At 42.2% G+C, this 207,468-nt stretch overlaps 4 protein-coding genes and 1 non-coding gene across 9 annotated transcripts; 3 read left to right on the top strand and 2 right to left on the bottom strand.

The window, feature by feature from the left end:
• Positions 1 to 11,259: 11,259 nt before the first annotated feature.
• On the bottom strand, positions 11,260 to 77,963 carry GON7 (GON7 subunit of KEOPS complex). Of its 2 annotated transcripts, none has more exons than XM_044933324.2 (2): positions 77,539 to 77,963; positions 11,260 to 11,425 (listed from the first exon to the last, which is right to left on the bottom strand). In XM_044933324.2, exons 1-2 carry the CDS (start codon positions 77,744 to 77,746, stop codon positions 11,364 to 11,366), a joined length of 270 nt encoding a protein of 89 aa, XP_044789259.2. In that variant the 5' UTR covers positions 77,747 to 77,963; the 3' UTR covers positions 11,260 to 11,363. The 2 variants fall into 2 exon arrangements, with proteins under 2 accessions (XP_044789259.2, XP_006075496.4); XM_006075434.4 differs by lacking the exon at positions 11,260 to 11,425 and adding an exon at positions 69,982 to 71,095 and having other exon boundaries at positions 77,539 to 77,829.
• LOC112581062 lies at positions 20,523 to 20,629 on the top strand. Its single transcript, XR_003105501.1, has one exon. It is a non-coding gene; the product is annotated as a U6 spliceosomal RNA (small nuclear RNA).
• Positions 56,923 to 58,739, top strand: TMEM251 (transmembrane protein 251). 2 transcript variants are annotated; one of them, XM_025271006.3, is made up of 2 exons: positions 56,923 to 57,030; positions 57,919 to 58,739. In XM_025271006.3, the coding sequence occupies exon 2, from the start codon at positions 57,935 to 57,937 to the stop codon at positions 58,328 to 58,330; it is 396 nt and encodes a 131-aa protein (XP_025126791.2). In that variant the 5' UTR covers positions 56,923 to 57,030; positions 57,919 to 57,934; the 3' UTR covers positions 58,331 to 58,739. The 2 variants fall into 2 exon arrangements, with proteins under 2 accessions (XP_025126791.2, XP_006075495.2); XM_006075433.4 differs by lacking the exon at positions 56,923 to 57,030 and adding an exon at positions 57,037 to 57,488.
• UBR7 (ubiquitin protein ligase E3 component n-recognin 7) lies at positions 77,947 to 94,868 on the top strand. The gene is made up of 11 exons (XM_006075435.4): positions 77,947 to 78,150; positions 80,059 to 80,192; positions 80,794 to 80,854; positions 81,733 to 81,828; positions 82,890 to 82,943; positions 83,313 to 83,418; positions 85,360 to 85,568; positions 85,743 to 85,892; positions 86,403 to 86,565; positions 88,107 to 88,168; positions 92,612 to 94,868. The coding sequence occupies exons 1-11, from the start codon at positions 78,001 to 78,003 to the stop codon at positions 92,702 to 92,704; spliced, it is 1,278 nt and encodes a 425-aa protein (XP_006075497.3). The 5' UTR covers positions 77,947 to 78,000; the 3' UTR covers positions 92,705 to 94,868.
• Positions 94,869 to 104,843: 9,975 nt separating this feature from the next.
• Positions 104,844 to 195,195, bottom strand: BTBD7 (BTB domain containing 7). 3 transcript variants are annotated; one of them, XM_025271489.3, is made up of 11 exons: positions 194,881 to 195,195; positions 162,970 to 163,157; positions 161,405 to 162,484; positions 130,738 to 130,946; positions 125,987 to 126,062; positions 122,761 to 122,921; positions 118,862 to 119,005; positions 116,569 to 116,758; positions 113,602 to 113,780; positions 111,527 to 111,973; positions 104,844 to 110,117 (listed from the first exon to the last, which is right to left on the bottom strand). In XM_025271489.3, the coding sequence occupies exons 2-11, from the start codon at positions 163,049 to 163,051 to the stop codon at positions 109,305 to 109,307; spliced, it is 3,381 nt and encodes a 1,126-aa protein (XP_025127274.3). In that variant the 5' UTR covers positions 163,052 to 163,157; positions 194,881 to 195,195; the 3' UTR covers positions 104,844 to 109,304. The 3 variants fall into 3 exon arrangements, with proteins under 3 accessions (XP_025127274.3, XP_025127275.3, XP_025127277.3); XM_025271490.3 differs by lacking the exon at positions 194,881 to 195,195 and adding an exon at positions 194,380 to 194,617; XM_025271492.3 differs by lacking the exons at positions 161,405 to 162,484; positions 162,970 to 163,157; positions 194,881 to 195,195 and adding an exon at positions 141,581 to 142,079.
• Between the last annotated feature and the right edge of the window lie 12,273 nt (positions 195,196 to 207,468).

The following is a 207,468-nucleotide window of genomic DNA, read 5'->3' as shown; positions in this document are numbered from 1 at the left end:
TAAAACTGTCTAAACCTCAGTTTCATCATCTATTAAGTGGAAGTGATTATCAAACCTAGCTCACAAGGTTGGTGAGAAGTATAAATGAGTCTGAATTCATGTAGGACCTTATCAGACATGCCTTGTGAATATTAGCCACCACCGTGCTGTCATTACATCATCCATATAGTGGACTCCTGTGGCCATTTAATTAAATAGAATGATATCTGTTCCATCATTCAATCAGTAAATATTCATTAAGCATCTACTATGTGTCGGAAACTATTCTAGGCATTAGGGATACTGCAGTGATGAAAACAGCAAAAGTGGGAGGCAGATGGATGACCCCCACCCCCGACTCCCACCTGTCCTTGTGGAGCTTATATTCTTATAAATGACCTACTGTGTTAGTAAGTGAGGCATGCTACAAAAAAATTAATAATAAATCATACAAGGAAGATGGGAAGTGGCAGATCACCATCTTAATCCACTAGTCACGGTAAATCCCACTGGAAGGCCACATTTAGCAAAAATGTGACAAAGGTGAGCAAGTAAATTCATGCAAATATCTGAGGTAAGAGCTCTCAAGCAGAGGAACTGCAAATAGTCAAAGACAGCCTTGGTGTTGACAAGGGGCAGTCAGGAGGCGAAGCAGGCTGGAGCAGAAGAAGCAACAGAGGAGGAACAGGTGGCGAGTCCACAAAGAGATCACATGGGGCTCCCGGATGACTGCAAAGACATCGCCTTTCACTGTAAGAGAGACAGGATTCCTCGGAGGAATACAGGACCTCATCTTGCTTAACCAGGACTACTCTGCTGCTGTATGGAGGAGAGACTGGGCAGGGGAGCAAGGCTAGAGGACAGAAGGACCAGTTAATTCTATTGCAATAATCTAGGTAATGACTGATGGTGGCTCAGACCCAGGTAGCAGTGAAGATGGTGAGAATTGGTCAGATGTTGCTTGAAGGAAGAGTCGATGGGATTTGCTAGTGGGTGGGATATGGGATTTGAGAGCAAGAAAGAACTCGTGGATGTCTGAGGTTTGAAGTCTGAAAAACTGGAAAAAAAAATGGAGTTGAAAGGGGGAAGATGACAGGAGGTGAAGAAGTAGGGGCTTAAGTCAGGAGTTCCATTTTGGACAGTTTCCGTTTGAGTCATTGGTCAAACATCTGACGGCAATTCAAGCGGGCAATCTGATAAGAAATCTGGGGTTCAGGGCATGACTCGGGCCAGAGATATAAAATCGGGAGTTGTCACTATAGGGGTGATAGCAAGCCTGGATGAGATCATCCAGGGTGTGAGTGTAGGCAGAGAAAAGTTCAAGGATGCGGCCAGTAGTATGACGTTCGGAGGTCAGGGAGGCCTGAAGGAGCCAGCGGAAGAGCTGAGGGGGTAGGAGGAAACCCAGGAGAGTACCAGCCCTGGAAGCCCTGGGGTAAGGGAGGGACTGACAGGTGGCCTTGGGTCTGACCACAGGGAGACCATCGGTGGCCTTCGTAAGAGCAAATACGTAAGAGTCTCTCAGATATGTTGAGTCAAAGCACCCATGTATAATACACCACTGATACAGGAACCACAATTCATAGAGATACTTGTGTGAACAAAGAAAGCTTTGTTTCTGAAAAGATACACAAGAAACCATTAATGGTTGCTGCCTTTGGGAAGAGGAACTGGGAAGAAGAGTTTCCTGCAGGGAGGGGAATCATGTTTCATTGCCTATTTGTTAGGTAATTAAAATATTTTTCATCAAATTTATATTGTTTTTTTAAAATTTACATTACTTTTCCACTAAACCTAATTTAAAAAGGAAAAACACATAGCTATTATGAAATGAGAAAATGCATAAAGTGCTGGCATAAACAGAAGTCCAGTAAATGTCCATTTCCTTGTTGAAAGGTTTATTTACAGAAAGGGAAACCTCCAAGGCGGTCCTATGGATTGACTTGTCTTCACCAACCTGAAAATGAGTCCTAATTTTTTGCCAGTAAACATCTTTCACACTATGGTGCTGGAGAAGTTTCTTTTTTTTTTTTTTTTTTTTTTTTTGGAGAAGATTCTTAAGAGTCCCTTGGACAGCAAGGAAATCAAACCAGTCAATCCTAAAGGAAATCAACCCTGAATATTCATTGGAAGGACTGAAGCTGAAGCTCCAATACTTTGGCCACCTGATGTGAACAGCCTGCTCGTTGGAAAAGATCTGATGCTGGGAAAGATTGAGGGCAGGAGGAGAAGGGGATTACATAGGATAAGATGGTTGGATGGCATCACTGACTCAATGGACATGAGTTGGAGCAAACTCCAGGAGATAGTGAAGGACAGGGAAGCCTGGCTTGCTACAGTCCATGGGGTGGTAAAGAGATATGACTGAGTGACTGAACAAAACAAAAATCTTTTGAAAATAACATTTGCCAATAGAACCAAATTAGCATTATCATACTTTAAAACGTGAAAAACAAAACCAGGAAAAAAATTCCTAAGGACATCAAAAACTTGACCCATATCTAGACAGCATATTAAGAAGCAGAGACATTACTTTGCCAACAAAGGTCCGTCTAGTCAAGGCTATGGTTTTTCCAGTGGTCATGTATGGATGTAAGAGTTGGACTATAAAGAAAGCTGAGCGCCGAAGAATTGATGCTTTTGAACTGTGGTGTTGGAGAAGACTCTTGAGAGTCCCTTGGACTGCAAGGAGATCCAACCAGTCCATCCTAAAGCAGATCAGCCCTGGGTGTTCATTGGAAGGACTGATGTTGAAGCTGAAACTCCAATACTTTGACCACCTGATGTGAACAGCTGACTCATTTGAAAAGACCCTGATGCTGGGAAAGATTGAGGGCAGGAGGAGAAGGGGACAACAGAGGATGAGATGGTTGGATGGCATCACTGACTCAATGATATGGGTTTGGGTGGACTCCGGGAGTTGGTGAGGGACAGGGAGGCCTGGTGTGCTGCGGTTCATGGTCCCAAAGAGTCGGACACGACTGAGTGACTGAACTGAACTGATGTGCCTCTATGGGTATGAGTTAAATTGTTACAATTTCCATAGAAGGTAAACTGTAATCTCTATCAAAAATTTAACAGATTTTTCTTTTAGAAAAAATTTCAACAGATATTGATATTTTAATTAATTGTATACTGTAAAGCAGGCTTCCCAGGTGGCTCAGACGGTAAAGAATCCACTTGCAATGCAGGAGACCTGGGTTCGATCCCTGGGTTGGGAAGACCCCCTGGAGGAGGTCATGGCAACCCACTCCAGTATTCTGGCCTGGAGAATCCCCATGGACAGAGGAAACTGATGGGCTACAATCCATGAGGTCGCAAAGAGGCAGACACGACTGAACGACTAAACACAGCACACAGCATGTGCCTCTGAAAGTTTCCTTCGCAACTGCTTTGTCCAAACCAGGATCCAGACCAAGGTCGTGATGTCTCTTGAGCTCTTCTGACCTCAACTAACTACCCTTGAGAAAGATACTGCGTAGATTGTCCTGCAGAAGGGCCAGCCTTCTGGAATTGTCCAGTTGCTTTCTCGCAGTACCATTTAGCTCCTTGATCTGTCCCTACATTTCTCAGAAACCAGAAGTTAGATCTAAAGTCTTGATAAGACTCATTAAAAGCTTTCAACTAAATTACATAATAGAGAGTGTTATGTTTACCAGAAAATGCATTAAGTTCCTGTTGTGCTAAGATATTTATGTATGTTTCCACTCACATAATCACAACTCAAATGAAGACTGAGGACGTTCCTAGTTCCCCAGCAGGCTCCCATTCATGCCCCTCCCAGATAATAGCCCCCAAGCAAAGGAAAACCCTTCTGACTTTCTTCACACAGTTGAGTTTTGCCCCTTCTGTACTTCTTATCGGTTCAGTCGCTCAGTCATGTCTGACTCTTTGTGACTCCATGAACCGTAGCACACCAGGCCTCCCTGTCCCTCACCAACTCCCGGAGTCCACCCAAACCCGTGTCCATTGAGTCGGTGATGCCAACCAACCATCTCATCCTCTGTCATCCCCTTCTCCTCCTGCCCTCAATCTTTCCCAACATCAGGGTCTTTTCAAATGAGTCAGCTCTTCACATCAGGTGGCCTAAGTATTGGAGTTTCAGCTTCAACATCAGTCCTTCCAATGAACACCAGGACTGATCTCCTTTAGGATGGACTGGTTGGATCTCCTTGCAGTCCAAGGGACTGTCAAGAGTCTTCTCCAGCACCACAGTTCAAAAGCATCAATTCTTCTGCACTCAGCTTTCTGTATCCAACTCTCACATCCATACATGACCACTGGAAAAACCATAGCCTTGACTAGATGGACCTTTTGTTGGCAAAGTAATGTCTCTGCTTTTGAATATGCTATCTAGGTTGGTCATAACTTTCCTTCCAAGGAGTAAGCATCTTTTAATTTCATGGCTGCAGTCACCATCTGCAGTGATTTTGAAGCCCAGAAAAATAAAGTCAGCCACTGTTTCCACTGTTTCCCCATCTATTTGCCATGAAGTGATGGGACCGAATGCCATGATCTTAGTTTTCTGAATGTTGAGCTTTAAGCCAACTTTTTCACTCTCCACTTTCACTTTCATCAAGAGGATCTTCAGTTCTTCTTCACTTTCTGCCATAAGGGTGGTGTCATCTGCATATCTTATGTCCAAGGTTATTGATATTTCTCCCGGCAATCTTGATATACTTGTACTTCGTATAATTAGCACCTTATAATATGAACTCTTTCACTCAACATTGTCTGTGAGATGCACGCATATTGTTATGGGTATCAAGGTTTTCCCCATGATTGTCTTATTTCATCAGATGAATATGCCACAATTGTGCTGTCCATTCCCTTGCTGATAGACTTCCTAATAGTTTTAACACCAATAAGAAATATTGCCTGAGCTGATTTCCTTGAAGATTGCAGAACTGATCAGACTCTAAAGTCAGCTGTCATTGCCAGAAAAAAAAAAAAAAAAAGTGGCATGGAAGAGATTTAAGCTGACATCACAGGTCTAGTAGGAGAGAGATGATTCAATCCAAGAGATGCTCATTTAGACTCTGCACAGCTACTGAAATCATGAACCTGGTTTTCAAAGAACTTTTAAAAAAAGTTATATATTTATTTGGCTGCATCAAGCCTTAGTTCCTTGCGGCACGTGGGATCTTTCATTGCAGAGCCCGGCAAGTTGTGGCTTGCCAGCTCAGTGGTTGCTCCACGGCATGCAGGATCTTAGTTCTCTAACCAGGGATCAAACCCTCATCCCCTGCATTGCAAGGCAGATTCTTAGCCACCAGGGAAGTCCCCAAAGAACTCTTCAATACATTGCTTTACAGACTTCAATAGCCACCTGCAAAGAGGGATGTGTTCTTCCCATTTTCATACTGAATGAGGACTCGGATGGGCAAAATGCTTAGCTGAAGGTCACAGGGTAAGGGCAGAGTGGGACCTGCCGCCTCCTGCTGCTCTCTCCCCCCATTCCCTGTTTCCCTGGGAAGAGGCAGGGAGGTCTAGGACAGGAACCCTCTTCTCAAGACCTCAGGTGGAAAGAAGGAAGGAAATGCCCAGAGAAACAAGGCTGTACTATCGAGTTTTGCAACATGGCTGGCTGCAGCAATGTGCCCTTTGTACAGGCCAATAAACCGAGGAAAGGGGAGAAAGCCAGCAGCGTTCAGCTCTTCCTTTGACCTGAGCAAGGCCAAGTTCCAAGGACTGCAAGGTCAGAGTCTCCCTGGGTGATGCCAGCTCTCTGCTCACACCATTATACTCGTGCCCAGAGCCAAAGTGATGAAAAGGCAGTGACCAGGCCTGAGCAGAGGGATCTGTCTCCATGACGCCCCCTTCTGTGACATCTGTTCTCCTTCTAAGGCCTGGGAAATGTCCCTCTCAAAGTCATCAGTAACCTCCACGTCAGACATTTAAGTGACATTCTTTTAGTCCTCTGTGGCACTTAGAAAACACAGCTATTGACTAACTATATTAAGAAATGCCACCCACAGCCCACCCCTGACAGCCCCATGAGCCCCGGTGACGTCCACCATCTGGGGTCATGGGGAAAGAGGCCCCTGGTGGCCTCTTGGGTCCTAAATTGCTTTTCCTGGCACAGTCCCGCCCCCTGCACTCTGCCAGACAGAGGACGACGAAGGGACCTCGCTTTACGAGAAACCAAGATTTAAAAAGGAAAAAAATAAACAAGCACAAAACCCATGTGCCTCAGCAGTTGACGTTTTCCCAGCCCCACCTCGGATCTAGAACACAAATCCGTCTACAGCATCGAGCCTCAGACACCACTTCCAAGTACACATCAATTACTTAAAGGGAGGCATACACGCACGATGCAAGAGCTGTGTGCTTCTTAACTTATTAATAACTGAGTCGATGATCCCCTGGAATCTTATTCAAGTGCATGTTCTGGTTCAGGGGGCCCTGGGGTGGTGCCTGAGAACCTGAAGGTCTAGCCCCTGATGCTGGCCCCCAGGCCACTCTGAGGAGCAAGACATTAGAAACTAATAAGATGCAGACCACTGGGTCCCTGGCTGCACTTAGAATCACTAAAAACAAATACCTCTGTCTGTTCCCCACCCCAGGCCAATGGATCAGAATTCTTGATGAGGGAGAGAGGAACATGGAGAGAGAGTGGGACCAAAAAATAAATGAGCGGCACCTAGCGTGGGTGATACTATGCAATGACACGGAGAGTATACTTTTATTTTTTAAGTATTAATTGATGTATGTGTTTGGCTGCATCGATCTTAGTTGCTGTGTGTAGGATCTTCGTTTCATCATGCAGGATCTTTTGTCGTGGTGCACGGGTTCTCTAGTTGTGGTTCTGGGGCTCATGGGCTTAGCTGCCCTACGGCACATGGGATCTTAGTTCCCTGACAAAGGATCGAACTTACATCCTCTGCATTGCAAGGAGGATTCTTAACCACTGGACCACGAGGGAAGTCCTGAAGTGAAGAATACACTTTTAAAATCATCTGCCTCTAAAACCAACATAAAGAAATGCCAGAAATATGAATCTTCCTGAGAGGCAGGGAGAGAAAGAGAGAGAGACAGAGAAAGGGTCTTCTTCCAAATATTTGGATGCATGTGGGGACTGAGCACTAAATCAAAATAGGGGAAAGACATGAATCACAATATTATCATCATTCTTTATAATCAGGTACAGTTAACAGTTTAAATGAGGTATTCTTTACGGTTTAAAAGAACAATAGCTACCAAGCATGTGCTTATAGGCTCCTACAGTGTGCAGGCTGAATCACAGTCCATCCTCATCACAGCCCTAGGCTAGGTTCACATTTATTTTCTCCCATTTTACACCCGAGGAAAGTGAGCACTGGAAAGTTTAAGAAATTGCCCTGAGGCCAGTGTAGGGACTTCCCTGGTGGTCCACTGGTTAAGACTCTGAGCTCCCAATGCAGGGGGCCCAGGTTCAATCCCTGGTCAGGGAACTACATCCCACATGCCTCAACTAAGAGTTTGCATGCCAGAGTGAAGACCAGACAAAACCAAATAAAATATTTTTTTTAAAGGTCAGAGTAGGAGGTGGGAGGGAGGCCCAAGAGGGAGGAGACATACGTATACCTATGACTGATCCATGTTGATGTATGGCAGAAACCAATGCAATATTGTAATTATCCTTCAATTAAAAATGAATAACCTAAGGAGAGGAAAAAAAAAAAGGTAAGCGTTAAGTGACTGATGAGGCTGGAGCTGAACTCAAAGCCCATGCAGTAAACCCACCACTGGTCTTTGTACAGTCCATGAGCTGAGAATGGTTCTTTCATTTTTAAATGTTTGGTAGGGGGCAGGGGAGGGAGAAATCCAAAGAAGAACTCATGACATGTGAAAATGGCACAGAATTCAGATCTCAGCGTGCACACACCAAGGTTTCTTGGCACACCCGCTCTTTTCTGTCTTGTCCGTGCCTGCTTTCTTGCAACAATGCAGTTGAGTGGCTGTGACAGAGACCGCATGGCCAGCAAAGCCAAAAATGTTTACATCTGGCCTTTTCCAGAAAAGGTTTGCTGACCCCTGCTCTAAACAGTTACACAGTTTATAAATTGTCCACTTTTCTTTTTTATACTTAAACAAGCACTGTTTTTATCTCCAAAATTGCTAAATTTGAGCATGTATAAAGTTGCTTTTATAGAGTCATATAACAATAAACTAATTGTCTGAGATTTCTGGTGGATCAATTCAAGCAAATGAATGAAAATGCACTAAGCATTCAGATGTGTGAGGCCGTAAAAACATTTACAACAAAAGGAAGTCTTAACCTTTCTCATATTTGGATAGGTAGCCGTCTCTGGGGTCGCACAGAGTAGGACACGACTGAAGCGACTTAGCAGCAGCAGCAGCAGCAACTGGAGGCTAGACCAGGCCTGGAAGAGGCAAGCAGCTAAGAAAATCAAAATGACAAACCTGAGGGTGAAGGATGCTCCAGGTCATTTCCATGCATTTGTAGGATGTAGGAAACACTCATTTAGCACACATATGCTGCTGCCAAGTTGCTTCAGTTGTGTCCAACTCTTTGTGACTCTGCGGACCATCGCCATCCAGGCTCCTCTGTCCATGGGATTCTCCAGGCAAAAATACTGGAGTGGATTGCCATGCCCTCCTTCAGGGGATCTTCCTGGCCCAGGATCGAACTCACATCTCAGGCAGGTTCTTTACCACTAGCGCCACCTGAGAAGCCCTACTCACACCTATCTTGAGGCCAATTACATGCTGTAGGGAGTCAGAAGAAAGAGACACAGTCTTTGACCTTAAGAAGCTCATGATCTTCACCTGGGAAATCAGGTGAGGACGTAGAGCCCTGTGAGAGTGTAAGAAGAGGGTATCCTGGCAGGCATTCTGGAGGAGGCGAATCTAGGGGTTAATTAGCAGGTTCTACATAACAGTGTGGCTGTTAAGACCCTCAAGAGCAGGCTTTATGTGTTCTCAGCTCAATTTTCCAACTATACTGTTTGCAGGGCTGTGCCTGAGAGGCATTTCTTTAGTACTTCTGATTTACAGGAAGGTAGGGAGGAAAGACAAGAGAATCACAGTGTAGACCTCTGTGAGATAACCTTGGGTAGATTCTGGATTCTGCCTGTCTATCTGGGAAGACAGGAAGGATCCTGGTAGACTTTTCAGTTTTGTTTTGTTTTAAGGATAAAATGAATTGTTATTGCTGTTCAGTCACTCAGTCATGTCCGACTCTTTGTGACCCCATGGACTGCAGCACGCCAGGCTTCCCTGTCCTTCACCATCTCCCGGAGCTTGCTTAAATTCACGTCCATTGAGTCGGTGATGCCATTCAACCATCTCATCCTCTGTCATCCCCTTCTCCTCCTGCCTTCCCCAGCATCAGGGTCTTTTTTAATGAGATAAAATGAATACACACTCTTTAAAGGGCCTTTAGGAAAAAGAAACTATGGAAGAAAAAATTACCTAACAATCACTCACAAATTAGCAATCCTATAAACCCTATAAAACAATACTAATAAATTAGCATTATTTCCTTTCAGTGTCTTTTCTCTCGACAGGTAACAAGCTTTTATTTTAATTTTGTATTCTGTTTTGGCCCCTCTCACCATCAAATTTTAAGCACTCTCTGTGTTGTAACAGCTTTAATAAGCATTGGTTTCGTTGACTGCCTAATTGTCTAGTAATTAGACCATCAACTCACATAACTGGTCCCCGGATATTGGACCTGAGTTATTCTCTGGTTTTCAATCTTTCTGGGAGGATTCGGCAATTCTCTTATGTACAGCACTGCTATGAACGTGTTACAATTATTATAGATAGTGCTGGATCCCTAAAGCTTACTTATGGTTTTGTCCTTGGAAATGACTCCTCAGAGGGCAATGACGGGTTCAAACTCCTTCTGCAACAAAAAGTCAAACATATTTCCCAAAGGCTGAAACTGACTTCAAACTTCCAGGGTAGCTTTTAAAATGGTGAAAGCTATTTTTAGTGCTAAGAGGCTGAGTTTTCATATGTAAATGACATCAGGTACTAACTCTCAGAGTTATCTGCACACGAAGTCCTTCTTTGACAGGGGCTCCTTCCATTACAAATGAACTTACAGAACAGAAAGAGACTCTAAGACTTACGAACTCATGGTTGCTGGCGGGAAGAGATAGTTAAGGACTTAGGGAAGATCATGGACACACTGGTACATTTAAAATGGGTAACCAACAAAAACCTATTGTAGAGCACATGGAACTCTGCTCAATGTTATGTGCCAGCCTGGATAGGAGGAGAGTTTGGGGGAGAATGGATACATGTACGGGCTTCCCTTGTGGCTCAGCTGGTAAAGAATCCGCCTGCAATGTGGGAAACCTGGATTTGATCCCTGGGTTGGGAAGATCCCCTGGAGAAGGGAAAGGCTCCAGTGTTCTGGCCTGGAGAATTCCATGGACTGTATAGTCCACGGGGTAGCAAAGAGTCAGACACGACTGAGCGAGTGTATGTGTGGCTAAGTCCCTTTGCTGTTTGGTGGAACTATTGAAACATTGTTAATTGGCTATATCCCAATACAAAATGTTTTTGGTGTTTTGTTTTTTTTTTAAAGACACCAGTCAGAGCCCAGTTTTCTTCTTCACTGTATTTACATGCAGTCCCAAAATGTTGCCGGATCCAGCAAATACAAATACTGGAAGCCAATTAAATTTGAATCTCTGATAAACAATGGATAAGTGTTTGGTATGTCGCAAATGGCCTGTGAGGTGTACTTATACTTTTTTTATTATTATTATTTTACTCTTGGTGGCGCTGGGTCTTCACTGCTGTGTGTGGGCTTTCTCCAGTTGTGGCAAACAGGGGCTACTCTTCATGCTGGTGTGAGGGCTTCTCATTGTGAAGGCTTCTCTTGTTGCGGAACACAGGCTCCAGGCCTGCAGGCTTCAGTGGTTGCAGTGCTGGGCTCAGTAGTCGTGGTACACGGGCTAAACAGCTCTGCAGCATGTGGGCTCTTCCCAGACCTGTGTCCCCTGCACTGGCAAATGAATCCTTATCATCTGTACCACCAGGGCAGTCCATACTTTTAAAAAAGTATCTGTAGCTGAGATTCAAATTTAGCTCAGCCTCCTGTATCTCATCCAGGTATATTTAACCCGACCCGTGAAGAGCCCATCCAACCTTGGGAGCCAACCCGGTGTGAATATGGCCTTTATCTGCCACCTGGGTTTAGTTCCTTTTTTTCTCCTGGGAGTGGGACTATCCATGTTGATCAGATGCCAAGGGTCCTATCCCGGATGCCATATTAGGAAGGCTGGGCATGGCCTGGAGGAACTGGGTTTGTTTGTTTTGTTGGGTAAAGATTTTTGCCTGCTTATATTATTCGGCAAGAGCTTGTTTTCTTTTGGGAGAGCCAGAAATATCCAGGCAGGCCTGGCCCCAGAAGGGCTGATGGACTAGATCAGAGCAGCTTCTTCCACGCTGTCCTTGAGGAAAGCCTCTCGTGGATTTTCAAGGCCCGGTGGCAAGAGAAAAGAAGAGACAGGAGAAGTTTTGCCTTAAGAGCAGACAGTCAGGGGCCAGGGGAAGGGGGTGTCCAAGCTTAAAGACAAGTCAGGGACCATCTCTCCAACATGTTGGCATGAAAATACTCTCAAAATCTGCCAGAAGCTCTCTGGACCCCTTTCCTGCTGACTTCTGCTCATTCACAACAGTGCCCATGTTCCATCTGGGCTTCCCTGATAGTTCAGTTGGTAAAGAATCTGCCTGCAATGCAGGAGACCCTGGTTCGATTCCTGGGTTGGGAAGATCCCCTGGAGAAGGGAAAGGCTACCCACTCCAGTATTCTGGCCTGGAGAATTCTGTATAGTCCATGAATCCTGTATAGTCCATGGGGTCACAAAGAGTCGGACACAACTGAGCAACTTTCACTTTCATGTTACATCCACACCCCAACTTCCAGGAAGCCCTTCTGTCTTTAGCACCCAGCCTCAGACTCCCTCTGACTCCCTCTTTAGAACTTTTCATCTTTAACCTAAAACAGAGGTCACCATGAGGAGTCCCTCTCTGCTGACTACTGCAGTGTGGACATCAGCCTCCCCTCCGGACGCTGACCCTTGGTGAGGACTGCCAGGCAACACTGGGCACCCAACAGGACTCTGTGCTCTGATTGCCCTTCGGAGAGGAGCGGATGGTCATCACACCCTTGCTGGATGTTCTCCTAGAATTTGCTCCAGGCTCTCCCGGGCCCACCTGGGTCCTCCTGGCTGCCTCAAGGTAGGGTTGAAATCTCTTGTCTTGAGACAGACAATAATATGTCTGTTTACCTGGCCTTGCATCAAATTAGCTTTTTTGACTGGTTCCACCACTTCCTTTGATAGATAAAGGGGCTGAGGCCAAGTGGCCTGCTCGATGTCACACAGCAAGTGGGTGGCCAAACAACACCTTGAACCTGGCTCTCTGGCTCCTAAGCGAGACTCCTTTCTGCTGTCACACACGCAGCCCCGCCCAGAGTGTATCAGGAGGGGTACACAGGCCGAGGAGGGCAAGAGGAGAAGCGGGCAGCAGAAGATGAGATGGTTAGATAACATCACTGATTCAATGGACGTGAATCTGAGCGAGCTCCGGGAGATGGTGAAGGACAGGGGAGCCTGGCGTGCTGCAGTCCCTGGGGTCGCAAAGAGTCGGACATAGCCTGGCAGTTCTGCGTGTGGACAGAGTGCCTGCTTTTCAAAACCCAGGCCTTGTGCTTGGTGGATGTGTGACACCTTACCCAGCCTCTCTCCTGAGACGATTCTGCACCCACTTTAATGTCGAATTCCAGAGACGGAAATTAGAGTGGTCTGGGGCAGCACTCATGTATCCGCTCCCTCCCTGAAGGCCCTCCACGTGCCAGCCGCTGCTCTGGGCATTGGGGATGCAGCGTCGAAAAACACAAGCCCTGCCCTCCCGCAGGTCCTACTCTAGTCTCAGACACAGACGAAAAACATAGACCACTGTACGAGATAAGGGAGCGGTGCTTGAGGAGAGGAAAAATCAAAAGGGTGGGGCGGGGGACGGGGGCCCACCTATGGGTCTCACCCTGGATTGTAGCTCCACCTAGTGGACATTTTGACAATTTCCCGGGCTTTTTCTGCCTGTCACAAAAACGGGGGAGTGGGCAGCTTGCACGCCAGATGTTTAGCTGGCCAGTGCAAGCGCACCAGTATTCACTGGATCATGGAGAGAGCAAGAGAGTTCCAGAAAAACATGTACTTCTGCTTCATTGACTACACTAAAGCCTTTTACTGTGTGGATCACAACAAACTGTGGAAAACCCTTAAAGAGATGGCAGTACCAGACCACTTTACCTGTCTCCTGAGAAACCTGCATGCAGGTCAAGAAGCAACAGTTAGAACCGAACATGGAACAATGGACTGGTTGAAGATTGGGAAAGGAGTATGTCAAGGCTGTATATTGTCACCCTGCTTATTTAACTCACATGCAGAGTACATCATGTGAAATGCCGGCTGGATGAAGCACAAGCTGGAATCGAGATTGCCGGGAGAAATATCAGCAACCTCAGATATGCAGATGATACCACTCTAATGGCAGAAAGCGAAGAGGAACTGAAGAGCCTCTTGATGAGGGTGAAAGAGGAGAGTGAAAAAGTTAGCTTGAAACTCAACATTAAAAAAAAAAACAAAAAAAAAAAACCAGATTGGGCTTCCTTGGTGGCTCAGCAGTAAAGAACTCACCAGCCAATGCAGGAGACACAGGTTCAATCCCTGACCCAGGAAGATCCCACGTCTCAGAGCAACAAAGCCCATGCACCACAACTCCTGAGCCTGTGCTCTAGAGCCTGCAATATGTAGCTACTGCAGCCGGACCCTCGAGAGCCCATGCTCTGCAACAAGAGAAGCCACCGCAGCGATAAGCCCATGCACCGCAGCTAGAAAGTAGCCGCCCCACTCTCCACGACTAGAGAGAAGCCCTCATAGCAACAAAGACCCAGAACATCCAAAGATAGAAATCAGATAAGACCAGATCAGTCGCTCAGTCGTGTCCGACTCTTTGCGACCCCATGGATTGCAGCACGCCAGGCCTCCCTGTCCATCACCAACTCCCAGAGTTCACTTAGACTCATGTTCATTGAGTCAGTGATGCCATCCAGCCATCTCATCCTCTGTCGTCCCCTTCTCCTCCTGCCCCCAATCCCTCCCAGCATCAGAGTCTTTTCCAATGAGTCAACTCTTCGCATGAGATGGCCAAAGTACTGGAGTTTCAGCTTTAGCATCAGTCCTTCCAAAGAAATCCCAGGGCTGATCTCCTTCAGAATGGACTGGTTGGATCTCCTTGCAGTCCAAGGGACTCTCAAGAGTCTTCTCCAACACCACAGTTCAAAAGCATCAATTCTTCAGCGCTCAGCCTTCTTCACAGTCCAACTCTCACATCCATACATGACCACAGGAAAAACCATAGCCTTGACTAGATGGACCTTTGTTGGCAAAGTAATGTCTCTGCTTTTGAATATGCTATCCAGGTTGGTCATAACTTTCCTTCCAAGGAGTAAGCGTCTTTTAATTTCATGGCTGCAGTCACCATCTGCAGTGATTTTGGAGCCCAGAAAAATAAAGTCTGACACTGTTTCCACTGTTTCCCCATCTATTTCCCATGAAGTGATGGGACTGGATGCCATGATCTTCGTTTTCTGAATGTTGAGCTTTAAGCCAACTTTTTCACTCTCCACTTTCACTTTCATCAAGAGGCTTTTGAGTTCCTCTTCACTTTCTGCCATAAGGCTGGTGTCATCTGCATATCTGAGGTTATTGATATTTCTCCCAGCAATCTTGATTCCAGCTTGTGCTTCTTCCAGTCCAGCGTTTCTCATGATATACTCTGCATATAAGTTAAATAAACAGGGTGACAATATACAGCCTTGACGAACTCCCTTTCCTATTTGGAACCAGTCTGTTGTTCCATGTCCAGTTCTAACTGTTGCTTCCTGACCTGCATACAAATTTCTCAAGAGGCAGATCAGGTGGTCTGGTATTCCCATCTCTTTCAGAATTTTCCACAGTTTATTGTGATCCACACAGTCAAAGGCTTTGGCATAGTCATAAAGCAGAAATAGATACTTTTCTGGAACTCTCTTGCTTTTTCCATGATCCAGCAGATGTTGGCAATTTGATCTCTGGTTCCTCTGCCTTTTCTAAAACCAGCTTGAACATCAGGAAGTTCATGGTTCACATATTGCTGAAGCCTGGCTTGGAGAATTTTGAGCATTACTTTACTAGCGTGTGAGATGAGTGCAATTGGGTGGTAGTTTGAGCATTCTTTGGCATTGCCTTTCTTTGGGATTGGAATGAAAACTGACCTTTTCCATTCCTGTGGCCACTGCTGAATTTTCCAAATTTGCTGGCATATTGAGTGCAGCACTTTCACAGCATCATCTTTCAGGATTTGGAACAGCTCAACTAGAATTCTATCACCGCCACTAGCTTTGTTCGTAGTGATGCTTTCTAAGGCCCACTTGACTTCACATTCCAGGATGTCTGGCTCTAGGTCAGTGATCACACCATCGTGATTATCTGGGTCGTGAAGATCTTTTTTGTACAGTTCTTCTGTGTATTCTTGCCATCTCTTCTTAATATCTTCTGCTTCTGTTAGGTCCATACCATTTCTGTCCTTTATCGAGCTCATCTTTGCATGAGATGTTCCTTTTGTATCTTGATTTTCTTGAAGAGATCCCTAATCTTTCCCATTCTGTTGTTTTCCTCTATTTCTTTGCATTGATCGCTGAAGAAGGCTTTCTTATCTCTTCTTGCTATTCTTTGGAACTCTGCATTCAGATGTTTATATGTTTCCTTTTCTCCTTTGCTTTTCGCTTCTCTTCTTTTCACAGCTATTTGTAAGGCCTCCCCAGACAGCCATTTTGCTTTTTTGCATTTCTTTTCTATGGGAATGGTTTTGATCCCTGTCTCCTGTACAATGTCACGAACCTCATTCCATAGTTCATTAGGCACTCTATCTATCAAATCTAGGCCCTTAAATCTATTTCTCACTTCCACTGTATAATCATAAGGGATTTGATTGAGGTCATACCTGAATGGTCTAGTAGTTTTCCCTACTTTCTTCAATTTAAGTCTGCATTTGGCAATAAGGAGTTCATGGTCTGAGCCACAGTCAGCTCCTGGTCTTGTTTTTTCTGACTGTATAGAGCTTCTCCATCTTTGGCTGCAAAGAATATAATCAATCTGATTTCGGTGTTGACCATCTGGTGATGTCCATGTATAGAGTCTTCTCTTGTGTTGTTGGAAGAGGGTGTTTGTTATGACCAGTGCATTTTCTTGGCAAAACTCTATTAGTCTTTGCCCTGCTTCATTCTGTATTCCAAGGCCAAATTTGCCTGTTACTCCAGGTGTTTCTTGACTTCCTACTTTTGCATTCCAGTCCTCTATAATGAAAAGGACATCTTTTTGGGTGTTAGTTCTAAAAGGCCTTGTAGGTCTTCATAGATCCATTCAACTTCAGCTTCTTCAGCGTTACTGGTTGGGGCATAGACTTGGATTACTGTGATATTGAATGGATTGCCTTGGAAATGAACAGAGATCATTCTGTCGTGTTTGAGATTGAATCCAAGTACTGCATTTCGGACTCTTTTGTTGACCATGATGGCCACTCCATTTCTTCTGAGGGATTCCTGCCCGCAGTAGTAGATATAATGGTCATCTGAGTTAAATTCACCCATTCCAGTCCATTTCAGTTCGCTGATTCCTAGAATGTCGACATTCACTCTTGCCATCTCTTGTTTGACCACTTCCAATTTGCCTTGATTCATGGACCTGACATTCCAGTTTCCTATGCAACATTGCTGTTTACAGCATTGGACCTTGCTTCTATCACCAGTCACATCCACAGCTGGGTATTGTTTTTGCTTTGGCTCCATCCCTTCATTCTTTCTGGAGTTATTTCTCCACTGATCTCCAGTAGCATATTGGGCACCTACTGACCTGGGGAGTTTCTCTTTCAGTATCCTATCATTTTGCCTTTTCATACTGTTCATGGGGTTCTCAAGGCAAGAATACTGAAGTGGTTTTCCATTCCCTTCTCCAGTGAACCACATTCTGTCAAAATAGATAGAAATAAATACATAAAAGTAATATTAAAAAAACTAAGATCATAGCATCCAGTTCTATCACTTCATGGCAAATGGAGGAAAAGTGGAAGCAATGACATATTTTCTTTGCTCAGACTCCAAAATCATGGTGACAGTGACTGCAGCCATAAAATTAAGATACTTGATCCTTGGAAGGAAAGGCATGACAAACCTAGACAGTGTATTAGAAAGCAGAGACATCACTTTGCCCACAAAGGTCCATAGAGTCAAAGCTATGGTTTTTCCAGTAGTCATGTATGGATGTGAGAGTTGGACCAGAAAGAAGGCTGAGTGCCGAAGAATTGATACTTTCAAGCTGTGATGTTGGAGAAGACTCTTGAGAAGCCCTTCGACAGCAAGGAGATCAAACCAGTCAGTTCTAAAGGAAATCAACCCTGAATATTCATTGGAAGGACTGATGCTGAAGCTGAAGCTCCAATACTTTGGCCACCTGTTGTGAAGAACGGACTCCTTGGAAAAGACCTTGATGCAGGGAAAGATTGAGGACAGGAGCCGGGGGTGGACAGAGGATGAGATGGTTGGATGGCATCACTGACTCAATGGATGTGAGTCTGAGCAAACCCTGGGAGTTAGTGAAAGACAGGGAAAGCTGGAGTGCGGCAGTCAGTGGGTTCACAGAGTCAGACACGACTTAGCAACTGAACGACAAGCAGGCATGCCAGACATCCTGAAGGGCACAAGACAAATGAAAGGATGAGAGATTAAAAACGTACTTCCTTTGTGCAACTCTGGAATGTCCCAGCAGACATCTATGTAGCTGAAAACTCTGCTTATAATTATATAAGCCTAGAACCTAAAATGGTTTTATAAATAAGCAGAAAGTATTTTGTACACAGATTTATCACTCACTGCATCTTCAGGAATTCAAGAACTATGTATCTAATACACAAAGAGAAGGTTACATTTTGTCTTGCTTGGGACTCCACCAAGAACTGTTCACTGTTTTAAGAAATCACATCTCTGTGGAATTTGAGTCAACACATTGCATCTGTGTGGTTGTCACATTTATAAGAACTCTAGGTATAAGTGCAGAGAGCTGCCAGATCTACTTGTTAAAATACATATTAAATGATTAAACATTCATTTTCTTTTATTTCTCCTTTACGTTATAGTACATCCTATTAATTTTTTTTTTTTAAGTATGTGCTTAGGTAGGTTTTATTTTCTGTGAATTTATCTTATGCTTATAAAATGTGATAAAAGGCGGGGCTTCCTGGCGGTCTAGTAGTTAAGACTCTGCCCTTCCAGTGCAGGGGGTGCAGGTTCAATCCCTGGTCAGGGAACTAAGATCCCACATGCTGCTCAGCAAAAAAAAAAAAAAAGAGTGATCAAAAGAACCAAAGATGGCAGTGATCAGCGGCCCTACAGGAGGAAGGAAGGAGCCATGATCATACCTGGGGAAAAGCATTCCAGGCAGAAGGAACAGGGTGTTGTGTGTGCACATATCAGAGTTGGGGGTGAGGGGCTGAAGAGGAACCCATGGAAGTAAGGCTTGTGAGCCTTGGCAAAGACCGTGGCTCTGACCCTATCCCTAGGTCAGTGCGAGGACTCAGGATTGAGACGGCAGGCAGACATGTCCCAGGGGTCAGGACCAAGTAGGAAAGGGACATAATCTGATTCCTTTTTTTTTTTTTTAAAAGCTCACTGTGGTTGCCTGATGGATGGTAGCTAAGAGGCTACTGCCAGGATCCAGCCTTGCCCATGACTTGGATTAGGGAAGAAGGCTAGAGGTGGCCAGATTCGTGATGTATCTGAAAGTAAAGTTGGACAAGACCCATAGGACTTGTTGTCAGAAATGTGATTGAAACACACACACACAGCAGCCAGGGACTCACCCCTCAGAGAAAAGATGACAAAGGGAGGGAGCTGGCTAATCCACAGGGGATATGCAGCTTTGCAGTGAGGAGATTAAATTGAAAAAGGTTTTGCATTTTGAAAACACAAAGGCTCTCTAAAAATATAAAAGATTAAGCCTAATTAAAAAGCATTTGTTAGTGTATGTTTAAGTTGGCAGTAGGTTTGGGGCATGGGGATTCTTTTATTACTGTTTTATGACTTGTGTATGCAGGTTACATTGGTCTTCCCAGGTGGTGGTGGTGTTGGTAAAGAACCCACCTACTCATGCAGGAAGATCCCTGGAGGAGGGCATGGCAACCGACTCCTGTATTCTTGCCTGGAGAATCCCGTGGACAGAGGGGCCTGGCAGGCTATGGTCCATGGGGTCGCAAAGAGTCAGACACGACGAAAGCGACTTAGCACACACACACATGTATGTTACATATTTGGGGAGGCACGTGTTAAATATCACAAGGTGGTATTTCTTTAAAAGCTTGGCACTGACAGCTTTTGTGCACCCAGGACTCAATTTCCTGGACAAAGCTAGAACTAGCCAGAGCATGGGCAGTGTCAGAACGACAGGTGGAGGTCAAGAGAAGACTGAAGTGAGAGGTCAAGGGCTCAGAGCAGGACAATGGAGCTGGCGGAGCTGGACTTCAAGGGCTCAAGTAATGACCTCGATGCTTGTCACGTGACCTTGGGCAGGTTCCCTCACTTTTCCAAGACTTATCCTCATCTGTAAAATACGGACCATCATGGTGCCTCCCCCTAATATTACTGTGAGGACTGAAAAGAAAGAACACACACAAAGCTGTCAGCGTGATACCTGGCAGGGATGCTGTTTGCGTGGTGGTGATGGTAATAGAGGATGGGATCAGAAGATGGGAAGGGCGTTAGCTGGATGCTCTTGAAGAACAGCTACCTGAGCGCCTGTCTGCCCAGTAGGGCTCAGGCTAGAGAAGCATCCAGGCTTTGTGCTGGACAGTGTCCTCCTTCAAAGGCGCCCTGCAGTCCAGTCCTTTTGATGAGCACCTTCTTTCTTCAAGCAGAAGGCAAATCCAATCTCAGCTTCCCTGTGGCCTAGAGATTACTTTGTTCTGTACCTGTGTGTGTGTGTGTGCGCTAAATTGTTTCAGGCGTCTCAGACTCCTTGTGACCCCATGGACTGTAGCTTGCCGGACTCCCCTGTCCATGGGATTCCCCAGGCAAGAATGCTGCAGTGGGTTGCCATTTCCTCCTCCAGGAGATCTTCCTCCAGGGATCGAATCCGAGTATCTTGTGTCTCCTGCATTGGCAGGTGGGTTCTTTACCACTAGTGCCACCTGGGAAATAAGTGCCTATAAGCAAGCTAAATGGAGCCCAAATTGTAACAAGGAGGCTATTTGATGGGGAGTGGAGGTGGGGGGAGGAAAGCAAAGGGATTGATATTATCTTAAGATGTGCATCTGGTCTGTCCCCATTTCCCTCGGCCAAGCTGAGGACGTAGCAGGGCCGGGGAGTTCTAGTGGTCAAGGAATTGGTACAAACAGGGGAGCAAGCAAACACGGAAATAGAGTGAAGATAATGGGATCCAGTTGCTCACCACCAGGGAAGAGAGTAATGTCCTATTGGAAAAGAGGGCGTGCTCACTTCAGCAGCACATACACTAAAATTGCAACAATAGAGAGAAAATTAGCATGGCCCCTGTGCAAGGATGATGTGAAAGTTCAGGAAGCATTCCATATTTAAAAAGAAAATAAAAGAAGGAAAGACTAAATTCTGAATGTTGAATTGGATTTAGAAATGCTGGTATAAATTCATGGTTTTTAAAAGGATGTATAGATGGAAGAGTTGGCATTAGATGTGTGTATTAACCTATACATGCCTACACACACATATATACATGTATATTGCCTAGTTTGGTCTGCCAGAAAGCCAAGAAGCAGTGTCAGCTTGGTATCAATAAGCGTACATAGCACATAGGTCATGGTTTCTAATCACCATTCTCCACTAAACCACTGAAACTCATTATTCAAATGAATAAGTCCAAGGCTAAGGCATGGAAATTACAAGAAGAGCCTGGAATATCTTGTGCCAAATGTTAGGATATACTAAAAACAAACAAAATGATGTGTGTATATCAAAGTAACACAAGAGTCAACTGAGTAGTCCAAAGACAATTGTCACAAAGACAACTGTCAAACCAACAATAGTTAAAGTCAAAACAATGTAAACATTTGTCTGGCTCTCTTTTGGATACCGTGAGTTCCTTGTGGTTTACTAAGTATCTTAGTCTATTTGGCTGCTAAAACAAAATTACCATAGACTGAGTGTCCTGTAAACAACAGAAATTTCTGTCTCACAGTTTTGGAGGTTGGGAAGTCCAAGATCAAGTTTCTGGCCAACTCTGTTTCTAGCAAAAACTACTGTCTGTCTTCTCACTGTGTTCTCACATGATGGAAGGGGCCAGGGAGCTCTCTGAGGTCTGTTTTATAAGGACAGTAATCCCATTCATGAAAGCTCTGTCCTCATGACCTAATCACCTCCCAAAGGCCCCCCCTTTCAAATGCCACCATATTGCAGTTAGCATTTAACATACAAATTTTAGGGGTATACAGTCTAAAGCACTGAGTATTAGATAGTATATAGGTTTGGCTGCTATAACAAAAATCCGAAGATTGACAACGGCTGAACAAATAACAGTTTAATTCTCTTGCCTTTTAAAGTCTGAGCGGGTGCAGAGCCTCCCTCCAATAATTCATTAGGAACCCAGGCTCTTTCTGTCTTTTTTCTCTGCATCCTCAACACTCAGCTGCTACCTCATAGGTCAGTATGGCTGCTCCACCTCCTGCCAGCACATCCCTGTTCCAGCCAGAAGGACAGAAGAAATGAGGAAAGAGGTGAGTATGTGTCTTCCCTTTAAGGACATGACCTAGAAATTGTACAAATCACTTCTGGTCACATCACGTTCTCTAGAGAATACTGTCACTGGGTTATGCCAATCTGCAAGGGAAGTTGGGGGAGAAAATGCAGTATTCAGCCAAGCAACTATGTTCCTAGCTAAAAATTACTTTACCATGAGAGAAAGGGATAACAGAAATTGGGGGACAGCAAGCAGTCTCTGCCACTCTTACAAATAAATTCCTCGTTTGGCTTTAGTTAACAGAGTTGATTTCTATTGCATGTGACCAACATGACAGAAATACAAGAAAGAAGGACACTAACTTTTATTGACCAAACTCCTGTGTCCCAGGCACAACCTACAGATCATCTCTTTTCATCTTAGCAGTGACTCAGTCAAGTAGGGTTTGACAGGTGGGAAAACAGGCTCAGAGAGACAAGGTGAGCTGCTCATGGCCAAAAGCCATGAGTGGCAGAGCTAGAATCTGAACGCAGATCTCTGAGACCCAGAGTTCAGGCTCTTCCCGTGGTACCACACTTGAGGCGCTCTTCCTTTGCCCAAGGCACGCCCCCAGAGCCCTGGTTTCTGGGAATACACCAGCCATAGAGACAGCTGATTTTCACCCTCCACATGTGCCTTGGCCTGACTCTGGTTGGCATCTTCTCCCTTTAGCAATGTTGATGCCAGCCTCGAAGGACACACGATTGTGCTTAGGCAGGGGGCTGTGTCTGTAGAGACACCCTGATCTCATGATTAGAACTCAGTGTCAGGACACACCTCAGGCATCCCCTGGTCACTCATGTACTCTAAATAAGATGGGGACAGATGCTTCCCTGAGGAGCAGCCAGTGAAGCACAAGACCCAAAGTTAAATATAAGTGGGACTTCCCTGGTGGTTGGCCCAGTGGTTAAGACTCTGTACTCCCGATGTGGGGGCCAGGGTTTGATCCCTGCCCAGGGAACTAGATCCCACAACCCACAAGTAAGAGTTCTCATACTGCAATGAAGATAAAGATCGTGTGTGCCACAGATAAGACAGCATAGGCAAATAAGTAAATATTTTTTTTAAACATAAATGTTAGTTTAAGAGCGCTGAAGGTGCTGACATAGAGCTATGTTTGGGGTAAAGTGGGGCACGTGGGGTGTTGGAGTCAGGAAAGGCTTCAGAGAAAAGGGGCTTTCCTAAGGGCTCAGTGGTAGAGAATCTGCCTGCCAATGCAGGAGACATGGGTTGGATCCTTGGATCTGGGATGACCCCACATTGCACGGAGCAAGTGAGCCCGTGCGCCACATTTACTGAGCCTGCGCTCTAGAGTTTTAGAGCTGCCAACTTCGGAAGCTTTGCACCTTAGAGCCTGTGCTCTGCAACAAGAGAAGCCTGAGCACCACAGCTGGAGAGTGGCCTTGCTGTCCAAAAGTAGAAAAAAACCTGTGCAGCAAGGAAGACCCAGCATAGCCAAAAATAAATAAATAACCACATAACATTTTTTTTAAAGGGAAAGAAGCTGTTTGGTCCATGAAGCCTTGAAGTTATAGGCAAATCTTTGTGTGTGTGTGTGTATGCCTGCTTCCTTCAAAGCGAAGGTCTGTGATCTTTATCATAGTCTCCAAATGGCTGACAGCTCACGGGGTAGAGATTCTGGGCTAGAGGTTGGGAAAGCTGAGGAGGCCAGGGCGAGGTGATGGGGTGGGGATGGAGTGGGCAGGAATGAGATGCGAGGAGGGCAAGGGCCATGGCTCAGAGGAACAGTCGGCCTTGCTGGGGAGCCTGGACTTCACTCCAAGGGCAATAGGCGATTATTGCCTAGGTGGGGTGTCTGTCTCATGCCTGGCCTGTGTCACGTAGCCCTCAGAGTTCTGGATAGTCTCACAGTGTCTCCTAGGCTCTGGGAATACATGGAGAACCAGCTTGCCACAAACAGCAGAGGAGGCTTCTCAAGGGAGATGCATTGGGCCACAGAGCCTGAGTAGGAGCTTGTCCAGCAGAGGCTTTAGTCAGAAAGACTGTTTACGCTGTACCTTACAGAAGCCCCCTGGAATTATCTTAAACCCAGTGATGTGCTTGTTAATGTTTAATAACCAGTTTTTATTACTGGGGGATACTATCTGTAGCATCTTCTGATTTCTATGATGTGACTATCGTGGCTATGGTCTATGTCAAGCTCCCAGGTGCTCCCATGGAGAGAGATGTACAACTAGCTTTCAGGAGCCAGTGTGAACCAGCTCTAGCACACCATTGCTTGAGCCCCTATTATAAGAATACAAGTTGGGGAGGGCAATCTAGGGATGGGAGAGTATTGGGTATAAGACAGGCTCAAGGATGTATTTGTAACACGGGGACTACAGCCAATATCTTGTAATACCTGCAAATAGAAAGTAACCTTTAAAAGCGTATACAAATTTTTAAAATATATACGTGTGTCTCATGGGGATCAAGCTGGAGCTGCAGCCAGGTTCAGATTGAACAGGAAGCAGGAACTGTGGGCTTCTGCAAACTCGGCTACCCTTCCCCTCTCTCTTCCTTCTCACCCTCCTATTGGAGCAGACTGGCTTTCTCTGCTCCCCAGTCCATGGATCAAAGAACTGCTACTGTCAACAGTCTCCAGATTTCCAGGACCCTTTTGGCAAGGAAGCAGCCAGACTGAAGCTTGGCCTCTCTTAGTCCCATTTCAAGTTCCTTGAAGCCCATTGGCCCATCTTGGGTCAGGTGCTTGGCCCTGATCCAATCAGCTGTGATGAGAGGTGAACCGCTGTTAGACCAAGATGTTGAGAAAGCCCTCTGATGCTGTAACCATGAGGCGTTGGGGAAGGAGAAGTAACCAGAGGAAAAGAAAGCAAGCTCTAAGCAACGAACATCTTAGGTATCTTGTGGCAGAAAATGGGGTAAATTAATCATATGTTCATGCCATCTCCTCTAGTCTTTTGAATTATCCACCCAGAGAGTTACTAATTCATTCATTTATTCATCTATGCATGCCTTCAGAATTAATTTGACGTTTTTTGAATGTGTACTCTATGTTAGAGAATATGTGGGCCTAAAAAGGAGGGGGAAGATAAATAAGGTTTAGTAACTGTCCCCCAAGAGTTTGCCATCTGGGAGTGAGACTGGTGTGTGAATGTTAAGTCACTTCAGTCGTGTCCAACTCTTTGTGACCCCATGGATTGGAGCCCTCCAGGCTTCTCTGTCCATGGGATTCTCCAGGCGAGAATAGTGGAGCGGGTTGCCATGGCCTCCTCCAGGGGAACTTCTAGAGCCAGGGATCAAACCTGCATCCCTTACATGTCCTGGATTGGCAGGTGGGTTCTTTACCACTAATGCCACCATCCACAACACAAGCTTCACAGAAGGGTATTCAAAGTGCCAATCCCCCAAGGACTACATGGGAGATCTGAGGCTGGCAGCCTCTGAGATGGCCCCAGTGAGCCTCGCTTCCTGATATTCACACCCCCCTGTAGCTCCCTCCCACACGGCATTGGGGTTGGTCTGTGTGACTGATAGAATAAAGTGGAGGTGATGATAGGAAACTTCCGAGCACAGGTTATGGAAGATCGTGGCTTCCATGCTGGGTCCCCTCTGTCTTGCTCTCTTGGATCACTTGCTCGAGAGGAAGCCAGCTGGCAGGTCATGAGCAGCCCTGAGGAAAGGACCCAGGACCCGTGGCTGTCTGCCGACAGCCAGGCAAGTGTGGTAGGCAGTCAGGCCCTCAACGGAGACCGCAGCCCTGTCAACAGCTTGACTACCACCTCATGAGAGACCCTGAGCCAGAATCACCCAGCTAAGCCACCCTCAGATCCGACCCTCACAAATGGAGGAAGATAATAAATACTTATTGTTTTAAGCTACAAGGTTTTAGGGTGATTTGTTACAATGTGATAGATGACCGGACTTCCCTGCTGTCTCAGTTGGTAAAGACACCCCCTGCCAATGCAGGAGACATAAGAGAGGCGTGTTTCTTTCCTGGGCCAGGAAGATCCCCTGGAGGAGGGCATGGCAACCCACTCCACTATTCTTGCCTGGATAATCTCATGAACAGAGGAGCCTGGAGGGCTGCAGTCCATGGAGTTGCACAGAGTTGGACATGACAGGTGACAGACGACTAATGCAGGAGGTGATATTTGAGGTGGATCTTAAAGGATGAACTCACCAAGCAGAGACAAAGTCATTCCAGCAATGCCACGAGCAAAGTGGTAGATGAGAAAGCGCAGGGCATGAATGGGGGACAGTCACCTGGTGTGGCTGAACGTGAGTTGGCTGGGAGGGGGGCCCATTGGCTGTAAAGGTGGACCAGGCGGGGAAGGGCTGCTGTGTCAGTTTAGCCAGTGACTTCCCACCTTTTTTTAGCACTAGGAACCCCTTCTTCAAATAAGATCTTATAGAAGAGGCCAAGCTATAAAAAACGTAAAACGGAGCTCCCCTGGTTAGAGGTAGGTAGGGTAGGGGACAGAGCAGAAGGAGGTCTTGCCTTTCCTCCCCTGTTCCTATTTGCTTCTATGCACTTAGACCGGATCTGAAAGGATACTAGGTAGAGTGCTGGCCTCCATGCAGGAACCCAGTGGCTGAATGGCAGGGAGAATCACCTTTTTTTTTTTTTTTGGCCGTGCCATGTGGCTTGTGGGATATTAATTCCCCTACCAGGGACTGAACCTGGATTTCCTGCAGTAAAAGTGCCGAGTCCTAACCACTGGACTATGAAGGAATTCCCAGGGAGAATCATTTTTTACTGTATTTTCTTTGAAATTTTTCCTTGGCATTATTTGAATTTTAAATTGTGTGCATTATTCTATATCCAGAGAAGTACATATTTCCATGGAAGTATGGATACATAGATATTGTATATCCAGAGAATTATGGATATATAGGTGCTCATTGTACTCTTATCTCTACTTTTCTGTACATTTGATCATTTTATAATAAAAAAAAAAAAAATTGGGGGACTTCCCTGGTGGCTCAGACAGTAAAGAATCTGCCTGCAATGCAGGAGACCTAGGTTCAATCCCTAGGTTGGGAAGATCCCCTGGAGAAGGGAATAGCTACCCACTCCAGTATTCTTGCCTGGAAAATTCCGTGGACAAAGGAGCCTAGCAGGCTACAGTCCAGAAAAGTCCCTCTGGCTGCCCTGTGGAAAACTGTTAGGAGACTAGGAGTTCGGTAGGAGCCTAGTCAATCTAGAGGCCACTTGGAAAGCTCTGGGTGTGTGACCTGGGACCCAAGGTAAAACATGTATTCCAGGAACACATCTGAGGTGGAACAGCCCAAACCCTAAAGACCACTGTTGTAACAAATATTTATCAAACATGAGCATGCGTCATTGTGTTGAGAAACAGGGTGTGTGAGGCAGGGCTTAATTCCAGCTCAGCCACTCTCTACCTGACCTCTCCATGCCTCAGCTTTCTCATCTGTAAAATGAGATTACTAATTACCTCCTATTTAAAAAATTTTAATACATTTATTTGTCTACATCAGGTTTTAGTTGCAGCAAATAGGATCTTTCACTGTAGTTTGCTGATTCACGTGCCCCGCCTTCGGCATGTGGGATCTTAGTTCCCTGACCAGGGGTCCAACCCACATCCCCTGCATTGGAAGGCAGATTCTTAACCACTGGGCCATTAGGGAAGTACCCCAAAGTTTTTGTTTTTTATTATAAAATGTTCAAATGTACAGAAAAGTAGAGATAAGTGTAATAAACACCCATATACCACTATCCCAGATTTAACCGTCTTTAGTATTTTGCCATATTTGTTTCGTTTAATTGTCATCTAATTGAATTTTTAAAGTAAAGCATAGACATCATCAAATTTTACCTCTAATGATTTGTTATGCCCCAAAGTGACTTTTTTCTCCTACAGGAACCACAACATTATTATCATATCTCACAAAAGTAACAATAATTCTTTACATCATCTAATCCTCAGTTCATATTGGCCTAAAGGTCACCAAAATGTTTTTTACTGATCTCTTTTTTCAGATTGGGTTCCGGTCATGGTCAATAGACATTGTTCTCAGGGTCTTCCCATAAGGGTGAAATGAATCCATATCATGAAGTTCTTAGACAGTTCCTGGGGTGGTAAGCGCTCTATGAGTGTTGACACTTCTCAGCAGGCACCAGGGGCTGAGAACCAACTCCACAGGGCCCCAGGTCCCATGGAGGTGCAGACACTATCGCAGTGGGAATAAGAGTGTCCAAAGACACAGCACTGAGGCCCAGAAGGCTCTCATGGTGGAGGATGGTGACCCCATGACTGAGCAGACAGCCCAGAGGGAGCCTCTGGCCTGGTGTCTGGAAAGTCCTGGCTGACCTCTAGAAGGAGACTTCTCTAGGATGGTGTCTCCCCAAGGGGAAGGGGAGGGTTTACCTGGCTGAAAGCTTGTAGTAAATGAGGAGCCTCCAGGCTGCTTCTACCTGGGGTCCACAACCCTGCGTGAACTCAGCCCTTGGTGGAGGCATGTCTGGGTCCCTGGGAAGCCTCCAAACTGAGAGTTTTACAGCAGACAGGTCCTGATGCTGCTGTGGAGAACACAGAAGACCAGTGCCAGCTTGGACCTCATGGTTGGGGGTGTGCCTGAGCTATATTCAAGGGCCCTGACAGCAGAGGCTGCTCTGGGGAGAGCCCGTTGTAGAAGTGAGCCTGTCCACCCCAGCTCTGGCCTCCCATCCTGACTGCTTGGGGACCTGATCACCCAGATCTCTTCTCCTCTTCCCCTGGGTGTGTACTGGATGAGAGGAAGGGGGGTGGGTCATAGACTCCTTGCCATCTGCATCTGTGGTACTCCCCTCTCCAATGCCACAGCCCATATGGTATTTTATGGGCCTCATCTTGCCCCTTCTGCCACGTTATCACTGCTCCTGAAACTTAAAAGGATAGGATACCCAGAGAAGGATCTTGGTCCTTACCCACCACAGTGATTGGGTCAGAGGAAAACACGTGACCCTACCTGGGCCCATCCCAGACCATGAGGGTCAACTCTGGTCTCAGCCTGAAGCCAGGAGGTAGGAGAAGCGTTCATGCGTGAGAACAAGCAGGAGCTGCAGGTGGAAACCTTGCCTCCATTCAGAGGAATCTTCAATAAGCAGAAAACTAAGGAGTTCCCTGGCAGTCCAGTGGTTAGGACACTGAGTTTCCACTGCAGGGGGCACAGGTTCCATCCCTTTGTAGGGGAACTAAGATCCGTGCTGCGTGGCCAAAAGGAAAAAAAAAGACAACTAAAATGGGGAAAAGCAGGCCCTAGGGATGGAGCCGGTGGGATTTCTGAAACTTTGTTTAAGCACTGTGCTAACCAAAGGCCACTACACTTAATTTTTTCATGTATGCCAGCTAGAGTTAGCCACATAGCCTGAGTTACCCAGAAAGCAGAGCCTGAGGGGAAGACTCTGACTACTAGTTCAAAAGGGAGTGAAATTCCAGAGAGTGGAAATCCTTGTCCCTTCACAGGAGAGGTGGGTGAGGAGGAAACTGTCAATGTGAGGGTACTTAATCTTCCAGGGCCATCTTCTCAAAAGCTACACAAATTTCATCTCAGGACAGTCCATGGAGGGTAAAAGGGCAAGAATTTATTCACTTCTCCCACCTCCCATTGGTCAGAGGTTTGCTTAACAACAGGGCATAAACGCCCCTGCTGCCCCCACTTCCAAGTTGCGGGGCTGTCCACTGGGCCAGGAGCTATTGGGACCTCTGGGAACACTGGAACTTACAGTCTTGGGGGTTGGGGGGAGGGCAGGAATTAAACAAGTCACAGCAAGGTGTTGAGTGTTCTAAAGAAATAGAGCAGGATATTCTGGGCAGGGTCAGGAAAGGCCATTTAATGAAGAAGCACCGAACCCGAATCTAGATCCAAAGGAGGAGCTGGAGTTAGCGAGGCCACAGGGATGGTGGTGAGAAAGAGCCATCCGGAAGCCCAGCATCCAAAAAGAGCTCCGCAGGCTTGAGGAACTGGAAGAAGCCCAGCGTTCCGCCACATTTAGAGCCAGGCAGATCTGTAAGCATTTATAGAGCATCAAGTGTATACCGAGATGAGGCCCCCTACTGTTTCTTTCTTTCTTTCTTTTTTTTTTTTCAGGAAACTGTGCCTTGTTCCTTCCTGCCACTACCAGGTGCCTTACCATGCCAACAATCTCCTTCTAGATTGGACCACACCCCTCTGGCTGCAGTTGATTGTGCTAGAGGTGAACACTTCACCAAGGCTGGACCAATGAGAGTCTTGACTCCTGGAGACGGGTGAGGTTGGGACAGGGTGATAAGGCTCTTGGTTCAGGACTGGACAACTTACACCGCCACTCCGGACATGCTGCCAGCCAGGTTCTCAGCCAGGGAACCAGGAAGGAGTGAAAGGTAGTTCTTCAAAGAGGAGGTGTTACTGAGGCAAGAGATGAGGAATAGCCAGAGAGCCTGATTCCTGTTAGGCCAAGCAGTGGTTGTACACCTACCCTGGGGCGCCTTGAAACAAAGCCCCCCCTTACTTAACCTGCATCCAGTGTGTTTCTATCTTCTTCAATGAAACAAGCACTAACTAGGGCTTCCCAGATGGCTCCGTGGTAAAGAATCCTCCTGCCGATGCAGGAGAGGCAGATTCTCAATCTCTGGGTTGGGAAGATTCACTGGTGTGGGAAATGGCAACTCACTCCAGTATTCTTGCCTGGAAAATTCCGTGGACAAAGGAGCCTGGCGTGCTACAGTGTATGGGGTCACAAAGAGTCGGATGCAACTGAGCACGCACAAGCCCTAACTAATACTTTGCCAAGTGCTCGAGCTATTTAGATGCATAAATCCGGCAGGGTCTCTGCCCTGAAGAGGGTCATAAACCAGCAAGAGAAATGGACATATACACTAAACATTAACTACAGGGTGATAAGTGCTATAATAAGTTTGTTCAAGGCAAGGATGTTGTGCAGAGATAAATTAAGATAACGGATGTAAAAGCATTTTGAGAAAAAAAACATGTTATGTACATCCCCTATAATCATACTTAGGAGAATCAATTGCATTTCTACTTTCAGTTCAATCAGGAACACAGCCACCCCACTTTCAGAATGATGCTGTTTTTATAAGGCAGGTGCTGGCCTGTGATCAGGCAATGAGTAAATTATCCAGGGTCTCATGCTTTCTCTTTCCTCATCTGTGTTTGGTGAATGGATGGAAAAAAATAACATTACAATTTCCCAAAGACGGGGGAAGTATTTGCAGCTTTCAGCTGTTCCAGCCGTTGCTGCTGTGTCACAATCTTCTACCCTTTCTGCCCCGCCTACATCAACCTCTCCTTGACTCCAGGAAACTAAAAGTCTGCTGACTTAAATAAAATCTCGCAAATGACTGAGAGGTTTGCTGACATACCATTGCTATGATAATTACAGATGGTGGCATTACATCTGGAGAAAAGGAGTGACCGCTTCTGCCTAAACAGTCATCAAAATCATTCCGTCCAAGGACGCTTGGCACATTGAAATAGATTACCAAAGAGCAATGCTGTCTTACTGAGAAATACTTTCCCTCCACCTCCATCACAGGCAGACAACCTGTTTGCTCCTGCTGAATTTTTGATGGTGGAGGTAACCACACAAGCACAGTGTAGAGGCGCCCTGTGGTACGGGAACGAAGCAGGCTTTGGTATCACCTGTTCAGTTCAGTTCAGTTCAGTCACTCAGTCCTTTCCGACTCTCTGCAACCCCATGAATCGCAGCATGCCAGGCCTCCCTGTCCATCACCAACTCCCAGAGTTCACTCAGACTCATGTCCATCAAGTCGGTGATGCCATCCAGCCATCTCATCCTCTGTCGTCCCCTTCTCCTCCTGCCCCCAATCCCTCCCAGCATCAGAGTCTTTTCCAATGAGTCAACTCTTCGCATGAGGTGGCCAAAGTACTGGAGTTTCAGCTTTAGCATCAGTCCTTCCAAAGAAATCCCAGGGCTGATCTCCTTCAGAATGGACTGGTTGGATCTCCTTGCAGTCCAAGAGACTCTCAAGAGTCTTCTCCAACACCACAGTTCAGAAGCATCAATTCTTCAGCGCTCAGCTTACTTAAGTTCAAATTCCAACTCTGCTGATTGCCAGCTGTGAGGTCTTCGGGAAATTACTTAACCTCTCTGAGCCTCACTTTCCTCATTATTGAGGTAAGGAAAAGACACTGACAAAAGCTCGGTCGTGGAGGTGGATGGGTGGGAACGAGAACCAGGCAGAGGGAAGGGGGATGAGCACACAATGGAGTGAAAACCTGTTTCTTCTCTTGTGGTTTTCAGGCTTTTTGTTTTTCTTTTGGTTTTGCGGCTTTCAAGATCTTAGTTCCCTGATCAGGAATCAAACCCATGCCCCCTGCAGTAGAAGCATAGAGTCCCAACCACTGGAATCCCTTGCTTCTTCTCTTGTATCTTGAAGGGAATTAGGTTTTCTGGGACAGACTCATAGGTCAGAACTTCCCTTCTAGCTGACCTGACCCACACTTAGGTATTAGAATCTGATCTATCACATTTCCTAAGAATGATGGGTTGCTAAAGAGTCACATCATTTAACACTCAGTACTCTAAGAATTATTTTCCCTCATAAGTCATTCTAAATTCGGGGGCATGATTCTCAGAAAACAAATTTTACAACCATTGTAGTCTTGTGCTTTCATTGGACCTTTGCTCTCTGCACCATTTCTATTATTGTGTGGAAGGCTGGCACATAAACTGGGGCTTCCCAGGTGATGGCACCCCACACCAGTACTCTTGCCTGGAAAGTCCCATGGACAGAGGAGCCTGGTGGGCTGCAGTCCATGGGGTCGCTAGGAGTCGGACACGACTGAGCGACTTCACTTTCACTTCTCACTTTCATGCATTGGAGAAGGCAATGGCAACCCACTCCAGTGTTCTTTCCTGGAGAATCCCAGGGACGGGGGAGCCTGGTGGGCTGCCGTCTATGGGGTCCACAGAGTCGGACACGACTGAAGCGACTTAGCAGCAGCAGCAGCAGGTGGCGCTAGTGGCACCTGCCTGCCAATTCAGGAGACACAGACGCGGGTTCAATCTCTGGGTCAGGAAGATCCCCTGGAGAAGGGAATGGCTACCCGCTCCAGTATCCTTGCCTGGAGAATCCCATGGACAGAGGAGACTGGCAGGCTAAAGTCCATGGGGACGCAAAGAGTCGGACACGACTGAAGCCATTTAGCACGCGCGCACGCACACAGTGATTGGCCTTCTTCATAGCAATCTAGCTCAGCTAACCTTTCCACAAAAGTGATTACAACATCAATGTATTACAACATCAGCTTCAGCTCTTTTAAGACCACTTGAACCCAAAGTCCCAATACACCCGCACACACCGCCGTGGTTTCTACGCTGGTAAAACAGACATGTTTGCTTACCCATTGAAGTGGCGCCACCCTGTGGCCAAGTCATGAATGGTGTACAATCTCCAGTCCCATCAGTTTTGAGATTGAGGGATTCTTGGCTAATATTAATATTTTAATTGGGTGGGATTCTGTATTTCTACTATGGGACATAGAATCAGGCTTTACTCATATTCTTCCATTATTTCAGTTCAGTTCAGTCGCTCAGTCGTGTCCGACTCTTTGCGACTTCCACAATCCGAATTCACATCAAATGTAACCGTACTATAATCAATTTACTTAAACCTTTTAACTCCAGACTCAGGAGTTTCTATTAAAGTTTTTCCATCCAGAACATTTTTAGGGGGGCTACTATGTCTATGGATTAAAATAACAGTGTGTGTGTGTGTGTGTTTGATACACTTGTCCTTCTGTGGGCATCCTGTCTTAGAACAGCTCATGACCCTGAAGCCAATAGAAATTTAGTTTTCCCAGTATCTTACAGTTAGTGGTAGAACCAAGCCTGGATCTCCTTGTTACTAAGACCAATTCTGAGATGCTGTTTAAGTTTTCAGTGTTTCGCCTGCTAAAAATTATTTGTCTCGTGATGCTCCTTCTACTCCTCAGAATAAGTGAGAAATATGCAGACTTCCAAATCAGACAGACCTAGGTCTATATGCCAGCTTCAGAAGCAGGGCAGCTCGGGAAGATGCTAAACCAATCTGAGTCTTGGTTTTCTCTGTCAAATAAAATTGAGGTAATAACATGCACGTGTAAAAAACTGGTTAAATCTGAATAAGTTCTATAGATCTGTACCAATGTCAATATATTTCCTGATATCGTCCGGTAGTTACATAAGATGTCACCATTAGGGGAAGCTGGCGAAGAGTACATGGAACGCTGTGTGCTGTTTTTCAACTTCTTGTGCGATTATGATTATTTCTCAATGAAAACATTTTTTGGCATTTACGTAATGAACTGACAAAGATAGAATCTCCAAAATCTATTTTCAAGTGTGAGTGCTTTCCTAGTGAATCATGGGAGAAACGCTTATGTCATAATAGTGCTTGGTAGGGGTCAGGGGAAGTTCTATCGAATGGTACTCATGGTATGATTTATAACTATATTCTAGGAAAGGAAATTTATACCACAAAGGAGTGGAGGAACATACTTTGGAAAGTTAGTGGTATCCACACATATATGGTCAATTCAACAAAGGAGGCAAGACTATACAATGTAGAAGAGACAGTGTCTTTAGCAAGTGGTATTGGGAAAGTTGGACATCCCACACATAAATCAGTAAAGTTAGAACACTCCCTCACACCATACACACACAAAAAAATTCAAAATGGCTTAAAGACTTAAAGACAATACCATAAAACTCCTAGAAGAAAACATAGGCAAAACACTTTCTGAGATAAGTCATAGCAATGTTCTCTTAGGTCAGTCTGCCAAGGCAATAAGAAATAAAATAAATAAACAAATGGAATCTAATTCAACATATAAGCTTTTGCACAGCAAAGGAAACAATAAATAAAATGAAAAGACAACCTATAGACGGGGAAAAAATATTTGCAAATGATGCGACTGACAAGGGCCTACTTTCCAAAATATACAAACAGCTCAGTAACAACAAAGCAAATGACCCAATGGAAAAATGGGCAGAAAAGTTAAGCAGACATTTCTCTGAAGAAGGCATCCGATAGGCACATGAAAAGATGCTCAACATTCCCTAATTATTAGAGAAACGCAAATCAAAACTACAATGAGGTGTCACCTCCAAACAGTCAGAATGACCATCATCAAAAAGTCTATAAGTCATAAATGCTGGAGAGGGTGTGGAGAAAAAGGAACCCTCTTACACTGTTGGTGGGAAAGTAATTGGGTACAGCCACTGTGGAAAACAGTATTGAGATTCCTCAGAAAACTAAAAATCGAGTTACCAAATTACCCAGCAATCCCGCTCCTGGGCCCATATCTGGAGAAAACTTTAATTTTAAAAGATATGTACACCCTGGTGTTGATTGCAGTACTATTTACAATAGCCAAGTCATGGAAATGGTAGCAATCTAAATGTCCACTGACAACTGAACAGATAAAAAGAAAACGTGAGATATATATAGGCCTGCAGGTGTGCTCAGTCGTGTCCGACTCTTTGCGACCCCATGAACTATAGCCCGCCAGGCTCCTCTATCCATGAGATTCTCCAGGCAAGAATACTGGAGTGGAGTGGAGTGGGTAGCCATTCCCTTCTCCAGGGCATCTTCCCAATCAGGGATCGAATCTGTGTCTCCTGCATTGGCAGGTGGATTCTTAACCACTGAGCCACCTGGGAAGCCCTATAATGGACTATTACTCAGCCATAAAAAAGAATGAAATAATACCATTTGCTGCAACATGGATGGACCTAGAGATTATCATACTAAGTGAGGCAAGTCACACAGAGAAAGACAAATTTCATATGATATCACACATGTATGTGAATTCTAAAAAATTATACAAATGAACTTATTTGATAAACAGAATCAGACTCACAGACATAGAAAACAAACTTACAGTTACCAAAGGGGAAAAGGGCAGGGGAGGGATGCATTAGGAGTCTGGGATCAGCAGATACAAACTACGACATGTGAAATAGATGAACAGGATCTACTGCATAGTACAGGGAAATATATTCAATATCTTGTAATACACTGTAATGGAAAAGAACCCCCCAAAAAAGATATACATATGCATAACTGAATCACTCGACTGTACACCAGAAACTAACACAATATTGTAATCAACTCTACTTCAAGTAAAAAAAAAAAATTTTTAAGTTGGTGATGATTATCTCTGAGCTGTAGAAATTTGTTTGATTCCTACCCACTTTATTGTGTTTTCCAGATTTCTTATGATGAATCAGACTTTTCTAATCAAGGAGAAGTATTTTTCATTTTTTTTTGGCTGCATGACTTATGGGATCTTAGCTCTTCAACCAGAGAAACTTGGCAGTGAATGCACAGAGTCATAACCACTGGACCGCCGGGGAATTCCTGGGAGGACACTTCATAGAAAGAAGAACAGGCTGGAGCTGAACCAGAAAATCCAACATATGTGTTTGCCTGTCGCTCTGGAAAGTATTGCTCATGGAGAGTCAAAGCAGTCTTTATTATTTACTGTTTATTTTCCTTCTTTTTTTTTTCAGACCATACTCATTTCAGCCTTCTTGGGGAAATTTACAGCTCAAGTCTCCGGAAGGACAGTGGAAAGGCAACCATGTATCTTATGTTGTTACTCTGGCCAGGATTGCGTCCAGCTTTCTGGAGGAGGCTGCCTCCTCCTCAGATGTATAGGAGGTGTCTTCACGTGTGGCTGGAAACTCACCCCCACATCCTTCCACCTACTGGGCGCTTCCCAAGCTGTTTCTGCCGGTCAGCAGAGAGAATCTCCTGGGCTCATGCACATAGCCACTGAGCAATCCCTCTTTTCTTTCCCCTATGGAATTCTGGATGGTGCTTCTCAACTTGGGGTCCACAGGCATATTCCTGGAGGGTTATGAGTTCTACCAAAAGTTTTGGATGTTCTGTTTTCACTTTTGGATCGCCTAGATGACCACACCAGAACCAACTGCCGCTTCACCATGTTAAACCTGCTTTTCCATTTAGATTAAGGTCATGTTCATGGCTGATGAATCAGTGTGCTATAGCATTGAAGACAAATGCTTCACCAGAGTTCAAAGAGAGAAAGATGGCAAGAGAATTGTGTGGTCTTGCAAGATGATGGAGTTTGCAGCTGTCTTCTTCTTCCCATCCAACTTGCAACAATATGCATTAGCAGTTAAATGGAGTAAAAACAATAAAAGAATTTCGTTAAATACTTTAAAAAATATTTTCTGATTATATTTGGCAGAGTGCACAATTAAATTGATTGACTCATTAAAATAATAGATAGGTGGTTTAAAAGGAGTTTATTATTCAAAACAAACAAAAAAAAATCGACAGTGAAAATGTCAGTGACTCAAATAATGGTCCATTATCCAAAAAAAAAGTCAAGTTGAAAAAACATCTTTCTCCCAGTAAACCACACACCAGTGATCCACAGTAATCTAGTGTTGGTAAAACATCATCCATCACGTTGATTTAATGTTAATTCGAAGTTCATGACTTTTTGTTTGTATTTTTAAACTTATTTTCATTTAAAAGCTGGGGCAACGTATGAACTTTCTAAATAGGAAAATTTAACAGTTTTGTTTTTCTTCCCTGCTTTGGAAGGATTCAACACAGTCTAGGAAGGGAGTCTCCCCCCACCCCCTCCCCAAGCACATCCCCTCGGGGCAAATATTTCTGAATATTTCCCTTCCCTTTACAGTAGTAGATGAAGAATGAGTCCTTCCAGCCCTCAAGGCAAGGGAAACTAGTTTTTCAGTGGATAATGACTTAGTGTCTAGTTTTATTGGCCCATCAAGGCTCTACCAGGAAAGGGAGAGAGACTAGGGCTTTTGTGCAAAGGGATTAAGTGGGAAGGGCTGTGTGTGAAGCCTGTTGAGTCCCCGGGGCCTTGCTGGAGCCTCACCAGCTTCTCCTGGGAGGTTCTGGATACAGACGCCTCTGTGGTCTGCACACAGGAACGATCAGGTTCCCGGCAGGGACAACGCCCAGCAATGCCACAGGACTGTGTTCTGTTCCTGATGACTATGCACTGCCGATGCCTCCCTGAAATGCTCCAGGACTCTGGAGGCCCCAAGGGCATGCCTGGCCACCCAGAGGCAGGGCTTGGAAGAAGGTCCAGGGCTGTACTTAGTTGGGACATGACAAACTTGAGTGGAAGTTTGCAACCTGGAGCAATGATTAGAGATGATCCAAGCACCAATAAACTGCATCAGAAAACACCCCCCAGGAGGGGGCACTGCCCCACCATTGCGGTAACACAGCACAGGACACAAGGGAGCAGGCTCGGAGATGCTGGAGAAATCTGGAGGCTGGGGCAAACCGCAGTTCCAAGACAACTCGGACAAGGGCTTCAAGCAGTAGAAAAGATACCCCTCCTCGCTTCCTCCCTGCCAACCTTTCTCTAGATGGGCTGGACCCATCAGGAAGTCAGCTGGCAAGGTCTGCAATGTGGTTTTCAGAGTTCCATCCCCAGAGCGGGCAGATGGGTGGGCTTGGGACTGAGAAACACTAGGCTGGAGACCCCCAAGCCATGTTTAAGGCCAGGGAGGAGTTAACGGGATGAAATCCTGAGTCACAAGCCACAGAAGCCACTGATTGAAACTGAAAAGGAACCGACCAGAGGCTCACAGAACTGGCTTGAGAACCAAAATTAGAAATTGGTCCAGAAATACTGGCAGGATCACAGCCCAGAACCAGACCAGAAAGGACACCCGCTGCCATCTAGCATCTTATGTTGCTGCCCTGGTGTGGTAGATTCTGTTATTTTCTTTTTTGGTTGTGCTGGGTCTTCATTGCTTCATGCAGACTTTCTCTAGTTGCAGAGAGCAGGGGGCTACAGTTTGGTTGCAGTGCGCAGGCTTCTCATTGTTATGGAGCACAGGCTTCAGGCACATGAATTTTAGAAGCTCAGCATGCAGGCTACGCAGCTGCAGCACACAGGCTCAGAGGTTGTGGTGAAAGTGAAAGCAAAGTGTTAGTCGCTCAGGCATGTCCGACTCTTTGCAACCCCAGGGGCTATAGCCCGCCAGGCTCCTCTGTCCATGGGATTCTCCAGGAAAAAATACTGGAGTGGGTTGCCATTCCCTTCTCCAGGGGATCCTCCCTACTCAGGGATCAAACCCGGTCTCCTGCATTGCAGGCAGATTCTTTACTGTTTGAGCCAGCAGAGAAGCTCTCAGTAGTTGTGGTACACAGGCTTAGTTGCTCTGCAGCATGTGAAATCTTCCCAGACCAGGAATTGAACCCATGTCCCCTGCATTGGCAGGTGGATTCTCATCCACTGTACCACCAGGGAAGTCCAATTCTGTTATTTTCCAGGAAGAATTCCTTCACCCCTCTTCCACCCTATGCCTGCCTGCCTTGCTGATTTGGGGCTTGGTTGTGTGACCTGCACTGACACACGGAATTTGGGAAACGTAACTGTGTGCCCTTTCTGAGCAGTGTTTCTGCCCTGCTCTTGCGCTCCTGCCTTCTTGTACGAGAAGAGCCTACTCCAGGGAGCTGCTGTTCCTCCAGCCCAAGCTCTGGAAAAACATGGAGTACTCCTGATCCCATCAAACATCTTGGAGCCCAGCCCGTGGGCTCCCGGGAGAAACCAGCCAAGGCACAGTCCAGCCACAGAACCATGAATGAGAAACCCATGTTTGGGGCTGTTGGAAACCACTGAGATTAGGTGGGTGGGGGTGGGACTTGTTGAGGCTTCCCTGGTGGCTCAGACAGTAAAGAATCTGCCTGCAATGCAGGAGACCTGGGTTCGATCCCTGGGTTGGGAAGATCCCCTACCCACGGAGGAGGGCATGGCAACCCACTCCAGTATTTTTGCCTGGAGACTCCCCGTGGACAGAGGAGCCTGGTGGGCTACAGTCCACGGGGTCACAAAAGGTTGGACACGACTGAGGGACTAAGCACCAGTACTTGTTACCCGTGCCTTTGTGCTTGCTCACTCGCTCAGTCGTGTTCAACTCTTTTTGATCCCATGGACTGTAGCCCACCAGGGTCCTCTATCCATGGAATTTCCCAGGCAAGAATACTGGAGTGGGTTGCCATTTCCTCCTCCAGGGGATCTTCCCGACCTAGGGATCAAATCTGCATCTCCTGCATTGGCAGGTGGATTCTTTACCACTGAGCCACCTGGGGAGCCCAGTATATGTTACCTATAAAGAAAGTGAAAGTGAAGTCACTCAGTCATGTCCGACTCTTTGCGACCCCATGGGCTGTAGCCTACCAGGCTCCTCTGTCCATGGGATTTTCCAGGTAATAGTCCTGGAGTGGATTGCCATTTCCTTCTCCAGGGGATCTTCTCAATCCAGGGATTGAACCTGGGTCTCCTGCATTGTAGACAGACATTTTACTGTCTGAGCCACCAAGGCTGACAAATACACATGACCAGCTAGAAGAATTTCTCTTCCTGTGATTCTTTATGAAAAAACTCCAGCTCCAGATACAAAATCCTTTGTGGGGGGTGTCCACTGGCAAAGCCCAGCCCACACACGTGAGTGTGCCTGACAGGGAGACTGGGAAATTGCGTATCAGGTGTTCTCAGACTCTATAAAGGTGGGTGGGTTCCACATCTTTTGCATTCTCATCAGACTCAGGGTCAGGGCTCTGAATTGAATAGGGTCTTCCAAGGATTCATGTTCACCTGGAACCACAGAATGTGATTTTACTTGAAATAGCGATTTTGCAGATATAAAGGAAAAGGGGGTGACAGAGGATGAGATAGTTGGAAGGCATCATCAACTCAATGGACATGAGTTTGAGCAAATTCTGGGAGATACTGAAGGATAGGGAAGCCTGGCGTGCTGCAGTCCATGGGGTCGCAAAGAGTTGGACACAACTTCGTGACTGAACAACAACAAGAAGATGTAATTGGTTAGAATAAGGTCATACTGGATTAGGGTGGGCCCTAATCCAATGACTGGTGTTCTTATAAGAAAAGAAAACTGAGAAATATATGGAGAGAAAGCCATGTGATGACAGAGGCAGAGATTGGGTGATGTGTCTACAAGCAAGGACCGCTGAAGATTGCTGGACACCACCAGAAGCTAAACAGAGGCATGGGGCTTCCCTGGTGGCTCAGTGGTAAAGAATCCACAGGAGACACGGGTTCGATTCCTGGTCCGGGAAGATCCCACAAGCTATGGAGCAACTAAGCCCAACTAAGCCACACCTACCAAGCCAGTGCTCTAGGCCTGGGAACGGCAACTACTGAAGCCCACACACCCTGGAGCCCGTGCTCCACAGCAAGAGAGGCCCACGCACCACAGCTAGAGAGCAGCCCTCACTTTGCGAAACCAGAGAAAGCCTACACAGCACCGAAGACCCAGCACAACCAAAAATAAAAATAAATGCAATTGTTTTTTTAAAAAAGAGAGAGGGCAGCGTGCAACTGATCCTTCTCTGGAGCCTTCAGAGAGCTGGTGGTACAGACTCCTTGCTTTTGACTTTTCACCTCCAGACTGTGAGACAATCCATTTCTGTTGTTTTAGGACATTGTTCCAGCTGTCCTGGGAAACTAAGTGAAGTGAAAGTCACTCAGTCATGTCTGACTCTTTGTGATCCCATGGACTATACAGTCCATGGAATTCTCCAGGCCAGAATACTGGAGTGGGTAGCCTTTCCCTTCTCCAAGGGATCTTCCCAACCCAAGGACCCCAACCCAGGGATCTTCCCAATCCAGGGATGGAACTCAGGTCTCCTGCATTGCGGGCCGATTCTTTACCAACTGAGCCACAAGGGAAGCCCAAGAATACTGGAGAGGGTAGCCTATTCCTTCTCCAGTGGATCTTCCTGACCCGGGAATCAAACCAGGGTCTCCTGCATTGCAGGAGGATTCTTTACTACCTGAGCTTTCAGGGAATGCAGTGGGCAAATCCTCATACAGGAAGGAGGTACAAGGCTCCCCACCAAAGGCGAATCCCCTTTTCTCATACTTACCTCAGTAATATTCTGAAACAAGAATTCAAGCAGAGAATTCTTCAGTCTTTTTGCTTTAGAAGCACTTTGCATGTCAGCTTAAGGGAGTGTTGCAGGGCATCCACTGGGCACCATGGCCCCTGCAGAAAGAATTCAGTATTTTGGGTCCTTGCCTTCTCCTGGATCTCATTTGATCCAAAGATAACTTTGCATAGATAGGGTTATTCAGAAGTCTGGGAGGAAAACATGTCTCTATCAAAAGTCTGTATTTCAGAGCACAGGGGTGGCTGTGGGGATGAAACGTCAAAGGCTGCAGTCTGACATCTGAGGATGGCCTAGGATGACTCCGCTAGACTCCAAGTCACATCTGCAGCCTTTCTAGCAAAGACCAGTGCCACCTGTTAGACTCTCTACAGGCCATGCTGAGATAGTCTGGGGAATATAAAAGTGTTTCTTATGTGTCTTCTAACATTGGAGATTCAACAAGGCCATGGCATGGAGAAAAGGGAGGGGGCACTTTAATTAAGAAAATTCAGAGGCTTCATGTTGACATACAGCAAAAACCATCACAATGTTGTAATCACCTTCTAATTAAAATAAATATTTTTAAAAATAATTTAAAAAAATAGACTTTCGAGGCATAACAACCAAGGGTTGTATATAGTCTTGTCTGGGGTTCTGATTCCCATTTCAAGGAAGCGCACCTGGAAAGGCCTGGCAGACCAAATGCTGTGTTCTGGCAGATACCAGGCACCACCTGCCTGTGGGTCCCTGAGCTGACCTCAGTGTCACTGGCCAGACAAGGGCGTGATGAGACTTCAGATGATTCTAGGTCCCCAGCCTCAGGGTCTTTCTGCCGAGGGTCCAGACATCATGTAAAAGAGACAGGCCATACCTGCTCAGCCCTGTCTGAGTTCCTGACCCATGGAAATGGAGAAAGATAATAATATGTGATCTTTATTGTTTCAAGCCACTAGGTTTTGAGGTGATTAATTAGGCAAGAATAGATCATCGTGGTAAAAGTAATACAGCCATGGAATAAGAACAGAAAATGAATAAAAATGGAATAATCACACAATATGGGTGAGTGAGAAGAAAGTAATGCGATATAACTGAATTTAAAATTCAACAGGCACAACATTGGAAATCGACTATCTGTTGTTGTTTTACTTGCTCAGTGTCGGATTCTTCTGTGAGCGCATGGACTGCAGCCCGTCAGGCTCCTCTGTCCATTAGATTTCCTAGGCAAGAATAGTAGAGTGGGTAGCCATTCATTCCCTTCTCCAGGGGATCTTCCCAACCCAGGGATTGAACTTGCGTTGGCAAGCGAGTTCTTGACCACTGAGCCGAAAACTGTGTGCTGTGCTTAGTTGCTCAGTCGCGTCTTTGCACCTCAATGGACTGTAGTCCACCAGGTTCCTCTGTCCATGAGGATTTTCCAGGCATGCCATGCCTTCCTCCAGGGGATTTGCCCAACCTAGGAATCAAACTGGGGTCTCCTGCATTGCAGGCGAATTCTTTACCAACTGAGCTACTAGGGAAGACTCGCCACCAACTATATGTCAATTTTAAAATTTAATTTTTAAAATAAAGGATAAAGAAAAATTCAACAGAAAGGCCGGCAGAGGGCGCTGAGGAGCTGGAGCTCATCTTTCCGCGGCTTCTCTCGGGTCACGTGCTCACTTTGCACGAATGTGACTCGCTGGTTAGTTCAAGTCTGGGTCACGCAACCACCCCTAGACTATGGCTAAGCTATGGTGGAGAGAATCCCCAAGCAAAACCCGGGCTATGGCTGGAAGAAGAGAGAGCAAATGCGGTACCGAAGTCCTGAGAGACATGCACGTTTCTTGTCTCTCTGCTTTCCCAAACCCGGAGCAGTCACTTAGAGAAGAAGCCTGTCCTTGGAGCATCCGAGGCTCGGCCATCCCTGCACAGGAAGACTCCGCTCTTGCCGACTGGGCCTGGCACATCCGCTCCCTGCGGAAAAGCTGTTTAGCTTCTGCTGTGCTTAATGCATTACCCATTATTATGAAAAATAAGAATGTAGGGTTGGTCTCTTGGAATTTAGCGTCTTATGCTTTTTTGAGGTTCTAGTTTACTCATTTACAAATCTGTAAACATTACACCGATAGGAAGTATTGATTGGAAAAAAAAGCAGAAACTTCATTTTTGGAACAAGGATAATTCTGTGCCCCAAAGACAACTACTGTTAACATTTTGATGTGTGCTTTGCCGGATTTTTTCTTTACAAATATATTTGTGTGTGTTTATCAACACAAAAATGAGATCGTTCCATAAATACTGTGGTACTCAACTTTTTTTCACTCAGTAGGCTGTAAATCTATTTGTATATCAAAAAATATTCTTCTGTTTGACTGAACCATATGAATTACCAAAATTTAACCAGTTTTGAACTACAAAAACAACAATTGCTTATGGCTTCACCCAGTACAATTGTGTTTTAATCACTGCAGATTCTGTAGCCCTTTGCACATGGCTTAATGTACTCAACTTGGTGCTAATAGTAAAGAACCCACCTGCCAATGCAGGAGACATAAGAGACATGGGTTCAATCCCTGGGTCTGGAAGATCCCCTGGAGGAGGAAAGGACAACCCACTCCAGTATTCTTGCCTGGAGAATCCCCATGGACAGAGGAGCCTGGCAGGCTACAGTCCATGGGATCGCAAAGAATTAGACACGACTGAAGCTACTGAGCACGCACACATGCACATCACTTTTTATTGATGCATTTAGTTTCCAGTTTTTTTCACAATGATTAAAAATTATTGCAATGGAAAACCATTCTTTGGGGCCATTCTTAGTATCGTAGGATACATTTCTACAAATGGAATACATTAGATTAAAGGAGTGCACATTTTATTATTTTTTAAATTAGCTTTTATTGGAGCATAGTTGATTTACAATGTTGTGTGTTTCAGGTGTGCAACAGAGTGAATCAGTTATACATATGCATATATCCACTCTTTTTTATAAAATAATATTACTTCTCTTTTTTTTTTTTTTTGGCCATACCCATGGGCATGCTACTTGATCTTAGGTCCCTGACCAGGGATCAACCTGTGACTCCTCCAACGGAAGCGTGGAGTCTTAACCACTGGGGCTGCCAGGAAAGTCCCTCCACTCCTTTTTAGATTCTTATCCCATAATCATCATCACACAGTACTGAGTAGAGTCCCCTGAGCTATACAGTGGGTTGTTTTTAGTTATCTATTTTATATATGGTAGTGTGTATATGTCAACCCCAATCTACCAATTTATCCCTAACTACAAAAGAATGCACATTTTAAAAGCTTTTTTTTGGACTTTCCTGGTGGTCCAGTGGTTAAGACTCTGAGCTTCCATTGCAAAGGGGTGTGGGTTACATCCCTGGTTGGGGAACCAAGATCCCACCTGTTGCTTGAGACAAAAAAGAAAAGTGCTTTTGCTGCATACTGAAGGAATAGTATCTGAGAAGCCAGAGCTTGTGGGACAAAGTCTCCTCTCCACTCCCAGGAGGATGGGAATGTTAGGGCCCCTGGAGGATATTGCTTCTCCCTAAAGGGAAGAAGGTGAGATCAGAAGGAAATCAGAGACAGGGAAGCAGCTGGCTATTTACTGCTTGGAGTAGAAAGAGACTGAGGAGGCAATTATGCTTGTAACTCTAAAATGCTGAACATACGCTGCTTGTAAAACCTAAGAGGACCCATGGCAGGCTTTAGAAGGGACAAAGAACAAATCTGTTTATTACTCTGATACATGAAAGAGTTAAATTGGAGACAAGCAATGTCATGGAGGATCTTTTTTTTTTTTAACCTGGATCTAATAGAGGAATTGTATCATTTAAAGGGAAAGTACAAAGGGGAAGTAACAAAAGTGTAAACTCTGTAAAACAAACACACACAAAAACCAACCAGGGGCTGTCATCGCCTCTGCAACGGCCCCCAGTAGTCTCACCTCTTAGAGTTCACACCTTTGTGTCATCTCGTCTCCTTGAAAATGGGCTAGAGTTACTACCTTGCTTCTAATGAGTAGAATTTGACAGAAGTAATAGGATGCCACTTTGGAGATAAAAAAAGACTGTGGCTTCTGTCTTGGGTGTGTCTCTTTTGAATCGCCTGCTGCTGTGGAAATGGTGGACATCAGCTGCTGTGTCACAGGCAGCTGCGTGATGATGCCCGCATGGGTGAGCCTGGAAGATTTCCCAGGCAACGATCACAGCCCTGACCAACACCTCTGTCAGACAGCCAGAGCCTCCCAGTCGCTCCCAGGTTCTTCATCCACCGGTCAACTGTTTTCAGCCTCTAAATCTGGGGGCAATTAGTTGTGCGACAAAGGAGAACGAATACAATAGCTGCTTCCTGAGCCCTTACTATGCATCAGGTACAGTTCCATGCACGTAACATTATGAGTCTTGACACTGACTCTGAGTGAGTGCCGTAATTGTTTCAGTTGAAGAACCTGAAGTCCAGGAAAGCATTAGTAAACTTGCCCAAACCCATCGAGTTAGAAAATGGTGAAGCTGGAATCTCAATTTAAGTACTCAGGGACCAGAGTCACGCTTACATAAATGAAAATTTAAAAACTGCTGCTCAAATTTCACTGGATAGAATTGCATTACTTGCCCATGCCTAAAAAGAGCAGTTTGGTAAAGAGGACTGAATCATCTTAAACTAAGTCAAGATTTACCACCTCCACTGCCTGCAGGGGCTAGGGGAAAGCTAGGTTTCCCCTGAAGTTCACAGTTCTGTAAAGTGGGAGAACAAATTTGGATTTAGGTACAGAGGAGGAAGGGCTAATGGTTGCTGGCTCGTAGCTAACGATTGTCTCTGCTGCAGCCTAAGCTGGGTTGTATTATTATTATTTATTTTGGAGGGAGGGAGCAGGGAGTGGTGATGGATAGGGCTTCAGGGTATGTGGTCAGAACCTGCTTTACCAGTAATTGTATTCATGTTCTCATATCCACTCTTGACGTAGTGCTGGTTCCATTCAGAGCCAAGATTCTCTGGAGGCCCTTCTGGCACAGTGGTTAAGATCCTGGCTCTAGAACAAACAGATCTTGGTAACTTCCAGTTGTGTGACTCCAGGCAAGTCATTTTACTGATCCAGAGGTCTGTTTCCTTCTTTGAAATTAAGCATAGGAATATACCAACAAGGGTTGTGGTCAGAATTAAATGAGGTAACAAATGTAAAGCATTTAGCACAATGCCTGACACATTGATGTTACTCTTGCTGTTTAGTCACTAAGTCTTGTCTGACTCTGCGACCCCAAGCAATGTATCCTGCCAAGCTCCTCTGTCCATGGGATTTCCCAGGCAAGAATTCTGGAGTGGGTTGCCATTTTCTTTTCCAGGAGATCTTCCTGACCCAGGGATTGAACCCGCGTCTCCTGCATTGCCCATCAGATTCTTTACTACTAAGCCACCAAGGAAGCCCTGTGACTGGTACATAGGAAGAGTTTAACAAATGATATTATATATGCCATCATATTAATTATTATACAGCATTATATATATCAATATATATATTACAATTTATCATTATGTATTATTCCATCAGAGCACTATGATTAATTAAGAAATATTTCTAACCTTCCAAGTATGAAACACCATGTTGGGCCTATATGAGAATACAATGCACCTTCATATCACGGAAAACATAGAATCTAGTTAGGGAGTTAGCACACTCATCAAAAGATACCCTGATAATATTTGAGAACACATGTTTAGTGACAAACATTAGGCATTTAGAGTCTAAATTAAGAATTTAGAGTCACTTTTTACATTAAGGATATTCAAATAAAGATAATTAGAATGTCTTTTGAGTCACACAGTTTTAGAGTTATAAGGGATCATATAACTGGAGAAGGAAACGGCAACCCACTCCAGTATTCTTCCCAGGGAAAGCCCATGGATAGAGGAGCCGGGTGGGCTTTGGTCCATGGGGTTGAAAAAGTCAGATACCATTTAGCAACTAAACCAAGGGATCACAGCTTTTGTAGGAAAGTAAAGTAATGCTCAAAATTCTCCAAGCCAGGCTTCAGCAATATGTGAACCATGAACTTCCTGATGTTCAAGCTGGTTTTAGAAAAGGCAGAGGAACCAGAGATCCAATTGCCAACATCCGCTGGATCATGGAAAAGGCAAGAGAGTTCCAGAAAAGCATCTATTTCTGCTTTATTGACTATGCCAAAGCCTTTGACTGTGTGGATCACAATCAACTGTGGAAAATTCTGAAAGAGATGGGAATACCAGACCACCTGATCTGCCTCTTGAGAAATTTGTATGCAGGTCAGGAAGCAACAGTTAGAACTGGACATGGAACAACAGACTGGTTCCAAATAGGAAAAGGAGGTCGTCAAGGCTGTATATTGTCACCCTGTTTATTTAACTTATATGCAGAGTACATCATGAGAAATGCTGGACTGGAAGAAGCACAAGCTGGAATCAAGATTGCTGGGAGAAATATCAATAACCTCAGATATGCAGATGACACCAGCCTTATGGCAGAAAGTGAAGAGGAACTCAAAAGCCTCTTGATGAAAGTGAAAGTGGAGAGTGAAAAAGTTGGCTTAAAGCTCAACATTCAGAAAACGAAGGTCATGGCATCCGGTCCCATCACTTCATGGGAAATAGATGGGGAAACAGTGGAAACAGTGTCAGACTTTATTTTTCTGGGCTCCAAAATCACTGCAGATGGTGACTGCAGCCATGAAATTAAAAGACGCTTACTCCTTGGAAGGAAAGTTATGACCAACCTAGATAGCGTATTCAAAAGCAGAGACATTACTTTGCCAACAAAGGTTCGTCTAGTCAAGACTATGATTTTTCCTGTGGTCATGTATAGATGTGAGAGTTGGACTGTGAAGAAGGCTGAGCGCTGAAGAATTGATGCTTTTGAACTGTGGTGTTGGAGAAGACTCTTGAGAGTCCTTTGGACTGCAAGGAGATCCAACCAGTCCATTCTGAAGGAGATCAGCCCTGGGATTTCTTTGGAAGGACTGTTGCTAAAGCTGAAACTCCAGTACTTTGGCCACCTCATGTGAAGAGTTGACTCATTGGAAAAGACTCTGATGCTGGCAGGGATTGGGGGCAGGAGGAGAAGGGGACGACAGAGGATGAGATGGCTGGATGGCATCACTGACTCGATGGATGTGAGTCTGAGTGAACTCCGGGAGTTGGTGATGGACAGGGAGGCCTGGCGTGCTGCGATTCATGGGGTCACAAAGAGTCGGACATGACTGAGCGACTGATCTGATCTGAAACTGAAGTCCAGGAGGAATTAAGTGCTTTTACTGCAGGTCATAGAGCAAACGAGAAGTAGGCGCAGATTTGCGCTCAAGTTTGGGCTCTGACACTAACTAGTGTGTGTTCTTTAGCAAACCAGTCACCTTCTCTGAGCCACCCTTGCCTCACTGGCAATATTCTGTTTTAGACCCCAGCTTTCCAACTTCCAAACCACCTCTCTGGGTGATGACTAAGAGCCTGACTACCCTATTTTACACTGAATTATTTAACATACTAGGCTTCCCCAGTGGCTCAGTGATCAAGAATCTGCCTGTAATGCAGGAGACATGGGTTCGATCCCTGAGTCAGGAAGGTATCCTGGAGGAGGGCAAGCAACCCAATCCAGTCTTCTTGCCTGGAGAATTCCCATGGACAGAGAAGGCTGGCAGGCCACAGTCCATGGGGTTGCAAAGAGTCGGACACGACTGAGCAACTAACACACACCATGAACATAAGAAAACTAAGACCTCTGAGAGCAGGGTACGGCTTGCTGGTAGCAGAGGCAGGAAAGTGTATGGGGACCTATGACAGCTAAACATTAGTACTGCTGGCCTAAATGTCATTCTCTTTAAGAGACTTTCAGAAATTGATCTCTGAAACCAGCTACTTTCCAATTTGTGAAATGCTCTGACTGGGAGTGAAGAGGAATCATTAAGAATGTTTTTCTTTTTTTTTTTAATATTTATTTATTTGGCTTGTGCCAGGTCTTAGTCGCAGCATGCAGGATTTTTTATTTTCCTTGTAGCATGCTGTATCTTTAGTTGTAGCTTGTGGGATCTAGTTCCCTGACCTGGGCTCCCTGCATTGGGAGTTCAGAGTCATAGCCACTGCCCCACCAGGAAGTCCCAGTGAAGATGTTTTTCACTTGTGCAGATGGATCGTTCCATTTGTCATGGCCAGGCCTCTGCCAACATAGGAGATTCTATAAACAACAAGGTCTTACTGTATAGCACAGGGAACTGTATTCAGTGTCTTGTGACAGAGAATTCCCCGGCGGTCCAGTGGTTAGGAGACTTGGCCCTTTCACCAAGGTGGCCCTGGCCAGGTTCAGTTCCTGGTCAGTTCAGTTCAGTTCAGTCACTCAGTTGTGTCTGACTCTCTGTGACCCCAGGGACTGTAGCACACCAGGCTTCCCTGTGTGCTTCACTACCTCCTGAAGCTTGTTCAAACTCATGTCCATCAATCAGTATTGCCATCCAACCATCTAATCCTGTTATCCCCTTCTCCTCCTGCCTCAAGTCTTTCCCAGCATCAGGGTCTTTTCCAAGGAGTCTGTTCTTTGCATCAGGTGGCCAAAGGATTGGAGTTTCAGCTTCAGCATCAGTCCTTCCAATGAATATTCAGGACTGATTTCCTTTAGGACTAACTGGTTGGATCTCCTTGCAGTCCAAGGGACTCTCAAGAGTCTTCTCCAACACCACAGTTCAAAAGCAGCAATTCTTCGACACTCAGCTTTCTTCATAGTACAACTCTTACATCCATACATGACCACTGGAAGAAACATAGATTTGATTGGACGGACGTTTGCCAGCAAAGTAATGTCTCTGCTTTCTAATATGCTAAGTTGATCATAGCTTTTCTTCCAAAGAGTGATTCCACAAGCCGAATGATGTGGCCAAAAGAAAAAGAATTCTGTGATAACCATATGGAAAAGAATATACAAAAAGAATGTATATATATATATAGATCACTGAATCACTTTGCTGTACAGCAGAAATTAACATTGTAAATCAACCATGCTGTTGTTGCTTAGTTGCTAAGTCCTGTCCATCTCTTTCTGCAACCGCATGGACTGCAGCCCACTAGGCTCCTCTGACCATGGAATTCTCCAGGCAAGAACACTGGAGTGGGTTGCCATTTCCTTCTCCAGGGGCTCTTCCCAATCCAGGAATAGAACCCGCCTCTCCTGCATTGCAGGCGAATTCTTTGCTGCTGAGCCACCAGGGAAGCCCCAGTATTATACTTCAAAATTTTTAAAAAAGATTTCTAGAAGGGTCATGGACCTAGAGAGGAAGTCATAGTTCCAGATTGAGCATTTAAATATTTTTCCACATAAAGCCTTAAGAAATTTTCCAGTCTTTGAAGGAGGCAGGCATGATGCCGCTTATTTAAGAAATAATCCCATTCCCTCCTTTGGCCTGGCCAAGGCCTAACCGGAGTTCTTACCGCCACCTGGTGGTTTGCAGATGAATAATCATTTTGGGCAAGGACCCGCACTCTAGTTACTCACTCCCTAGTGACTTAATTCCCAGGTCACTTGTTATCTATTTGAGTATATATGTAAGTACCTATGTATATATTTCAACAAACAACTTATTTCAAAATAGTTTGATACTTTCAGAAAAGTTACAAAGATAGTAAAGAGAATTTTTGTTTCTTGATTTTTTAGACATTCATCATTTTTATTTACATTTCTTTGATTTCTAAAGCAGCCGAACAGCTGCTGAAGTCTTTTAGCTAGATAGTTTTTTCCCCCTTGTGCTATTCAGTAGGTCCTTGTTGGCTATTCATTTTACATATAGCAGTGTGTTTATGTCAAAGCCAAACTCCCGAACTATCCCTCCCTGCTATCCTTCCCCTCTGGTAACCATAATATTCGTTCTCTAAGTCTGGAGTCTGTTTCTGTTTTGTAAATAAGTTCATTTGTATCTTTTTAAGATTCTGCATGTAAGCAATAGCATACCGTATTTGTCCTTCTCAGTTCAGAGACTTTGTGTATACTCGAGTAGTTTCTCCTTTTGACGGCTTTCGTTACCCTGGTAATTTTTCACCTCCAAGAAACCAACCTTGATATGTTACTAGCCACCACACTCCAGAGCATATTCAGATTTCACTCTTCCACTGAGATCCTTTGTTCCAAACGCCTGTCCAGAATACCACGCTACATTTACTTACCAGGCCTCCTTACTCTCCTCTGGTCTTTGACAGTTTCCCAGTCTTTCCTTGTTTTTCCTGATCTTGATAGTTCTGAGGAGTGTTGGTCAGGTCTTTTGTAGAACATCCCTCAGTGTGAATTAACCAGGTGTTTTGCTCAGACTAGACTGGATTATGGGTTCTGAGGATGTGAAGCGCCCTTGTCGTTACATCATATCAGAGACACATGCCATCCACATGACTGATCCCTGATATTAACATTGACCGAGCAAGGTAGTCCTGGTAGGCTGCAGTCCACGGGGTCGCTAAAAGTCGGACACGACTGAACGACTTCACTTTCACTTTTCACTTTCATGCACTGGAGAAGGAAATGGCAACCTACTCCAGTGTTCTTGCCTGGAGAATCCCAGGGACGGGGGAACCTGGTGGGCTGACGTCTATGGGGTCGCACAGTCGGACATGACTGAAGTGACTTAGCAGCAGCAGCAGCAATGTTTATGTCAGAACACCTTAAGAAAAGCTCTCTGGAGTCAGACTTTGTACCTCCCCCATCCCCTGGTCACTGAATCTTTTGAGTCTCAATCCTCTCATCCGGAAAAGAGAGGAAGTGATGAAATGTTTTTCACAAAACTTAACAAAGCAGCACACAGTTGATTAAGATCAAGGACTTGAAATAGTATAAATCCTGACACTGCCACTTATTAGTTAGGAAACCCTGGGCAAGTTACTTGATTTCTCTTTGCCTCTCTTTCATCTGTAAAGTGGGAAAACAAAAAGCTTTGTTTTCAGTATTGTTGGAGGACCAAATGCATTCAGTGGTGTTCAGTGCTTAGTCCACACAAGTGTTCAAAGTCAGCTATTATTATTGACTCTGGGTAGGTCTCCATGGCTGGGCTTATAACCTAAATTTAATTATAATTATACAGTCACCCCCCTCCATCTCAATGCCTCGCATACAGGAGGGGTGCAACATTTATTAACACCTATGTGTGCACACATTCACAATGTCTGTCAGCAAAACACAGCTAATACCACTTCCTAAGGTGGCAAACAAATGACTACACGCATATAAACAAGATTGGAGTTACAGCTCTGATTTTATCCACAGTCTATGTGTCATCTCCTGTTTAGCTTCTTCTTCCTCACTTTTGGGCTTCCTTGGTGGCTCAGATAGCAAAGAATCGGGTTTGATCCCTGGATCGGGAAGATCCTTTGAAGAAGGGAATGGCTACCCTCTTCAATGTTCTTGACTGGAGAATTCCATGGACAAAGGAGTCTGGTTGGCAACAGTCCATGGGGTCACAATGAGTTGGACACAACTAAGTGACAAACACACTTTTATTACACACTTTTATTTGACAAGTTAAAATTACATACATTTAAGGAGGTACATGGAGAAGGAAATGGCAACCCACTCCAGTATTCTTGCCTGGAGAATCCCATGGATGGAGGAGCCTGGTGGGCTACAGTTCACGGGGTCACAAAGAGTTGGACACGACTGAGCGACTTCACTTTCACTAAGGAGGTACAACAAGATGGTTTGATATGTATTAAACCTTCTGTAGGGGGAACACACGTGAATTTATGAAGAGTGAACCCATGATATTTATTCATAACAGAAACATTATGACTTTGTATCTAAACCCAAAAGTGTATATCCCAAAACTGGCTCTTTGGGGTATTTTTATTAAAGACTCTCAGTATGATCTTTCAGCAAATCTCAACTTCCATGCTTTCATTCTTCCTTTTTATTTTGAGACCAAATCACTAACCCATGTCCAGCCCCCCTGCTGCCCACTGGTTTTACAGGTTCTTACTCCTCATTACAGCATCCAGTTGGCAGTGGTGTGTAAGAAAGATGTTGTCTAGGGACTTTCCTGGTGGGCAATGGTTTGGACTCTGTGCTCTCACTGCTGAGGGCCTGGGTTCAATGCCTAGTCAGGGAACCAGATCCCATATGCCACAACTAAAAACAAGATCCTGAGTGCCACAACAAGAGATTTTGCATGCTGCCTGCATGCTGCAACTAAGACCAGTCACAGCCAAATAAATATGTTCGTTCATTTGTTTGTTTTAAAAAAGAAAGATGTAGTCCATACTAATTATTAAATGTTGTTAACAATCTGCCCGACTTCCCTTGTGAGGCTGGGTCCAGACACCCTTAGGACTGCTTCTCTTTCTGGGCAGTGGGAAGAACACGGGTCTTGCAGTAAAGCAGATGACAGAATTCTGAAACTAGTTGTTTCCCCATTTTGCAGGATTTTTACAAGGATTAAGTGAGGAAGTACTGGACCATTTAGTCTAGTCTGCCACCCAGAGGTATGCAACGATCCTGTCTTTCCCTTCACCCTCCAGATTCAACACATTGATACCTTGGGACCTGCTGCTTGCACTCATTTGCGCAGTCTCATTTCACTCCATTGTGCCTCAGGAGAAGGTCCCACCAGCATTCTCAGTTCGAAAACTACTCCCTACCCCTGAGCACCAGGAGGAAAGTGTCCAAGGGACTAAGTGTCCAAAGGACTAAGACTGTGCAAATTCAGTGGCTTTCAGAGTCATGCTTTTGAAACACTTTGTTCAAGTGAAATCGCTCTTGGAAACTTGGTATAAACAAAATAGGTTAAAAGGTCATTTTATTCACATTTCTTTATTTTATAAATTCATAATTGAATTGAGTTCAATCTATAATTGAATGCAACCTATTAATATGACATTCACAATAGATGCTTTGATGATACACATGAGAAATCTGGGGTTAGAGATGGCAGCTGCAAACTTACCAACCGAAGCATTGAATTCTGCCTCTTGTTTTGATGGCACAGAATCAATAAAATTCCTATTCACACAGAAAATAAAAACCACTGCTCATGATCTTCATGATCAATATAGGGCCAGACATACCTAACTGGACGTCCTTGGTGGCTCAGATGGTAAAGAATCTGCCTGCAATGCTGGAAACCCAGGTTCAATCCCTAGATCGGGAAGAAGGGAATGTTCTTGCCTGGAGAATTTCATGGACAGAGGAGCCTGGTGGGCTACAGTCCATGGGGTTGAAAAGAGTCAGACATGACTGAGTGACTAACACACACATGCACACCTAAAAACTACCTATGACGCATCATCACGTGGGACAGCTACACTGGTCCCCCTATTATCACACAAGCCGACATCTGAACAAGATCTGATTAGCATGTGCACCTGAGCCACGCCCGGATGTCCTCTCAGAGTATCACATGTGTGTAGTGATGAAACTTCTGTACAACTGTGAGTGATTAAAAAACAAATTCATGGGTGAATATAAATATATAAATGCCAGTGCTGAACTACATCCTTCTAGTCAATGACTAGAGAGACATTTAGGAGACATTACATGGGCACAGAAATGACAAAGGATTATGCTAAGAACTGCACAAACACGAGTAACTTGGCAGCACAAGATAGGTTAATGTCTATCACTGGGCATACAGACTGTTCTGCCTCCGTGTTCTGCTTGCTGCATGCAGATAGCCCTTCCTGATTTCCCAAGATTCAGGTGAAATGTCCCTCAAGTCCTGCCTGGAGGAGGGCGTCCTCCTCCTCCTCTTCAGCTGCCTCTTCATCCTTTACTAGTGTCAGTAAATCTAAGAAGCCTGCCTGCGCCGGTGTTCCGTGGACCGCTCCAGCAAGGACCTGCTCCAGGCTCACTCCAAGTCTCCTCTTTCTACCAGTTTCGGTAGTAAAGGCTCCAGCCTTAGTCCCTAAGCAATTTTCTCCCTCCTTCTGGTAAGTGGTCAGGTATTTGACCTGCAACTCCCAGAGCCTGCAGGCATTCAGGAGTTGTGATTAAAGGATTGTTTATCTGGAGGACACGAATGATACCGGATGCTGGGTCTCTGAAGCTCTCTAGCAATCGCCTTGTTTTTTCGACATCTTACATCTTTCATATCCTCATCATTTGAGTAGTATGAAATAGCCAGGATTCAAACTCTTCTTCTTCTGGCTCTGGAGGATCACTGCCTGAGAAAACTTTCAGTTTTTTGTATTTCAGGTGTTGCAGAGCAGGCTGAAGAGCCTTATGGACTGCCTGTGCCAACAAAGGGGCCCGTAGTCCTAGAATCACATCCTAGTCTAGATCAAAGGGTCGTTTCCATACGCAAGAGCTCTGGTAAACTTACCCAGTGTCACGCCCTCCCCCTCTAAGAGTTCATTTAATCTGCTTAAAAATTCACTATCTGGGTCGGGGGGCTTAATGATCACTCTACAGGCACCCCCGCCTCCGCGTATCTCCTTAGGGACCAGAGCATGACTTGTCTCCTCAGTAAGTCCTATTAAGACTACATTCCTGATCTCATCCCTCCGGGACATCCTCCCGAGGAGTCGGTACTCCCCCAAGGGGGCTACACCAGCTCGCAGATTACTGCCACATCACAGGTCTGGGCGATGCCGGCAACCAACGGCGCTTTCCGCGAGTTCACATCCATCCCCCTACACCAGTCTCCTAAGAACCTCAGCGTCATGGTGCCCCAAACAACAGATTTAAATTCCAATTTTTCCCACACCATTGACACCACCGCAATTCACAGTATTCCTCCGCGGTACTAGAGTTGTCTGGTTAACGTCCGGAGTTCCGACGGGCTGCGAGGACGAGGCAGTCAGGTCAGTTTGAAGGTGTCAGTGAATGACCCGAGACTCGAGCCCAGAGAAGGCCCGCGCACCCGCGCCTGCGGCCAGCCCCACTGCGGCAAGCAGTCACCGGAGCCTCGGATCTAGCTGTCGGTTCTGAGTCCATCGCCGGCAGCCGAGGCACCAGGGCCTGCTTGCGACGCTTCCCGGACCGCCAGGCCCAAGGAACGCGAGGGGCGGCCTCTTCACTCGATGCACACCCAAGAGGGATAGCAGAGGCGCGCCGGGGGAACAGCTGACCGCCCGACGCTGCGGGGCGGAAAAGCTGAGGGACCAGAGCCGCGAGAGAAGCAACAGGGCGAAGCTTCAAGGAGGGCTGAAGCGGGCAGGCTCGGAAGGCCGTCCACCAGAAGACGGTCTTTGCCACCACCCACGCCTCCGCAACTTTAGCCAGCCAGACAGCTGGAGCGGATTGGAGAGCGCTGGAGGAGGCGGTGCCACTGCCGGACGTCACGGGGAGGGCCGGGCCTTTCGGGGGCGGGGCATGCGCGCTTCCGGCCCGAGCCGGAAGCCCCGAGTGTGGCAGCATCCGGGACGGCGGGCAGGCGGGCCAACCCGGACAGGAGGTGAGACCCGGGACCTGCCCAGCTCTGCAGCCTCGGCCGGTGGCCGCTGCCCGGCACTGGGCTCTCGGCGCTGCAAGGCGGAGAGGCCCGGGTCTGGTGCCGCCTGCGCAGCCCTGGTCGCGGCCGGCGGTCCCTGCTGCGCGACAGGGGGCGGGGCCGGCTGCAGGGAAGGCCCAGGTGTCGGGGGAAGCCTCCCGGCTGGGCCGACCGACACAGGCTGGCGCTCGGGCAGCAGCGACGGGGGCCAGCCCCTCGCGTGACCGGCTGCAGTCACGCTGTGCTTAATCACACTTAGTCTTTGCTCCAGGCTGGCCGTGCTCACCATTCTCCCAGCCGGTGACCCTGGGGGATTTCTTTTATGGTGGCTTTTTCTCTGAAATGCCAAAGCCACCCGATTATTCAGAACTGAGTGACTCTTTAACGCTTGCCGTGGGAACAGGAAGATTTTCGGGACCACTGTAAGTGTTTAAGAGTTACTGTCTTAACTTGGGGGCTCCGACATAGGTTTGACTTGAAGAACCAAGAGTTCATGTCTGCAGCAATACTGTTAAATCAGAAAGTATCTGAACTGTTAACAGTGAAATGTTCCGTAGGAAATTAATTTAATTAGTTTAAGGGGCGGTGTGCTGGACCTGTTTAAGTCAGATATAGTGATTTATCTGTGGGCTACAATAAAAAGCATGCTCAATATATAATTAAACTTTATCATATCTATTACATAAAACGACCTGTAAGTTGTTTACATTTCTTAATAGATGTAGATTGTTATTTAAAACCTCAAATGCGTTATGGGGTATTTTAGAGCTCGTTGGGGGAAAAAAAGTACAGTACATTTGGAATAGTTGCCATGACAGCATTACTAGACCCTAACTTGTTTCTAACTGGCAGGCACAGAGCATGGAGAATGATGAATTTCCGTCAGCGGATGGGATGGATCGGAGTGGGACTGTACCTATTAGCAAGTGCAGCAGCATTTTACTACGTTTTTGAAATCAATGAGAGTTACAACAGGCTGGCCTTGGAACACATTCAACAGCACCCAGAGGAGCCCCTTGAAGGAACCACGTGGACACACTCCTTGAAAACTCGGTTGCTCTCCCTGCCTTTTTGGTTCTGGACAATTGTTTTTCTGATACCTTACTTACAGATATTTTTATTCCTTTACTCTTGTACAAGAGCTGACCCCAAAACGGTGGGCTACTGTATTATTCCCATATGCTTGGCAGTTATATGCAATCGCCACCAAGCATTTGTCAAGGCTTCTAATCAGATCAGCAGACTACAACTGATTGACACATAAAATCCGTCATCATTTTTTCCTTACAAGTACAAAACTGCCAGTATGATATGGAGCCTGATCACAAGACTGCAGTTTCTTCACAGATCTCAGGAAGTTGTGGTGGGGCAGAAGCTTTTTAAAGAATGTGGCTAGGGGGCTAACTTGATCTGAATAATGAGTTTTTAGGTAAAGACTGAGAATCAGTACTACAAAATCATGTGGATGACTTCAGATTTTGGAAGTAAAATTTTATCTGTTATTTGCATTCCTTAGAAACTTGAATAAGTACCTGGACTCATATTTTTATTTTACTGTGCAACATAGTGATAATTCAGAAAATTTTCCTTTGGGGAAAAATGAATATGAACATTTCCATTGTGCTTAATGTAAAAAGGTCCAAACATGGTCATAAAATTTAAATTTTATACAATTACTTGGCTTGCTTTAAAATTCTTCAAACTAAAACAACAGTTCATCCCATTGTAGCTAAGGCAATATGCTCGTTTGCTATCAGCTTGTGAGAAATTGGTATGAAATTATTGAGGCGATGGGTGTCTTGAGAAGCAAAATGTGATCTTCCTTTTGGTAATGCTACGGGTGCTGTTCATTAGCTAGAATTATTAATGCAATTAAAAAAAAAACTACTTGGGAAAAGACTAAATGTTTGAAAGCTGAGCAATCTAACACATAGAAAATGGAAACAAGGTGCTCAATGAAAGTAGTCCAGTCCCTGTCAGACGTGTGCTATCTAAACGACGCTCTCAAGTCACCATCCCTCTGATTTTCTTTTCTGCCTAAAGTCTAGTCTCAGGTGATAGGTTAACTGCATGAAGATGTGATCCCTGTACTGCCTCTTGCATTTGTACTCACTACCTCATGTCTGGTAACAATACAAATAACTGAAAAATGGAAAACTAGATTTTAGGAATTTTTTTTTCTTTTTTTTCTGGGTGAGATCAAGATATATTTTTATAGTTATGTCATCAATACCAATGTTTTACACTGATTTTTAATAAGAATCGTAACATTTTTTGGTGCTTCTCTTGGGCTCTATTCTAAGAGCTTTAACGTGAATCAACTCTTGTAGTCCTCCAACAGCCCTATGAGATAACAGTTATTATTATCCAGATTTTACTGATAAGGACAGTGAGCTGAAGTTGTGTAACTTGCTGAAGGTCACATAGCCAAGAAGCAAAGCCAGAGCCTAACCCTGCATCTGATGCCTTTCTTCCTAATCCCTGAGCTGTAGGGCTTCTCACAGATGACAGATGTTTCAGCACTGGGTACTGTCTGCCTAACCATGCTAATAAATGGAAAAGAACTGAAGAAAGGTTTTTCTCAATTTGTATGAGCTACTGAAAATCAAAGTCTTCAAGCAGCTTTAAGTCAGGTTTGACCAAAATGGAAGGCTGGGCATTCCATAGGAAGCTTTTACTTGAAAGATAAAGCAGGTGTCCTTGTAACTCAGGAGAGGCACAATCAGATTCTTCTCCAGTAGTCTCATTTCTCTCCTTTACTACTTCCAAAGGTCTAGTTACTGAAATGTTTTTTTGCTACAAGACACTGATACACTGAGTCTTCCAATTAAGTAACAGTTTGAAATACATGTTTTTGCAAGGGACAGGTAACCAAATCACTTGCATCTTTTGAGTACTTACTAAAAGTATGCATGGCTGCAGGCAGATTCCTGAGATATACAGATTCATGCTGCATGAGAGTTCTATGATGCAAGTATGTGTTGGTACTAGTACCCCTTTACAGAAGAGTTAAATGAGGAAGCCTGAGGCACACAGAATTAATAACTTGCTGTTGGTCACACCGCTAGTGAAGAGCCAGGATTTGAACCCAGGATATCTGGCTTCAGATCTCCAGCTATATCATTCTACTATACTGCTTATCAAAAAAAGGACATAATTTAAGAAAAGTCATTGCACAGTTTCTTGTTTTATTTATTTGATTTGTCCTGAGGCAGTGCTAGTTTGGAAGTCGTTTAAGAACATTATTTCCATCACTTTTTGTTTTACAAATGATGTAATGAAAGGTTTGTGAGTTTGCTATTTGTCTTGTAAAGTAGTAATTCCGTATTTTATTGAGGGAAACTTTCTTAGACTTAAAATTCTAGTAAGCTCTCCCACATACTGCAACTAGAGAGTAGCTCGTTTGCTGCAACTAGAGAGAAGCCCATGCAGCAACTGAAGACCCTGCACAGCCAAAAATAAAGAAATAAAGTCATTAAAACAACAACAAAAACACTACAGTTTTAAAGGGAAAAATGTGATTCCCTTAGAATTTGATTCTACTTCAAACAAAGCTTTCATAACTAAAAAGCTTTTCTTTGGGGAAGTGGAATCATCAGATAAAGTGCTCTGAAGTGACAGCACGCAGAGAAGAATCAAACCTGCATGTTTGTTCACCATGAGTTGTGTTAAAGTCTTTGTTAAAATTATCTACTGTTGATTTCCTTCTTGATGGATTTAATGTTCTCAATCTCTCTCAAACACTGGCAGAAAAGGTTACCACAATACCACGTCTCATTTTTGCATCAAATAAGTGCCATACTTTATAAGTTCTCCAATATGTTTATAATGTTCTACATAATTCTAGACCATGGTTGGGAATCATCATGCACTGATATTTTTGTTTTGGTCTAAGGCAGTGAGTGGGTCTTGAACTGTGTCTGAATATTATAATCACTCAAGAAAATAAAAAAAACTGCAAAACTCCTCATATAAACAATGCCAGGGTCTCTTCCCAGCTATCAATCCCTGGGAGAGGGGCCAAGGCAATCATGTTTTGAGAGCTCTTTAAGCAAGTCTGTTAGGGTTGAGAGTCACTGGGTTGGAGTGTTGTTTTCTTTCTTTCTTTTGGGCCAGGGGTTTTTATGCACCATGAAGCCTCATCTGTTAGTCACTGAGAGCTCTCTCTGGAACGGCGTTAACAAACATTTCATGGTAGGCTCACGCCAGCTGTTTGAATTCTGCAAATCTTTAAAAAGGTGTCTATATATTCTTTTTCAACATATTTTTTTCCCAAGGTTTAAATACACTTGTTACGAGGGGTCCTACTGAGCAGTCTTATAAACTAATATGTATGGTCCCGGGATGTCAGCCATGGAGAGAAGTCATGAAGGTCAGATGCAGAAGGTCACTGTAACTGAAGGCCAAGTTCTAGGGGGGGTCAGCCAGTAATGCAGTAGACATGATCAGTTCAGGCTGGGGGTGGTCAGGTCACAGATAAAGGAGAGGACTCCTGCTTCTTGTAGTTCTCCAGGTGTGGCCAAGGCCCAGCGCCAGGCAGGAGGAAACAGGAAGCAGGAGGTGAGCCCAGTGGCAACATCCCCGGTCCTGAGCTGCTCCTGTAGTGGTCTGGAATGGATCTGGGCGTGGGGCACTGGGAGCTGCAGGCTGGCCATGTCAGGACCCTCAGTGGCAGGGATGTCAGTGTAGACAGGACCACACCAGGTAGACTGCAGACAGCTGCCAGCCCAAGCTCACGGTGGGGAATGAGATGTCTGTATTTTCTGATTCCTATTGTCCAATTTATCCTGAATATACTTCTGTCAGGTTTTTGTCTCTGACTCTCTCAAAGTCGCTCTCTTGTCAACAGGTTGCCAGTCATTTACATATAACTAAACCCAGTGGTCAAGTCTGTCTTCAAATTACTTTGTTTGGCCATGCCATTCTTTGGGGGAATCTTGGTTCCCTAACCAGAGACTGAACCCACACCCTTGGCACTGAAAGCATGGAATCCTAACCACTGGACCACCAGGGAACTCCCCCTCAAATTACTTTTGGACACACTCCCTTGTCCTTGAAGTATTTTCTTCTGTTGGCTTCTGGAACAGTAGTGCTCAATAGAATTTTAGTGATGATGGAAATGTCCTCTATCTGTCCTGTCCCTGTCAACAGCCAGAAGCCACATGAAATGAGGCCTTGAGATGCGGCTCGTGGGACTGAGGAACTGCATTTTACATTTTAATTCAACAGCCACATGTGGCTAAATAGCCCAATTCTAGATACTTTTCTATTAGTCTTCTGCCTCACCAGCTTTTCCTATGCCCTTTGCTGGTTCCTCTTTGGGGCATCTACTCAATTTCTAAGAGATGGCATGCCCACGTTCTCTTTTCGACTACCTTGTCATCTTATCCAGGCTCATGGCTTTAAAACTCAAATTTCTTTCCTGAGCTCCAGTCTTGAATAGCTAACCACCTACCTGATATTTACTAAGGTATCTTACCAGGCACCTGCAATTTAACCTATTTAAAGATAAGCTGCTGATCTCTCCAACCACCAGAATATGCTCAAGTACCCTACAAGCCTATTATTAAACACGTGGTGAGGGATCATTTAAAAATGTTACTCTTCTCAAAAATCCTTCCATAGTTTCCCTTCTCAGAATAAAAGTCCAAGTCCTTAACGTGGCACACAAAGTTCTAAGTGGCCCCTGACTTCATCTTCTACCACCCCCTCCATCCCTTGCTCCATGCCAACCATACTGGTCTTCTTGTTGATTCTAGAACAAGCCAGAAAAACATGTTTCAGGCCCTCTGGGCTCAGTGTACCTTCTGCTTGAATGCTCAGCTCTGACCAGCTCCATCATGTTCTTTAGACCTCTGTTCAACTGTCAGCTTAGTGAGGCTGCCTCTGACCACCCTATTTAAAATCAAACATCCGCCTCCCCCGCTTTTCTCCTGAGCACTTCGCATCATATGACATGTTACACATTTTGTCAGAATCTAAATTCCATAAGGGCAGGCACTTGTCTGTTCATGTCATGCAGCCTATGCCCAGAACAGTGACTGGCACATAGTAGGTGCTTAGTAATTACTTACTACATGAATGATTTTTACTGCCACTCGACAACTCTTACTAGGCTACAAAACAATCTACTTCACTCTCCAGAGAGAAAAAAGATAAAGGTTATTGAGTGCATGGGTTTCCCTGGTGGCTCAGATGGTAAAGAACCTGCCTGCAATGCAGGAGACCCAGGTTCAATCCCTGGCTCAGGAAGATCCCCTGGAGAAGGGAATGGCTTCCCCTGCCAGTATTCTTGCTTGGAGAATTCCATGGACAGAGGAGCCTGGCAGGCTACAGTCTATGGTATCACAGAGTCGGACACTACTGTGGGACTACCACTTGCCAAACAAAAACAAAGTGCATAGCATAATGTGTCACGTGTTCTAGGTTAAGTTTGGTTATTAAGCTCTTTCAGGTTTCAGCATGTGGGGATAATCTCTTTTTAAGGCCAAGATTAAAATGAGTCTCCCAATTTAGTTTTGCCAACAATTCTTGTGATGTTGGCTATCTTGGCATTTTTCTTACTGATGCAAGAAAAACAAAGACCACATTCACAAACAAGGTTTTCAGAGTCACCACTTAGAAGTTCTTAAATTACAATCATGAAGACAATGGTTTCCTAAACCGCCAAACAAATGCAGCAAGTATCTTGACAACATCTTAAAGCTACAGAAACACCTTCAGCACTCTGGTATCAGCAGGCAATATCTTGGCCCTAAATTAAAGCACTCACTCAAACTAGTAATGGTGCCTCTAGAAGTTACTTCTATTTCCAGCAGAATTTTGGCATGAGAGTAAATTTCTATTTAAAACTGTACCTAATAGCCTTGTGCTGCTCTTAATGTGAGCTGCTACTTTTTAAAAGATATAAATAGAGGCTTACTGTCTAGCATTCACTGTTTCCTGGGCCATGTCTTTAAATAGAGCAATTCTGATCCCAAAGGTCACCTGAGAACTGGAATAGTTACAGTAATACTGGGAAATTCTTTTTATATTTTGAGAATAATGCACTCGCTAGAGGGTTACAGCTTTTTATATAGTTGTAATGGACTGTATAAATGCACCAATGCAATGGACATGAACTCTGGCAAACTCCAGGAGATGGTGAGGCACAGGGAGGCCTGGCGTGCTACAGTCCATGGGGTTGCAAAGAGTCAGACACGACTGAACAATAGAGGGTTACAGCTAGGCCCATCAGTTTTAGAAATACCTCCTCTTTTATTAAAGTTACCCTATCTCGTACTTAGCCCAGCTCTCCTAACCTCTTTAGAAACTGCATTCTACTCCCCTTCTGACATAACAGTAGTCAGATGGGAAATGTGGACATTCTTAAACCTGGATTACTTAATTTCTGGCCTGAATTATTTACACAACAACGTTTTAAACTGTTAACATGGCTCAACTGCCCTTATTTAAAAAGCACAGGGGCATATGACCCAGCAATCCCACTGCCTGGCATACACACCAAGGAAACCAGATTTCAAAGAGACACGTGTACCCCAATGTTCATCGCAGCACTGTTTACAATAGCTAGGACATGGAAGCAACCCAGATGTCCATCAGCAGATGAATGAATAAGAAAGCTGCGGTACACTATGGAGAACAGTGTGGAGATTCCTTAAAAAACTGGAAATAGAACTGCCTTATGATCCAGCAATCCCACTGCTGGGCATACACACTGAGGAAACCAGAAGGGAAAGAGACACGTGTACCCCAATGTTCATCGCAGCACTGTTTATAATAGCCAGGACATGGAAGCAACCTAGATGTCCATCAGCAGATGAATGGATAAGAAAGCTGTGGTACATATACACAATGGAGTATTACTCAGCCATTAAAAAGAATACATTTGAATCAGTTCTAATGAGGTGGATGAAACTGGAGCCTATTCTACAGAGTGAAGTAAGCCAGAAAGAAAAACACCAATACAGTATACTAACGCATATATATGGAATTTAGAAAGATGGTAACAATAACCCTGTGTACGAGACAGCAAAAGAGATACTGATGTATAGAACAGTCTTATGGACTCTGTGGGAGAGGGAGAGGGTGGGAAGATTTGGGAGAATGGCATGGAAACGTGTAAAATATCATGTATGAAACGAGTTGCCAGTCCAGGTTCGATGCACGATACTGGATGCTTGGGGCTGGTGGAGGAGGGAGGAGGGTTCAGGATGGGGAACACATGTATACCTGTGGTGGATTCATTTTGATATTTGGCAAAACTAATACAATTATGTAAAGTTTAAAAATAAAATAAAATAAAAAAAAAAAAAGAAAGCTGTGGTACATAAACACAATGGAATATTACTCAGCTATTAAAAAGAATGCATTTGAATCTGTTCTAATGAGGTGGATGAAACTGGAGTTTATTATACAGAGTGAAGTCAGAAAGAAAAACACCAATACAGTATATTAACACATATATATGGAATTTAGAAAGATGGTAACAATGACCCTATATGTGAGACAGCAGAAGAGACACAGATGTAAAGAATAGACTTTTGGACTCTGTGGGAGAAGGCGAGGGTGGGATGATTTGAGAGAATAGCATTGAAACATGTGTATTACCATATGTGAAATACATCTCCAGTCTAGGTTCAATGCCTGAGACAGGGCACTCAGGGCTGGTGTATTGGGATGACCCTGAGGGATGGAATGGGGAGGGAAGTGGGAGGGGGGTTCAGGATGGGGGACATATGTACACCCATGGCTGAGTCATGTTAATGTATGGCAAAAACCACTACAATACTGTAAAGTAATTAGCCTCCAATTAAAATAAATGAATTAAAAAAAAAAGCATGGGGGGCTTCCCTGGTGGCTCAGTGGTAAAGAATCTGTCCAGGAGACATGGATTTGATTCCTGATCTGGGAAGAGCACGCGTGCTGTGAAGCAACAAAGACTGGGAGCCACAACCAATGTACGCCGCCTAGCCTAGAGCCCACGGTCTGCACCAAGACAAACCACCGCAATGAGCAGCCCGTGTGCCACACTAGGCAGCACCCCACCCCCCATCACTGCAGCCAAAGAAACCCCACGCGGCAATGAAGACCCAGCACAACCAAAAAAAATAACAATAAAAAAACTGGATTTTTTTTAAAGCATGATTTTTCCCCCTGCTTTTGTAGAAAAATATGTAGCACATGCTTTCTTTCTTTTTTAAAAATATTTGGCTGCACTGGGTCTTCATTACTGCACAGGCTTTTCTCTAGCTGCTGCAAGCAGGGGCTACTCTTTGGTTGCAGTGCTCAGGCGTCTCACTGCAGTGGCTTCTCTTTTGCAAAGCAGGGGCTCTAGGGTGCATGGGCTTCAGTAGTTGCGGTTCTCGGGCTCGAGAGCACAGGCTCAATACTTGTGGCACATGGGATTAATTGCTCTGAGGTATGGGGGATCCTCTCAGACCAGGGATCAAACTCATGTCTCCTGCATTCGCAGGCACATTCTTTAGCACTGAGCCACCAAGAAGCCCAGCATATGCTTTTTAAAAAATGCAAAGAGAACAAGAGGATACAATGAAAAATCTCCCTCTCACTCCCAACCCCAACTCCCTCTTTCCAGATGCAGTCCGACTCTCCTTTCAGAGATACTATATGTGTATCTAGCCAGTACTCTCCACTAGAAGCATTCTACACACTGTTCTGTATCTTGCTAAGTTTTCCTTTAGCATCATATCCTGGAGATGGATCCTTAACAACACATGGTCTTTTTTTTAATGGCTGCACAGAATTATTGTACTGAAATGCTTCTACTTTAATTAACTAGGGTCTTCTGCTGATAAAACATTTAGGTTGTTTATAATCTGCTGTTCTGGAGAAGGAAATGGTAACCCACTCCAGTATTCTTGTCGGAGAAAATCCCATGGACAGAGGAGCCTGGCGGGTTACAGTCCATGGCATTGCGAGAGATGGACATGACTTATTGACTAAACCACCACTACCAATCCTGTTACCAAGAATAATGCTGCAATCAATAATCTTGTAAATATATCTGTGTATATGTATGCTATTATCCATAGGATAAATTCTATCACTGAAATTGCTGATAGAGCAATTGCTGATAGGGCCCAAGAGCACCACATCTTTAAATTTTGACAGAGTCAACTTGACTTCTAAGGAGCTTACACCAATTTACACTCTCACCACCAGCATCTTATAGATTTCACACCCTTTCCAGCTCAATATTGCATCAAAACTTTTGACCTTTCAGTCTGAAAAGTAGAAAAATGATACTGTGTTGTGGTTTTAATTTTCATTTATTTGAAGTGAAATTTCTATTGTCTTTCTGACTGGTACACGTGAGAGCTATAAAAAGCATATTAGTTTTTGGTCATTTCTGTTGAAAACACTAAATACTTTACTCTACCTTTGTCTTTTAACCTCATTTACAGAATGTTCAAAAATGTTTATCACCATATAAATACAGAGGATGAGATGGCTAACCCTAACCCTAACCCTCTTCATCACCGACTTGATGCATGTGAGTCTGAGTGAACTCCGGGAGTTGGTGATGGACAGGGAGGCCTGGGGTGCTGCGATTCATGGGGTTGCAAAGAGTCAGACACGACTGAGCAACTGAACTGAATTGAACTGAAATGTATTTATTAATCTTTTCTATCACAGTGTTTGGATTTCTTAAAGTCTTGCTTAGGTATCCTTACTCACTCTGATACTATTAAAAAAAAAACTTAGTCCATTTTCTTTTAGTACTTTTTTGAGTTTGTGTTTTTTTAAATATTATTTTATACTCTAAATCTTGAATCTACCTGAAATTATGTTCAAAGTAGTGAGAAAAGAACCCAACTTTATCACAAAACCCAACTTGTTTCTCATTTGTTATTTTACAAATATCCTCCAATTTCTATAATAATTTTACATGTTAATCTTATTATATACTTAAATATGCAAGACGAAATCACAAAATGATCATAATATAATTTCCCCAAACATGTTAATTTATTTGTAACTACCATAGTTACATAATTGCAAACTCTAGTACAGTTTTAACTCAGTGGTGCTCAGCTGCCCACCAGGGTAAGTTCAAACAGGAATTTCCTGTAATCATTTTATCACAACATAGCAGTTGAAAGTGAGTTAAAAAGCCTGTGTTTTCAAGATGTTTTGTGTATGCGCCTTACTGCAGTATGTTATCATATCTTATATGTTATCGTATCACTTACTGCAGTATGTTAGTGTATCATAAAAAATGATACACTATATTTGTAAAATGAATTAATTATATTGAGGAACAGGTGTAACTTTAATAGGCTAAATAGGATCTAGATAAAAGTACTACAAAATAAACCGAGCCACAGATGTCTCCAACCGATTGTCCCATTTGGAAGAAAACATAAACTCTATTTTCTTAAAAATACAAGTCTTCTCAATAAAAGTTTTTCAAAAATTGAGCAGCTTGAAGAAATAATTCTAATAAAGTATACTTCATAACATGAGGGAGTCAGTACAGGGGGCTAGGTTCCACAGAAAGACAATATGAGGCCTAACATCTCAGAAGCCAAGAAAGTTCTGCTGGAGGAAATGTTTGTTCAAACTTCCTAATATTGTAGCCAAGCAACAGCAACCTATTATAAAACAGTAAAAGTTCTTGTCCTTGGTCACAGAACTTTACTGGAAATATTTCTTAATGTGACACAAAAGCACTTACTTTTAGAACACACATCTATTTGTATATGCCCATGTATTTCACATTTAGAACTCCATGTTTCATATTTTAAAAGATTATCTCAGTCTAGCATCCAGATTATTTTTAGGTAGGACTGTGGGGTTGACTTTCTTGTATGAAAGTAAAGTTGCGGAACTGTTTCAGGCATTAACTGTGTCCTGTGCGTCTGTGGCTATCGTTATTACCTTTGAAAGGCAGCAGATTAGAAAACCAGCAAGGCATCTCTCTTATACTGGTTCTTCAAACTAGCCCCTCACACCTTCAAAACCTTTTTTGTCATACATGTGGCTCACTTATGAAGACAGAATTAGAATCAGAAAAAGATCCATCAGACTTATAACCCAGACCTCCAAACACCAGACCACAAGCATGAATATCTTGGTATTTCTTTTTTATAAACATATTTACTGAACAAAGGAGATAAAATGTTCAGGAGCAAAGTTCAGGTATCACTTTAAAACTATGAACTATTTTAATGTCACAGGTTTTTTTTTTAAATTATTTATTTATTTAATTTGGCTGTGCTGGGTCTTAGTTGCAGCACTCGGGATATTTAGCTGCAGCATGTGGGATCTAGTTCCCTGACCAGGGATTGAACCAGGCCCCGTGCATTGGGAGCTTGGAGTCTTAACCACTGGATCACCAGGGAAGTCCCAAGTTTTTTTAAGGAACGTATAAAGATAAAAGATTATTGTAAATCAGTAACTGACCTGAAGTTCCAATAGTAGAGACATATCACAAACTAAACAAGGTAATTTCTGACCATTTAAAACTTTTTCTAGTTGGTATTGTTTTAATTACATAAGAGTACTTGGTAGAAGCCTGATGTTCCAACTAAAACAATACTTTAAACATATAAAAAGGTGTGTAAATTCAATTTCTTTAATACCATGTACTTTGTAAGCTACAGATTTCAGAATGTGTAACTGCGAAAGTACTATGGTAATCTTTTAAAGGCTGTGTGTATAACCCAGCTCTGCCAGTAAGTTCTGTAACTCAAGGAAAATATCTAAGATTCAATTCATCTCTGAGTAAATCATATCACCTGTAAGGTTACTTCCAACTTAAAATTATGTGACTATTTGTGTCCCTGTAGTTTAGCTATCAAAATGAATCAGGAAACATTTATATGTGTAGTAAATGAAAAATACCTTAGTCCCTCTGACAAGCAGAAAAGGAATACACACACACACACATTTTAGGAATATATACATATATGTATTTAAAGGATCTGATAGTTCCTTGTTAAGCAAAATCAAAGTCTGACTACAGAATGACATGAAATATCTTAAATTATAGTCAACACAGAAGTTGCTTACCTAAAGACTTATATGTGTGTTAACATAAACAGCATTATCACCAGCATAAAAGCACACCCCAGTCTGACTCTCTTAAGGTACAAGTTAAACATTTATCTGTTGAGTGGTATCATCTCCAGAAGTCTGTATACTGAGTTCAGGTGTAGATTCAAGGTTTTCTTGGGTATCTCTCAAGGGCTCTCCTTCCCTTCAGTATTTCTCACTATTCCCATTTTCCTTCTACTTACATGGAATTGCCATTCTTAAATTTAAATCAATTAACTAATACATTTATTTGGCCGCACCAGGTCTAGTTGTGGCATGTGCAGGATCTTCATTTCGTCATGCTGGGTCTCTGGTTGTGGCATGCAAACTCTAGCTGCAGCATGCAGGATCTAGTTCCCCGACCAGGGAAGGAACCTAGGCCCCCTGCACTGGGAATGCAGAGTCTTAGCCACTTGACCACCAAGGAAGCACCTGCCATTTTTAAATTTAACACCTCATTTTCATCACTTGTTCATGTCAGTTCTTTGAAATGTTATTGTCCATAAACCTTGACATATATTTTCATAACAGAAGCAGAAGCTAAAACATGTAGACACCACACAATTTAATCCAACGGGTATTTAAAAAGTATTAAGTAAGAATTCAGTTGCCAACTTACTGGATATTATACATTATTAAATGTCTATTTTATTTCCATGATCTGAAACTGACTTCTCACCCAAGAAAAGGGATTCATTTCTATGCATTTATGTCTTTCTTTGATGAAAACAGAAGAAAAGTTTCCTCTTTGACAAAACTGTCCCAGGGGAAAAAAAACAAATGCTTTCCAAATTAGAGCACAAGTCTTCCTTAAATGTCAGTGTGTGGTAAATAAAATATGGTAGCAGTCTTTTAAATTTCATAAAAGCTAGTTAAGATGGTGTTTTTTGCCGTTTTGCAGATGGTCCATCTGATTTAGTTCTGTTATCAGTGTTATTTTCATCTTCTGAATCATCTTCATCATCACCTTTTAAAACAAATATTTGTTGTATGACAATATGTTCAGTGGTTGAAAGAAATATAGATAGCTAAAATGGTTGATAATGAGACCATTTCACTTCAGGGATTAATAAAACAATGCACATATCAAATTAGCAATATGTACAGTTAAAAAGACTGCAGGAATTATGATTAAAACCTTTCCCTTCTATCACCTTTTTTGGGAGATATAATTCATACACCATAAAATTCACTTTCAAAGTGTACAGATTATTGATTTAGATAGTCACTAGGTTATAAAACCATCATCACTAATTCTAGAATACATTTCATCTTCCAAGAAAGAAATCTCATACCAATTAGCAGTCACTTCCCCTTCCTGGGTTGGGACGATCCACTGGAGAAGGGTTAAGCTACCCACTCCAGTATTCCTGGGATTTCTTTGTGGCTCAGTTGGTAAAGAATCCAACTGCATTGCGGGAGACCTGGGTTCTATCCCTGGGTTGGGAAGATTCCCTGGAGAAGGGAAAGGGTACCCACTCCAGTATTCTGGCCTGGAGAATCCCATGAACTGTATAGTCCATGTTGTTGCAAAGAGTCGGACACAGCTGAGCGACTTTCACTTTCGCTTCCCATTCCCCTTAGCCTTTGGCAATCACTAATCTACTTTCCTCATTTAACTTATATGCAGAGTGTATCATGAGAAATGCTGGGCTGGATGAAGCACAAGCTGGAATCAAGACTGCTGGGAGAAATATCAATAACCTCAGATATGCAGATGACACCACCCTTATAGCAGAAAAAGAAGAGGCACTAAAGAGCCTCTTGATGAAGGTGAAATAGGAGAGTGAAAAAGCCGGCTTAAAACTCAACATTCAAAAATGAAGATCATAGCATCCAGTCCCATCACTCCATGACAAATAGATGAGGAAACAATGGAAAGTGAGACTTTAATTTCTTGGGCTCCAAAATCACTGCAGATGATGACTGCAGCCATGAAATTAAAAGATGCTTGTTCCTTGGAAGGAAAGCTATGACAAACCTAGACAGCATATTAAAAAGCAGAGACATCCCTTTGACAACAAAGGTCTATATAGTCAAAGCGATGGTTTTTCCAGTAGTCATGAATGGATGTAAGAGTTATAAAGAAGGCTGAGTGTCAAAGAATTGATGCTTTTCAACTGTGGTGTTGGAGAAGACTCTTGAGAGTCCCTTGGATTGCAAGATATGAAACCAGTCAATCCTAAAGGAAATCAACCCTGAATATTCATTGGAAGGACTGATGCTAGGCTCCAATACTCTGGCCACCTGATGCGAAGAGCTGACTCATTGGAAAAGACCCTGATACTGTGAAAGATAGAAGGCAGGAGGAGAAGGGGACGACAGAGGATGAGATAGTTGGGTGGCATCATCAACTCAATGGACATGAATCTGATAAAACTCCAGGAGTTGGTGATGGACAGGGAGGCCTGGCGTGCTTCGGTCCAAGGAGTCACAAAGAGTTGGACACGACTGAGCGATTGAACATCAACAAAAATCTATTTTCTTACCCCTCAGCTTTGTCTGTTCTGGACATTTCATATAAATGAATCAAAATATATGGCCTTTTGTGTCTGCCTTCTTTCACTTATGCTTTCAAAGTTCATTCACATTGTATAGCATTTATCAGTACTTTATTCCTTTTTGTTGCTGAGGAATATTCCACTGTATGGATGGATACACATTTTGTATATCCACTCATAAGATGATGGATATTTGTGTTATTTCTACTTTTTAGCTATTATCAATAATGTGGCTATGAACACATGTGCGTTTGTTTTTATGGGAACATTTTTCCAGCTGTCTTGGGAGAACTTGGAGTGGAACTAAGAATCTCTAGGACTAGAATTGTTGGGTCGAACGATAATTTTACATTTAACTTTTCTGAGGAACTATCAAAGTGTTTTCCAAAGAAGGTACCCCATTTTACGTTTCCACCAGCAACGTATGAGGGCTCCAATTTCTTCACATCCTAGTCAAAACACGTGTTACTGTTCTTTATAATTATAGCCTTCCTGGTGGGTATGACACGCTATGTTATTGTGGCTTTGATTCGCCTTTCTCTAAAAGCCAGTGATGTTCAGCATCATGTGCTTATTGGCCATTTGTATATCTTATTTGGAGCACTGTCTCTTCAAGTTTTCTGCACACCTGGCAATTGGATTGTCTTTTTTGGTCATTATGATGATTTTTTTTTCAACTGAAGTATAACTGACCCACAACACTGTTAGTACCAGGTGTACAACACCATGACTCAATATTTCTGTACATACAAAATGGTCACCATTTGTCATTTTAGTATTGCATTCTATCACTTTTGTAATATTTACATTTAAAAAACTTTGTACTTGTTAATTGAGATATGATTTATATAAGATAAAATTCATCATTTTAATCTCTATCACTTTTTTTTTTCCTGGGCTGCACCACAGGGCATGAGGAATCTTAGTTCCCCAACCAGGGATCAAACCCGTGCTTCCTGCAGTGGAAGCGTATAGTCTTAACCAGTGGACTGCCAGGGAAGTCCCTCTACCATTTTCAACAAAGGAAGTTCAAACTGAAACACTTTGGGGACTTTGTTAAACATACAAAAGCATGTCCTCTTGTATGAAGATATTACTGACCCACTATTAGCAGAAAAGGTAGAAGTTATTTTTCCAGCAAGCCATTTTTTAAATGGCTCCATCTATACTTGTCCTTATTCCAATGACAGTATTTTCAATGGTTTAGAGAGGATCTTTTGGAGCCAAGAACCAGGACTTCATGCTGATGGAAACAATCTACTGTCTGAAATTCACATAATATTCTGAGTTGGTTCCATCATATTATCTGGCACTATCAAGATGTAAACAAGATGGAAAGAAAAGGAAAGTACAGTACAGTTTAAGCTCCTCTACAGAGGAGTTGCACTTTCATGATCACAGCCTTGTCATGGTGAAGGGGCTTGCGTTATTCAATGAAGCTGCGAGCCATGCTGCACAGTGCCACCTAAGATGGATGTGTCATAGTGAAGAATTCTGATAAAACATGGTCCACTGGAGAAGGAAACGCCAATCCACTCCAGTATTCTTGCCCAGAGAACCCCATGGACAGTATGAAAAGGCAAAAAGATGACGCTTGAAGATGAGCCCCCAGGTTGGAAGGTGTCCAATATGCTACTGGGGAAGGGGGCAGTAATTGCCCTACAGAGGGCAATTACTAATAGCCCCAGAAAGAATGAAGCATCTGGGCTAAAGGGGGCATGATGCTCAGCTGTGGATGTGTCTGGTGGTGAAAGTAAAGTCTGATGTTGTAAAGAACAATATTGTATAGAAACCAGGAATGTTTGGAAGGTAAACTGGACACAGTCAAGTAGGAAATGACAAGAGTGAACATCGACATTTTAGGAATCAGGAACTAAAATGGACGGGAATGGGTGAATTTAATTCAGATGACCATTATATCTACTACTGTGGTCAAGAATCCTTTGGAAAGAAATGAAGTAGCCCTCATAGTCAACAAGAGAGTCTGAAATGCAGTACTTGGGTGCAATCTCAAAAACGACAGAATGCTCTCGGTTCGTTTCCAAGGCAAACCAGTCAACATCACAGTAATCCAAGTTGATGTCTCAACCACTGATGCTGAAGAAGCTAAAGTTGATTGGTTGTATGAAGACCTACAACTTCTAGAACTAATACCAAAAATGATGTCCTTTTCATCATAGGGGACTGGAATGTAAAAGCAGGAAGTCAAGAGATACCTGGAGAAACAGGCAAGTTTGGCCTTGGAGTACAAAATGAAGCAGGGCAAAGGTTAAAAGTACTGTCAAGAGAACATGCTAGTCGTAGCAAACATCTTTTTCCAATAACCCAAGAGATGCCTCTATACATGGACATCACTATATGGTCAATACTGAAATCAGACTGATTATGTTCTTTGCAACTTTAGATGGAGAAGCTCCACACAGTCATGATCTGGAGCTGACTGTGGCTCATATCATGAACTCCTTACTATAAAATTCATGCTTAAATGGAAGAAAGTAGAGAAAAATCACTAGGCCATTCAAGTATGACCTATATAAAATCCCTTATGATTATACAGTGGAGGTGACAAATAGATTCAAGCAATTAGATTTGCAGACAGAGTGCCTGAAGAACTATGGATGGAGGTTTGTAACACTGTGCAGTAGGCAGTGACCAAAACCATTCCAAAGTAAAAGAAAAATGCAAGAAGGTAAAGTGGTTGTCCAAGGAGGCTTTACAAAGAGCTGAGGAAAGAAGACAGGTGAAAAGCAAGGGAGAAAAAGATATACCCTTCTGAATGCAGAGTTCCAAAGAATATTAAGGAGAGATAAGAAAGCCTTCTTAATGAACAATGCAAAGAAACAGAAAATAATAGAATGGGAAAGACAGATCTCTTCAAGAAAATTGGAGACACCAAGGGAACATTTCATGCAAAGATGGGCACGATAAAAGGACAGAAATGATAAGGACCTAACAGAAGCAGAAGAGATTAAAAGGTGGCAAGACTACACAGAAGAACTATACAAGAAAAGTCTTAATGACATGAATAACTACAACGGTGTGGTCACTCACCTAGAGCTGGATATCCTGGAGTCAAGTGGACCTTAGGACTACGAACAAACCTAATGGAGGTGATGAAACTCCAGGTGAGCTATTTAGAATCCTAAAAGATGATGCTGTTTGATATGTCAGCAAATTTGGAAAACTCAGCAGTGGCCAGAGAACTGGAAAAAGTCAGTTTTTATTCCAATCTCAAAACCGTATGCAGGTCAAGAAGCAACAGTTAGAACTAGACAGGAAACAACAAACTTGTTCAAAATTGGGAAAGGAGTGCATCAAAGCTGTATATTGTCACTCTGCTTATTCCAAGCTGGAGGAAGCACAAGCTGGAACCAAGAGTGCCAGGAGAAATATCAATAACATCAGATACACAGATACCACCACCTTAATGGCAGAAAGTGAAGAGGAACTAAAGAGACTCTTGATGCAGCTGAAAGAGGAGAGTGAAGAAGGTGGCTTAAAACTCAACATTCAAAGACAAAGATCATGGCACCCAGTCCCATCACTTCATGACAAATAGAAGGGGAAAAAGTGGAAGCAGTGACCGATTTTATTTTCTTGGGCTCCAAAATCACTGCAGACAGTGACTGTAGCCATGAAATTAAGACACTTGATCCTTGGAAGGAAAGCTATGACAAACCTAGACAGTGTATTAAAAGCAGAGACATCACTCTGACGACAAAGGTCTGTATAGTCAAAGCTATGGTTTTTCCAGTAGTCATGTACAGATGTGAGGGTTGGTCCATAAAGGCGGCTGAGTGCCGAAGAATTGATGCTTTTGAACTGTGGTACTGGAAAAGACTCTTGAGGGTCCCTTGTATGACAAGATGAAATCTGTGAATCCTAAAGGAAATCAACCCTGAATATTCACTGGATGGACTGATGCTGAAGCTGAAGCTCCAATAATTTGGCCACCTGATGTAAAGAGCTGACTCACTGGAAAAGACTGCTGCTAGGAAAGATTGAGGGCAGACGGAGAAGGGGGAGACAAAGGATGAGATGGCTGGATGGCACTGCAATTTAAATGTACATGAATTTGAGCAAACTCTGGGAGACAGAGAAGGACAAAGAAGCCTGGTGTGCTACAGTCCATGGAGTTGCAGCGTTGGACATAACTGAGTGACTGAACCTCAACAACAACAACAGGGGAAGTAACCCCTGATTCCAATATTTAGTTCTTAGGTTCTTCACCTCAGGGTATTCAAGACAAGACTTAAGAATACAGTTCAATTTTCCATTTGTGCTTTCAAACTGCACCTACCACACTGGCAAATGAAAGGAGTGCCTGACAGTGAAGCCTTTTTCATCTGAAATCTATTCCAATCTTCAGAACCTGTTCCTATTCTGTAATAGATGGCAGTCTTCCAAACATATTTGTAAATTCACGCCTGGGAAAATTCCTTTCCATCCATCTAAGCCCAGCTTACAAGTCATGCTCTCTCTGAAGCCTTCTTGGGTTCTCCAGGTTTGCAATAGTTACAGAGAAGTCTAGGGTCATTCCTTCTACTCTTTAATAAGAATGTTTGTCTGTCTAACCTCCCACAGAGTTCCACAAGAACAGGAACTGAGTCGCATTCACTTCATTCTTTCTCCAGAGTTCAGCCCAGTGACTGGCACAGGGCCGTAGGCGTTCAGTACCTTTTTTGTGTGACATAAATGAAAAGAGAATCGTGAAAAGCAGTCCTGCTAAATGAGTCCAGGTACCGCCCAAATTTGGCGAAAACAGCTAAAATTTTTCATTTGGAATTCTTCCCCCAAGGCTCACCTTCTCCAAGTTTGTCGCTCTACACAGGTTCCCTGAGCAAATTTCTCCCACTCCGGGCGCCCCTGCCCGCCCTCCTGTCGCTCCCAGAACCGTCTCAGAGCTCACCGTCCAAGGCCTCGTCGGGAGCCGCCGACACCCGGTCCTGTGCTTCCCGCTGTACCTGAGAGCCGAAGAGCTCAGTCACCAGCTCCCTCATCTGAGCCACACCGGACAACAAGCTCTGGAAAGGGTCGGTGACGCCCGGCGCCTCACAGGGCACCCGTAGCTGCTGTCGCTGCCCTTCCAGTCCGACGTACTCTCCCAACAGCTCCATAGCGACCGCTACGCTTCAGGAGCGCGCCACAGTGAGGCGCCACCGGAAACGGAAGCCAGCCCGCCGCGGGCGCAGGCGCGGAAAAGGGAGAGGCCTGACTTCCGTTTGTCGGAAGTCGCTCCTCCCCCTTCCTTCGCTCCCTGCCTTTGGGATTGGTGTCTGGCACCGAGGCCCCGCCTCCTCCGGCCCCGCCCCTCGCGGACGCTTTTCCCGCCTCCGCCGGGGCTGATCGGCGGTCCGGGTGACAGTTGAGGATGGCCGGAGCCGAGGAGCCAGCTGGGCGACAGTCGGAGTTGGAGCCCGTGGTATCGTTGGTCGATGTACTTGAGGAGGACGAGGAACTGGAGAATGAGGCTTGCGCCGTCCTGGGCGGCAGTGACTCGGAGAAGTGCTCCTACTCGCAGGTGGGCGCGCGGCCCGGGCCTCGCCTCCGCCAGGCTCCCCTCAACCTCCCTTTGCCCACCCGCCTTACCCTCTCTTTTCCCGCCGGCCGCGGCCGGCACCCCGTGGTGGTCCGGCTCAGCTGTTGGTCGTAGGAGTCCCCATCCCAGGCCCAGGTGCCCTTTTACCCTTAGTCTCCTGAGCCCCCATCCTAACCTGTGGCCAGCAGGACGCCCCTCCTTTCTCGATTTTCCTCTCTCCGGCCCCCGACGTTTCTCCGGTTTTGGCCCCGGAGCAGCTGCTCTTTCCTTCCTTCCTCGTCTCTTCTCGGTGCCCCGGCCGCTTTCCCCAAACCAACCCTGTGACCTTTCACATCCTGAGTATTTTTGTCCCTACTTTTCCCATCCTCAGAGTATTGCTGGGTACTAAACGGGAGAGTCAAAGCAGAGTTAAAGGAGAGGGCTCTGGATTTGAAAATCTCTCCGCGTAGGCTGGACTCCTGGACAGCTGGTTCCTCTGCAATTTAGTTTGACAAGTGCTAGCTGGTTTTTTGGCGAGAGGAAGCAAGTACCACGTCTGTCTGCAGTCGGCCCCCCAGGGGGATAGACCGGAACCCGAACAGCTGTTGGCACTGTCTAAGGAAAGGGGAGGAGAGGAGGAGAGATGGCATTCGGAAAATGGTGGGAACAAGGACTGAAGGGGGTGTGACGTAGTGTTTGGTGACTCATTCTGTTTCTAGCTTAAAAAATGGAGAAAGGTGGTAGAAGAAAACTAATGAGAGATAATGCTTGATAGGAAGAAGAGGTTGCCTTCCAGGCCGGTGGAGTGGAACACTGCAGGATGGGGAGAGAGACGTGGGGTCTTTATGTGGTGTGGCCTGAGATCACAATACCAGTTGTCATCAATGACCAGTTGAGTTTACACTGCAAAGTGGTTAGATTTTTTTTTTTTTTAATACACCTGGTATCAGAGGTATTTAATGTTGGCTGATATTTTAAAACCTTTGCTCGCCACTGAAACAACTTTTTCTCTGTTTGCCTTTTTTAAAAAAGCCTGTACGTAAGTTATTTTTGAAACGTACTTAGATTTTTAAAACAGACTTCCTTAAAAATTTTTTTTGTATTGTTGTAAAATATGTGGAAAAGTGCAGAAACCATGTATAAGTCTTGGGAAAGCAAAACCGAAAACACCTGCAGGTGCATACCACCCAAATGAAGAGAGAGAACATTACCAGCATCACAGAAGCTTTCCTGGGACTCCCTTCTTCCCGGAAGATGGCAGCCATTATCAGGATTTGCTTTTCTTTCAACTTTTTATTTTGAAACGTTTAAAGTCTACAGTTAAAATGAAAAAATAATATTATGAACATCTGTGTATCTTCACATATATTCACTTTTTAACATTTTACCACATTTGTTTTATCTTTTACTTCTTCACTGTAATATACTTTGGTTTTTTTCCCGAACCAGTTGAAAATAAATTTCAGACCATGACACTTCAACTCTAAATATGTCAGCATACATCTTAAAATCAAAGGGATTCATTTAATACATTGGTGTTCTCTTTGGTGGAATCACAAGCATATTCCAAAATTAAAGTATGATTATTCCTTACATAAGCTTACACACATTCTCCTGTATTTTCATGTGTTAAAATAGTTAAGCAGACTGGCTTATTCACAGCTGACTGAAAATGTTAACTTCTATCACTTTGAGAAAAAGTTATATGAAACGTGTGTATGAAACCTGCAGCCATGTTTTGGTATTCTGTTGTATATGCTTTTTTTATTAGTCTCAGTGGCTTTTACAGGAAGATCTTGACCACAGATAATCTGATTTCAGTTATGTCTCAGATCATAGTATGGGCATTGGGTCACTCTGCCAATGTCTCATCAGTTTTCTGTCTTTTTCCATTTTGGGGCTGTCTTTTAGGGTTCAGTAAAGAGACAAGCACTGTATGCCTGCAGTACCTGCACTCCAGAGGGAGAAGAACCAGCAGGAATTTGCCTGGCTTGCAGTTATGAATGTCATGGAAGTCATAAACTATTTGAGCTGTACACAAAAAGGTAAAATGGTCAGAGATTGATGCTGGATGGTTTTCAAATATTTAGATTCTTTTCCAGTTGCACTTTTTTCTTAATCATGTTTTTGCATTCAAAGTAGTTGTACTCTGGTAAACTTTAATGCAACTGTTTTATATAATATAATCGGAAAGAACAGTTTTTCCAGGGGACCTTTTAAAATATAATTATGGGGCAAACTCAGACGACTACTGCTATTCTGCCACTGTTTTATGTGTGTATGTGAGAGATACAGATATTTGTCTTCATGCTTGTTAATTTCTTGGAGAAGGAAATGGCAATCCACTCCAGTATTCTTACCTGGACAATTCCATGGACAGGGGAGCCTGGTGGGCAACGGTCCATGGGATCGCAAAGAGTCAGACACGACTGGGCACACAGCACACACATGTTAATTTATAGAATTATTAAATATTTTATTGTAATATGCTTGGGAAAATTGCAGATTGGATACATGAACAACAACCAAGTCCAATTTTTAGATCCTAGAAGCCAGTTGAAAGGGAAGAGGCTATGATATGAATGTAAAGAGTAGTTTTTAAATTTAGAAGAAAAATTAAAATTGGCTCTTCCTCCTTTCTTTCAGAAATTTTCGTTGTGATTGTGGAAACAGCAAGTTTAAAAATTTGGAATGCAAATTATTTCCTGTAAGTAAGCACAGCAAACGATAAATGCATGAAAAGTAGCTAAGATTGGTATTTGTCCTAGGGGATAAAAACCAAGAATTTTCAAAAAGGAAGTTCTGTGCTTCTTCTTTGCAAATGAGCAAATCAGTGTTAGACTGTACCCCATTTATTTATTTGTTGGAAAGCTAAGTAACCTGTTCAGAGCCTACCTATAGATTGTAATTAATATGAAAGACTTTGGGGGTAGTGTTCTAAAGTGATTCAGGTTCAGTTGTGTTGATTGTGCTCATGCTCTAAGGCTTTTTAAAGAAAAGGGTATGACTTTTAAAACTGAATAAATAAAACTGGGCAGTAATGAGCATGGGCTTTTGCAAAAGTTTTTCACTGCTTTTTGGATAATAAAGACTATCTTCTACAATAACTTTCAGTGAAATGCCAAAAATGAAACAGAAAATAAGGGACTTTACTGTATTCAATCCTAATTGCTAAAGTTATCGTGCTCTTTCCCTCCTTCAAAGATTATTTTTAGACAACTTCTTTGCCTACTTTTCACCTCCTAGTAATTTGGGGGCTTTGACTATCATAGCTGGGCATTAAGAAATATCTTGAAATTCTAGACCAGTGTCAGCTTCCATAGATTGTTAGTTAAAATTTGTGATTCATTCTCCCCCAATTGGTACAAAGAAGGTATAGAAAATAAATTTTATTTTTTCCTTGTATCCTGGAGAAAGTATTACTTTATAGGATGATTTTTTTCCCCTTATACTTTGAAGACTAGCTTCCAGGGGAGGGGGGCGGGTACAGATATTTAGTGCACAAATTTATTGAATACATAAATTCCATGATGCATGAAATTATAAAGTTAGGCCATGTTTTATATTGAAATTAATATCTTTCAGGACAAAGCAAAGATAAATTCTGGCAATAAGTACAATGACAACTTTTTTGGATTGTACTGCGTTTGCAAGAGACCTTACCCTGATCCTGAAGATGAGGTAAGAGATTTGGAGGTCAACACCTGGACTGTGTCATCTCCAGCCTTCACTCCCCAGCCTCTTGTCATAGTTGGCCCTTTAGCTGTTCAGCAGGGATTTGGGGATTGTAAAAGTATTCTAGATTTATTCCTTCTTATGACTCTGACCTAAAGCTACAAGTAGTACAGAGCCCAACTATTTTTCTCTTTCTTACCTCATGAGAAATATTGGACAGGACTTTATCAAGGCCAGAACTTTTTCCTTCTTCCCTCTCTTTGCCTGCCTGTTTGCTCCTTTTCTCTGAATACTTTCCAGAAAATGACCTTCAACGTCTCGCATTCCTGCAAGGAGAGAAAATAGGGTGCACAAACTGGATTATCTTAAAAACTTCAATTAGAGGTGTATGCAAAATTTTAAAAGAATTTTTATTCTTCCTCATTCCTGTACCTTCTTACCTCCTAGACATAACCACTGTTAACACTTTTGGTGTATATATTTTGAGACCTTTTTCTGTGCACATATAAGTGAGTGAATGTGTGCTTTAATTTCTAGTTTCCTTTTCTTTTGACAAAGGCAAAATTCTGTAATTCACTGTACAACTTGCTACAATTCACATTACCTCCCTGGGCCTGGGTTTATGTGTAAAATGAAAATATATTACTTACTCATAAAGTTTTGTGGGAATCAGATAGTAAGTAACTGATATGAAAGTTTTGCTAATTACTCACAAAGTGGTTATCTCGATGTAATCCTTTTGTAACCCCAGTTCATGGAGAAAGAACTTCTTTGACCCCTTGAATTGCTGTTTCTCCATGTCTCCTTGACTTTTTGCATGTGGATAGTGGCCTTACAGAGTTGGTAGAGAATTATTTAATATCTGATTCTAATGTGTGCCAGATTTACTTTGATATTCCAGAGTTCATTGTCAGTCAGTTCAGTCGCTCAGTCATGTCTGACTCTTTGCAACCCCATGGACTGCAGCACACTGGGCTTCTCTGGAGAAGGGATTGGCAGTGTTCTTGTCTTGAGAACCCCATGAATTCACTGTAATCATTAACAAACAAATTGCTTTTCTATGTTAGATTCCAGATGAGATGATCCAGTGTATAGTCTGTGAAGATTGGTTTCATGGAAGGGTGAGGAGAGCTTTGACTTTTTAATCCCATTGTCAAAGAAAAGATCTTGTCCTTTTTTTTTTTTTTTTTAATATTTATTTATTTGGCTGAGTCTGATCTTAGTTGTGGCATATGGAATCTACTTTCCTAACCAGGGACTGAACCGAAGCCCTTGGCATTGGAAACAGAGTCTTAGCCACTGGGTCACCAGGGAAGTCCCAAAAAAATCTTGTCTTTTGGAATTAAATTATATTTCACATTATCACTACCCTTCTAAAAAATACTATAGAGATATGATCAATGTACTGTTGGCAATATTTTATAAAATAATGAACTTTTTGGACAACTTGGTGATCACAAGGAAAATAACTTGGTTTTCTGTGTTCACAGCATCTTGGCGCCATTCCTCCTGAGAGTGGGGATTTCCAAGAGATGGTGTGCCAGGCTTGCATGAAGCGCTGTTCTTTCTTGTGGGCTTATGCTGCACAGCTGGCAGGTAAGAGTCTCTGTGGAGTTGGCATGCCTCCAACTTGGGCCGTATGTTCAGTACAATACAAATCAGTACAATTTGTTCAGTAAGTTGTAGCTACTATGTTTTTCACTGTGTACTTTTACTTTATTTTATGGGGTTTATTTTTAAACTTTTTATTTTGTACCGGGGAATGGCTAACAAACAATGCTGTGATAGTTTCAGGTGAACAGCAAAGGGACTCAGCCATATGTATACATGTATCCATTCTTCCCCAAACTCTCCTTCCATCCAGGCTGCCACATAACATTGAACAGAGTTCCATTTTTAAGGGACTCTGAGGTATAGAAAAAAGTATAAAGTATAAGATCTGTTCCTTCTCCACAAGGTGCTTATAGATAGATTGGGTGACTGCCAAGAACCAATTTGTACTTAAATGGCATGATGCAGAATATGGATGAGACCAGAATTGGAGAAAATGGAGAAAGCAGTTTTTAAGGGGATTTTGAAAGATAACAGAACCCAAACAAGTTGTTCTTAAATATAAGACATGCTATTGGTCGAGGAGGAGGTGGTCACGGTTTGTCACCTAATGCTTTTACTGTACTCTAAGAAATTGACCCAAACCACTAATTAGTAATGAATGTTCTTAAGTATGAAAGACTTTATTTTACTCTTAATGTTATATGTGTTTATTTTTTAAATGGTAGTAATTCATAGTATCTGTTGTTCCAGCCTCATAATTTTTTGCCCTTCTCACCTTTAGGGAACACTTCACCATACAAACCTCAAGCAGCATCCTGCGTTTTTGTTTTGTCTCCAAGTTCTTGTACTTGGTGTGTCCTCTTTCTGTTCATATGCTTTTTTGTGTGTGTGTGTGTTTTAAAAATTTATTTATTTTTAATTGAAGGATAATTGCTTTATAATTACTCTGTTGGTTTCTACCATACATCAGCACAAATCAGCCTATTCATATCCTTTTCAATTACATCTCACTTTCTGCTGGACCTGAATCTTTCTCATTCACTGGATTTTCTTAACCCTTCCCCTCTGCCCCTTCTTCATTTCCTTCCCTGTCAGCAGATGGCCTCATTTCCTAATAAACTGAAAAGCCATCCTGCAGTGTGAGTTCCCTTGTCATTTCTCTGTTTTCTGTCATTTCTGTCTCTGCAAGCGTCCTTTCTAATTTCCTCCTCGCATAAAGAAAAGCTGTTGTTTTTGCAAAACTACCCTTCTTCTGTGTTTGCAGCTAAATCTCTTCCTATTGCCTCTTGCTTCTTTGGTGTCCCTGGGTCTTTAACATCTATAGTATTTTCCTTTCTCATTTACATATAAAATGTTTAAATAGTGATTGATATATTTTTTTAGCTCTTTTTTCCAGATGGTTTTTTTTTCTGTTCTTGGTTCACATTTTGTTTTTTACTAGAGTGTAATTACTTGACAGTGTTGTGTTAATTTCTGCTGTACAGTGAAGGGTATCAGCTGAGTGCCTCTACGGTGTATGTTGCACATGCATGCATACTCAGTTGCTCAGTCATGTCCGACTCTTTGTGACCCCACAGACTGTAGCCTGCCAGGCTTTGTTCATGGGATTTTCCAGGCAAGAATATTGGAGTGGGTTGCCAGTTCCTCCTCCAGGGGATCTTCCTGACCTAGGGATTGAACCTGCATCTCCTGCATCTCGTGCATTGGCAGACAGATTCTTTACCACTGAGCCACATATATCCCTTCCCTCTTGAACCCACGCTTCCCACTAGTGATGGATATTTTAAAATTTTCTGTTATTTGACACTTTAGAATAGGCAGGCATAACCTAAAAAAGTGTTATTTCCTTTCTCATTATTCCAGAGATTAAGGTTAACTCTCTCCTTTTCCAGATTCTGAAGTATTTTTTAATCAAACGAAGTGATTTCATTGTCTCACTGGTGTGGATGTGTGTGTGTATGTGTGTTTTCATTGAACCTACAGTAACAAAAGTAACTACTGAAGATGATGGGTTGGTGCTGAATGTTGATGGAGTAGGCGATCAAGAAGTTATCAAAACTGAAAATGGAGCTCATCAAGATAATGCCCTCGAAGAGGATGTTCCAGAACATGGAAAGGCTATTGTGAAGGAAGTTAAAGCAGAGCAGACAAACGAACCGTGTACCAGCTCTAGTTCTGAATCTGATCTCCAGGTAACAAAATGAAATCTGAGCTGTAAAAGAAATAAAATTTAAGCAAAATTAATTCTGTAAGCTATGTAGCTTTGGATTTCAGTTGTACCTTTTGCCTAAAAGAAATTCTTTTACAAAATCTAAACTTTGAAAACGATGATGGTTTAAAATACACACTTCAAAACTTAATTTCAGAAAGCATTTCAGAATCAACATCTCAACACAGAATCACAGTCTGGCTGCAAACTTGAGGAGCTTAAAGCTAAGCAGTTTATAAAGAAAGACACTGCCACCTATTGGCCCCTGAACTGGAGGAGCAAGTTGTGTACCTGCAAAGACTGTATGGTAAGTAGCAGACCATGTCAGCATCAAGTGTTGTGTGCACAGATGCCTAAAATAAGAACACTTGGAAAGTTTATTTATGAAATTGATATTAGAGTATAGGGAACGTAAGTTTTTTTTTTTAATGTTAAGCAAATTTATGAATTAGTGTTTGCAGTCTGAATGTTTATGGAAGCAATTAAGAACGATGCAGTACTTCTTATTTATCTTCATTTCAGTGGAAAATAGCTTTTCTATATCATAGAATTACTTGGAAACACAAATTTATTGAAAGTTACAGTAAGTTGGTTTTTAAATAAAAATCTCTTAGATCATGCAGCATCCACTGGAAGTTGGGAGATTTCTAAGAGAAATCTGGGCAGAAAGAATAAATCCTTCAAGCAACTCTGCTGAAAGGCTGGGGGTTTTCTGGATATTAGAAAACTTAAACAAATTTTTGGTGATTCTCATGAGGTCGACTTTCTGAGAATGACATACAGTTCTAATGGGGAAAACTGGTTTTATTTTTTAAAGAAAATGTATGGCGATCTAGATGTCCTGTTCCTGACAGATGAATATGACACAGTTCTGGCTTATGAAAACAAAGGCAAGGTTGACCAGGCAACTGACAGGAGAGACCCGCTAATGGACACCCTTAATAGCATGAACAGAGTCCAGCAAGTGGAACTTATTTGTGGTAAATATTGTTTGTGAAAATTCATAAAGTTCATGAAGTTTCCTTCACCATTAAAAAAATTATATAGAAGGAGGACAACTAAAAATGGTTTAAATTTGGAATTATATAGTAAGCCTCACTTATACTTGCTTGATTGTAACATTGCTGAGTATTTAGCTACTATTTCCATTGAGTCAGGGTTAAATGCTAGAATAATTGCATGCTTGAGAAACCATAGCATGCTATTTTGATTAAGGGTAGATGTATAAGTACAGAATAAGAGGAAATCAATTTCTTTTTCCATCCATTGAAACAATTTTCATTGAACATTACATGCCATCTTTTTGACAGTTGTTGAGATGCTTCAGTGGTTCACAGGAAACCCACTAGAGGGGAAAATATTCCCAAACCCTTAATTGCAGGCTTTTACATTTTTTGCCCCAGCATGCCCAACTTATTTTCATGGTTTCTGTCCTAGACAGTTTCTACTTTTGTATCCCTTTTTTGAGAATGGTTATTTCTCTCTTGCACATGTAACTATTTGATTAATTTCCTTTTGCCTTTATTGGACTAAAAGCTTTTTGGGGATAGAGTCTATAACTTGAGGGATATAACCCTCAAGTTCCCATGTATATAATACAATTTATTAAGTGAGATGAGTTTTAAAACTTAATGTTTAACAAGTCCAAGGTAGAATTATAGACAGATGGGAAACCTTTTAAAAAATTCTCAGCTGTAGCGACAGATTTTATTTTCTTGGGCTCCAAAATCACTACAGACAGTGTCTGCAACCACAGAATTAAAAGACGCTTGCTCCTTGGCAGAAAAGCTATGACAAATCTAGATAGCATATTTCAAAGTGGAGACTTTACTTTGCTGACAAAGGCCTATAGAGTCAAAGCTATGGTTTTTCCAGTAGTCACGTACGAATGTGTGAGTTAGACCATAAAGCAGGCTGAGTGCCAAAAGAATTGATGCTTTCGAATCATGGTGCTGGAGAAGACTTGAGAATCCCTTGGACTGTGAGGAGATCAAACCAGTCAATCCTAAAGGAAATCAACCCTGAATATTCACTGGGAGGACTGATGCTGAAGCTGAAGCTCCAGTACTTTGGCCAGCTGATGCAAAGAGCCAACTTATTGGAAAAGACCCTGATGCTGGGAAAGACTGAGGGCAGGAGGAGAGATGGTTGGATGGCATCACTGACTCAATGGACATGAGTTTGAGCAAGCTCCAGGAGATAGTGAAGGACAGGGAAGCCTGCCATGCTGTAGTTCTTGGGGTTGCAAAGGGTTGGATAAGACATAGTGACTTAAACAACAGTCTTTTTGGGAGTGGGAGTATCTGTTCCTCGAGGGTTTATTTAATGAAAGAGGGTTCCCAGTTGTCAAAGTGAGGGAATTGGGGAGAAATTGAGAACAAATCTGTATGCAGATTTCACTTGAAGAAAAATAGATTAAACTATTAAAATACTCAAGTGTTAATGGTCAGGAAATCTTTTATTCCTAAATGCAAATGGATTGTCTGAAGTTTATGTCCTTTGCTTTGTTGTTTTGATTTAGAATACAATGACTTGAAGACTGAACTTAAAGACTATCTCAAGAGATTTGCTGATGAAGGCACAGTAAGTAGAGTTAACGAATTTTAATCATAGCCCTGTATGTTTTGAATAAAGTTTCTTTTTTTTTGAAGTGCAGTTGATTTACAGATTTATTGTTACTTTCAAGTGTACAGCATAATAATTCAATATTTTTATAGATTATACTCCTTTTAAAATCATTATAAAATATTAGCTATATTCCCTTGGTGTGTGTGTTTGTGTGTATATACATACAACATCTTTTTTAACCATTCATCTCTTGATGGACACTTAGGGTGCTTCCATATCTTGGTTATTATAAATAATGCTGCTCTGAACATTGGGGTGCATGTATCTTTTTGAATTAGTGTTTTTGTTTTCTTTGTATATATACCTGTGTGCTGTGCTGTGCTGTGTTGCTCAGTCGTGTCCAACTCTTTGAGACCCCATGGACTGTAACTGGCCAGGCTCCTGTGTCCCTGGGGATTCTCCAGGCAAGAATACTGGAGAGGGTTGCCATGCCCTCCTCCAGGGTGTCTTCCCAACCCAGGTGTCAAACCCAGGTCTTCCGCATTGCAGGCAGATTCTTCACTGTCTAAGCCACCAGGGAAACCTGGATATATACCTAGAAGTAATTAACTGGATCATATGGTGGTTCTGTTTCTTTTTTTGAGGAGCCTCCATACTATTTTCCATAGATCATTTTCTCTGATGAAAAAGATGACTGAGAGCGTAGTACAGGCAGAGGGAAGGGAGATGAACAGTAGTGACCAGCCACATTAGGAGTCCTGCCCGAGCCTCCAGATGAGGGATGGAGTGGCCACCCAGGATCCTGAGAGAGCAGTTGTAGCTTAGGAGGGGCCATTGGATTGGCCATACTGATTCTCCCAGTCCTGATCATCCAGCAGGATTTCTTGGAGGAGGAAACAAAAATGACCAGTCAGGAAAAAAATTTAAGCCAGACCTCTTTTCTGTGACTTGGGGTTCTGTAGTTTAGAATAAAAGAACTTGATAATTGGGGGCTAAAATATTTGTCCTGCTGGTTAGGACAGTCTAACAACTTTTAAGAGCGACACTAACTCTAATGTGTAATCTTTTTTTTTTTTTTTTAATTCATTTATTTATTGATTTGGCTCTGTCAGTCTGAGTTGTGATGTACGGGGTCTTTAGTTGAAGCAGGGCAACTTTTGTCTAGTTTTAGCACGTGGGCTTAGATGCCGACGTGGGCATGTGGATCTAGTTCCTTGACCAGGGATCAAACCCACATCCCCTGCATTGGAAGGTGAATTCTTAACCACTGTAGGGTTAACATTGTAGGGACCACTAGGGTAACTGTAGGGTTAACATTGTAGGGATCACTAGGGGCGTCCCTACAGTGTCTAATCTTTTAAAATAGTTCTCCAGGTGAATTTTCAAATACTTTCTAACTCTTTACTACTCATATGTGTTTATGATGGGATTTTTTTCTAAAATACTTTTCTATCTTCGAAAGGGAGATATAAAATAAAACCTAACTTTTCTCTTCATGGCCTACAGTTGTCCTTCTAGACAGTAAATGTTCTGCTCTGCTACCGCCAGACAGACTAACGCAGTCAGACCTGGATCTGACAGACACTTAGGACATGCCCTGAGACTTGCTTTCTTGGGAGAAGTCTGCAGGCCGAGCGCTTTCTCATCAACGTGGGAAGGACTTGTAGCTGCCTGGATGGCTGGCACTGCTGCCTTGCAGCAGAATGAATTGTGGAGTCTGAGGGTAAAGAGCCTTCTGAAACCGTTTGCTCATTTTTAGAGAATGTTCCTCATTGTCCCTGTGGATGTCCTTTGGTTTCCCAGCAGCTCTTAACTGTCAGTTATTCTCATTTCTGTTGCAGAGGCTGTCCTCTGCTTAAGGCGGCCTCCGCCTTCTCTCACTGGAACTCCAGGCGTCCGCGGGCGTCACTGTTTTGAGCTCTGCACTGTCAGTGGCCGTTCCAGGCCTCCCAGCTGTGTCAGTCAGCAGTGTCAGCGTGTGCACTTGTGCCTCTGCTTCTGTGTAGTGTGTGGTTGCTGTGCTCATTATTGATTTTGTTTCACACACACTTAAAATCACACACAAGAAAAAAGTAGGTGTAGTGTCTTTTGCTTTTCACATTTGAAACAATTTTATCCAGAGTATTCACACCTGTCTTCAACATATGGATCTTTGTTATCACTGGAGCCATTCTTAATGAGTCTGAGGTAATTTTTAAATCCTATGTGATGGTTTGAAAGACAGAAAAAATATTTTTTATTGTTTGTTTTCAACATTACTAACTAGATCTTTACAAACAAACACCTTAAGTTGTCATAAAGCTTGTCTGCTTTGCTTGTGTTTGTCCATAATATGGTCTATTTTTGGTTTGTTTCCTTTTTTTTCTTTTTGTTTTTCATAATAATGTCTAGATGTTGTCAAATAATGGCCTGCCCTTTATTTAATGTTTGTGTCTGACTTAAGACTTAGAAACTACACATTTTCTGAGACAAACCAATAAAATGATTTTACTATTGGACCCAAGTATTTTTAGGTCTTCTCCAGTGGCTCAGCAGTAAAGAACTGGCCTGCCAATATAGGAGATGTAGGTTCGATCCCTGGGTTGGGAAGATCACCTGGAGAAGGAAATGGCAACCTACTCCAGTATTCTTGCCTGGAGAATCCCATGGACAGAGGAGCCTGGCAGGCGACAGTCCATGGAGTTGCAGAAGAGCTGGACACAACTTAGTGACTTAATAAACATCTTTAATATTTCTACTCTTTATGTTGGCTGTGACCATTTGAGGAGGTCTGGAAACTAAAAATGACACACTCTATAGTTTGTGGGCTCTTAAGTCTCCTCCTACTATATCCTTGCCAGAGAAATGGTTTCCTTGCATTGCCTTTCAGTGTGTAATGTCTGTGATCCAAGTGAGGGACAGAGGCTTCACATCGGAACTCCCTCGTATCCTACCTATTAGCATTTGAGAGTGGACATTCCTAAGCCCAGCCACTCAGCGCTCTGAGCTGCGGTGGCCTCCGTGTGTGTTGGCCGTCTCCATCTTGAGTCTGAGGGGTTCTCATTCCCACTGGTTGACCTCCAGCTTATTGTCAGTGTCAGCTACCAGTCTGGCAGAATACTGACAAAATGTGAACTTTTTCAAGGATTAGTCAGTATCTTACCCCAGTGAGTTATTCACATTGGCTTTGCCACTTGGGGATGTTTGTACGTTCACTCCTGGGGACAGGAGGGGGAAGTTTTCACTTTACACACAAGTATTTGTCTTCTCTTTTCCTTCTCTTTCTCCTCCTTGGTCCCTGCATTCCAGTACTTTCTTTTTCTCTTTCTCTCTCCGTACCCCAGCTTTATTTCCTCATGATAATAAGAATGTGTTACAAAATTAAAAATCATGTTGGTAACAGTGTGCTGCCTTTGTAATTAAACATCTCATCAGGATTTCCCCGGTGGTTAAGACTCCTATCTGAAAGCAGGAGACATGGGTCTGTCCCCTGGTCAATCCCTGATCAGTCGGGGAACTAGGATCCTGATAAATAAGTAAACAATAAAAAGTAAAACCCACATCAACAAACCTGTCAATTGTGGCACAAACTCCCTCTTGGAATAAGCAGGAACTCCTTCTGGGTCATCCCGGTTTACTTTTTTAATCCATATTCCCCCTTATTTTCTTATTTTTAATGTTCTATTTTGCTGATAATCATAAACACTTCTGTGTGATGCTCTAATCCTTTTTCCAATAAAATTCAAGATAAATTTCTCATTGTTATTGTATAACATGGATATTCCATTGACTGAGAGTAATGCTTCCATAGTTTTTGCCAATTATTTTTCTGTTTATATAGCAAATGTCTTTAATTTTGGACTCCTGAAAGAGAGAAGAGTTTTGAGGTTTCTTCTTTTTTTTTTCCTTCAGTATAAAGGAGAGAGCACAAGTGTCAAAAAAGCCACCTTTGTTTGCTGGGGTGCTTGTGCGGAACTGAGGGACATCCCAGGACAGCTGTGTCTCGAGGGAGCACAGTGTCCTCCGGAGACCTCGGGGCCCTCGGTGTTCATGCGGTTCTGTCACTTCTCTCTTCAGCTGACAGTGTTCATAGAGAGCCTACTCTGTGCCAGGCAGGGCTTGCACAGGCATTACATCTCATCTGCTCTTCAAATGGTCCTGTTAGATGGCTACTGCTTTCATCTCTCCCTTTAAAAAAATATTATGTATTTGGCTGCATTGCATCTCAGTTGCATTATGCAGGATCTTTCCTTGCTGTGCACGGGCTCTCTAGCTGTGGCGCTCGGGCCTAGTGCTGGACAGTATGCGGAGTCTTAGTTCCTCGGCCAGGGATTGAACCCACATCCCCTGCACTGCAAGACAGATCCCTAACCTACCGGACCACATGGAAGTCCCCCTTTCATCTCATTTCAATGAGGAACCTAAGGGTGGCAGTGGAACCCACACTCAGCATTCCTAATCTTTGCTTTCCATCCACAGGTGGTTAAGAGAGAGGACATCCAGCAGTTCTTTGAAGAATTTCAGTCAAAAAAGAGAAGAAGAGTGGATGGGATGCAGTATTATTGCAGCTAGAGAGGAGTGCGGCGCCTTCTATCCAGGCGGAGGAAGACCCACTTCCTGTTCCAGGAATAAAAGAGGCCGCTTCCTCCTCCAGCCTTGAGCTTCCTTCACTCTCCTTAACAACAGTAGCCACAATGTTTATGCTGATTTCACAACCAGCATTCTTCTTTCTGACTCAGCTAAATGCAACTCATTCCACAGACTTGAGCCCCCCAACCCCACCCCAGTCTAGCCAGGGTTATTTGTTCAGAACTTTCAAGAAGTTTGATTTGGTTTTGAAAAAGTAAACTCATCTTTTTTTACCCCCTTAATGATTTGTTGTTTTAACTCCCAAGTGTGTCTACTCTGCCGCAGCCTCTGTCTTCCAGGACCTGCTTTGAGGAGTGTTGCAGAAGCCCTCCTGTCAGCTCCACAGGTCCCCTCACCCCTCTGATCGTGGTGCCTTGGGTCAAAGCTTCCTCAAGCCTGGTCTGCTTCTCTCCCTTGTCCCTGTGTTCTGAGGTTTGGTCATGGCCTAGAAGGGACCTCAGAGCTTGCTTCATCTAGGCTGACCCTCCGGAGTTAGCCAGGACTGCAGCTTTTGGTTTAGATGTGTGTCACAGGCAAGGAGGTTGACTGATGGCAGGATTGAGGAAGCCTACCTTTGTTACAAATTTTACTAATAAATTTAAAGTGGAAATGTCATTCACAAATCTACTGACACTAGAATATTAGAATTTCAGTACTGTAGTGCTCACAGGGCTTCCTGGAGAAAATCTGCCATTATATCAAGACTAGTCCCTCTCTGCTGCCTAGAAAATAGACCGGGTACTACCCTGTGAAATCTTGGTGGTTTACAAAGTCCTCCGAGTTTCTTTATATTATCAGGGATATTCGTAAGCATATATTAAGAATAGACCTATTTTGATATTGTTCTGTTAAGAAAATGTTATTAGAAGCCCAGTAAATTATTTCCCCCTTAAATCTGTGCTGAAGAAAAAACATACTGGCTTAGCCTACTTGTAAGGAGCAGGGCCAGTGAGTGCCCTCTTTTGGGAGAGGCAGACTGGAGGAGATCCCAGACAAGGTCCCAGGCCGCGCAGATAGTGAGCTTTAAGTAAAGAATAGTCCCTAATGTCAGTCTGCAGCTGAGTCCCTAATAACTGTGAGATCTTCTTTCGAAGAACCTCATGGGGTGTTGTATAAAAGCCCATATTTGAGGGGATGTCCTTTCAGTTGGTTTGAAGTGTCTTTAAAGCCCCTCAGTCTGTGTGGAAAACACCTTTCAATAAACAAGAGCCCTCAGCTGCTCTCTCCCTCTGGAGGAGCATGGTCTTTCCTGATGGTAGACGACACACTTTGAGGTGTGTGACTATAAGCATTTGAGGCTTTGGGGCCACAAGTGTATATTAATATTTTTTGTGTGTCCAGCAGTCATAAGTACCCACCGATCCCTGAGTATGGTGAACTCGGCCTACAGAAGGCAAAGGCCTTCAAGAAAAAGTACAGTTCACGTTTTTCTGCCTCAGACCTCCTAATTACAGATCCCCAGGAAGAGTGATGTGTGGAGCGGGAAGATCTCGTGGCCACAGGACAGGCGTGTGTGCTCTGAGCTGGCCTTGTGGAAGGCTGAAGTGGCCAGGGCCAGAGCTCCGGGCATCTCCGAGAGGGCCGCCACCCCCAGCTTGGGAGCTGTCTGTTCCAAGCCTGAGGATTTTTGAACCCCTCTCTGCAAGGTGATACTAATTGTATACCAGTATGGCCTGAAAGGCTCTATCATCTCAGGCATATGATTTACCCACCAGAAAGTTTCTTCTTACGACAGGTCAGGACCAAGTCTCAGCATCACTGTGCAGCACAAGCAAACCCCCAGTGCTGAAGGGCTTGTTTTAGGAAAGGTACTGTTCCTCTCATGTTAACCAGAAAACCTCTTTTTTTTTTTTTTTAAACCTGTTGTTCACAGCTAGTTTTCTTATTGACTGTACTGGACCGTCTCTTCTTGTAGAGACTGATTTTGGCCAACATGTGGCAGTTGATATTAATGCATGTTTTATGCAAAATAAGAATATGATATTAGTTACTTTTAAGGAGTTCTGGCATTGTATGTGCATTTTTGTAGAATTGTTACTGGACTTATAATTACATACTTAACTCTAATCAGGTTTCTGTAAAAATTTAAATAAATCAATTCAAAATAGTGGCTTTTCAGATGGTTTCTCGTCACATTTAAATGTATATGGCCTCCGTTTGCAGATGCAGGAACCATGTGAGTCCACTGCGGCAGCTCCAGCCGCCCTGGGGCCTGCTGCAGCGGAGGGGCTGGCTCCTGTCTCCCCAGCATGATGTGGCCTGATCCCAACACACACACCCCAGATCTCAGGTCTTGCCAGCAGAGCTCCTTCACACGGGTGCACACGCATATACACACCCGGCTTTGCAACACCTCTGTGCACACACACATACATGCACAGCTTTGCAACACCTCCGAGGAACGCACACAAACTTGGCTTTACAACACCTCTGAGGAACCCACTTTACAACACCTCCAAGGAGAGAGGGTCCATAATTTCTTAGGTGAACAGAGAACAGAGATGGGTGAGGGTTGTGATGAATCGCAATGTACTCTGGTCTTGCTCTATACAGGGGAGAGAGCCAGGAACCCACAGGCCAAGGGAGAGACACGGTCCACCTCCATGGTAGCCATTACTTCAAAAGTAAATGTGAGGACAAACCAAGAAGCCCGTGAAGAGGCCCATCTGTGGCCTTCCCCCAGCTCTTGCTTCCTTGGAGATGATTCACAGTTGCAGTCCTCACCTATGATAAACGCAGGTGAATAAAGTGCCCTCCGTAGCCTTGGAACCGCTCTCATCGGTAAACACTCAGGATTATAGAACCATCCATGCCAGGAAAACTGCACACCTCCCAGCTCCCTAAAAGGACCCTAGTGCAGTAGAAGAAAATTGAAAGAGCAACAATCCAAGTGATAACCGGACCTTGGCAGGGAGCTAGTTCAGCTCCCACAGAAGGCGAGTGTGTGCTGCGAACGTGGGAAGCACAGGGAACGTGGATATCAACCCAGCAGAGCCCCCAGGAGCCAGTGAGGCTGCCTCCCAGTCCGTCCACCTTGAAGCAGCTACCAGACGCAAGCCTTGGCCTAAGTGGGCATCTGGGCTACAGCCAGACTGGTGCCTCACGTGTCCTGGACCACTGGGCACTAGGTGAGCGATCCACACTTAGGGTCACAGGACCCCTCGGATGAAGGGACCGGAGAAGCCACCCAGCCTCACCTCTTGGGCCAGGGTCCCGTCTCACAGGTGGTCCTCACAGGGTCCTGTGCCAGTCTCAGCCCCCTGGCCTCTGTGCCTCCATGCTCTTGGGGCAGCTCCAGGTGACGTGAGGGCACTCAGCCTTTCTTCTCTCTTGGCTGCCAGCATAAATCCTGTGAGCACCGGGGGGCCAGACTCAGGAGGAAGCCAACACTCTGGAAGGCAGAGGAGACAGAATCCAGGCCTTTGGTGTGAATCAGGCACTTCAGCTACTGGTCTGAAGCTTGCGGTCTGCAGCTCATGGACTCTGCTGCAGCAAAGAATACCTCTGTGGTTCTCTAGCATGTTCTCCTGAGCACTGCCCGTGACAGAGCGTTCCCTACCACACATGGCACTTGTCCCTTACTCTCCCAGGGCTGGTGCCTTTTCCTGTGGAAAAAGTCTGGACACTTCTGGACTTTTCCATCAGCCTCCCATCCAGCGTTTTGTTCTGGTCTTCTCCCAGGGATTCCTAGGTTGTTCCTGCTGTTCTCCAGCCCCTGCTCAGCTTTGTCTCAACTCCCCACACCTGGAGACTCCCACCTGGGTTTCTCTTCAGCCATCTTTCCTCCTGTGTGGTGCCGATGCCCCATGCTACTTGGTTTTTCTCATTCACATCCCCACCTCCTGGCTTCCCTCTCTTGCCTCTCTGCCTCAGGCTTCTGGATGCAGCTGAGCTGTAATGAGCCAAAGTGAAACGTTCTACAACTGTATTGAGTTTCCCCTGGTGGTTCAGCTGGTAAAGAATCCACCTGCAATACAAGAGACCTGGGTTCGATCCCTGGGTTGGGAAGTTCCCCTGGAGAAGGGAATGGCAGCCCACTCCAGTATTCTGGCCTGGAGAATTCCATGGACAGAGGAGTCTGGTGGGCTACAGTCCATGGGGCGTCAAAGAGTCGGACAGGACTGACTAACCAACACAACTGTATTAGGTTTTCCAGAGAAACAGAACCAACAGGAGATACTCATACCTATATCTGTCTACCTAGGTCTATAAAATAAGGAATTGATTCATGTGATTGTGATCTGCAAGCTGTGTCTGTAAGCTGGAGATGCAGGAAAAGCCAGTGGGGTGGTTCCAGTCCCAGCCTGAAGGTCTGAGAACCTGGGGAGCTGATGATGTAAGTGTCCCAGTCCTGGAGGAGGCCAGTCTCTGAGCTCAAACAGGTAGAGAGTAAATCCTCTCTGCACATTTTTGTTCTATTCAGGCCTTCAATGGATTGAATGATGCCACCATTCCGGGAGGGGCATCCGCTTTACTCAGTCTACAGGTACAGATGCTAAATGCTCTCCTAGATGCACCAGGATAATATTTAGCCAGACGTCTGGGCACCCCATGGCCCAGTCAAGTTGACACAGAAAATCAGCCGTCACAACAACTGACCCGCCTCTTTGTCTCCTTCCACCCCGAGCAGCGCTTGTGGAGTAAGGAAGGCCGCGAGGGTCTGGAGGGATGAGCCTGTGTGCTGGCTGTCCTTACGTCCTCGGGGCTGCAGGTGCCACTCAGGCCGTTCCGGGGGTAATAGGCCCGCGGAGGCGCACAGCCGGGGGTGACCACGTTGGGATCTCAGCACCCGACTCACAGGGGGACGGGGCTCTCCACCCCATCGCGAAAGCCCACCCCACCTGGCGGGCCTGGAGCTGTGAATAAAACAGCAGGGGTGGCAGCTGAGGACAGAGACCCTGATGAGAATGACAGACGCACCTTCCCCACCAGTTTCTTTGCAAAGCTGCAGAGTCAGCCACGGATTTCATCCCCCGGGTTCTGCTCTCAGTGCATCAGCAGGTCACCTAGCTGCTGTGACGGAGGCCCCGGGCTCTCTCTTTCCTGCCCGGCCTTCCCTCCCCTCCGAGACCTCTTTATTGTAAATGGAGAGACCCTGCAGCGTGGCTAATATTCAAATTGTTGTTTAATTTGTAACAGCACACACCCCGGTCAGTAATGATATATTTGTGGGTTTATTTGCTTGGTATCTGTTCTCCCCACTAAACGGTTAATTTCTCAAGGTCAGGGTCCGTCCTTCCGACTTATGGTTAAAGGGCTGGGATGTGGGGCCGCCTGCCCCGCTGTTGGGTGCGCGGCCGTGGGCTGCATGTGCTTGCGCACTTGATCTCCTTCTCCTTCCCACAGTGGCCCACAGAGTAGGATTGCCTGTCCCCATATTACAGATGTGGAAACTGAGGCGATGAGAAGCCGGGGGTCCACAGCTTATCAGTGGTGACTCTCGGCTCAATTCACTCCACAGTCCAGCCTTGTTCACTTGGGGGCACTGGAAACAGTTAAGAATCTCGGGGCAGAAATGATGGAAGATGTTGACAGCTTTTACCTAAATCATGGTATATTGTGGTTGGCCCTGGGGTAGGAAGGACCCTGACTCTTTTTCTGGGTTTTCTTTTGGTAAATTCATTACACGACAGGACTGGACTGTCTTCCAGCATCTAAACCACTCCAGGGGTTCCTACACCTTCCAAGAAACACAACCCCAGCGCAGAGTGCCCAAGCAAGAGGCTGGGGACGGATGGTGACCCTAGAGGGAGAAAGAGGTGCCTCCGCTCACCCGAAGTGTCACAGAGGAGAGAGAATGAGGGACCTGGGGGCAGCCTGTTTTGCCCCTGAGGTTGAGCAGCAAGCTGGAGGGCAGCACCCGTGAGAGGAGGCCAGGGCGGAAAGTGGCCGGGAGCCTGGGGACTGTGGGGACCATGGCCGTACGACTGTCTTCAGCTGTCCCCCAGAGCTGGCTCCAGATCCAGGAGATGGACACGTCTATTATTTATGGGTTGAATCTGGCCAGAAAATTGGTGGCAAGGTGAGCAGGTTGAGGAGGCTGATGCCTAGGTAGGCTGGGCTGTTCAGGAGAGAGGGGGGTAAAGAGGTCCAGAGGAAGCAGGAAGTGGGGAGGTGGGCATCTGGGACGTGGTGGCCTGAGAGCAGAAAGTGAGTTAGGGTTTCAAAGGTGGAGCCTTTCTGGGGACAAGGGCGGGGTGGTGGAGCAGGCAGCTGGGGGTGGTCCAGCTGTGTTGGGAAGCACAGTGCAAAATAGCCTTGAAGGAGAAGGTCCTTGGGAAAATGGTGGAAGGCCAGAAGTACCCAGGCTTTGCATACTGAAGCTGAAAAACATCTCCTGCCTTTAGCTATGCTCAGCGCCAAGATTTAACAACTAAACATTAAGGATGTGGCTTCAGAAAAAGGGTCATTGGGATAAACACATGGGTCATTTAGAATGCGCTGTCCTTGAAATATCTTTTACTGATTATGTCTTAACCCTGTACGTGCTCTGCTGGCCGTATACTCTAAGCTCTTTGTTCCTGCTTCTATAAAAAAGGCTCGACTGCAGAAATAAACTTGTCAGTCCTTGCGAGAGACTGTTCAAGTGTTGTTCTTTCAGGTTCGTTGTTTCCAAGTCCCGGGGAGAAAATCCCCAACAGGCTGCTCCCCAGGCTGATGGCCGGGCCTGCGCAGAGAGGCCAACAGTGAGGCTGAGCCGAGGCCCCAGGGTGTGACAGGAGGGGCGGGGTGACAGTCACAAGGCTGAGGGTGGGACAGGCAGATGAGGGAGCTGCAGGGATGCTGGGGTGCCACACTGGGGGGCGGCCACACACCACTCACCCTGACCCTTAGGTGTGGGAAGTGTTCCCAGGAGAGGCCTGCAGGGTGGGAGAAGGGATGGGCCTCAGCTGAGGAAAAGGCCAGTGAGGAGGAGATGGCGGGAAGGAGGAGGCCGCTGCAGAGGAAGGGCAGGGAACAGGGTCAGGGGATGGCCGTGGGAACCCAGGAGTGGAGCTGGATCATGGGAGGAGTCCAGGGGTCTGTGCAAGTGACTTGGGAGAGGGGAAACAGCAGGTCCAGGGGAACAGCTGACCCCAGCGCTACAAAGAGCACAGTACTGACAACCCCTTGGGCAGGGGGGGAAGTCGGGGCACTTGGGCCTCTTGGGATGCCCCACCCCTGGACTGACCAGAGGGCAGGTGAATCTGTCTAAATGTGGAGAAATAAGAACAAATGGTTGTAGTTCAGTCACAGAGGGTGGTGAGGTATTTGGTTCACCTGATGGAAGGTTCCAGAAATGGAGAATGTTTAAGGTGAGAGATTTCAGCAGGAGAGTGCAAAAGGCAAGAGCTGCCCACAGACCCTCACAGCAGGCCTGCCAGGGGTATTGAGGAGCTTCTTCACCTGAGAACAGGAAGACAATGTAGCATGACTCAAGGATTAAGAGGCAAAATGTGAGAAGTCCACAAAGAGCTCAGACAGTGAAGTGCTGCCGCTCCATTTAAGGATGAGGACACACAGGCTGAGGTGGATGAGGCGGCACCCCGGCGACGGTCCCCACAGACAAGCCCCCCTCTGCAACGTGAGCCCTTCCTCCCTCAGGATTTCTGGCCTTGGCTTCCTCACTCTCCCACCGGCCAGGGTGGTCACAAGCATGCTTGGACTAGCACACTTTGTGGCTGAAGATGCCCACCCAAGGCTACAGACAAGTGACACCCCCAAATCCGAGGCTCTGCAAGATGTGAGGCTCACCCTGGGGCAGTCCTCAGAGGAGGACGTCTTAGCCCTTCTGCCGACACAAAGCCTCAGGGCCGCGTCTGGGCTATTCAGCATGGTGAGCTCTGGGGGTTTTAGAAGCCAAATAAAAAGGGGCCAGAGTTGTGCAGATGAGGGACACACCGATGAGTCGTCGAGGCGAAGACCGAGGTGAGGCCTGTGATGCCAGTGTTGTTCTCCCTGTCAAGTGTAAGCTGCATTTGGAGCTGGGACATTTCATGCAGGCTTAGTGGGGGATGGAGAGCAGACCCACAAAGTCACTGTCATCCTTTCTTTGCAGGGCTGCTGCTGCTGCTGCTGCTAAGTCGCTTCAGTCGTGTCCGACTCTGTGTGACCCCATAGACGGCAGCCCACCAGGCTCCGCCGTCCCTGGGATTCTCCAGGCAAGAACACTGGAGTGGGTTGCCATTTCCTTCTCCAACGCAGGGAAGTGAAAAGTGACAGTGAAGTTGCTCAGTCGCGACTCCATGGACTGCAGCCTACCAGGCTCCTCCGTCCATGGGATTTTCCAGGCAAGAGTACTGGAGTGGGGTGCCATTTCCTTCTCCTTCTTTGCAGGGAGCATCCCTCAAACCCAGACAGGTGAGCAAATGTGGAGACAAGGGTCTGGGAGGGTCCAGGGAGCAGGACGGTCCCTTCTGGGGAATTCGCGTGTTCCTGGCATTAGGACAGATGACCAATACTTGTTGTTCAGTCGTTAAGTCGTGTCTGACGCTTTGCAACCCCATTGACTGCAGCACGCCAGGCCTCCCTGTCCCTCACTATCTCCCGGAATTTGCCCAAGTTCATGTCCCATGAGTTGGTGATGCTATCCAACCATCTTATTCTCTGCCGCCCTCTTCTCTTGACCTCAATCTTTCCCAGCATTAGGGTCTTTTCCAATGAGCTGGCTGTTCGAATCAGGTAGCCAAAGTATTGGAGCTTAAGCTTCAGCATCAGTACTAGACCAGTACTAGAAATGACCAAAGGTCTCAACTCATCTGCTTTGGTCCTGTTACATGGGGGATGGCATGTTCTGGTAACTGAGGACAAGGACTTTCACAGGGTTCTCTAGGGGATTCGAAAATGAACTTTCACTACTGCTGAATGATTGCTGATACTTGGAGAAGGCAGCTGTGATTAGAAACTAAGAGGTTTTTTTTTTTTTTTTTTTTTTGGCTATGCAGCTTGTAGGATTAGTTCCCTGACCAGAGCTTGAACCCCAGCCCTTGGCAGTGAGACTGCAGAATCCTAACCACTGGACCACCAGGAAAGTCCCAGAACTAAGAGTCTTTTAAGAACACACACGATGCTGAGCTGGCCTCCTCCTCTTCCATGAGGGATAGACCCTCTTTGGGCTGCATCTGAGTGTGACTGCCTCTCATGACGGACACATGGGGGTTGGCTGTGGCCCCTGACACCTCACCACTGCCGCAGCCTCTGTGCTCTCTGCACTCTTCTCTGCCCCAGCTCCTCCCCCAGGCCATCTCCACATATTCCACGTGGACTCCCACCCACCTCACCTGCTTTCTCTATCCGCCACCAAACTGCTCTTGCCAAGCTCACTCACCTTCTCCATGGTGCTAACCCCAATCATCTTTTGAGCCTGATTTTCCAAAAATCTCTGAGCAGCAGCCACCACTGAGTTAACTTTGGGAGAGGGGTGGAATTGATCCTTCATCTCTTAACTTTTAACTTGAAAAAACACATGCAGGCAATTTAAGAATTCAACCAGTACAGAAAGTATACAATTAACTTCCCCCCACCTGATTACAGTGCCTTTCTCCAGAGGCTAGCTCTTACAAATGCTAGGTTTTTGCAGACGTTTTTATGAACATAAAAATCATGTAGCTTCTTTTTCTCATCTTCTCAACTGGAGGTGTCCATATGCCCTGTTTTGCATTTGGCTTTTCACTTCATTCATTCTGAAGATCATATTTCACCCGTTTTGAACAGTCCCTCCTGCCCTTCTGAGAACCACACTGGTTTTTTCTCTACCTGGTAGGTGGCCCTTGGTCAGCAACTCCCTCAAGCTGACCTGTAAAGGTGGGAATTCCTCAAAGTTCACCCTTGGCCTTCTTTTCATTTAAACCGTCTCCCTACATCACCCCATCTACTCCCGAGGCTTTCACTGCCACTCAATATGTGGTGGGCTATGGTCTGTAGGGTCACAGAGACAAGCGACTTGGCACACACGCACGCATGCATGCAGACAACTCCCACTGGCACCTCCAGCTTGGCCCTTGCTTCTGAGTTCCCGGCTTACATGGAATCACCAAGTGAACACGATCAACATTAAACTCATGGTTTTTCCCCTTGACCTGACTCCTCCCACTCTCTCCCCATGCCTAAGCAACTCCCAAGTCCTGGAGATACTACTCCCTAACCAAATTCCTCTCTGCTCTGTTGGCTATCCAAGCTCTCCCCTGGAGGCTGCGCCAGCCTCCTGCCTCGTTTCCTGATCCACAGTCCTGTGATGTGGAACATACAAATCTGCTTACATTTATGTTCCTGTTGAAAACCCGGCAGCACTTCCTGTTGCTTTGAGGATCAGTTTCAAAATCCTCAGCCTGTCCTGGAAGGCCTGGAAAGATGGGCCAACCCACCTCTCTGCCAACCCTGGCTTCCCCAGTGCTTAGCCCTGGAAACTGCTGGAAACCAGCTCCTCCTTGTCCTGCACCTGCACTTTGATTCCACCTGGAAGGCTTCCCAGTCCTGGCACCAGCCAGAACCCCAGCTTACCTCTGTAATACTGAGTCTTTTTTTTCCTTTGAGACCCTAGCATTCTCACGGCTGGGACGGTGACTGTCTTGCTTATTCCTGTGACCTCAGGGCCTAGCAGAGCCTGGCAGGTAGATGCTCACTGGGTGAATGAAGACACAAATGCCACGCTTGTGCCTATCTCCACCCCCTGCACACTGTGGCCCTTTGCCTGGGCACCATGCTTTCTGGTGTCTGTATAATACCATGGTTGAGAACTTGGGCTCTGGTGCCAGAATGCCTGGGGTTTGAACTCAGGCTCTGCCAACTAACTAGCTGTGTGACCTTGGATAAAGCATTGAGGATCTCTGTGCTTTGGTTTTCTCGTTTGTGTTGTTGTTCAGTCGCCAAGTTGTGTCCGCCTCTCTGCGACCCCATGGACTGCTGCACACCAGGCTTCCCTGTGCTTCACTATCTCCTAGAGTTTGCTCAAATTCATGTCCCTTGAGTCGGTGATGCTCTTCAACCATCTCATCCTCTCTTGCCCTCTACTCCTAGGCACTAATAATAGTGTGTGATTCAGAGGGTTAAATAAAATAATACCTAAATCATTGATTACAGGAAAAAAATCATCAAGTGCTTTGCACTGAATCCAGTGCGCTTCTCCTCCCTTTCATTCCCAGCCTCTGGTAAGCCAGCTTTCCCCTCAGTCACTATGTGCCGCTCCAGCTGTCTCTCTAGCTGCCTTAAGGCTTCTGAGAACAGGCATCCTGACTGCTGCCTGCTGTTCCCCAGGCCCCTGGAAAAAGTGGACTCAACACTTGCTGCATTGAACAGAGGTTAAGGCTCCAAGTGGCTGGGGAAGCTGGCCTGGACTCACTTTTCCAGGGGAATCACAAGAACAGAAGTGAAAGCTGACTTATTCGATTTCCTGTTTTAGAATTTGAAGAAGCTCACCTCCAGAAACTTGAGGTTTTATCTTGATATCCCACAGTTAAACCTAAGATGGTTATAAAACATTGTGAGAATTGCCATAGTGAGGAACAAAGGGTGAAACCCTAGGATGGAACTTATTAGTGAAATGAATAAAAGTTTTAAATAGTGATTTAACAAAATATACAAATTGGAAAGCTTTCTATTTTACATGTTTTTTTTTTTTTTTCCAGAAAACTAGGCTCTAGATCATGACATCATTTCCCTTTCAAACTGAAAAATACTAATTAATGCTCGGAGTTTGAATCTAAGCCAGGTGTCTGACACTTGGAGGCCTGTGAATCTTGGGGTCTATCTGTGTCTCTCACCACAGCCCTTCCAGGTGCTGGGTTCATGTGGTTTGAATGCTGAAATCCCTTTGGAGGCCCCTGTGCAAGTTATTTTTGTTCAAAGTGTAAAATGAAATCTCTCAGGAATGCCCCCAATGACATCACAGGAAATTTTGAATTTGAATCAAATGAGAAGGTGGTTATTTCCAAGAAATCCGTTAATACTTAACACGTCTCTGAATACCTGAAGGCCAAGAGATAGATAGAGGAGAAATCCATCTAGAAAACCTCCCACTTTCTACCCTAGTGGTGGGGACAAAATCACTTCTGTAACTGAGGACTGTGTGCTACCTGCTAAAACAGACTGTATCCAACTCAGCGGGTTCTATCCAAGCCATTTATTTGAAACGCCAACTATATGTAGGATAAAGTCAGTGTTACATGCTTGTCAGTAACAGTAGAAAAATAGAACCAGTGAAAACCTCTGTACAACCGTAATGGTACTCAAAAGAGAAATGGATCGATCGTTTTACAATGCTTCCCACAGACGAGTTCAAGTTCGGAGGTACCTAAATAAAAATACTATGTATTTCTTTAAAAAACACTATGTACAGTCGAAGCGTAAACAAGTTTTACAAAGTACTGGTTATGCAGGTTGTAGAAAACACTTGCATAGGACATGAAATCAGTTTTAAGAAAAATTTCTGAGCCTTTAGCATTGAAGGCACTTGACTTTATACCAGTAACAGCACAACCACAAGAAATGCAGTGTTGTAGAAGACACCACCTCTCTCAAGTGCAGACGTGGCGCATCAACAGCAAGTGGAGTTCAGGAATCTCCCTCTCAGCCACCCCCCCAAGAGCGAGGTTCCGTCCCACCTGCCCGTGGAACCCACACAGTCACGTGCAGGTACACCACGAAGCTTCCAGAGCTCCTCTCAGCTCTTAAGACAGAACCCACGTAAACACGCAAACACAAGAGGTCATTTTCAAGATACACACTTGCGAGTCATCTTTCTACAGAAATGGCCACAGCATTATAATATTCAGAATATGGAAGATTGATTCATGGTCTGAGGGTTTTCTAGAGGAAAAAACAAAATCAGACTTGCCAATACAATTACATAACAGCTATTGCAATCAATAGGACAAAGAAACAACTTAACATTTCATAGAACATTGTTTATATAATAGTGTTAATGGAAAAACAGCACGATACCCTTTAGTGTGTGACATTAACTCTTTTAGTAAGGTTATCTGTAAAAAGGTTTGAAAGTAAACTCCTTAGTAGACAAAGTAAACCACTGCAGAACGGGGAGTAGCACCCATCACTGCTGCTTTAATAGTAACTTTCAACAGTAAGTTAAAGGTCAACCAAATAATTAAAAATAAAAAGTCGAACATTTCCCTTTGAGTTCAGTCCTAAGATAAAAACATAAATGCTTTAGAATTGCAAACAAGTATAAGTGTTTCACGAAACTTATTTTCCCTAAAAGGTAGATTTAAACATGAAAATACATATTTTGCCAAGTCGTTACTGAGACTTCCAGAGACCGACACACGGGGAGGGGTCAGCTTTGTGCCCCTGCTGAGGCCGTATGTGCTGGTTTCCCTCCATCAATGGACAAGTGCTGTCCACTGCTACTCAAGTTTGAAGAACAAATCCAAAGAAAACCCAATGAACAGTTTTTTTTTTTAAGGAAGCATAAACAAGAATTAGGTAAAGTTTCACAGAGAGTTCAACAATAACAAAAAAACTCAAATAAAAAGAAGTCATTTAAAATCCTTAAAATCTACCTGGTTACCGAAATGTCAGGAGAGCTTAGGTCTAGGGATGTGCCTAGAAAAAGCTACAGGGGCACTGAGAAAGGTTATGCATGGTACATGGACAAGGCAAATGATTATTTTTTCACGAGTTATTTTTGCCTTTCTTGCTGCTATCTTTCCCCTTAGGAGTCATACCTATGACTCTGAACTGAAATTATTAATCAAGATCACAGAATTAAAACAAAAATTCAAGAACAAGACCAACAGCATCTTGAAGAAACGTGGATCCTCTGCTTCCGCTCCAGGATCTAACTGGCATTCGCCAACCTCAACATGGTGGGCACCAAAAGTGGCGATTGTCTAATGGCCTGATTGTCCATGGCCTCAAGAGGAGATCTGGTGTGTTGAGATTTGGTTTTCATGAAGTTTCTACACCGAGTAAAACACTAGGTCCTAGGGCCTAAGTTTCATATTATACACATTAATTTCTCAGAGCAATCTTACTCAGACTTCACATTTATCTTAGTACAGCACTGAAAGATTTTAATGCTTATGAAGCATTAAAAAAGATTGAAGAGATGGGATCAAAAGCCAGAGGCACATAGCTATTCAACCTACCCTACTGACCATACTTCACGAGACACATTAAAAATCCATTAACCCTACCCTAACACAAAACCCACATCTGTTCACCTTCTGCAAGTCACAGCAGTCCACAATCCCACAGCACGTTTCTCTCTATACACAGTTCAGCCAGGTATGCTACCAAATTATTAAAGACAAACTTCATAAATTAAATAAAACTACAAACAGTGGGTCACTTCTTTTATATTTTGGGGACTTGAAAGAATATTTAATAAATTTTCAGAAATACACCATGTGGGGCATCAATAGCTCTTATGTCTTTAAAAAAAAAAAACAGGTTGGAGATCAGAAAGACTTCCCCACCAACTATATCTACTCACTCTTAATTGCAGTACCAGCATAGCACAGTCTGAATTCAGAAGAGAAGTTTAAAACTGTATCAAGAGAATTCATGTCAACACATGTACATAAATACACCTTAAGGAATGTGATGGAATGAATATTTTTTGTTTCTGAGGAGAGACAGACCGAGATTAGTTTCAAAAGACACTGTCATCTTATTACAAAAGGTGAAACCTCCTAAAAATGAGAACAGAGTCCTGAAGTTTTTCATCTTAAAAAAAAAAAAAAAAAAAAAAAAAAGGAGCCTCAGAGGCGATGATATGCAGCCAACCTCGCAGCAGCCTGGTGCTGACTCTGGGAGACCCAGGGCTTGGGTGCAGTGTGGCCAACATGGACGGATGCATGGGCAGCAGCTAACTAGCCAGGCAGCAGAGCGAGTGGCAGCGGTTTGCCGGTGTAGACAGATCAACTGACGTGTTCCCATCTTTGAGACTATCTACTGTTAGGATTTTTTAAAATGTCAGATTATTCCTGAGTGTATATCCACAGGGTAAAGTAGGAAGAGACTGTAAGAGAAACTACAGTTTCGGGAAAAATCAGAGTTGTTGACATCCAATAGAAACCTATTTACTTAAAAGTGCATGTAATTCATTTATATGGTAGCTTGTAAAGGCTCCCTAGCCCTGCATAGTTTTAGAGTGAGTGTGAGTGATTCAGAGTTGTATATATGTATATATACATACACAGAGAGGAGGCTCCCGAACATCCCTCAAGTGAGGGAGTGCTCAGAAAAGTCTCTTTTAATCTAAGTGCTACGGCTGTGTGTGTGTTATGTGTAAAAATACAAAGTGAATGCTCAAATAATGTTGAAGTGATTTAAAAACTCAAATGCTAATATATTTACATTGGAGAGTAAGAAAAAAACAGTCCTTAGCTCACACATTGCCCTTCTAAGGGAAAGGATCTTAAAAGATCCCATGTGCTCAGTGGTTCAGTAAAATCCCAAACCAGCGTCCCCAGTGGAGTTCAAGTAGGACATGTAGTGTTTCACTGGAAAAAAAATGGTTTTTCTTTTTTGGTGACAAAGCATTATGCATTATACAATAACTTTTTAAAGGACACCAAAATTCTGACACACTTTGAAAACCACTTAAAACATCTACTTACAAACAACAAATGACATCCGTAAGACTGAAGCCCTTTTGTTTTTTTTCCCCCCACAAGAGAGCAGGACAACTGAAGGCAGCAAGCAGTCACTCCCCACTCAGCTGCTGAGTCGATGCCCAGAAGCAGCGATCCCGTAGTGCAAGCTTAAGTTACTAATTCCACTGCTTTAGGATTCCAAGAAAGCTGATCTCTTTCAAACCTCATCTAGTGAAACTCTAATCCACATGACCAGAACCTGCAGTGATTCTAACAGAGTCTGTACTGTGGATAAAACAACAAGCTTTTGCCTGGATGCAGAAGGCTTTTCTCCTTCTTGTTCTTTCCTGAACCAGGAAAACTTCAGGATTCCTGATTGGACTCCTGCTGGAGGAATGCAGACCAGCTCCCAGGACTTATTTAAACAGGATGACATAAGATTTATGAAGACTGAGCAGGAAGGTTTCTGAACTGAAACAACTACGGAAAAGAGAGGAGCATTTTGATGTGCTGTTCTTTGGAATTTCTATAATTAAAAAATAAACACAGAACTATTTCATAAGAAAATACATCTTAGTGTGCAATCCAATGCACGTGGAAATAGGTAGATGAAAGGTAAAATGCAAAAAAGTATGAAAATACAGTCCTTTAAATGTGGCAATAAAGTTTAACATACTGATATAAAACCAATACAGATAAAACAAAGGTATAAGTGCAAAAAAATTCCATTGTTTGTAAAGAGAGGGGAAAAAAAAAGTGCCAGCTTGTTTGTTCTTAAAAATGCTTCCCCACACAATTGTTCAAACACAAAACAGACAGCAGATGCAGCATTCAAAATAACCCTCTTAGCATGCCATGTCTAATAAACATGTATATACAAAAACTAGAATAAAATAACGTGAAACTGAGTTATCAGCTGGCATCAATAAACTGGTCTCTAAGTTGTTGGGTTACATCATAAAATGGGATGTTTCACATCTCAGGCACGGACGACTTGGAGGTTGCTCTCAAAGGGCAGACTTTTTGTAGAGGAAGTCTGGCTTGCTCGGGGACCTCCTTCCTCTGCTGATTGAATCTTCCCTTTCCAAATCTGTATTTCGCTGAGCTCCATGGCCCAGGGACTCATCTGCCAGTCTTCTGCCGGATCTCTCTTCTGGAGCTTCAGAGCTACATGCAGAATGTGAAGGTCTGTTAGGAGTCAGCCCAAAAGTCAAGTCAGTTTCCACTGCTGCTCGCCCCCTGACATGGGCTGAACCACTGCCGGCATTTTCTGGGGCTGCCAAGGGAAAATCTGGCCGCTGGGGAGGCTGCTCAACAACGTCGAGGTGTATTGGCTCACTCTTCTGTCTGTGTGGATGCCCGTCGGGGGGAAGTGGATATTCTTTCCTAGTTTCTTCCTGCTTTTTAGGCGAGGTCTGGCCTGGTAGGTAGGCTGACTTTAAGCCAGTTGGTGATGCCTTATTGTGGCTATACAAATCGGGACCAAAATATCCACCTTGTGAAGGGGAGGGGGTACGTCTGCCAGGGGCAGGAGTAGATGGTCTGCAAGCAGCATTTGAGAAGTCATAGAAATCCGGATATTCCTGCTGATTTTCTCGAGCATCTGTTTTTTGCTCTACTGTGTGTTTCTTTCGAGATGTGTGTGTATGCCTCTGTGGAATACATGATAGATGCTGGGGAGGCCCTGGTCCTACTTCAGAAACTGCCTGGCTTAATTCTGTGTCCACAGCAAGTTCTGGAAGCCTCCTGTCCTTGAGTGACAGCGTGGATACACCCATGGCAATATCTGGCATTAGATCGTTTAGCACAGGTTGTGTGCACTGCAAACAGAAACAAAACAGGGGGAAGGTTAAAAAGAAAAAGCCCTGTGACTCCCTCTTTTTCAAATGATGTTCACTGATTTTGTTTCCTCATTAAAAAAATATATGCTTAATTTTAAGAATAATAAAAATATAGAAAACTATAAGGCAAAAACCCCCCACAAAACCCCAAACCTTCCGGACTGAGATAACCACTGTTATTAACATTTTGAAGCAGTTCTCGCACCTTTTTATTTTGCACATATATTAATTTTCATAAAATTTAGTGCATATATAATACTGTCACTAAATTTTGAGATTTCTATTTAAATTACTGGATACTATTCCACTGTATTGATGAGGCATGACCGCTTAACTATTCTTCCACTGTGAGACCTTAAGGCAGTTTCCAGTTTTTCATTATTATAATCGGGAGTGCAAGGAACATACAGATAAATTACCTTCAAAGGGAGTTTTATTTAATTATAAAGTAGTAGAACTTTTGTAACTGTGGCACTGAGGGCCAGGCCGATAAGATGGAAATTGGGTTTATCCAACACTATTAACCTTTGTTATTTCTTCTTTTTTGAGGGGTTGGAGTGGATAGCAGGGAGAACAGGCAGAAGGGTAAAAGGTGAGGAAGGACCATAATTTGACTCAAGCTAGTCCAGTCATCTTTCAGTGAAGACTCCCTGAACTAATATATGTATCTTTTATCTCTTATGTTGAATGCTGATAATGTATGACTAAGCAGGAAGACTTAAAAATCAATACTGTTTTTTTTCAAATGTATTATATACAACAGAAATTCAACCTTAAATGCAGTGCAAGATCAAGCAAGGAAGTCTTGCTTAATTTACTAGCAACTAGCGCTGGCAACTGTGATTTCCAATGAAATGAGTGCTCTGATCAAACAGCTTGCTAGAGGCAGAGACACTCATGAGGGTTAATATTCTGCCTATTTTATGAATGGAGAGTCTCCTGCCACACTGTTCCTGATGGTATGCTCAGCTACAAGTAGCTTCCCCTTCCGGCCCCACCAAAGCCTTTGGGAGAATAGCAGACTCTACAGAATAGAGGGCAAGAACAGACTCTAGACATGTGCTTGAAGAGTGCACTATGAAACCAGTAACAACATCACCTGTGTTGCCCAGTAACTTCACCCTGTCCAGACACCTGCACACGAACATAAGGGAAGGCACTCGCTTCTTCCCACCATACACATCTTGTCTCTTTTCTCTGGACTTTCTCATCCACCTACACTCTCTTTTTCTCTCCAAGTTCCACAATCCTTAAGTCTATGCTTTCAGCTTGTCAGTAACACTCTGTGCACTCCTGAGTCCCAGGAAGGGGGTCCTGGGGCCTAGGAAATTGCTTTTAACATTCCAGAGACTTTTAACTTTAGGTAAATCACTGAAGTGCGAACTTACCACTTGTTTTTCAGATGCTATTGTTGCTGAGGCGGCGGCGGCGGCGGCGGCGGCCACCGTCTGTCTCCCCAGTCCTGTGGTGTTGGTACAATCAGGGGCCGCTGCTTTCACACCTGGCAAGTAGACTGGAGGGGGGCCAGCTTTAGGGGCTGTTCTGGAGTGAAACAGTGAGTGATTACAGGGATAAGAAAACGAACGTGAAGGATGCTGACTGGGAGGTCTTTGCTTCCAGCCTGCTTTGAGCTGGTTATGGATTGGGGTCGCTGGCGGGTGGTAGGGAGGCGGTGGAGGGGGTAAGGGTGGATGGAAGGCCACGAAAGAGTCCAGATCTGTAAACATGGTTTCTGTAGTGGGGGTGCTGTTGACTCGACATCTCCCAGACTGTCTCATTGTCAAGAGTGGACTTTCATCTCCAAATCGTTCATCAGGAAAGAATTTGTGAGGATTCTAAGAAAGAATGGAGGGGGAAAAAGTTAAGATATTTGTTAGCAGATTTCCTGGACAGAAATTTACAAGCTGAGAGAGTTAAGTGAGTACCTAAGAAAACCACATTCAGTAAAAAGCACAACATATTTTTCTAGGCTTGAAGCTCAAGGAAAAAATACCTTAAAAACGGTGTAAAACAGTAGAGTGCAGCCTCCGTAACTTAAAGTACAGCTATCAAGGAGAGCTGCTTAGCTGAATGCCCCAGAAAGCAGGTCAGTAATCTCTTGCAAATTATGTGATGATAAAAAACAGGAAATAAAACCTAATTCAAATATCTTTCCTAAGAAAATAAAATTACCATTAAAAACCAAAAGAAAAAAAGGCATATAAGTGAAGATCCTCCTAGAACTTTCTGATAAAACATCTGTACGCATTCAGTCTGAAATAAAAACTACAAAATACTATTATGTAGAAATAAGTTTGATTAATATTTTGATAAACATGGGGATACTTAAATTATACAACTTACACATTTAAGAGACCAAATTAAGATACAATTTAGAATGGCACAGAGAACAGAAATGAACAGAAAACAAGACTATTGTAGGGATGGAAACTACAGTAAAAATTGAAAATCAAGAACCTACAAATGGTCTGCTCCTTGCCTAGGGCTACCATACCACGTTCCCCTTTGAAAACTCAGGCTAAAATGGTTTGCAGTCAGTGGCATGAAAACAATGCAATCACTTGACCAGATGAAATTAAATTTTATTTTAGTCTCTGCTTTAGTTGTGAAGATTACACATTTTATACAAAAATACTACTATTTTTTGTACTAAATAATTACTAGAATTGGGTTTCTTCCTGCTAGTAAAAAAAAAAAAAGCACTCTACTCATTCTTTGATTCTCATGCTTATGTGGTTTGAACTATCGTGCAAAAAAACTTCTTGTAAAAGGGAGGAGAGAGGAGGAAAGCGGGGGCATCTGGAAGGTCTGTTAAGGATGTAGTAGGTCACAACCTGAAATCTAATGACCAAACCAGGGAGAGAAAAGCAGCAGAATGTTCTCTCTTTCTCTTTCTCACTCTTGGGTGTACTCACCATGAGCTTTTAGGGGCCACCATTTATGTGCTTATTATGTGCAAGAGACACAGCTGCTTTACATACAGCCACTCTTACCTTCACAATTCACTTTACAGGTAAAGAAACTGATGCTCAGACAGGTTATATAACTCTCTCTAAGTTAACTAACTGGTAAGCAGCACTGCAGGATATAAAACCAGTTCTCACTCCAGAGCCTGTGCCCTATCCACTGTACCATACTGCCTCTCACTGAGGGCTTTCAGGTCACCCAAGACACCAGGGACAGTTGAAAAAGCACGTACAAAAGAAAAGGACATGCTATGAGGGCTCCCTGGGATGTCTGAAAATACTGTCTGAGTTACAGTCAAGGCTCCTTCTATTTTATTTTTTTCAGGTACAAAGCTGACTATCTAGACTTAGAAATCACAAACCGCAAATTTCAAAATATGACAAATAACACCAACGTCGCAAAATCCAAAAGAATACCACAATATTTTCATTATTAATAACAGCTGACAATCTAACTCAAGATTCCCTGTTTTAGGTAGTGGAGGGCTGCTTCCCACCTGCAAGAGTTCTGCTGCAGCATCGGCAAGCCCGAACTCCCTTAACACGCGGATCTGAATTTCATAGCTGACCGTGGCGCCCTCCCCGCAGTTGAGCGCGTAGGCCCTCTGCACCTGCTCAGTGTGCCGCAGCTCCTGCAGGCGTCTGACCATGTCCTTCATGATGAGGAGGCGAGGAACTGCAAGAAGAGAGACAGTCTGTAGGCACAATGCCTGAGCTGCACAAGACCACCTACTGAGTGCAAAAAAAAAGAGCATGTGTTTTGCATCCTCATAAATTTTTGATAGTATTTTAATTCCCAGGAAAGATAGTAATTTATACGCATCTAATTATTTTTTAGGGTTTTAAATTTCACAGTGCCCCAAAGGCTTTTAGTCATACCAAAGAGCCCCTCAACTGCATTATGAGTTCACAGCCTAAATACAATTTTACTTGCATATATTCTCTGCTGAATCTCAGGATATTTCAAAAGTCTTTTAAATATATTCACTCTTTTATTCAAATAATTTTTTGAGTCCTGACTATGCACCAGGGCTTCGACTCAGGTATTAGGGTGCACAGAACAAAAGACGTGATCCCTATCCTTACAAAGCTCTGGTTTTAATGAAGTAAACAAAGTAAACCAGCACAGCAGAGGGCCGTCAGTGATCGTAGAGAAAGATGTGCAAAGGACACTGAAGGAATTGGAGGAAGGGGCCCCCAGTCCAGACTGGAAGCAGGCAGGGAAGGCTTCCTGGACAAGGTGAGCTCTGAATGGAGACTTGAAGAATGAGAGAAAACCAGGCTGGCAAATAACCTGGAGCCAAGATTTTCTGGTCCTTTTCTGCAGAAGGACAAGGCACGCGTACAACATGCAAGTGAGAGACAGCAAGGCACAATCGGATGGCACAGCCAGTAGACGGTACAAGCAAGAAGGGTAATAGGAGAGAAGGCTAGAAAGAAGGGTAGTGGCAGACCATAAATGACTCTCTGTGTCATGATAAGGAATTTAATTTGTATCTGGGGAACAATGGGCAGTTGCTTGTGTGGGGGAATGAGAGGATCTGAGTTGTGTTGTGGTAAGTGCATTCTGAGAGGAGTGGAAAGCAAGGGTTGGCAAACTATCGCCTGTAGGCTAAAACCACTCTGCCACCTGTTTTTGTAAATAAAGTTTTATTGGCTCACAGCCACACTCATCCATTTAGGTATTGCGTATGGCTGCCTTTGGCCTATGACGGCAGAGCTGAGCACAGTGCAATAGAGACTGCATATCCCACAAAGCCCAAAATATTGACTACCTAGCCCTTCACAGAAGATGTCTGCCACACCCTGGTATAAAGGCCAGAGTGGGAGTAAGGTTAGAGACAGGTTCACAGGTTAGGAACCTGGACTAAGGAAGCAGCAGAGGGCTGGGGAAGAGGGGACCATCTCTTTAAGTATCTATGAGACAAAATGACTTGAGTGGTCACTGATTATTAATTCTGGGAAAAGGGAGCTACTGTTTACTGAGTGCTTACTTTGTGCCATGCAAACTCCATATTACTCACAGAGCTTCCTTAAGTCTTCACAAAAACCCTAGAAAGGAGATATCCTCATTTCACAGATGAGGAAATTAATGCTCAGGGAAGTAAATGTCTTGTCCAAAGTCATACAAAGTGGCAGAGCCAGAACATGTGCCCAGGAGTCTTCTCCAAAAGCTAGACACCTTACATTAGCATGGTAAGCGAGGAAGGGAGAATATTGATGGTACAAGCATAGGGCCACGTCTCATTAAACAACAGAAAGACAAGTCCTATTTTTCTGAGCATACTTAATTGTAGATCTCTTTGGGCTTTTGAGAGTGAGTTCTAAGGTTAAATTATATTGCTACTCAATTGTATTAACTGAAGTTGATAAAGTCCATGATAATTACCAAAGGTTCAAAAGCTGCACAAACCAGCTACAGAAATACTTCTCTTCATACTGTTTATCCAATGGACACTTTATTAAATAAATACACAGTGGTCAAATCTGATAAGGCAACAACCGATCAGAGATTATTTCTGGAATAAAATGAATGTGTTCAATTGAAAGTTCTGTTGTTATGTCTTTTACTATCCTTAATTGAAACGGAGACTTCTCAGCAAAAAATGCATAGCATCATTTCCAGTAATGCTGTAGTTTGCTGATTTTTTGGACTCCTGCAATGGTAACGGGCAAGGGCTATACATTTCTGACCCCCTAGATCTCTGTGGATTTTCTTGTTTTAGAAACTAACATGATAGCCATTTGGTTAACGTCAGCACTAACTGACACTCAGATGTTTTTGGACGTGACAATTATGCCTCGATCAATAGACAATAAGATGGAAGCCTGAATTACAATGCATATAACATTCACAAAGCAGATCCTGGGAAACTGGATCTCCCAGAAACCAATGGCAATCACATTTTGAGAGGGCATATATAGACTTGAAGATCTAAGTTGATAGTACTCTCCCCAAAGAATCTTATGAGAAACACCCTATGGTGATGAAAAATCTGAATTTCTCTAAACCAGTGGTTCTCAACAGGTGGTAATACTGCCCCACAGGCACATGTGGCAATGTGCAGAGACATACAAATGTGCAGAGACATACAAATGCTTTCATGCGGCTGTCACAAGGTGTGTGTGGGTGCATGCACATGTAAACACATGTGCAACTGGCATCTAGTGAGTACAGGCCAGGGATGCCGCTGAACACCCTACAATGCAAAGGACAGCCTCCACAACAGAGAACTATCCAACCCTAATGGTCAAGAGGGCCAAGGCTGAGAAACCCTGAGCTAAACTGAAAAACTGCACACATTTGTTACTGTAAAACAAAATACAAAACAAAAAACTTAGCTTATAAGAATTTCTTTTTTAATGAGAACAATGCCTAAAGGGTATTGGAAGGTGGAAAGAATCAGCATGCATAGAGGGGTTACAGAATATGATCAGACTATTCACAAGGTTAACTGCCTTACCTGGGATTTCGTTTGCTACCACTGAAGGAGGGCTTGACTGGTTGCTGCTGATCTGCTGGTGGCTGATCATGTGGCAGCACTGAGGCACGGCGTTGCTGACCATGTAAAGCGTGTCTGGCACGTTGGACATTCTAACCATTCGCAAACGCACAAGGTCTGTTTGTTCCACCATCATCTCGTCTAGCACTGACTGAAAACAATTCAGTATTAACAGAGTTAGTCAACCTTACACCTTTGTTACATCACATTTAGAGAAAGATTACTGCCATCATCACATAAAAAGGGAATTAATTTACTGTTTCCAGTGTATACAGCCTAAAATTAGTGGTAAAAGGAGACAGTACTCTAACCTCTTTAATTTTTTCCCTACCTCTTCAATGTTTAAAGGAGTTTTCTGGAGCATCTTTGAAAAGAAATAATCATTTTCTGAAAAGTATGCTTTTAACAGGAGTATTTGAAATTTGAAGAAGGGATATAAAATTAATCAGAAGTAAAATTATACATAAAGTCACAGTAAAGAAAACAATGTAAATATGGACTAAATATCCTAGCCAATAAGAAATGCTCAAAAAAAAAAAAAAAGGAAATGCTCAAAATATAAAATATTAAAGACTGATATTAAATTAAACAGACCTATATATAAACACTTGTTAAATAAGCTTCAGATGAATCCACTTCAGCAAACTGCAGAATGGTCAAAATGGCATAATGTAAAACCATTCTCCACATTTACTATGGGCATTTATCCACGTATGCATGGGTACAGGAGGGCTGTCTGATCAGCTTGCGGCTGCTGTACTTTGAGACAGCAGAAAGGAGGGGAGATCTAGTTTATTATGGACCTTTTAGCACTAGACTCAACCTTCCACAGAGGCCTCACCTCCTTGAGTGACTTTAGGCACTGGACTTATTTCAGAAAGACCTGACCCAACCATTCTGCCTCCCCCGCCCACCTCACCGTTTTACAATTATTTAAAGTGTCAATTGCTTCCCAGGTGGTAAAGAATCTGCCTGCAATGCAGGAGACCCCGGTTGATTCCTGGGTTAGGAAGATCCTCGCCACTCATTCCAGTATTCTTGCCTGGAGAATTTCATGGACAGAGAAGTCAGGCAGGCTACCGAGTCAGACACTGAGCAACTTTCATTTTCAAAGTGTCAATTACTCAATAAGGAGTAGATTATCAACCTCATCAATAAATCTCTCACAAATCCTTTCATATATGTATTTTAAACTAGGGATACTCCAACAAATCCATTCTGAAGGAGATCAGCCCTGGGATTTCTTTGGAGGGAATGATGCTGAAGCTGAAACTCCAGTACTTTGGCCACCTCATGCAAAGAGTTGACTCATTGGAAAAGACTCTGATGCTGGGAGGGATTGGGGGCAGAAAGAGAAGGGGATGACAGAGGATGAGATGGCTGGATGGCATCACTGACTCGATGGATGTGAGTCTGAGTGAACTCCGGGAGTTGGTGATGGACAGGGAGGCCTGGCGTGCTGTGATTCATGGGGTTGCAAAGAGTCAGACACGACTGAGCGACTTGAACTGAACTGAACTGACTCCAACAAATAAAAGGGAGAAAAATTTTAAGGTAACTATGTTTCTATATCCAAACACATTATTTTGCCTGTTAATTCATTTCATTAAGCTTAAAGGTGATTTCTGACTTTCAAAGACTGTCAGTTTCTCAAAAGGTCACATCGAAGCGCCTCGGCTGAACACGTCTAATAAAACTGCAGTATTTTATACTGCAGTATTTATCATATTTACTTGGAGAGTTATGTTATAAATGGCAATACAATATAATATAATGCCAACTTTTAATTTAATAGGCCTGAAATTTTGTTTTAGCTTGTACACTTTTTTGAACGCTAAATACAATTTCCAACAGTCACCCACTACAGAAATATGTTATAGGAAGTCATGGCATTTCTTTAGTTTACAAAAGGAAGAAAATATGTTTGCAGTCTTCTTTCAAACATTTTTCCCACCCTGAAGATAGCAACATACTGATGACCATTTCAGTAAAATGAAGAAGTTTTTTCCAAGCTAAGAGTTTGCAAGAAAAACTAAGATGAGAAAAATGTAAAATACAACTTAATATGATTTAAGTTATAAATATAAAAACATGCTTGATAATTAAACATTAAACATAATTAAACTACTCTGGTGAGAAGTCAAAGCAGAATTTACTTTCACTTTCCTTATTAGGCTATTTCCAAATATTTAAGTGATACTACAATAGATATCTTTGTGTTTATAGTTCATAATAAAGTAGTTTAATATCTTACCTTCGCTTCTTCTACGTAGGGAGAGAACAGCCGAGGACGAACATAGATTCCAGCATTTTTTTGCCGTAACCAGGCATTTGACTTTCCACCTTCTGTTGTAGGAAGCATATCTGATGGAGGAGTACTAATCAAGCCTCTTTTCATCTTGAAAAATAAATTATTTTTTAGAGAAACAGACATTTGTGTAGCACAATATTACTAAGATAAAAATAATTATACCTATAAGTCAACATGCTCAAACTTCACCATTTAAATATGAACTTAGGAATGCACATGAAACTTAGACATAATTTGAATGTTTAAAAGTGTTTAAAGGATTCAGAAAGCCATAAAAAGGTACAACTTTCCATTTTTCTTTAAATAGAGAAATGATATTTTAAAAACAAGAGTTATATTAATTAAAAATATGAGTCAGGCTAACTTTCAGAACTCTAAAATAGAACCGATTTTTTTCCTTACTCATCTAGGAATTGATTCCTCCCCCAATCTATCCTCCACAAGACAAAACAAGCACATTCTTGGGCCTGTATCTACAGTACGAAGATAGCCAGTCTGCACAGTGATAGGGGCAGGGGCTCTAAGGAAAGAACTTGGCTCAAACCTTAACTCTCCATTCGACAGCCATGTGGCCATGGACATCTCCTCTTACCTGAGCCTCACCTTAAGGACCCTGAATTAGCCCTGGAGATGGGACACTGCAGGACTAACTAAATGCGGTGGTCCTGTTGTTTCCACATCTATGCTGCTGCTGCTGCTGCTAAGTCACTTCAGTCGTGTCCAACTCTGTGCGACCCCATAGACAGCAGCCCACCTAGTCTCCGCTGTCCCTGGGATTTTCCAGGCAAGAACACTGGAGTGGGTTGCCATTTCCTTCTCCAATGCATGAAAGTGAAAAGTGAAAGTGAAGTCCCTCAGTCGTGTCCGACTACTCTTCACGACCCCATGGACTGCAGCCTACCAGGCTCCTCCATCCATGGGATTTTCCAGGCAAGAGTACTGGAGTGGGGTGCCATTGCCTTCTCCAACATCTATGACAGGAGAATATAAATCAAGTACTTTAGCCCTGAGGTGGCTGTGAGGAGGAAATGATGTGAGGAACATAAAAGGCACCTGGCACAGTGCTTAACATATACTACACGAGCACTATGGCTAACAACCAATATTAGTAAACTTTTACTGGGAACTTATTATGTGTTGGGATTCCCTGATAACTCAGTTGGTAAAGAATCTGCCAGCAATGCAGGAGACCCCAGTTCAATTCCTGGGTTGGGAAAATCCGCTGGATAAGGGATAGCCCACTCCAGTATTCTTGCGCTTCCCTTGTGGCTCAGCTGGTAAAGAATCTGCCTGCAATATGGGAGACCTGGCTTCAGTTCCTGAGTTGGGAAGATCCCCTGGAGAAGGGAAAAGCTCCCCACTCCAGTATTCTGGCCTAGAGAATTTCATGGACTGTATAGTCCATGGGCTTGCAAAGAGTCAGACATGACTGAGCAACTTTCACTTTACTTATTATGTGTTAAGCATGGGATATTAACAACAGAGCTATGTATTTTCTAAATCTATTAAACAAAAGTTCTAAAGTATTTTTCTGAACCAAATTGTATCTGGTTTTAGTCCCAGATTTTAAATGAAACCAAATATTGTTTCTAGTATTATTCTTGTTAAATATAATAATAAACATCTCATTGGTGCATTAAAATTATGTTTAACTAATAAAATATAGCATTAGATATATTTTGAAAATAGGCAAAAAAATCCTAACTCTAATTTGTTATAAGTGTAGTACTGTAGATGTATTTCCTTCCAATCTTTTTTAGATACATTTTTACCTAAATAAATTTTAGAATATATAAAAGTACATATTTTTTTTAGGACAGCAAAATACTGTGTCAAATAGTTATGCTATAACTTACTTCCCCTGTTATTAGACATTTAGGTTATTTCCAAATATACTTAACGATGATGCTACCAATGTACCAGCTACACTTCCCCATCAGACCAGTAATACTATTTCAAAAATTAGTGACCTAATAGGTAAAAAAGTGGTAACTTTTTGTCTTATTTTGCTTTCTTTATGTGTGCTTACTAGTGACACTGAACATCCTTTTAATCAGAGGTTCCATAAATATTTGTTTTCTTCTAGTTTTTCCATGTTTCAAATTCTTCAATCTAATAGGGATTAATTTTGTGTGCAAGTGAAATGAGGATTTAACTTAAAGCACATTTCTTCCCTCCCCCACTGATAGCTTACTTTAGCATGGTTTGTGATAGCTTGCTTATTATATGTTTAATTCTTATATTAATTAGCATCTTCTTCTGCGCTGTTTTGTCTTCTCTATTATGCTAGCATCACAGACTGACTCTTAAGAGTTTTAAAATACATTTTACATTATGGAAGAGTTGTTGTTCGGTTACCCAATCATGTCTGACATTTTTGTGACCCCCATGGACTGCAGCACGCCAGGCTTCCCTGTCCCTCATCATCTCCTGAAGTTTGCCCAAGTTCATCTTCATTGCACTGGTGATGCTATCCAGCCATCTCATCCTCTGACACCCTCTTCTTCCTCTGCCCACAATCTTTCCCAGCATCAGAGACTTTTCCAATGAGTCAGCTGTTTGCATCAGATGACCAAAATACTGGAGCTTCAGCTTCAGTTATCAGTCCTTCCCATGAGTATTCAGGGTTGATTTCCCTTAAGATTGACTGGTTTGATTTCCATGCTATCCAAGGGACTCTCAGGAGTCTTCTCCAGCACCACAGTTCAAAGGCATCAATTCTTTGGCGCTCAGCCTTCTTTACTGTCCAGCTCTCACAAGTGTATGTGACCACTGGGAAGATCATAGCCTTGACTATACAGACCTTTCTCAGCACAGTAATATCTCTGCTTTTCAATATATGTCTAGGTTTTTCATAGTTTTACTGTCAAGAAGCAACTGTCTTCTGATTTCATGGCTGCAGTCACCATCAGCAGTGATTTTGGAGCCCAAGAAGAGGAAATCTGTCACTACTTCCACTTTTCCCCTTCTATTTGCCATGAAGTAATGGGGACAGATGCCATGATCTTAGTTTTTTTAATATTTTGTTTTAAGCTGGCCCTTTATTATCACTCCTTATTTTTCTTTTTTCTTTTAGAACTAAAAAAATTCTTATCAGTTTTTTTCTAGATGACTTTTACAATGTTTCTGTGCAGTTGGAAAAAACTATTACGTTTACAGTATCTTATTAAAGTCATAAACCAATCTGTGAAGAGTATTTTTCCCAACCATAGTAGTAGCAAAAGTCGCTCAGTTGTGTTTGACTCTTTGCAACCCCATGGACTGCAGCCCACCAGGCTTCACCATCCATGGAATTCTCCAAGCAAGAATACTGGAGTGGGTTGCCATTTCCTCCTCCAGGCTGTCAACCATTAATTGGAGCAATTCTTATAGTCTAAAAAAATTCACATAAAAACTGTGAAAGTAACGTGATCAATCAGCTCCATTAATTTTTACCTGAAACACAATTACAGGATTCATTTATCCCTTTTACACTGAACCAATCTCTTCCTCTCTTGCTCTCTGATTTTACTGCTATTCTTAAGAAAGTCTCCAAAGTAACTTCTACTCTTTCCATTTAAAATGAGGACTACTTGATCTACACTGATAAATTGCTGGATTAACTCCATTTAGAGACTATATTTTTGCAAAAGTAAGACTGATACACCCAACTCAAGTCTCATCCACCAAATATTTATTTGTGCCATGTGCCAGATACTGGGGACATAACACAGTACAAAACAGACATCTGTGTCTTCATGGAGTTTAGTCTCACGATACTCCATTAGGAGAAATTATTTACAAGGATTAAAAGAAAAGACATATTATTTTCATGAGAGGGATAAATGAAGAAAGATACTTACTGCATCACTTAGGACTTCACTGTTTATAGGCAAGATGTGTTCAATTCGCACAAAAGGTAAGAGAGAGGAAAGGATCTCTCTAAGCTCTTCAATGTCCAGGTCCCGTCTTTTCACACCTCTCTTGTTCACACTGTGAGCAGTGCCACTCAGTAAGTTTGGCTCTATGACAGAAACGGAAAATGAGAAGTCTCCACCCAAATTCAAATTCCCAGAGAAAGGCTCTCTTTCTTCTCTAAGTATACTTTCAGTAATCCTCTATACTAAATTTACCTGCTCTAAAAAGTGCTATACATAAATTACTTATATGGCTTAAGAAGTTTCCCTAATAGAGATATTCTTGGATAAAGAAAAAGCATGGTGTCAATAGTACGGTAACATTCTTTACAATTGTTCTGCATTAAAGAAGACAGAATTCTTTTCTGCATACTAACTCAAAGGAGAAAAACAATCTATTAAAATCTAGTTTGATCAAGGTCTTTTTCTTAATGTTTCTCACTTTTGGGGCTAGTTTTTTTTATCTTAATACAACTTACAATAAGGGTAATACAGAACAAATGTTATTTCTGGTAACTGTAAGTTATGAGTATGCTCATTAGGCTACTATATAGATTTAATAGGAATTTAATGAGTATCTAAAATTATATCACCTGATACCTTAAAGCAGCAAAACCTAATGTACACTCTATTTAACTTTAAGAATTTTATGAGTCTCCTAAATTTCCACAGAAATATTAATGCATAAAAGTTCATGTGTAATATTAAGAATTTTATGAGTCTCCTAAATTTCCACAGAAATATTAATGCATAAAAGTTCATGTGTAATATATTCCACTGTCCAGAGCAGAGAATAAATGTTTTTTTCATGGGGTTTTAGTGGAAGAGGAAGATCTGAAGTATATATATGGTTTTTGATAGTCAGGTGGGAAGGAAAACAGCATATTTGAGGAATTTTTAATCATATCTTTAAACTAGGGAGCTATATATATATATATATATATTTTTTTTTTTTTTTGCTTAAAAATAAGATCTTTATCATTCAAAATATAAACGCTGGATTTTTCCCACAAACACTACAGGTAAACTGGTATTTTCCCTTAAATAATGTGATAAAGAGATATTGTTTTTTGACAGGCTTATTAAAATTGTTGCCAGTGTGTGGAAAAGGGTTTTTGTTCTTGCCTTGTTATGCTTTGGATTCAATATGTATATAAGGCACTGCTTTTCAAAAGAAATTTTTTCTCCAAGTAGTGGTGTCCTGTTTTCAAACATAATATTACATGAAACCCCCAGATATGTACCAGGTAAGGGCAGAAACCTTATCCGTGAAAGTGACAGAGACAAAGGTGCAGTCTGGTTCGTGCAGTGTCCTTCTCATCTCTGTGGAAGAGCCTCCCATTCTACCCCAGCCAGAAAACCATGAAACAATGGAAATTTTATCAAGGATGCTCATTATCTGCCCAAAATAAATACGGCATATCATTACCAGCTTTACATCAAATAAACAAGCCTTTGATGATTATGGAGCACTATATGCATTGGGGTGGTATTGTTCTATAAAGCCACCACAACAATTAGTGAATACTGAACCATTGCTTCTAAGGGAAACACACAGTTAGGTTCCTTTGAGCCTCTGGTCACAATACTTTTGTCAGCCAATGAGGACAAAGCCTTGTTTTATGTATGTTTCTGTTTAAGGACACCTTGTTAGTATATATTGTTGATTCATTAACAATGAGCTCAAAGCCAACAGCACTGTAACTCATGCACCTGAACAATGCTTATCTAACACATATTTTCTCCATAAGGCGCATCATAGCCCTCTTGGACTTAGGAACACTAGACAGTATTAATAGTATTACACTTGGAGGCTATCTTAGACAGTGGGGTTTACCAGAAAATCCTATTAAGATGTAAAAAACACAGCACTATAAAGACTATGAAAAGGACACTTGTTTGAACATTGAAGATGGCAGAGTATCACTTTGCTCTACCATAAGCTGGAAACGTATGTCATTCTGTGCATCTCTGCAAATGACTAAAAGTGTCATGAGTACTGATTTGGGGATCATAAATAAATTTTAGCAAGTAGGTGAATTTGCAAATTTAGAATCTGTAAAACAGCAGCATAGGCTGCATACTGGCATTTCAAAAATGTCCCAAATTAACAGTAGTGGTTTTTATATTTAAAAAATTTCAAATCTGAAACTGTGAAAGGCTTCGATTAAAGGCCTGAAACTGCAGGCCACAGATAAAATTAGAATTAAGATAGGAGGACTGCTTTTGTTTCCTAGAGTTTGGCAGCAGTATATTAAAGGAACACTATAAAATGATTTGAAGGCAGGTTCAGCTTTACTTTTTAAAAATATTTTAAAATGTGAGAAGAACAACTCTAAGTATACTAAAAAACACTGACTTGAACACTTCAAACATAAACTTTATGGTATGTAAATTTATCTATATAAAGCTGTCAAAAATGAGAGAAAAGGGAAACCTGCATTTAATTTTTTTAATTAAAATATTTTGATTTGGGTTCACTATATAGACAAACACAAAATTATACGAAGGAAGTCACACAGGTGGGTGGGCTCACCCTAGATATAGATGTGATTGCTACATAAGCACAAGCTCCCACAGTTAAGATCACGAGCGACACGTGGTGCTTGCATCTCTTCTGCAGTATCCCCTACTTGGAGGCCATGCAGAAGTACCATTTCTCCTTTACCTTTCACAAAAAATTCAAATAAACAGCAAATATGCTTCCCTTTGGTAGTCATATATTTTTTTTTCTCAAGCAACATTCACATAACATAAAATTTACCATTTTAACCATTTTAGAGTGTACAATGTAGTGGCTTTTAGTACATTTAGAATGTTATGTACTTATCACTACCACCTAATTCTAAAATATTTTCATCAACAACATGCCTTTGTAACACTTTACTCATTAATTGAAAAACTACACTTTAATACTTTTATAAATCATTCAACATACATTATTAAACACACAGAAAGAGAATATTAAGAGTTACAGTTTAAAGTGCAAAATTAAACTTTCTGATATGTTTATTTCTAACCAAGTATACCCTTTCCACTAAAGGATTTTACTGATTGTAAATATTTCTATTTTCACCAGGCAACAGTGGTAACTGTCAAGACTGATGTGCAGCATACACTTTAGTAACTTTTGGGAAAAACTTACAGTTGCAAGCTAGTTTTCTGAGCTTACCTCTGTCTGCTATTCTCTTCATTAACTGATGCTCACCCCATTTAATCAGATATTTAAGGATATCTTGTTCACTTGCCTATAATAAAAAAGTTTATATTTATTTTAGTGCAAACAGACGTTAATCTCATTAAAGACTCTTCTTATGTCATAAAGTACATACAATGTGCAACATGCCACGTTTCACTCATTACACTGGCTGTTTCAAATGTCTGACCTAAACCTGTGGTACACCAGGAAGCAAATACACAGACCCAATTATATACATTTGGTCCAGTAACCTCACTCTTGGCTCAAATTAAATTTTTACTTATTTTCATCTTTATTTGTTTTTTAAACTGTTTTCTTTCCCTGTTTTAAATTTACCTTACTATATGGTTTCTATACAGCTGCCTTAAATTCTTTTGGGGACAAGATGGAGATAAATACATGAAAGTAAAAGTGTAAAGATACAGTGTGACTGCTGTCTCCTGGAGGAGCAGAAAAAAACAAGTATGGCAACTTGTCTTGGCAGAAGACACTATGATCTCCACAAAGTATGCTACTGATTGGTGAAGGACCCCTCAGGAATAGTCTGTGAAATGGCAATGTGCTTCTCATTTCTTTGTACTGCATTTAAAATCTTAGGGCATAATCCAGGTTGCTCTCTAAGTTTTTTACATTCCAAGAAGAAATGCAAAGATTCTAAACAATCATCAAGTTCAGTTCAGTCCCTCAGTTGTGTCCGACTCTTTGCGACCCCATGGGCCAACTCATCCTCTGTTGTGCCCTTCTCCCGCCTTCAATATTTCCCAGCATCAGCATCAGTCCTTTCAATGAATATTCGGACTGATTTCCTTTAGGATGGACTGGCTGGATCTCCTTGCAGTCCAAAGGACTCTCAAGAGTCTTCTCCAACACCACAGTTCAAAAGCATCAATTCTTTGGTGCTAAGCTTTCTTTATAGTCCAACTCTCGCATCTGTACATGACTACTGGAAAAACCATAGCTTTGATTAGATGGACCTCTGTTGGCAAAGTAATGTCTCTGGTTTTTAATATGCTATCTAGGTTGGTTATAACTTCTCTTCCAAGGAGCAAGAGTCTTTTAATTTCATGGCTGCAGTCACCATCTGCAGTCATTTTGGAGCCCCCTCCCAACCCAAAAATAAAGTCTCTCACTGTTTTCCCATCTATTTGCCATAAAGTAATGGGACTGGATGCCATGATCTTAGTTTTCTGAATGTTGAGTTTTAAGCCAGCTTTTTCATTCTCGTCTTTCAGCTTAATCAAAAAGCTCTTTAGTTTCTCTTTGCTTTCTCCCATAAGGGTGGTGTCATGTGCATATCTGGGGTTATTGATATTTCTCCTGGCAGTCTTGATTCCAGCTTGTGCTTCATCCAGCCCAGCATTTCTCTTGATGTACTCTGCATACAAGTTAAATAAGCAGAATGACAACATATAGCTTTGACGTACTCCTTACCCAATTTGGAATCAGTCTGTTGTTTCATGTCCAGTTGTAACTGTTGCTTCTTGACCTGCATACAGATTTCTCAGGAGGCAGGTAAGGTGGTCTGGTATTCCCATCTCTTTCAGAATTTTCCACAGTTTGTTGTGATCCATACAGTCAAGAGATTTGGCATAGGCAATAAAGAAGAAATAGATGTTTTCTGGAACCCTCTTGCTTTTTTGATGGTCCAACAGATGTCGGCAATTTGATCCCTGGTTCCTCTGCCTTTTCTAAATACAGCTTGAACATCTGGAAGTTCACAGTTCACATACTGTTGAAGCCTGGCTTGGAGAATTTTGAGCATTACTTTGCTAGCATGTGAGATGAGTGCAATTGTGTGGTAGTTTGAACATTCTTTGGCATTGCTTTTCTTTGGGATTGGAATGAAAACAGACCTTTTCCAGTTCTGTGGCCACTGCTGAGTTTTCCAAATTTGCTGGCATATTGAGTGAAGCACTTTCACAGCACCATCTTTTAGGATTTAAAATAACTCAACTGGAATTCCATCACCTCCACTAGCTTTGTTCATAGTGATGCTTCCTAAGGCCCACTTGACTTCACATTCCAGGATGTCTGGCTCTAGGTGAGTGATTATACCATCATGGTTATCTGGGTCATGAGGATCTTTTTTGTGTTGTTCTTCTGTGTATTCTTGCCACCTCTTCTTAATATCTTCTGCTTCTGTTAGGTCCATACCTTTTCTGTCCTTTATTGTGCCCATCTTTACAGGAAATATTCCCTTGAAGAATCTCTAATTCTCTTGAAGAGATCTCTGGTCTTTCCCATTTTATTGTTTTCCTCTATTTCTTTACACTGATCACTGAAGAAGGCTTTCTTATTTCTCCTTGCTGTTCTTTAGAACTCTGCATTCAAATGGGTATATCTTTCCTTTTCTCCTTTGCCTTTTGGATCTTTTCTTTTCTCAGCTATTTGTAAGACCTCCTCGGACAGCCATTTTGCCTTTTTGCATTTCTTTTTCTTGGCGATGGTCTTGATCACTGCCTCCTGTATAATGTCACACACAAACCTCCGTCCATACTTCTTCAGCCACTCTATCAGGTGTAATCCCTTGAATCTATTTGTCACTTCCACTGTATAATTGTAAGGGATTTGATTTAGGTCATACCTGAATGGTCCAGTGGTTTTCCCTACTTTCTTCAATTTAAGTCTGAATTTGGCAATAAGGAGTTCATGATCTCAGCCATAATCAGCTCCCAGTCTTGTTTTTGCTGACTGTATAAGAGCTTCTCCATCTTTGGCTGCAAAGAATATAATCAATCTGATTTTGGTGTTGACCATCTGGTGATGTTCATGTGTACAGTCTTTTCTTGTGTTGCTGGAAGAAGGTGTTTGCTATGACCAGTGCATTCTCTTGGCAAAACTCTGTTAGCCTTTGCCTTGTTTTGTTTTGTACTCCAAAGCCAAATTTGCGTGTTACTCCAGGTGTTTCTTGACTTCCTACTTTTGCATTCCAGTCCCCTATAATGAAAAGGACATCTTTTTTGGGTGTTAGTTCTAAAAGGTCTTGTAGGTCTTCATAGAACCTTTCAACTTCAGCTTCTTCAGCATTACTGGTCGGGGCATAGACTTGGATTACTGTGATATTGAAAGGTTTACCTTGAAAACGAAGAGAGATCATTCTGTCATTTTTGAGACTGCATCGAAACACTGCATTTCAGACTCTTTTGTTGACCATGATGGCTACTCCATTTCTTCTAAGGGATTCTTGCCCACAGTAGTAGATACAATGATATTCTGAGTTAAGTTCACCCATTCCAGTCCATTTTAGTTTGCTGATTCCTAAAATGTCAATGTTCACTCTTGCCATCTCCTGTTTGACCACTTCCAATTTGCCTTGACTGATGGACCTAACATTCCAGGTTCCTATGCAATATTGTTCTTTACAGCATTGGACTTTAATTCCATCACCCGTCACATCCACAACTGGGTGTTGTTTTTGCTTTGGCTCTGTCTCTTCATTCTTTCTGGAGTTATTTCTCCACTGATCTCCAGTAGCATACTGGGTACCTACCAACCAGGAGAGTTCATCTTTCAGTATCCTATCTTTTTGTCTTTTCATACTGTTCATGGGGTTCTCAAGGCAAGACTACTGACGTGGTTTGCCATTCCCTTCTCTAGGGGACCATGTTTTGTCAGAACTCTCCACCATGACCATCTTGGGTGGCCCTACACGGCATGGCTCATAGTTTCACTGAGTTATACAAGGCTGTGGCTGTGGTTCATGTGATCAGATTGGTTAGTTTTCTGTGATTGTGGTTTTCATTCTGTCTGCCCTCTGATGGATAAGGATAAGAGGCTTATGGAAGCTTCATGATGGCAGAGATGAACTGAGGTGGAAACTGAACTGACAAATCCTAACTCCTATCATGTCTGCAACAGGACAGTGAAATAATAAGGTTAATGAAAACAAATCCTAAACAGATCAAAGCCAATTATGACAATATATGTACTACAATCAAAGCAATGTATGAAGGAAAAATACAGATGCTAAGTGGTTTATTTAACTCTTCACTGCACTGCTGACTGAGATGAAAGCATTTCATAATTTTTCTAGTACAAATACAAGGAAATAGGATATGGTTTAATGAGTTTATAACTTCATAACATTAAAACTGCTGTATAGTTATCAGTATAAGTCATACAGCCAATGAAAAAAAGAAAGAAAAAATTGAATAAACTCTACATCAAAGTATTTTTTAACTTATTTTAAATATACTGTTAGTTTAAATTACTTAATTATAAATGATATATAAGAATACAAGAATTTGTTTAAACATACTTCTGACTAAAAATAAGTAGTTGAAAACATTATTATACTTCAGGAGGACTCATACACTGAGTTTTAAGAAATGTCCGAATAGGTCAGAAATTGAATGTTATTCTTACTTTGTGCTGCTTAAGTCTAAGTATCTTCTGATACTTTACCAAAAATAAAAGAAACTGTTGTAGTGAATCTACTATTAACAGAAGCCAAGAGAATCACCACTGGGATATGCTTCTGACCTTGCCTACCGGCACAACCCCTTGGGGGAATCGCTGGTTAGGACCTGGGCTGGTTCACACTGCTCAGTGATGGTGGCAGTGAGCACAAAGGGCCAGAGACCTAGACACCTTGGGCTGCACAGATATGAAGCGGGCATTCCTGGGTGGGCTGATCTCCCTGGGTGGGAGAGTAACGGAGGACAGACGGGCTTCCTGGTGCACATACGAACGACAGTGAATTCGAGAGGCGCATAAATGATTACCTGCAGGTAGTCAGACTGGATAGCAGTAAGCAGATGGTCTTTGCTGAGTTCATAAAAAACATCCGAAGTCATGACCTGGGAAAATTCCTCACAGAGGAAATGTAAAGCTTGTCGGTGCACCCACTTAGAGCCATATGGATGAGAGCTCCACTTGAGGATGGCAATTAAGGTATCTAATGAGATGCTTTCAGCAATGATATCCTCACAGCCTAAAAGAGAAGGCAAATACTTCTTGAGATTAATCATAAATATTATTGAACATTAGTGTGTTAGACACCAATCTTAAAAGTAGCAATAGGAAAAAAGAACACAGAGATAATAAAATCTCATGGAAGTCACCAAGACTTGATGGGATGGGGTAGCAACTGGTAACCATAATAGATTTTGACAACTACAGGGAATCTGCTGTTCCACAAAGATCTACAGAAAAAGGCAGGAATCCTCATAATTGTTTAAGAAAATAAACATCTATGTGCAACTCAAAATCTGTACAAGACAGAGCAGAGAGCACTAGACCAGTGGGGAAAGAAGGAAGAATAGGTACGGATGATACAGCTGTGGGAACTGGCAAGTTGAGGTCTGGATGACACCTGACGGATAAGTGAACCCACACTTAGGGATATGGGTGGGCTGTCTTCTAGGAACTATGAGGATATCTGTTCTTGGTATTATTCTAGTAAAAAACCAACACATTGCATTGTTGATAGTTTCATCCCTTAGAGTACTGCAGTTTTTTGTTCATTTGTTGAACTAAAAAGAAATACATGGTTTAAGTGAAAAGGACCAGGATCCTGGAGAAAGTGACTATGGCACTTTAAGTGCTTTAAGAAGAGAAGAAAAACATCTGAGGATAGTCAGCTATATTCCTTAGAAAAAATAATTTCAAAATACAAAGATAAAACACAGAGAGAATTGGAGTGACAAAGACTGTGTAAGGGAAAATGGCTAAAGTTGGACAGACATTCTTCACAACTAAGTTTAAAATACAAAAAGAATCCCAATAACGGGGGGATTAGATGCCACTGCCACCACCACAAATGTGGCTAAACAGGCTGCTCTCTAATGAGCTCGGAGGTTTAAAAGATACAATAAAAGGTAGAAAGGTCAGCAATGAACTCTGCAGACTTTCCAAGCTCAAGGTTCTTGTGAACCTGTGAAAAGAGGAAGATAATGATTCCCATTTTCAGGTGATGTATGATCATTAGGAGCCAATATAGAGTTTGTAAAAAGTAATGCATCCTCCCCTTTTGATATGACAACAGAGAAACCAAGTATCATAGAGAACTGTGTAACCTAATCTCTGTAAAGCATTTAACAGAACACTTCATGATGTCTCTAGATTGTTAGCTCAGAAGATGGGGACCGCTGTCTTCACTATATCACTGGTATCTTCTTCCACATGGTAGGCACTGAATAAAAATTTGCTGAATATACAAATGAAATCTTTGAAGGTAAGACAAAAAGATGTGGAGGGGTGACAGACCAGTGGCTAACAGAACCATGTGTAAGAAGCACTGGTCAGCTCCTGAGATGGAGTGGAAAGTCTCTACTTCTCTGATGTTCATCAAGCTGGAAGGTAGGCTTCCAAGTCTTGAGATAACCTAAAACTGGGAAACACAGTTTAAAATACACTGGATAAAATGGTCAAAATTAGCTAAAAAGATGGATCAAAATGAAGGTGAAATCTAACTAACAAAATCTTAAGTTCTGTATTTAAAGAGAATCAACTACACAGTAGATGACAAGAAGAGCTAGCTTAACTACAACCATTATGTAAAGATAGTATCTGGGTATATTAACTGAACGAATGCAGAATGTGAAATGGTTACTATAGAGCTAAACCAATCACAGGCCTTTAAGAACAAGCATAGGGTCATAATAAAGGGGTAACGCTGCACTGCTGTCCTGTCGGGCGCTGTGCTCTGTTCTAAGCTCTGCGGTTCTAGACCGGCAATGACAAAACTCTAGAGTTCTCAGAGGAGGACAAAAGTACAGCAAAGAGTTTGAGACCTGTTAATGAAAAAAGCTCTAAACAAACAATATTATTATTGATTTATGTAAGAGAAACCCAAGGAGAGACGTAAGAGCTATCTTTCAACGTCTGATGGAACCTCGAACCTCATGAGGCAGAAAAAAACAAAAAAAAGACCAATTACCTGTGGTTCCAAGGGCAAGTCCTGGGAAACAAATGGATGGTAAAAGAAGAGATTCTGACTCACTATTAAGAAATTTCTAACAATCAGAACTGTTCTTACCTCTCCTCAAAAAAAGGATCCCTCTAGAAAAAAGATCCCTCCAGGAAAATGTAGGAGCACAGGTTAGCTCATCACATTATGGGTCAAGAACCCTCGGACTTCCCTGGTGGCTCAGCGGTAAAGAATCCACCTGCCAATGCAGGAGACATGGGTTCGATCCCTGGGTCAGGAAGATCCCCTGGAGAAGGAAATGGCAACCTACTCCAGTGTTCTTGCTTGGGAAATCTTATGGACAGAGGAGCCTGGTGGGCCACAGTTCATGGGGTCACAAAATAGTCAGACATGACTTAGCAACTAAACAACAATAACCAAGAACCCTTATGCTGGGTATGGAACTAAAGAAGGATGACATCCAAGCTCTTTGGTCATAATGATAAAATCATTTTTAGAAATAACAGAGTAAGTGTGTGTGTGGCCCACGCGCATGAGCACTCAGTTGTAAGAGAGTAATTAAATCTAAAGACCGAAGACTAATTTATTTAATCTAAACCTTAAAATGGCATCCTTATAAAGTGATATCCGCATGTAAATGACACCAGAGGCATGAATATGTGCTCATGAAAAGCGGGAAATATGGAAGTCCTGGACGGTTCTCATGATTTTACAGTAAGTCTTAAATGCCAAGCTGAGGACAGGCCTCACCCAGTAGCCAATGGAGGACTTCTGCTGTTTTAAAGCAGGCAGTGGAGTAGAGTTGAGTAGTATGAGTCAACATGACAGCAAAGGCAATCTGGTAGATGTGCTTGGCGGCAAATTAAGAGAAATAGTGGTTATTTAAAAGAATGTGTCACAGTCCTACTAAAACCAGGATATTGGCAGAGGAAAGAAAGAGAAAGATAACATCATATGTTTAAACTTTTCAAGTTTACAAAGATATGAAAAACGGACTTTGAAATCAGATTGGCTTGAGACCCCAACTTGGGCATTAAGCAGAAAAGTCACTTTGGGCAAACCACTTAACCACCCTGAGTCTCTGAATTTTTCCTTCCTAAGACCTCCACATTCTTTTAGAGTCAGCTGAGATATTGCCTCTTTCAAAAGCCTACCTTGAGCCCATTCCCCAAGGCCTAAGTCAAAAGTTAGGTGTTCCTCCTACCTAAAATTTTCCACAATGTCCTGTGTTTCTCTCTGCAATAGCATTAAATTCTCATACTAGTTTAGTTTACATTTCTGACATACTTGTCTGACTCCTCTGTCAGACTGAGCGCTCCTCTGGGGTAGTGACTCCCCTTTATCTCCAATGCTACAGCACCTGACACCTGGTAGATAATTAAAAACAAAACATAATGCTAACATTTTTGAAATTTATTATGTACCAAGCTCTGTGCTTAATTTTGATAATATTCTTGAAGAAGGTAATATTATAATTCCCATTTTACAGATGAGAAAACTAAGACTCACAAAGATGAATTAACTTGCCCAAGGTCATACAGCCAGGAAGAAAGAAAGTCATACTTAAGTTCCTTCCATCCTCACAATCTCTTTCCTTGTCATGCCTCTTAACTTAGGTCTTCTACTAATCAACGCTCAACATAACTTCTTCACTTAGAACTGCCTCTCTCATGAACAGAAAAGCACCTTATAAATTCACCAAACATGGTGATGTTAACTCAGAAATGTAAAAGAAAATTGGGCCAAAATTTTAAAAAAGGTGAAAGGGACATTTTAAAGAGATTTATCTAGTATTGTCAAAATTAGTATTTTCATGTTATAGTAAACAATTTCAGTTAGTGGTAATTTATCTTTTGTTAAGTTTGTCAATAATGGAATGAAAATGTAAATACTACAGCAGCAAGGTCAAATGGATGCTGGCAGAGAAAGGCTAGGAAATGAGATACAAAGAGGCTTCACACAAAGACATTTCCTTGGAAAAATCTGGACCAGTCTTGTAAAACACTACTGCACACTCAAAGATGGTCAGATTCTTGATGATGAAGTGTTGATAACCCAAATCCCAAAAGACTAATGGATAAATCAGAAGGTCCATTTATGTACAGTGGAAGTATTCATTTCTAGTCAGTGGAAAGTCTATCTGAGCTCTTCTCAAACTATCTTGCATCAAGGAACAGATTTTTAAATTTGCTTCTTTTTAAGTTGCCAATCTAACACAAACCAATATCTCAGTAAAATTCAGTAAAAACACTGCTTGAATACTGTGTCAATGTCAAATTGCTACAAAAGTTTTAAAATGCATACTCTCAGTTTCCTTATTATCTCATTGTAGATCCACTTTGAATCAGTTCAGTTCAGTCACTTAGTTGTGTCCAACTCTTTGCAACCCCATGGACTGCAGCACGCCAGGCCTCCCTGTCCATTACCAACTCCAGGAGCTTGCTCAAACTCAAGTCTATAGAGTCGGTGATGCCATCCAAACATCTCATCCTCTGTCGTCCCCTTCTCCCGCCTTCAGTCTTTCCCAGCATCAGGGTCTTTTCCAATGAGTCAGTTCTTCGCATTAGGTGGCCAAAGAATTGGAGTTTCAGCTTCAGCATCTGTTCTTCCAATGAATATTCAGGACTGATTTCCTTTAGGATGGACTGGTTGGATCTCCTTGCAGTCCAAGGGACACTCAAGACTCTTCTCCAACACCACAGTTAAAAAGCATCAATTTTTCGATGCTCAGCTTTCTTTATAGTCCAACTCTCACATCCATACATGATTACTGGAAAAACCGTAGCTTTGACTGCTGCTGCTGCTAAGTCACTTCAGTCGTGTCCGACTCTGTGTGACCCCATAGACGGCAGCCCACCAGGCTCCTCTGTCCCTGGGATTCTTCAGGCAAGAACAATGGAGTGGGTTGCCATTTCCTTCTCCAATGCATGAAAGTGAAGTGAAAGTGAAGTCCCTCAGTCGTGTCTGACTCTTCACGACCCCATGAACTGTAGCCTACCAGGCTCCTCCGTCCATGGGATTTTCCAGGCAACAGTACTGGAGTGGGGTGCCATTGCCTTCTCCGAGCTTTGACTAGATGGACCTTTGTTGGCAAAGCAATGTCTCTGCTTTTCAATATGCTGTATAGGTTGGTCATAGTTTTTCTTCCAAGGAGGAAGTGCCTTTGAATTTCATGGCTGCAGTCACCATCTGCAGTGATTTTGGAGCCCCCTTTCCCCCCAAAAATAAAGTCTCTCACTGTTTCCCATCTATTTGTCATCAAGTGATGGGATTGGACGCCATGATCTTAAGTTTTCTGAATGTTGAGTTTTAAGCCAGCTTTTTCACTCTCCTCTTTCACCTTTATCAAGAGGCTCTTTAGTTCTTCTTTGTTTTCTGCCATAAGGGTGGTGTCATCTTCATATCTGAGGTTATTGATACTTCTCCCAGCAATCTTGATTCCAGCTTGTTCTTCATACAGTCTGGCATTTCATATGATGTATTCTGCATATAAGTTAAATAACTTATACAGGGTGGCAATATACAGCCTTGACATACTCCTTTCCCAATCTGGAACCAGTCCATGGTTCCATGTCCGGTTCTAATTGTTGCTTCTTGACCTGCATACAGATTTCTCAGGAGGCAGGTCAGGTGGTCTGGTATTCCCATCTCTTGAAGAATTTTCCAGTTTGTTGTGAGCCACACACCACTTAGAACAGTGCTGAACAGGGAGTAGCACCATTCTATCTAAAATCCTTTCCCCTCTGTCAGTTTCAGGATATATGGAAGTCAGACTGTTTCTTCCCATTTGGTCCTAATTAACTTCCAGAGGGCATGTTTGCTCTTCCCTATAGAACTCACTGACTACACTGCCTCACTGCAGACAAAATACTACATCTATTTCTTTAAATAAAACTAAATAACACAGAATGACTACTTTATCTTCTTAAACTAGAAGTTTAGAGCTTATGAGACTATTGTCCACACATGCTAGATTACTGTTTAGACATAGTCCCTACTGCCAGCCTTCTGATCCCCACCACCCCTCAATGGGCAGAGTGTTACTTCCCGGCAACAAGACTTTGGAACTGGCTGTGAGATCAGGTTTGACCAATTAAATATTTGGAATTCTCCAGGCCAGAATACTGGAGTGGGTAGCTTTTCCCTTCTCCAGGGAAATCTTCCCAACCCAGGGATCAAACCCTGGTCTCCTACATTGCAGGCAGATTCTTTACCAGTTGAGCCACAAGGGAAGCCCAAAAATACTGGAGTGGATAGCCTATCCCTTATCCAGTGGATCTTTCTGACCCAGGAATTGAAACAGGGTCTCCTGCGTTGCAGGCAGATTCTTTACCAACTGAGCTATCATGGAAGCCCAATTAAATGCTAGTGAATGTGATATGACCAAAGGCTTCAAAAGTACTTTTGGGAACTGGGCTTGCCCACTTGCCTCCTGCCACCGCCATGTTAAGAACACACAGAGCTAGTCTGTTGGTCCCAGGAGGAAAGTGAGCAGCAGTGGGAACAGAACTGCCAGTCCTACTCAACCATGGTGGCCGTCAGAGTGAACCCAGCTGCTGCAAACCTAAATCTCTGATTTAAGCTCACCTGGAAATTTGTGAGAAACATGTTTTTTGTTAAATGCCACTGAAATTCCCTGGTTGTTGTTATATAGCAATGGCTGACTAATAAACCAGAGAACTTTTTGGATGAATCAAAAGCTTTTAGCAATTTCCTCATAACAGAAAAACTCATCTGGAGCCTAGACATTTACATCTCAAAGATGCCCATGTATTCTGCTCAGGTAGGAGATCTTGAATGATGTTGTGAGGTTGGCAGAGAGTATGAAGTAAACATTTTACAGTTCTTTTGTGCTTCTGTGATAACTCCATTTTATAGATCCATCTCCTATTTTTTTAATCCTTTTCTTCTACTCTCTTTCACCAGAATATTTTCTTTCTAATCCTTAATGATGGCAGAAATGCTTCTTTTCAAAAATTTGAGCTACATAACATGAATGATCAAGGCAGAAATACAAAGAAGTAAAACAATTAGACATTTAGTGATACCAATGAGTGTTACTCTGCATGTTAAATAGGGCCATTTTCTGTTTTTATTATGAACATTTTTGTTTTTCTCCTCTCCATGTACCTCTGATAACCAAAATATACTTCGATGTTGACAGATTTTCTGAATACGCTGTCAGGATCTGTCTTTACTGCTGCTCTCATACTCTTCATTACTCCCAGGTACATCGTCATACATGTTTCACCAGTTATCAGTGGGAAACCTTTTCATTGGCTTATAGCCATCAGAAAATATATAAGTGGCTTCCAGATTTAGAATTTCATATTGGGTTAGAGGTGGGAAGAGGAAGAAAGAAATAGACAAGGGGGAAGAAAGAAGAGGAATTATGGAGGAGATCACGGCTTGCTCCATGACATAAAGCAATATGGTAAGGTTAGAGGAAGGCTGGCCTTAGAGCAGGCACTTCAGTGGTGACTCTTCAGTGGCACCAGAGTTAGAATTAAGACTTCAAGTGCAAACAGGCTCGAGAAAAAAGCTGCTTCAATTCTTTCCTGCTAAACTGTATGGGACTGATTCCAAATCCTAAGGAAAGGAATCATGAAACAAGTGGGAAGTGACAGCAGCATGAAGTAGTAGATAGAGCACTGAAGGTTCTGAATTCAGGTAATTATACCACTAACTCTTGGCTCTCACTTATCATCCAGTGATAAGTGCTGGATCAAAGCATCCCACGCTCTGTTAGTCTCATTTTCTTATATCCAAGATGAAATAATGCCATCAGAGTTCTGAGGATCATGTTAAAAATACTCAGGAGCCCATGTGTCCATGGGGCTTCCCTAGTGGCTCAGTCAATAAAGAATCTGCCTGCAATGCAGGAGACCTGGGTTCAATCCTTGGGTTGGGAAGATCCCCTGGAGTAGGAAATGGTAACCCACTCCAGTATTCTTGCCTGGAGAATTTCATGGACAGAGAAGCCTACTGGGCTACAGTCTGTGGGGCTGCAAACAGTCGTGCATGACTCTGAGCAACCAACACTTTCACTTTCAACCTGTCCACGAGCACTATGCTTCTCCTGGGCAAGAAATCTTCAGTCCGCTGTGCCAATTCACCCTCCTTTCTCTCTCTCTCCCTCATATACACACATGAAACAAACTAGTTAATGTTTCTGATTCTTCCTTCAAAAACACAATTTGGTTAGTTTTGCTTTCTATCAACACCACCTTGGTTCAAATGCTCCATACTTCACACCTTAATTCTAGAAAAGCTTCCGACTGTCTCCATGCCTTCAGTATTCTAATCCACAATGATCACACCGTTGAAAGGTTTGCTTTCTAAGATATCACTATCAACACATCATCCCTGTACATCTGTTTTAAAAAGGCAACCAGAATTCCAGATCCAAGGCAGAAATGAGCATCAGACATGTGGGTGAGAAGACAAGTCGATCTATGCCTTGGTGCTTTTCACTGCTAGTCCCGGGACCCTGCAGCACCTGACAGCTGGTTAGATAAATGCTTCTCTGCCGTCTTTCAGGAGGACCATGCTAAAGAAGACTGTACAAAATTCCTCGAAGCTCCTGGCAGGCTTGAAGCCCCATAACCTCCACTGGTAACCAACACTACGGGCCACTCTTCTGCTGCTTTTCCTCCTCCCTGGTTTCATTCCCCCCAATTCTCCCCTGTTCATGGGATTCCTTACCAAATAACTTCCTGCAAGCAAGCCTTTGTTTTAGGCTGTTTCAGCACAGGCTATGGGGGAATGGGAGGGGACACCCACACTATGATAGTAAGACAAGTGGCTCCAGGAAATAAAATTCTTGAGAAAGATTCTGGAACTAGGTCATTCCCTGGTAAGATGGCAAAGAGGACCCCACTCCTAGTGGCAAGTGGGATGGTGACAACCCCTGCCTGCTGCAGTGTGACAATACTAAGATTCTTCACTAAGGGAACTGTTAGTTTAGTAGCAGTGGTTGTGGCTGCACTTGAATGGAAACATGAGTGATTCTAAGGACCTGGTGCTGGCTGGCTTAAAAGTCATGAAAAAAGAAGATGACAGTCACTCTTGAAGCCTAAGAATTCTGTCAAAACAAGGAAACTTCTAGATTGGTGTTCAAAGATACCCTTACTTCCTAGAGCTGTAGAAAAGACTGCCAAAACTTAGGCTCAAGATTTAATTTTATTAGATCTATGAAGAAGATCTGAACAAAATCTTGACAAACCTATGACAAAATGTGGATCCTGAGAGGAAGAGCTGGACACAGAAACCTTGAAAGGGGCTATTTGGTGGATGAGGAATGCTAAGCCCCAAGATTCACCTGGACTTTCCAGGGTGGGAGAAGCAGCACCCTGCTCCCAACTCCCTGCTAGAGGACAGCAGCCTTCTCTTGCCAGAAGATCCTGAAGGTGCCTGAAAAGACAATGCTGTCCTCTTCAGTATCTGCCCCAGCCTCCTCTCACTAGCTCAAGACCAAAAATCAAGATCTGTTCAAGCATAATCACAGTTTGAGGGAGAAAGTACAGTCCCTGTTCTGGGAAGAAAGAGCACATACACCCAAAGAACTGCACGACCTGGATGTAAATACTGTGGGAGTGCTTACTGAGAGTCCTGGGCCAGGCTGCGAGGTGTGGGGCAGGACAACAGGAGCAAGAAGGTGCGCTTCCAGAATCCAAGGGACTCAACTGCAGCACCTTTTGGTGCTTCTCTGCTAAGTGATAACGGAACTGGGCAATTGCAGATATTTCTGGGATGAAGGTCTGGGTCCTCTCACCTGGTAGGCTATCTAGACCTGGTGAAATGTTGGCAAAGCAGGAAGAAAATCTAGGTGCAGTGAGGAAGGACGGAGACTGTGATGATCTGTACTGTTTATACTTCTCTAAGCTAAAACTCTTTTGCACAATCATCCCAAAAGTTGACCAAAACAGAAATGTGTGATGTGAAAGGAAGCAGCAGCAGCCATCACTCTCTAAAAATCACTGAAGCTAGATGTGGTGAAAGGCAGACACGGAGGTGCCCGTGGATCCTAGCTGTTCCTTGCTCTCTGCAATCCGCATCCAGCTCTCCCTCCCAACTGCAGCTTTGGTGACAACCCTGGCCCCAGGCCACCACCAGATGCTTGGCTGCAGACCCACAGATAGGCCACTGTCCCCTGTGCAACCCCACCCAACTGCCTCGACATCCTTGGCTTCCCAGGTTGACTGGTTGTTAACTCCTTTGGGTCCAACCCCCTCCACCACAGCAGGCCTTCACTGCCCCAGCTTCTCCCACAACTGTATAAGGACCAATTCCTAAAATGATTCCCTTACCCCATAAGTCAGTGTTGCTCAGCTTCCCTGACTGAAACCCGAGTGATACAGTTATGATGAGAATATCAATTAAAGCCTCTACCCAACTGCAGCAGCTGGGATTGTGGCTAATTGTATCATCTTTCCTGAACTGAGTCTTTTATAGAGGTGCGGCTGGTTAGCACCTTGAAGGCTCTGTGGTAAATTGGATTTAAATTACTGCTCTCCTCTAATTAAGTTAAATCACATGAAATTGTTGATATTAAATCATTCTACCCTATGAAAGTCAGAAGATTAATCTATTTGTTTTCTGTTGCTATACAACAAATGATCACAAACATAGTGGGTTAAATCAACAAACAAATCATCTCATATTTTCTGTGGGTCAGGAGTCTGGGCACAGGTCACCTGGGTCCTCAGGGTTTCCTAAGGCTGCAATCAAGGTGTCAACTAGGTTCACATTCTCAATTAGGGAAGAATTTGCTTCCAAGTTCATTCAGGTTGCTGGCAAAAATCGTTTCCTTGCCGCCGTATAACTAAAGGCCCAGCTTCTTGCTGGCTATTAGCTGAGGGTTCACAATCTCCTCCAAGAGGCTGCCTGCAGTTCTTTCCACGTGGTCCACTCAACAGGCCATTATACAACACAAAAGGTGACTTCTTCAAAGCTGGCAGGGTAAAAAGTCTCTAGTCTCTGGGGAACAGAAAGTTGAGAGGGCAGGAGACGTTCTGATGAGTCCCCTTTTGAATTCTGCTCCATTTGAATGTATTATCTATTCAAAAAATAAAAACAAAAAAAAAACCACACCAGGCTAGTGAAGGTGCCAGGAGTCCCTTCCCTCAGGGTTCAACATAAAATCAATCACTGTCCACAAAATGCAAGCAAATAGTGGGAGGGAAATCAGAAGGTTCTCTGCTCTGAGAACATGACTCCCTTTTGATGCGGAAGACACAAATCACTGAGATTCACGTTGCTTGTGTGTGAAAATATACAAATAGTGCTGGTACTCTTCACTCTTACAGGTCTGCCAAGCTATGGGAGAGGAAAAAACAGACAAAGATGTGAAAGAAGCTGAAAATATCTACGCAACAACTTTGGTAACTAGAGGAGGAGGCTAAAGCACACAGGCAGCAAGTGATAAAAGACTGAAGGGTTCTCTTTTTACCACGAAAGGAAACAAACAAAAAAGACCAAGAATCTCTAAGATATGTAGTTAAATACAGATTTGTATTTCTCTAATGTTTATACTATTAATTCTAATATGACATTTTAAATTATTTATTCTTTGGTATTTGGGGGGGTGAAAATAGCATAATGAAAGGGAAAAGCAGTCATGGGGATGTCTGTTCTCTTGACACAGATACTGTATATAAGCCTCTGCTAAATTAAAATGCAAGGAGATCTAATTCTGGGATCTACAGGATGCCTGAATTCCTCGAAATTAACATATGTTCTTTTGTTCAGGCATCTATCTGGAAGAGAGACATCAAGACACACCACTAGAGTCAGACTGATACGAGACCCAACACCATGATCTGAGACCCAATCCCAACTCCCTATAGCTGTGTGATGTGTGAAATTCTGCCTGTTTCCTCATCTGAAAAAATGTTTCTTAATCCTACCTCATCGGGTTATTTTGAGGATTAAATAATATACACAGAGCACTTAGCACATTAACTTATGATACACATTAAATAAGTAGCAGCTATTACTATAATTGGTGCGTTGCAGTCCATGGTTTGCAAAGAGATGGACACGACTTAACAACTGAACAACAGTTACTGTAATTAGGTTTTCTTGAAGAGGGCATCCACTGTACTGGGGTATTCTAATTCAAAAGCAAGTACAGGGATCTGTGGGGGTGAGAGAGGGTAGGAAACGAGCACAATCTTAAGACAGCAGAGCAAAGATCATAAAGGGAACAGAAATGGCCAGTGACAACCTAAATGTATTGGGGTCTCTCACAGATCACTTGTTAAAATGCTACATAAAATCAACCCTAGTACTCAATATGTGAAAAACTCAGAGGTTCATTCCTTTTTATCTAAAAACAAAAAATACCCCTTTATACCTATACCTTGTTTATTACCCCATCACTTCATGGCAAATAGATTGTTTATACCCATCACTTCACAGCAAATAGATGGGGAAACGACGGAAATAGTGGGCTCCAAAATCACTGCAGATGGTGACTGCAGCCATGAAATTAAAAGACGCTTACTCCTTGGGAGAAAAGCTATGACCAACATAGACAGCATATTAAATAGCAGAGACATTATTTTGCCAACGAAAGTCTATCTAGTCAAAGTTACGGTTTTTCCATTAGTTATGTACGGATGTGAGAGTTGGACTATGAAGAAAGGTGAGCACTGAAGAACTAATATTGGAGAAGACTCATGAGAGTCCCTTGGACTGCAAGGAGATCTAGCCAGTCCATCCTAAAGGAAATAAGTCCTGAATATTCACTGGAAGGACTGATGCTGAAACTCCAATACTTTGGCCACTTGATGCGAAGAACTGACTCCTTGGAAAAGACCCTGATGCAGGGAAAGATTGAAGGCAGGAGGAGAAGGGGACGACAGAGGATGAGATGTTTGGATGGCATCACTGCCTCGATGGACATGAGTTTGAGTACGCTCTGGGAGTTGGTGATGAACAGGGAAGCCTGGCGTGCTGCAGTCCATGGGGTTGCAGAGTCGGACAGGGCTGAGCGAATGAACTGAACTGAATTTGTTTATTATTCTTAAACCATTTTCCCACTAGTAACAAAATAGTAAGTTAGTATCCTTAATTCTATCAGCATAATAAGGGAAAAATCCAAAGCGTTTGAGGGAGAGACATGTAATTAATGATTTTTAGAAAAGTTTTTGATATCTACTGGTTTAGTTATTTCCTCAGTATAATCGTGTGCTCCATTTGAAACAATGCACCTCACAGATGACTTCCACTTACAGAAATCTTATTCTCTTTCCCCTTCAAATAGAAAACAATAGGTCTAGAGTTGAAAACCCAGGATTCAAATCTTGGCCTTAACACTTTCTAGTTGTAACCTCCAGTGACAGTATTTTCAAGCCTCAGTTTATCTGTAAAATAGAGATAACACCTACCACAAAGGACAATGTGAACTGAAAGCTTACACAATACCTGGCAAAAAAATAGGTGTTCAAAAAAATTCTACTGAATAACACATTAAATAGAGTATGGAATTTTTAAAAAGAAGAGTGATTTTTGATGTGTAATTTATACAGTATTCTTGCCTTGAGAACCCCATGAACAGTATGAAAAGGCAAAATGATAGGATACTGAAAGAGAAACTCCCCAGGTCAGTAGGTGCCCAATATGCTACTGGAGAAATAACTCCAGAAAGAATGAAGGGATGGAGCCAAATCAAAAACACTACCCAGCTGTGGATGTGACTGGTGATAGAAGCAAGGTCCGATGCTGTAAAGAGCAATATTGCACAGGAACCTGGTCCATGAATCAAGGCAAATTGGAAGTGGTCAAACAAGAGATGGCAAGAGTGAATGTCGACATTCTAGGAATCAGCGAACTGAAATGGACTGGAATGGGTGAATTTAACTCAGATGACCATTATATCTACTACTGCGGGCAGGAATCCCTCAGAAGAAATGGAGTGGCCATCATGGTCAACAAAAGAGTCCGAAATGCAGTACTCGGATTCAATCTCAAACACGACAGAATGATCTCTGTTCGTTTCCAAGGCAAACCATTCAATATCACAGTAATCCAAGTCTATGCCCCAACCAGTAACACTGAAGAAGCTGAAGTTGAACAGTTCTATGAAGACCTACGAAACCTTTTAGAACTAACACCCAAAAAAGATGTCCTTTTCATTATAGGGGACTGGAATGCAAAAGTAGGAAGTCAAGAAACACCTGGAGTAACAGGCAAATTTGGCCTTGGAATACAGAATGAAGCAGGGCAAAGACTAATAGAGTTTTGCCAAGACAATGCACTGGTCATAACAAACACCCTCTTCCAACAACACAAGAGAAGACTCTATACATGGACATCACCAGATGGTCAACACTGAAATCAGATTGATTATATTCTTTGCAGCCAAAGATGGAGAAGCTCTATACAGTCAGAAAAAACAAGACCAGGAGCTGACTGTGGCTCAGACCATGAACTCCTTATTGCCAAATTCAGACTTAAATTGAAGAAAGTAGGGAAAACCACTAGACCATTCAGGTATGACCTCAATCAAATCCCTTATGATTATACAGTGGAAGTGAGAAATAGATTTAAGGGCCTATATCTGATAGATAGAGTGCCTGATGAACTATGGAATGAGGTTCGTGACATTGTACAGGAGACAGGGATCAAGACCATTCCCATGGAAAAGAAATGCAAAAAAGCAAAATGGCTGTCTGGGGAGGCCTTACAAATAGCTGTGAAAAGAAGAGAAGCAAAAAGCAAAGGAGAAAAGGAAACATATAAACATCTGAATGCAGAGTTCCAAAGAATAGCAAGAAGAGATAAGAAAGCCTTCCTCAGCTATCAATGCAAAGAAATAGAGGAAAACAACAGAATGGGAAAGACTAGGGATCTCTTCAAGAAAATCAGAGATACCAAAGGAACATTTCATGCAAAGAAGAGCTCGATAAAGGACAGAAATGGTATGGACCTAACAGAAGCAGAAGATATTAAAAAGAGATGGCAAGAATACACAGAAGAACTGTACAAAAAAGATCTTCACGACCCAGATAATCACGATGGTGTGATCACTGACCTAGAGCCAGACATCCTGGAATGTGAAATCAAGTGGGCCTTAGAAAGCATCACTACGAACAAAGCTAGTGGAGGTGATGGAATTCCAGTTGAGCTATTCCAAATCCTGAAAGATGATGCTGTGAAAGTGCTGCACTCAATATGCCAGCAAATTTGGAAAACTCAGCAGTGGCCACAGGACTGGAAAAGGTCAGTTTTCATTCCAATCCCAAAGAAAGGCAATGCCAACGAATGCTCAAACTACCGCACAATTGCACTCATCTCACACGCTAGTAAAGTAATGCTCAAAATTCTCCAAGCCAGGCTTCAGCAATATGTGAACCATGAACTTCCTGATGTTCAAGCTGGTTTTAGAAAAGGCAGAAGAACCAGAGATCAAATTGCCAACATCTGCTGGACCATGGAAAAAGCAAGAGAGTTCCAGAAAAGCATCTATTTCGGCTTTATTGACTATGCCAAAGCCTTTGACTGTGTGGATCACAATCAACTGTGGAAAATTCTGAAAGAGATGGGAATACCAGACCACCTGATCTGCCTCTTGAGAAATTTGTATGCAGGTCAGGAAGCAACAGTTAGAACTGGACATGGAACAACAGACTGGTTCCAAATAGGAAAAGGAGTTCGTCAAGGCTGTATATTGTCACCCTGTTTATTTAAGTTATATGCAGAGTACATCATGAGAAACGCTGGACTGGAAGAAACACAAGCTGGAATCAAGACTGCCGGGAGAAATATCAATAACCTCAGATATGCAGATGACACCACCCTTATGGCAGAAAATGAAGAGGAACTAAAAAGCCTCTTGATGAAAGTAAAAGTGGACACTGAAAAAGTTGGCTTAAAGCTCAACATTCAGAAAACGAAGATCATGGCCTCCGGTCCCATCACTTCATGGGAAATTGTTGGGGGCCGGCGTGAGGCACTCTGCCCATGGCAAAGGTCATGAGGAAGGAGGCTTGACATACGCAAAGGCGGGATCGAGCCTCAGGAGTCCCCCTGGAAATCCTCAAGTATCTACCCCCATAACCAGAGCCTGTCTACTTTACTACTTTGTGCTCTCACCTACACCTCTGACTTTACGGGGGGCTGTCCCCCACCACCTCTTTCGGAGAAGGAGTTAACTTAGAGCTCCAGTTAATAAAAACTCCTGGGTGTGATAGGAATGTTTTAACCTACAAACTCCTCTGAAGGTTCTCTAGCCTGCCTGACAGGCTTGTCCGGCCACATGTGATTGCTCACAGCCTCCCAACTGTGAGAGGCACGAGATGCTTTAAACCTTCTAAAAACAGGTTCCTTAGAGAAGTTAGAAAATTATTAGTATAAGTATAATGGGCTAATTAGAAATTGTATTGGTGAAGGGTTTTTTCATTTGTTGAGCCAATGTTTGTTGCTAAGTCTCCATATCCCCTGCCCTTACACACATTAATGAATATATAAAAGAAATAAGTATTAACCTTTGATATCAATCACGTTAGACCTTAGGCTAAGTAAATTCTTTGCTTAACTAAAACCCACTACACCCTCACCCTATAGGAATGTAACTTTATTTGGGTGGCGTCTGTTTTAAGAATAATCACCCCTGGAGAAATAAGTGTCCTGGTTGACTGACCGCTGTCACAAGGAGAGGGTCGTAAATTGTCAGCAGGCCCCCTGGCCAGAAGATGATGTAACACCCCTAAGACCTCTGTATACATTTGTATGAAGCACCTGACTTTGATAAAAGTCAGGACTGCTGACCCCGCGTGACTTTTGCATAACATCTCAGTGTATAAAAGTAGACCATGGAAAATAAAGAATTGGGATCAGTTCCTCGAAAGACTGGTCTCCCCATGTCTCTCTCTCACTCTGGTTGAGTCTCCATCTGGAGCTCGGAACCCACCATGCTTACTAATTATGCCTGGGCTTCTAAGATCCGACCGGGGAGGCCTCAGTGTCTCCTCTCCTTCAGGAGAACGGAAGGACGCCTGCGGCCTACGTAAGTGGTGCAAGCTTCTTGTCTTGAAGTTTTATTGGTCCCCCGCGTAAACCAAGCTACTCAGCCTCTTTTCTCCACTGAATTTTCCTACTGAGCTATCCTTATTTCAGCCGCTTTTCTCCACTGAATTTCCTCACTGAGCTATCCTCATTCTATTTCTCTTTATATCCTTAATTAACGTTTAATTAAGCAGTTGTTTCCTGACCCTCGCCTATGCCTTCTCTCCTTCGAATACCCTGGATCAGCTGGGGCTGGACCCCGGCAGGAAATAGATGGGAAAACAGTGTCCGACTTTATATTTCTGGGCTCCAAAATCACTAAGATGGTGACTGCAGCCATGAAGTTAAAAGACGCTTACTCCCTGGAAGGAAAGTTACGACCAACCTAGATAGCATATTGAAAAGCAGAGACATTTCTTTGCCAACAAAGGTTCGTCTCCTCAAGGCTATGGTTTTTCCTGTGGTCATGTATGGATGTGAGAGTTGGACTGTGAAGAAGGCTGAGCGCCGAAGAACTGATGCTTTTGAACTGTGGTGTTGGAGAAGACTCTTGAGAGTCCCTTGGACTGCAAGGAGATGCAACCAGTCCATTCTGAAGGAGATCAGCCCTGGGATTTCTTTGGAAGGAATGATGCTGAAGCTGAAACTCCAGTACTTTGGCCACCTCATGCACAAAGTTGACTCACTGGAAAAGACTCTGATGCTGGGAGGGATTGGGGGCAGGAGGAGAAGGGGATGACAGAGGATGAGATGGCTGGATGGCATCACTGACTCGATGGATGTGAGTCTCAGTGAACTCCGGGAGTTGGTGATGGACAGGGAGGCCTGGCGTGCTGTGATTCATGGGGTCGCAAAGAGTTGGACATGACTGAGCGACTGATCTGATCTTATACAGATTTTATCTGCTTAAAGAAAGTATACATTTAAAATAAAAACACTATTTCTGGAACAGTTCTGATGGTCTCCACCTGCATGCTGCAACCAAAGAGATCTTTCAGAAATTATAATCAGGTCACATGCTCAGGATAAAACCAAACGTCTCAGCGTGGTATACCAAGTTCTTTATTACTTAGCTGTGCTGGTTGCTACAGCCTCATTTCTTGCCACATCATACCTCTGTCTCATCTCTGCAACCCCTACAACCTCCCCGCCAAAACCAGAAGCGCTGTCACTTATCTTTAGACCTTGCCACCTGAAGTTCCTTCTGCTTGATATGGGCCTCTTTATCTCCAATCTTTACTTAACTCCTATTCATTCTCCAGGTCACAACTTCTCTGTACAGTTCTTCTAGATACCATCCCTCCTTCCCTAACTCCATATATTGAGGTTAGGACTTCTCTCTTCCTATGTGCTCCCTACTGTTCAGGGCTTTACTCTATTAGGGCATTTACACATTGGAACTGCCTACTGGCACCCACCACCAGACTATCTAATTTATTACTTTACTCTCAGAGTCTGGCATACAGTAAGAGCTCAGTGTTTGCTAAATGAGTAAGTCTAGGAATCAAAGTGCTAATTCTACAGAAAGATCCACTGGAATCAAGGTTCTATTCCTCCCTCCCTCCACAATGTTCCATTTTTACCTTTGAAAGCTCAGGCAGCTGTTATTCTCTCAGGTTTACAGACCTATTGCGATGATCAGGTTTACAACATTCTGTCTACTTCTATTTCACTTAGTACTTCTAAAAATCTGATAATTAAAAGGTAGGTTAGGAGGGGGTTCACACCACTGAAGACTTCAGATACTTAATACTTTTACTTACACTTACAAACAAAAACTATCAATCCAGAATTTGAGATGAGGCATAAAAAAAGCAATTAATCATACATTTCTGAACCTTTCACAATTAGATACAAGCTCGTTAGATATAAGCTCAGAAAGATATCAAGGTTTAGAAAACCAATATGATGCCCATCTATTTTCTACAAATAGTTCAGTGAATCAGGTTCCAAAATTCAGTACTGTCTTTTTTTTGGGGGCCGAGCCATGTGGCATGTGGGATCTTGATTTCCCAACCAGGGAAAGAACCAGCACCGCCGTGCAGTGGAATCACAGAGTCTTAACCACTGGACTGCCGTGGAAGTACCAGCATTGTTCTTCAATGGAAACATTAATAGGACGTAACTCTGACAGTGAAAACAGTATTAAATCAAACCCACTTCAGGAGCCTATTACGGTTGAAGAGGAACTTGGTTAAAAACAAAGACATGTAAGTGTGCAAACAGTGTTTTCAGTTTTCTGGCACAACTTTCAGATGTGTGGATGTTTCACCTTCAAGTGCCTTGACATGTAAAAACATTTACTGGAAGTCTTATGGACATGTCCACGCTAAGCATGAAACATAAAAATGTTTTAGTGAAGAGAACAAAAACAGAGCTCAAAGCCTTATAATTTATCAAAGCTACCCCCTTCGTGGAGACATACTTAGTGAGGATAGCTCATGTAAACTTATAATAGAAATTGATACTCCTTTTCATCTAAATATGAGAAAAAATAGTTGTGAGGCAAGAACTTTCTAGTCAGTTTATATTCACTGAATATTTTAGCAGGTCCATAAATTAACACTCTAAGAGGAGATATTTATAAATAGGTACTATTTGTCAACAGTGTTTTTAACTGTGGAGTGAGTCTAAAGGGTTTTTAAAACAACTTTTGTATTATTTGAATTATCTGAATATCCAATCAGGGCATCCTTTGTATTTTTAGAAACAAAAATATCGTTATTAAAATAAAGTGTTAGTCACTCAATCGTGTCCAACTCTTTGCGACCTCATGGACGACAGCCCACCAGGCTCCTCTCTCCATGGAATTCTCCAGGCAAGAGTACTGGAGTGGATTGCCATTCCCTTCTCCAGGGCATCTTCCCAACTCAGGGATTGAACCTGGGTCTCCTGCATTGCAGGCAGATTCTTTACCCTCTGAGCCACTAGGGAAGCCCGGGTAGCTATTCTTTACTGACATCATTTCCCCAAAGTTTATTAAATATGTAAAAAGCAAGACATAGGATAACATGTATAGTGTGGTACTATTTTATCACAACAGAACAAGAGATGCACTGAAATATACACACACACATTCAAAAATATTCAGAGGTTTGTAAGAAAACTCAAAACTGTTCCAAGTCTGTCATCAATACGCATTTGGGGAAAGGAGTGGTAGTAGATGAAAATACGGTTTCTCGATGAGTGTTACTGAACACACTGTCTAAAGTTTCTTAAAGTGTAAAGTAAAGGGACTTCCCTGGTGCTCCAGTGGTTAGGACTCTGTCTTTCCACTGCAGGCGGCACAGATCTGATCCCTGGTTGTGGAACTAAGATCCCATCCTCCATCCCCACCACCCCAAAAAAGGAAAAAAATATATTAGAAGCTTCACTACTTCATACAGAGTTGGTGCTCAGTAAATGTTTGTTTTGCAGTCCATTTTTTGATCAGTAGACGTGGCCTTGGAGAAGTAACAAGTTATTCACCTCATCTCTAAAACAAGCAGGATGATAGCAGTTACCACACAAGCTACTGTAAAGCTTAAGGGAGGTCTTACATATCACGAGTTTCGCCCAATGTTTTGCACATAGTAACAACTAAATATTTTCTAATCTACCTGAATCTCTAGAACAGTTTTCCCAGCCACTTCCAAAACCAGAAGTGGACAGAATGCTTGTGTCTGGTCAGAGTTCTTCTACTTTGGATCTTTTAGGAGTTAAGTGCAATATTTGGTTTTAAGGCAGAAATGGCAACTTTTTATCTCAAAACTGAGTTTGAAAAGGCAGGAGACTTGTTGAATAGAGGTTCTTCCTCCTGTCATTTTCCTTCCTCACTTACTAATACCCTCTCCAAATCCTGTTTTAAATGTATCAGTCTAAGATGCATCTTAGACTGCATTAGTTTCTGCACTTCTTGGCAACAGAAAGCATAAGAGGAGTAGTCAAAATCTGACAATGGCAGAGTTAGAAAAATAAAAATAACTTGCGGCTTTAGGAAATGGCCCATTCAGGACATTTTCTCAGTGTTTCTAAGAGAAAAAGGGACTATAACTGAATCAAAGCAAAATGGGAGTTTACACCAAAAAGCCCACCACCGCAGGGAACACTGTACGTACCATTTTTTTTAATGGCTCTGTTTTGCCATCTAACATTGGATATTTCTTGCAATTGTATCATTGTTTTTTAAAAAGTCTTAATTAATCTGGTAAACTTTTTAGACTTTGGAAACTTGAAACTGTGCTGTCAAATGATGTGTATGGAAAATAACTCAATGCTTATCTTCAGAAATTGTCTACTAAGAGTTAATGTAAATAAATTTAAAAACCATTTGTTAAAGCCCAACTGTGAGCCAGGCACAGTGTTTGGTGCCTGCATTTCTATGAAGAGGAATAAACAAGCTCAGGCTGAGGAACCTAGACAGAATTTACATGGTTAGTATGTGGCAGAGGCAGTATGAGAACACAGATCTAACTCCAGACTTCATATTTATAAAATATTAATACCATTAAATTTGGGCATTGTTATGTATCTCTGAATCTCTCTGGGCAAATGGAAGACCCATTCTGCAAGCTTCATGGGGCTGCTGTAAAAATGACATTAAGCAGCATATGCTTGCAGTTCAAGATGGTGGAGTAGAAGGACCTATGCTCATCTCCTCTTGCGAGAGCACCAAAATTTCAACTAGCTGTTGAACAACCATCCACAGGAGGACGCTGGAACCCACTAATAAAGATACCCCACATCCAAAGACCAAGAAGAAGCTGCAGTGAGATGGTAGGAGAGGCATAATCATGATATAATCAAATCCCATACCCGCTGGAGAACAACAATACCAATGAAGTTGTCATACTATTGTTGAAGGTTACATTCTGAACCTAAGTCAGGATTCCCAGCCTGGGGATCCGACAAAGGAACTGGGAATCCCAAGGGAATCTGGCCTTGAGGGCCAGAGGGATTTGATTAAAGGCTTTCCAGGGACTGACCGGAGAAGGCAATGGCACCCCACTCCACTACTCTTGCCTGGAAAATCCCATGGACGGAGGAGCCTGGTGGGCTGCAGTCCATGGGGTTGCTAAGAGTCGGACTCGACTGAGCGACTTCACTTTCACTTTTCACTTTTATGCATTGGAGAAGGAAATGGCAACCCACTCCAGTGTTCTTGCCTGGAGAATCCCAGGGACAGGGGAGCCTGGTGGGCTGCCGTCTATGGGGTCGCACAGAGTCGGACATGACTGAAGCGACGCAGCAGCAGCACCAGCAGCAGGGACTGACTGAACTGAATGTGAAATAAGTACAGTTGTATGGTAGTTCTAATGTTCTTTGGCATTGACCTTTGGGATTGCTCTTCAGTCCCTGGAAAGCTCGCACAGGGTTGGACACGACTGCTGCGACTTAGCAGCAGCATGGACCAAGAAAGTAAAGAGCTGATGAGACAATTTTATTAGAAATTTAACTTAAAACTGAGTTTAACAGTACAGAAGTACACATCATTTAGACCACATCTAAATTTATTTTTATAATAATACTTCATATTTATCTCCTTGATTTAGGCTCACTGTTCTCTCTCTCTTTTTTTTACAACTAGGGTTAAACATTGATTACACTCTCCCCTTTTTTAAAAGAAAAAGTTATGCAGTCTGCATGGGTACTAAAGATAATTCAAAATATATAACTGAGAGTCTATCAAGAGCAAAGGCCTGTGTTAGGTTCTTTGGGTGATTCAAAGATGACTCAAGATTTGGAACTTGTCTTTAGAGAATATAGTTGATACAAGTTGGTAGAGGAAAGTTACACAGGTTAATTTCAAAACAAGTCAGAAGATGTAAAAACCTAAAAGAATGATCAAAGGAGTATTTTAGAAGTTTGCAAGAAGCAGGAACACTTAATTTGAAATGCCTAAGACAAAACACGGGAAGTAGAATATGAGTTTGGTCTTAAAGGCAAGGGCAGAATTTAGACATTTAGTGAACAAAGTCAAAGATATTATAAAACCAAAGAACAGTGTGCGCAGAGGGTCAGAGGTGAAGAGTTTATAGTCTATACGAACAAGTTTTTGGAGAAGGAAATGGCAACCCACTCCAGTGTTCTTGCCTGGAAAATCCCAGGGACGGGGGAGCTTGGTGGGCTGCCCTCTATGGGGTCGCACAGAGTCGGACACGACTGAATCGACTTAGCAGCAGCAGCAGCAGCAGTAGCAGCAGCATGAACAAGTTTGAGTTATAAAATAAAATGTGGAATTAAATATTTTAAATATTACACATTGGAACCTTATTCACAATTTTGAGTTAAGTGCTAAATTTCATTATGATTAAAGATGTATAACTTGAGTCATTTGAACTGCCATTCCTGAAACAGGAATTCTTCAACCATATCCCATGTTTAACTGAAACCTGTATTTACTACTTTGATCTGTTGATGATGGTATTTAACTTAGCTCCACTGTTCTCTAGCAAGTATATCCAGACTAAGCTGCCGAAGAGGAAACAATTAGAGGGAGAAGCAAAATGAACTACCAGAGCAACCAAATGGAGACAGAAGGGAGCGTGTTAACATGGTGACAATGGAGAGGATGGGAAGAGGGAGGAAGGGATTAGAGTGGGGGCAGTTTTTGTTATTCTGTATTTGTTTCAAGTCACATACTCCTGGAATCTGACCAAGTTGCTAAGAGAAAAAATTAGGTCATTGCTTTCAGTTGTTTCTCTGTTAAGAGTTTTAATTCAATAAAGTATAATCACATGCATTACAAATAAAAACAGGGGCAATGCATTTCAGAAGCTATTTTGGAACTAAAGCTATACATAAATTTCATATTCCAAAGACTTAAAAATACATTTTTGATCAATATGAAAAAAACAAATCTGTATTTTAGAGCACACAACTGTAAGACGCCCTGACTGGAATATACATGCAGATGCTGGTGCTAACTCAACAGTATTTATGGAAAGGAAACAGAAGCTCTACTGGCCTGTGGGTTGTTAAAGTTCATGAGAAAATCTATAGTTCCCCTAAAGAGTTGGTATTTACTAAAAGAGTTACAAATCAATAAATAATACATTCTCACTGTTCTCACATTTTCAGAGCTGTTTATGCAGTATATTCTAAGGTCATTGCGTAAAGTCAGTGATTAAACACCTGGTCCTTCATCTGAAGCTCTTCCAATCTAGTCATTTATTTTGGAATTTTATACACTAGTCTTTCAATATAGTTACTGTTATGAACTAGGCTTCTAAGCTGCAACCACAGAAAACAACTTCAGTTGGCTTCAACAGAAAAGGAATTTATCTGAAAGGATACTGTGAGCCCAGAGTTGCTGGGAAAGTTGGAGAGCAGGCTCAGAGTACAAACAACAAAGGAAGACTGCGAGCTGAGTGCTACAGCACAGAGCAGCCCAGCGAGGGCCCTGTGTGGCCTGGGACCCAGGCCAAAAGTGCTCCTGGACAGTGAACGCCATCACTGGCGCCACTGACACTGATTTCTCTGCTTTCCCACTAGGTGCTGCTGTTCCCACCAAGTTTCCAGAAAGAATTCTCTACAGTCCCCAAATCTCCGTGCCATCAATGCTCTAGATTCAAAAAGTCTAGGTCATGTGGTGGAGCCCTGACCACAGAGAAGACAGAAAATACTGGGAGGTGGGCTCTGTCTTCTATCAAGACCTGCGTGGTATGGAACTGCCCAATGCAAAGAAGGAGTTCCTCACTCGGGGCCGCTGAAAAAGTCCAATAACTGACCTGGGAATACTTGTCTATCCAGGAAAGAATGGCCTGCTCAGCACAAAGCCCTCTGTTCTCTGGCTAAGTGCTTGGAAGCAGTCTGAGTGGTGACCTACCCAGCTAGCCCACAATTCCCCCACCCCCAAGCAGTTCTGTCCCAACAGGTTCACAGCTGAGATTGCTCTGAGTTGTTCCTACACCAGTCTGGTTGGCTCCTACAACTAGGCCACAGTGGCCTCTCACCATCATTCTTAGACGTTTTTCTTAGACGTTTTTCACACTGCTCCCCTGTCTCACCATGCTGATTCCTGGGCTTCAGGTTGGAAGAGTTGGTGTGGCTCACAGCTTCATCCCTTACAAGACTGGGAAAATGCTAGTTGTTCATCTCTGAGCCCTGCCATACTCATAGGTTGTCAAGATAACCAAATGAGAGGAAAGTAAAGGCTCCATGTAGACCAAAATTATAAGCATGATCTCATTAGTTAACAGCCCTGATAGGTATGATACATTCCCTAGTTCTTCAGGACCGTGGCCAATCCAGATCTCTCTGGTTCTTCTGGGTACTAATGTCACATCTTTATTATAAAAAATTAATTTTGTAATCAAAGCAATACAGGCTCATAATTTAGAAAGTCTTATACTTAGTAGCAATAAAAAGTGTACCCTAAAAGCAAAACCTTCTGCCCTTACCTCTCCGTCACTCAGTCTTGCTTCCCAGAGGCAACTATGCTCAATTTTTTAGTATCTATCTTCTGATATTTCTCTCTTTATAATTATAATTTTATAAATTTTATTAAGCCAACACTCAGTGTTCAAATCATAATGACTATTTAAATACTACTTACTGCTGAACCAAGCTGTGTACTAGAATTATATTTTCTTCCATATTTAACTTTAAATTTTCTTGGAAATTATTAATTTCCTCTTTTCTCATTTGCTTCACTTTTAATAAATTAGCAACAGCTAATTTTTCACAAGTGTACCAAAAGATCTGTAATACTTCTTTCAATGTCACTTGTCACTTAATTTTCAAACATTCAGGTAATTGGTCTCTTCCGAGATATCTACTTCTTGGAGACTCTCCTCCTCCTCGTCCAGTCTAGACTAGATACCCACTGCATCTAATGCACAGCTAGTATCTAGGATTTCCTTTTCTTCTTTCTGGTGTTAGACCCCATTTTTTGGATCCAACACTTGCTGGTTCTTCGTTTATTTCATCATTTAGTGGAAAACATCCTTAGTCGCTTCCTAAGTAGGGGTACAGGGGAGTTAAAATTTTTGAGGCATGACTGGAAAATGCATTTATTTAGTCTGACATTTGATTGACTGTTTGGCTTTGTTTTTGAAACAATTTTCCATCATCTTTTTAAAGGTACATTCAGTTGTTGCTACTGAAAAGTTCACTATCATTGTTTCCTATTTCTTGTATGGAACTTACCCTTTCACCTCCCAATGATTTTAGAATCTTCTCTGGTGTTTTCTAGTGACAGGGATGAAATTTTTAAAATATAGAAATCCCTTTAGCTTTGGCAATATTTATTACATTACTCCTTAGATACTGTCTTCTCTTCCATTTTCTCTAGTATATATTCTACAGCCGTTATTTAAGACGCTACAGTTTCTGGATGAATACTCGTTTTCTTATTTGTCTCCACTGTTGTCCATCTCTTTGCTAATCTGTTCTACTTTCCAGATTCCTTCAACTTTCCCTTCCAATCCTCCTACAATTTTCATTTCTAAAAGCTCCTCTTTTCACTTTTATAGCATCCTATGTATGTCTCGTTGTTCAATAATCTATTCTTTTATGTAAGGATATTTTGATTCTATTGACGTTTTCTTCTCTCCCTTCATTGTCTGTTTCCTCTAGCATGTGTTGTTATTTCTGTCTCAATGTGCAAGCTTTTCTCAAACATCCAGTGCACCCTGGATGGGTTTTGACATGGAAGACTACGGCAGTTTAACAGCTATTTGGAAGGTCTGTTGCACAAGCAGGCTTGCTGACTGCTGTCTTCCCTGTAGGACATCTGGAAGGCAAACCGGCTTTTTCACTGTATAACTCCTGAGCATCATTTCATGATGATGAAACCCCAAAGCAGGTCTACATGCTCTTCATATAGACCACTTCTGCAGCACCAGTTTATTGTCTGGTATCTGTCCAGTTTGGACCAGAGCAGGGAAGGGTAGAGTGTGTAGGCTTTCACATAATTCCAGATCTCAATCCTGTGCCTTATCCCCACCCTTCTTTATAGCTATTTCCAGATGTGGAATCTGTTTTCCTTTCTTTGAAAATAAATCTCAAGACTCTTGTGTTTAGAAGGGAATTGAGGAGGCAGGTCAGGATTTGCCACCTAGCTGCAAATGACGTCAATGCAAGAACAGACAGGTGGATCACTGAAGCAGAATGAAAAGTGCTAAACCATGTATTTGCGGGAGCTTAATAAAGGGTAGCACACATGAGTAAGCTGAAGCCTCATTACCTGTTAATTCACCTCCCTAATAGTGATTGCCTACTTCTCTGAATAAAACACATTCTCAGTGTAAGCCAAGAATCCTCCCTTTTATCCACTTGCCAAATTACTCTGGCTGTCTGCCTATACTGCCTCTTTTTATGATGTTCTTAAAACTATTAAATCACCTCTCCACCTTGAAGAGCATATGTTGTCTCAATGTCCTAGCTTCCCTTGATAGAATTTGTCTCCTTTTAAAACTGGGCTTTAATTTTTAAAGTCAAACCTAATTTGGAATAAAAAGGTTAACAGTCATTAGTTCATAAACATTTACTCAGTGCCTATTACACCCGAGGCACTGGGGATGCAAGGATGAGAACAATATGATCTTATACTCAAGCTGCCAGTCTCACAGGCTTTCTTAACCAGGAGTCTTCAACTGAATCACAGAAGACAGAAAATTATTTTGGGGACTATTTTCTTAATTCTCTCCAAAATGGTATGTAACTAGCACCACACTAAATGCAGTGGAGAGATGCTAATTCATTACACGTAATAGATGCCTCAGGATTACAGGTTTAGTCTGCTTGCGGAACTCTAGTTGAAACTTGAGTGACAAATGGCCGATGCAACAGTCTGGTAAACGGCATCACCAGTTTGCTAGGGATAAAATTACAGTAAAGTCTTAAAAACAATAGTTACTTAAAAAAATTTTTGCAAACTAGTCTCAATATGGGGTTTAGTCAATATAATTAAAAAATTATTTTTTAAAACTTAAAAAGTTTTAGAAGAGACTGTGGTAGTGAATAATATATGCTGTGATGATTTTCATTTAGCAGTTAACATTTATTGAATGCTTACTATGTCCTGGGCACTGTTCAGATCAGTTGATATGTATTACTTCCTTTAATCCTCATAATCCTACCTCATAGTGTTACTATTCTTATTTCACAAATGGGAAAACAGGGGCTTAGAGATGACTTACTTTAAGGTTAAACAAGTTAAAACATGATAGTAAAGAATTCAAATCCAGTTTGTCTGGTTTCAGAGCCTGAAATCTTAAGCTTTATGGTATAAAATCCCTCTTCAAGTGACTAGTCTCCTTCCCATGGGAATGGGGCAAAACTATGCTGGTTATGGTTGGTTATATATAAACCCTAGTATGAACAGTCTAATGCGTATGGGAGAAAGGTAATGCCTACATGGTGTGCAAAAAAACAAAACATCAAGTAACTCAAACTCTGTAGTTTGAATAATGAAGAATTTGAATTTGAATAATACAGAGTCATGTATATCCAAATTTAAGGGAATATTTGCTTGCTTGTTTTAAGTAGCCAAAATTAAAGTTCTACAAGGAGTGTTGTTTTATAGCCTTAAATGTGCTCCAAAAAATAAAATTTCTAGCTACTGATAAATTATATGTATAAAAATTTAACTCAACATAAAAAAGAAAAAACCACTCTAGATCAAATATTATCCAAGATCCCAAGAGCTAGTTCACCATTTTACTTTCTGTTAAAAACTTAACAACAAAACAAAAAAACTATACCAAGGGATGCTTTCCCAGTTTTAAAAACAGTAAAGTATACACAATACACTTTGGTTTCTTATTAAATGTTTCAAAAATAAAACCATTTTGAGAAAAGAGAGATTACACCTTTATGGTAGTGCTGCAAACTGTTTTTCTGTAGAGGCATTTTCTGACAAATTTGGTTTTACAGAGTGAAAGAATGGTAGGGCAAGCTGCTAGGTTATTTTTAATAACATATTTTCCTATAGTCTGATATCTAATGGTCTATTACTCATAGTTTTTGTTTTGAACTAGCAAGAAAATATTTTAATGACATTTTGATTTGGCAATAAAACAAAATTAGTAATATTACTACACAGGAAATAGTAAAATAAGATTTTAAGATTCTTTATGTAATAGAAATCTCAACTTTTTTCACTCATGCTTATCATTGTCTTCCAATAATCTCTCCCATTTTATTACTGACATTGTTATTTAACTGGGGCTTTTATTTTTTTCAAAGTTCTACTGACTTATTGATTCAGCCACACAATACAGATTTTTTTCCAAACTAGAAAAATGTGCTTGCTGCTGCTGCTGCTAAGTCACTTCAGTCGTGTCTGACTCTGTGAGACCCCATAGACGGCAGCCCACCAGGCTCCCCCATCCCTGGGATTCTCCAGGCAAGAACACTGGAGTGGGTTGCCATTTCCTTCTCCAATGCATGAAGTGAAAAGTGAAAGAGAAGTTGCTCAGTCGTGTCCGACTCTTAGCAATCCCATGGACTGCGGCCTACCAGGCTCCTCCGTCCATGGGATTTTCCAGGAAAGAGTACTGGAGTGGGGTGCCACTGCCCTCTCCAGAAAAATGTGCTTAGTTTTCCTTATTTAAATATATATCTTTTACCCAAATCATTAATTCTCTGCTAATTTGCAACTTCTAGTGTTCTTTTAGCAAACACTCATCAGCTAAATTTCTGAAGTACCTTCATGTCATATAGCTTGTTTTCTTTTAATATACAATCATAGAAAGCTAAGAGTACATTCTGTCAAGACAGCAAATTCCGTTTCTCTCCCACGGAAGGTCTCTTTCCAGCTCTGAAATGTTATGATTCTAATGTTTACCACAGATATACACTAAAAGATATATTCTTCTGGTGTAACTGTAGTGCAATTATTTGCCTGTAACACAAAAAATGTGTCATTCCAACTTAGTAATTTTAGTTTAAATTAAATGAAGAAGGCACATGAATTTAAGAACAAACTGTGCTTTATACTCCATAAGCTGTTGCTTGATGCACAGCTGAACTTGAAAAGATAGAGACTATTTTAAAAATTTAAGTCAGAAACCTTGCCCAATTCTTTGATTCAAATAAATCTGTATCTAAATGAGACTATCTTCATTTTTGTAATGAACTTTCATTCTTATTCTAAATATTTAAGTATCAATAAGGTACTGAGTATCTATATGAGAATCTAAGTTACCCAACGAGTCTCAGACCAAGATTAACCTTGAAATCTGGGAAACAGGACTACCTCAAAGCTCAAGAGCAGACAGGGTGGTAGCTGGGTCATTACATATTCTCACACCTATCATCTTACATTAGGGAAGAAAGAGCCTCAAGTCTTATCTATTCTTAATCATTAGTTTTGAATGCTGGGTTTTAATACCAAATGAAGAGCTACATTAACACTAACCCTCATTTTGTCTCAGATGTCGTAACTATAGATTTGAAAAAACTGACTCTGTCACATCCCAAACACTGAAATCATGGAACATACTGGTCGTGCTTTAAATCTGGAAGACAAATGTGCAATTCAAGAGATCAAGATTAAAATTAAAAATCAGAATTTTCATTACCTTGTGCAAGCATGTTAAATTCCAAGAACAGTGCTATGTGGTAAAGCTCCATGGCTTCTTCTGCCCTGGTCATGTTTGGCTTCCCTGCGACGAGAGCCTGAACTTCACTGAGACTCCCCACAGAGGGGCTACAGTGCAAAACGGCCAGGTCCACCATGTCAGTATACATACAGTGTAATATCACTTTTGCATATTTTTTTGGTATAATGGACTCATCTAATATAATTCTTGTGGGAGTCCTCAAAGTTCTGTCTGTGATTTCTTCACCAGTCCGTATCCTTCTTTGTAATAAATTTCGAAAAAATGGGGACCGTGCTGAAATAATAGCCTTGTGAGCTTTGAGCTCTTCATCTAAACAGTTTTGATTTCCACCAAAAGCTTCAACCAGTTCAGAGTCTGAAGAAAAACTAAGGACGACATCATAATAGCACATGTAATCAAAGAGTCCACGCATATCTACATCAAGGGAATTTGGTGTTCCAAATTCTTCCCTAAGCTGAACGAGGATATCAACATTTTGAAACCTTGAGTCCTCCATTCCAAACTCTCCCGTGTAAAGGTAGTGGAGCAAAGCAGAAAACATGGGCATATCTATACCAGCTGTATTGATGTCCATGATGATCTCTGCCCCATATTCAGGTGAGGAAGAAAGTAGTGTTTTAAAAAATGGACATCTTGCCGCCAAAATGGCACGATGAACAGGAAAGCAAGTTTCTTGAAATATTAAGTCTACATCAGTACAATACTTGTACTCATAAAGATCGGCCATATCTTTCTGCAATGTCCGGGCTTCTGGTCTAGCCACACTGGCTTGTAAAGAAAGCTCCTTTAAGGCTGAAGTTCCCTCATATTCCTCCACTAACGCATTGACATCTCGAACATCCCACCCAGAGAGGAGTTCTCGCATCTGCTTGGCGTGATCAGCAGACCGATTAGATTTTCGACGCTTGATAAACTTCTTTTTGAGGGTGGCAAGGCCAGAGGTTCTCTTTTTTTTGTCTTGTGGTTTCTCATGGCCATGGTCAAGACTATATAATTTTGATTCACAACCATAGCCTTGCTGAGAATAGGATGATGTCCCTAAGAAGGAAATTAAACAAGTGAAAATTTATTTCTTTTTTCTTAGCAGTCATTTTCAACATTCAATTTAACATACATTTTGTGCTAAAATTTTTACAGACATTTCTGAACCATTCAAGTAAAACTGATTTTTGTTTCTATAAAGGAAGGTTAAAAAGTTCAAATAACTCATTTTTATATTAAATAAGGAATAGGGAAAAACAGACCAGATTATTCATTGTAAAAAAATGCTAAATTTCTATGGGCACAATAAATGAAACAAGACACAAAAAACAATCAAAGATCAACTGTGCTACAGCAGCTCGGTTAGGATAAGAATCATATAAGCCAGATTTACACCTGGTAGGAAAAAACATGGATGCTGCAGAATTATTATATATATTTTTCCATAGCTCAACCCTCTTTTCATCCAAAAAGACCACTGAAAACACAATCCTATTTATATCCACAAAAGAAAATGAGGTTAGAAAAACTGAACTGGTTACCTATAAAAGTCTGCTGGGCTTGAGGATTCCCCCCTACCCTCGGGGAGCATGAATGAGGATAGCTAGATGCATTAGCACCCATTTTCTTCAATCACTCAGGCATTCCATCTGCTGGTTCTTCAGAGTATGATCCCAGAGGCCTTTACGAACTTTCAACCCTGGATCCAGTAGCCTCTTTTCATCCATTTCTTGATATGAAACAAAAATAATTTTATTGTTTCAAATGTATCTCAAATTGCACAGCTAAAAAAGAAAAAGTTATTGAAAACGGCTTTTATTTGCAAATAATAATATACTGTCAAATTCACATGTAAAAATTTCAGAAAATGTAATTAAACAGCTAAATTTGACTTATGAATCAGTGCTACCTGCAATTTTGTGCCAGAAAATGTACCAATTATATACATTCTAAGAAAGCAAAAAGTACCATATCAGATTTATTCAGGCATTTTGCTTAAAGAGGAGGAAGGAAAGATAGTTCAAACTAAATTATCTTTAGGCTACTTGTTCTGTAACAATTTTGAGGAAATTATAATAAATACAGTGAGGAGACACAAGGAAAAACAAAAACTTTCATCTTTCCTCCCCATAAAGTCCTGAAATAAAAACACTACTTTCTTTTACCTGATATTATGGCTTAGGAAGGATAGGGCAGTACCAGTAAGAGGTAATTTTAACAATTATAGGATAAAGTCCACATTACAGAACCTTAACTCTCAGAGCTGCAAGCTGAAGATATAAGCACAAAGAAAAGAAATTCTAAGAGAGCAGAGTGTTAACAGGATACTTCTAAATCTTTATACCATCCAGATATATAAAATTTATTTGACCAAAAGCAATAATGGTTTAAGAGAAAACACAATTTAAGATCTATTATTGGAACTGTTAGGAAACCAGTCAGTAGGCAGTTAATATGGCCTCATAATGAAGGATGAAATTTTTTAACAGTTAAGAGTTAAACACACATCACAAAAACCCTGCTGGAAAATAGAACTATGTCAAGATTCTTGGCATTTATTTTCATTTCTGCTACATAGTGTAACCTTAAGAAATCAAATTTAAGAAAATCACTTAACATCTGTGCTTTCCTTCAATCTTTTCCCACTATGATCATATGGAAGTGTGTTTATCTAATAAGCATAGAATTACCTGCCTACAGTGTTCAAGAGGAGACTGGGAAACTGCTAACTAGATACTATGAGAAGTAGTAGTAACTTCAATCAAATCATATGCTCACGAGTAAATTTAATTTCCTATTTGAAATTTACGTATCATAGAACACAGCACATTAGACTTTTTGTATATATACATTATATATAATGTAGAAATATATATGTATATATGTAACATATATATTATATATATAATGTAGAAAAGGCAATTTTTTGTGATTCATTTTGAATGCTGTCAATTTTTATAAAATAGAAACTAAATCTGCTTGTGTTAATTTCAGTTCAAACTTCAAAAAACACTAAGTTTAAATAACGGGCTTCCCTCATGCCTCAGTCAGTAAAGAATCCATCCGCAATGCAGGAGATCACCTGCAATGCAGAAGACCGGGGTTCAATCCCTGGGTCAGGAAGATCCCTTGGGGAAGGAAATGGCAAGTCACTCCAGTATTTCTGCCTGGGAAATACCATGGAGAAAGGAGCCTGCTGGGCTATAGTCCATGCGGGCACAAGAGTCAGAAACGACTTAGCAACTAAACTACCACCACTACCAAAGTCTGATTAATAAATTTTAGTTTTTGAATTCCTTAAAAGCCTCAAGATTCTATTGCATTTTTACTGGTTCTTTAAGAGAAAACAGGCTTTCTAAAAAAAATAATACAAATCAACTTGTTTACAAAACAGAAAGATTCACAGACATAGAAAACAAATTAGGGTTATCAAAGGGGAAGGGGAGGGATAAAGGATTAACAGATACACACTACTATATACAAAATAGATAAACAACAAGGATTTATTCTGTAGCACAGGGAACTATATTCAATATCTTGTAATAACCTATAATGGAAAGGAATCTGAAGGTGTACACCTGGAACTAGCACAATGCTGTCAATCAACTATAAATATTACAACAAAAAAGAAAAAACAGGATCCTGGAAGCCAAGTTTGTGGTCTTATTTTCAAGTCAAGTCCTATTCTCAGTCACTAAAAATTTTTATTTAAAACGTAGAAACAGCATAAGCAATCCTATGCAAACAAAGAAGTCTGAAATATACTAAGAAAAAAATCCAGAGTAAAAATATGCAAAATAAAAGCCTTTATCAAAATGAGAAAAAAAAAAAGATTAAAAAGATGAGCTCTGAATATGGACGTAATGGTGGATGATGGAAAGTGCTGGTAAAGTGTCACTCCTATAGTAGCCTTCTTCTCACTTCCATCTTTACTCATTCTTGAAGTTCCACGTTGCTTCATTTTGTTGTTTTGCTTTTGATTTCTGATGACTGAAGAGTAAACTCACTAACACAGAACAAAGTATGCTGAAGAAGCAAACCAAGAACGGAGACTTGGGTCCAGATGAAGAAAAGCCGGAGTATCTACAGAAATGGACAAAGGTAACCTGCTCTCACTCCATCACATAAATAAGATGATGTTCACTATTCTCTCATCTGTGTGTGCATGTGCATTCATCAGAGAATTTTGCAAAGTTTGCAGGGACAGAAAACATTTTTACACTGGTCTGTTTGAGATTTAAACCAGGCCAAAAATGATTAAAAAAAAAAAAAAAAAGCTCAATTTTATGATTAGCACAATTAGATACTCTATAAGGTATCCCCAGAAAGGTTAGAAAACCTCACCAGCCCCAATGAAGACAAAAGAACACCCCACAAACACTAGAGAATTCACAGCTGAGACGCTGGTGCTCGGCCATTTGCCACTATGATTAGCACCGGAAGGACAGCTGGGGTCTCTGATGAAGTGACTTGAGATAAAAAAGTCTTCAGGACTTAGGGACAGTGTCTCTTCCTGGCAGCTCCTAGTTAATGGAAATCCCCTTCAAGATGAACTGCTTTGGGTGACATTCATATCTCTTATTAGAGCTAAAGTACATAGGCCTTGGAAACACTTGATGGGAAAGACTTTTTCTGGATCAGATATAATCCTTAAATCCCTCCTGCATCCCCAATCCCAAATCCCAGGAGTCACTAAAGTTACTAAAGCCACATTTCTCGAAATTCTCAGGAAACAATTTCTTAGGTAACCAAAAACTCATGCCAAATGGAACACAGTATCTTGTTATTTATTTCTTAATTGAATCTGCTGCCTTTACGCTGGAAGTGAGAGTTAGTCACAGTCTTAAAACTCTTCAGGGATATTTTCATTCTGAGCAAGCTTTGATTGTCTCCTACATAAAACAGGATGAAATGTAACCTTTGGATGATAGACAGGAAAGGGAAAGGGAGGGCCTCAGGGACTGGGAGAGGCCCACAGGATGCAAATGGTCCTAGAAAGCTGATAAATCATTTTCCCAGAATCACCTTTCTGGGAGAGCTCCTGCTAATAGTTGACATGACCAATCTCAATCAGAGGATCCAACTGGCTTAAAATAAGCTTCCGTGATTGTAGCATATCCAACTACGGGAGAAAAAAGTCATGCTGAATGCAACAGAGAAAATTTACAACCCAATGAAAAAGAATTGAAAACGAAAATCAACCTCTCCCCTAAAACCCCCCTCCCCCCAAAATCCCTAGGCCAGCATTTCCAAAGAGTTTTCCCAATGTTTTAGAAAGTGCAGAATTAAACAAAGCTTTACTTTTCCTTATTTCAGAACTTTTTTTTAGCATCCTTGAAGTGCTAAGGTGCACTGTGAACCTCCAAAAGGAAGTATTCAGCTTAATCTAAAGGAGCCCTTTTGCCCCACAGAGCAGTAAAATAGACTTGCATAACACACCTGGAAAACTCTGACCTTTGCCATAAAAATATGTTTTTACCTTTTAGGCTGCAGACAGAACAATGAGTGTCAGGTACAGTAAGTTCCGTACCTGAAAGCCTTCAAGTTTGTGAACTTTCAAAGATGCGAATATGTGTTCCCTCACCACTAGGCATGAGAGAAACTGCGCCTTGCCTCCCATTTCCTATTGCCATCTATCCTTGGGCTCTACCGTCTCCCGCCTCCTGTCCCTCCACCAGTCAGGACTCTTCTTACCTGTTCACTTGATGCCAGCCTCTGTATGCCAGCTGTTGTACTGTGCCATTGTGCTTTTCAAGGTACTGTACTTTAAGATTAAAAATGCTTTATTTTTGTGTTTGTTTTCTATGTAGTATCTGTGTGAAAAGTATTATAAACCTATTCCATATTCCAATGCAGTACTATATAGCTGATTGTGTCAGTTGGGTAGCTAGGTTAACTTTGTTGGACTTAATGAACAAACTGGACTTACCAACGTGCTTTTACTGCATCTGAGATAGTTCTCTCTCATAACTAATTTATCACTTACATGGGATAAGTACATTTAACTTCTATGAATCTCAGTTTTTATAAACCAAAGTTGAGCTGTATGGGCCAGATGTATAAAATAAGTCAAAACAGGGTTCCTAAAATTCACTGAAGTGTAAGACATTGATTTGTAAAATGAGGATGGGGAAGGGAGTTATTTCTATATTAAACGTTATTATTTCAATGAAAAAAAAAAGGGCAACTGAATTTTGAATTTTAAACATGTTTTCCACTTAGTCTGATTATTAGGTATAATTATAGAAGAACAGGAACGTGGGACACATGTGACTATGAAAAACAATTCATAATTAAGAAGAAATGCAAAACTATAGTAATATTTCACTTCTGTCAGATCTAAGAGGACTACATCATTCAAATCAGGATACGTGAGAGTGAAAAAGGGTACCACCCAGGCCTAATGAGGCAAAGCTGGATGAATGACAGCTTCTATAGTCAAATCTCACATTTGTAGAGCAGCTAGAAAAAAAGTTTAAAAAGAAAAAAACAAAACCTAAAAGTTAAAAGAATATGATTTCCTATGTCCATTCCCATTCCCAAGCATGTTTTACCCAAAGTAACAGCTATCATTTATATACCAAACTCTGCTTAGAGCCTTTATATGTATAAACCCACTTGATTTCTCTAAATACCTCTCAGATAGAACCTTCAGTTCTATCCTCGGACACATAAGAACAACAAAGCAAAAAGACTGTCAATAGTAAGTCAGAAGCAGTCAGCAAGACCTTTGCCTTTTGCTGCTGCTGCTAAGTCGCTTCAGTCGTGTCTGACTCTGTGCGACCCCATAGACGGCAGCCCACCAGGCTCCCCCATCCCTGGGATTCTCCAGGCAAGAACACTGGAGTGGGTTGCCACCTCCTTCTCCAATGCACGAAAGTGAAAAGTGAAAGTGAAGTCGCTCAACCGTGTCCGACTCTTAGTGACCCCATGGACTGCAGCCTACCAGGCTCCTCCGTCTGTGGGATTTTCCAGGCAAGAGTACTGGAGTGGGGTGCCGTTGCCTTCTCCGTTGCCTTTTGAAGGCATCTTTAAATAGATAAGATCAAAGTGGAAGGGGGTTTAGACCCTTGTCTGGGTCTCTACCAGGGGTTAAGTGAGACCCAACGGGGCAAGCTGGACCAGAGCAGCTTGGCTCAGCTATCCCCAACACCAAAGCTTCTACTGTCTTCTTCTTAGCAATAAACTGTAACTCCCCCTAACTAAGGCAGTTCTAGAAGCAGCAGGATAAATTTTCTCTAGCAGGTAGGAATAAGGGCGTATAAACAGAGGTTGGAAATGATTATGAAGCCCTCCAAGAACTTGCTCAATCAACTTTTATGGTAAATGGTGCTGTTTGGAACTTTTGTGTTCACAGTAGGAAGACTAGTTTTGAGCCAGGCACACATTATTTGAGTGAATAAGTGAATCACTTTTCTAATTGGGGACAACCATTTTCACTGCTGGTTTAGTGGGCTTCCCTGGTGGCTCAGATGGTAAAGAATCTGCCTGCAAGGCAGGAGATCTGGGTTTGATTCCTGGATTGGGAAGATCCCCTGGAGAAGGAAATGGCAACCCACACCAGTATTCTTGTCTGGAGAATCCCACGGACAGAGGAGCCTGGCGGGTCCAGTCCATGGGGTCACAAGAGTCGGACATGACCGAGCAACTAGCACTTAGTGCTGTACAGAAAAGCAGCTCTGGATGATACGGAGAAGGCAATGACAAGTCTGAGTCTAGATAGGAACCTACAGAGGATCAGTAGAGAACTACAGCTGAAATCAGAGAACATGTTCAAAGCAACTGAATTTGAAGAAAAAACATGGAATTTCTCATAAACTTCACTCAAAGACAAAGTTTAGATTTTCTGACACCAAATCAGTGAATGTTAAAAAACAAAATACAAGGGCATATTTCTTGTTGATGAGTTTCTCGGGGCTCCCCTGGAAAATCTGGAGAAGAAAGAAAACGTCCTGGTGAAGCGGACAGTGAGCCTGACACTATGGCTGCACACGGAGAAGGAAAGAGTAAGAACAAACCAGAAACAGGAACGCAACCCTCAAAGGCCCCTCATCCAGGGCCGTCTCCATAAGGACATCAAGTGCTTAACCGTAACTTCTGATTATCAGGAGAATCAGCATGTGAATGGTCCTAGGAATTATTCAAGTTCTTATAAATAGGAGGATAATAATGGTTTAGGGGCTGGAGTTAATTTTGTACTAAAATTCTATTTTTCCTCCCATCGCCCAGAGTAGAAGAGTCTGAACAGATATGAGGGAAAACCCACTAGTTTATATTTTCAGCCAAGAGTAAGGTATATACAATGTTGCCCTCACCTTAATAATGATCACTCATTCCATTCTGATAGGCTTCTGCCCATCAGAATACCTCTGATACTCACAGACTCTTTGTTAGGATGTCAAATGAAGAGGTATTTCTCCTCCTAAAAGTCACCTGAAGTTCATAGTTAAAACAATCTTGCAGACGTAAGTCCTAGTAAAGAAGTAGGAACTTCTCAAACTGTAGGTCTGAGGATGAACAAGTTTTAAGACACCTCCATTATGAAAGACCCCTCTTACAGAGACAACAACACCTCGTAGGTAAAGTGAGAAGTAGAAAGTCAGACAAAACTCTTCCCTTCCTAAGGATTTTATGAGGCCTTTCTTGGATAAATGATAAACTATTTCCCCTTTCTTTCCTCAACCCCACTGCTTATCCTGTGCTACTTGTAGCTGAAATGCTAGACGAGAATATTACAGTCCAAACAAATCAGACCAGAACACATATTCTCGGTCCTGTTTATGTAATACAAGTCTGCATCTTAAAAACACTATTTTGCATTTGTTTAGGGCATCTATAACAAAACACTAAGACAACCCAGATGAAGCCTTTATCACAGAACACATAGTAAACGCTTACCTAATTGGTGAGGGAGGTGGTGGAAAGAAGAAATGGGAAGATGATAAAGTCTACTTTGCAATGTGGTTGGCAATGCTGTGAACCAAGAAGAAACACAGGACAAGCGATTTGTGGGTGAACTGGGAGTAATAAGGATAATGGGCTTGAGGTCCCAGAAGGACATACCAAGGAAGACATAATGCAAACAGAGAATATATTAAAGGAGAACTCTATAAACAAGAGTTTCCTAATATAGTTGACCTTCTGTATCCACAGGTTCTGCATCTGCAGATTGACCCAACTGTAGATAGAAACTGTTCAGAAAAAAAAAATTCCAGAAAGTTCCAAAAAGCAAAACTTGAATTGTACACATGTTCTCAACTATTTACATGGCATTTATACTGTATTAGTTATTATAAGTAATCCAGAGATGATCTCAAGTATATGGGGGATATGTACATGTTGTATGCAAGTCCTATGCTATTTTATGTACGGGACTTGAGCATCCACAGATTTTTGTATGTGTGAGGATCTTGTAATCCACCCCCCTTGGATACTGAGGGATGACTATGATATTTTCACTGCTCTAGCGGCTTGAATTAGCAAGTTTACAGTGCTTGAATGAAACACATCATCTACTAAAGAAGTAGGAAAGGCTGCTCTGGAAAAACAGGTAATCGTATCACTTCTACCTGTATTTAGCACTTAATTCTGCCTCAGTACTGCTTTCACCTCAGTATTTCCCCACCTAACATGGAAGTTACTGTAGGGGCAGAAAGTGTCTCATTTCTGTTTGGGTTGATGTAAACTGGATTTAAGTATTTATGCTTATTATCATATATATGTTTGATTTGTGGTTATCTAGCACATTAATCTGGAGAAGGACATGGCAACCCACTCCAGTATTCTTGCCTGGGGAATACCAGGGATGGGGGAGCCTGGTGGGCTGCCGTCTATGGGGTCACACAGAGTCCGACACGACTGAAGTGACTTAGCAGCAGCAGCAGCAGAGGCTTAACACTTGAACATACAATACAGCATTATCTCAATATAATTCATCTACTTCTGATGGAAGGTATCATTTATAAATGTCCTGTCAATGTTTGCAAAAGATAACAAAGAGTCTCAGAACGACAGAAGGACTAATATTATGTGATGCTACTTATATGAGGTATGTAAAGTAGTTAAAGTCACAGAGACAGAAAGAATAATGGGGGTTGCCAGGGGCTGGGGAGCCACTGGTGAAAATGAAAAGGTCTAGAGATGGATGGTGGCGGCTGCACAACAGTGTGAAAGTACACTCACAGCTGGTTAAAACGGTAAATGCTCTGTTACCTGTATCTTTAATCATAACTTTTGAAAAGTAACTGGAAAAAAGACCCAGTAAGACAGGAAAGCAATGACATGAGTTCCCCCTTTTTACATTCTTCTAATGACTGTAGCAGAAGTATCTTCTAATAGGGATAAATAGTTCACAAAACACTTTTCCATACATGAAGTCATTTTATTCTCATATCAAGTCTTCAATGTAGAGAGGACAGGTTTCATCCTCTCATCTCTGAATGAGGCAGTTAAGGTAGAAACACAAAGCGACTTCTCTAAAGTAAAATACTGGGTTGGCCCCAAAATTTTATCCATATAGTAAAATGGCAAAGCCAAAACTAGATACCAGTCATTCTGATCCCTAATCTAGTGTTTTTCCCCTCAACAAGGAAGCATCTCAAAAGTCCTCGGTCCTGTATCAACCTTTCTGATGGGAACAGCCATGTCTTCCGTATGCTTCTTTACATCTAACTGCACTGTTGATTTTGTTACAGTTCTTAAACTGTTAAATTTCCTACTTTATCACCCAACTATGGTTAAAGGACAGATCTTAAATTAATCTCTAGTGCTTTGCATTGTTGGTGAACAATAAAAAAGCTTCCTGATTGTGGATTACACTCCATAAATATCAAACCCCTTAGCATGCAAACACCAAAGACAAATACAACTATGGTTTTTTATTTTCACTTCTTCTTATCACTTGTTTTTTCCTCCCGCGCAGCAGTTACTTTTGTAGTTTCTGTAATAAAGGAAAGAAAAACAACAAAAGTAGAGAGACTAGGAAGACAAAGCTCAACAATTACCAATTTGTAGCAGTCTTGTATCACTATATCCCAACCCTCTTTCTGTCTAATCTCTCTGGATTATTTGAAGCAAATTCCAGACAGCATATTATTTCATCTGTAAATACTTCCTTATGAATCTCTAAAAGAAAGGATACAAGAGAGCAACTGTAGTACCATGATCACATCTAAAATTATGAACAATAATTCCTTAGTACGAACTTCCCAGGACAGTGCTGACATTTCCATCACTGGTTTATTTTTTCTTAGTTTGTTTGAATCAGGATCCAAATAAGGCCCATGCATTGTGACTGAATGACTATATCTCTTAAATTTCCTTTAAAAGGTCCCTCCGCAGCCCTTTCCCCCTTGCAGTTTTTTTTTTTTTATTATTATTGAAAAAATCAGGTTATTTGGTTGTTTCCCATAGTCTGAATTTGCCAAATGTATCACTATGGCGTACCTTAACATGTTTTTCTGATCCTTGTAATTATAGTAATTGACAGATCTAATCACTTAATCACGAAGAAGGTGATGGCACCCCACTCCAGTACTCTTGCCTGGAAAATCCCAGGGAAGGAGGAGCTTGGTGGGCTGCAGTCCATGGGGTCGCAAAGAGTCGGACATGACTGAGCGACTTCACTTTCACTTTTCACTTTCATGCATTGGAGAAGGAAATGGCAACCCACTCCAGTATTTTTGCCTGGAGAATCCCAGGGACGGAGGAGCCTGGTAGGCTGCCGTCTGTGGGGTTACACGGAGTCGGACACGACTGAAGCGACTTACCAGCAATGACTTAATCAGATTTAGGGTCATTTTGGTACTTTTAAAGTTTGTCAAGATTGCTTCACAGGTGGTGATGTTTATTTCCAACATAGGTATCAAATGTCTAGTTCTCATTCTCAGTAATCACCAACTAGAGTTATTAATTCATTAGGGGTTGCAACATGGTAATATTCTATCACTCCTTCTTTATTCATTGGCTAAAACACTTTTGTAAGAGAAACTTATCCATCAACAATTCAGTTGTTTGCACAGAAAAGTCAGAATAAATGATTCTTTACCTTTATTTATTAATTTTCTTTGGCTTCAAAATCACTACAGTGACTGCAGCCATGAAATAAAAAGACTCTTGCTTCTTTCAAGGAAAGCTATGACAAACCTAAACAGCATATTAAAAAGCAAAGATATCACTTTTCCAACAAAGGTCTGCATAGTCAAAGTTATAGTTTTTCCAGTAGTCATGTACAGATGTGAGAGTCGGATCATAAAGAAGGTTGAGCGCCAAAGAATTGATGCTTTTGAAATGTGCTGGAGAAGACTCTTCAGAGTCCCTTGAACTGCAAGAAGATCAAACCAGTCAATCCTAAGGAAATCAACCCTGAATATTCGTTGGAAGGACCATTGTTGAAGCATACTTCGGCCACCTGATGCGAAGCGTCAACTCATTGGAAAAGATCTTGATGCTGGGGAAGACTGAAGGCAAAAGAAAAAGGGGGCAGCAGAGGTGGTTAGATAGCATCACCAACTCAACGGACATGAATCTGAGCAAACTCCGGGAGATGGTGAAGGAGAGGGGAGCCTAGGAGTGCTGCAGTCCACGGGGTGGCAAAGTGTCAGACATGACTTAGCAACTGAACAACTAATTTTCAAAACAATTAACATCCCAGCATTTCTCTAAAGATGATCAGCAAGTTAAAAACAATTATGTGTTCACAGATTTAGACATATTTGATAGATTTCAATTATTTGTAGTTATCCCTACTGACACTCAGATTGTACCGTATTTGGACAGTGGAAGCTTATTCAAATTAGCTCCCAAGACTTTGTAACCATCGCTAGTTGTCTCAGAGAGCGTCTTTGCTTTCTAGGGTTATACCTTATTCTACGCATATCTTATCTTTTTCTTGTCTTAGACCTGTAATCAGCCATCTATTTAAAGGAGCCCTAATTCCTTTCCTTTCAGTGGGATGGTATTTAGAAACCACCATCTGGGTGCTAAGTGGTGCTGACTGCCTTTTTAGTACACAGAGCTAGGAAATGTCATAAACACGTGTACATACATACACACACATACATGAGTATATACTGGTGATTCTAATCCAAACTCAGGTTTAGAGAGTTTTCACTTAAATCTTATTAGTTGTACATCTGTTTCTCCTTTCTCGCATGCCCAAACCCTATTTTCAAAGCTGCCTTCGTAACTGTTCTTTTATCTCACAATATACACACAATAGCCAAGACTTAAAATGTTAACACTATCACCAGCAATATGATAAACAAAAATCTTTCTGAGGGGCAATTCTTTTTTACCCTCAGAATTACCCAACTCAAGATACCTATACATTACTCTGCACGTAAGTCACTTGGAACAGACTGCTTTGGGTGATCACATCACTAACTGGAAGTACACTTTTATTTCACTTTTGACTTTTAGGCACTAAATTTTTAATTAATGTTGTTATATATGTCTGCAAAATGTTTAGATGAATCTAAAGTCAAAACCATAAAAAAAGACATACTCAAAGACTAGTTGCTCTCCCTGTCTACTTTAACCTAGTCTCTCCCTATCCCACAGGTCACTTTAATAATATTTTTACATAATACCCTAAATTCCCTCTTTTTTGGCTACTGTCTACTGGCTCCCTACTATAAGCAATACTGAAATTGCTAGTATCTTTCTTCCTCCTATCTCAATCCTCCAGTATCTAATTTTAAGTAACATATTTATTTACAGTTCGTATCTACAAAGTAATCAGTGAGCTTTTCTACTTTACATATAGTCTTCCCACATATTTGATAATTAAGCTCTATCTATAGAATTTAACAATGAAGTACTACATACTATATTGTCTCTCAATTTTATTTTACCAATAAAATTTTAATGTTCACCACCAATTCAAAATACTGGTTTAAGAGTGTTATTCAGAACACAAGTCCATAATCCTTTATCAGGTAGAAACCTTTGGAGCTAAATATATTCTAAAATTCAGACTCCTTTCCTTCTCTTTCTCCCTCTTTTAAAAGAAAATAATATGGTATATGAAATATTTACTGTATACTATGGAAACACCCCAGAGAGGTTTGTCATATTATCCCGTATTTTGCAAAATTATCATCCCCTATTTTGCAATAAAATATTCCCTGGTGGCTCAGATGGTAAAGCGTCTGTCTACAATGCAGGAGACCTGGGTTCAATCCCTGGGTTGGGAAGATTCCCTGGAGAAGGAAATGGCAACCCACTCCAGTACTCTTGCCTAGAAAATCCAATGGATGGAGGAGCCTGGTGCAGGCTACTGCCCATGAGGTCCCAAAGAGTCGGACACGACTGAGCGACTTCACTTTCACTTTCATATTAAATATTTAGACTAAGCTATGTTACTTCAGGTTAGGTTTTGTTGTCAAATGAATTCAGGTCATATTATCAGTGTTTGCCATTAAATGGGTCTCCCTTAAAAAAAAAAGGCTTTCAGTACTTTTAGAATTTCAAATTATAAATAAGACATTGTGGACCTGTGGTTAGTAGCTTAAGATCATGTCTAAAAATAGTACCACCAATAAAAAGACAAGTCAGAAAACATTTTTACTCACTGTAAATAAAGATATCTGTTAAATTGCATTTTATTATAAAATTAAATTGTGTTACTGCAAATAGAGATTATTTGTTCGAGTCTGGCTTAGGAGCATTTTACTAAGCCCATGTGGCCTTTTTCTAATATAACCTATTATAATTTAAAACAGCTTGTTAGTCTCCTGCTGCTACTTTTTTTTCCCTATTAAAAATGAATTCTTAAAAAGGATATTTTTAAAAGTACATCCCATTCCACCAGTCTATGCAACATTCTCTTAAGGATAACAATTAGAATTTTTAAAACTAGAAAATGAGGGGGAAAATGCTGATAAACGAGGTGAGTCTGGTTCTTAGAACTCTCACTATAGTGCAGATTCATACTATATATTCTTGGTATTCTTAGTATTTCTTGTTATAAACCATTTCTTAAAATGTCTGCTTTTTAATGCATATCCAGCATTGTCTGAAATATGTTAAGCTGTAGTTTTTCAAATGATTTTAAAAAGATAATCTTCAAGGAATCATGAACGTAGGAGTAATCACAAGGGAAACTATTGATCATCATTCTAAATAGGTTAAAAAAACCAAAACCAGTGAAAGAATGATTAAATGAGATACTAAATTATTAGAAATAATGTTAAATGTAGCAATTTTCTCATTTACGAAAATTAAATGTACATTTAATCTTTGAAATTATTATGCATTCAGATGTACATTAAAATGTAAAATTAATATCAGTATTTAAGTAGGTTAGCCAAGAATAGAAAATGGCAAACATTTAGTGAAAATAGTCAATAAAAAACAAAGAGTTGAAGTGAACCATGTTACAAATATTTTACTCCTAGACATCAAGCATGTGAATTATTCTGAATTTAAGCACAATATTTTAGGGGGCTGTTTCCAAATTTGACGATTAGCTACAGGACTTCCATATTATTAACCTAATTATTTTTCTCTATACCCACACATTTCCTTTGCATAAAGAACAATTAGTTTTGCTGAATTTTAAATCCCTAAATAGTTATTCAATGCTTATGTTTAACTGTTGCAGAAAGGGGGATCCCTTCCAGGGCAAGAAAGTGGGCTCTTGTCTAACACTCGGAAATGAACTGTCCAAGGAGACACGTGTTGAGCAAGAGATTTTATTGGGAAGGGGCACCCGAGGAGAGAGCAGTAGCGTAAGAGAATCAAGGAGAACTGCTCTGCCATGTGCCTCCCAGTCTTGGGGTTTTTTGGTGATGGGATTAATTCCAGGTTGTCTTTGGCTAATCATTCTGACTTACAGTCCTTCCTGCTGACCAACCTGGATAGCATATTAAAAAGCAGAGACATTACTTTGCCAACAAAGGTCCGTCTAGTCAAAGCCATGGTTTTTCCAGTAGTCATGAATGTGTGAGTTGGACTACAAAGAAAGCTGAGTGCCAAAGAATTGATGTTTTTGAACTGTGGAGTTGGAGAAGACTCTTGAAAGTCCCTTGGACTGCAAGGAGATCCAACAAGTCAATTCTAAAGGAAATCAGTCCTGAATATTCACTGGAAGGACTGATGCTGAAGCCCCAATACTCTGGCCACCTGATGCGAAGATCTGACTCATTTGAAAAGATCCTGATGCTGGGAAAGATTGAAGGCAGGAGAAGAGGACGCAGAGGACAAGATGGTTGGATGGCATCACCAACTCAATGGACATGAGTTTGAGCAAGTGGTGGGAGATGGGTGAAAGACAGGGAATCCTGGCATGCTGTAGCCCACGGGGCTGCAGAGTCACTCATGACTGAGCAACTAAACAACAATCTAATTTGAATATAAAACTAATCATGCTATTTGGTGACAGCACATAGGCACTGCCATCAAACAGTGTACACCCACTCCCCTCTTAGTTTTGTTATTTTACAAGGTTAAAAATATAATTTTATTTTCTTTATTGAAAATATGGAAACAGTAATTTTTAGCATCTAATTTTTAGTTGTCTATTTCTTTCTCTCCCCAAAAGGGTTTTTGCCTTCTATTACTAGAGTTTGAAAAGTTGAGATTTACTTTTGACCCTGCATTTTAAAGGTTATAGATCATAATATACAAATAAAATACATGCTAAATCTTCTCAGGCCTACCCACTCCAGAACTTATGTTTCCCCATTCACTTATGAGAATTACACATTTGTTGTTTAAATTGAAAAAAAAAAAAAAAAAAAAAGGAGAGTGTAACAAATGGCAATTTCCTAAAATCTGCCTCACAAAGACAGCTAATAGCTATTTTGACTTTCTAGCATTTTTTACATAAATCAACTTTAAATAGTTTTAGGTAGGGATATTTTACAAAGAGTTCTATAAAAAGCTATTTTCATTTCATAATATATCAGGGATAGAGAAACATGGACAAATATAAATTTTACTTTATCTTTTAAAACCCCCTAAATATTGTAAACTAAGATCATGGCATCCGGTCCCATCACTTCATGGGAAATAGATGGGGAAACAGTGGCTGACTATTTTTTTGGGCTCCAAAATCACTGCAGATGGTGATTGCAGCCAGGAAATTAAAAGATGCTTACTCCTTGGAAGGAAAGTTATGACCAACCTAGATAGCATATTCAAAAGCAGAGACATTACTTTGCCAAAAAAGGTCCGTCTAGTCAAGGCTATGGTTTTTCCTGCGGTTATGTATGGATGTGAGAGTTGGACTGTGAAGAAGGCTGAGTGCCGAAGAATTGATGCTTTTGAACTGTGGTGTTGGAGAAGACTCTTTAGAGTCCCTTGGACTGCAAGGAGATCCAACCAGTCCATTCTGAAGGAGATCAGCCCTGGGATTTCTGTGGAGGGAATGATGCTGAAGCTGAAACTCCAGTACTTTGGCTACCTCATGCGAAGAGTTGACTCACTGGAAAAGACTCTGATGCTGGGAGGGATTGGGGGCAGGAGGAAAAGGGAACGACAGAGGATGAGATGGCTGGATGGCATCACTGACTCGATGTCTGTGATGTGAGTCTGAGTGAACTCCGGGAGTTGGTAATGGACAGGGAGGCCTGGCGTGCTGCGATTCATAGGGTCGCAAAGAGTTGGACACGACTGAGCGACTGAACTGAACTGAAAATATTATGTCGGAGAAGGCAATGGCACCCCACTCCAGTACTCTTGCCTGGAAAATCCCACGGACGAAGAAGCCTGGAAGACTGCAGTCCATGGGGTCGCTAGAGTCGGACACGACTGAGCGACTTCACTTTGACTTTTCACTTTCATGCATTGGAGAAGGAAATGGCAACCCACTCCAGTGTTCTTGCCTAGAGAATCCCAGGGATGGCGGAGCCTGGTGGGCTGCCTTCTATTGGGTTGCACAGAGTCGGACACAACTGAAGCGACTTAGCAGCAGCAGCAGCAAATATTGTGTACATATGCCATAATTTATTTTACTAAAACATATTGAGAATCATTTCTAATTTTTCAATATTATAAACAGTCCTGTAATCCTTTTACTTCTATCTTTAACCACTGTAACTTATGCCATTAGAATAAGTATCAGGAAATAGCATACTGGATAAAAGGGTATATATATTTCTGATGCGGAGATTGGTCAGAAAAGTTGCAAATTTACATTCCTACCAACTCTGCATTAGAACATCAAAACTCTGGTCACTATTATTGTTTGTCAATCTGATGGGGGAAAAATGATCTCATTATTTTAATCTTCATATTAAAAATTATATGAGAAACTGAATTTCAATGTATTTATTAGTCTCTTTATAATCTTTGGGTATTATTCTATGTAGCTGTTCTTTTTATTAATTTATGACACTTTGTAATATTAAAATATCAAGGTAGAATATTTATATTAGCCTTTTAAAACTATGATGGCTTTTGTCATAAGTGTTTAAATTTTTTATACAGTCACTTTTTTCAAACTTTTCTTTTTGTAACATCTGGGTTTCACATTCCCTGCTGTAAACGTTTTTACATCAGATACAAAAAAGTTCTCTTAGTTTTTGTTGTCTTCTCCAAATTAGATTATGTAGGTAAACACTCCTCAACCATAGCAGAAAGCTGACATTAGATAAAGAGTTTTACAGCACAGCTATTATTAAGTAATTCAGTGTGCTAATTTTAAGAAATTTATTAATTCCTAATATGAAGATAATTAAATTAATTGGTGTTGCCTGGAAACAAAATGGATATTTTTTTTCAGTATTTTATTTTTTATTGACAGAGTTTTACATTTGTATTGATCCTATGAGTTATATAGCTATTTTATTTTTAATATAATTTATTTATTTTAATTAGAGGCTATTCAGATTAACAGGAGGATGCTTTTGGGGAGAAGAAACCTAATTAGTCCTATCTATTCATATGTTGTTTGCTGAAGACATCTGGACATCCAGTGTCGCATCTTTTCCTCATCTTTCTCCACTATAACAAAGTGGTTCACCAATCCCACTGCAAACCACTTAGACTAACTCACAATTTATTATCTTCCTTGAATTGTCACAAATCAATCTTAGTCTCTCCTTCCAGTCTAATTAATCCAGCACACCAACAATGAATTAATCTAACAGAGGTTCAATCAAACATATACAATAAGTACAAACTCCTGGCCACAAATCCTAACTATGTAAAGTATTTTACACTTAAAAGTGCCAACTATGTGCCCTATGCTAAGTATTGATGGTTACAGTTATGAACAAAATATCTTGGTTCTCATATTGCTTACAATCAAGTGGGAAAAATGGACATTTAAACAATCTGTTGTTGCTGTTTAGTCAATAAGCGATGTCCAACTCTTTGCCACCCCATGGACTGTAGCATGCTAGGCTTCCCTGTTCCTTCACTATCTCCCACAATTTGCTCAAACTCATGTTCACTGAGTTGGTGATGCCATCCACCCCTCATTCTGTCGCCCCCCTTCTCCTCCTACCCTCAATCTTTCCCAGCATCAGGGTCTTTTCAAATGAGTAGACTCTTTGCACCAGGCAGCCAAAGTATTGAAGCTTCAGCATCAGTCCTTCCAATGAACATTCAGGGCTGAGTTTCTTTGGGATTGACTGGTTTGATCTCCTTGCAGTCCAAGGGACTCTCAAGAGTCTTCTCCGGCGCAATCTGAAAGCATCTATTCTTCAGCACTCAGCCTTCTTTATGGTCCAACTCTCACTTCTGTACATGACTACTGGAAAAACCGTACCTTTGGCTATACAGACCTTTGTTAGCAAAACGATGTCTCTGCTTTTTAATATGCTGTCTAGGTTTGGTGTAACTTTCCTTCCAAGGAGCAAACGTCTTTTAATTTCATGGCTGTAGTCACTATTGGCCGTGATTTTTGAGCCCAAAAAAATAAAATCTGTCACTGTTGCCACTTTTTCCCTTTCTATTTGCCATGAAGTGATGGGACTGGATGACATGATCTTAGTTTTTTCACTTTCCTCTTTCAGTGTCATCAAGAGGCTCTTTTTTTCTGCCATTAGGGTGATATCATCTGTATATCTGAGGTTGTTATTTTTTTACTTAAAAAAATTAATTTATTTATTTTAATTGGAGGCTAATTGCTTTACAATATTGTAGTGGTTTTTGCCAAACATCAACATGAATCAGCCACGGGTGCACATGTGTTCCCTATCCAGAAACCCCCTCCCACCTCCCTCCCCATCCCATCCCCCAGGGTCATCCCAGTGCATAAGCCCTGAGCACCCTGTCTCATGCATTGAATCTGGACCTGGACTGGCAATCCGCTTCACATGATAATATATACGTTTCAATGCTACCCTCTCAAATCATCCCATCCTCGCCTTCTCCCACAGAGTCCAAAAGACTGCTCTTTACACCTGTGTCTCTTTTGCTGTCTTGCATATAGGGTCATTGTTACCATCTTTCTAAATGGTTGTTGATATTTCTCCCAGCAATCCTGACTCCAGCTTGTGCTTCATCCAGCCGGGCACCTTGCATAATGTACTCTGCATGTAAGTTAAATAAGCCGAGTGACAGTATACAGCCTTGTCATACTCCTTTCCCAATTTTGAACTAGCCTGTTCCATGTAAGGTTATAATTGTTGCTTCTTGACCAGCATACAGTTTCTCAGGAGATAAATAAGGTCATCCGGTATTCCCACCTCTTTAAGAACTTTCCACAGTTTGTTGTGTTCCACATAGACAAAGGCTTTAGCAAAGTCAATGAAACCGAAGTAGGTGTTTTTCTGGAATTCCCTTGCTTTCCCTATGATCCAAAAAATGTTGGCAATTTGATCTCTGGTTCTTCTGCCTTTTCTAAATCCAGTCTGTATATCTGGATGTTCTTGGTTCACATACTGCCAAAGCCCAGCTTGAAGAATTTTGAGCATTACTTTGCTAGCATGAGTGAATGTCACTCAGTTGTGTCTGACTTTTTGCAACCCCATGGACTGTAGTCCATGGAATTCTCCAGGCAGGAATACTGGAGTGGGTAGCTTTTCCCTTCTCCAGGGGATCTTCCTAACCCAGGGATTGAAACCAGGTCTCCTGCATTGCAGGCAGATTCTTTACCAGCCTAGCCACAAGGCAAGCCTTGCTAGCATGTGAAATGAGTGCAACTGTGTGGTAGTTTGAATATTCTTTGGCATTGCCCTTCTTTGGGGCTGGAATGAAAACTGACCTTTTCCAGTCCTGTGGCCACTGCTGAGTTTTCCAAGTTTGGAAATACAAAATTACAAAAATAAAATTATACCCTGGGATAAATGCCATGAAAGGCATGGCTGCTATGAGAAAGAATAAGTTGATTTATTGACATGAATAAGCCCATAAGACATAAAAAGAGCACACATAGCATACAGAAGAGAGATCTTAAACACATAAATATAAATAATATAGAAACACAAATAACACTTGACATTATTTATTGACAGAGGTAGTAGTGATGTGATGCTGGATAGTTAAGGCAGAGTCAACAGTTTAGCAAATTCCAGGAAGAACAAGAAGGCCAAGGTAGCTGATGCAGGGGAAGTGCGGAAGCACGATACCGTAAGACGAGGGAAGACAGGTAGGAGGAGGCCAGGCCACACACATCACTCGAAAAGGCCGAGAGACCTGTGAAAGTTGTCTGTTTAATTGCTTAATTCAGTCTTCCTGAACCTGAATTATGAAAACCTTTCTAAGAAAAACCAGTAACAGGCCATGTACATTGTTCCATAGAACATACATTCAATCATATGATAGCAGGGGGGTATGAAGTAAAGGTGTGCACTCTGCTGGTGCAGATACATTTTAAGAGAAAATGATACAATAGGAAAACTGAGTTTTCATTTATTTAAATTTTGAATTAAAAAGTATCAGGCAGAAAACAGCACAACAGGCTTAAAAACTGCTTGAAAGGCTGGCCCTGGCTGGTCTTCAAGACCTTGGACTTTCTGTGTTTCTACCATTCCTTAACCGATAAGGACAGCTCTGTATACGTAAACTGTTTGAGCAAACAGTATGGTTTATGCTCAATATCTGCTTTCCTTCTGGGAGCCTGGAATTTTGATACATGTTAGATAGTGGATGCCTACTTGGCCAGCCGTCAATAAAAACCCTAGGCACTGCACTGAGACTCTAATGAGCCTCCCGAGTAGACAGTATGTCACTTGTGCTGGCACAAGTCGATCCTGGAAGTACTAAGTGTGACCTCTGTGCCTCCAGCAAAAGCGAGCTCCTGGGAACCTGTGCCTGCTTCCCTTTGGACTTCGCCTCATGGGCCCTGTTTCTTTGCTGATTTTGTTTTGTATCCTGTGCTGCAATAAATGATATCCAAGAGTATCACTATACACGCAGTCCTCCTAGTGAACCCAGGGATGTTCTTAGGGATTTCAATGCAAGAACAAAATGGAATACAGCGAGATGCCTCCCTCCACCACTGTCTTCCAGTCTTTCAAGATGAAACTATACTGTTTTGGAAAAAATATATAGTTGGTATTCAGGGATAGAGAATCTTTTCTTTTTTTTTTTTTATAGAAGCAATTACCATAAAAAGAATGACAGCTAACTTTAAAGTGATTGTGATTGAGACGAGGCACTGAGTGAGGCTTTGCTCATGTTTGTGCTGTGCTTAGGTGCTCAGTCGTGTCTCTTTGCGAACACATGGACTGTAGTCCACCAGGCTCCTCTGTCCATGAAGATTCTCCGGGCAAGAATACTGGAGTGGGTTGCCATGCGCTCCTCCAGGGGATCTTTCCAACCCAGGTCTCCTGCACTGAAGATGGATTCTTTACCAGCTGAGCCACAGGGGAAGCCCAAGAATACTTGGAGTGGGTAGCCATTCCCTTTTCCAGGGGCTCTTCCCAACCCAGGGATAGAACCCAGGTCTCCCACATTGCAGGCGGATTCTTTACCAGGTGTGCCACCAGGGAAGCTTGTTCATGCTTACACTGTTCTATTTCATGACTATGGCGGTGTCAGATTTAAAATAACTTAGTAAAAAGGTAAGTTAAAATTGTTTATATGCTTGTCTATTATTTCACAACAGAAAATGTTCTGTTGTAGCTGGTATGGATTTGGAAGTTGTCAGCTGAAGTCTTGAAGCTATCAATATATCCATTTCCTGAAGAAAAGGATATAAAAGAATGAACGGAAGGCTAAGTTCTGAGGCACAGGAAATGCCTATGATTGGGGAGCTGGGAAAGAACACAGTTAAGGAAACCATGGAAAACCCTAATCAGCTGGGCAGTGACCAGAATAGGCTGCGTGTTAAGAAGTGGTCTATGCGTGAGGTTTACTTTGAAATGAGAAGTCGCCTCCTTCCTCTGTGTGACCAGAAAGTTTTGGATACACTTCAGTTTCAGTACTTACCACTCTGTAGGGGCAAATAATTGCTAAGATTTCTACATCCGCAAAGAGATTAAGTTTCTACAGTACTGGCACTGTGTCCTTTTCAAATAACTTTGTATTCCAATTACCTTGAAGACAGCCTGGCTCATAACAGGTCCTTAATAAATCAGGTGCTTAGAATGGAGAATGAAATCAGGCCCATATCACAGAAACCACGAAAGGAGAGAATGTAAAGTATTCTATGATCAGTTTTAAATTTTCTTCATTTTTCTTCTTTTTCTCCTACTTTTGGCAACCTTTCAGGTCATTACCGTTTTTTACTAAATCCTTTCCACTCTACTGCTACCTCCTCAGCATTGCTTTAACAACTGTCTGAGCACCGACTATGTGCAGGGCACTCAGCCAGGTACCGTCAGAGATACAAAAACGAGCCTGCTGTCGAGTGCAGGACATATTCCAGGACATGAATAACACAAAGCTGTAAGCAGAATACAGACAGAAAGAACAGGATCATGGCATGGAAGTTAGAGGAGGGTGATTAGAAACAGCTTTCATGGGAAGATGACATCTGCTTTGGTTCTTGAAGAATGTTAGAATTTAAATGGAAAGAAGAACAGGTAAGGGTGTTTCAATAGAAAGAACAGCTTAAGAATTAATGGGTATACGAGAGACAACATACAAAGAAATGGGGCAAGAAAGGCACGAGTAGACTAGATCAGAAAAAGTTAAGAAGCAAAAATTATGTCATTGTCCAAGTGAGTAGGGCTGATAAAGGAGACCAAAGTGGAGCTGCCAGAGATGTAAAGGAAAACCAGAAAAATGTCGTTTCATACAACTGAAGAGACGAAACTGAAGCGGAAGCAAAAACTTGGAGTGAGCAGATGTTTTATAACTCTTTTCAAAGAAAGACTGTAAAAAGGTGCCAAGAAGTGAGGTAGTGGTAGAGAGGATGTGAAAGTCTGGAAAGGTGTGTGTATGAAAAAGAGGGAGATATCGTAACAAATGAGGAGGGAAGATGCAGTAAAGCATCAGTTTTCAACTGGGTGACTCTGCTCCCCCAGAGACGTCTGGCATGCTTGGAGACACTTTTGGCTGTCACAGCTAGGGATGGGAAAGGGCGCTGCTGCAACCTAGGGGGTAGCGGCTGAGGATGCTGCTGAACATTCTGCAGCGCACACCACCGTGCGCCACAATAAAGAATTATCTGATCCAACACGTCAGCAGTGCCAAAGCCGAGAAACCTTGTACTAAAGCACAGTGGATACAGAAGAGAAAATGACTAACCACAGAGGCAAGGTCTTCGGTAAAGTGAGAACATTCAGGGAGAAAGAAAACTTTTCTGGTTCTCTATCCTAGTGACCCTGATTACAGCATGAAGCTGGATAGCTTCAAGACATTACTTATTTGAAAAAGTATACTGAAATACAACATTCCAATTTTCCCTATATACATGGATGACAATGTGCATGCCTTAAATCATTATTTACCCTGTGACAGACAAACCATTTATCTTTTGGGATACCACCAAGGTTTAAAATGTGGGTACTTCTATTTTTTTCTAACTTCCAAATATGTACAGCAATCACACCCATTAAAAGGTTAACAGATATAAATGATTAGAGTCCATGTACTAGTTATAAAACTTATAATTTATAAAATCTCTTATGTACCATTTAGAAAGCAGTTACAAATTATCTAAATTTTAATCAGATCAGATCAGATCAGTCGCTCAGTCATGTCCGACTCTTTGGGACCCCATGAATCACAGCACGCCAGGCCTCCCTGTCCATCACCAACTCCCGGAGTTCACTCAGACTCACATCCATCGAGTCAGTGATGCCATCCAGCCATCTCATCCTCTGTCGTCCCCTTCTCCTCCTGCCCCCAATCCCTCCCAGCATCAGAGTCTTTTCCAATGAGTCACCATGTGAAATGGAGGCCTACAAAAGAAAGCACCAGTTAAAGAAACCAAGTAACACTGCTATAAAAGGACAGGAGGAGTTAACAGTGACTATAAAAATGGAGCTTGAACTACCTTTGGTACAAAGTGCAAAATATTTCAAAGACAAAATGAACTTGATCATATACTTTTCACTTTGTATCATAAGCATGAAAAAGACTATTTACTGACATGCATTATGTGAAAAGTACTAAGAGAAATTTAATAAAAAAATTCTGCTCTCAAGAGAATTTTCATTCATTTATATGTTTCCCAAGTATGAACTATGTGCTAATAATAGGCTTACAAGGATATAACAATGAAAAAGACCTAATTTCTGCTTCAAAATTATTTAGGGATAGAACTTCCCTGGTGGCCCAGTGGCGAAGACCCCACACTCCCAATATGGGGGGCCAATTTGATCGCTGGTCAGGGAACTAGATCCCGCACGCTGCAACTAAGACTGGGTGCAGTCAAATATTTTTTTAAAATTATGTAAGGACAAGCTGGTAGATGACCCCAGGTGGCGCTAGTGGTAAAGAACCTGCCTGCCAAAGCAGGAGATGATGTAAGAGATGCTGGTTTGATCCCTGGGTGGGGAAGATCCCCTGGAGAAGGAAATGGCAACCCACTCCAGTCTTCTTGCCTGGAGAAACCCATGGACAGAGGAGCCTGGCAGGCTACAGTCCATGGGGTCACACAGTCAGACATCACTGAAGCAACATAGCACATACACACACAAGCTGGTAAATAGGTAATTACAATGTAGAGGAAGCACAAATTAGTGAAGATGAACTCTAGGGCTGAACTATCTAGGTTTGGATCCAGATCCATTTAAAAAGTTTGTGATCTTGGGCAAACTGTTTATCTTCTCTGTGTCTAATGATGAAGTAGTCACCTTATGGGGTTGTTGAGAAAGTAACATCTGAGATAACATCTAAGACTATAAGTGTGAATTTTTTTCTTGGTGAAGGTAATGGGGGGAGGGGTTGGGATACCAAAATAACGCTCTAAACAGCAAAGGAAACTGACTATGAAGGCCCAAGGAAAGAACAAAATTTGGTTCACTAAGGAACTTAAGGCAATTCTACATGCAGAGTGCGAATGGGAAAGGGTTTGGCAGTAGTAAAGATATGAGCCCAGAGAGGCGGCAGAGGCTGGATAACAAAAAGCCACTTGACCCATGAAAGGGAGTTTGAATTTTATTTTAAAGAGTTTTGCTAAACATACACACACACTTTTGCTTAAACTTGGTCTCATTCAAGAGTTAATAAGCCCACACAATAGAAAGAATGCACACATAAAGAAGAGAGTTCTTGGCTTCAATTCTCAAAAGTTGAAATCCAAACAGCATTAAAGACATTCACTTAATGTGGAAAAGTTGATAGAGAAAAAGAGAGATGCCTGAACATCTCTGTTCAGAATACTATGTTGTGTTTTCACATAGACTATTTTAATTAATCAAAGAAGAACTCTAAGGAAGGCGATACTATTCATTTTACAGATGCAGAAACTAAGGTACAGAGGGAACAAACAACTAGACATCAAAACATGAAGGCTGCTCACAAACCTGCCTACCCCAACATGACACTACAATTTCTAATGTATACTGTATTCTCCTTTACCTTGTTTCAAAAATAACTACAAACTTTTATCTGACTGAAGCCAACAGATGGAGAAGTATACCAAGTTGGGAATTTTAACTCTACTTCCCCATCCTTCCTCCTTTCTCAGACTTTACTGTTGAGGCATGTGACAGAACTATGACTCTGTAATCAAGGCTATAATGAGATTTCTCTGTCATAAGCTATTACTAACATTCACTACAAACTCACCTAGTTCTGCCATAAAGCTTTTTTGCTAACCAGAAAATTCTCATGTCTTGTCTCAAGCAAGCAAGAAATATTTTGGGAAAAGTCTGAAGACAATAATTAAGTCTTAAGAAGAATATTATAGAATTTTTCTCTAAAGTAAACTCCAGATAAAACAGAAAGTAAGTATAATTTCAGAATGGGCTTCCCTGGTGGCTCAGAGGTAAAGAATCTGCCTGCAATGCAGGAGACTTGGGTTCGATCTCTGGGTTGGGAAGATTCCCTGGAAAAGGGCAAGGCAACCCACTCTAGTATTCTTGCCTGGAGAATCCCATGGACAGAGGAGCCTGGCAGGCTACAATCCATGGGATCGTAAAGAGTTGGACACGACCAGAGAGACTTAGCTCACAGCACAATTTCAGAATTCAGGGGGGAAAATACACTATACTTGAAGTCGTTTTGGCATTAAGTCTCCCCCTAAAGAAGAAAGGAAATTACACACTAACAACACAATTCATTATTGCTCATTCCATGATTTCTGCTTTACTAAATAAGATTTTCATAAAATTTAAGGAATTGTAGCCAGAGGAGATTGTCAAACTTTTAATCTTCGTCAATATTTTTAGAAAACAAGGGCAAGCAAAGAACAACTTCACGCATGGCCTAATTGATTTTTCCATCTCACTTTAGTTTTAAATATAATAATATACCTCAAATTTACTAAAAGATTGCTTACAAAGCACTTTCTCATGCTACTATTTCATCCCAACAACTGACTCTCTACAATTTACCAGACACTAGGCCACATCCTGTAGGCTTCTGCTCCAAGTACAGAGAGTTATGTGGAGGAGTCAAACGTACAAGCAACTGGTGAAAATATAGTACAATAAGAACTGGAAGAAAGGTCCAAAGTACTAAGGGAGTGAGTATATGATTACAAGTAAAAGTAACTTTTGAACTGGGTCTTGAAGAATAAAGATGGCTCTAAGAATCAGTAGACTTTTAATTGCAAATAACCCCAAACTGGCTTACACAATAGGGATTTATTCATGAATAGAAATCCCACCATAGGGAAAGCCCCAGGCCCAGCACAATAGGAGTCTAAAATTATATTATCATGGACCTACATCCTTTCTGCCTCTCGGTTCTGCCGCCCTCAGGGCTTGCTTCATCATTCCCTGTGGCCACAAAACAGCTGCCAGTGGCCACTAGCACTGTTCTCTTGTTCACATACAACAGGGGAAAAAACCTTCTTCCCCCAAAATAGAATCTCTCTTTCCTTGTCCAGTTTAACTTGGACAAATAATAATTTACGGGGGAACGCCTCGGGCTGATTGGCTTGGTGTAATCAAAATCTACCGCTGAAATGGGTGATGAGTCATCTTCTCAGAGTCTCCTGGATAGCAATGAAAAAGAACTCCAAACACCGGGATAAACACACTAAAAACAGTACAGGGAACAAGAGAAACAGTTTAGCATGGCTGGAGTGACGGGAAATCTACGGTTGGACACAGTTTATGAAACTTCTGTGAGTTTGGACTTTATCCAGTAGACAATGGGAACTCAACACAAGTTTTTTAGGTGGAAAAGAAACATCCTTCAACTGGGTTGGGTTTTTTTGTAAAGTGTGGTAGCAATATAGAGAATTGCAGAGAAGGAGAGGGAAAGTGGGAGAACAAACAGCAGCGATTCTGCTGGTAGGCCATTCGATAAACAGTCCAGACACGTAAGGAAGTGGTAATAGGGAGGGAAAGAATGGAATAAAAAATAAGGTGGCAAAGCTGCTGTGCAAACACTGCCTGTGTCTGTACTTCTTTCTTATTACAGATGAGGAAATCAGGCCTCAGACAGGTAAAATGGATGGCTTATGACCACAAAACTTTCACCAGGCAGAAACTCAGCACCTGAAACTGAATTTTCTTTTCTTAAAACATACCTGTGAACACACTCAACAAACCAGGAATATAAGGAAATTAGCTCAACATAATAAATGTTATAAAGCTTTCTCGCTAAGATGAGGAACAAGACAAAGATATTCATTTTCATCATTTCTATTCAATATAATACTGGAACTCCTAGCCAGAGCAATTAGGCAAGAAAAAGAAAGAAAAGGTATTCAAATTGGAAAGAAGTAAAATAATTATTGTTTGATGATAACATTATCTTATATATAAAAAATTCTAAAGATCACACACACACACACAACCTATTTAGGATAAATGAATTCAGAAAGGTTGCAGGATACAAAATCAACACATAAAAATGAGTTGTGTTCTGTAACAATGAACAATCCAAAAAAGAAATCACATTTACAAGCACCAAAAAGAATATTTAGGAGTAAACCTAACCAAAGAGATGAAAGACTTTTATACTGAAAACTACGAAATGTTGTGGGAAGAAATTAAACACAAATAAATGAAAGACATTTGTTGTTCAAGGATTGGAAGACTGGAAAAGACGTCAACACCACTCCAAAGATTCAATCCAATCCCTATCAAAAAAATCCCAATGACATATTTTTTGCAGATATAGAAAAATCTATCCTAAAATTTATATGGAACAGTCTTAAGGGGCCCTAAATAGCCAAACAATTTCAAAAAAGAATAATGTTGGTGGCCTCATACTTCTGATTTCAAAATTACTATAAAGCTAGAGTAATCAAAAGAGTTTGGTACCAGCATAAAGACAGACATACAGAAAAATGGAATAGAAGATTTAAAAAATAAATCCCTGAATGTATGATCAAGTAATTTTTGACAAAGATGCCAAGACTGTTCAATGAAAAAAGATAGTCTTTTCAGCAAATGGTATTGGAAAAACTGGATATTCACATGTAAAGAGCTAACTATAAGAGTTTTTTTGAGGGCAAAACTCTTAGAAGGGTTTTAAAAGGGGAAAGCTTCATGTCACTGGATTTGGCAGTAATTTCTCAGATGTAACACCAAAAGTATAAACAAAATAAAAGAAAAAACTAGATCAGTTGGACTTCATTAAAATTAAAACCTTCTGTGCATCAAAATACACACCACAGAGTGAAAAGGTAATGCATGGAATGGCAAAAATATTTGAAAATCATATATCTGATAAGGGATTGGCATCCAGAATATTCAAACAGCTCCTACAACTCAACAGAAAAACAACTTAATTTAAAAAATAGGCAAAGCACTTAAATAGATTATTTCTCCAGTTCAAAAGGCTGATAAGCACAAGAGATGCAAATATCATAGAGAAATGCAAGTGAAAACCACAATGAGATATCACTTCATACCCATTAGGATGGATGTTATCCAAATAATGAAATGAACAAGTATTGGTGAGGATGTGAAGAAACTGAATTCTGACCCATGCTGGTGGGAATGTAAAATTTTCTGGATATATACCCAAATGATGGAGAAGGAAATGGAAACCCACTCCAGTATTCTTGCCTGGAGAACCCCAGGGACAGGGGAGCCTGGTGAGCTGCTGTCTATGGGGTCGCACAGAGTCCGACATAACTGAAGCGACTTAGCAGCATACCCAAATGAAATGAAAGCAAGGACTCGGATACCTGCACATCTATGTACATGGTAACATTAGTCCAATAGCCAAAAAGGGGAAGCATACAAAGTATCAACTAACAGATTACATACAATGGAATATTATTCAGCCTTAAATAGGAAGGAAATTCTAACAAATGCTACAACTTGGATGAACATTATGCTAACTAAATGAAATAAGCCAGGACAAATATGGTATGAGTCTACTTATATTAAATACATACAGTAATCAAATTCATAGAGAAGGAAAGCAGAAAAGTGGTTGTCATGGGCTGGGCATAAAAGGAAGTGGGAGTTAAGTGTTTACTGGGAACAGTTTCAGCTGAGAAAGATGAACAGAGTTCTGGAAATGGGTGGTGGTAGTGGTTGCGATACAAAGTGGATGTACTTAATGTACAATTAAAACTGGTAAAGATGGCAACCTTTATGTTATGTGTATTTTACCATGATAAAAACAACAAAATTATACTTGCTGTGCATCTTTTCTAGGGACTCTATCTTAGTGTTAGGATCTAATCTCTTCCTACCCAAGTACTGCAACAGCTACTATTTTCCCTGGTTCATTCCACTCCTTATTCTAACTCAATCAATGGATCACTGACAGGTGCATCTTGGCAGTTTTATCAAACTAATGTTTGGCCTCCAAAGTTTAAAAGACTCCCCATATCTTGCACAAGAGGATAAAAATCCAAATCTCCTCAATCTGGCACTCAAACCCTTCTATAAACAGATACCCTTTCAATAGTCTAATGTCTTCCCAAGGAACTTCAGTGGTCAGCTCATCCAAGTTTTCCTCTTTTCCCCTCCCTTAAAACTAATCTCCACCTTATACTCTTGCTTTTCCCCCACAAAGTAACTGCTCCAATCTCTCTGTAAATCTAAACCCTCACAGAAGCCAGCTCAAGTCTCAAGTGTTCCAGGAAGTTATTTAGACTCCTGAGCCCTCACTCATCTCCCTTTAACCAGGAAACGTATAGCATTCTTTGTACTGAGAGAACTTGAACTAGATTGTTTTCTAGGCTCAGAGGGGTACATCTCATCTTTTCTGAGGGCAAAGTCTATATATTACACTTGTTTCTTTCTTCTGCAGCACCTAATATTGCAAAATACAAAACAGATCTTCAATAATCACCTGTGTAACTGAACAAAAGGCACAACTTTGGTGTGTGTGTTTCAATGACTAGAATATGAAATCAGAATCATGTGACATGACTATCTCTGAAGGTTAATCTGTGACACACAACACAGAAATTGCTGCGATTATGTGGAAACCACGTGGTATAACACAGGTATTTTAAAGCCTATGAGAGTCTGATACAAAGAACCTGTTTAAAACCTGGTATTGCTGAATCAAACTATATAGTAGTTAGGTTTTGCGGGACAGAATATGAACCTATGGTTTTACTGAATGCATGCAAACACGAGCAATGCTATAATTGGACAGAAATACAGTCACAGGCCTATGAAAACTCTAAATGAAATGTTAGTTGGTTTTTATTAAATTCAGGTCAGGAAAAAATCTTCATCAGTTACTTGTGGTAACTGACAGCAACTGTCAAGAATCAGCGTGAGGCGCACTCTCTGACTTCTCCTTTCAACTCTATGGCACAAAGACCCAGGGAGGATGGTGGTGAAGAATGCAATCAATGAAGAACAGGGGGTTCAGCAGTGAGTGAAAAGTGCTCTCTAAATGGGGCGGAGAGAGGCCTAGATCCCCGTTTTGGTCCAATCCCTGGCCAGCTGCAGGACCCACAGCGAGTAGCTCATCTCCCTGAGCCTAGTTTCCCGGCTCTAAAACAAGTCACACCAGATCGCTCAAGGTTTTTCTGACTTCAAAATTCTAGGACAAGTTTCGTCACAGCTGCCATTAACGCGTATGATTCTTGCAATTTCAAATCTTTCTTCCACATCTCCAGGAAGAAAGTAATAGATTTCAGCAATCTAAAAGAAATGGATGCCATCGAGAGACAAAAGATTGTAAAAATGTCTATTTCTTTATCACGGTAAGATATTTTAGCAGAGGGAACAGATTTCTGGTAAAAACCAAGACTGCTTCTGCAAATTAGGCCTAATCCAGAGTACTTATTATCTGTGCTGGTATATGAAGAGGTGTTATTGTATTTCAAAAGAGCAGCAACACTGCTCAGAGCTTTCCCCTCGAAAACTGTGAGAGAAAGTTCTCATCTTCGGGGCAAGGCTAGTAAATAAACATCTGTACAAATGACGAGATGCTGAATGCACGCTTTTAGCCTTTCAAGTACTCCAAGCACAGACTTCTTTATCAAACACTCTGTATTGTCTCTTCTCTCTCCCAACCTACCAAAGAGCCAATTCCAGTTCGATCCCGAAACAGTAACTTACCCGGACAATCCAACTTCTCCCCGGGAGCAGCGGTCCCCAGGCCTGCTCTCCCCGACCCCTGAAGCCGGCCGGCCGGCCGCTCTCACGCCCACCCCCAGGCGGTCGCAGCCCGGCAGCCCGGGTAAACGCGCGCCCGAGTCTCGGGAGCGGTTTCCCGGCGTCCAGGGAGCTGCGGGTCCCGCCCCTCGGAGCCCTGAGTCGGAAGCCGGCCCGGCCGCTATCCCAGCTCTGGAGCGCCACACCTCGCGGCTCCAGCCCCCGGAACGGCGGCGCATAGCCCAGCCCGCCCCTCGGAGCGCACCAGGACCGGTCAGTCTGCCGCCGCCGCCTTAGCCCCAGACGGACCACTGCCTCCCTCTGCCCCGCGGCTCCGCGCGGCGGCCCGGCCCCAGCCCTGCGCCCTCGCCGCTCACGCACAGCCCCTTCCCCGCCGGGACGCCCAGCGCCGCGCCGGGCACAGCCTCGCCTCACAGCCTCGGAGACATCGAGGGGAACACTCACCCCGGAGGCTCCTCCCGCCGCTGCTGCTGCTGCTGCCGCCGCTGGGACCGCGGCCGTCGCCCCCGCCGCCGCCACCACCAGCACCGCCGTCCGCACCGGCGCCAGCGCCCCGGGCCATCCTCCTCCTGCCGTCGCCGCCGCCGCCCCCCTCTCCGCTCCTGTCAGTGGCTCAGGCTCCGAGGCTTCTCCAGGTTCCCCTCGCCGCCATTTTGACGCCTGGAGCGGGCAGGAGGGGCTCGGCTCAGCGCGGACCTGGCGCGCCTGCGCGACGCTGCGGAGCCGGCCGGAGCCCCCGCCCGTCCTCGCCGTCGCCGCGCCCGGGGTCACGTGGACCACCGGCAGCGCGCGCGCCGGGGCTGGCCCGGGAGGCGCGCTCACGGGACCCGGGAGCGGTCGGAGTCGAGTGCGCGCGCATTATTCCCGCTCTCTCCTCGGAGTTGGTTGCTCGTATCCTGCTTATTCTGGGGAACTGTGGCAAATCGTTTAAATCTGTCAGAATGGAACTATAATAACAACGTTACCGGACGACCGATTCTACCAATTTTTGTTTCCATTCTGCGGCCGGCATCCTGATCTAGAACTCACCTTGCATCTTTCTCAAAACGAAGGCTACGTCCGCGGAAATATTTTTAATTTTTTTTACAGTCTTGGCGCTTGGGTGACTTCTTGACAGTTTATCTTAAGCCCTGTCTGTATGATACTTTTACAAACACCATCTTGCTAGTTGTATAGAAGATTTTTTTTTTTAAGTCAGACACTGAAAAGTTTTCCTCAGCAAGATACTCCCATAAACCTGGGATAAGAACTGATGAAAGCTCACAGTCGCCACGTGGGAGAGCCAAATCGCTCTCCCCAGATGCCCCTCGTCTGGGAGTTTCAGCGATGCATTAACAAAAACACATATTTATGGAACACCTTACAGTTTGCAAAAACACTGTTAAATACATGGCTTCCTTTGAACACCAAAACCCCACCCTTTGAGGTAGTGGGGACAAGTATTACAAGTATCCTTTACAAGCTTATTTTTACAAGAAAAAGGACAAGTATCCTTTTACGACTAAGGAAATAGACTCGAAAAGACCAAGTCGTTTGCCACCGCCCCCCCAACCCCGGGGCGTACATGCTGCATTAGTAAGTGGACAAGCCAGGACTAGAACCCAGACATTCTCACCCTGGTCATCAGACAAATTACCCCTCACAGTTCTCCGACAGGCTTTTCAATACGTCGTGTATTTGTCCTCTGGGAATTTATTTAAATCCCTCTCGAAAGTACTTGCTTTGTCAATCTCTACCCATCCTTTGAGAAACAAGTTTTCTAAGTCCTGCCTCCAAGTCTTCTTGTTCTCAAACCATCTCTAAGCTTAAAAGACTAAGAGCACTTTCAAATTTTGTGATGTGTTTTTAACCATTTCTTGGTCCTTTATTATTTTATACATTTCACATTTGGTTGGAAGATTTAGGTTTCTTTTCTTTTCTTTTTTTTTTTTAACAAGGAAAGGACTTTATGAATGTGATCATTGCTTTTCTCTGGACTTTCTTCAGATTAGATATATCTTTCTTGTGCTCATTCATCACCTCCTTACTGCATTGCAAAGATATTTCTTTCCAACTGATATTATTTCATTTTACCCTCCCCCAACCTTTCAACCCATGCATCTTTCCTCAACCCCAGTCCTCAAAGGTTTAAAGATTGTAGCATTCCATTGTGCGGAAAAAAATATCGCTTCTAATTGGTAGGGGTTTCTTCAACTGAGCATGTGTGTGTGTGTGTGTGTGTGTGTGTGGTGACAGGAGATAAGTACATGGAAAAGTGAGAAAATACAAGGGAAATAGGCCCATCTAGTTGGAGCAAAGGTTTGTCTCTGGGTGCCCACATCCTGTTCCCATGTACTGTTATCAGTTCGGTTCAATCGCTCAGTCCTGTCTGACTCTTTGTGACCCCATGAACTGCAGCACACCAGGCCTCCCTGTCCATCATCAACACCCGAAGTCCACTCAAACCCGTGTCCATTGAGTCGGTGATGCCATCCAGCCATCTCATCTTCTGTCGTCCCCTTCTCCTCCTGCCCTCAATCTTTCCCAGCATCAGGGTCTACTTCCTGAAAATGCATAAATGAATCTTATCTAAGTTCAAGACACCTACGGTTATTTTCTATTCTTTTGCCTTTGTCTTTAGCTAAATACTACACTAACTGAAAGACCTACTATATGCAAACTAAAAATCTCATTGTCCTAACCACCTTTTGATAATTTACAAAACATTACATAAGATTGGTCCCCACTATTACACTTTCGGGCTTCCCAGGTGGCACTAGTGGTAAAGAATCCACCTGCCAGTGCAGGAGATGTAAGAGTCCAATCCCTGGGTGTGAATCCCCTGGAGGAGGGCATGACAACCCACTCTAGTATACTTGCCTGGAGAATTCCATGAACAGAGGAGCCTGGCAGGCTGCAGTCCATAGGGTTGCACAGAGTTGGACGTGACTGAAGCACCTTAGAATGTACATATTTACAGTTTCTCATTTATTCCAAATCTTCATTGCTTGACTTAGATTCTGCTTTCTAGACACAATTTAACAAGCAAAAGTAAAACAATACCAACAATAGCAGAGACATTACTTTGCCAACAAAAGACTGTATAGTCAAAGCTATGGTTTTTCCAATAGTCATGTATGGATGTGAGAGTTGGACCATAAAGAAGGCTCAGCGCTGAAGAAGTGTTGCTTTTGAACTGTGGTGCTGGAGAAGACTCCTGAGAGTCCTTTGCACTGCAAGAAGATCAATCCAGTCAATCCTATAGAAAATCAACCCTGAACATTCATTGGAAGGACTGATGCTGAAACCGAAGCTCCAATACTTTGGCAACTCATTAGAAAAGAGCCAACTCAGAAAAGATCCCGATGTTGGGAAAGATTGAATGCAGGGGAGAAGGGGACAGAGGATGAGATGGTTAGATGGCATCATCAACTCAGTGAAAATGAGTTTGAGCAAACTCCAGGAGATGGTGAAGGACCAGGAAGCCTGGTATGCTGCAGTCCATGGGATGGCAAAGAGTTGGACATGACTGAGTAACTGAACAACACAACAACAACAGCATTCTAAAATCTGAGGGTGGCACCATTTTTCTAAAAGCTTTTGACGTGGAAATCTATCAAAAGGCTTTTTGAAAAGCCAAATAAAGTCTGCTGGTTTCACCTTGTCCTTTTCTTTATCTGCATATTTGAAGAACTCTAGTAGACTAGTTGAGTGTGATTTACCTTTACAGAAACCATGTGTAAGTGCTGCATGATTTTTTTCCACCCTTTAATTCATCTATCTTGTGTTTTCTTATTAAACTATTTAGTTGCACTTACAAGATACTGAATATACTTGGTTTACACATCATCCGTTAGAGTTTAGATTTATCTATTTCAGTTCACTACTACACATTTTTTTTAAATGCATCCAATGCCATATGCCAAGCACAGTGATAGATGTGCCAGGTAAAAAATAAATGAGTCTTTGTCCTTGAGGAGCTTAGACTCTAATAAGAAGGCAGACTAAAATATATATATATATATATATATATATATATTTTTTTTTTTTTAAGTGCTAAGATAGTATTCAGTGGTGAAGAGTATGCACTCTAGAGTCAGACAGACCTAGTGGGCCTGTGACACAAGTCAGCAAATCAGCATCTATTCTGGAAATTTCTATGAAGTTATCCTAGGAGATTTTTTTTTAAAATCTATTTCTCTGGAATTTTGACCTTAAAAGACAATGTAAATTATCTTCCTTAGCTATGAGGAGAAAGACATGAGCAGTAGGAGAGAATGGAGACCACAAGCAGAAAGAAGCAGAGAAACTGAGAAAGGGAAGCCCTGACATCATTTGAACTCCTGGGCATAGCTTGCCCTAAACCAATCCATTCCTAGTCTTTCAGTTTTTATGAGCTGCAAAGAAATAGAGGAAAACAACAGAATGGGAAAGACTAGAGATCTCTTCAAGAAAGTTAGAGATACCAAGGGAACATTTCATGCAAAGATGGGCTTGATAAAGGACAGAAATGGTATGGACCTAACAGAAGCAGAAGATATTAAGAAGAGATGGCAAGAATACACAGAAGAACTGTACAAAAAAGATCTTCACGACCCAGATAATCACGATGGTGTGATCACTGACCTAGAGCCAGACATCCTGAAATGTGAAGTCAAGTGGGCCTTAGAAAACATCACTACAAACAAAGCTAGTGGAGGTGATGGAATTCCAGTTGAGCTATTTCAAATCCTGAAAGATGATGCTGTGAAAGTGCTGCACTCAATATGCCAGCAAATTTGGAAAACTCAGCAGTGGCCACAGGACTGGAAAAGGTCAGTTTTCATTCCAATCCCAAAGAAAGGCAATGCCAAAGAATGCTCAAACTACCGCACAATTGCACTCATCTCACACGCTAGTAAAGCAATGCTCAAAATTCTCCAAGCCAGGCTTCAACAATATGTGAACTGTGAACTTCCCGATGTTCAAGCTGGTTTTAGAAAAGGCAGAGGAACCAGAGATCAAATTGCCAACATCTGCTGGACCATGGAAAAAGCAAGAGAGTTCCAGAAAAACATCTATTTCTGCTTTATTGACTATGCCAAAGCCTTTGACTGTGTGGATCACAATCAACTGTGGAAAATTCTGAAAGAGATGGAAATACCAGACCACCTGATCTGCCTCTTGAGAAATTTGTATGCAGGTCAGGAAGCAACAGTTAGAACTGGACATGGAACAACAGACTGGTTCCAAATAGGAAAAGGAGTACGTCAAGGCTGTATATTGTCACCCTGCTTATTTAACTTATATGCAGAGTACATCATGAGAAATGCTGGACTGGAAGAAGCACAAGCTGGAATCAAGACTGCCGGGAGAAATATCAATAACCTCAGATATGCAGATGACACCAGCCTTATGGCAGAAAGTGAAGAGGAACTCAAAAGCCTCTTGATGAAAGTGAAAGTGGAGAGTGAAAAAGTTGGCTTAAAGCTCAACATTCAGAAAACAAAGATCATGGCATCCGGTCCCATCACTTCATGGGAAATAGATGGGGAAACAGTGGAAACAGTGTCAGATTTTATTTTTCTGGGCTCCAAAATCACTACAGATGGTGATTGCAGCCATGAAATTAAAAGACGTTTACTCCTTGGAAGGAAAGTTATGACCAACCTAGATAGCATATTCAAAAGCAGAGACATTACTTTGCCAACAAAGGTCCGTCTAGTCAAGGCTATGGTTTTTCCTGTGGTCATGTATGGATGTGAGAGTTGGACTGTGAAGAAGGCTGAGTGCCGAAGAATTGATGCTTTTGAACTGTGGTGCTGGAGAAGACTCTTGAGAGTCCCTTGGACTGCAAGGAGATCCAACCAGTCTGAAGGAGATCAGCCCTGGGATTTCTTTGGAGGGAATGATGCTAAAGCTGAAACTCCAGTACTTTGGCCACCTCATGCACAAAGTTGACTCATTGGAAAAGACTCTGATGCTGGGAGGGATTGGGGGCAGGAGGAAAAAGGAACGACAGAGGATGAGATGGCTGGATGGCATCACTGACTAGATGGACGTGAGTCTGAGTGAACTCCGGGAGTTGGTGATGGACAGGGAGGCCTGGCATGCTGCGATTCATGGGGTCCCAAAGAGTCAGACACGACTGAGCGACTGAACTGAACTGAAGTTGCACTGATTCTCCTTTTTTCATCTTAAACTGGTTGGAGGTGGATAAAAACAGTACATTTCTGTCTCTTGCAATCGAATGTTCTGTTCTTCCTCTCCATGCTCCCTCCATCAATATGTCACCCCATCCACCTGGTCACGTATGCCTAAAACCCAGATCCTTTTTCTAACTGTGTATACCATATTCTGTTACTCCAATCTGAAACTTCATTTTTCTACCAAATGTAAGCATCCACCACAGCCCCTCCCTTGGCTCATCTTTCTAGAAATAGAATATAGAAGCTGAGTTTTATAATCATGAAGAAAAGGAAAATTCTGTTTCCTCCTATGCTTTGCCATAATGATACTGTTCCCCATTTCCAAGCATTGTTCTGAATCTTCTGGAGTCTGAAAAATGAAGAGGAATGAAACATATGTGTCAAAGTGCCCCTGACAGTGATCTTGAACGATGTGAAAGATATCTTGCCTATACCAGGAGGAAAGAAATATTCTCATCCCCAGAGACAATAATCAAGAATGAGGGAAATTTATACAAACATATCTTGTTAGCCCTTATCTTCCTATTCACTTCTCCACTGTTAACTGCTCTGGTCCAGGCCCTTTTGTCTTGTTAGTTTCAACAATTTATTACTCTTTGTACAACACAAAGCTTAGTGTATAAACATTCAGCTCTAACTGCTTCTTTGGGTCTTAGCTTTCCTGTAGATCAGTCACCTAGAGCCAGACATCCTGGAATGTGAAGTCAAGTGGGCCTTAGGAAGCATCACTACGAAGAAAGCTAGTGGAGGTGATGGAATTCCAGTTGAGCTATTTCAAATCCTGAAAGATGATGCTGTGAAAGTGCTGAACTCAATATGCCAGCAAATTTGGAAAACTCAGCAGTGGCCACAGGACTGGAAAAGGTCAGTTTTCATTCCAATCCCAAAGAAAGGCAATGCCAAAGAATGCTCAAACTACCACACAATCGCACTCATCTCACACGCTAGCAAAATAATGCTCAAAATTCTCCAAGCCAGGCTTCAACAGTATGTGAACCATAAACTTCCAGATGTTCAATCTGGTTTTAGAAAAGGCAGAGGAACTAGAGATCAAATTGCCAACATCTGCTGGATCATAGAAAAAGCAAGAGAGTTCCAGAAAAACATCTATTTCTGCTTTATTGACTATGCCAAAGTCTTTGACTGTATGGATCACAATAAACTGTGGAAAAATCTTCAGGAGATGGGAATACCAGACCACCTGACCTGCCTCTTGAGAAATTGTATGCAGGTCAGGAAGCAACAGTTAGAACTGGACATGGAACAACAGACTGGTTCCAAATAGGAAAAGGAGTATGTCAAGGCTGTATATTGTCACCCTGCTTATTTAACTTATTATACACAGAGTACATCATGAGAAACGCTAGGCTGGATGAAGCACAAGCTGGAATCAAGATTGCTGCGAGAAATACCAATAACCTCAGATGTCGGATGACACCACCCTTATGGCAGAAAGCGAAGAAGAACTAAAGAGCCTCTTGACAAAAGTGAAAGAGGAGAGTGAAAAAATTGGCTTAAAACTCAATATTCAGAAAACTAAGTTCATGGCATCTAGTTCCATCACTTCATGGCACAAAGATGGGGAAACAGTGGACACAGTGGCTGAGTTTATTTTTTTGGGCTCCAAAATCACTGCAGATGGTGACTGCAGCCATGAAATTAAAAGACGCTTACTCCTTGGAAGAAAAGTTATGACCAACCTAGATAGCATATTGAAAAGCAGAGACATTACTTTGCCAACAAAGTTCCATCTAGTCAAGGCTATGATTTTTCCAGTGGTCATGTATGGATGTGAGCGTTGGACTATATAAAGAAAGCTGAGCGCAGAAGAATTGATGCTTTTGAACTGTGGTGTTGGAGAAGACTCTTAAGAGTCCCTTGGACTGCAAGGAGATCCAACCAGTCCATCCTCAAGGAAATCAGTCCTGAATATTCATTGGAAGGACTGATGTTGATGCTGAAACTCCAATACTTAGGCCACCTGATGTGAAGAGCTGACTCATTTGAAAAGACCCTGATGCTGGGAACGATTGAAGTCTGGAGGAGAAGGGGACGACAGGATGAAGTGGTTGGATGGCATCACCGACTCATTGGGCATGAGTTTGAGTAAACTCCAGGAGTTGGTAATGGACAGGGAGGCCTGGCGTGCTGCAGTCCATGGGGTAGCAAAGAGTTGGACAAAACTGAGCGACTGAACTGAACTGAACTGAGAGGTTCCCATGCACATGTAAAAATCTGTATGCCTCTCCTTGTTAATCTGTGTGTGTCAACTCACTTCTCAGTCCCTGTCTGAGACCTTAAGAGGGTAGAAGTAAAGTTTTGCCTCCCCTACACATAGATTCAGCTACATTTAAAACATGAGCTTCAGTTCATCAGAATACACAGTAAGGAGAGTGAAAAGACAAGTCACACATTGGTAAAAAATATTTGTGAAGTAATTTTCAAAAAACCTGAACAAATGAAGAAATCAAAATAAAACAAATTAAAAGGTGCTCAACCGGGTTAATATAATGGAAGTACAAATTATAGAGCTGCAATAAGATAATAATACTGGCTCATCACATTGGTTAAAAATTTTTTAAAAAAGGGACAAGTCCAAGTGTTGATGAAGATGTGGGTTATTAGGAACTCACTATACCGCTGGTGGTGCTTCCCTGGTGACTCAGTGGTATAGGACCTGTCTGCCAATGCAGGAGACACAGGTTTCATCCCTGGTCAGGAAGATTCCCCTGAAGAAGGAAATTCGGCAACCCACTCCAGTATTCTTACCTGGGAAATCCTATGGACAGAAGGAGCCTGGTGGGCTACAGTCCATGGGTCGCAAGAGTATCAGTAGCTACAGTCCATGGAGTCACAAGTTGACTTAGCAACTAAAGAACAACAACAAATACTATTGGTGAGAGTAGAAATAGGAAGAACCATTTGGGAAAGCAGTTTGACATTACCTAGGAAAGAAGAAAATTGGCTTGTCCTGCATCCAGCAAAAATCCACTATTGGTTATATAGAGAAACTTATACCCATGTGCGCCGGGAGATAGGAACAAAAAGATTCATAGCAGCATTGTTTATATTACTCAACTGATAACAACCCAAATATCAATAATATAATGGATAAAAACTGGTATATTCATGCTTTAACTGAATTTGAGCTATGAAAAACATTGATCTTAAAAGCACAAAAGTAACATACAGGATAATTCCATGTATTGTGTTTTTTCCTTTCTAAGACACAGATTTTTTTTTTACATTTTTAAAGGAATGCTGAAATTTGTTGTGTTACAGTTGGTGACCTCTTAATACTGGGTCATGATTTAGTTAATAGATTTTTTTTTCTTTCTTAGTGAGACATCAAATAATGACATCTTAAATTCTATAAAATACAAAGACACGCAAAGCTAAACCATTTGCTTTACAGATGTATAAACCCTAAACTATATAGAAAAATAAGTGTAAAATATTTAAAGTGTTTAAGATACTAAGGATGGTGATATCATCTTAAGTATTTAAGATGCTATGGAATGTTCTGGAGGTCTAATTGGCAAGGGTACCAGTCAATCCTTGATCTTTTGGAAGGATCTGTTTCCTCCACAAATCCTAGAGATGGAATTCAACCCAGTTTACTCAGCATCCTTCTTCAAAACACATTCTTACACACTGTCATGGTTCCTCAACCATTTTGGTCCTTTTTTTCCTCATAATTTCTCACTTTCCCAATCAAGGAGTTTGGGTGGGATTGATCCAACATTTTACACCTGGTTGCCTGATTTGATTAAGATTTTCAGCAGATGCCCAGATGCCACACCCTTGGCTTAAGAGATGTATTCAGGGGAAAATATGTAACCCCTCAAGAGCCAGGATGTGACTAGGACTTCTGGAAAAGAAAATGTCTCCTGCAGAAGATGCTGGAAGAGTCTCCTCTTCTATTAAACATGATTGAACCTGGATGTAGCCCCAGAAGCTCTTGGCAACCATCCTGCTACCAGAGGGGAGCCTGACTTAGGGTACAGCTAACTTGTGCCCTAAGGAAAAACGAGTCCCTGGTGACACCATTAGAGATGCTTAAATAAGCTTTCCCTGAAATCAACTACTTCTGGCCTTTCCACTTATGTGACCCAATCAATTTCATTTATTATTATGTTTTCTGTAACACTGAATGAGGAACATTTATCCAGGTGGTTCAGTGATAAAGAATCCAACTGCCAATGCAGGAGATGTGGGTTCTAGCTCTGGGTCGGGAAGATCCCCTGGAGAAGAAAATGGCAACCCACTCTAGTATTCTTGCCTGGGAAGTCCCATGAACAGAGGAGCCTGGTAGGCTACAGTCCAGGGGGTCGCAAAAGAGTAGGACATGACTTAACAACTAAACAACAATCTTAACCTGTATGTGTGTATATATATATATATTTATATACACACACAGGTTAATACATATATACACACTACCTCATTTAACCTATACATCAGCATTCTAAGAGAAGTATCATTATACTTAATTTGAATAAAGCTCCACAGCTAGTAAAGGATAGTATTGAGGTCTGATCTTTGATCTATTGGCTCCAACTGCCAATCTCTCTTCACTCCAGTATAAAAGAAATCCACTGAAGAATATCTGGATACAGATACATCTGCAAATATCTTGCAGTTTAGGAGAGGAAAAGGAATTTCAGATTTAAAAATGAAAAAGTGATATAAGAAAACTAAAACTGTTTTCATCGCCTACAGTTTTTTGAAGAAACACTCTATTAAAAAAAAGTACAAATTTGAAAGAGTAAACTTGGAACATCAAGATTATCTTGTGAACTGCAGAAGGGCAATTCTTTCTCAGGATACTTTGAAATAATGGATGGCTGCTTTTACTGGATCTCATATTAGCAAAGTGTGTTCAATTCAGGAGTGTGATACTGATGGTACCGGTTGCATATCTCTGAATGTTTTCCCAACCTTTGCAACTCTCTGCTGTTGCTGCCTTCTTGAATTTCTTTCTCTGAGGTCATGCAACTGTAAAGATAGACATAAATAGACCCAGAGAGAGTCACTGCATTCCTCAAAGAACTTTGGTCCTTGAACAGAAATTAAAAGTGTTTTCTAGAGAGGAGAGAATTGAAGATGTTTGAGCCTGAGGTACCACAGTCTTAATACATTATATAATTTTCTAGAACTCTAACACCAGTTTATTTAGAGCACGAACACTTATAAAAATCACATTAAAAAGAAGCAAGTGGGTGAGTGTGCCTTTCTTTTTCATTGTATATACAGAGCTCAAAAAACCTGATCTCTAGGCTATAGCTCTAATTATGCCCTTTATATAACTGTAGCAGGAAGGTTCTGCATTATAGTTCACTGAGAATATATTGAATCTGGGGCCCACTAAGCCCTTTATTGAAAATTGGAGAGGTTTGAGTTAACAGTGCTAGTCTTCTGTAACTTGGAAGTATTAAAGGAGCTACTGCTATTTGTACCTGCAATTTGAGAAGCTGAAAGTGGCACCTCCAGGGGTACAGGTGGGCGGCAGGAGCTTAATTGTGTTGTGGCTGAATTTGGAGTCAGATTTACTGACACTGTCAAAAGTAATTTATGGGTTTTTTCACAGAGAAAGACCTAAAATGCTTGATTCTCACATCAGTGGCACACCAGTCTAAACTTCTCATGATTTGGATTAGTTCAACCAAGCTTGTCTCTCACAGAGCTCTTAGTTTACTTCAGCATTTTTGATATCTTTTTTTAAATTTAAGGGCAGGGAAAACTTGAGGGAAAAAAAGACTTGACTAACAGAGTCTTTGTTAAGACCCTTTGGGTTACAAGTGATAGAAATCCAGTTTTGACTTATTGAAGTCAAAAGCAGGATCTGTCATTAAGAAAATAAAAAGTGGCCCAGAACTCAAGGAGAGAAAGTACCAGAGCTTCAGAACAGTGAGAAACAGGGATCTGAATGTGGTCAGGATGTTCCTTCCATCGCTTATCTCTGCTTCGTTCAACAGCTTGGCTTCATTATTGACTCACCACGGAAGGGCTTTCTCTGTGGGTAGAAAAAAACATGGCTCCCAAGTTAGACCACTCATGGTATAAAAGAAACAGTTTCAGACTGCTGATCCCAAGTGTAACATCCCTGGAGTGGGATGATTTGGCCCGTTCAGTTCAGTTCAGTTCAGTTACTCAGTCGTGTCTCTTTGCGACCCCATGGACTGTAGCATGTCAGGTTTCCCTGTCCATCACCAACTCCTGGAGCTTGCTCAAACTCATGTCCATCGAGTCAGTGATGCCATCCAACCATCTCATCCTCTGTCGTCCCCTTCTCCTCCTGCCTTCAATCTTTCCCAGCATCAGGGTCTTTTCCAAAGTGCCAGTTCTTCAATCAGGTGGCCAAAGTATGGGAATTTCAGCTTCCGCATCAGTCCTGTCAATGAATATTCAGGACTGATTTCCTTTAGGATTGACTGATTGGATCTCCTTGCTGTCCAAGGGACTCTCAAGAGTCTTCTCCAACACCACAGTTCAAAAGCATCAGTTCTTCGGCACTCAGCTTTCTTTATGGTCCAACTCTCACATCCATACATGACTACTGGAAAAACCATAGCTTTGATTAGATGGACCTTTGTCAGCAAAGTAACGTCTCTGATTTTTAACATGCTGTCTAAGTTGGTCATAGCTTTTCTTCCAAGGAGTAAGCGTCTTTTAATTTCATGGCTGCAGTCACCATCTGCAGTGATTTTGGAGCTCCAAAAAATAAAGTCTGACACTGTTTCCCCATCTATTTCCCATGAAGTGATGGGACCGGATGCCATGATCTTCGTTTTCTGAATGTTGAGTTTTAAGCCAACTTTTTCACTCTCCTCTTTCACTTGCATCAAGCGGTTCTTTGGTTCCT

The sequence above is a fragment of the Bubalus bubalis genome, chromosome 20 (genome assembly GCF_019923935.1).
Source record: "Bubalus bubalis isolate 160015118507 breed Murrah chromosome 20, NDDB_SH_1, whole genome shotgun sequence".
NCBI lineage: Eukaryota > Metazoa > Chordata > Mammalia > Artiodactyla > Bovidae > Bubalus > Bubalus bubalis.
The sequence above is the reverse complement of the archived record's forward strand: the minus strand, read 5'-3'. Positions and strand labels throughout refer to the sequence as shown.

Excerpts from the sequence above, each read along its gene's own strand:
- TMEM251 (XM_006075433.4), top strand. The coding sequence starts at position 57,409 with ATGCCAAAGCCACCCGATTATTCAGAACTGAGTGACTCTTTAACGCTT. Across the intron at positions 57,489-57,918 it reads GGAAGATTTTCGGGACCACT|GCACAGAGCATGGAGAATGA; the intron begins GTAAGTGTTTAA and ends TCTAACTGGCAG.
- GON7 (XM_006075434.4), bottom strand. The coding sequence starts at position 77,746 with ATGGAGCTGTTGGGAGAGTACGTCGGACTGGAAGGGCAGCGACAGCAG. Across the intron at positions 71,096-77,538 it reads TCCCGACGAGGCCTTGGACG|GTGATGATGAAGATGATTCA; the intron begins GTGAGCTCTGAG and ends TTGTTTTAAAAG.
- UBR7 (XM_006075435.4), top strand. The coding sequence starts at position 78,001 with ATGGCCGGAGCCGAGGAGCCAGCTGGGCGACAGTCGGAGTTGGAGCCC. Across the intron at positions 78,151-80,058 it reads AGAAGTGCTCCTACTCGCAG|GGTTCAGTAAAGAGACAAGC; the intron begins GTGGGCGCGCGG and ends GCTGTCTTTTAG. Across the intron at positions 81,829-82,889 it reads ACCCTGATCCTGAAGATGAG|ATTCCAGATGAGATGATCCA; the intron begins GTAAGAGATTTG and ends TTTCTATGTTAG.
- BTBD7 (XM_025271489.3), bottom strand. The coding sequence starts at position 163,051 with ATGGGTGCTAATGCATCTAGCTATCCTCATTCATGCTCCCCGAGGGTA. Across the intron at positions 113,781-116,568 it reads GGTAGCAAACGAAATCCCAG|TTCCTCGCCTCCTCATCATG; the intron begins GTAAGGCAGTTA and ends CTCTTCTTGCAG. Across the intron at positions 110,118-111,526 it reads TAGCATCTGAAAAACAAGTG|TGCACACAACCTGTGCTAAA; the intron begins GTAAGTTCGCAC and ends TTCTGTTTGCAG.